Source organism: Amblyomma mixtum, chromosome 2 (assembly GCF_055824585.1).
Source record: "Amblyomma mixtum isolate Tamu chromosome 2, ASM5582458v1, whole genome shotgun sequence".
NCBI lineage: Eukaryota > Metazoa > Arthropoda > Arachnida > Ixodida > Ixodidae > Amblyomma > Amblyomma mixtum.
In genome coordinates, this window is record NC_143013.1 from 256,480,152 (window position 1) to 256,709,279 (window position 229,128).

A 229,128-nucleotide genomic window follows, 5' to 3' on the forward strand; every position below is an offset into this window, starting at 1 on the left:
TTGTCTCATCCGCATCCAATTCGGAAGTTGTACCTCGAGGAGTAGAGCTTTCGCTTTAAAAACGGACTCGCATGCCTGACAGCCGATGTGGAGCACCTAATAGAGAGTTTTGACACTCAAAGCCAAATCTCGTTAAAAAAGGAGTATCTGTTCTTGCTTCGGCGAACGCGGCTTCGGCCGCTTCTTTTTGAGCAGCGTCCGCTCCGGCGGACGCAGTTGTTGCTGCGACGCGCATCTTTTCTTTACTTTTTCTCTTTCCTCTGATCTTTTAACTCTCCTCTATCTGCACGTGGCAGCGGTGGTGGCTTGGCTCGAGCCAGTAGCAGGCCCGTGCAATTTCCTCTTCATCCTTCTCTCAGTCACAACAACAACAACAGAGTGCGTTTGTGCAACCGCTCCGTGCCAGCCGGCCAGCTAAATCGCTACTGCGGATGAGAAACGCTCACCCAGAAACGTGCCGGCAAACTGAAGCCTATGTTCCGCTACCGTATGAGCCATACGGAGAGCGGGGCCAAGCGGATCGGTGTGGCTGAAGCCAGCTAACAGGGCAGCCGCCACTTCGAAATTTCCCCTATAACGCAATCGTATTCGAGAATAACTAACAGTCAAGAAACATTTCGTGTTGTATGTTGTAAATTGTTTACAAACAAGCAATTTTTGAAAATGATAGGTGTAACTTTAAGAGATCGGAAGCGGGCAGAGTAGGTGAGGGAACAAACGCGGGTTAATGACATCCTAGTTGAAATCAGGAGGAAGAAATGGGCTTGGGCAGGGAATGTAATACGAAGGCAAGGTAACCGCTTTTCCTTAAGGGTAACGGAGTGGATTCCAAGAGAAAGCAAACGTAGCAGGGGGCGGCAGAAAGTTAGGTTGGCGGATGAGATTAAGAAGTTTGCGGGGATACAGTGGCGGCAACTGAAAAAGGACAGGGTTAGTTGGAGAGACGTGGGAGAGGCCTATGCCCTGCGGTGGGTGTAGTCAGGCTGATGATGATGATGATGAATTTTTGATTGCACAGAAGGGTGGTCAGTTATTTTCTTGCTGCAGCTCGAGATTTTATAACGAGGACTTGCAACCAGCGGTTTGCCCCTGTCAGCTCAGCTAAAATACGATTTCAGATATGCCGCTCCGGTAGGGCTGAACATTTTGTATGAGAGGAGCGAGTAAAAAAAAAAAAAACAAAAACAGTATACTAACACTATTTCTTATAGAGACAACAGAATGAAGGCTGTTTTACCATGTGCAACATAAACGCAGTTATTAATTACCAGTACGTCGTAACGAGTACCATATTGACATCCACATTGGCGGCCACCTCTGTTTTCTTTATTGGACTAAAAAAAATCCAAATATATTCGCCCACAGGTTGCGACCTGTATATATGTTATTATGTTAATATGTAAATAGATTTATTGCCAGTGTACCTCTCCCCCTGTCCTTTCTACTGCCCCCTCATCTCTTTCATTTCACTTCCACACACTGCCTGCTATCCTTTATTTCCTCTGCCCCAGCTCAGGTGCTTCTAGCAGCGGCAGCAGATGCCGGGGCTAGCAACAGTCTTCTACGCGTAGCATATTGCAATCACTCAGTTCAGCCCTTGGGAGCAGCCGGGCAGCCACCAAACCACGTGACGTCACGTCACGTGGTTTGGTGACGTCACGTCACGTGGTGCCGTGACGTCACAAAACCACGGAAAAAATATAAAAAAATTAAAAAAAAACGAAATAAAAAGAGAAAAAAAAAGGACAGCTGAGCACGGTGGCGGTTGCCACCGCCCCGTTTCAAAGGGGGCGCTTTCCATCCATCCATCCATCCATCCATCCATCCATCCATCCATCCATCCATCCATCCATCCATCCATCCATCCGTCCGTCCGTCCGTCCGTCCGTCCGTCCGTCCGTCCGTCCGTCCGTCCGTCCGTCCGTCCGTCCGTCCGGCCGTCCGTCCGTCCACCGAGGGAAGAGATAGCAGCGACTGACTGGTGCCGCTGACGCCGATAGCGCTGGGGGGATGAAAGGGGGGCGGAGCTGGTTACGAGGCCGACGCCGACGCGAAACCCAGGAACGGACGCCAAAGAGCTGCGCTCTAAAAGCAAGCAAAAAAAATAGAACGAAGGGCGTGGACACACGTGAATCGGGGTGTGGGCTAGTGGCAGGGACAGCCACCGCTAAAGATCGGGACTTCTCGACCTGCGGACGGAGGCTTAGCACCGACACTCGCTCGATTAACACGCATCAAAAGCACGCTCAACTCGATGGCCGAAGGGAGAGACGCGGCTTTACCCTCTGACTACAGCTGGGAATCGAGAAACATTTGACGAACCGCAAAGCAGGGTTACAAGAGACTCACCCAACATTCGTCTGTCTATTGAGTACATAAAATCTGCCTGTCCCGTAACCGAGAGTAGAGTAAGCATGAAATGTTTACGGGCATAACACGAAGCGTAAGCGGACACGACGAGACGCAGGCCTGACAAGAATGTATGTATATGCAGCGCGTTCGAAACTGTCTAAAGTGCGTAGAGGTGAAAGCGTTTTCCGCGCCACATTGCCTATGTAACCCTGGTGACGTCACCACTGGATGACGTCACACAATTGATGACGAATGACAAATTACTAGTTAGTGACTAATTATTGATTAATGACTAAATACTAATTAACTGCTAATTAATGACACGACAGAGTGTTGTAGCGCTGCCAGGCAGTCCACGGAACGCCACCACCCGTTCGGCGCGATGCCTTGCCCTTTGAACGCAAGGCTTTTTGAGGAAAGGAAATGGCGCAGTAATTCTCTGTCATCTCGGCGGGCACCCGAACCGCACCGTAAAGGAAAGGACGAACGCCACCACCCGTTCGGCGCGATGCCTTGCCCTTTGAACGCAACGCTTTTTGGGGAAAGGAAATGGCGCACTAATCCTCTGTCATCTCGGTGGACACCCGAGCCACACCGTACAGGAAGGGAGGAACGCCACCACCCGTTCGGCGCGATGCCTTGCCCTTTGAACGCAAGGCTTTTTGAGGAAAGGAAATGGCGCAGTAATGCTGTCATCTCGCGGGCACCCGAACCGCACCCTAAAGGAAGGGAAGAACGCCACCACCCGTTCGGCGCGATGCCTTGCCCTTTGAACGCAACGCTTTTTGGGGAAAGGAAATGGCGCAGTAATCCTCTGTCATCTCGGTGGACACCCGAGCCACACCGTACAGGAAGCGAGGAACGCCACCACCCGTTCGACGCGAAGCTACCGGCGCTTGTATGCCGGTCCTGTAGGAGAGCTGAGTGTCTAAATCTCGTACGGTGCCCGGATGCTCTCGTTTCAGTGCCCGGATGAGTGGAATTCAGCGCCCGGATGTTGGCTCTTGGTCTCGACGTGACGTCACCACACTGCTGACAGCGGGAGCTAAAAGCATTTCATGCTTAATACATTGTTCCCGTCGGCGCGAGCAAGCGGTTGATGAAAATGCTCGTGCGGATAGCGGGCAAAGCACATTGAGACATAGAAGAGCTGGCGTTTAGTGCCCGGTCGACGTGTGTGTTGCGGCAGCCTTCAACCCACACACCGAGAGCGCAACACGATGCCGAAAAGCGCATACAAACCGAATCTGCCAGTCTTGCCAACGTGCGCCAGTGTTTTCCGCGACGGCAAGGGGGGCCTCAGGGCCTACAAAACGGTTCTTGGAGCAATGATGGAGTAGAGGGCAGGAAGGGGCTGTTTCGGAAATGGTATTGATTGGATCTCTCAAAACAGGAGTCTAAAAACTTAGCCGTTGAAGCGCCATTACGAATCGCATTTGTGAAGTGCCTTCACCTTCGCGAGCTCGGCCATTGCCGCCTTCTGTCGCGCTGAGTACTCTACTTGTAGCCGTACGCGCTGCCTGTCCTCAGGTCGTCACCCTCGCTCCGCCCACAACATTTTATGTCACAACATTTTATGCAGGAATATCTTGTAATTGTTTCATCTTGCTCGTGCGTTAGGAGGGGTACTGCCATGCAGCAGTACACCTGAAGTAATAAATGTGAAAGTGCTAGAGGCGATTTGATATGAGTGTACCCATGAGAATACCAACTGGGTAGTTGAAAGCGTTTTCATCTGCGCGAGCAACGGAACGCATATTCAGTGACGTTGTGTTCATCAAGTTTTTCACGCAATACACTGTCTAAAATTTCAACTGAAAAATGAGTGGTCCTGTTCTTCAGTTAACTTTAATAGCCGGGAAATAAGGATAATTTTTTAGAATGAATTACGTTCTGCTAGAAATGAAGATCGCGGCTAGGTAAAGGTGCTAATTCGCCTCCAAGCGCACGAAATTATATGAGATAGCGCAATAAACGGCAGCGCAGAAGCGTGTTTCCGAACAGTCAACGGTACAGGGCAGGTAACCAGCTGCACCACCTGGCGCATTGTAATGGAAAATGTCAAAAAATGCGGCATAATGGATTAGAGCACTGCTTTAGAATGTGTAAGATTGCAGTTCGAATTTTATTTTTACTTTAACACCTTTAATCATTTTTAATTAGTTTCTTTTAAAACACCATGAGGCTCAATGCTCACGGAAACACTTCATGCAACAGACCCAGACAGCAACGAAGCGCGGCAGTCGAGAACGGAAGTCAGTTTATGTATTCTCTGCGGAGTGTTCAAGCGGCCGCCACACAAGTAGATCTGTCCATGTGTTGGTCCATCGATTCCCGGCTTCAGCAACGATCCTCGCCACGCTTGTGATAGTCCGTGATCCTTCTCACACAGTCCACAGACGGACTAACAAGTCACGCGCAAAGGACACTGGTGGCTCGAAGTGAGTGGAGAAACTTGGAATGTCGGTTGGAGCATCGCACGTAGTAGGAGTGCACGAATCCTCTGGGCGGGTGGGTGCGGCTCCCCTTACGTTACTTGCTCCCACATTTTGCGCATATCAGCACCAAACAACGAAAAATGTTCGCAGCAGATCAATATAATCGGCCGAAAGATGATAAATATGAATAAGTTGTGCGATACCAAGGCTTAAGCTTTGGTGGGCATATAATGCTATTGGAAAGTGAGCAACACTCTGTACGCGCTATAAATCGACAATAACAGGAATATCAGGCTGCCTTATAGGCAGCCCGGACAGGCCGTACGGTGGCGACTGCAAACAGTATACGCAAAAAGCAATACAGGGACACGTTGCACGTATTATAAGGTCCAATATACACACATCAAGACAAACTTAATACATTTTACACTAAATTATCATGCAAAGTCGTCACCTGTATAGGCTGTCCCTGTCGCGGGAGAAAAACGCCTCCCGGGTGAATATCATCAAAGGAACGAGCGCACTTTTGCACGACCATGAAAACCCGCCATAAACGTAGTACCAGAAACACCCTCTTGCGACGCAATCTACTCTCGGCGTGGGTTTCAAACACGCAGCGTTCTTATTACAATAGTGCAGCGGGATGATACGTGGTGTAATTCAGGAGAACACGTGTGCTTCAATACATGATACAGGGTGTACCTTAGTACGCGCATATGCACTTCAACGCAGGTAACGTACGACACCTCGCACACGTGTGATGCGTACACTTAATCGAACTGGTGCATCCTATACCTCACTCGTGTAGACCTAAGATATCCGGGGGCTGAAGCATTTCTACTTACACTCATTACCCAAAATTACGCGAATCCGAGTGAACGGATATATTGCGAACAGATATAACGCGAACAGGTATATTGCGGCACAATGACACGCTGCAAGTACGCCAGCGTGCAAAAACCTTTCGCGCACCATACTAGAAAAACCGAAAAAAGCTCACATGCATCTCAAACGAGCTCCAATCGCAGAATATGAACTCGCAGGAGATAACAGTCATAAAAAATACACGCAAAAAACGAATGCCGCTAAATTATCGTCATACTCGAAGCAAAACGCTTATACTCCTGGAGCACTGCATACGTCAAATACGCGCAGAAAGTTTTCGAATAAACGATTAATATTCGCCCTATCAACAATAAGGCTCGTCCCCAATTGCGTCAATAGGTTGCGCACCGTCACGTATTCACTGGCACGCCATCCATGCGTTCGGTGTGAGTTGTATGCACACCAGCACAAAACGATGCTTCAGGAGGGACGGCGTCACCAGAGGTCTTCGTCACGGACAGAAGGGGTCGTTCTGGAGGACTATATCCGTCAGGCGCTCGCTGTATTCGTAGATACGTCGGATCCTGTTAGTACCGGCGATGACTTGGGAGTCGGTGGTGTTACACGCGTTCCGCCAATCCTCGCACTCGACGTCGAACAGGGCCAAGCTGACATTCGCCCCGTAACGGCGCCTGACTTCGCACAACTGGGAGGAATGGATGTGCAAGAGTGGGTTAGCGGAAGAATTGGTTTGCACCCAACTCCACGTTTATATGGGGCAGGAACATGGAGACTAACGAAAAGGGTTCAGCTTAAGTTAAGGCACACGCCCAATGCGCACTTCACGTCGCCTACATAATAATCTTAGCTTCCAACGTCTATTCGGCCGAACACTCGCGTTTAATTCTTCTGCTTTGCCACGTGCTATCAAGTGTTGGAATGGTCTTCCGGATTGCATTGCTACCATACGTGACCCATTAATGTTCAAACACGAATTGACCACCTTCATGCATCCATGATATTGTACATAAATTGTGTTCGTATGTGTAGTCAAATCCATGCAGTGCCGCTATTTGTTCGCTGTTTTTTGTTCTGTGTCAATATAATATGGGTTTCTTCAAGTACGGTGTATAATTGTTTGCAGTACAATGTATTTAATATTGTTTACTTTTGTTCTTTCCACTTTGTACCATCTCTTGTCTGCTAAATATTGTAACCCCTCCCCTCACACAATGTTCCAAGTGTGGAACCTGTGAGGTGTTTGTATTTGTATAAATAAACACAGCGAGCTATGGAAAGAAAAATGATAACCTGTGTGACATTAAGTGATCGGAAGCGGGCAGAGTGGATGAGGGAACAAACGCGGGTTAATGTCATCCTAGTCGAAATCAAGAGGAAGCAATGGTCTTGGGCAGGGCATGTAACGCGAAGGCAAGATAACCGCTGGTCCTTAAAGGGGCCCAGCAACGCTTTTTTCACATGCTTTAGATGATTTATTCATGACACGCAGATACCGAATCAAAAAGAATTACTGGAATCGGTGCACTAGAACGGGAGTTATTAAGGAATGAATTTTCAAAATACAAGCAAACAAAAAATTGCCCTCGACTCAAATTTTCCCGGTCTTCTCTTTGCCGTTTCACTCACCCAATGACGACACGCGGCGAGGCCAATCGAAACAGCGTGCACGTGCACGTCAGCACAACGTCCCGGAAAATATCTTCTCGTGGTTTCCTGGTCGCTGTAACACGTTTCCGCTGACGGCGTCGTTTCCATGGTTACAAGCACGTGGGCGAAGGAGCCGAAAGCTCCACTCTAGTACAGGCATGCTGTCGTTGCTCGAATCTAGAAAGCACCCTTTCAGGTAGCATGGCTGTTTTTGTATTTTCTTGTGCGAACGTGAAGTAAGCCGAGCCAGCCGGCCGGCCAGCCTGGACGTCGGCAGACGGGATCCCGTCTGCCGGCATCATAAAAACGAGCTAAAGAGTGTTCTTGACGTAAGTAATAAAGCCTGGGATAGGAAAATGAGAAATATACCGTTTTTCTGGGTCACTGGCCAATACCGAGTTGCTGGTAAAAGGGAGAACTGTGGCACGAGCGAATTTATTGCGAGAACCGCCTCGCAGCTGCCTCTGACCCGACCGAGTCCGGCTCGACTGGCGCCCGCTAGCTCCGCTGCTGAGGTCGTAGCGGAAATTGATCACGCTATTATTTTATTGCAAGATAATGCTGTTGACAGAAAAGCGGTGTGAAGAGTAGGCCTTTTATTATAGCGCAGGCGCCTTCCGAAGCGTCGGCCGCAGCGACTTCGACGCGAAACGAGCTATAGGCCTAGCGACGACCACGACAGCCAGGCAGCAGCAGAGCTCGTCGCCCGGAGCGCCCGCGAGCGGTGCCGTTGCCGTAAGTTCGCAACATAAGCAGGCATGCTTTGTCGCTGCTCGAGTATAGCTGGCAGTCTTTCTGATAACAAGGCGATCTTGTCTTTCCTTGCGATATTTGTATACCAAGCCAAGCAGCGCTCAGGCACTGCTGCACGGCGGTAACGGCGGCGAAGTGCGGTTGTGGGCTGAGCTTGGGCAGAGCGGTGCAGCAGGAGGCCACGAAGTTCTTTGATGCAAAGTAATAGCCAGCGCCTCTGGTGGGGCTTTTTTTTCTAACAGGCTTTGAAATGCTTTTGCGTAAGAAAAGATGCTAGTTTTTTCAATTTAATATAAAAGGACACAACAAAACATAACATATTTTTGCTCACGAACACAATTAGCTTGTTATTAGTTGTTCATCCAATCATAATCACACGCCAGCTGAAGTCATATCCGCTGCAAAAATGCAAAAGACCACCGCTGTGTGTCGATGCCGTCAGTGCCATGATTTTGATTCTCGAGCAACTTAAAATATTAAATACAGAAATATGCGTGTTATGACCGGTGGTAATAGCGTCGCCATAACTCAACAATTACAACAAGGAAGCAAAACAATGCACTCAGATTATGGTGCAGGGCCCCTTTAAGGGCAACAGAGTAGATTCCAAGAGAAGGCAAGCGTAGCAGGGGGCGGCAGAAAGTTAGGTGGGCGGATGAGATTAAGAAGTCAGCGGGGATACAGTGGCCGCAACTGGCAAAGGGCAGGGTTAATTGGAGAGACATGGGAGAGGCCCTTGCCCTGCAGTGGGCGTAGTCGGGCTGATGATGAGGACGTATTGATCATCAGCCCCGTTAGGTCCAGTGCACAGCAGTGGCCTTTCGCCCTGACCTCCACTTTGCACTCATTGGTCTGGACTTGCAATCTGTTCCGTTGCCCTAACAGCCCTTTGGATATTGGCTCCCCGCAGTACATACACAGAGCGGTGCGCGCTGTCCCACCGGCAGCATGTGCATCTTTCCGTTACTGGGAGGGGGGAAGTGTGCGCAAGAGAAGAGTTTTACACCCCTCCCCTCCTCCCCTCCCCCCAAGCGACTCAAGCTGTAAGGGACGCCGTAGTGGAGGGCTGCAGATTAGCTTAGATCACCTTGAGTTCTTTAACTTGTGCTGACATCGCGCAACACACGAGTTTTTGCATTTCGCCTCCATTGAATTACGGCCGCCATGGCCGAGTTCAAGACCGCGACCATAGGATGGGCAGCCGAATGCTAAACCCCTGAGGCACCAAGGCTAGTAGCTACACAGAAGAGGTACTGCGCCACATCAGCTTCGCAACATGACTCGGATGAAATACACCGGAGCCAAAATATAGAGAAGCAAGAAAGCGACCAAATAAGGACACCAAGTGAAACTGAAAAGATACGCGGATTAGGAGCTATATGTGGTAGCACTGTACTCATATATTCCTGATCTGAAAGGTTGCGTTTGTACGAAAACGATCCTGCTCGCGCTTGTGATGACATGTCCTGTCCTGCTGTTCGTGTCTTAGTTTTTCGTCTTCTGCTGCGCTACAGTTCAGTTCTGATTTCCTGCACGGCTTCCAATACTGTTGCGAAACTAAACGGCGATCTATTTACTCATTGGCAACTTGGTAGCGATGGAGATAAGAAAGAGCCGGTGCATAATTAAGCTCTTCACCTTAAGCGTAGCAGTGTAGATGACTTCGAAGACTGCCAGGTATTCTGTAAAGTTGGGTGGAACGGCGTATGCGGTCTCGTCTGCCATGATTGAGAAATTGAGGTACAACTTCATGGGGTCGTTGCAGTACTGAAAAAAAAAAATATACAAGAGCCTAATAGAGTGAACCGAATATGCACCGTCACCAGCATGTCGAAGCGCCGGACGCATCTGCTGCTTTATCTGAAGGCAGTGTTTCAGGAGGCGACGGATTTGATGAGCAAAAGCTTATGTTGCTCATACCGGGTGTCCCAGCTAACTTGAACCAAGGGTTTAAAAATGAAATATTGGAGTCAGGAGAGTGAAACTACCTGCATATTGGTGATAGGCATTTGGCGCACCACGGGAAATTTTTTGTATCGCAATTACTTAACTAGTAATTAAGATAATTTTTTTAAATTTTTTAATATTGACTTTAGACACTAAATGTGATTCGCAAAGTTGGAGAGCACTTTCAGAAACCCGCATTCCATTATTCGCCATAAAGAAAACCTTACGTGTACCTCTTTTTCCGAGCTCGAAAGAAAGCCCGCGAAATACAAAAAAAATCACGTGACGAGCACATTTGCGCGTCGCGATCGTGCTGCTCTCAACCGTGCTTTCAGTGAACGAAATCAGCTCCGGCCTTTATTCGACGGCCCCGTTGCAGCGGCAGGCCGATATCTTGGCGGGGGTTTTTCGTCCGCGTCAGCTAGTTGGCACCCGGCGACGACGACTTAGTCCCAATCTGATAAGATACTGAGATGGCGAGTCTGCTTTGTCACTCAGAAGCAAAAGAGAAATACAGGGAATAATGTTTCGCCGCGAGGTGTTGGCGGCTGTGTGTTGCAGTTTCCTAATGAGGATTTTGAAAGCTGGAAGCAGCGGTGAAGCACAGTTTGTCGTGTGCTCTTCTTATGCCACTCTCATGCGAGACTGAATCTTTGGTGTAGTGATTACTAGCACTGCAGACATGCCGTTTACAAATGAAGAGAAAGCAGACATGGTTCTGGCTCTAGGTGCATGTCATGGGAACAGAAGGCGCGCTGCAGACCTTATGCAACAATGGCACCCAGGCAGGCGGCCAAGTTCAGTAACGATCCTGCGTGCCTTCGAGACGCTGCGACGGATGGGCAGTTTTACGTCCACACGACACAGAGCACCTGTTTTTGACGAGGACTTCGAGACGCATATTTTATCGCTGTTCGCTCTGGAACCCCAAGCAAGCGTGCGCAGCGTGAGCGAGGATACCGGAGTCTCCAGGTCATCAGTTTGGCGAATACTGCGCAAACACCGCCTGCATCCGTACCACGTACAGCTTCATCAAAATCTGTTGCCACGGGACTTCCAAAACAGGACCGATTTTGCTAATTGGATTCTGATAAAGATGCAGGACGACCCGGATTTTTTGAACAAAGTGATATGGAGTGACGAAGCTAGTTTTTCGCGCAATTCACAGGTGAACCTGCACAATGCTCATTACTGGAGCGATTCAAATCCCTACTGGGTTTTACAGACGCAGCACCAGTACCAGTGGTCATTTAGTGTTTGGTGTGGACTTTTCGACGGTAGTTTGATCGGGCCTGTGTTTTTCGACCAGACGCTGACAGCAGATCGCTACACCAATGATATCCTCAGAGGACCCGTTGACGACTTCCTTTCGGATCTACCGCTCGCCAGGGCCACAAATGTGTGGTTTCAACACGATGGCGCCCCCGCGCACAGCAGCGCCAAGGCTCGGACCTGGCTCGACGCAGCGTTCCCGCAGAAATGGATAGGACGACTAGGTCCCGTGAACTGGCCAGCCAGGTCTCCTGATATGACACCTCTGGACTACTTTTTGTGGGGTCATATCAAGGACAAGGTGTACAGCACACCAACTTCCACACCGCAAGACCTTAAAGACAAAATAACGGAAGTCTGTTTAAACATGCCTGAGGCTGTCATACGAAATGCAACGGCTGATTTGGTTACAAGATGCCATAGCTGTATCGTCGCACAAGGTGACCTATTCGAGCACTTTTTATAATTGGTAAGAAACCGAAATGAAATGGAGTCAGGACAACCGCATGCCACGGCTGTCATCGCCGCACAGCCAAGCCATAAACCGCCACTTTTATTTTCTTTGCAACTGGCAAATAAAACTCCTCTCATTTGAAAACTTCGAGCTTGGCAGTCTTTATCGCGACTGCAAAGCGCAGCGCACTCGCTGCAATTTACACCGTCACGCGCGAACTGGCTGACACGGCCGAAGAAACCACCACCAAGATATCGGCCTGCCTCTGAAACGGGGCCGCCGAATGAATACCGGAGCTGATTTCGTTCACTGAAAGCACGGTTGAGAGCAGCACGATCGCGGCGCGCGAATGCGCTCGTCACGTGGTTTTTTTTTGTATTTCGCGGGCTTTCTTTCGAGCTCGAAAAAAGAGGTACACGTAAGGTTTTCTTTATGGCGAATAATGGAATGGGGGTTTCTGAAAGTGCTCTCCAACTTTGCGAATCACACTTAGTGTCTAAAGTCAATATTAAAAATTAAAAAAAAAATTATTTTAATTACTAGTTAAGTAATTGCAATACAAAAAATTTCCTGTGGTGCGCCAAATGCCTGTCACCAATATGCAGGTAGTTTCACTCTCCTGACCCCAATATTTCATTTTTAAACCCTTGGTTCAAGTTAGCTGGGACACCCGGTATAAATTCCATTGTTTTCTCTTTCTCTGAGAATAGAGAGATTCCTGTCAAAAATAAAACTATTATAACAGGCACATTACAGCTCTTCTAGATTAGAACACAGATGATTTTAGCAGGGTCACAGATAGGTCTTTGGAAAAATTGTAGTTGTCTTTCCAAGGAGGTTAGTAATTGGAACTGCACGTGAATTGTTCTAGTGTTCTATATGGCGGCTTGGCATTTGTTGCCCAACACGTATACATCTCTGAACTGGCATGATAGGAGCCATGCGTTACACAAACTACAAAAATGGACTTAAAATTACCTGGCCTATCTGGTATATCCTTTAGAAAGCACGGACTACATAGCAACAAGTATCCACATAGGAGAGTCTCCAGCAAAGCCCGCAGTGACAAGTAGCGACATATGTATACACAGGTATACTATGATGACAAAGACATGCCGTTCCCTCACCGTTTCCGAGGTGCCCGGAGGTGTGCCGGCGTCCACGCAGGTATCCCCGAAATGGGCGACCCCTTGCGTGGATGTCATGTAGACACGCGTGCACATAGTCAGCGACATGGCCACCGACGGATAGATGTTCCATGAGGTGCTGTTCTGCACCCAGTCCATTGCCTGGAACTAACGAGCGACTGCTGTCACAGCGACGAAGAGTGCAGCAATGCGCTCTCTTCCTCTAAACCTCTTCCAGTGTTCTGCTAATATGGTACTAATCCACGTCTAGAGTTCTACTAAAACTCTACTAATGTTCTTCCAGAGTTTATGTATTATATGCCCCCGTTGTTCTGAACAAGGCGATACTATCGTCCATGTCTTCAAAACAATGATGTAAGTGCTTAAGACCTTGAAAGACAGTACAAGATTGAAAACATTCACCGGGAAGAAAAAAAAGGTGTACAAAAATAACGTGAGGAGTTTAGTTAATTCGTGTGCCCTCAAGCTTAGAGCATTACAGAGACCTTACCTTAAAGCATTGCCTCCCCTGATATCACCGACGAGGCAGCCGTCGTGCTAGCCATCCTTCAGCCCAGCCCTATAAATCGTTATCAGTGACTCCAAAACCGCAATCAAATTCTCTAAAGACCGGATATCTTCCATCACTTTCCTCCTCCTACAATCTAACCCCCCCCCCCCCCCCACACACACACACTAACACACACCATCCAGCTGACCTGGACACCCGCACCCTCGACCCTCCCAGGGTCCCGGCAGCCTACTCATATACCCGAGGCATTACTATCCGGCCGTCTTCCAGCGAATATCATCATCACGGTGCCGGGCAACCGAGGGACCAGTTGACTATGCCTACCACAAAATCAACCAAAATTACCCACTTGATCGACACCCTTACCATCGGCCGACAGGTCCCTATCCTGCATGCGCGAAATCTCCTGGCGCCAGCCTCTAAGCACGCCTTCTCAAATCCCGCACTTTTATCCCATATCTACATCACCGTCTACTCTCCCAACTGCAGATTCTGCAATGGGCACGCTACCCTATCCCATATCATGTGGACCTGCCCTATCAGCCCCTTCCCCTTAATCACTACCGAGGAGCAGTGGGAGGCAGCGTTGGCAGACCGTAGCGGGACCTTGAGGCTCGGCTCGTCCGACGGGCTGACTGGTTCGCCGCGGTACTTGGCCATCCGGCGGGGTTGACCTGCTTACATTACGTGCTTACACTGCACTACATGTTGGAAATGTGATAGCATCAGAAGCTATTGATGCCTTCACCGGAAGTGACTACTTCCGTTCTGATGACGTCACCACTTCCAACAAGCCAATAGGAATTGTCCGCTCCGGTAATCTCACTTTGCTTCAGCCAATCAGCGAATTTTATGACCGACACATTTTTTGCTCGATGAGACTTCTAACGGTATCGAATTAAAGGAAAAATGAGCCTTTAATACAAGTGGAGTCAACGTCAGCGCTGTAACGACGGCAGCCCACGCCACGGATAGCGCTCCTTACTGTGCTGACGATGTTGTTGTTGTTGGTGCTATTCCGGGGCGACGCCCCAGTGATGACGCACTGCGGGTAGCCGGCGGCGAACTCATCCTCCGTGAAGTGCGTCCAGGGGATGATGCCTTCCACAGGAAACCGTCTGAGCAACAGTGAGCGAAACGGCGACAAAAACGCTAGCTTTGCAATGGAGCATCGGCGAAAGTTATCGGGCAAGCACTTCTACAGACCCAACTTGGCCTTTTCTTTTTTTAGGCCGTCTTACGGAAGTTAAAAGCAAAAAAGATTTAGTGGCGATCAAGTGAATTGATGAGAAGGAAATGCGATAGTTATTACATCCACTCGCCAGTCTGTTCCAATTCTGATTCTCTTTCCAGTTCTTGTGCTAGTGTCTTTCACTTATCCATCTATTCTGATTGTATTTGGACTCTGATTCTATTGTGATCCTTCAGATTCTCGCTAGTAAGAGCACAAAAAAAAGGCAGTGGCTTTTCTGGTACAGCTATACAAACGAAAAAGCTTCAGTTATGCCTGGTTTGACGTCATGGCTGTCGCAGTTCGCGCACAATGCACTGGGAGCACCACGATAACGGTGGAGGCGTTCGGCCGTCCACACACTGCCTGTACGGAGGCGGAGGAGGAGACGGAAATCGGCGCGGTTAAAACTGCCCGCAGGAATGCGGAGAGGAGGGTTGCCGGCTGCGACGCGGGCAACACGCGGCTGCAACGGAAGGTTAAACGGTGGGCGAGAAGGCGAAGCGCGCAGTTGTAGCGACAGCGAGGAGGCGACGCACATGCGCAGTAGCGCGCGGCTGCGCCGAAAGGTCAGGCGACGGCTGCGGCGAGGAGCGACCACCTGCGCGGCGCGTGACGTCACTCGGTTTCGCGCATGCGCATAACTCACCAGTTCGGCTCGCGCAAAGCTCGGCTGTGATCCGCGTAGTGAAGCTTTTTGCTTCAAAAGAATGACCGGCAAAGAGCGGCTGTTAAGAATCGGCTGAGCGTGGTACAAAACGCAGGTCCCGAGGGCATCAAAGGCAGCATCAAGAATGCCAACAATAAACTGGCTGTGGTTTGACCAATAGCCATCCAGAGTAGAATTACGGAAGCAATGGCGCGGCAATCGCAGCGACGGCGGCATCTCACGGGGCACTTTGTCTGCGGTGCATAGAGGCGAAAACATTTTCCGCAGCACTTTTACTGCCTCTGTGGCACTGGTGGCGTCCCAACTTGATGACGTCACACATAATTAAGTACTAGTTACTAAATAATGACAAATTACTAATTAATGCATAATTACTAATTTCTGACTAAATACTCATAAAATGCTAATTAATGACGCTTAAGCTTCACCTTAAGGAGTGGAACGCGACAGCGTGTGGTAGCGCTGCCAGGGAGTCCACGGAACCTCACCACAAGTTCGGCACGATGCCTTGCCCTTTGAACGCAACGCTTTTTGAGGAAAAGGAAAAGGAGCAGTAATTCTGTCATCTCGGTGGACACCTGAGCCACACCGCACAAGAAGGGAGGAAGTCGGAATGAAGGAAGAAAGAGAGAGAGGGGGCCGTAATGAAGACAATGAAAATTGTATTTGAGGAAAGGAAATTTCGGAGTAACTGCCTCACACTCGTTCCTCGCGCATGCGCAGTTGGGGCTCTCCAGGGCTCTGCGACATCGCTGACACCTAGCGTAGTTAATTTAACAAAGCTTCTGTCTGGGCTAGATGGTGCATAGCTTATTTTGAAATGAATTTAAGCGCACAAGAGCATGCACACAAGACGAGGAAACACACAGGACAGGCGCTAGCGACAGCGCTTGTCCTGTGTGTTTCCTCTTCTTGTGTGCGTGTTCTTGTGCGCTTAAATTCATTTAAAAATTAACCTTGCCTAGTGTTGCTTCCGCAACAAAATTGGCTGTGGTTTAGCTGTGGTTAAACCTGGAGTGACGCGATCGCTACAGCTGACCGAATGGAACTCGCTGAGTCAAATTGCAAAGTCAGTCCTTCGCCGCTGCGTTTCGCTGGGCATTATTCCTTCTTCATCTTCGTCCCTGTACGTGGATTCACAGTTACTGCGTAATTTCGTTTCCTCAAATTCGTTTTCTTCATTACGGCCTCTCTTTCTGTTTCTTCTTTAACTCCCACTACCTCCCCTCCTCTACAAACGGATGACGGGGGTCCACCCAGATATGTGCGACAGTTATTGCGTAATTTCCTTTCCTCATATAATTTTCATTTTTTTTCGTTACGGCCCCTCTTTCTCTTCCTTCTTTCACTCCCACTTCCTTCTTTCCCGTACGGTGCGGTTAGGGTGTCCACCGCGGCGGTTACTAGGCAACGGCTCAAGGTCGGTGCGACCACGGCCGAGGTGCAACCATGGCGAAAGTGCTACCCTGTTGACGAAGAGAAGCGGCTGGCGTAGTGTAGCTACCGCTACAAAAAGTTAATGAACCTTTGTGCACTCACTGCAGGTGTTCGCTGATGTTTCCGAGGAATAACGCCTCGTTGGCCGGCCAGATCCGGACGCCCAGGATTATGAAGCCGCCATTGGGTGCGCGAGCGCTGGGATGGGTGCCGTTCAGATCCCGCTGCCTGTCTCTCAGCGCCTGCGTACGGGAATGAAGTACGGTCTTCAACGAGGACAACTCTGCGACTTTTCGCTTGCGGTGCGTCGTAGTGACTCCGACGCCATCAATTGCGCATAAACGACGGGAGTGATGAATTTTATGAGCTACGTCATTTACCCAATGAGGGATTTAATGCTCCCACTTTGATAATGTCCCGGGGATAATGTGACACGCCTGTTATTCACCTTCGGTAACCATACAGCAAATACTCTGCGACCTCTGACACAGCTCAAGCTATCGAAGTAAGAAATTGAGGGGGCATTTTGACTGTAGAGTGCGTAGGGGCGAAAGTGTTTTCTTCATCACTTTGCATCTGTGGCACTGGTGACGTCACCACTGGATGATGATATACGTATTTAAAGACTGATTACTAAGTAATTACAAATTACTGATCAATGCCCAATTACTGATTAATTACTAAATACTAATTAACTCTAATAATTAATGACGCTTAAGCTTCACCTTTAGGAGTGGAACGTGACAGCGTGTTTTAGCGCTGCCAGGGAGTCAACGGAACGCCATCACCCGCTCGGCGCGATGCCTTGCCCTTTGAACACAACGCGTTTTGAGGAAAGGAAATGGCGCAGTAATTCTCTGTCACCTCGGTGGACACCTGAACCGCAACGTACAGGAAGGGAGGAAGTCGGAGTGAAAGAAGAAAAAGAAAGAGAGGCCGCAATGAAGACAATGAAAATTGTATTGGAGGAAAGCAAAATTGCGCAGTAACTGTCTCACATATCTCGGTGGACACCCATCATTAGTTTGTAGAGGAAGAGAGGAAGTGGGAGTAAAAGAAGAAAGAGAAAGAGGGGCTGTAATGAAGAAAATGTAGATTGTATTTGAGGAAAGGAAATTATGCTTGAGGAAAGGAATTTAGCTTTTATATCCTGGCCTCGAACGGGAGGCTTATACTTGACGAAGCCTGTGCCTGAGAATCATCTTGGAGCTTCCTGGAGCTCATGTGCCCCCACCTCTGGGTTCGCAGGCGCCTTAGGTTGGGCGTCGGTCAATTGCCTTAGCCACGAACGCTTTGGCGGATGCAACGGCCCTTACTAAGCTTGCTGATGTTCCCACTTGCGAGCCTTGACGGTTCATTTATACGCCACGTCCTTCGCCCCAATTTCTGCACTGCATTGCTCCTCCTTGCGACTGATTAGAAGCTCATCCATGGCGACCACGTACTGGCTGCAACACATAAGCGCGCTCCCCTTGGTGCCCTCTATATGGCGGCTGACTAACTGCTCCTTGGCGCGCGCGATATGGTCGGCATACGGTGCGGACCCTCCTCTACTGTCCTCCCCACTCTTTCTGCGCTCCATCAGCCATTCGTACGGATGCTTGATGTGGACAGCCAGGACTACTACGCATAAACCAGGAACCTTCGTTTTAAGAGCTAAAGCTGTACAAGTGTCGCTGCCGTACGTACACTGAGCAGGTTGAAAACGGCATTGACTTCGTTTTGGATGGACCGAGCTTGCCACGGCTTTACTTCCAGGTCGAGGACAGCATGGTGGAATATGTTCCTCGACCAGTAATTTTGCAGCTTGTTTCGTCCTGCCGAACTCATCAGGTGCGCCATCACGTCGGCGGTTCTTCTGCAAGAACAGTAAGCCGCATGGGAAGCGCAGTGGTTACTGGGCAGTACGATAGTGACGTAGGAGACTGCACACTTAACGGGCTGACCTTTGACCCTGGGCGGCCCTGCTGATCCTCTCCCAAGGCTACGTCACGCGGCTTGATGTCAATTGGGAAAAAGTGTGGGGACCTGGGAAACTCTGGCTATTTACACACAGCCCCAGAGACATGTATCAACTCTATCTAGATGTAAAGTTTTATTATAAAGCTTTTAGCCGTCCTGCACCTTCGAATCTCAGTTGTCGCTAACTCAGTCTCAACAGAATGGTTATCTGCGGTCCTGTTAGGACGCTTGCACATGAATCATATGAAAAGTATTCTATAGTAGAGAGAAGGCAGAATTCGAGGCGAAGCTACAGTCCGCTAGCGGTTGGCTATCAGATAGATGCTACCCCTCGAACCTTGTTAATTTTATTATGTCACGAAAAGCAGTCTAGAAATAAATTCTAGCTGAAGCTTTTTATGAGCCATCTGACAACGTGCGAAAAGTGCGGGACCGACTATGGTTCTGGACGGATCTCAACTACCAGATCACAGTTAAAGAAAACATGATGGGAATTAGTTGAAGCATATGCCAGATTTATAACTTGACTTTGCCGAGGGTGTTTACGCAGATCTATATTTCGCCGCAAGCTCTCGGAGAAGCGGAAATCTTGCCTATGCGGGAAGTTGATGGCGAAGCTTGTGTTGGGGTAGCGAGCGACCATGGCGAGCATCTTCTGGACGTCTGGGTCGCTGTCATCTAGCAAGGTGTCCCGGCTTGCCCGAGTGTACAGCGGAATGAAGGTGAAGTCGCACGCCCGTGCCAGGTCTATCGCGCCGTAGTCCTGGCGGAAGGTACCGAATACGCACCACACCTGTCTCCTCCCCATGGGTCCTGGCCCCTGTGTTGCTACAAGCGGTAAGGATAAAGCAAGGAGCTGTGGTTAGATGTGCTCCCTTGCTATGCCTGGTGGATTTTAGTCTTAAATGGTGCTCGCACTGCTTGCAATAAAACAAGATAGACTAAAAAATTGCTCACTAGAGCGCTGCGTCGGCCTACACTGCTCCTATGTTTGCGCCTTGTCTCACCATGTTATGTAACATGTCGCATATGGTTCAATGTGGGACACCTTCATATTAATAGTGGCAGTCATTTATGCGCCAAGCCACTTCTTTGCTCTTCCCATGTAATCTGTCTGCTACGTCCTCCTAGAATCGGCAGATAACCTGTCCTGGATGCTTTCTTCCATTTAACTACCCTTAGCTGTATTAAACCCGAATCGTTCAAATTTGCTTTACAAACTGGAAGTTCCCACACTGAACAAGGACATCGTCCATGGTTGCGTTGTTTTGCATGCAGATACAGAAAATACCGTGAACGAGAGTGAACGCATAGTGAAAAGTGTCGCACTTCAACCCAGAAAACAGTTTTACCCTAAGAAAATGAAGTGATTTCACTAAATCTATCAAGGGCCATTAGAGATATTACACAATGTCAGAAAAGCTGATATGAACGTAATGACTGAACATATGCACGTTGACACGAAGTAGAAGGTTAGACATACTTGTAGTGGTGGTGCTCGTCGTAGTAGTTGTGGTTGTAGTTGTGGTTGTGGTGGTCGTGGTCGTAGTTGTAGTGGTTGTGGTAGTTGTGGTGGTAGTTGTGGTGGTGGTAGTTGTGGTGGTTGTAGTTGTGGTAGTTGTGGTCGTAGTTGTAGTGGTTGTGGTAGTTGTGGTGGTGGTAGTTGTGGTCGTAGTTGTAGTGGTAGTCGTAGTGGTGGTGGTAGTTGTGGTGGTAGTAGTTGTGGTGGTGGTAGTTGTGGTGGTAGTTGTGGTCGTAGTTGTAGTGGTTGTGGTAGTCGTAGTGGTGGTGGTAGTTGTGGTGGTGGTAGTTGTGGTGGTGGTAGTTGTGGTCGTAGTTGTAGTAGTAGTGGTAGTTGTGGTGGTGGTAGTTGTGGTCGTGGTTGTAGTGGTTGTGGTAGTCGTTGTGGTGGTGGTAGTTGTGGTGGTAGTCGAAGTGGTGGTGGTAGTTGTGGTCGTAGTTGTAGTGGTAGTCGTAGTAGTGGTTGTAGTTGTGGTGGTGGTAGTTGTCGTGGTGGTAGTTGTGGTCGTAGTTGTAGTGGTTGTGGTAGTCGTAGTGGTGGTGGTGGTAGTTGTGGTCGTAGTTGTAGTGGTAGTTGTAGTGGTTGTGGTAGTTGGCGTCGTTGTAGGTGGGGTAGGCTCCCGAGGAACTGCGAGTGCAAACAGGAAATACTTCAGACGAAATGAAAACTGATGTCAGGCTCACTGTGTGGCAAGAAGCCCAATACCCTTCTATCTCGAAGCCATATGACTCATGCACCTTTTAGACAATAGAGACACACACATAAAATGTTTATAAAAGCGCATATTAAAATGCGCGAAATATATTCGAGTCGGGCAAAGAAGTCGCCAGAATAAAAAGCTCATTACGTATACGATTACGAACCTACACTATAGCACTCATGAGTACATTCTCGCGGTTGACATTTGAAGGTTTCATGGCCTATGGCCTGTGATGAAGCGCTCGGTCGAGTGGATATTTTCGTTTTAAAGCTGTTGTTTGAGGCTATCCTGCGGCATTCCTAAAGTATTGAGTTGTCACGGGGTTATACAGAGAGCCCCAGGTAGCATGAATTGCAGACTTATCTTAAGTAAAATAACGATGTTAAACGCCTACATCAACAAGGCGAAAACCACACAAGGCGCAATTAACTACAACGCATGTCGGACACCACCCCTAATTTCTTATGTTAAGGCGGAAGCTTTTAATGCCTCATCGTTGTAAGCAGGAGTTGTCGACAGAAATGCCACGCTTTTCAATTGGTCTAAATGGTCGTGACGTCACAATGCGCGAATTTCAAACAGAGCCAATTGTACTCTGGCTAGTAATCATGCAACCTTTTAAAGGATAGTGATGCTCCAAGTAAAATAATAAATAAAACTGATTTTGAAATTAGTCGAGTTGGGGAATCGAACCGGGGGGTTTCTGGAGTGAACACGAGCACGCTAACCACTCCACCATGCCAGCGCGATGGTTTCTATGAACAAAGGCGCGTCTAGTGAATACGGTGTCTTCGTTCACTCCCATCTTTGCTTCCCTGACGGAAAAAGAAAAAAGCAACGCAACAAGTAAAACAAAATAAAGAATTAAAAAAAAATTAAAACAAAGAAGAAAGCTAAAAATAAAACATTAAACACCCCCCCCCCCCCACCAAAAAAAAATATCAATGCAAACTAGTGCGAATGGAAAGGCTTTCGCCTTGCAGCACTTTAGAGAGCCAAAGTGCCCCATGAAAGTTTCATTCCGTTTGAAGCCGTCATTTGACGGCGAAACCTTCTACAGCTACGCACTGAGCGGATACGGTTGTCGATACTGATAATGATACTTATACAGATACGAATCTCTATTAATTGCTCTGCGTGAGGCCAAAGCTTTTCTTCTCTCTTTTACATTGCAGTAACCAGGTGAGTTAACGTAACGCATCAGGAAAGCTAAGTGATAAGTTCATTTTTTCGCCTAGGGGCGAAAACCATGCAGTGGTCATGCGACCAATTCGCGAAACATGGATAGAGCGGCTCGGCCGGACCGGAGCGGCATATTATGGTGGTTAGGGGCGGCGGCAAAAACAAACCACCGTTGATATGACAACTAATTGTAATGATAATGAAATGTTACAATATACAATCCGAGGATGCGAACAAGTCGTTAAATGTTTCAGTTGGGCCGCAGGCTACTGCGCAGGCTACAGCCTTCTCCGCACTTGCCTGTCATGAGGATGAGGACCAAGTAGCACAGCACAGCCAGCAGCGCGATGAGGAACGAGAAGAGCAGCAGCACGATGCACCTGTTTTCCCTGGGAGGGCAAAAGGAGGATAGTTTAGTAATAATAATAGTTATGTTAGTCACTGGTATGAACGCTAGAGAGATACTGAGTTTGGTCACTACTGATATGGCGCCGCGTTCTAAACGACGCGAGGCACTTTCAGTGGAAATTAACTTTTGTGATGCTGACCCGAAAGACGCGGGTTCGATCCCGGCCGCGGCGGTGGAATTTCTATGAAGGAGAAATTCTAGAGGCCCGTGTACTGTGCGATGTCAGTGCACGTTAAACCCCAGGTGGTCGAAATTTCCGGAGCCCTTCACTACGGCGTCTCTCATAGCCTCAGCCGCTTTGGGACGTTAAACCCCATAAACCAAACCTAACTTTTGTGAGATAAATAAGATGACAAAAATCCAAATAGAGGCGCCGCTACCACAAATCGCTTTCTCGAACTAAATGCAGGGTGTGAACGCATACTTTTTTCAGATCTAGATGAGAGAGGCTAGGCCATACCACTATCCACGTCGGATCAGTAATCATGGCATCACTTTTATTATGATGTCACGAGCTTGAATTCAGTTGCAAAAAAAAAGCGCTTTCTAAATCATTATTTTCTGCAATAAGTACGTCTTTTTCTGCCGAACAAAGATTAACATAGCTGCGAAGAGCAAGTTTTACTATACGAACAAAATGCCGCGCAAGTGCACTCAGCGTCAACTTAAAGCGACCGATTCTAAAATTAAGGTTATCGCATTTAACGCGTTACAATAGGTCGCAAAAGCAGTAATGAGCCTGTTATTCTCCATCAATCTAAAATCGCCATGGTCAATCTAAAATCGCCATGGTTCAGCCAAGCAAAAGCACTACGTCAGTGTCCTGCTGGGGCCAAGAGGTTCCAAACTTCTTAGTCTCCCAAGCACCGTGAACTAATGTCTTTGTGCGCCTGCATCCATTTAAAGAATCACTGATGACGTACTTAGTGAAACCCCTCCTTTCTATGCAGCAACGCTGCGTACGAGGCTATTTGAAACAGAAATTCGTTAACTGTTGAATATCTCTAAATGCACTAATTTGCGCGTGATGGCTATGTTGGTTATTGAGGAATACCCTGTTAAAAGTACTTGCAGTGTAGGTTTGGTTGGTTTGGTTAGTGGGGTTTAACGTCCCAAAGCGACTAAATCTATGAGAGACGCCGTAGTGGAGGGCTCCGGAAATTTCGACCACCTGGGGTTCTTGCAGTGTAGGGTTAATTGGCTATTAACGCATTATATTTTCAACATAATCAAAATTTCAGCTATCGGCACCAATCTGAAAATTGTATTTCGAATAGCATGAAGACCCAAAGTGGCAATTGATAGGTGTGTACCATGAGCCAGCGACGACTGAAGCTGCTGATGTGGAGGCGTGGGCGGCAACCGGGCTGCAATAGCAATGCCAAACGTTTATCTCTCGAACACGAAGCAAATGAGCTTTTATCTACCTCCCAACCCACCCTCCCCAACTCCGTTCGCTATACTAACGGGTGCACTACGTTCTAACAAGGATTCACTCTAGATTAACGAATACATTGTAGAAAATATTTCTCCAAATGTCTCTTTGGAAGTAGATTAGAAGCTGGCAATTAAAATATAAAAAAAATGCAGCGTCTTAATTTTTCGGCATTTGGTTTGGGAAACAACGTCGAAATCAGTTTTCTGCATCCATAGTTTGCAAACAACGCTAGTTTCGATTGCAACAAATGTCATTTAAGTGGTACAGCAGTCACCTCATTTGAAGGGCACTGCGCTTTTACTCACTTTTTTTCGCGTAGTAAAACCTGATCTTGTTTGGAGCTTGGCATTCATCTCGTAGAGAAAGAACGTGAAGATATTGTACAGTACGGTCCACTGTTAAAGGGAACATGCGATCGCGTGGCCTCCGCGCTTCGCGGAGCGCTGCCGCCGAAAACTTGTGGGAATTGTCGGCACAAGTCGCATGCGCAGTAAGCATAATGGCTGGTCATGCCGCGCATGCACCTGATGCCGCCTATTCTCGCCGCATCTAGGCGGCAGGGCTTCGTGAAGCGCAGAGTACACGCGATCGCATGTTCCCTTTAACAATGGACCGTATTGTACATGTCCACGTATGTTGAACATGTCACGCAATACATCAGTATGCTCGAATTCATGAACACAGCAATGTAATCTTCTGCTTCATTGATTTTGGCATAAGTAACATATCAGAAGATGAGATAACGTTATTCGAGTAGCACTAACATTTCATCAGAAGAAAGGCTCAATTTAGAGACATTACTTACACTTCCGCTGAAAGGGACAAATAATCAGTAAGCGCAGGTAGAGTAAGAAAATTCTAACTTTTCTAGCAAGTAATCATTTTCGGTTATGCATTTGAGGTCAGTTTTCAGATTTAGTTAATGCGGACCAAGAAAATACGACAGCAGATGTCAGGCATAGAGAGTAGTCGACGTTCTTGTCGCCATGGAAATGCTCACAGTCAGAGAACTACATGCGTGAGAACAGTTTCTGACGCGAAGGCTGCTCCGACGGCTACCGCCAACCATTGAGAAAAGCGTGCCGAGTTCGTATACTTTCGTCGTCATCAAAAATATCAATAGCTTCACTGAACAAACATTTTATGTGCCTAGCATTCACTTCGAAAACATTTAGAAGATACCAGACAGAAAATATTTTTCTTCTATTGCGTGACGTGATCGGTATCATAAAAGCAATGACTTATTCCTCCTGGCACCAACATCCAGTGTTAAGAAACATCGAAAGAGTAAGGCGTGTAGCCGTCATAGCTTAAATTATGCAGAGCAGCGTATCTGTCCTCCTGTCGGCTGGAGGACAGTATCGGCTTTGTGCGAACGCTGAACGGCTGGGTCAATTAGTGCTTGAAACCTTGCACACACTGTTCGCACAGTCACAATGCCCTCAAGCCTACCCAATGTCGGTGCACAACTTTCAGAGTAGCAGACGAAAGCCAACAGCGAATGCTTGAGTGGTATAGTGGGGACAAACCTTGTTGCAACGGCTGAATCGACTGCTGAGACACTGGAACTTCTCCTGGAAGAGTATAGCGAATGCAGCACATAAAAATTGGCAGAGACTGAGCTTGGTTAAGCCCGGTAAGTTGCGAAAGCAACTTACCGGGCTTAACAACACGAGAATGTTGAGAACTTGAGAACACAAGAACTTAACAAAACACGAGAATGTGTCCCTAAAGACCAACTTCTTACCCTCAGTTTTACATGAAACGCCTTCTAGAATATAGCAAATGACTGGTCGTGTTTGACAGTCGCATTAATATTCTGTTTATTTGAGACAAGACTCACGAGTGCCAAGAGATACATCGATTTATAGGCATGCTCGTCAGTTCTGTCCAGTTGTCATGCGCCTTATATGCAGGGTGTAAGATTGGTTCTCTCTAAATTTACCCTATTTATTTCCAAGTCATAAATTTCTAAATCCTCTCGAGCTGCATTTTTGAAGGCGTGCAGTTTCCAGAGCACGTGTATTCTTCTGTTGCTATAAGACGCCTTAGTAAAGATCGCAGTGAGTTCAACCTTACTTCTAGAATATAGCTTCGCCAGTTGAAAGTTGTCTGACCTAGAAATTTCTTTTGCGGTTGCGTTGCCAGCAGAAGGCAGTGCAGACACAGTTGAACTGTGATAACAGACTGTCCTGCCACAAGAATACAAGGAACTGTGCAATGTCAGTGCACGTTAAAGAATCCGAGGAGGCCGAAATTTCTGGAGCCCTTCACTACGGCGTCCTTCATAGCTTGAGGCGTTTTGGGACGTTGCGTTTGCAGGTGAATACTACCGCCACGTACCTCAAAGCTTGATTGAGGTGTCCACTGACCGAGAGTTGTTGTTGTTGTTGTGACTGAGAGAAGAATGAAAAGGAAATTGCACGGGCCTGCCTATTGGCTCGAGCCGAGCCACCACCGCTGCCACGTGCAGATAGAGGAGAGTTAAAGGATCAGAGGAAAGAGAAAGAGGAAAGAAAAGACGCGCGTCGCAGCAACAACTGCGTCCGCCGGAGCGGACGCTGCTGAAAAAACAGATAAGCGGCCGAAGCCGCGCTCGCCGAAGCGAGGACAGAGACAGTTACGCGCCTTACACTCAAAATCAGTGGTCCACAACGAAGTAAACGCTGACGCCAATGAACCAAGCAAACGCCGATGGCGTATTGGTTCGCTAGGTTTTTGTGGGAAAGAAATGCGCAGTGATTGGCTCACATCTCGGTGGACACCCGAACAGAGCCGTAAGGGAAGGGAGGACGGTGAGAGTGAAAGAAAACGGTGCAGTAGTGGAGGTCTGCGGAATAATTTAGACCACCTGGGGTTCTTTAACGTGCACTGACATCGCACAGCACCGCACATCTCCCTGTCACTACGGCTACATATCTCGGAACGCGATTGAGGTGTCCACTGAGTAGGGAGCCAGTTAAGCGCGTTACCTTTCGCGACTCACTCAAGCTTCACGTCCACCTTTCGATTTTGCGGGGCAAAAATTAATAGTGTTTTCGCACTAAAAAAGTTGTGCTGTTATCTCATGCTGTTGCGTGCGGTTATCTTTTTCTGTTGTCTGTATGACGCTTTACGTACAGCCCTTGTTCAAAAGCAACACCACTCAGCGCATGTAGTCGCGTTGTCTTTCTACTCGGTGTCCTTTCTTGATGCGTTTTAGCGACTTCAAAATGATTTGGAGACCGACTAGCTGAGTTCTCGTGACGTTGCGTAGTAAACACCGCGCTGCGCTTCCCGCATGTGCGGTTTTAGAGCGCCGCTCTTTGGCGCCTGTTTCTGCGTTTCGTGGCTTCGCCGACGCCGTTGTCAGTTGTAACTGGTAGTAGACACCTTAGTCGCGCTTTAAGCTGGGAAACTAATGGAGCGGGAGCTTGGAAAGCAGAGGGAAGGCGCATAACTGCCCTCTTGGAACAGCGGTCACCTCAATCGTGCTTCAAGCTACGGGGTGGTAGCGACAGATGTGCGCTTCATGCGTTGGCATTGACAACTTTTTGACAGAAACGCGGCTCTGAACCCATAGGCCGTCGGCGTTCATTGTGTTCATTGGCGTTGACAGCATTTTACACTGACGATTTTAAGGAAAGGAAGTGGGCAGAACTGGCTCCCTGGGTCAGTGGACGCCTGAATCGCGCTTATTGATTGGTACGTGGGGTGATGAGAGAGTATGTGGGCTGCAGTAATTGACAACATTTTGCCAGAAACGCGGCACTGAAGCTATAGGCCGTCAGCGTTCATTGTGTTCATTAGCGTTGGCGTTGGTGGTGGTGGTGAAAAACATTTATAATGCAATAAATATTTACAGAGAGGTGATTGGGGTGGGCCCTATTGGCCCTTTCCCCTAACAATACTAGGTGGAGCCCCTATTCCGGGGCCCCATTGGCAAGCAACGCCGCCCGCGTCCGGTGAACCAAGGCCTTTTGGGTCTTTAGGTCCTGACAGCCGAGCAGGGCCGCCTCCCAGTCCTCTCTGGTGGGGTTGGGGTTGGGGGGGATAGATGGGTTTGACTGACACGCCCAAACCATGTGGAAGGTGTCAGCCACCTCCCCACAGAACTGGCACGCGCCATCAAAGGATGGATTGAAATGTTTAAGCACCGCCGGGCACAGTACAGTGTTGGTAAGAATTTTGATGAGGAGGCGCTCGTCAGCGCGATCCAGACCCTTACAAGGGGCCGGGTAGCGCCGGTGCTCCTCCTTGTAGTAATCGGTGATTTGTTTGAATGTAATGGCCAGATTGTCTGATTGGGAGTACCCTTCCAAGGACAGGGAGATAGCCCGGGGAGAGAGTGCGCGGGCGGCCTTATCGGCCTGTTCGTTTCCCTGGAGTCCCTGGTGACCGGGGGCCCAAATCAGGTTGCGTGGAGTTGGATCTTCAGATCGACAGCTATATTCCAGTATGCGCCAGGCAAGCGGGGGAGCCCAGCCCAACTCGTAGTTCCGACAGGCCCCTCGCGAGTCGGTGATGATGTGTTTCGACTTGGGAGTAGTGAGAGCAAGAGCAATGGCAATCTCCTCCGCGTGTGTTGCGCTGTAGGCTTTGAAAGTGAGCCCGTTGACTGTGTTTGTGTTGTGTACGACTGCGGCCGTGTACCACACCCCGTGGTGTGGGCCGGCAACGTCCACGTAATACACATGTTGTTGGTTACCATAGTATCGCGCCAACGCTTCCGCGCGCGCCTGGCGACGACCGCTATGGTCTTCTCTGGACATGTTGCGGGGAAGGGGTCGGACCCGGAGGGCGCGTCTCCAGGGTGCTGGCACTCTCTCCCTTTCCTCAATATGGTAGTCATGTTTGATGTGTAGCCGGTCCAAGAGGCGGCGACCGGACGTGGTCTGTGCAAGACGCGTGTATTGGTTGACTAAGTGGGCCTCTCGAAGCTCCCGAAATGTGTTCACCACGCCTAAGGCCAGAAGTCGCTGGTTGGACGTGGTGACCGGGAGGTCGAGAGCCCGCTTGATGACTTTCCGGTGGATGACCTCCAGTTGGTCATCATCATGTTTGCGCAGGTGCAAGTAGGGGGTTGAGTAGAGGATTCTACTCGTTACGAAAGCATGGGCAAGCCGCAGTGCATCCTTGCTTTGTAATCCGCCCCGCTTGTTGGAGACCCGGCGGACCATGCGGCCCACCTGGTCTCCCACCGTGCGAAGTTTGGCTAGGGTGGTGTCGACTCTGCGTTGGTGGTGTATGAAGAGACCAAGGACGCGGATCTCCTTGGACTCCCGGATCGGTCCCGAGGGGAGACTGATGCAAAGCGGAGTTGTGTCCCGAGGGGAGGGACGTATGTGCACAAATTCTGATTTAGACGGGGCGCACTGGAGTCCGCAGTAGGCCGCGTAGTCGTCGACTAGGGTTGCCGCTGCTTGCAGGCAGGATTCCATGTGGCCCAGGCTACCTTGCGTGGCCCAGATTGTAATGTCATCCGCATAAAGAGCGTGATGTATCCCGGGCAAAGAGGACAATTTGGAGGGAAGATGAAGCATTGCCAAATTGAAGAGGAGGGGAGACAGGACCGCGCCTTGAGGTGTTCCCCTCGAGCCGATGGTGTATGGCCCGTGTTCCGCATCTTGTATGCGTATGTAGGCTTGACGGTCTGTAAGAAATTGTTTTATGTAGTCGAATGTTTTGTGGCCACAGTTGGTGTTACTGAGGTGGTCCAGGATTACTTCGTGTTTGACGTTGTCGAATGCGCCTTTAAGATCCAAGGCCAGGACCACCTTGTCGTGGTGGGGACATTCGACAGGATCTAAGATGTCGTGGTGAAGCTGCAGAAGTATATCCTGTGCAGACTTGTGAGGGCGAAAACCGAACATGGTGTCCGCGAAAGTGTGCTGTGTTTCGAGAAAATCGGAGAGTCTGTCGCGCACCATCGTCGCCATCAGCTTGCCGACACAAGACGTGAGGGAGATGGGGCGAAGGTTCTCCACATCAATAGGTTTGCCGGCTTTCGGAATAAAGGTCACGAGAGCCGATTTCCAATCGAGAGGGAGAGGAGTCTCTCCGTCCCAAATGCTATTGATGTATTTGAGGAGCGCGGCGTAGGCTGCGTCGGGAAGGTTGGCCAAGAGCTTGACCGTAACCTTGTCGCGCCCGGGTGCAGTGCCCCGCTTCATTTTGTTCAAGGCCGCCCGGAGGTCGTGGAGCTGGAACGGCTTGTCCAGCTCCGTGTTCTCTTCGCCTGCATACGAGTACGCCGCCTGCCGGGGGTCCTTAGTGGTGCACAGGTAGCGATCCCTGAGCGTGTGCGCTAGTTGTTTTGTCGTTCCTGTAAAGTTGTGCAAGGCCCTATGTAATTGGCGTTGGGTTTCCGTGCGTGTTTGTATTGGATCGATGAGAGCGCGGAACAGGCGCCACGTGTTGCGGCCAGACATCTGGCGAGCAGCCGCGTTGCACCGGTCCACCCAGTTAGTGTCGGCTAGCTGAGTAGCATATTCCGCTGCCTGTTGGCGTTGACGTTTTAGGCTTCGATCATTTTAAAAACTGGAAGTGCGCATAACTGGCTCCCTGGGTCAATGGTGGCCCGAATCATGCTTAACGTTGCGTGATGAGAGAGATGTGGGCTGCGTGAGTTAGCGCTGACAACGATGAGCGAACTCTCGCGATCAACCATTAACTGCAACCTGCCAAGGTGGCAGGAGGAGGAGGAGGAGAAAAGCATTTATTTAGTAATGTACAGAGAGGTGCTCGGGGAGAGGCCCCTAATGGGTCTCACCCCTTACAATACTAGGCGGAGTCCCTCATTCCGGGATCCCGTTGGTCGAGACTACTACACAAGTCCGCCGAACCAGGGCCTGTTGGGCCGATAGTTCCTGGCAATTGAGCAGGGCCGCCTCCCAGTCCTCTCGGGTAGGGGAAGGTGTGATTGGGGGGAGAGAAGGATTTTTTCTGCATGCCCAAACCATGTGGAAGGTGTCGGCCACCTCCCCACAGAATGAGCAGCGGCCGTCAAAAGAAGGATTAAAGTGCTTGAGAACCGCCGGGCACAGCAGGGTGTTTGTAAAGAGCCTGAGGAGAATTCGTTCGCCAGCTTTACCCAGTCCTTTCATAGGAACTGGGTATCGCCGGTGTTCGGCACGATAGTGCTCAGTAATTTCTTTAAAGGGAGACTGAAGCACTTTTTCTGAAAATCGGGCTGGCAGCGGCATCCTATAGTTTTTCATGCTGTATACTGGAATATCGCATCCAAATTAGGCAAAAACAAGCGCGAATTGCCTTTTTTAGCCGAAATATGCGGCCTGTGCCGCGGAGCACGCCGCGCGGCGCGCCGCCGCCCGTGATTGGTCAAGAGAGGTCGTGACGTCACTTTGAGGACTGGAAAAGCTGCCGATGCGGATCCGGCGCTGCGTTGAGGGCAGTTCGCAGCTTTCCGTGTCGTTGTAAAAGCGAATACGGCGACTAGTTTTTTTTTACTGACCACCGAAGAAAAGGATACTACAGTTTGCTCATTCCACGTATCGCCTGAAACCAAAAAAGACACAAGCAAAAAATTCTATGCCTAGCACAAGCATACGCCAGCGTCAAAGACGCGATGCAGACCATGCGTAAAAGGTGCCAGCACAACCTCAGCTCGGATTCTCGGAAAGGAAGGGGTGCGAACAATACTCAAGTCAATTACCACCACCGGACGCCTCCTGGCTCGCCCGGAAGAGCGTCATCCTAAAGAAAAGGCCCAAAGCACTGTGTACAAAAAATCCTGTTCTCAGTACCCGGCGTTGCAGGTTCGGGCAAGAAAGTATTTCAAGGAAACGATGAAGGAGCACAAAGTTGGTGTCAAAATTAGCGAAGCGCAGTGGCCAAGCACTGCGAGGCATGTGACTACAAGGTAGTGACGCAATCATGGTGCGCTGGAAACCAAGCCAAATACGCGCACAAATACGCTTCACTCCTGGCGCGTTCAGCAGATGCCAGAAAATATTAATCGAAGCCTCGGAAACGTTCGCCCTTCCTAGATTTGCAGTTTAGGTTCAGTGAAGTAGTTGCCAACTATATGTGTGTTTAAAAGCCCAGCTAGCTGCAACTCGCCCACTGCCACTACTTGATGAACAAACCGAGTAAGGTTGCGGTGTTTTTTTGCAAAAACTCGGTTGGCATTCATTTCTCTCATAAATTTGCATCCGAAATCAACGTCGAACGCTTTCATTTTAATTGCTTAGCTAGGATTAAACGAGATGCCGCATATGAAGAGCTTCGATGCTTGCTTGCTTTGCTTTATTGTGCTTTGCTCTGCTTGCTTGCTTGCTTGCTTGCTTGCTTGCTTGCTTGCTTGCTTGCTTGCTTGCTTGCTTGCTTGGATACGTCGAACCGAGTATAAAATCACTAACCGAGCCTTGCTGAGCACGTCTCAGGTGGTCTGGCCGCACCTAAGCTGAGGAGAGCGACACATGCTTAAGCCTCTATAAGGTTTCTTCAGGGGCTAAGTGAGCATGTTTCTACTTTTAAAAGAGGCGCTTCTTCGGAATGGTGACACGCCTCTTATGCGCGAGGAAATCGATGGAACTGTGTCATGGTTCAGCCGCGCCTTTTCGACAGAAATCTCCAGAGATCACACTAGGACAAGCTCTGCCTGTAGCCGCTCTTACGAAAGTGTTTCGAGCAGAGTAAGCTTGCTTTAGTCGGCTTGAACTCTTCGTCACAGCAGCGAGCGGTTGTGCTGCGAGCTTGTGATCTTGCGGAAAACAGTGGAAGACGACACAGTCGCGGCCGTAGTTGTTCGTGGACACGAACGCAGAGTAGTACCTGTTGAATCTGATCCTCAAGGTCGGCTGACACGCTTTGTACGTCACAACGCACGCAGTACGAGGAACAACGCATGCAGCACGAGAAACAACGCGCGCTGAAAGCGCGCTCGGGTGCTCCGAAGCATCCCCGGCTCCTCAACATGACGTCACGCTGGCCGACATGGACGAGGTTTCCCTCTCCGCTGTTCCCCTCTCCTGCGCTCGCGCGGGGCGCGGGAAATTTAAACATCGCGTTTTTAATTGGTGATTGCGCCACTATTTTAGCCAAAATCGAAAAAATAATTTCACAGACGTGATCAGCAATGACACTACTTCAAAACCCTAGAAGGTTAGCTGATTCGAAAACCGCCTCAGTATCCCTTTAAAAGAAAGGAGAGGGCTGTGATCTGGGTTAACCTTCTCCCAAGGGACGCCTGGTGCCCGGTGAGTGAGTGCGCGGGCTGCCTCATGGGTGGCTTCGTTACCTGGCATGCCTTGGTTGCCGGGGACCCATATGATTGAGCGAAGAGCTGGATCGCCGTCGCGAGTACTGCGGTGTAAAATTTGGTGAGCGAGTGGAGTGATCCAACCGAACTCAAAGTTACGACAGGCTCCGCGAGAGTCTGTGAGGATGAATTTAGAGTCGGGATGGGAGGCTGCGAAGGCGATCGCCACCTCCTCCGCATGCGTTGAGTTGGGCGCTCTGAACGAGAGGCCGTCCACCTGTTTTCCCTCGTGTATGACTGCAGCCGTGTACCATTCCCCCCTGGAGCGGTAGGGGCCTGCAATGTCGACGTAGAAGACGTGTTTCTTTGAGCCATAGTGGCGGTGCAGGGCATTCGCCCGCGCCTGGCGCCGGCCATTATGGTCCTCCTTGTTCATTTTAGTCGGAAGGGGTCGAACGTAGAGGGCGCTTCTCCACAGTTCTGGCACTCGAACCCGTTCTATGGTATGGTGATCATGTCTGATATGTAACCGGTCCAAGAGGCGGCGACCGGACACGGTCTGGGCGAGACGCGTGTATTGGTTAACGAGATGCGCCTCACGACTTACAGGCCCAACAAGCCTTAGTCGAGCGCGCCCGGGCGGCGGCAACCGCCACTGGGGTCCCATACTAGGGACCTCCACCTAGTGTTTGTAAGGATCGGTCCCTTACGGGCTGATCTAAACATACCTCCTGCTCATTCGTAATAAATGTTTTCACCACCACCACCACCTCGCGGAGTTCTCGATAGGTGTTCACCACCCCCAACGCGAGGAGTCGCGCGTTGGAAGTGGATATCGGGAGGTCGAGGGCTCTCTTGAAAATTTTGCGGAGTACAATCTCCAAGTGATCTTCGTCATGTTTCCGTAAGCGGAGTAAGGAGTCGAGTACAGTACTCGACTTGTTACGAAGGCATGCGCGAGCCGCATCGCATCCTTACTTCGCAACCCTCCTCGCTTGTTGGAAACGCGGCGAACCATTCGGCCCACCTGATCGCCTACTTTGCGGAGTTTGGCAAGAGTTGTGTCTGCCTTACGATGTTGATTAATGAAGAGACCGAGTATTCGTAGCTCCTTCGCTTCACGGATGGGGCCGCTTGCGAGAGAAAGCTGAACGGAGATTTTGCACTTCGGGGAAGATCGAATATGCACAAATTCAGACTTGGACGGGGAGCACTGGAGGCCGCAGTACGTGGCATAGTGGTCAACTATGCTCGCCGCTGCTTGCAGGCATTCCTCCATCTCTCCTATGTTTCCCGTAGTGGCCCAGATGGTGATGTCATCGGCGTACAGCGCATGCTGAACACCGCCGACAGCCGCCAGCTGTGCCGGGAGATACATCATAGCAATGTTAAAGAGAAGCGGGGACAACACAGCGCCTTGTGGTGTGCCCCGCGTTCCCATCTCAAACGGGCCGTACTCGGTCTCTTGTATACGTATATAGGCTAAGCGGTCTGTTAAGAAATCTTTGATAGGTGGCAGGGTGGGTGGAGTCTTTAATGTAGATATAAAGACAAACAGGAATACCTTACCACTTATGCGGAAGAATATCCAGTTCCTCTCGCCCGTAACTCCTCCCACGGGTGCGACAACCTCGCGAAATACTTGCACAGACCTCGTCTTTGAGAACCATGCACTGGTGCAGCAAGTCGAGCGTATATCCATCTACTTCTCCGACCACAAAGATTCCTTCATGACGATCAAGAACAATTAGCGGGTGTTTCTTGAGGAAGGAATATGAGTGAAAAATAGCAAGTTGCCTGAATTGCACATACCTGTCATGCTCGAATTCTTTGCCTCCATCTCTCGAAAAGCTGAAACACTGATGAGCTCGGCTCAAATTTCGCATTAGGAAGTAACGTACTGGTTGGCAACTTTTTTGTTGTCTCTTTGGCGACTGCGGTCGCTTTTTGATTGTAGGGTTTTTCACGAGGGACAGCAGTCCCTTAGACCACAGTGTCCAATAAATTTCTCTTAATTTCGTCTATTGAACACAGATTTTTTCCTCACCTCCGAGTGACGCCCCGGATTCCGCGGGCGCAATAGACGACCCTGCAAGCGTGGAGAAGCGAATATAAACAAGCAGTTCAAGGTGTTCGTAAGGGACTGCGACGCGGTGGTCTCGTGGATTAGAGAGCACCAACGCGCTTTGGAAGCATTCCCCACTGTAAAGGCATGCACCATCTCGACTCACGCGATTCGACGGCCGTCGAGGTGGTGGCGGTCGTGTAGCCAGTGCTGGTCCGGGTACTGGTCGCTGTGCTTTCCGAAGTGGCGCTCGAAGAGGAGCCCCCAACGGGAGCGGCGACATCGCCTGGTTGGCCTGGCAACCGCGCAGATACGGTAGCGAAGAAATGTGCCTCATCAAACGAACTGGTCGCGCCCAAAAGGAGTGAAAATGTTGAAGGAGCTAATGCTGGGGGTATTAACTCAATTGGCAGAACCGTCAGTCTCTCAAGAAGCAACCGTGCTTAATGACAAAGCGTTTACCGCGAGGACTAAGTTGTGTAGTTAGTCCCATTCTACTCTTCCTGACGAAATCGAACCTGAGGCTCGCTCACCCATCGCCGCGTAGGCTGACCAGCGAGGCGATGTCGGGTGGCCGGTGCAGGAAACAGCGAAGAGGCCCGGAGAAGAAGTGGTCGAGAGGCGAAGCAGAGGAGCGACGAGCAGGATGATGCAGCTCAGTAGGGCTTCCGATCTTCTTCTGAGGCCTCGAGCGCCACGCTGCCGCGCGTGTCATTCTTCGTCTTCAGAGAATTCGCACGTTCGCACGGACGCTTCTAGGTAGGGCCTTTGTATTGCAAAGCAAGGCTTTAATAAATTGATTTAGTAAGTAAAGTTAGGAAGCTCCGAATTAACCGGGCTAATTATGGAAATTAAAAGCACGAAAGAAGCCTAGGAAAAAAGCAGAAACGACGAAACTCGAGGCAATGATCTGATGGGCACATTTCAATAAGAAGACCCGGCGACCATAGGCACAAGATAGTAAAGAGGCTGAAGTGTTTGGAGACTGTAGTCAGCAGTCAGCGAATGCCACCTCACGTTATAAAAGTTTGTTTTCACTGGGTGCCTGGTCATTGTGGCATTGAATCTAAGGCAATCGCTGATTTTTCCGCAAAGTCCGCCTTTTGTGTGCCTGTTCCGTTTATTCCGAACACTGGGCTCTTGACAATAGCCCGCTTTCAACGTTTTAAGCATCTCCAGTACTTGAGCCATGAGCCTATTTTTGCTGCAGCGGATTTTCACAATTTGGAATCTCTTGGAGTCTCCGCCTATGCATCTCACGGCATGCGAGGTGTCCGCGAGCAGTTTGAGCTGCTCGATACCATGACAGAACCTTCATCTATGCCGGTCGGGACTCTCTTGATCGAACCTTTGTGACTCATGTGACGAAAGTGAGTCCATTGATAACGTTCTGCTTTCCTTCCGGCGGGTTGCTTTTCTGAGAACCACTTATTTTTAGATTGAGCTCCCTGTTTTGGAGCTAAATCTTTTTATTCCGCTTCTGCTCTCCTTTGGTGCAAGCGCCAGGGGATATGTCCTCAAGCCAATGTGTGAGTCTCTCCACGATTATATCGTTGTGTGATGAAGATTCCTGTCTTAGTTATAATTTTCTACATTAGAGTACTTTGAACTCAAAAGTTAACCAATGTCTGTCTAACTTAAAGGGACACTGAGGAGAAATTGAAGTTGGCTTGTATCGACAGAATACCAGCTCCTGGTTACAAAAACGCCACTGATATTGACAACAAAGCTATTGTAACGTAGATAAGAGCAAGAACCAAAATACAGGTATCGCCGCCACAGGCCCAACTCGCAAGTACAAGCGTGATGAAGTCATAGGACAAGACAGTGTTGCTCGAACCAATTCTTCTAGTAACACTGCGACACGAGGAGCCGCGAATCACTGAGGCGCAGCCAATGCATGCACAAATCTCCTTGACGTCGCCAGATGGTGCCACAGCTACGCGCGTTCCTGCAGCATTGGTACTAATCAGCGCCTGCTCACCGGCGGTGGGCGGGCTCCCGGTATTCCGCTAACGGTAACAAAGTACACGGTATGTTAAAGGTGTCTATTTGCGAGAACTTCGTTGACGACTTTGAGAACTGGATCCATCGTAACGCTGGAAAAGCGCCAGTGCAAACGTAAACGAAGCGACGGTAGCGACGGCCGCAATAGACGATAGATGCCCTCAACGTGCGGCCGGCGGTAGCTTTCTTTTCGGCTGTTGCTAGGCCGCACTGCTGGCCGCTAGAAATCATGGAGTCTGCGTTACGTCATGTGCACGTCATGTTTCACGTCACTTAGTCCTGTATCGTCATAAGAGAGTGCCAAGGTTGAATCAGCGGCGGGAAAAACTTTTTCAACTTCGAATCCAAATTTCGTACAAATAAATGCATCTTTCACTGCCGGCCAAGTGGTAACAAAGCCATGAAATGCCGAACTATCGGATTTTGCTATAAAAAAATACCAATAGAGCTCTCCTCACTGTCCCTTTAACTAATCAAATGCCTTCTCCTGTTTGCGTTTGCAACGCACCCTGTCCAATCCCGCACCGTGGGTATGTGCCACTCCTGTAGAGGTCTACACGAGCAATGACTACTAAAAAAGTGAGCAGAGACACTTAAGACTGCTTACGTGTGCGAAGGCGTAGGCACGCCCGCTTACTTTTTGAACTCAATCGCTGGGCGCTTGTAATTTCTTGTCATTGTTTTTTTCTGGTTTCTGCATGTCTTCTGCAGGGGTTTCGGAAATGGCTACTCACGCCAGGTGGCCCTGTAAGGATTAGCTCGAAAAACTTTGAATGCTCCTAACATATTAGGACAAGGTCACTACGGTACTCCAGTACGCTGAGCGCCATTTTTTTTTTACATCTTAACATACGTTCATCATGACAGCCACGCATTGATCGCTTTATATGAAATGCTAATATATTCAGGGTCATGCGGGATAAAAGATTCGTTTCTTTAGAGGGCACAAACCGGTTGGTTCATTGGCTCTGACACAGACCGCTCGGAAAATTTGTTGGCCGGTTTCCCTGCAGTCTTTATATTCTAGTATTTGTACCATTATGATCCGACGGTCAGGCCCCGCGACATTTTTTGCTCCTTTGCTCTGTAAGTGCTGACAAAGTCTGGCCTCCTGGACAACTGCTCTCTGGGGTAGAAACTTTGCTCAGCGCAGGAGTATTTTCTGGGGGTACCTATACTCATAGCGGTGGGAGTAACTCTGCCACAATGGACAAATTACGCTATTTAGAGAAACCAACAGAACTTGTAGCAAGTGAGATGGTCGAGCAATATCGGTATAGGAAGGAGATAAGTAGCAAAAGTTAATTTATTGTGTTCGATTGAAAACCAGGCTTTGACGAAGTGTTGGAAGCGTGGCGCCACCGGACCATAGTCTATCCTAAACTAGAGTAGTGCTGGTAGTGGCGGTGTTTGTGGTCAAAATGCGGAAGGGGTCTATCGAGCATTGTAATCAGCGTACTCAGAGGTTCTCTCCAGTATGTTCGAGAATGGCGCACTGAAGATCAAAACCAGGGGTGGAAGACTTTTCTGAAGCTTGAAATACATATGGATCGCTACAAATTTCATGTTGTTATCTTACTCGAACCCTGTCTCTTATGCATATTGTATATTAGAGCGGCTACGAATTTTCGAGACAAATCGCATACCCGGGGGCTAATTCTCGAGATGTAGTTTGCGCTTATGTAATGAACACTTTCGTCACTTAACCTTATAGAACAAAGTTTTTTTTTCTCATAAAGGTGTGACATTTTGATCTCCTTATAGCTGAGGATGAAATAAGATTCCATGTCATAGTAGGCATGAAGACGGGACTCAATCTGGGGTACTTTTTTCTAGACTACATCAGACTTCTCTTTATGCATTTTCTTTGACTATCATTGTCAATTCCTTTGACAGGACTACAAGATAGTCGTGTTTTCGTTAACGTGGATTACCGACGACGTAGAAATAGTTACTGGCCCATCATTACTCGTGTTACTTCTTCACTGCGGTTGAGGCGTGGGTTAGGCAGAAGGACACCTTATATAAAGTCGGATCAAAAGCAGGCGAAAGATCTCAGTATTAGTCGCTTAATGCACTAGAGGAATCTTGCTTCAACAAATTATGCCGCAATAGTTGGGTGTTGCACCTTCGATTTAGAGAGTTAGTCCTGGAAGAGCCGACGTGAGACGCCAGCAGACAAGAAGTAGGGTCCATTTATATCTTGTTTGTTCAGGCCTTTGTGTTTGTGCAAATTACTTTGTCCGGAATTAAATTCTGCTCTCGCAGTTCGTAAGAGCTGACTGTGAAACATCACAAATCGACAAGAGATGAATAAGCTGCGTTGCCAGCCTGCCTGGTCGCTGTCAGTCATGTCCTTGTCTACTAGCGTCATTTTATAATGAAGCGCTGCTTTGCTGACCACAACTGCGAGTATAAACAGCAAGGGTATTGTTACTTGGTGAGGAGGTTACCAGTTTTAAGGCATTTCTACTAAGGTTTTAATGCCTTACTAGCCCCTTTGAGCGAAAACCCTTTTGTATGTGTGTTACCAGTTGATGGTACCCGTAAAAGATGGCGTCCTCATGCAATTTGGCAGGTGGCGGTTAAATTAATGATTGGTCTCTTGAGATTGCTCGGGAAGAGCAACCTGGATCGCACGAATTCCACCGGCGGCAGCACCTGCCATCCGAGGGCAGTGGCGCAGAGCTAAACCACTGCGCCAGAAGGGGTATGAGGACCCCCAGGGGTCTAAGAATGTAGACTAGAGAATGAGCTTCTGCATATATGGGAATTAGCCCACTAAGCTACGCGTCATGCCCTTAAGGCGGAGCGTGGGCCGTTTTACGGCGGCCACTGCGTCCACGAAATTAGCGTGCAGATCAGAAGGGGTACGGCGGCGCCGTGGTGATGGCTAAGTACAGCCATGCAGAGGTAGAATTTCAAGCTGCGTGGCATCGGGTTACATCACACTGCAGCGAGCTGCGACTGCGTTCACGAAGTGAACGGGTGGGCTTACGACTTCTCACACGTAAGCAGTCATAAGTGTCATTGTTGACTGTTTTTAGCGGCTCATGGCTCAAGTAGTGGAGATGTTAAAAACGTTGAAAGCCGGCTATTGTAAATAGCCCAGTGTTTGGAATAAACGAGACAACAGGCCCACAAAAGGCGGACTTTGCTGAAAAATCAGCCATTAATTGCCTTAGATGCAATGTCACAGTGACCAGGTACGCAGTGAAAACACACTTTTATAAACTATGGTGGTATTGGCTGACTGCTCACTATAGTCGACCAACACTTCAGCCTTTTTAGTATCTTGTGCCTATTGTTGGCCGCTCTTCTTATGAAATGTGCCCATCGCATCATTGGCTGAAGTTTAGCTGTTCCTGTTTCCTCCATAGGCTTCGTTGATGCTTTCAATTTGCATAATTAACCCGTTTAATTAGGAGCTTCCTAGCTTTACTTAATAAATTTACTAAAGCCTTGCTTTGCAATACGAAGGCCCCACCTATAAGCGTCCGTGCGAACGTGCGAATTCTCTGAAGACGAAGAATGCCTCGCGCGGCTACGTGGCGCTCGAGGCCTCAGAAGAAGATCGGAAGCCCTACTGAGCTGCAGCACCCTGCTCGTCGCTCATCTGCTTCGCCTCTCGACCACTCTTTCTCCGGGCCTCTTCGCTGTTCCCTGCACCGGCCGTACGGCGTCGCCTCACTGGTCAGACTACGCGCCGATGGGTGAGCGAGCCTCAGGTTCGATTTCGCCACCTTGTGCAACCTCCCCGAACGGGAGGCCGTGCTGAAAAACCTGACTGGCGCCTCACTAGGGGCTCTCGTACCGAGTACTCTTAAGTCTTAAGGGGAGTAGAATGGAACCAACTACACAACTTAGTCATCACGGTGAACGCTTTGTCATTGGGGAGGTTAGCTCTGGCTGGTGTCTGTCTCTCTCCAGAAACTAACGGTTACTTTTTGAAGTTCTGATGGTTCTGTCTATGTCGCTGTACCATGTTCAGCCAGTTCTGGCCTTGCTCAGTTGATTTTATGAAGCATATTTTTTCTCAACCGTACCGGTACGGCTGTCAGCCCAACCAGGCGACGTCCCTGCTCCCGCTGGTGGCTCCTCCTCGAGCAGCACTTCAGAACGCACACCTACCAGTACCCGGACGGGCACAGCTACCATCTCGACGGCCATCGAATCACGTGAGTAGATGTGGCGCATTCTTTTACGGCGTGGAGTGGTTCGACGCGCGTTGGTGCTCTATTCCTCGTGACTATAGTGTGTCGCAGTGACTAACGAAGACCTTGAACCGTAAGCTTATATTTCTTTCTCCACGTCTGCAGGGTCGTCCCTGGCGCCCATAGAATCCGGTGCGTCACTCGGAGGTGAGGAAAAAGCCTCATGGCTCTGTAGAGTAGACTGTAGGGCCTGTTAGTAGGTTATTTTGACTCACTGCGGCGCATCAAGAAAGGACGCAGAGAAAGGAGAGAACACTGTTGCATGCGCTATAACGCTTTTGCTGTTGCACAAGGGCCCTATATAACACGTCACAGAGACAGCAGCAAAGAACCGCACGCAACAGCATGGCAACAGCACAATTTTAGAGCGCAGCTCTTTGGCGTCCGTTCCTGGGTTTCGCGTCGTCGTCGGCGTCGGCCTCGTAACCAGCTCCGCCCCCAATGTCACGCTTTTCAATTGGTCGAAATGCTCGTGACGTCACAGTGCGCGAATTTCAAATGGGGCCAATTGTACTTTGGCTAGTAACCATGCAACCAATCAAAGGGATCGTATAGTGATGCTGCAACTAAGTTGGACTGAGTTTAGTTAATTGCTTAATTAATCAATTAGCCTAATTAATATAGAGGAGAATGAAGAGGTCAGAAGAAAAGAAAAGACGCGCGCCGCAGCGACAACAGCGTCCGCGGAAGGAGACGCTGCTGAAAAAAACAGATAAGTACGAAGCCGCGTTCCCTCCACCACCACGCACTTCCCCGCTCAGTAAGACGTTGCTCGTTTCATATACGTTGTGTCGAACATCCTAGACAGTTCCAACAATTGACAGGTTAATGACAGAACACGATGGATAGAAATACAATAATATAAATATGAAATAGCCTAATTAACCTTTCTAGTTAGACCGCATAAATCAATAAAACCGAGAACGAAATTGGTCGAGTTGGGGAATCGAACCAGGGTCTCCGGAGTGCGATACGAGCACGCTAGCCACTCCGTAATGCCAGCTGAATGGTTTGGAATGAACAAAGGCGCGTGTAGCTAATACGGCGTCTTCGTTCACTCCCATCTTCCCCATTTCCCTTACGGCGAGGTGCAGGTGTCCACCCAGATATGCGAGAGAGATACATTTCCTTTCCTCAAAAAATAAATTTACCGTCCAGCAAGGCGTACAGCCGAATTGGCGATGGCGTTCTGTGGACTCCCTGGCAGCGTTGCAAGAAGCTGTCGCGTTCCACTCTTACAGGCGAAGCTTAACATGTTAACCACACATCAGTAACACACGCAGACAGCCAATGGACGCGTCATTCGCTGGCAGCACTTGATTCATCATTCACAACCACATTCTTAACGTACGCTCCCTTGCCGCACATGCCAAGGACGTACACCACGATCACATTCTGCGCCATTCCTCTGTACTTTGCTTTGCTGAAACCTGGATGGATCCCGAAGAGCCTCTCGAAATCATAGATTTCCTATACTGCTGTGGTGCTCGCAGAGACCACAACAGAGCGGCGGGAGTCGCTATCTACTTGCGCACAGGTCTCTCTGCAATACCAGTCGAAATGTTTGGCACGTCACATGAAGTTGGCGAACTGTGCGCCGCAAAGTTGCCCAACGGCTTGCAGGTAGTAGCTGCCTACTTCGCCCCTACCGCACTCACGAAAGACGTCGTGCACTTCCTGCAACTCGCATTAACCGTCCATCGATCCACACCGATGTTAGTAGTGGGGGACTTTAATGTTGACATAAAGACAAACAGCAATTTCCTAACACTTATGCGGGAGAACATCCCGTTCCTCTCGCTCGTAACGCGTCCCACGGCTGTGACAACCTCGCGAGGCACTTGTATAGATCTCGTCTTTGAGAATCAAGCATTGGTGTACCAAGTCGAACATATATCAGTCTATTTCTCCGACCACAAAGCTTCCTTCATGACTGTCAAGAACTGTTAGTGGAGTCTTTGTTAAAGGAATACGTGTGAAAAATAAAAAAAAAATTCTGTGATAGCGCATACATGTGTTGCTCGATTTCTTTGCCTCAATCTATCGAAAAGGTGAAACAGCTTATTTGCTGCGCTCAAATTTCGCATTAGGAAGTAACGTAATCGTCGGTAATTTTTTTCTTTTTATTTTTTGCGCGAAAGCACTATTAGCCTCCTATCCCGCGGTTGATTGGATAAGAAGCCAACCCGCCGTGGTGGCTCAGTGGCTTCGGCTACTGTTCTGGAGTTACAGATTTGAACACGGCCGTGGTGACCTGATTTCGATGGAGACGAAAGGCAAAGGCGCCGGTATGCTGTGCCATATCAGTGCGCATTTAAGATCCCCAAGTGGTCGAAATTATTCCGGAGCCCTTCAGTACGGTTCTTTCTTCCTTTCTTTCTTTCTTTCTTTCTTTCTTTCTTTCTTTCTTTCTTTCTTTCTTTCTTTCCTTCTTTCTTTCTTTCTTTCTTTCTTTCTTTCTTTCTTTCCTTCTTTCCTTCTTTCTTTCTCTCTTTCTTTCTTTCTTTCTTTCGTTCCTTCTTCCTTTCTTCCTTTCTTTCTTTCCTTCTTTCTTTCTTTGTATCTTTCTTTCTTCCCTTCTTTCCTTCTTTCTTTCTTTCCTTCTTTCTTTTCTTTCTTTCTTTCTTTCTTTCTTTCTTTCTGCCTTTCTTTCTTACTTCCTTTCTTTCTTTCTTCCTTTCTTTCTTACTTCCTTTCTTTCTTTCCTTCTTTCTTTCTTTCTTTCTTTCCTTTCCTTCTTTCCTTCTTTCTTTCTTCCTTTCTTTCTTTCTTTCTTTCTTTCTTCCTTTCTTTCTTTCCTTCTTTCTTTCTTTCTTTCTTTCTTCCTTTCTTTCTTTCCTTCTTTCCTTCTTTCTTTCTTTCTTTCTTTCTTTCTTTCTTTCTTCCTTTCTCCTTTCTTTCTTTCTTTCTTTCTTCCTTTCTTTCTTTCCTTCCTTCTTTCTTCCTTTCTTTCTTTCCTTCTTTCCTTCTTTCTTTCTTCCTTTCTTTCTTTCTTCCTTTTTTCTTTCCTTCTTTCCTTCTTTCTTTCTTCCTTTCTTTCTTTCTTCCTTTATTTCTTTCCTTCTTTCGTTCTTTCTTTCTTTCTTTCTTTCTTTCTTTCTTCCTTTCTTTCCTTCTTTCTTCCTTTCTTTCCTTCTTTCTTTATTTCTTTCTTTCTTTCTTTCTTTCTTTCCTTCTTTCTTTCTTTCTTCCTTCCTTTCTTTCTTTCTCTCTTTCTTACTTCCTTTCTTTCTTACTTCCTTTCTTTCCTTCTTTCTTTCTTTCTTTCTTCCTTTCTTTCTTTCCTTCTTTCTTCCTTTCTTTCTTTCCTTCTTTCCTTCTTTCTTTCTTCCTTTCTTTCTTTCTTTCTTTCTTTCTTTCTCTCTTTCTTCCTTTCTTTCTTTCTTCCTTTCTTTTTTTCCTTCTTTCCTTCTTCCTTTCTTTCTTCCTTTCTTTCTTTCTTTCTTTCTTTCTTCCTTTCTTTCCTTCTTTCTTTCTTCCTTTCTTTCTTTCCTTCTTTCTTTCTTCCTTTCTTTCTTCCTTTCTTTCTTTCCTTCTTTCCTTCTTTCTTTCTTCCTTCCTTTCTTTCTTTCTTTCTTTCTTTCTTCCTTTCTTTCCTTCTTTCTTTCTTTCCTTCTTTCTTTCTTTCCTTCTTTCTTTCGTTCCTTCTTTCTGTCTTTCTTCCTTCCTTTCTTTCTTCCTTTCTTTCTTCCTTTCTTTCTTCCTTTCTTCCTTTCTTTCTTTCTTTCTCTCGTTCTTTCTCTGGTTCTTTCTCTTTCTTTCTTTCTTTCTTTCTTTCTGTCTTCCTTTCTTTCTTCCTTTCTTCCTTCCTTCCTTTCTTTCCTTCTTTCTTTCTTCTTTCTTTCTTCCTTCCTTTCTTCTTCTTTCTTTCTTCCTTTCTTCCTTTCTTCCTTCCTTCCTTTCTTTCCTTCTTTCTTTCTTCTTTCTTTCTTTCTTCCTTCCTTTCTTCTTCTTTCTTTCACTCCAACCTTCCTCCCGCTCCTTCGGGCGGCACAGTTCCGGTGTCCATAAAGATGTGAGACAAATGATGCACAGTTTCCTTCCCTCAAAAAGCAATTTTCATTTTCGGGAATAATCCTGGTGGTCGAAATTATTTCGGAAAAGGTGGAAGAAAGTAGAGAGAAAGAGGTGCCGTAGTAAAAAAGTTCTGAAAATTTGGTTTCGAGGAAAGCAAATGAAGCAGTAACTCTCACACAACTCGGTGGGCACGCGAACTGCGCCTTAAGGGAAGGGAAGGGATAACGGAGGGAGTGAAAGAAAGGAAGAAGGGGGCCATAGTGGACGTCTGCGGGAAAACTGCGGTGAACCGCACTGTTGCAACGTGAAAGAAAAACGTCCACATACTATATCGACGTCCGTGGCTGTTCTGACGCTCATGTGGTATATCGGCGTCCATGGTTATTTTGTCGTCTGTTTATTTTTCGAGTTTTTTCGTGTTCAGTTATGAAATTGTTCCCACGGCAACCATTCATCATCATCATCAGCCTGACTAAGCCCACTACAGGGCAAAGGCCTCTCCCATGTCTCTCCAATTAACCCTTTCCTTCGCCAGTTGCGCCCACCGTATCCCCGCAAACTTCTTAATCTCATCCGCCCACCTAACTTTCTGCCGCCCCCTGCTACGTTTGCCTTCTCTTGGAATCCACTCCGTTACCCTTAAGGACCAGCGGTTATCTTGACGTAACCATTACGTCGGACAAAATTGCGGAGACTATTTGCGGACGCTACAGAGCCATACAATGCTCTCGAATGAAAATTCGACCACTTGGGGATCTTGAACGCGCACTGACATCGCACAAAGGCGCCCGTGAGCTGTGGATCCCTGCGGCTCAGCTGAAATGCCATTCACCTCCCAACGACGATAACGGATAATTGATAATGGGTTTTTGAGGAAAGGAAATGGCGCAGTATCTGTTTCACATCGGAGTCTTCTTCGGTCTGGTCTTGCCGAGATGGAAGTTAGTAATGGAAAAAAAAATATTCCAATTTAAATCCAATTTTCTCGGCTATAGATCAGTGTTTTGCACTCAAGAAACGTCAACGAAGCCAGAAAGAGCCGTGCAGAGCCACACTCCGCAAGCTGGATGGAGTTGTTCTGAGTGTCTTTTTATTGCACATTCAGGGCTTATGCCTACACCGTACCATGTTCTGGAGCAGCATAATAATCGGTGAAGACTTTTACAGCGTTAACTGTTCTTAGTTTTTTTTCATTAGTTTGAGCCTTCACGGTGGTCGCAAGCGCACCGCTGGGCACCGACGGGAAAAGATGCATTTCACATCCAGCACCTCCCGGCACCTCCCACATATGTTCAAATGCTCTAACCTAGGCCACTGCCGTGCACTCACCCATAAAAATGCTCCCCAGGGTACCTGCCAGTAAAAATGCACCTGCCACCTAGGCGAGCCCCGCACCTCCCAACCGGCACGTCCCATATCTCTTCTGTGGCTATTCATAATTAAATTCAAAGGCACCAAACCATACGCACACACACACACAGGAGAAGAAAGAAAGACGAGACAGAGCGCCTAAGTAAGTAGGCGCTCTGTCTCGTCTTTCTTTCTTCTCCTGTGTGTGTGTGTGCGTATGGTTTGGCGCCTTTGAATTTAATTATGAATAACTACCAACTAGCCCAAAAACAAGCTCTTCTGTGGCGTAGTAGATCGAGCATCCACTCTAATACGCACGGCTGTCACCTCTGCCTTACGTCTTCCACAGACGGTTAGCACGAAACGTCTCCTGGCCACTGGTACCCACAATACAGTGATCGAATTAATAGAGGCTCAACGCACTAACCAATTAGTCCGCCTGAGTCGCACGGAAACAGGACAATGCCTACTGCGACAGCTACGTCTAAATCCACCAATTCCCACCCCAACAAGTCCTACACCTTACATGATTTCTCTGCGCACGCAGGATCACATATATCAGAAGCCCCTACCGCGCAATATGAGTGCTAGTCTCCATCACGGTAGGCGGCAGGCACGAGCGAGCTGTTACACGAAAACATACAGCAACCGCTCCGATATCCTTTATGTCGACGCGGCACAAAATTCTAAACCAGGATATTTCACGGCAGTCGCAGCCTATGAAGACGGCACAGTGGGGGCCGCCGCCACTATTCGAACTAATTCGCCTGCAGAGGCGGAAGGAGCCGCCATCGCACTTGCTCTGGCCCACTCCATCATTGACAAAAACATAACCGAAATTTGCACAGATTCACAGGCCGCGTACCGCCACTACCTAAAGGGCGTGGCGACTCCGGCAACACACCGTATTCTTACCACGGCCACCTCTCTCGACCGAACGGTTACTCTGTCGTGGGTCCCTGGGCATGCCTCGATCCCCGGTAATGAGCGCGTTCATGCGCTGGCCCGAGAACTCTCCTCCCGGACCCCGGAGGATCAGGCACCCAACCCTGCGCAAGAAGCCCCTTCGGTCCTCTCTACATATCACCAAATTACCACATTTTACAAATTCAGCCGCATGACACTGCCACCACCCCACAGTACCTTGTCGCCCTTATCCAGCGCCACATGGCGGCAATTACAGACAGGCTGCTTTATTTCACCCCACCGCCTCTCATGCTTTTATCCCACCTTTCCTCCTGATTGTAACACCTGTGGCGTGCCCAAATCCACACTTTTCCATTACCTTTGGGAATGTCCTTCTCCAAAGGCAGTATCCCCCATCCCCAATCCCACTCATTCTTCCTGGGAGGCTGCTTTACGGACCGCTCAGCCCGCCGGCCAGAAATGGCTAGTGGATCGGGCTTTACGTGAAGCACTAGCCCGTGGACTCCTGGACCAGTAGGGGACCACCCTGGATGATTTTTTTTTGTGTGTGTGCGTAATAAAGTTGTTTCCATCCATCCATTCATCCATCCATCCACTCTTATATATAAATTTTAATATGCCTAATTGCCTCGCGATCATAGGAAACCTAATGCTGGGTTATTAGCGTTATTAGCGTAGGTTATTAGCGTAGCAAACATCGCGTTATGCGCTATATTTTCTATTCTCTTCCAGGAGAAGTTCCAGTGCCTCAGCAGTCGCTTCAGCCGTTGCAACCAGGTGTGTGCCCCCTATACCACTCAAGCATTCGTTGTTGGCTTTCGTCTGCTGTCCTGGAAGTTGTAGTCAGGAAGTGGGTAGCAGTGAAGGCAGTGTAACTGTGCAAACTGAGTGTGCACGGCTTCAAGCACTGGTTGACCCAGCCGTTCAGCGTTCGCACAAAGCCAACACTATGTCCTCCAGCCGGCAGGCGAGAAGATAAGCTGCTCTGCATAGTTTCTCGCATAGTTTCGACGTCACTTAACGCTGCATTTTAGTGCCAAGAGGAATAAGTCATTCGCGATGTATACGGCTTTGCCTTGGGATATGACGTCTGTTGTGCGAAACCTTATTGCTTTATGATTGAGATCGTGTCACAACTTGGAAGAATCACAGCATAGAAGAAAAACAAAACGTTTCCTCTCTAGTATTTCGTCAAACTATTTAGCACGTGCAACAGTTCTGGAGGATTACATGTATCGAAAGTGTAGGGTGATCTTTAAGGGAGAGAAGGTAGCTATATCACGCCAGCTCTGCCTACCTGCCGGACGCACAGCCCAAGCGGTGTGCAGATCTAAGCTGTTTAGTGGGGATCCCTTGCATGTCTAGCAGTCTAAAGCTTGGGAGGATTGAGGACGTGATGCCATTCCTCTTTCGAGAGGTTGCCGTCACTGAGGATGAATAAGGAGGCATGTTGCGGGCCTCATAAGCAAACTCCTTGGACCGTATACTTTTGACCGGGGCTGTACGTCCATGGGAGAGCGTGGCTTATAACGAGAAAAAGGCGGCACAGCAGAGCTTCATGATTCACCTCACTGCCCAGGGCTTGCTCACGATAACGATAGCTCTCGCAAAATCCCTTCTCTTCCCTTGCCGGTATGAATTAATCCGGGGCATTTCTCACGGCGTCTCTCATAGCACATGTGCTGTTATGAGACGCTAAACTCCCCTTTGAGGAAGGGTGTCAGGCGGAAAGACTAAGCTTATCAATGCCATTTACCGTGCGTTCTTTGCTTGCTTACAGGAGGTATTGAGAGACCTGGACTAGTAACAGCTGGGGATAAGAGTTAAGGAGATTAACTTAGTAATAGGCTTTTTGCTAATAACATTGCCTTGCTGAGTAACTCGGGGGACGAATGCGAAGCCCGAGCTATGACCTGGACAGCAAAACAGAATGGCAGATTTAAAATTTAATAAGGAACAGCAGTTTACGATAGCCAGCCAGGTGGTAAAAGTGGTAAGGGAATAAATCTGCTAAGGGAAGGTAGTAACTTCGGATTCGGACCATGAGATTGAAGTCTCTAGGAGAAAAAGAACGCACTAGAATGGATTTGGCAGTATTATATCCTGAATGACACTTTAGTAGTATCACTCAAGAGAAAAACATATAACAGATGTGTGTTGCAGGTACTTAAATACGGGGCGGAAACGTGAAGGGTAATCAAAAGGGTTCAACTTAAATTGGCAGTACAGCGAGCGATACAAAAATTGTAGGCCTAATGTAGAAAGAGGAAGAGAGCAGAGCAGAGTGAATCAGGCAACAAATGCGAGTTAATATGAGCCTAGCCGGAATCGGAACGAAATGGGAATGAGCAGGACATGTAATGTGAAGGGAAGATAACGAAGGCAGGATAATCGATGGTCACTGAGGGTAACGAATCAGAGTTCAAGATAAGGCAAGCGCAGCAGAGGCTGGTAGAAAGATAGGTGGATGGATGAGGTTAAGAAGTCCATGAGGATAAACCGCAGCTCGCACATTGGTTCATTGGGCAGATGTGGAAGAGGCCTTTGATCAACAGTGGGTGTAGTCAGGCTGATGCTGACTACGCCCTTCGCATATGCCATACCATACAATACCTCAAGAACTCTTCCCTTTGTATTACCTTTCGTTTCGCGCCTTCCTTTTTTCAACAAGGAATGCTTAGTCTCTATCAATACTTCACCAGGCAAAAGATGCTCGGCAGTGAAGTGTTCACGACTAGCCGAGTAAATGCTAGGCTCCTGAAATGTTTCTTGAGCGGAGCTGTTGTTATTGCTGATTACTTCGGCAGTATGCCAACCCTGCCGGCATTCTCAACGGTTGGCGGCAGCTTTCAGTGCGGTCATCGCGTCATGAACTCTTAACGCGTTATTCGCGCATGTAATCCTCTGATTGGGCCTTTTCATGGCGAGAAGAACGTCGACTACTGTTTAAGCCTGACCTATCATGTCCACTTTTTTGGGCCGCATTGTGTAGAGAGGTTCTGTGAAACGTTTTTACGGACTGAAAGTGATTACTAGCTGCAAAAGCGACAAATTTCTCGCTCTGCTAGTGCTTACTGTTGATTTTGTTTCTTTCAGCGGAAATGTAAGTAATCTAAATTGAACATTTCACCGGATGAAGCGTAATGGCACTTAGGTAACGTTTTGCTCATTTTCTAATGCGTTATTAACGCCGAATGCAATGGAAGCAATAATTAATTTCTGTACTCATGAAATTCGAGCACCGATATATCTGACCTCTGCTGCTTCTAACTGTGTTAATATACACTGTCTCAAAAACCGCTTTCTTAAAATGGGGGGCGCCGCCATCACTCGTCCTGGTGGCTACGTTTAGAAAACAGGCATACCCGTACGCAGAGGCCGCGTTTCGAAAGAGACGAAACGAGAAGGCTTTCGTGCACTGACCCCCTCGCCGTTAGCCCCGAGTTTAGTGCCTATTTCTTCGACTTTGGCACGTGATATCTGACTAGCTTCGCATTCTTTCTATACGAGATTAACGCCAAGTTACGAAAGCAATTAGATTTTACAACCCGAAAAGGTGGTGAAAAAATCTGGGTCTTTCACATGAAGCAACCACCGTATCATTTAAATGATATTTGTGGCCTTCGAAAGTAAAACTTTGTTTGCAAATTATGCATACAGAAAACTAATTCGGATGTTCAGTTTTCAAAATTACATGTAAAAAAAATTCATACGGGGCCAGTTTTAATAATATAATTATCAACTTCTTAACTAAAAAAAACAACACTTGGAGAAAAGTTTTGTGCAAAGTATCCGCCATTGTAGAGCGAATCCCCGTTAGAACGTTGTGCACCAGTTAGTATATCGAATAAAATAGGGGGGAGGTCAAAAGTTTGACGGAAGCCCGTCTGGTCGGGATGGAACATGTCGAAAAAATAAAAGGCATCGACCCAAAGAAAGATGAAATGACGTTTCGGCTCCCCCACGGAAGCCGCGTTAACTATAAAAGCGAAGCGGAAATTGTCGCCTTATATGACGTATGTGCAACGGGGACTCGTTGCACATACGTTACGATTTGTCTGCATGCGGCTACCCAGGGTATTTTATTGACTCCTTGGAGCGCCAGCTCACCCGTTCTGCATTGCGCCCGACCCGAGGCACCCGAAAACGGGCTTCAATTCCGTATGTCCAAGGGGTCAGTGAGACGCTGACGTACAGATTGCCCACGTGCCAGCTCCCAAACCTAGGAATGAATTGGTGCGAGTGAAGGATCCACTGAAGAAAGAAAAGTTTTTTGGAGTGGTATACGCAGTTCCATGTGCCGACTGCGCAGCCGTGTACATGCATCGGTGAGTCCAGCGATTTCGCACGAAGATTTCGAGACTGCCAGAGTGACGGGAAGAATCGACGGGTAGCTTCAAACGCACTTGCCGAGCACTCGGTATCTACCGGCCAGAACACTGACTGGGAACAGGCACGTGTTCTTGCAAATGAAGAGAACCGAACATCGGTGCTGTATCTCAAGTCGGTGATTGTACAAACGACAACAGATACGCTGAACTGTTAATCTAACCCAAGTATACGCTAGGTGTCTGGGATGTGACTTGGGCCGTATTTAAGGCAACAATTTCCGCTTCGCCCGCATTGTGAACAAGGCTCCCGTGCGGGAGCCGAAACGTCATTTCATCTTTCTTATGGTCGATGTCTTTTATTTTTTTCGTCACAGCAGGGTAGCATGGGTTGGAAGGTAGATAAATATCGAAATCTTGATTGATTTCCTTCGTGTTCCAGTGATAAACGTGTGGCATTGCTTTTGCAGCCCGGCTGTCGCCCACGCCTCCATATCAGCAGCTTCAGTCGTAGCTGGCTCATGGTACGTGCCCATAAATGGCCACTTTGGGTAGTAGTAGTGGTTTTTATTTTGCATTGAATATGGAAGGTAAAAGAGTTGTTGCTACCCCGGCATCTGCTATCGCTGCTGGAAGCACCTGAGCTGGGGCAGCGGAAATGAAGAATAGTAGGCAGTGTGCAGAAGTGAAAAGAAAGAGGTGAGGGGATAGTAGAAAGGACAGGGGGACGCCACTGTGGGTCTTCGTGGCATTCGTGACATTCGGAACACAATTTTCACATGGTGCCATAGCTGAAATTTAGATTTTTTTTGAAAATATACGAAAATGATAATGCGTTGTTAACCGAGTAACACTATATTACTTATATTTTTAAGAAAGAATTCATGAGTAATAAACATAGTGATCATGCGCAAACTGGCGCATCCAGAGATGTTCAGCGGTTAATGAATTTCGATTTCCTATAGCTTTGGAGGCACCGGCGCAACACAGGAGGGCGTTGCACTAAACATGTCATTGGTGACTCTCTATAAATGTGCGCAGGCGCACAAGTGCATTAGGTCAGTGTATTCAAAACTACGAAGTTTGGAACATCTTGGTTCCTGCAGGACACTGACGTAATGCTTTTGCTCGGCTAAACCATGGCGATTTTAGGTTGATTGAGAATAACAGGCTAATTACTTCTTTGGCGACCTATTGTAACGCGTTAAACGCGATAACGTTAATTTTAGAATCGGTCGCATTTAATACACTGCGTACACTCCGCGGAATTTTGTTATTAGTAAAACTTGCTCTTAGCAGCTATTCTAATCTTTGATCGGCAGGAAAATACATATTTATTGCAGAAAAATTTAGATTTAGAAAGAGCGCTTTTTTTTTGCCTCTGAATTCAAGCTCGTGACGTCATAATAAAAGTCATGCCATGATCACTTATCCGACGTGAATAGTGCTACGGCCTAGCCTCTCTGATCTAGAGCTAAAAAAAAGTATACGTTCATACCCTGCATTTAGTTCGGGAGAGCGACTTGTGATAGCGGCACCTCGATTTGGATTTTTGTCGTTTTTTTATCTCACAAAAGGTCAATTTCCACTAACAGAGCCTCTCGTCTTTAGAACCCCAGGTGGTTGAAATTTCCGGAGCCCTCCACTACGGCGTCTCTCATAGCCTGAGTCGCTTTGGGACGTTAAACCCCATAAACCTAACCAAACCTTTATAACCCGGTGCCATATCAGTAGTGGCCGTCCTCAGTTTGTCTCTAGCGTTCATACCAGTGACTAACATTACTATTATTATTACTAAACTATCCTCATTTCGCCCTCCCAGGGAGAACAGGTGCGTCGTGCTGCTGCTCTTCTCGTTCCTCATCGCGCTGCTGGCTGTGCTGTGCTACCTGGTCCTCATCCTCATGACAGGCAAGTGCGGAGAAGGCTGTAGCCTGCGCTGTAGCCTGCAGCCCAACTGAAACATTTAACGACTGGTTCGCATCCTCGGATTGTATATTGTAACATTTCATTATCATTGCAATTAGTTGTCGTATTAACCGTAGTTTGTTTGCGCCGCCGCCCCTAACCACCACAATAACGCCGCTATTGTCCGGCCGAAACACTTGAATCATGTTCCGCGAGTTGGTCGCATAATCACCATATGATTTTTCCCCCTGATTAAAGCATTATTCGAAGTAAAGCTTCGGCCTCACGCAGGGGCCTGAATAGAGATCCGTATCTATATCAATATCATTATCAGTATCGCTAACAGCATCCGCGAAGTGTGTGCACGGCCGTGGACGCTTTCGATGTGAAATGACGGCTTCAAACTGAACGAAACATAAGAATGGGGGGTGGAGTTCGACGTACGTCTCTAGTTCGTGTGCCTTGCGTGGCTCGGTCATCAGACGGCGATATCACTCTTCGCACCTCTGCATATTTAAAAAGTTAAAGAAACGAGCAAAAGTTCATTAATGAAGTGAACAAACAAATACATAAAACTCAAACTAATTAAAAATTATTTATTATTCGCCTTGTTGCTCTAGGTGTTTAGCTTTGATATATTCGACTTCAGATCAGTCATCAGCCTGTACAAGTTTTCCAAGCCATTCATTTGCGCTAGCGGGGGCTGTGTGTAGAATCCCATGACAACTTAGTGCTTTAGGAATGCCACAGGAGACCATAAAACAGCAGTTTTTAAACGAAAACAATATCCGGGCCGCGTGCTTCAGTACCGGGCATCTTCCGCGGATCCTGCAAATGAGGTTGACAGTCAGAATGTACTCATGAGTGCGAAAGGGTAGGCGTCGTAGCCATTTACGTAATGAGCTGCTTATTTCTTTTTCGATTTCCTGGCATGACTCGAATACTCTTCGCGCACTTTAACATGCGCTTGTATAAATATTGGTTTAGGTGTGTGTGTCTGTTGTATAAAAGGTGCTTAAGCCAGTACGCCCTATGACACCAACATAGCTGTGCATTCGGCTTCTTGCTACACAGTGAGCCTGGCTTCAGTTATCATTGCGTCTAAGGTATTGTCTGTTTGCACTCGCAGTTCCTCCGGAGCCTACCACGCCTACAACGACCACAACTACCACCACAACCACCACAACTACGACCACAACTACCACCACCACTACGACTACTACAACCACTACAACTACGACCACAACTACCACCACCACTACGACTACCACAACCACCACCACAACTACCACCACCACAACTACCACCACCACAACTACCACCACAACTACCACCACCACAACTACCACCACGACTACCACAACCACTACAACTACGACCACAACTACAACCACCACTACGACTACCACAACCACTACAACTACTACCACAACTACGACCACGACCACGACTACCACAACCACTACAACCACAACTACTACGACGAGCACCACCACTACAAGTATGTATAACTTTGTACTTCGTGTCAATGCGCATATGTTCAGCCCTTATCATTGAGAAGAGCATTGAGATAGTGTAATGTGTCAGCGCTTCATTTTCTGATGGTAAAACTTTTTTCTCTGGGTTGAAGTGCGACAACATTCACGACATGTTTACTCTCTTTCGTAGTAATTTATATTTCTGCATGCAAAACAAGGTAACCATAGATGATATCATTGTTCAGTGCCATACCTTTCAGTTTGTAACAAGCAAATGCAGCGAAAAAATTTGTCACTATACAAATTTAGTGCAGCTACGGGCAGTTAATTGGCATAAGTAAAGCAGAGGACAGATTATTTGCGGATTCTAGGAGGACATAATAGACTACATGGGGAGAGCAATCAATTAGCTTAGCGCGTAAATGATGACTGCCACTATATATATGAGGGTGTCTCACGTTGAACCATAGGCGACGTCCTACACAACGTGGTGAGACAAGATGCAAACACAGGAGCAGTGTAGGCGGACACAGCGCTGTAGTCAGCAATGGTTTAATCTATCTTATTTTCTTGGAAGCCGTTTGAGCAGCATTTAAGACAACTCCTGCAGGCATAGCAAGAGAGTACATCTGAGCACGGCTCCTTGCTTTCCCCTCACCGCTTGTAGCGACACTGGGGCCAGGACCCATGGGGAGGAGACAGGTGTGGTGCGTGTTTGGCACCTTCCAGCAGGACTACGACGCGATAGACCTGGCACGGGCGTGCGACTTCGCCTTCATTCCGCTGTACAGCCGGACAGGACAGGACACCTTGCTGGACGACAGCCATCCAGACGTCCAGAAGATGCTCGCCATGGTCGCACGCTACCCCAGGACAAGTTTCGCCATCAGCTTCCCGCACAGGCAAGACTTCCGCTCCTCCATGCCACTGTGGTGAAAAATAGTTCCCGCGTAAGCATCCTCACCGAAGGCCAAGTTGCAAAACTGGTATTTCTTTGTTCAACTAAGTCTCAACATGTTTCTTTTAACTGCGGCCAGGTAGCTATGACGTTCAACCGGAATCGCAGTTGGTCCCGGACTTTGCAACACTTTGCCAGATGGCACATACAAGGACTTAGTTATAATCTGTCTAGAATAATTTTCATGACATAGCAAAATGAACAAGGATCGGCCGCCGTGGTGGCTCAGTGGTTATGGTGCTCGGTTGCTGATCCGAAAGACGCGGGTTCGATCCAGGCCTTGGCGGTTAAATTTCTATGGACTAGAGGCCCGTGTACTGTGCGATGTCAGTGCACGTTAAAGAATCCCAGGTGGCCGAAATTTCCGGAGCCCCTTCACTACGGCGTCTCTCATAGCCTGAGTTGCTTTGGGACGTTAAACCCCAATAAACCAAACCAAACCAAACCGAACCGAACAAGGATCGAGGGGTAGCTTCAACCACCTGGTCAATCGCTTGCGGACTTAGGCTTCTCCTCGTGTCCTGGCTTCTCTCTTCTATAGAATACTTTTCGTGTGATTCCTGTCCGAGCCTCGTAGCAGCACCCCAGATAACCATGCTCTTGTGACTGGGTTAGTGACACCAGCGCCTCCTGCTCGGTGTCGTTCGTGAGGAAACGGAGATGCGGAGGTGCAGGAAGACTAAACGCTTTATATATAAAACGATTGTTAATAGAAGGGTGCATCTTTCGGTGTTGTGGACAGGAGAGAGCTGATACATGTTGCTGGTGCTGTGTACAAGTAGAACCTAAGTTTCCCAGGTCCCCGCACATTGTCCCAATTGCCATTACTTCATTTTATCCTCGAGAGAGGGCCGTCCAGGGTAAAAGGTCAGCTTGGCGCGGGTTCGTCTGCGAACAGCGCATACGGCGGCTCTTCGGAGGTGGCACCCGAGGTGCTTGGAACAGGCTGCGGCGCCGATCGCGTTTTTACCGTCGTTGGGAAGACGACCCCGGACGCACTGGGGTCGAGGTCTAGGCGTGGCGCAAAAGAAACGGAACAGTCCGAATGTAGGGCGTAAATAAAGCTCTTTTGCGTCCGCCGCTCACTGCTGAGTTTCTTTTTGTGTTCGAGATCGCGTTGACCGTCATAAACCCATGGAATGTGTAGATGGATCCGCCTTGCGAGAGGCTCTTTACTGTAACTCCATGGGGAACACTTTGGGCCAGACGTAACGTTGAAATAGCTGCCGAGGACAAAAATTCTCACATAAGTAAACAGAACGTTCAGATTGGCAAGCGGGAATTAGGATAGAGCGGTCTGTGTTGCAGTGTCTAAAGTAAGGCTGGGGCAAACAAGATGGGTCTCATAAAGAGCTGCTACTAAAAGAACTTGTCGCTACGTTAGACCAATTCAGAAAAAATATAAGAGTAACGCAGTCCCTTTTTTGGAGTTTTTGTATTTCACTCTTTTTTTTGACACCCTGGAGATTTTTTAAAATAAACAATAATCGGTCTCTAATATCGCGGCATAGCTAGGGGCTTCAATTCCCAAGGGTACTCAAGAAATATCGCTCACCGCAGAATTAATTCAAAAAGCCTTGCGTACCTTAAGCGAACACGAGATTCACCTCTTCGCATTTACTCTTCCCAAATTAAGGGTTCGGGCCACCGTCTTGTCGTAGAGCAAAGGCAGTGGCGAGGATGATCACCTCTGCCAAGTCTGTTGAAATATTAGAGCTACTCTGAGTAACAACTTGTTTCTTGCCCCCCCCCGTTGAAACGACCCCCTTGAGTATTCCCAGAATTCTGTATGCTTAATGCGTGGCTTACATGGAATTCGATATAAAATCCCATAAGTTTCACGTTTGTCTATGAGCCATGTGGAATCTACATAGACAATGCCCACATGACATAAGAAAAGGCCGTCCTGCATAGGTACCCACACTACGTCATGTACGTGCATCATGTGAAAATCGTATTGAAACCACACGCAAAGCATATCGATGTCGCAAGAAAAACGTACTGAAAGCATACGGAATTCCCTACAATTTCAAACCCGTACGAATGTATTGCCATTATTGCGAATGCGTACCTCACAAACCTGCGTCTTCCATTCGGGCTTTCCTGTTTCATGACCGCGTTTTCTTCATTGCTAGATGTAGTCTCCTACGTCAATGTCGTCATGCCCAATGACCACTGTGCTTCCCATGTGGCTTACTGTTTGTTGCAGAAGAACCGCCGACGTGATGGCGCACCTGATGGGTTCGTCAGGGCGAAACAAGCTGCAATACTACTGGTCGATGAACATATTCCACCATGCCGTCCTCGACCTGGAAGTCAAGCCATGGCAAAATCAGTCCATCCAAAATGAAGTCAGTGCGGTTTTCAACTTGCTCAGGGTAGGTACGGCCGTGACACTTGTAGAGCACTAGCTTCTCGAACGCAGGTTCCTAAATTATGCGTAGTTGTCGTTGGGTGCTGTCAACATAAAGCGTTTGCACATCTTTCTAGCGTAGCGAAGATAGAGCGCAGAGAAGAGGAGGCACACAACGTGGAATAATGAACATGACCAGAATAATGAAATAAACACCAGCATCACATGAGCGTAGGTGTGCATGGACATCTAGCAGTCTTCCGTTTCTCCCTTTCCGTCCCGCGCAACGTTCACGTCGGTTAATATGAGAACGTGACATATTACTCGCTGAGCTTTCAAAACACAGCACGCCTGATCCCTGGACATTTTGGTTTGCAGTGTCCTTCTTTTGTTAGGAACAGCTAAAAATTGGAGCAATGCTGGTGTAGATACAGTGCCGGCCACTCTTAGGGTGAACGCAAGAGACTGCGGATGCGCTGAAAGAGTACCAGTGCGTCCGATGCTGCCCCGCATCGAAATAAACTGCGAGACGACAGAAGCCATCCCCTCCAGGTCCCTCATCCGCTCGCGTGGTGTTCACGTTAAGAGTGCAGGACACTGTATTTCTAAGCCTTTTCCCTCGTTTAATTGCGACGGCATTACAGGTAGCATAAGCGCGAACGTTAAAGTTGCAATCTCGCCCAGGTTCACAATATCGTAGTCTGTCAGCAGGCTATTGTTCTGTTCGGAGACATTCGCAACGCTAGTGGTATGCTATAGTGCTCTCAGTCGAGTCGTTAGCATTTATTTCTGTGCGTGGCAGTACCTCTCCGAAGGCGACATCTTCGTGATCTGGTAGTTGATCATCCCGGCTGTGTAAGTGTTCATCGAGGCGCACAAGACAGCAGAAGGCATTGTACGTTACTTGCTCCCGGAAACGTGCAACTACGAACTTTGTTCCTGTGTGCTTGTTTTCTAGCTGAGCCGCAGATTGCTTTTAGCTGCAATATCTGCAACTGCGTCAGGGAGGTATCAGTGTTTGCTGCAGGGTTGTTGTGAATGAGTGAATATCAGGAACGTCGCGTTATCCCGTGACATCATTCTAGCATTCAGAAGGAATTTTTCTTCAGGAAATATTCAGCCTCTCCTGTGAAAGAACGGGCTTTTTCTCCGTCAGTAATCCTGAGCTACGCAAATAAGCAGATCACCAGTTGTTTATGCGCAACTGATGGCGTCGGAATCACTACGACGCACTGCAAGCGAAAAGTCGCAGAGTTGTCCTCGTTGAAGACTTGATTCCCCCACGCAGGCGCTCAGAGACAGGCAGCGGGATCTGAACGGCACCCACCCCAGCGCTCGCGCACCCAATGGCGGCTTCATAATCCTGGGCGTCCGGATCTGGCCGGCCAACGAGGCGCTATTCCTCGGAAACGTCAGCGAACACCTGCAGTGAGTGCACAGAGGTTCATTAACTGTATTATTGACATTCTTGATACTGTCATTGATGCCCCTGGCAGCACCCGCATTCCACCGGCGGCCACGCACCACCGACTCGGAGCATAATTCACAAGGGTAGAAACTTGGGCGAGTCGGTAACCAGTGTTGTATTCGTCTTTCTCTGTACCTTGTCCCGTTTTGCGCTACCTCACATACCATGAACGACTCGGAACAGCTGCTCTTTGCCGCAGTTGGCTCCGAGCGCTTGAATTAGCCATGTGGCGGCGTTGTATGCCCAGCTACATACCAAGATCGTTTCTACAAATACAGGGGGCGCTCGCGGTTGCAGGGCTCCCGTGGGGGCGACAATTAAGCTTAGCCCCCGTAGGGATAGATTAATGTTTTCAAAGCAGTTTTTGAATTTCACAATGCACTCATGATGTCGTCTCTTCGTTAAGAACAACCAGCTTCATCCTAGAACAGATTGTGAAAGTATGAAACGTCATTTGAAGGCGATATACGTTTCAAACACCGCGAACGTGAGCATTGGAGTACCCCGCCAGGGGTGGTACGAGTCTATTTCGCGAACCATAAAAACCATGAAAGCAAAATTTACCAAATTGTTTCCCGTTTGACAGAACACCCATGGAGGCGGCCTTTCGTTAACAGTTGGCGAGTGATTTTAAGAAGAGTGTGACAATGCACCCTTCAATTCATCATTTCGAACCTCCTATATGTAAAACGCCACGATAAATGTATGTTGTGGAGCCGGACGTACCACTCAAAAGGAGATCTATCTGCTCGATGTTTCCCCGAATAGCGCAAGTTTGTGTAGTCCGATATGTTGCCGCATGCGCTACACTTGCTCGCTAATACAGTCGTTTTCGTCACAAAGGGATGGCATCGCAGGCGCACTGCGAAATCAGGAGCGATTGGAAAACATTTGCTTCTATGCATTGCTATGGGCGCTAGGCCTACTTTTCAACGCCACTTTTGCTCTCGTCGTCCCAGCCGGCTATACGAGCGCCAGCGCATCTTGCTTACGTCCGCGATGTCCTTTTTTGCGCTAACTTCCGCAGCTTTTTAATCTAATCTAACTTCCTAATGATTTTAATCTGCGCCTACTTCCTAATCTAATCTTCCTAACCTAAACCTTTTTTTCGCTAACTTCCGTAAGACAGCGAGCATTCTTCGTCGCCATTTCGCTCGCGCTTACCCAGGCGATTTCCGGTGGAAGGCCTCGTCCCCTGGACACACTTCACCGAGGACGAGTTCGCTGCCGGCTACCCAGAGTGCGTCATCACTGGAGCGTCGCCTCGGAACAGCACCAACAATAACAACACCGTCAGCATAGTGAGGAACGCTATGCATGACGTGCGCGACCGTCTCAACAGCGCTGACGTCGAATACACTTGTATTAAGGCGAAAGCCTTAATGGCTCATACTGTCGTCCGTTAACAAAGCGTGCCACACGCGTTTAACTCGGGAACTAAAAAAGATAGAAAACCAATGGTTGCTTCATATAGAGGAGGAAAAAATGAGCCTAGACGCTAAGTCTGATGAGTGTAGGTTAATTAGTTCATTAATTATATTCAAAAATGCCGAAATTGCGTCAAAATAGCTCGGACCTTGATATAGCCACGGGAACGGTGTGACGTCGCATCCAGCGGAAGTCGTCACGGTATAGGGACAATCGTCACAGGTCGCAAAAACTTCGGATTTGTGTCAAATTAGATAGAGAAATGTGCAATTAAGCGTAATTACCACCAAAGATCCCCGAAAGATGTACAATTTGGGTATCGATACAGCCACGGGAACGATGTGACGTCATATCCATCGGAAGTCGGTCACGGCGTAGTGTCCTCGGCTTTCGCCTCTCAACACTTTAGTTGCCAAAGTGTCCACGCAATTTTTAATGGCGCGTGTTTTTAATGCGGTACCATTAGAAGCCTAACCGGAAAAAAAAATGTCGTCGGTCATAAAATTCGCTGATTGGCTGGAAGAAAGGGAGGTCACCCGAGAGGATAATTTCCATTGGATGAAGGCAAGTGACGTCACCAAACTTAAGTCACTTGCGGTAAAGGCATCAAGAGCTTATGCTATCGCATTTTTCAACACGTAAAGTAACCAGGTTTCTTTGAGAATTTTTTGAACATATATGCTCAGCTATGAAAACGATAGGTAAAAGTTAGGAGCCTCCATTGGGATTACTGAACCTCACACTGCAGAGATGAAAAAATGGTAAAAAGCGTAAAAGAAGCATTGCTACTAGGTCAGGGCGAATATTGGATGAGTTGGAATATCCGGTCGAATAGTAGTGTGTTTGATTCGAACATGCTCGGTATTCGAAATCTGGAAAATGTTTTTATGAAGGCGTTATTTAATGCACATGCAAATCATTACTTCGAAGCCATGAATGACATTACTGGCCGGTTCAGAATAATGGTGGCATGAAATATTAGGGATTAGCAGAGGATTAGTAGAATACTAGAAGACTACTAATAGCAGATAAGTGGAAAACTGCAAGAGGATTAGAGGATGGGCTCGCATTGCATGTGCACAAATGATACCTTTGTTAACATTCCACTCCGATCTATAACTTCCGCACATGGCACTTCTTGCCGAAGAGAATATTTAAGATGTCAGGTAATTAGTCCTGTCCCTTAGTTAACTAACATTGGTGAAACGAAGAATACGAGAGGCTACGCCACGCTACTCAGAACAGCACTCAGTTATAGGACACTCTGCCTTTATCCGGTACAACTTATCGCCCTCAAACACCCATGGCCTTAGCATCGACAGCAGATTACTTCAATTTAACCCTAGAAGAGCGTTAGTTTTAATTTTGTATTAATCTGGTTTCCTTTACTGGGTTTAGCTTCCCGAAGCAACTCAGGCTATGAACTGACACTGTCACCGATACTGAACTGATACCGACAGCATCCCTCGGCTATGAGGGATGCTGCAGTAAAGGGCACCCGATAATTTCGACCTACTGGGGCTTTTAAATGTGTACTTGCATCGCACAGTACACGGGCCTCTAGCATTTCGCCTCCATTGAAATGCGGCTGCCCCGGCCTGAATCGAGCCCGCGTCTTTCGGGTTAGCAGACAAGCACCATAGGCACTGAGCCACCACGGCGGCTTTTAATATTAATCTGTTCCACAATGCATTAAGGTAAGCTCTCCTCTGATACACTTTAGGCTTTAGGGTCAACAAATTAACTAAATTCCCAACATTACTTTTGCGCAGCCTTTTTTTCCCGGTGAATATGTTTTCAACCTCGTACTTTTTTTCGAGGCCTTCAAGAGCAACTGCATAAGGTTTGGAAATCGAAGAACTTAAAATGGCTGAATGTGTGAAATGTGCAGGTAGAGCGTGCGAAGTCCTTTTGCGCTAGCATTTGAAATGGGACGTGATCGCCGATTAAAGTCAAGACAACCCCTCAAGCTTCCCCGCAGCGCGCAACGCCAAGTGGGGGGGCGGCTGGTGACGTCATCGAAGGTATCGGTACATTTCCAACGCTTAAACGTCTGCTTTGAAGGAAAAAATCCAACGCCACAGTAGGCAAACCTCGCCGAGCGTTGTTTGGCAGCATCCAACGAGGCACGGCAGGGTGTGGTTCACGGCAGCGGTAATTTGAAATAATACCTTCCGTGACGTCACAGTGAACTTCCCCACACTCCTCCTATGCTTTGAGGAGGAGCGCAAAATTCAGTCGTCAATTAGGCCACTATTTTAAATGCCAGTGCAAAAACACTTGGCATGCTTCGCCTACCGCCTATATACATTTGAACCCTTGATTATTGCGAAATTATCAAAAAGTGATTCAGTGGCCCTTTAAGCACTTGCGTCATTGTTTTGAAGCCATGGCGATACTACCGGCTAAGTCAGAATAACAGCGGCATGTAATACATGAAATCTGGAACAGGATTTGTAGAGTATTAGTAGAACTCTAGAAGAGGATTAGTAGCAGATTGGTAGAACCCTAAGAGGATTAGAGGACGGGCGCGCATTGCTGTACTATTACTCGCTGTGACAACAGTCGCTCGTCAGTTCCAGGCGCTGGACTGGGTGCAGAACAGCATCTCATGGAACATCTACCCGTCGGTGGCCATGTCGCTTACTCTGTGCACGCGTGTCTACATGACCTCGACACAAGCGACCGCCCAGTTCGGGGATACCTGCGTGGACGCCGGCACACCTCCGGGCACCTCGGAAACGGTGAGGGAATGGCATGTCAGCCTCGCATACCTGTGTGCAGTCTTTTGTCAAAAATATACAGCCTAAGGGACTTGCTTCCAAGCCATGTAGCGGGGCTCTCAATCACTTTTGACAGTCCTAAGCTTTGGAGGGCTGTGGACTTAAATTCCTCCCGCCTACGTGAGATTAGGGTCCTTGAGCATACAAGAGGAGCCGATCTGCAGCACTGAAAAGCAGACCCCTTGGGCGAGTACTTTTCACAGACTATAATATGTCAAGACCTACTGAATTACAGATCTGCACATTTGGCGGGGTCCTATAGAGCAGCGTGCGCCAACTTTCGTTTGCTTTTTGGCCGTTGAGGGCTCTCAATTTCTCTGTTCGTTTGCTATGATGATCATCATCGTTTGCTATTTCATGCGTGCTTTTTAGCTCGCTCACTTTGTGTTTCTCTGCTCTCTCATTATCGGCAATGAAAACAGCCATAATGCAATTGCTTCCGCTCTTCAACAGCAAAAAAAAAAAGCGTCTCTCTTCTGCACCCTTTCATTTCGTAGGCACTACCACACTTAGCATATATTGATGATGATCACATGGACAAGCGATAAAAATGTCTTTTTTGAAGTAAAATAATGAAGGCCATATTCCCAACATGTATATATTAGCGCCACACCACCGGTAGCGTTTCTATCGTAGCCACAGAAGACATGAACTAGGACGTGCGACGTGCGTGCTGGAGCAGTGCCGTTTGTGCAGGTCTGTACTCCAGTTGGTCCTGCTGTACATATGTCGGTACTTGTCACTGCTGGCTTTGCCGCAGACTCTTCTATGTCGACACTTGCTGCTACATAGTCTGCTAGATAGTTTCTAAAGGATATACCAGATAAGCCGGGTAATTTTAAGAAGTTAATTTTTTGTAGTTTGTGTAACGCATGGGTCCTATCGTGCTGGTAACCACACGTATATCTTTTGGGCAATAAATACAAAACCGCCGTATAGAACCCTAGAGCAGTTCACGTGCGGCTGAAATCATGAAACTTTTGGTACAGACGGATAAAATTTTTCCACAGACCTAACTAAGCCTGCTAAAGTGCCCTTCGTTCTAATCTACAAGAGCTATAATACGGTTATTTGAATAGTATTTTATTTAGAATAGCCTTTCTAGGCTCACATATTGGAATCGATATGCCCGACGTAGGCTTCTACCATATTTACAATTAGGATTTTGTATGTTTTAATTTTTTCCAGTACTGCAACGACCCCATGAAGCTGTACCTCAATTTCTCAATCATGGCTCAGGAGACAGCATACGCCGTTCCGCCCAACTTTACCGAATACCTGGCAGTCTTCGAAGTCATCTACACTGCTACGCTGAAGGTGAGAAGCTTAATTATGCACCGGCTCTTTCTTATCTCTATCGCTACCAAGTTGCCAATGAGGAAATAGATCGCCGTTTAGTTTCGCGACAGTATTGGAAGCCGTGCAGGAAATCAGAACTGAACTGTAGCGCAGCAGAAGACGAAAAACTAAGACACGAACAGCAGAACAGGACAAGTAATCACAAGTGCGAGCAGGATCATTTTCGTACAAACGCAATCTTTCAGATCAGGAATATATGAGTGAAGTGCTAACGCATTTACCTCCTAATCCGCGTATCTTTTCAGTTTCACTTGGTGTCTTAATTTGGTTGCTTTTTTGCTTCTCTATATTTTAGCTCCGGTGTATTTCATCCGAGTCATGTTGCGAAGCTGATGAGGCGCAGTACCTTTTCTGTGTAGCTACTAGCCTTGGTGCCTCAGTGGTTTAGCGTTCTGCTGCCCATCCTGTGGTCGTGGTCTTGAACCCGTCCATAGCGGCTGTAATTCGATGGAGGCCAAATACAAAAACTCTCGTGTGCTGTGCGATGTCAGCCCAAGTAAAAGAACTAAAGGTAGTCTAAAATAATCCGGAGCCCTCCACTACAGCGTCCTTTACAGCTTGAGTTGCGTTGAAACTCTCCACGCGCGCACATACTTTTCCCTTGCCAACAACGGGGAAGTACAGACTTTGCCGCTAGGACAGCGCGCATAGCTCTGTGAGCGGCGAGCAAATATCCAAAAGGCCGTTATGGCAACGGAAGGTATTTCAAGGCAAGACAAACGGAACAGGAGGTGCTGATTTAGGTGAATAATTCAGGGGGCACTTTGGCTCTCTAAAGTGCTGCAAGGCGAAAGCGTTTCCTGGCGCACTGTTTGTTTTTATTTATTTTTTTATTTTTCATAATTTCTTTTTTATTTTTTATTTGTGATCTTTTTTCTTTTTGTTATTTTTTTATTTTTATTTCATATCATTCTTATTTTCTTTTTATTTTCATTTTCTTTTCATTTTTTCTTTCCTTCACTTTATTCCTTTTATTTTATTTATGAAACCCATGCATTCACTAGATGCGCCTTTATTTATGCTCGGACCTTGAGCCTTCGTGGCGGAGTGGTAGCGTCTCCACTTCAAATGCCAAAGGCCCTGGTGCGATCCCCAGCCTCGGCGCAGTTTCTTTTTAAGCAGTGACGCCGAAAGGCGGAGAAATCTGCCGACGCGTCTGACGACACGGCTGCCGACAGCGTCTGCTAACGACAGTATGAGGCATTAAAGGCTTTCGCCTTAATAAGCGTAGGAAGTTTTCAGGGATAAGGTTGCCTGTTTGTCTCACGACAGAATTGGAGGTCAGTGCGAAAGGCCATAGCGGCCATACTGGGCGGATGATCAATACGTAGTTTGGTGCAAACGAATTCTTCCGCTAACTCCCACTGGCACATCCATTCCTCCCAGTTGTGCGAAGTCAGGCGCCGTTACGGGGCGAATGTCAGCTTGGTCTTGTTCGACGTCGAGTGCGAGGACTGGCGGAACATGTGCAGTGGCACCGACTCCCAGGTCATCGCCGGAGCGAACAGGATCCGTCGCATCTACGACTACAGCGAGCATCTGACGCACACTATCCTCCAGAACGATCCGGGCTGTCCGTGACGAAGACTGCTGGCGAGGCCGTCCCTCCAGACGCCTCGCTATACGGTGGAGTGCATGCTGCGCACACTGAACCCAAGGATGTGTCCCAGTTAATACGCGACTGTGCGTTCTTCGTTCAAAGACGCAATCTGTGGATGCAGTTGAGGACGTACAACCATTTTATTGAGAGCGCAAATATTAATGGTTTACTCGAAAACTTTCTGCTGCTTATTTGACGTATGAAGTGCTTCAGAACTATATTTTTTGGCTTCAAGTGTATCGAACATTTCGCGGCATTCGTATTGTGCATAATTTTTATGACTGCTATCTCTGGCATTTTCGTATTTTGTAGTTGGAGCTCGTTTCAGTTGCACGTCGTTGTTTTCGACGCCCCTAGTCTTCGGACGTGAAACTGAAGTATTTGCGGCGTGTCATTTTGTCGCAATATGTCTGTTCGCGTTTGTGGTGGGGCTTCGTGCTGGATTGGGGACGTGTTTGATGTCCACATTACGGCCCTGCTAAAGTCTTTTAGTGTCTTACTGGGCTGCGCGTAATTTCAGGTAATGAGTGCAAGCAGTAATGCTTCAGCCCCCTGATATCTTAGGTCTACACGAGTGAGATAAAAGATGCACCAGTTCGATTAAGTGTACGCATCATACGTGAGAGGTGTTGTACATTACGTGCGCTGAAGTGAATTATGCGCCGCACTGAGGTACACCGTGCATCGTGTATTGAAGCAGACGTGCTCTACTGAAGGACACTACGTATTATCCTGCTTTGCTCTTGTGATAAGAACGCTGCGTGTTTGAAACCCACGCCGAGAGTAGACCGTGTCGCGAGAGGGTGTTTGTAGTACTACGTTGACGGCTGCTTTGTTTGGGCATGAATTGTGCGCGTGTTCTTTTGGTGGGGGGGGGGGGGGGGGGGGGAGGGGGGGGGGGGGCACCCGCTAAATTATTTTCGGGCCAGGAAAGCATGGACTGGTGTCTACTCTTCAGAATTTTACTTGCTGCCTGCTGGGCACAACGGAAACTTTATGCGGGTGATTATTTTGCGTGGAAACAGAGTGTATAATGTACCAAGCGTGTTTTAATGTGTGTATGATGGACCTCACGTGATGTGCAACGGGTCCCTGTATTGTTAACGTATATATCGCTGTCTACGGGCTGTCTGAGCTGCGAATAAGGCCGCCTGATATTCCCATTATCGACGATGTACAGAGCATACAGACTGTCGCTCACTGTCTAACAGCATTATATCGCACTTATTTGTTCGCATTTTTAATCTGATAAGCTGCTTGCTAATGTCAGTTTTCTCGGTCGATTATGTCGCTCTGCTACGAAGACTGTTGTTGCTTGGTGCCGATAGGTGGCAGCAAGCAGGGTTAGAGAACTGCCGCACCCAATTGCCCAGAGGATTCGTGCACACCTACTACGTGCGCTGCTTCAACCGACATTCCAAGTTTCTCCCCTCACTGCAAGCGTGCAGTGTCCTTTATGCGTGGTTTGGGCTCGGCTTGGGGGGCTGTGTGAGGAGGACCACCTACTGTCATCAGCATGGAAAGGATCGTCGCTGAAGCCGGGATTCAAAGGACCAGAAAATGGGCAGATCTACTTTTATGGCGGCCGCTTGAACACTCCGCAGAGAACACTTTCATGGCCCTTCTCGACTGTGACACTTCGTTGCTGTTCGGGAGAAATAAAGCGAAGCATTGCTGTAGCATTTTGCTCCCGTGAGCACTGATTGGTTTGATACTAGCTAAAGGGAAAACTGAAGTTTACCCGTATCGATAGATCACTGCGTTCTAATGACAAATATGGTACTGTACGAAAAATTGCGTTTTGCTGCAAGCTAGAAAAGGCGAAATAAAATGAAAGATCTGAATTCCATTCAGTGCAAGACGCTGATCACTGTTGTAGTCTTTACTCCACGGGTTTGAATACAGTGTCGGAAAGTGGGCGTTTTTAAATCCAATTGAGAATAATTTGGCATTCCGCATTCGGACATATGTCAGCATAGTCACCAATTCGTAGCGAAAGCAAAAGGTTTAAGTCTAATGTAGACGTCCGAGATGGATAGGTTCGCTTGCTTTGCAGTGCGACAGTATTGCGCCTTAATTCAGCAGTAGTAGTTTATGACAAATTATTTTGGGACTGAAGAGAGTCCCAGCCCGTGCCAAAGGGTACAATGGGCTGTCGTATTCACAAATTACTAACCCAGAAAATCGCTATTTTGGGCAGTTTTTCCCGAAAGCTGTTTCAAAAATCATTTTTGGCACTTTACTTTCTAGTATTTTTATTTCCGAGTGTTCGTCGGCTTTAACGGAAAAAAAATTGCAGGAATTAGGTGAGTAATATTTGTTCGTTGTGAGTTTTTTTTTTAGCGCTAGGCTGCATATATGAAAAACAGGGCGATTAGTGAGGACAGCTCGCTGTCGTCCCCACCTAAGGGTACATGTGGAGGGCAAGCACTAATGGCTAGCATAAACTCGTATTTCATGTGTTTATAACTCGGGCAAGGGTCAGGTCAGCATGACTACCATAATAACTGCAAAATTTCTTGATCAGATCTACAGGTCGACACCCTTGAAGCACTGACATGTAACTGAGGTGACTTCCTCAGTCTCACCGTTGCCATCCTTAGGCGCTGTAATTTTTTCATTGAAGTACCGACAGCTTGGATGCACTAAAGGCGAGGCGACGGCAGGTGGGGTTATTGTAAACTCCGTACCAACCTGATCTCGGAATCTCTTCTTGCAGCTCTTTTAAAAAGACTCGGCAGAGAGTGGCATTATTGTGCCTTGGTTACGGTGTAAGAAATATGCACTGGGTGCACTGACACCCTCCCACAGACGCACACACGGTATGACACCACCTGTGAGCGACGAATAGTTGTATCGCTATTTTGACACGGAAATTGTTTCCCGAGGAAAGAAAATTATGCAACTGTCTCACATCCCAATGGACACCTCAACCGCTCCTTAAAGCACACATTTGAAAGTACATATGTAGCCGCTCCGAATCCCTATCACAAATTAGCCTCAGACTTGACTAGCACACGGAAGCTGTAGGCAGCGAACAATCGTATGACACGTACCACCCGGACACTATGTACTACTAACGGTTGAGTCACATTCTTGGTACTACTGTTGCTGGGAAAACTAGAGCCACATTGAGGTCGGCCAGTAGCGAGTATATGGAGACAAACGACGTATATGATTGAAGTGGTGGTGCTCGTCTTTATGTGAGCGTCATACGGCCGCTACTGACTTCACCATATTTCTAATGTTAAATTATTACTACTTCCTTTACGATAAACGCCGGTGGGATATGTGTGTGTGTCGACGTGTACTCGCGGATGGTACAGGAAATCCCAGCGATGGAAAGAATAGGGTGACATCATCAAGAGGCCTATGAGGCTGGGAGAAAGTCGAGCACCGCCAGTACAGACCATGCCAATGATCTTTTTTTTGCTTAACTGTAGCTTTTTAATAAAGTGGCAGGAATGACAAGGAGGCATACATCGCCACATGAGTGCTCTTAATTTGTGCGACTTACATATATGAGCTCGAGTGAGTCTCGCGCAGCGTGAGTGGATGTGAAAAGAGCACTTGGGAGCGGGAGCGCACATGTGTGAGTGTATGCGAGACCTAGTTGACGCAGGCTCTTTTGGGTGAGTGTGGAGGGGCGCAAGGCAGTTTTTTGCCCAAGATTTCACGTTTGCTGTACTGCCACCTGCTTCAGCGTGAAACCTGTACTTCACATGAATTCACTAGGAGAAGCAGTGCCATACAGCACAGATGAAAGGAATAAGACTCAAATTAGAACGACCGTTTCTTTTTATTTAATATACATGTGAGCTTTACAAGTTGGCAAAGTGATAAGGCAGGAAAGGCGAACTCTAAAAATATTTAGAGTGCCGCTTTTCTTGCTGGCACCTACTCCGACAAGGAAATCGCACTTACGCTAGCAAGGTATTTACCATATTTACTAGTCTGGGAGCACATTCCCGATCGATCAGTGTTTCTCTGAAGCACGTAATAAAACAACTGCGCATAACGATTGGTTGGACCACAGCTTCGAGAGCCGCCTGTGCATTGCTGCTGCTTTCCAATCAGAGGTCTCTATGACGAGCACATGGCACACGTAGTCTAAGGGAGAACAGAACTCTGAGCGACAACTCTTTCTTTTCTATGCGATGAAACGGCGAAAAAAGCGATCGAAGGTCATATATATCGCAAAAATACAAAAAAAATAGTAGTCGGACGAACGTGGAGAAGGTGAAATATAAAAAAAAGATAGGAGTCGGACGAGCGTGGAGAAGGTGCGAAGTCAGTGAGCATTAAAAGTTGTAAAAAAATTAAGCAAGAATAACGTTCTGAGCACGTTCGAAGCGGGGAACACTGCCGTGCAGGAGGAGTAGGAGGCTCCGCTAGGCCGTCCCGTTGATGACCAGCCTTTGCAGCCTGCGTAGCACAGGGGCGGGACCACCACCGCACAGCTGCCGGTGGTCGTCCAATTCGGCGTGGTAAACGGCCAGGCACATGCGAGGGCCATCGCGTTGACGGGCGAGAGTGGCCTGCACACCGATCATCGCATGAAACACAGCAGATTTTGAGGAGCAGTGCACGGGGAGACGTTAAGATTGCGTAGACAATACGCTCAAAAGAAGCCAACGGCCTTTGGGGCAGTGGAAGTGCTAAGGGAACTACGCGGTCTAATTTCAGTAGACGGCCGATTTTCTTCCATTTCCTTTTTGATCTCCCTTGGACGAAGCCGCAGGATTGGTCATTCGCTGTGCTTCTACGAAAAACCGAGCTTTGGCGATGGCTGGTCAGATCTTTACTGCTTCGGGTTGGTGTTTATGCATATTTATGCGCACATGCGAAGTAGCCTTGAGAAATTAATCAGCACCATGCCAGCCATTGCGCATATCGCGTTACTATACGTAACGTATTCCTCGTTCTTGTCTCCCCCCCCCCTCTCCCACCCTTTTGTTATGAATGAGCACTTGCGGGGGGAACATGAGCCGAGTACCTTGCGCGCGAGGGACCAGTCGTCATCGAAGGCGACCCACGTGTGCTTGGTGTGCTCCATGGCGTAGAAGGAAAGCGTGCGCAGGTCCTCGAAGCGCCGCACCGTGAAGCGTTGGCATATCTAGAAGAATAAGGGGAGTGAGCCTAGGTTGTGAAAGTCGAGCAGGTTGTAGCGCACTTAGGTCGTAGCTGGCCATACCGAGGGCCTTTATCAGGCAGAAAACATTTCTCAGTGAGGAATCATGTACCTTAAGCGACCATGTAAACATTAAGAAACAAAAGCAAGACAGGCGCAAGCGTGTGCGGGGTCACTCACTCACTCACTCACTCACTCACTCACTCACTCACTCACTCACTCACTCACTCACTCACTCACTCACTCACTCACTCACTCACTCACTCACTCACTCACTCACTCACTCACTCACTCACTCACTCACTCACTCACTCACTCACTCACTCACTCACTCACTCACTCACTCACTCACTCACTCACTCACTCACTCACTCACTCACTCTCACTCACTCACTCACTCACTCACTCACTCACTCACTCACTCACTCACTCACTCACTCACTCACTCACTCACTCACTCACTCACTCACTCACTCTCACTCACTCACTCACTCACTCACTCACTCACTCACTCACTCACTCACTCACTCACTCACTCACTCACTCACTCACTCACGCACGCACGCACGCACTCACACCCCGTCACGGTGGTATACTGGTTTAATTGGCGCTGACTTGCGGAACGCAAGGCCTCGGGATGGAATCCCGGCCTCATTCAATGGAGGAGAGATGTCGCCCGTGTTTGTGCGTCGTCAGAGCAAGTCAAAGAACCGCGGTAACTTCTAAAGTGAACCAGGGCCCTTCACGAAGATGTCTGTCAAGCATGCCGGATAACGTACTGTGTTGAACCCCCACAAAACTCCATTAAACCCTCCTCCCCCTTATCTCAGTACTGAATTCACCCTGGCACCACAGTTGAACTCGCGGCACCAGTCATTCAACAGCTTAAGCTGGTTACGATGGCTAGCACACTGGAGGCGGGTTGGGTTAGTCGTATGCACAGAAAAATGAAGGTCGTTCCTGCGCAGTTTTGTAGTGCAGTCCGTATACTGAGACGGCTCTTTTGCGCATGCTTACTTCGGAGAGGGATATCTCCTGGGGGCCGGTCTGCGCGTCGTCCCCGAAGCTGAGACCCATGTGGTAGCGGAAGAGCAGGCCACCCAGGGCGAAGGTGAAGCACCACTCCTGACCGTCCAGGGGCTTGCGCAGCAGCGAGATCTTCTCAAGCTCCTGCAGCTGTTCGCGCCGAGTTGAACTGTTAGGAAACCCATGCAGCTGACGGGCGCGCTGGGTCGTATTGAGGTGGATGCTATAGTAGCCTCCTAAAAGTACGCGCGCTGTACTGCATATGAACACTATGTTTTTCTGAGGGTATAGCTAAAGAGTGCACGTGTTATGGGGTGAGTTCGTGGTGCAGAAGCCAGCTGAAACAGACAGGTGGGAAAGTGGGTGGTTTTACTGATATGAATAGCGAAGCGACGTGCACTGAAGATCGAACAGGAGTATCATTGGATTGACCTCTCAGCTCTCCATAAGCGCACGTTTAGGCTGGTGCAATGCTGAATACCGGATTTCGCAGCAGTCGCTCCCCTATAAAAGCCCAGGGGGGCTGGCCACTCGTCCAAGCAGTGTGGGTAATTATGCATCATTAGTGTTCAAAATCTTTTGGACCCAAAAGGACCACTGGTTCAAGGATGCTAGTTCACCTGCATTGCATGACTTAGAAGTAAACCTCCCTAGGGTCGAAACTTTTCACAAAAACTTTGCATTGTCCTGGGAGCAGTGAGTAAAATCTGGTCCGGGAAATTTCAGAAGTAAAAGAAAGTGTGACGGAACTTTTGGGACAAAAGCAATGCGTTCTATGAGCTTTCAGATCATTTCTCGACCAAACACGTTCCTTCAGGTTGGTTACATCGACATGGGTGATAATCGCGCCTTAATCATGCAATAAGAACGCCCACAATGATCGCGGGAATTTTCATTAATGACTGTATGCTGCCGAAACGTTTAAAGCTGCATTTTTAGAAGTAGTTTTCTTCCATACCAGAAAGACCTCGGCCAAGTCGGCTCCGATGTAGCGCCGGTACGGATTGGGTGCCCTCAGGACTTTGCTGCTGAGTTCGTGGTGCTCGGTACGGAACACCACCACGTCAGGGCAGCTGCGTAGGCAGATAAGCAGTTAGCGCAAAAAACCGTAACAATGAAGTATCTCGAATTTTAACAGCCGTTGTTAATTTAGCAAATGCTGAAGCGAATAACTTTTGGTGGTTTCTGGTTTATGCGGGTTTAACATCTCTAAGCGACTCAGGTTATGAAAGACGCCGTAGTGAAGGACTCCGGAAATTTAGACCACCTGGGGTTCTTTAACATGCGTTGACATCGCAAAGTAAACGTGCCACTAGCATTTCGCCTCCATCTAAATGCGATCGCCGCGGCCAGTATCAAACCTGTGCCTTTCGGGTAAGCAGACGAGTGCCATAACCCCTGAGTCACCGTGGCGGTTGGAAGGAGATTGGTAGTAAAGAAAGAAAGCGGTGCAATCGTGCAAGGCCCTGGAATAATTTTGACACGTCGGGATATTAACGTGCACTGGCTCGCTCCCGCCTCAGTAGCTCTGGTTAGGCCGCTCGGCTACTGCGCCGGAGTACCTGTGTTGGAACCTGGCCACGGAGGCAGTGTTTTCATGGAGACTAAACGCAAAAGGCGCCACTGTTCGGTGTGATATCAATGCACGTTGAAGATCTCCGGTGGTCGAAACTACTCCGGAGTCCTCCACTACGGGAATATATCTGCATAGGGGCGGATATTTATTCGCCAGTTGCAAGCCGGCCCCAGCTGGGGCGCGACATCGCATCGGCCATGCGCTTACCACTGTTTTTCGCCCAGGTTAGTTACCGGTCTCCCGCTGCGTGCTATTGTAGTTCCAATCGATGTATTATTGCGGTGTCGTGCCCCGACAACTTGCTGTGTGTTATGAAAAAGTGTGTTGTTAAGTTGAAGTATGGTCATGGTCTTTTATGTAAACTTTTACTGCTTCTATGCGGTGATGTCGAGAGCAACCCCGGTCCCGGTTTCGATGCACACGAGATGAATTCGGATAATGAAGCCATTGATGGCATTCACGCTGCCATACAACGCCTGGAACTTCGCCAGTCGCAGTTCCTTCAGGAACTGCATATGTTTAAACAGAAGCAGGACGCTACAAGTACGTCTTTAAAATGTTTACTGGGCAGGATCGCTACACTAGAGAACGACATGCATTCCTCACGGCTGGCCAAAAGGGCTGGTGATTCAAACGCATCATCGTGTGTTGACGCCTTGACCAGAGAGGTTGCCCAACTTAAGGCCTGTTTTGAAGATGTTTCTAGAAAGTCCCGCAGGAATAACTTGCTTATTCTAGGTCTAAATGATTCCGCAACAGAGAGTTGGTCTGAATCTGAAAAAAATGTGCGCGAATTCTTCTCGTCTTATCTTAACCAAAATGTTCCACCTGAAAGCATCGAAAGGGCTCATAGAATAGGTCGCTTTGGTGTAGGAAAGCAGCGACCGATTGTTGTTAAATTTTGTAGTTATAAAGTCAAAGACAATATCTTATCGTGCGGCTTTAAGCTAAAGGACACTAAGTATGCCATACGCGAAGACTTCACGCCCGCAGTCAGAAAGGCACGCTTCATGCTTGCACAATACGCACGTGACCTGGCTTTTCCTTCCAAGTTACGATTTGATAAGCTTCTCGGCAACAAAAAGTGTTTTGTCTATGATTTTGAACATGACCGTGTCGTCAAGCTTCGAGAATGACAGAAAGGGAGGCAACTGCCCGCTCCGCTGCTCGTGCCCACCTTACAATCTGTGCCCTTGGCGTCATCAAATTTTGAATTGATAACTCTCGTCGTGAATTGCAGGAGTATCAAAAACAAAACTGATGAATTTGCTACTCTTGTTTCCTCTGTAAAACCTCATGTTATAATTGGCACTGAATCATGGCTGGGTAATTTCGTTCTCAGCTCTGAAGTATTTCCCACCGGTTATGACGCGTACCGTAGTGATCGACACTTGCATGGTGGGGGGGTGTTCTTACTTATTGACCAATGTTTTAGCTCTTCATTAATAACAGCGCCTCTAGATGGTTGCGAGTCAGTATGGTGTAATCTTCGCCTAAACAATGGAAATAATTTGGCTATTGGCTCTGTCTACCGTCCTCCTTCCGCTACCAACCCTGACGCTTTCAGTTCGTTGTCTGAATTTCTACTCAGCTTAAAAAGTGACTTTCTTTTTGGTGGGGACTTTAACATGCCTGATTTCAAATGGGTAGACTACAAACCTCTTCGCGCGAATCATTCTTCATTATCTTCATCCTTTTATGAATTAATTACTACTAATGACCTATATCAGTACGTCACTGAACCTACACGAGAAACTGAGCACTCATCTTCAGTGTTAGATTTACTGTTCTGCAACCGGCCTTCAGTAGTGCGTGACACTGGTCATACCGGGAATAAGCGACCACAGTTGTGTTGTCGCTAATGTTCGGCATTTTCCTTATTTAATTTCAAAAGGTCGACCACGAAAGTTTTTCTTTTTTAATAAGGGAGACTATACGTCAAGGAGGAAAGAACTTGGTTTGGTTTGGTTTGGTTTATGGGGTTTAACGTCCCAAAGCGACTAAGGCTATGAGAGACGCCGTAGTGGAGGGCTCCGGAAATTTCGACCACCTGGGGTTCTTTAACGTGCACTGACATCGCACAGTACACGGGCCTCTAGAATTTCTCCTCCAAAGAAATTCTAGCCGCCGCGGCCGGGATCGAACCCGCGTCTTTTGGGTCAGCAGCCGAGCACCATAACCGCTGAGCCACCGCGGCGGCGAAAGAACTTGCGTCTTTCCTTCCTGAATTTCTTGATCTTAACCAGAATTTAGATTGTAGTTCCCTTTGGGAAGTATTAAAGAATAAGCTGGAATGCCTAATTGATCAATATATCCCATCTAAAAGCCTTTCCGGAAAGCGCCGCCGCGACAAACCGTGGATCACACGGCAAACCAGACAGCTTATCAAGAAAAAACATCGCCTTCTAGAATCATACAAAAAAAATCGGTGCCCTGCAGTATTGCAGTCGATTCGGGCTCTTGGCAGTACACTAAAAACTGAAATTAAAGCTCTTAAGGATAGCTTTTTAAATGACTTGGGATCAAAACTGCGTAATAATCCTAAGGAATTGTGGACGTTTTTGAAACACAATGGACGTGAACAAGTCGGAATACCGAATTTAGACCATGATGGTGAAGTTATTACTAATGATGGTGATAAGGCATGCTGCTTTAATGCTTTGTTTCAGTCTTCTTTTGCGCCAATGTACTACATCGGAGAACTTCCGTTAACTCGTGAATCTGTCACTGAAACCATGTCTGAATTGGTTTTTACCCACCAAGGTGTGTCAAAATTGCTTAGTGATGTGAATTCATCTTCTGCCGGTGGTCCTGACGGTGTTCCTAACTTTGTTTTAAAGTCTTGCACGAATGAGATATCTTACTACTTAGTCATCTTGTTCCGATCATCACTTAAGTCGGTGTCTCTGCCAAATGACTGGAAAAATGCTAATGTGGTACCAGTGCATAAGAGTGGTTCAAAAAGCTCTGTTGTTAATTACCGACCGATTTCTTTAACGAGTGTGTGCTGTAAAACGTTGGAGCACATAATATATAGCGCAGTCATAAAACACCTTGACCCTCATGGGTATTTTACGAAGTTCAGCATGGCTTTAGGTCAGGTTTTTCCTGTACTACTCAGTTGCTTGAGTTTAGTAATGATAAGGTTTCTTCCTTTGACCGTGGCTCTCAAATAGATTGCGTATTTCTAGATTTTAAGAAAGCCTTCGACTCTGTACCTCATTTACTATTGTTACATAAGTTAAGTTGTCTTGGTCTGCACCCCAGTGTCATCTATTGGCTTCATTCGTATCTTCAGGGCCGCATGCAGCGTGTTTTGATTAATGGTTCGCACTCGGGTTAAGTAAATGTTTCCTCAGGTGTACCGCAGGGGTCTGTTCTTGGACCCCTTCTTTTTCTGATTTATATCAATGATATTATTTTGGATCTTACCTGCAAAGTTCGGCTCTATGCTGACGATTGTGTCGTTTACACTGTTGTGGAAAATTCCTCTGATGCGTTAAAGCTACAGCGAAACTTGGATTCCATCCAGTCCTGGTGCTCAAAATGGCAAATGTCTTTGAATGCCACAAAATGCCAATTTGTCTCTTTCACTCGAAAGCGTTCCCCATTACAAACAAATTACTCACTACATAATGTTCCCTTGCAAAAAGTACTTGAATACAAGTACCTCGGCGTTTATTTTTCATCTAACCTAACATGGACGAGGCAAGTTGAGTACACTACATCCAAAGCCTGCAGAACGCTTAATTTCTTAAAAAGAAATTTCAATAAAGCACCGTCTAATGTCAAACAACTCCTGTATTTCACTTACATCCGACCAATTCTTGAATACGCCTGTCCTGTATGGGACCCCCAGTTTGCTTACTTATGTGATATGCTCGAGCGCGTCCAAAATAATGCTGCGAGATTTGTGTCCAATAATTACAGCTTTTCAACTAGTGTCACGTCTCTTAAAAACCACCTTGGCTGGGGATCTTTAGCTAACTGTAGGAAACATTTGAGATTACAAATCATGCATCGCATCTATTTTGGAAAGCTGAGCATTGACAAAGACCGGTATCTGCTTCAACCTCATTTTTTTTTCTAGACGAGTTGATCATCAGTGGAAGATACGAGAGATTAAGTGTCGCACAGATGTTTATAAAACCTCGTTCTTTCCACGGACGATCAAAGAGTGGAACAGGCTACCAGCCGGCGTCACTGAGTGCTGCACGGAAGGTCAATTCCGCGCATTTTTATCTGATGTGTGACGTGGCGCGCAGTTGTCTTGCGCGTGTCTTTTTCATTTCATTAGTGTTATTTTATTTCGGGAGCGTGGTTGTCTTCCTTCAGGGCATGTTTTTCCTCATCTATTAGTTGTGTGATTATATTTATGTTATTACGTGTATCTTTCGGCCAAATGAGCAGACGTTATTGTGTTTCCCCCCCTGCAATAATGCCCTTGGGCGCTGCAGGTATCTGTAATAAATAAATAAATAAATAAATAAATAAATAAATAAATAAATAAATAAATAAATAAATAAATAAATAAATAAATAAATAAATAAATAAATAAATAAATAAATAAATAAATAAATAAATAAATAAATAAATAAATCACAGTTTCAGCACGTAAAAAACACCAAGCGATATGGAAAATACCAAACTCGACACATGAGCAGTCGAATTAGGTGCTGTCCAGCTCGGACCTCGACGAGTAGAGGAACTTGGTCACCATGGCCCGAGCGGCAGCAGCGGCAGCAATGGAGCCTTGGACACCACTCACGTTACATCCTCAAAAATATTCGTAAAAATAGAATTATGACTACCACCACCCCTCTTGTCTACGGCACCTCTTTCTTCTTTCACTCCCTCTCTCCTCCTTTCGTTCACGGCGTGGTTGAGGTGTCCACCGAAGAGTGAAACAGTTACTGCACTACTTCCACTCCTCAAAAATAATTTGAAATTTTCACAGCCCAGGCCCGCCTTTTCCTCTTCACCTCCATCGAAACGCGGCCGCAATAAGCGATAACATAACCGTTTTCGCGAGCTGGGAGAAGAGAAGCGAGAATCATTTTTTTTTTAGTGGCCTTCAGTATGGAGTACCGCCACACTTTCACTCCACACCCGGACACTAAGATGCGGAGGAGGAAACTTTATCAGTGGATGAATTTTTCTTCAATTTTACGTTGGTCTCTTGGCTTTCGTACTGGACGATGGCACGAAACAAGCGTAACGAAAAGGGTTGGTAAAGATTTGTTTGTAAACTTACAACGCCCAGTATATAAGCATGGTGACAAATCACTGCGCACTATGCTTGCATTCCTGCAGTTTAATCTAGGCGTAGCGCAGACTAGGTCCCAGTTTTTTGGTGCGCTAGTATTAGAGTTCACATAAGGAGAAAAATTCGCTGTGATATGTTGCGAAACTAGCAAATTTCGTGAGAGGTCACGTGACCATGTGGCGCCATCACAGCCTGCGCCGACAGGGCACCCTGACTGGTCGAGAGAAGTCATGTGACCTTGGTCATTCCAACTGGCCTACCAGGTTGTCAGCAACCTCCTCTTATAGTAAAATGCAAATGTCGGCGCCGTCATAGGATAGCGAATACTTGCTACTGCAACTAGCAGTCCGAATATGCGGTTGATGGGTCGGAATTTCAAATGAAACTGACGCAAACACACACAAAGTGTCGGCGGAAGCTCCTACATGTGAAATTTAATGCTAGCGCATTCCGCTCTCAAGAAGTTAAGCGTCTGCATACTTTTTTTTCTAATTTTTTTCATTACGTACTGGCCAGCGCACGAGTGAATAGCGAACACGTACGTACTCGACCAATTTCTCCATGCTGCCGTTGCTGGCTAGAAGTGGGCCGTAACGAAGCCGCAGGAACATGATGGAATCGGGGTCGGTGCTCTTCATTTCCTGAAAAAAAAAAAGAGTAAGACAAATGTACAAACAAAAATTCACCAGCACCAAATATTACCGACAGGTCAGCTGATGATGCGAGTATGACGGGAAAGTCATTAGCGATGCTAGGTTTGAAGTCCGGCATAGGTACACCTCTTCAATTTCAAACAATGCCTCTTTTATCGCCTAATTCCGCACACACTCTTCCACGTTACGGATAAAAATGCCCATTTAGACCAGAGGCCAGAGCTGTGAGCTACTGACCATCTACCAGTCTTTGTCACCATCAAGGCAATCAATGAAGACGAATAAGCGGCTGTGAAGTGGTGGGGGAATTAAGAAACAATAAGAGATGTACCAAAGGTAAAGCATCTTGGGCCAACCGATCACCTCTCAGTTTATTTTGTATGTCCTTGCTTTTTTCGCTTTCTTGTAGAAAATGCTGGACCAACTAAATGCGAATATCAATGCCTTGAAGACTGAAGACGAGACCACCCTGGCGACGATGCTCACCTATAATTAAGATCACCTTTCGAAGCGCTTGGAAGCATTCACATGTATTCAGTCAGTCATTCGTTGATTCTCAGCGCTTTAATCGTCTATAAACCCTTGCCAACCTTAAAATTGCATATCTTACTTTGGTTCACACGAGAACGAAGTTCATTGAGGCTTAACTCAGTTGCATTTACTTTTTACGGTTCTACAAGCGGTGCAATAAATAAACGCAGTACCGGAGCAGTGTCACATTAAAGGGCCCCCGACCAGGTTTTCTCATTTCAAATAAAGAAATACAATGTAGAGATCGGACTATTATGACCGTGCAAAATATTAGAGCAATGCACACTATATAAGGTGAGGTTCGTAGCTCTGGTATATTTTTGTTTCAGCGTGCTATGGTTACTACTCGTACCTTAGTTTGTAGTTCACCTCATTATTTCTTCCTCTTTTACCGTGAATGCGCGCCAATCGACTCTTCAGAAAGCTGTTCGTGTTTCTTTGGCTCCACTCTCATAGAGTTCATCGTGCTTCACGCATACCGTGCCTCCGGTAAGGCAAAAGGCATAAAAACATCCACACGGACACCTAACCCTATTATGCCTTAGCAATGCGATAGCATTATCAGCTGTTGATGCCTTTACCGGAAAGTGACGTAATATACATTCTGGTGACGTCATTCGGCTCCAGCCAATGGGAACGCGACCGCCCTGCGACGTCACTTCCCTCCAGCCAATAGGTGAATTTTATTACCGACGACGCATTTTGGCCCCCATGGGGCTTCTAATTCTATCGCATTAAATTGCGTGGAGGTAGGGCCGTCGCGTATACATCTAATGCACTCCCGCCTCCTCTAATAACGCGGAAGAGAGGGAAATGTCGATAGTGAAGGCTTGTAGACTAGGCGGGTGAGAGAACACTCAAAGGGCAGAAAGAAGGGTGGCGAAAACACTTGATTACGACGGCTGCAACTCCGATGTTAATGAGCCTTTAGAACAAAATTTTGTGACAGAGTGGATCTGCAAATTTTTGCGGCAAGCTGCAGTGTGCATCTGCATAATTTTGTCTACTGCAACTTACTTCTGCCTTTCAAAGTGAGCACGACCAGCAGGGTGGCTGGCAGCATGTAGGCGTACAAATTCGAACGACTAGTATGCTTGTCAGCTAACTCCACAGAATATAAGAACTGGCGGCCTCTTTGGAATGTTCTGAAGGTGCTATCAATGCTTAACTTTTCAAGGCCCTCTGGAAGGTCAATATCTAAGGGAAATTCAGTACGACTGGCCTTACGGTCAAAAAAAAAAAAAGCATTCCGAGCACATCAAATGTCTATAGCGGGGGAGCTCCCGAATCAATCTTTGTATTCTGTCAGGCGCTTATTTTCTTATTTATATACTTCTTGGTCATCATCAACATTTTTCAGGTGCACCTGATAACAGTATATTGTGTCCAGGATATACCGAGCATTACAAAGGCTCCAAGGTTGGCCGTATAAATGATTCGTAATTGAAAGGCGCGGTAGTTTTAAGAAGAGGTTTGTGCGAATAACGGTTTTTAGGTACAAGGCGAATGCGAAGCGATTATAATTTTTGTTAGAACAGCTCAGAAGCGAATATTTCGAACAGTTGTGGCACGCAAAAAAAGTTGAAAGGTACAATACGCAGTTTCAAATTCGAACTTTTGACGCACAAGGCCATTACGTGGAAAACAGAGTGCATTGAAGCTTTGTCGCACTCAGTGAAGCTGTATTGACCTTTTTCAAAACTGCCATCCGAAACTCGGAGAGTCGACCAACACGCTGAGCTCAGCAGTTCGAGCGGTCTCATGTACGTTCACCCATGTAGCGAGTACTACGCATCTCGAAACGGAGCCAATACTTCCTTAATTCATGAAGGTACATGTGTAAGAAAAACTTTGAATTCGAACACAAATCAGTTCGGCAAACGAATATTCGAACTTCTAGCCATATATCCGGCTCACTCGCATTAGCGGTCGCCTTATCGAGCCGAGCGGTATAGAGCAGGAGCAAACTTTCGGTCCTTCCAGTAACCTCTAAGCTAATCATCGCGCCGGAGTCCAACACGACATGGTTGGCGTAGTTCGGTCGGTGTTGGCCGCTGTGACAATAGACCTGGCCGCGCGCGATGCAGGGCGTATATAAGTTACGCAGTTATATAGCCCTTGGTCACCACTTGCCTTTGATGGCCTTAACCGCTCGCACGACGCGATGCCGTCACGCAGGATGTTTGTTAAACCGAAAAAAACACGGAGCTAGCGCTCTTGAGATGAATACTTTGAGATTTCAAATAACAAAAATTCGGATGGAATCGAATATTGAATAATTTATTATTCGACCGAGCATTTGAAATCATGAAATATTCGCAAAAGCCTAGTTAAGAGGCAATAAGCATTCGTGTACGTAAGCCAGAGTGAACACGAACACGCATTCTCATCTGGTTTAATAATTGAGCACCACGAGTTTTCACCCCCCAGTGGCACGTTGTGAAAATATCCATAGTGTTCGCGGTCGCCTAATATCCTTCGGGTATGAAATGATGAAAGGCGACTCATATATTATCAAGCGAAGGCCTCGTGAGCAATAGAGACGCATTTTCCGTCACTGCAGGAATTGTGTCATTCGGCCGACTGTGGGTTCTGTCGGCGGACATGTGGCCAAGAGTACATTCGACCACCGCAGCCTCAATGACTTGAATAGGTATATGCTGGCGCGCCTTGCAAAGGGCCACCGAGGAACCGGAGTAGCGTTCGTCCACTCACCTGGCAGGCCGCCTGCAGCCTCGCGAGGACTTCCTCGTTGAGCGCGATGGCCGGGGACAGGCGCACCTCGACGCCGTGCAGGCTGGCGTTGTTTATCAGGCGCGCCATGGCACGGCCCAGCCGGTGCCAGCCTAACAGGTTCGGGAGCCGCTCCCACAACGGGGCCAGCGGCATCGAGGCCAGCAGCTGCGGGGACAGCGAGCCCGGAGTGCCCAGGGCGCGGAACGCCTCGAAGTTTGCGCTGTCTGCAATGATGGTTGCGAGAGGTTTCGACGCGCTAACTCGGCAACGCTGTTACTAATGAAAAGAGAAGCTCAGGACGATGAATATGCCATACGTATAATCGCTACTTTTGGTATTAGGGAATTATGCCTGGATTGACTATTGTTTAGAGTGCCTCATCTTTCCCCAGCCCTGTGCGTCAAGTGATTGCCTTGCATATAATAAACCCTCCACGTCATGAATGAAGTTCCAGTTGTTCAGACATCGTACACGTTATAGAGTGAGTATGGACCCATCCCTTCGACCATTCTCAGGCCATCACACGTATGTTCATGAAAATTGCATCGGTTAGTACCATTAGCACCGCCCAGGTAGCAAACGCCGGCCGCCACAATGTCGATCACCGGATGTGGAAGAGTGGATGTTGAGAACTCACCACAGGACATAGCTGGACTACTTTCAGGAATCCAGGTATCTTTTGGATACTACTCCATGACCAAAGGCATGCTGTCACACTAAAAAAAAAGAATGACCACTCGAATCTTTGGCGGGCGTCACACGCTAGCAGTGCGTTCTGGGGAGCCAAACTTCACCATTTGCCCCCATGTACGTAAATGCGGTACTCTTGGAGAAAGAGAAGGAGGGAAAATGACAGTCTATTCAGACTCACAAGTCGCTATATCCCACACACAGAAACGCACCCTAACCCCTTCTCTCCAACAGGAGATCGAAGAAGTGGTCTCCGCCCTGCAACCTTCCACCGTTTTCCTCCGTTGGGTCACTGGGCATTCAGGGATTGACGGCAATGAGCTGGCCCATCAGCAAGCCGCGACACACTTTTCCGGGCACCGTTGATACCCTGGCCCAAGCCCTTGGAAGACGGTGAGAGGCTCACCCTTCGCCGCACCATAAAGGAAGTCTACCTCGAGCTCCGCCTCGACAAACACCTTTACCCTCCCCCTCATCCATCATTCACGGTGCCGGAGGCTTGCCTTCTTCGGTACATCCAAATAAATGCTGCTATCACCCCGTCCCGCCTCTTTCTCTATCGTTATCGATCGGACCCTTCCTGTCCCAACTGCCCCTGTATCTATGCGGACCTGGCCCATTGCCTTTTCTATTGCCCGGCTGCTCAGCAGTCTGGTTCCTACCCCCCACCTTCTTTATCCATCACCACCTGGCTCGACTGGATTGGCGCTGAAAAGGAGGAAGAACAGCGACTTCTGGTCGCCCGGGCGGTCGACATGCTCGGCCTGTAAATTATGATCGAACAAAATTCTTTTACTACTACTACTAAATGCGGTAAGGTCCCCAGTTAGGGCTGTCGCGAGAAAGTCTTAGAGCAGCAGCGTTTCAATATGGACATGCTCGTGACGGGACGGTTCTCGTGCACATACGTACCGGCAGGCAAGAGCGTGTACTCGACGCCGTCGCTGAGTATGTCCATGTCCCCGGTGTAGACTATGTGAGAGCAGAGGCTGGACAGCTCGGCCATGCCGGACAGCCGGGAAACGCCGCACACCAGCGTCGGGGGAACGACTGTGACGACCGCCGGTAGAGGGTGAACGTCAGCATCGCTCCCTAGGGGGCGTCTCATGGATTTGCTATTGCGGTGCCTCTCGATACCAGCGCCCGTGTTTAGGCCGGTGTCAACTACCTCGAATCCAGCAGCTTTAATACACGAGCTCCTTTAATATTGGTTCAGTGATGGTCTTCTCTAAACAAACTATTTTGAAACCTAGAAGACTTCACTGGGCTGTTTACTGGGATATCCAAAATAGTCCTGCTGGTGCATTATTAGCCATTCACAGAGAAAGCAATGTCCGGCAGAATCCTCTTCGCGACGAGTGGATCTTGCCTGCAGCGATGCTAATTTTAGATATCGTGGGCAACTAGGATTCTGATCAAATAAAAATACCAGGAGTCTTTCCGAGTTCTTCACTAAGGTACGGCAGACACGACGGAAAGGACACTAAGGGGATGTTGGGGAATGTTAGTTGGTCTCCGCGGCCGAACTTTTGAAGCAGTGAAATCTTTTACTTACAGCTGTCAGCGTTGAGCCTTCCTGCAATTAGGAAGTAAGTGTTGGGTCAGGCAAAAATAATCGATGATTATTAACAAAGAAGTATGGGAAAATTAATACAGCAAAATCACAGCGTTAGACTTGTTTCGCGCATTCTTTTTGCTACTACTCATAGATATGAAGTTTTTCGGTGTTGGGATTGCGCAGATTACCAGGTCATCATGTCGCAAGGCTTGCGCCTTGATTCCCGGGAGAACGCCAAGAGAATAAGGCGTATCGGCTACTCCTGCCTTACCATAATGAGGATTTGCTGCCTAACGAACCGGTCTGCAACGTTCATATAAGCACAATAGTTATTGCAGTCATTGATTAGGAAATACATCTTCTATTGCGGGTTAATTTTGGTCCTTTAGGTTATTAACAGGCTTCAAAATCTCATCAAACGAAAGATATTAATGCAGTAGCATTAAAAGCCGCATCGAAAAAAAAATGTGTCATCGGTCATAACATTCGTCCATGGACTAGACGGAAGTGGTGCCAGCAGAGCGGGTGATTGCAGTCAGCTGGAAGGAACTGACGTCATCAGCACGAAAGTGATGTCATTTCCTTTAAAGACGCCAGCAGCTTATAATGTTATCGCATTGCAAACACATCAGGCAATCAGGTGTGCCTGTGAGGTTTTTCATCTTGATTCTATACAGACGCAGCCGGCGCAGTCTGGTTCAGAATGACCTCGCCATTAAGCAACAGCGGTCGGTGATAAACATACCAGACGGCAGTGACGTTATATTCCTGCTTTTAAATCGAGATTACACTCACCTTGCCGGTTGACTCTGTGGAGACGTACGATTAACAGGCCTGCAAAGAAAATACAGGCGAACCATAAACGTTAAAAAGCAATTATTCGGAGTAAATCAGACATAGAAATGGCAACTGTCATAACGGGTCTGAGAAAAACTGAAGTGGTTTTTTGCTTTTATGGGGTTTAATTAACGTCCCAAAGCAGCTCAAGTCTATGAGGGACGCCGTAGTGAGGGGCTCCGGGTAATTTCTACCGCCTGGGATTCTTTAGCGTGCACCGACATCGCACAGTACACAGGCCTCTAGCATTTCTCTTCCACCGTAATGCGACCTCCGCGGCCGGGATCGAACACACATCATTCGGGTCAGCTGCCGAGCGCAATAACCACTGAAAAACCGCAGCGGTCAATCTATAACTGAAACGTGAATTCAAATGTGTGCAACACGTACCATCAATGAGTTGTAGCGAATGCAACGTACGAATGTTCGTAACGTGAGCGAGCTGTGTTTCACAACACTGCCGGCAAAATGCGCTCGCGTGGCCTGGATCGCATGTTTAGAAAATGTGGCACAGGCAGCTCATCATGCACGGGTATTACTGAAATATATGTATATTAGACTGCCAGCGCCTTACGATAGGGACTAACAGATTGTCAGGTTCTAAAAGCTCGTAGATAAACGATATATAGCAGCTGCTCACAGCTCGACAAGAAAGGATGGAAGGGTAGTTGATACCACATGCCTGTTGAAAGAACTAGGATGCAATTTTATTGCGTCACTGTCAGTGCGCGAAGCAGATTATGAAGGAGTTGTGAGGAATTTCTTACTTGACTACCTCATTGGTGGTGGAGGAGTAGCGCCCGCTGGCGGCAGGCCTTTTTCTTGAATGTACTCTATCTGCCCTAACTATATCAGGAATTTTTCAGGTACGCACTCATATCTAGAGGCCTTGCTGTCATAAGTTGCGTGTCAGATAAGTTAAAAATGTCGTTATCACGCTCTTGTACCTTGCCCCGATGGCGTTTTTTGAAACAAACATTCCCAAAATATTTCTGCTGGGAATACCGGAGTCATGAACGCCTCAGAAAAACAATTCTGTGCCAGCAGGTAGCTATATAAGCTGCATCCACCACAGCGGTAGAAACTGGAGAATGGGGATGCGATCCCGCCGAACTCACTTGAGGTATGGTATGGGTTATGCAAGTGATTAGTAAACGTAGTGCGGTTGCGTTATCTTATCTGGATCGCTTTAATGTTGTCCATAATTCGTGATTTTAGTGCGATGGACCACAGATTTTGCTCTCAAGTGCTGAAGCATAGGGTTAACACGCCTGCGGTAGGCTGTACGAGATTGTCCGCAAGCGACGTTTTGCTTCAGAACCGCGTTGAGGTTGCTTTGAGTACATTCATGCTTCTGCGGGCAATGCGATATGGTTGAGATCGAGCGCAAAAAGGTGGCGCTGTTCTCACTCTTCTGCTTGAACAGGTGGCGCGTGGAGGCGGCCAGTCCCGAGAGCACGGCCAGTGTGATGACGAAGCCGCACAGGATGACCAGCACGTCGGTCACTGTCGGCGCAGGATGGCTGTACGGACGACGGCGCCTCCTGCGTAGGTGTAAAGACACCGTCCACGAAGGCCTTAACGTGGTACACATGAGTCACGATGGGACATCCCACTGTAGTTGAGAGCACGGTTGGTGCCGCGGGCCGTGAACTGAGGCTTCCCGGTGACTACTTGGACATTGCGGTTAGGAAGAAATTTTCGATTTTTTTTAACTTTTTTACTGCCGAAAGCTTGAAAATGCTGCAAGTGCAAAAATGAGCCTCGGAGCGACCTCTAGCGTCAGCTTCGGTTTCAGCGCAGAAGCTGTGTACTTTTTACGAGTGGAGTACTTGTACATCGACTAACGAGGCGTTCTTCATTTGCAGACCAGTGCCGATATGATGTTTTTGAACAGAACACTGAAAGAACCGCGCATAATGGATGAAGAAATATATGCACAATGCAGCAGTCCCTCGCCGCAAGGTAAGAGTACTGAATCGATGGCTTTAGTAGAAAAGAGGGTAGCAATGGTAACTGTAAATGTGGGCGCTACTGTGAATTCAGCTCGCAGCGTTTACTGCAAACGATGACTTAAGCCAAAGAAGAAACGAACCCGTCAATCAATCACATGTTTTCTTTTCATCAGAAAATGGTAAGGATTGGTCCTAGCAGAAAGTGGAATTTATCTCCATTTGGAACAGGTTCAGCCCCTGTACACAGGGCTGACAGTGTGAGGGACTCAAATATGATTTGCATGGGAAAGAAAAGCACAAAACATTTGGCACTTAAGGTGTACGTACTTTTAATTAGCCTACGCACATGAGCCATTAAGAAATATGTCATGCGTGGCATTCACTATTTCACAAATATATAATCACATATATGATTAGTGAGTCTGCCTCACTCCAAGCCTTGAGAGTCTGTAGTGTCCTATGAACTACAGGAATTATTGAAGGAAGATAGTTGCTTTTGAAAAGCATACTAGTGCCGTCTGCATGTAATGTATTCCGGCATGTTGGAATGTTTGCGATGTTCGCGATGTAATTTATATACAAAAGAAACAATAGCGGGCCAGAATGCTGCCCTGTGGAACATCAGTTTTAATGTTCAAAAAAGATGTGGCCTCCTTCTCGTCATTACACAATGAAGATACTGTAAATACGGCCTCAAGAGCGACAGATGAGTGCCACGTATCCCTACAAGTTCTAATTTTCTTAATAAACGATGGTGATTAAGGCAGTCGAATGCCTTTGAGAAATCTATAAGTAGGCTTAGACAGATCTGCTTATTTCGAAAACTACCCAAAACAATTTGTTCTTACATTAGCCTTCACACTAACATCTGACCCCGACGTCGTGTACACTTTTACAGAGACAGAGTTTACAAGGCACCAAATGAACAACGCTTTTCGTACTGCTGGTTAATGGGCACTTTGACTCGTAAGTATCCTATGGTTGGTTGCAAAGGTAATCACGAAATAGTCTTAATAATCTTCATGAGTCCGCGTGTGTGCGTTGACATATTTACTGCACTTTTAGTAGTGGACTTTGAGAGTTCCTCTCCTGCTCGTCATTTTCACAGTTTCACAGCCATTCTCACGTTTTTCTCTCGCTGCTCCTCATTATTCACAGTACGCCATAGTAACTACGTAGAGGGTTAGTCGAAAGTTTTCAGGCTTAAGGGTCTGCCACTGAGCAGTATTGTCGCGCAGTTATGGCTCCTATGAAGCTAACAAGGCCCTCAGAGGTAAGAATGAGACTCATCATTCTCCATAGACGTTGAGCTTCAGGGTATCGTAGACACCCCACTACACGTGTCAAAGGCAACCCCTGTGGCATGGTCACTTTTGACTGACCCTGTGCATCAGTCAAAACATGACTCAACCTTAACCAAAGCGTACTTTAGTGAATTACGTAAGCGCAAGCATTGCACCAAACCTGTGCTTAGCGCCAGTCTTGTGTCCGTTGTGTCCAGGCGCATCTATCATGACGTGTCTGGGGACACCGTCGCCGGCCTCGTTGGCATGCCGCTGTTGCTTGACCACGAGTTTCGTAGGTTCTGAGCTGCCAGACGCCGCCGACGAAGAGGCCCTGGACCCGGGAGACGTGGTCGCACTGCAGACGTCGCGTTCGTCTCCGGCCACAGATCCAGGGGGAGGCGGTGACGGGGACACATCCTGGCACGGGTTGAACGCTGGAGAGTCGTCTCTGGGGGACGCCGGTGACGAAAGCGCCTCTGACGGGGAAGGCTCCGGCGAGGGAGTCTCGGCATTCACCACTGCGTGTTCGTTGATACCAAAGCGCGGACGAATGCAGTTTGTTGGCCCAAGAGCTCAAAACATTTAATATACGTTGTATTTGAACGATTTCTATAATTATGCATGTTTTCCGCTGGTGTATATCGAAACTATATGAAACATACAGTTTATAATGACTGTGCGGACAGCGTATACGGAAAAGCCTAAAATAATCCCTACTCCATGTGACGTCATCGAAATGCGCAAAACACGCGGAAATGACAGAAATAATACGAAAAAGGTCTAGAAAGCATTAGGATTTCCCTGCCTTTCCTCATATTAAGGCGGAAGCCTTTAATGTCTCATCGTTGTAAGCAGCAGTTGTCGACAAAAAAAGTCACGCTTTTCAATTGGTGGAAACGGTCGTGACGTCACAGTGCGCGAATTTCAAAACGGGGCCAATTGCACTTTGGCTAGTAACCATGCAACCAATTGAAGGGATCGTATAGTGATGCTCCAAGTAAGCGGGACTGAGCTTAGTTAATTGCTTAATTACCAAATTAGCCTAATTAGCTTTACTAGTCAGGCCATATAAATAAATAAAACCGCTTAAGAAATTGGCCGAGCTCAGGAATCGAACCCCGGTCTTCGGCGTGAGAGACGAGCATGCTATCCACTCCGCCATGCCAGCTCGATGGTTTGGAATGAACAAAGGAGCGTCTAGTGAATACCGTGTCTCCACTCACTCTCATCCTCCTCCATTCCCTTCGGCGGGGTTTAGGTGTCCACCGACAAATGAGAGACAGATACATTTCCTTTCCTCAAAAACCAATTTACCGACGAGCGAGGCGTAGAACCGAATGGGCGATGGCGTTCTATGGACTCCTTGGCAGCGTTGCAAGACGCTGTCGCGTTCCACTCTTAGGGGCGAAGCTTAACATCTTAACCACACATCAGTGACCACACTTTAGGTCAAAAAAGTGCCCCCCTGAATTTTGACTGGTGTCCACCGATATATGTGAGACAGGTTACTGCGTAATTTCCTTTCCTCAAATACAATTTTCATTTTCTTCATTACGGCTCCTCTTTATCTATATTCTTTCACTCCCACTTCCTCCCTTCCTCTACGGTGCGGTTCAGGTGTCCACCGAGATGACAGAGAATTACTGCGCCATTTCCTTTCCTCAAAAAGCGTTGCGTTCAAAGGGCAAGGCATCGCGCCGAACGGGTGGTGGCGTTCCGTGGACTCTCTGGCAGCGCTACAACACGCTGTCGCGTTCCACTCCTAAAGGCGAAGCTTAAGCGTCATTAATTAGCAGTTAATTAGTATTCAGGCAGTAATCAGTAATTAACCATTAATTAGTGATTTGTCATCACTTAGTAATTATATGTGACACCACCAGTGCCACAGAAACAGCGAAGGTGGTGCGGAAAACGCTTCCGCCTCTTCCCACTTTAGACAGTCAAAGTGCCCCCTGAATTTTTATATATGCACTTCGCATTTCCCCAATTCCATTACGCTGCTGATACATACCGCTGCAGTTCCAGTTGACTGTGTACCATGGGGGCAAAACTGAAAGACACCCACTGACAGACACTTCAAGTTGCGGTCCGTGCCACTCTGCGTGGGGGGGGCCACCTGACAAAACACTTCTTTTGTCGAGACCGGCGCAGTGGGCCTGTTTCGCCACTCTAAGTGCTTTGTGAGGTGGCGCCCCTAAGCAGAGTGGCACGGGCCGGAACTTGAAGGGGGGGAATTGGGTGTCTGTCAGTTTTTCCCCCGATGGTACATTTATTATGGAATCGTATAGAAATCAGCCGAATAGCGCTTGACTACAGTCTGCTCTTCCCACAGCAACGTCTTACGTACACTTAGTATGCCGCAGCAAGAAAGTATTAGCTACGTAAAATCCTTCGAATATATGTAACAGTGTGATCTCTGGGCTATTTTCGCTTTTGTGGCCAATGTGATCGCTTTCCAATGGCGACCACGCCCCGCCCTGCGCTCATCAGGCCTAACGAAAGTAAATGTGAAGGAAAGAGTGTTGGGCGAGTTGGTTCGTACTTGACATAGATACAACAACGCCTATGAATGCTGAAATGAACGGCGGCGCAACAAGGACACTAACAAGAGAGGGTACTCCACATGCGCACCACATGCGAGGGGACACCACATGTGATGTCCCCTCTCTTGTTAGTGTCCTTGTTGCGCCGCCGTTCATTTCATCATGCACCAACTCGCCCCTCAGGCCATTATTCCTATGAATGCAAACGAGGAAAGGGCTAGAGTGCCGAGCGCTGTGTTGACGCCGTGTTGCCTTTGGCTTTTATTCATGCGTCGTCATTTGCGCATTTACAACTACGTCAAAGAAGCAAACCGGGGAGGCATGTCCGCTACTGTACCGACAGTCGGGACAACGAAGACTGCTGTTGTCTGCACAGCTGGATGCACGGTCTGCTTGACGGCCTCGCCCGTGTCCGAGTTAGTCACTACGGCCTCCACCGTGACTGCCTGCCCCTCCTGTCTTGAGAGACGCTGTACCGCCATAGGGTCGGGGTCAGACACCACCGCCACTAAGTCGCCAGCATCTGCAGAATGCGGGAAGGGAGGTTTAATACTATGTTTTGTGAACGGTGCACTGAAGAGGAATCTGAACTGGTCTTTTTACCGCGGGAACCCGATCTACACCTTCCGAGCATTTTTAGAAACTCTGAATTATTGTTCTGTGCGGCCGATTTCCGAAATCTAATTACCAAAATTTGAAACTCAACCGCAGACTGTAGGAGGAGTCATCTAACGCGTGGACAGCCTTTCGCTTTTATTTTTTTTTTGTTTAGGTTTCCGTGAACAAATAGACCCAGTCAGAGGCTACATAGCCGGAAATTAGGCCCACGGAAATAGAAATATGCGTGGACTATTTGCTTTCGCCGATCTCTACGTATTGCTCTGCCGATGGCAAAGCGGCAAACCGCCACGGGATGGTTGAAAGGTTGGCTGACTCCTCCTACCGTCTGCGGTTGGGTTCATAAAAAGGCGGGAGCCGGTACGTTTAATCTGATTTAAATTATGGAAATCGGCCGAACAGGACAATAATTCGAAGTTTCTAAGTATGCTCGGAACATGTAGATCGAGTTCCCGCGGTAAAAACACGAGTTCAGATTCTCTACAGTGCACGTTTAGGAGCTCGGCTAACCTATAGGGGGAAGAAAAATTCTGGCTCGTGCTAGATGGTTTGTGCTTCTATACCGTGAAAGAACTGCACAAAAAGATAGCGCCCGCGTATTTACAGTGCCGTTGTTATCATAAATGCGACTTTACTTCATTCTTTCTTTAAGCACAGCTGATTCTAAATTATGCCACAGCTGCGTCTGTCAAAGGATTTGTTAGTACTGAAGTGGAAATTTGTGCTGGCTTCATTAAATATTTATGCGAAAATGGGCGGCTGTTTACATGCGACAGATATCAGCGCTGGGAGGTCATTTATGCCATCGGCGATATCGAAAATGTTTCTAGAACACAAAATATTCAGAATCATTTTCGCACTTAATATCAAAAAGGGCGCTAAAATACCCGCTTAACATAGCCTAATTAATGCAGAAAGTGGCACAAGCAGGCACTCGGTTATATGAGGCCCCAGAAAAAAAAAAGCAGCAGCATCTCTAAATTTCGTCAGGGCTTTAGCGCTTACACCGTGTGTTTTGAAATTCGCTTCTAAGCCACGGCAGTGGAAAATTGAAAAAACGAAACGAGAAATCAAAGGAAGGTTACCACAGTGTAACGCGAGGTTCAGCCACTGCTGGTAGCGTTGGTGAAAGTAATATTGATTGTTCATTATTATTTGCCTTCTCTGTTAGAGTGTGCGGGACGTCGCTATGCTGCCGCTCATGACGTCAGCGTGTTCCGACCACTCAGCATGAGCGTCTCTGTTACGTCAAGCGTGACGTCACCGCAGAATGAGCAATCAGCGTGGCTAGTCACACCAACAAGAATGCTTGCACCTCATAACTGGGAAAGTGCCCTTAAGAGCTGTCGCTGGAAAACGCAACTTGCGAAATAGTGAATCAAAATTGTCAGTTGGAACTTTTCCGGAGTTTCGGGGCTCGAACCCGGCCGCGGCGGCCGTGTTTGACCGCGTTGGCAGTGAGCTTGACCGAAGGTAGGGAAGGGAAGAGTATAAGTGGGTGAGTGACGCTCAAACCCGCAAGGGGTACTCACCAGCAGCTGCAGAACCTACAGGCCCAGGAATGCCGTGTTGTTCCATGTCGGTTGAGGTCCCGCAGTCGATCGAGCGCCGCTGCCAAGAATAACGCGCCAGGGCGTGGCTGATTTTTCTTCTTCCCCCTCGTGCGCTGGTGCGCGCGCAACTGATGTTGAGGATCGGTTGTTAGGTTGATGCCCATGCCGATCGGTTGCCGTTTTTTAGATGGGCGTTGAAAACTAACTTCCCTTTTCTCTGCTCTTAAAACATTAATTTCCTATGGGACTGGTTTTGGGACACCCGTGAGAGTGGTATGCACACCGCTGAAAATCTGTAGCTATAAATGGGAAAGTGAGAAAGCCGGAGAAGGTACATCGTCTAGAAACTGGAGTTAAACAAGATTATTAAGAAATGCACATATAAAAGGCATTAACATATAGAAGGCATTAGACGGTTCGGGTAGGCATGAGCAGCATTCTAATCCAGCTGTCTTGCGATTAAGCACCGTTTATTTTTCAACATGTCCCATTACATCTTGCCCTTGTGAGAAGAAAAAATCGTGAAGCCTAGTTTTCTAAAAATGTGTTTCCGCAAACAGTCGTGGCATCTAGTAATAGTAGCGTTAACCTGTGGCTTCTCTTAAATTTCCAGAGACTTCTGCCACTGTGGTCCTACCATGAACCACTGGAACTGCGGTATAGCGTGACGAGGCTAGGTAAATTACTAGGAAAAGGTGGGCAGCAATGGTGCCGCAGAACAGAGCATTCTAGAGACCACTGGTAGAAACTTTGACCCTCCGTAGGTCTCAAGAAAATCTATTAAGACGATAATTACAGTGGTGAACAAAAGTAGAGCTCTGTTTATGATTGCAAACATGACGGAGAGAAGTTCCGACGTACAGTCGGGGACAAAAGTCTCCGGACCACGTGTTCCTCTAACGAAGTCGATAGCTCTGCTATTAGTCGGCGCCTGGAGACCACACTTGTGGAGGTAAAAGTTAAATTTTGGTTCTGACATCTCCACAAGTGCGGTCTCCAGCTGCTGTCTGATAGTAGAGCTATAAGCTTCGTTTGAGGAACACGTGGTCCGGAGACTTCTGTCCCCGACTGTACGTCGAATCTCCGGCATACTCCTGAACCTCTCGTACGTCACGTCGGGCTCCGCGCCGTTTAGAGTAAGAAACTCTCTTTACTCGCAACCACACCGAGTCGAGAAACTACCTTTCGTGCCGCACTTACAGGGGGACATGCTTTTACATGGGGACATCGCATTTGCACATTCTCGTACATCAGATTCACGTTTAGGAGTTATAGAATGCGTCGTGTACAAGTCAAGAGAAGGAAGTCGCTTCATCATGACAGAGCATTTCTTCATGCTCAGCCTCGAGAATATGAACGCCTGCTCGCTTCGGGCAAGCCGAAACTTTTCTGTTTCTATTACCTCAAGGCAAAGAAGATGTGTTGGATCAAGCGTAGCACAGGAGGTGTTGTTGTTTCATTCATTAAAGGGAGGCTGAGGAGAACTGTTTTCAATTATTGTTCTGAGTAAAAACTGATTCACTGGCTCTTTCCACTTCGGGAACGTTAGTCAGGCAGCAAAAGACGTGTTTATCTGAAAGGTAATTAGATTTAATAATCTTCTATCCATACGACTCGAACTCATGACGTCCATAGAGGATAGGATGGGTTTCCACCGTTTTCAAGTGAGTATGTGAGTAAACGTTTATTGAAGAGGATGGTGGTTGGAGCGAATATGAGTGGACCCTCAGTCCAGGGCTCCAGAGGCTTTGCTGACCTTCTGACAATGAGAAGGAGGGCTGCCTGGTCTTCGAGGCGAGCGCTGGCCAGCTGCACCTCCCACAGCTACATGGCCACATTACGCGGCTTTAGATGTGGGTTTTGGGGGACATATCCATGTGGTATGTGTTAGGGTTGGGGTGTCGCCGCACCATGCACATCAGTCTTCATAAAGTGTTGGGTGCTGGCGATGTGTAGGTTGGGATAGGTGTTTGTTTGATGACACCGTAGGGAAGCAGGGGTCTTCAGAGGAGAGGGAGGGATGAGGAAGAGGGTAGAGGTGCCCTTTAAGGCATTGAGTAACGAGCCGGGTTGCGACGTGGGAGGAGAGCAGCTATAGGTAGGAGGGGATGGCCGCGCTCGGTGAGGTGAATGGCACTCTAGCGCAGCTTGAGAGGTGTGCGTCTAAAATATAAGAGATATACACAGACAGAGTTCTGGGAGAGGTCTCTTTGTGATTAGAACAGTGTACCTTAACGCCCTGACAAGAAGCGAGCAGCTAACCGTGTAAGCGCAGAGGTTCTTACTTGCGGGCTCGGAACTGTAAGTTGGCAGAAGCCTGAGAACATCACGGTCAAGGACTTGTGAATAGACAGTAGACGAACTGTGACAGGGCCAAAAGGAGTCGCGGGCGAAGTGCCACGGTGCGCAGATCCGTTAGATGCGGGGCCATTACTTTCTTGCAAACAAGTGGTGAGAGATGCGTGGGGATTCCAGATCACTTTCGTTTATTTCCCAGCAGCCTGAGATCGTGTGCAGGCGGAGCGGAACGTCCATGTCCAGTTGGCTATGCCGATTGTTGTTGTTGACCTCTGCTGGAATGGCACGTACCCATGGTGGGAGAGGCCGGCTGTTCGATCGTTCAAATCACGAGTTTTCGTCCTCGCACACACGGCTGAGCTTCTTCGTCGGAGCCGCCGTTTCCGAGAGCTGCGCCGCCGGACCATCCCTTTTTCACAGTGTGAAATGGCGAACGGTGCGGGATGATGATGATGATGATGTCCTCAGGCTTAATAGCACATACCCACGGCGGCGGATTGGCCAGGGTGCATAGCGGATGATGATGATGTCCTATTATGAGCATTCGTCCTCTTCTTCTTTGCCACTCGTAATGTTTACAACAGCCGCGTCGGTGTGCAGAGACACAGTCTGCTCTGCTCGGCTATGTCCCGACCTTACACCTATATAAGCTTCCTTAGTACCCCATGCTATCACCGAGCAAATGGCAGAGTGTGAGCGCACTCATCATCCACTGTGCGGTAGGTGGCCAGTGATGGCTGCCAGTGGATTGCGGGACCCCCTTAGTAGTCACCCTAGTGCTCAGGTAAGGGCACGAAGGTCGGGGTCAGAAGGGCCCTCTGCGAAAGGTGCGATACCTCCGTGGAGGGTCAAATGCCAGTCGGCGTTCCAGCGCAATCCGCACAATTTTTTTTAGGAAATTTCGAGAGCACACCTCGAATGTATGCGACCCAGGTTGGCAGCATATGAAATGGAACACAATGGCTAATTGGCCGAATCCCATATACAGGTAAATTAATGGAGCCCAGGTAAAGCACGGTCATGCAGCCAATGTGTAGTCAAGGGGGCGGCTGTATAAATCAGTAGCTGGCATTTCTTTTGCTCAGAGGTGCATTTTAAAGAAGCGACGGCACATTAGGCACATCAATATGCCCCTATATATTTAAATTCTTGTCCCTGCGAATTTTGTTTATCTAGTCTGGTTCGCAAGAATAGCAGTAGAACGGACGTACCACGACACTGAACGGATGAATGTTAGAAGCGACGCCTTCAAACATGTAAAATTAACGGTTTTCGTTGGCTGGTTAACGCATGACATGTGGCAAGTCCAGGCTATTGTTAGTGCCATCTAGCAGAACTACTCCTGGCAGAAGATCAAATTGCAAGAGAAATGCGTTTTAAAAGCAGAAAGAGATAGCTGCTCACTTCGATTGCCTGGCGGCTCCCTATCAAGTGAATTAGGACGGCGACAGACCGTTCCGATTCTTGCTATTCTGGGCCTCTGTAACTTTAGTTACGTCGGGCAGGAGGGTGCCACTGGTTAGCAAATGGTCAACAATTAGCCACGTTATCACTCAAGCTATGACATTGCAGACCAACTAGTGAATTTTTCTCGCTCTTTTGAGATTTTTTTAATCTATAGCCCGTATGAACTTGCTAGTATGCAAGCGAAATATTCCAAGGGAAGTTATACCGTAACAGTTAATAAAATACTTAGCTGCGGACTTGGTGGCATGGAACAGAATCATACGTATGGAGTAATTCTACCTCATACCACAGGTGGCATTCAAAACTCTCTTTTTAGATGTTAAGGGCTGACCGCACCGTGACATACCCACGCTGTGTTAGCGATTCGGGTGCCTTGGACTTTCTGCTGCCATCAAGACGACAGATTTGACCGCTGCGGAATCGCTTCGGCTTGAACGATGCGTCAAAGAGCACCATCTATATGAATGCACGAGTCAGGTCATTCAACCTCGCTTGATCCAAGTCAGACCCAAGATGTCTTTATTCGTACGTGGTAAAAAACTATTTGCCCCTCTCCGAGCAATCGGGGCCTTGCTTCTGGTGATAATCGTCGTGGATGAAACTTGCACGGGTGTGAGGAAGGCCGGAAGGCACCATAGTAGGAGTCACTGTGGAAGAAGGCATGGGTTGCAGAAAAGGTGGGCAAGAGTTCGAAGCGCCCACGCATAGCTCCTGTCGAACCCTGAGGAGAGGGAGAGTCGGTAATCAGGACAACATAGCAACAGCCTGGAGAGCGGAAGTCCGAGAACACATTCGTATCGCATAGCCGGGCGTTTGCCAGATGAGACAGCATTCTTCAAATAGGCGCAGAGTGTAGGGGCCAGTGAGAAGAAAGAAACCATAGCCAAGAGACTGCATTGAAGTTGGCTGAATACATTATCAACGTTCAAGTGGCAGCCCAGTAGAGTTAGGACTGTGTCCTTGGCGTTAAAGTGCGGCAAATTCAGCCGCTGGGAAAGGGACAGGCGCTGACATGGATAGCGCAGATAACAGAAATGGCGCTATGGCTCTTACTTGCTAGCTCAGAAGTGTAGCTTGGCGGGTATACTGTGGGAACATCGAGGTCAAGGTCTTTTCGGTGCACAGCAGCCAGACGGTGGAAGGGTGAAAAGGAGGCGTGGCCGAAGTGCCAGGTTGCAGAGATCCGGGAGTTGCGAGGCTGCGGGGGCTGGGTTCAGCGGTTGTGGCCATCGGCTCGTTGTAGAGGGAGATGGGTGGTGGTTGCAGATCGCTTCCGTTTACTGGAGCAGGCCCGGCGGCCTGAGATGGTGAGCTGGAGGAGCGGAGCGTCCGAGTCAAGATGGCTATGCCGATCGTTGTTGGACTCTGCTGGAATGGCACATATCCACTCTGGCAGGGGCTGGTTGCTCAACCGTTCGGATCATGAGCGTTAATGTTCGCGCTCATAGCTACGCTCCTTTGTCGGCGGCGTCTTTGCCGAGAGCGGCGCCGCCGGACAATCCCTTTTTTCACAGTGTGAAATGGCGAACGGTTGGTTGGTTGGTTGGCCTCAAGTGGAATGGCACATACCCACTACGGGGGAGTGGCCAAGACACAGGCGGTGAACTGTTGTAATGATGTTGGATGATTATCAGCCTTCGTCCTCTTCTTCTCCGCCGCTCGTAATTTTCACAACAGCCTTGCCGGTGTGCAGAGAAACCGTCTGCTCTGTTCTGCTACGTCCGGACCTTACACTTATATAAGGTCCCTTAGTACCCCATGCTCTTACCGGGCAAATGGCAGAGTGGTAACACACTCATCATCCACTGTGCGGTAGGTGGCCAGTAATGGCTGCCAGCGGATTGCGGGACCCCCTTAGTAGTCACCCTAGTGCTCAGGAAAGGGCACGAAGGTCGGGGTCAGAAGGGCCCTCTGCGAAAGGTGCGATACCTCCGTGGAGGGTCAAATGCCAGTCGGCGTTCCAGCGTGATCCGCACAATTTTTTTTTTTGAAATTTCGAGAGCACATCTCAAATATATGCGACCCAGGTTGGCAGCATATGAAATTGAAAACAATGGCTAATGGCAAAAATCTTATATACGGGCAAATTAACGGAGCCCAGGTGAAGCACGGTCATGCAGCCAATGTCTAGTCAAGGGGCGGCTGTATAAATCAGTAGCTGGCTTTCTTTAAAAAAGCGACGGCACATTAGGCAAGATATTTTCCAAGCTGAATGATGTTCAACAAATAATCCTTTTTTCAAAGAATACCCACCCTCCAGAACCAATAGTTACGAGAGCTGTTCAGAAATCGGTCCCTAATAATTTAATTAATTGCCCCTGCGAATTTCATTTGCCTAGTCAGGTCCGCAAGAATAGGAGTTGAACGGACCTACTATGGCACTGAATGAGAGAATGTTGAAAGCGACGCTTTCAAATATGTAAAATTAAGGAGTTTCGTTGGCTGGTTAGCGCATGACATGTGGCAAGTCCAGGTTATTGCTGTTACCATCTAGCAGAAGTACCCCTGGTAGAGGATTGAATTGCAAGAGAAATGTGTATCTCTTTCTTTCTTTTAGCAGAAAAAGATAGCTGCCGACTTCGATTGCCTGGCGGCTCGAGAACACGTGAATTAGGATGACGACAGACCGTTCAGATTCTTGCTATATTTCTTGTCCTCTATAAATTTAGCTACGTCGGGCAGGAGGGTGCCACTGGTTAGCAAATGGTCAATAATTAGCCACGTTATCATTCAAGGTATTGCACTGCAGGCCAACTGGTGAATTTTTCTCACTTTCGAGATTTTTCGATCTATAGCTCGCAATAACTTGCCATTAGGAAGCGAAATATTCCGTAACAGATAATAAAAGACTTAGCTGCAGACGTAGTGGCATGACACAAAATCATATGTATGGAGTAATTCTACCTTATGGCACCGGTGGAATTGAAAACTCCTTTTCACGGGCTGACCGCACCGTGACATACCCGCTCTGTGTTGGTGATTCAGATGGCTTGAACTTTGTGCTGCCATCACGGCAACAGATTAGACCGCTGTGGAATCGCGTCGGCTGGAACAATACCGTCAAGCAGCACCATCTCGATGAATGAATCAGCCTGCTAAGTCAACCTCGTTTGACCCAAGAAAGACCCAAGATAGCTTTATTCGCATGTGTTTCTCTTATGGTTGCATGTTCTGAGTTTCTACACAGACGAAATCATTGTCGTGTACACGAAAAGATATAAAATCTTGTCAACCATGATTGCTTTCACGCACATTTATTGCGATTTTGTTTAAAAGTCGTTCAGACCGATCATGTGTGAACGGACATCGATATTTGGCATCATAAAGACATGAACATGGACTTCTACCGATGATACTGAATTGTATACATAGAACCATCCGATATTTTCTACTTCAGACTGCTGCCCCTACACAGCGCTTAGGAGGCGCATGTCGCCTGACAAATGCGCTTTTTTGTGTTCACACTAAACCGAATAACAGCGGCTTCTTCTAGTGTCAACAAGTAAAGATGGAGTCCAAAACTGGAATCCGCTGCCCTCTTCACAGGTATTCGGCTTCGACACAGGTGCTACCTGTCTACTGAGTAGAACCGTTTGGCCCGGTCAGGCACTGGTAGCTCAGTAGGTTTGATTTGGTTTTATGGGGTTTAACGTCCAAAACTTACTCAGTATATGAGGGACGCCGTAGTGGAGGGACCCGAGATCCGGTAATTTCGATTACTTAGAGCTCTTTAACATGCACTGATATCGCAAAGTATACAGGCCTCTGGAATTTGGTCTCCATCGCAATGCGACCACCGGGGAAGGGATCGAACCCTTGTATTAAGGGTCAGTAGCTGAGCGTCATAACCACTGAGGAACCACGGCGGTTTTTAAAAGCCGGAGAGGGAGTTCGCGCCTCTTTCTAGAAAGGTACCCGTATTGGAGGGTATACTTGAGCTTCGGATATTTCAGTGGTGGCACGTTTCTAATTGTACAGTTTAGGCCTTCAAAGAAATACGCACTACACCTCAACTCGCCTGGTGTATTCACATTTCCTGCTCACGTTTCACGCTCAGCAGTCTGCTCACGGGCCTGTCTCCTCACTATTGCATGCCATCATGAATGCATGCTGCCTTCTTTGCCTTGTTTGAATCCTGCAGTGATTGAAAGAACTGCACTTTCTTACACAGAGGAAATACGTATGTTATTGTAGCAGGAGGACCTCATCCATCCATTGCCTGCACGGCATTTAAATAAGTTCATGTCGAATTGAACGAACAAGGAATAATTCCCATTACTCTCGTCGGAGCTCACAGGGGGCGGTGTTTTGGTTGCATCAGCGTGCAACAGTGAATTACTTAGTTATGTGCCAGGGTACGGATATCATACATTTTCTATGCATGATAACACTCCGAAAACACTCCGTAGTTATGTATGTTAATTTGATCGGTATGATTGTGTTCTTGTGAGACCTTATGTCTCATGTATTCATGTGTTGGTGTTCCATGCGTGTTGCCGTTTGTGGAAGCGGGAGAGTACATGCTGTATATGTAGGTTTGGTTCTGGTTTCAAATTAGTCGATGGTTTTGTGGCTTGCCTTCCTACGTGTGTAGATTCTAAATGGCTATTAAACATCGTGCGACTAAAGGCTATAGAGGACGGTGTCCTCGACAAGTAAAGTTTGTTCATCGTTACCATTCTATCATAGAGCATTTTCTCCGCTCTTTCAGAGCTTTCATCGCATCTCAGTTGTGAAGTGCCGTCATTGGATGCAAGGTAGAGAAAAGAAGATCGTGCGGCATGCGCGAATAATCAAAATAGTTTGAGACGCGCGTGACTGGAGGATAGAAAAACCATATGCGGTTCTCCGAGCAATCAAAGCCTTGTGTCTGGTGATAATCGTCGTGGATGAAACTTGCACGGGCGGAAGAAGGCCGGAAGGCACCAAAGTAGGAGTCACTGTGGAAGAAGACATGGGTTGCAGAAAAGGCGGGAAAGAGTTCGAAGCGTCCACGCATAGCTCCTGTTTTACCTTGAGGAGAGGGAGAGTCGGTAATCAGGACCCTGTGGTGTTGCATGAATACCCCGGCAAGGCCCGCAACGGGCCGCTGAAGGACACGACTCAGTTCCGAGCGGAACAAAAGCGGGCTTGCGCGCGTTCCCCACGGTTTTATTCACACAGCAAACAAAGTCATTGTTGTTAGACCAGATTTACAAATCAGCTAAGTGAATTGTGTGTCGACCCAAGAGGGCGCCACACAACATCGTCTCCCCCTAGGAAATAATGTTAAGATATTGCGAAAAATACTGCTCTCTTAACATGTGCCGCGAGACAGCAAACATTCTACAATGGTCATCAAACAGAAACTATCCGATTTTATGGCTGTGCTATTTCTGTTATGACGTGTTGAAGGCACAAAAATGTCTTATTTCAGTAGTCATTACACATGGCAAAAGAAAGCACACACATTATACAGTGACTATGGGCACGACTTGTCAGCTGCTTGACATATGAGACAGTGTTTGATGCATTACTCTACCTGTCTATCAAGCTGTGGCCACCAGTAGCGTTCTCTTAGCAGTTCTTTTGTGCGGACTATGCCCGGATGTGATTCATGGGCCAACTGTAGGAAAGTGGGACGAAGTACTTCAGGAATTACCACGCGATCTGCTCGCATTAGTAGACCATCTACAAAGGATAATTCCTCTTGGATGTGAAAGAATGGCACAAGATCAACTGACAGAGCCTTCTTGTGCAACCAGCCCTTGCTGAGCTGACTGATGACCTTTTGCAGGGTAACGTCAGAAGCTGTTGAATTTTGTACAGTTGCCTTGTCGACTACTGGTGTTACCAGAGAAACGATTTCTTCCTCCTGATTGTCAGAATTTTCTGCGACGGGCAGCCTGGACAAGGCGTCTGCCACGTAATTTTGTGTGCCCTTGCAGTACTCTACTTGGAAATTGTAGTTCAGCAACCGAGCTGTCCAGCGAGAGATGCGTAGTGGTCGGCGACCCGAATCGCCGGCGGAAAGCAAAGCAACCAATGCCTGATGATCGGTTCTGAGTGTAAAACGTCTACCCCACAGATATACATGCCACTTTTCGCAAGCAAACAAACAGGCTAGTGCCTCACGTTCACCAACTGAGTATTTTCTCTCAGCCGGCGACAGATCGCGTGACGCAAAAGCAATGGTATGAAGGTGCGACCCTTCTTTCTGCTGTAGTACAGCTCCCAAGCCAACGTCTGAGGCGTCAGTGGTGACTACGACAGGTATTTCCGGGTTGAACATTTGCACAACAGGTTTGCATGCCAAACGCGCCTTAACTTGATCAAAACTATTCTGAGCTTCCACCGTCCATTCAAATGATTGACCTTGTCGGAGCATTTTCCGCAACGGTTCCACTAAATCTGCATAATGATGCAGGAACTTGGCGTAGTAGCCAGCTAGACCTAGGAATGATTGCAGCGACTTGACGTTCGTAGGGGAAGGTGCGTTAACTATAGCTTTGATTTTCGATCCTATGGGAGAAATACCCTGGGCCGACAGGTTGTGCCCCAAGAATGTGAGTTCCCTTACTGCAAAAACACATTTCTGATTCAATTTCATTCTTGTTGTGGAAATGCGAGACAGCACTTCCTTCAAGTTGCGATCGTGCTCCGGCTTGGTCCGTCCCCACACCAAAATGTCATCTAAATAGCACACTACGCCCATACAGCCTTTCAACACGTGTGACATAAGCTTTTGAACTGTAGCCGGAGCAGAAGCTAAACCCAAACAGACTCTTTTAAATCTAAATAGTCCTTCATGGGATATGAACGTTGTCAACCCACGACTTGTTTCCGTGAGTCCCACTTGATGGTATGCTGAAGCCAACTTCAGCTTTGAGAACCACGTAGCTCCTGCGAGCAACTGCAAGAGTTCCTCCGTGTGCGGAAGTGGGTAGCCGTCGACGACAATAGCTTTGTTGGGCTCCCGCAAGTCCACACACAGGCCAAGTGAGCCATCCTTCTTTTTCACGACGACCAGCGGAGACACCCACTCCGATGCGTCGCCGCGTTCGATGATGTCCTCGCGCTCCAGGCGCGCGAGCTCGTCGGAGACTTGTTGTCGCAGTGCTAGCGGAAGGCGTCTCAGCTTCGCACTGACGGGAGGAACATCTGGTCGGCGGTTGATTTGATGGACGTAGTCCTTGACAAAACCGAGCTCACTCGAAAACAAGGCTTCAAATCCTGGCGGTGTGTCCTCCGGAACCTCGAACGGATAACAAGTGGCTTGGAGACAAGTGAGGGGTGACCCCATCACGTTGATGTGCAGTTTCTGAATGGCGTCAAGGCCCAGCAACGAAGATCCTTGTCGAGTGACATGAAAAGTTACCGATGCTTGAGTATCGTTGTACTGTATGTCAGCTTCGAAGGTGCCCAGTGTGGGAATCAACTTGCCGGAGTAGTCTCGGAGAGCCAGGGTTGACGACGAGAAAGTGTAGAAGCGTGCAAAATATTTCCGAAAATCGGCATTGTTGACAAGAGAAACGGCAGCCCCAGTGTCGACAAGTAGAGGAACTGGGTTTCCTTTAAACGTTACGGTAGCTATTATCTCTTTCTTATTTTGTGGCAATTCTATGCCCAGAATATGCGGAGAATTCAGGATGTGTACTTCCTCCACGGTAGAGGCCGGCGCCTGCGACGCGCGAAGTGTCGCGGACTGATGCTGTGAGCGACAGACTAGAGCGAAGTGTCCAATTTTTCTACAATTGTTGCAACGACGATTGCGGGCTGGGCAGTTTCTTGCGTTTGCATTATGTTTCGGAGAGCCACAACGATAGCAAGACGGTTGACGACTCCCTTCCTGGCTTTCTCGCTCGAACTCCGGGCGCCTTCTTCCATCTTGGCTGCTTCTACCTCTTTCCTCGGTTCCGGGGACGCCACGGTGGAAACCCGACGCTGTGTAATTGCGCCATCCGCCTTCTTGCTCACGAGCACGAGCGGGCGCTCGAAATCCTGAAGTTGCTTGACGAATGCATCCCTGTTCGATCGTCGGATTTTCCGTTACAGGTTCGTCGACGCGATAAACCGGCGTTCCCCCATAAGCTGCATTTGCTTGCTGTACGGCTTCTAAAGCTTTGCATTTTTCTTGTCTTGGCCAGCGTAAGCGTTCGGCCAGCGTTCAGAAAACGTTCGCGCAACGCTGGGTTTGGGACGCCTTCGATGATCTGATCTCGGACGCGCTCGTCGAACGCCGAGCCAAATTCGCACGTCAACGCAAGTTGTTTAACTGCCGCTACATACTGGGTAAATGGCTCACCGGGCAATTGAAGTCTCCGGAAAAAACGGTGTCTCTCAACGATGAAATTCGTTGTGTCTGCAAACAGCAGGTCCAAGCTCCCGACTAACTGTGTGTATTCGTCTGTGGTCGTCGCTTCCGTGGCAGGCTCCAGCGGCGTCTGCGGAAGTGCTTCAGCCGTTATGCCGGCGACTGCGGACGCTTGCCTAGTTTCTTTATTGTTGAAATGCTGGCGCTGTCCCTCCGCTCCGAGCAGCGTGAGGAGTGCCGCTTTCCGCTCCGGTGCCCAGTCGCTACCACCGGCCGACAGGAGGTAAGCCTCGAAAAGTTTGAACCAACGCTTTCACGGCACTGCAGGCGAACCGGGCGCAGACAAAAACGGCGCGGGAGCGAGGCCTGACGCCATGCTGACACAAAGTCTCTAAAGTTGCAGGAGAAGGGGGAGCGGGGCAGCAAAACACAGGCCAGTCGAAGCAAATGGTACGATAGTCGGGGCAAGCGTACAAACGTCACTTACTTTGATCCCATCCTCGTCGCCAAAATGTGGTGTTGCATGAACACCCCGGCAAGGCCCGCAACGGGCCGCTGAAGGACACGACTCAGTTCCGAGCGGAACAAAAGCCGGCTTGCGCCCGTTCCCCACGGTTTTATTCACACAGAAAACAAAGTCATTGTTGTTAGACCAGATTTACAAATCAGCTAAGTGAATTATGTGTCGACCCAAGAGGGCGCCACACAACAGACCCCATAGCAACAACCAGGAGAGTGGGAGTCAGAGAATATATTCGTAATGCATAGCCCGGCGGTTGCCAGATGAGATAGCATTCTTCAAATAGGCGCAGAGTGTAGGGGCTTGTAGAAGGAAGAAAACCATTGCCAAGAGTCTGCATTGAGGCTGGCTGAATTCATTATCAACATTGAAGTGGCAGCCCAGTAGCGCTAGGATTGCGTCCTTGGCGTTAAAGTGTGGCAAGTTCAGCAGCTGGGAAAGGGACAGGCGCTGACATGGATAGCGCAGATAACAGTAAAGGCACGATGCTATTACTTGCTAGCTCAGAAGTGTAGCTTGGCGAGTACTGTGGGAACATCCAGGTCAAGGTCTTTTCGGTGCACAACAGCCAGACGGTGGCAGGGTGAAAACAAGGAGTGGCGGAAGTGCCATGGTGCGCAGATCCGGGAGTTGCGAGGCTGCGGGGGCTGGGTTCAGCGGTTGTGGTCATCACCTTGTTGCAGTCTTGTGGTGGGAGATGGGCGGTGGCTGCAGATCATTTCCGTTTGCTGGAGAAGGCCCGGCGGCCTCAGACGATGAGCCGGCGGAGAGAAACATCTGCGTCAAGAAGGCTATGCCGATCGTTGTTGCTGTTGACTTCCGCTGGAATGCCACATACCCACTCTAGGGGACGCCGGTTGTTCTACCGTTCGGATCATGAGCCCTAGTACTCGCCCTCATAGCTATGCTCCTTTCTCGGCGGAGCCGATGCCGATAGCCGCACCGCCAGGCTATCACTTTTCACATTGTGAAAAGGCGAACGGTTGGGATGATCTTTTCTTCTTCTACTTCATCCTCTTTACAATGGTTGGTTGGTTGGTTGGCCTCGAGTAGAATGGCACATACCCACTACGGGGGAGTGGCCAAGACACAGGCGGTGAACTGTTGGAATGATTAGGAGCTTTAGAGGAAAAGGAGAATTAATAGGGTATAGGCTGACAGATTGGACGACGCAACGAAAGGGGTCCTGTTAGCTGGGAGATCGAAGATGGGAGGACGGCATAATGTGCAGATTTGACAATGGAATGATTATCAACCTTCATCCTCTTCTTCTCCGTCACTCGTAATGTTTAAAACAGCCACGCCGGTGTGCAGAGACATGGTCTGCTCTGTTGTGCTACGTACAGACCTTACACCTATATAAGGTCCCTTAGTACCCCATGCTCTCACCGGGCAAATGGCAGAGTGTGAACACACTCATCATCCACTGTGCGGTAGGTGGCCAGTGATGGCTGCCAGTGGATTGCGGGACCCCTTTAGTAGTCCCCCTAGTGCTCAGGAAAGGGCACGAAGGTCGGGGTCAGAAGGGCCCTCTGCGAAAGGTGCGATACCTCCGTGGAGGGTCAAATGCCAGTCGGCGTTCCAGCGCAATCCGCACAATTTTTTTAAGGAAATTTCGAGAGCACATTTCAAACGTATGCGACCCAGGTTGGCAGCATATGAAATTGAACACAATAGCTAATGGCAAAAATCCATATAGAGGTAAATTAATGGAGCCCAGGTAAAGCACGGCCATGCAGCCAATGTGTAGTCATGGAGGCGGCTGTATAAATAAGCAGCTGGCATTTATTTTGCTCAGAGGTGCATTTCAAAGAAGCGACGGCACATTAGGCCAGATATTTCACAAGCTGATTGATGTTCAACAAATACATTTTTCAAACAATACCCACCCTCCCGAACCAATAAATGCGAGAGCTGTTCATAAATATGCCCCTAATAATTTGACTTATTGTCCCTGCGAATTTTGTTCGCCTAGTCCAATTCGCAAGAATAGGAGAAGAACGGACGTACTACGACACTGAACGGAGGAATGTTAGAAGCGACGCCTTCAAACATGTAAAATTAACGGTTTTCGTTGGCTGGTTAACGCACACATGTGGCAAGTCCTGTCTATTGTTAGTACTTTGTTGCAAAACTACCCCTGGCAGACGATCGAATTGCAAGAGAAATGTGTTTTAAATGCAGAAAGAGATATCTGCCTACTTCGACTGCCCGGCGGCTCCAGATCAAGTGAATCATGACGGCGACAGACCGTTCCGATTCTTGCTATTCTGAGCCTCTATAACTTTATTTACGTCAGGCGGGAGGGTGCCACTGGTTAGCAAATGGTCAACAATTCGCCACGTTATCACTCAAGCAACGACACTGCAGACCAACTGGTGAATTTTTCGCACTCTTTTGAGATTTTAAAAAATATATAGCCCGTATTAACTTGCCATTATGGAAGCGAAATATTCGAAGGGAAGTTATTCCGTAGCAGATAATAAAAGACTTGGCTGTGGACTTGGTGGCATGGAACAGAATCATATGTATGGAGTGATTCCACCTCATGCCACCGGTGGCATTGAAAACTCTCTCCTTAGATGTTAGGGGCTGATCACACCGTGACATACCCACGCTCTGTTGGGGATTCAGGTGGCTTGGACTTTCTGCTGCCATCAAGACGACAGATTTGACCGCTGCGGAATCGTTTCGGCTTGAACGATAGCGTCAAAGAGCACCGTCTATATGAATGCATCAGTCAGGTCATTCAACCTCGCTTGATCCAAGTCAGATCCAAGATGTCTTTATTCGTACGTGGTCTTCATTCGTACGTGGTAAAAAACCATTTGCCCCTCTCCGAGCAATCGGGGCCTTGTGTCTGGTGATAATCGTCGTGGATGAAACTTGCACGGGTGTGAGGGAGGTCGGAAGGCACCAAAGTAGGAGTCACTGTGGAAGAAGACGTGGGTTGCAGAAAAGGTTGGCAAGAGTTCGAAGCGCCTACCTGCTGTACCTTGAGGAGAGGGAGAGTCAGGGATCAGGACCACATCGCAACAGCCTGGAGAGCAGGAGTCAGATAATATATTGGTATCACGTAGCCCAGCGGTTTCCGAATGCGAGGTGTAGAGGAAACACGAATGCTATTACTTGCGGGTTCGGACGTGTAGGTGGGCACCCACGATGTGAACGTTGCCATTAAGGCCTTGTGGATGCGGAGTAGTGAGTCTGTGCCAGGGCCACAAGGAGGCGTGGACGAAGTCCGCCTGTCGGTGAGCCGGCGCAGCGGAGCGTCCACGTCTAGCTGGCTACGCCAGATGTTGTTCTCTTGCCCTCTGTTGGAATGGCACATACCCAGCGTCCATGTACAGCTGGCTATGCCGATCGTCGTTGTTGTTGACTTCTGTTGGCATGGCATATTGTACCGACAGTGGGAGAGGCCGGATGTTCGATCGGTGAAATCACGAGTTTTCATTCTCGCACTCATGGCTATGCTTCTTCGTAGGCGCCGCCGTTGCCGAGACCTGCGCTGCCAGACCATCACTTCTCCACAGTGCGAAATGGCGAACGGTTGTTGTTGTTGTTGTTGTTCACCTGATGGGATGGCGCATACCCACAGAGGGGGATCGGCCAAGAAGAGGGGAGCATAGAGAGTTTTTGAGATTTTTTGCTTGTTTGTTTAGTTTTGTTTTCTGGGGAAAAATAAATAGATAAATGAAGTAATAAATAGAAATAGCAGAATGCTGGGGAAAAGAATCTTTATGAGAAAGCAGAAAGACTAAAAAGAAACAGGGCAAGCATAACGCACGCAGGAGCTGGACTCAGCAAGATCTCTAGCAGAGGGAGTTGATTAAGAAATAAATGAATGAAAAAAAAAATAATAATAATAATAGTAACGGTGGATAGAAAAAAAAAAGTAATGATGAGTAAAAAATTAAATAAATAAATGAAGAATAAAATATTAGCAAGGTAACCGTTTAGATTCCAGTAAAAAATTTTGAATGGCGGTAAAAACAGACCTGTGGCTGTAACCGAGAATGGTGGCCCCAAATGACAATATGATCGGGCTGCTCAAACTAAGGCCAAGCTGTTGCAGTGGTTGCTCTAAATATCGACGTCTCATCATGGTGAAGCGTCGACAAAACAACAAAAAATGGTCTATTGATTCTTGTTCACCACAGAATGCGCAGACGGGAGAAAGCGCCAAACCAGACCTGTGCAAATAAAAATTTAAGGGGGGGATCCGGCAGCGCAGCCTAGTTAGAGAGACTTCAAGCTGTCGCGAATGGCATGATTTCCTGCTCCACGGATACTGAAGATGCAGGAAATCATCAGATCTTAAAATTGATCCTGATGTCATGCCTAACAAAATGCTTCTCCGAAACCTCGCTGCTGTGATGTACGCTGTAGCCGGGAGAATAGGTAGCACGGGGCCATTGAGGGACGCTTTTGCCAGGCTATCAGCCACTTCATTGACTGTCACACCGCTATGACCCGGTACCCATATCATATGTAAAAGGCTCAAATGGGGAGGAAGTAATGATAAGAAGGTGTTGAGGATTGGAGAATCCGTAGCTGAGGCAAGGGACAAGCACAAAGAAAAGGAGTCAGTAATGACAGCCACTGCGGAGAAAGAAGGGTCTAGTTTCCGAAGAGCAAGCACCACCGCCAGAAACTCCGCTTGGAAAATTGGGGTGAAATCCGGAAGACGCACAGAAAAAGACCAATCCAGAAGCGGGCAATATATTCCCACTCCTGCCTTTTCATCACATTGGGAGGCGTCAGTAGCAATCATTATGGAAACAGGTAGGCTTTTTAAATGGTCTTCTAATAATCCATTTAAAATGCTTGATGGTAAATGCTTTGCATTCTTCGGGAAAATGTCATCATAGACAATTTTCACGGCAGGCCCACTCTTCTGTGTCGGAAGTATGTCAGACAGGAGTACATTTAACGGGTGAAGTAAAGATTGTACCAGTACTACCTGCGGTGTATGAAATCGAGGCCAGTGGATTCCAAAAAAGAAGGTCGGCTGGCAACAAAACACAGACGAGGAACGGTGGAAACTTGAGTCATATATCGTGAGGTACGTCTGAACAGTGAGAAATTTAAATCTAGATACTAAAGGTGGAATTCGAGCTTCAAGGTAAAGCACGTCGTTGGCTACAAATTTAGGGAGGCCAAGGCACAATCGTAGAGCTTCCCGCTCTAAAAGAACAAGCGGGCGAATTTTGTAAGCAGCTGAACCAGAAAACAGCACTGATCCAAATTCTAACATTGGTCGGACGTACATAACATAAATCATTAAAAGTGCATCTCTCCGCATTCCAGACCGGGGATTGCTTAATCTACGCAACATGCCCACAGCACGAGTGCCTTTCGCTGCAACATGGTCAATGTGAGAGCGCCATGTGAGCTTGTCGTCATAAATGACACCAAGATATTTTAAAGACTGAACTTGGGGAATAATTTGTTGCTTGTAAGTTAGAGAAAGAGCAACAGGATCTTGGAGTCGGAAAACAAGGGTAGCGCATTTGCTAACATTTAAAGTGAGTCGTAGGCCACCCAACCAACTCTCAAGCAAGTTCAGGTAAGATTGCAGACGCACGTAAAGAGATTGAATGTCAGGAGCAGCCGAGAAAAAAGCAATGTCGTCCGCATAGACGTACGTGCGAATTTCGTGATGACTGGGAATTGAGCTCAGTAGAATGTTGAAGAGTATGGGTGAAAGGATTGCCCCCTGAGGAACACCTCTAGTTTGTTTATACCATCCAGAGTTGACACCATGGAGTGTACAATAAAACTGCCTCTTATCTAGGAACGCCGAGAGCCAAGCAATTATGTAGTGTGGAAACTGCAGAGTCTGCAGTCTTTGCAATAATATGGTGTGTTCCACACTGTCGTAAGCTTTGGCTACATCTAATGTAACCAAAGCAGCATGCATTTTTTGACGCCGCGCAAGGAGGATTCGACTTTCGAGGTCAACATGGGCATTCCATATTGAACATTTACGACGGAAACCGATTTGACAGTGACTGAGGATATTTTCACTATCCACAAACTCCGAAATACGTAGGAGCAAGACCCTTTCAATTAATTTAACCACATTGGATGTCAATGAAATAGGTCTAATATTTTCCAGAGAATAGCCGCCGCCATTATTTTTAGGTAAAGGAATCACTTTGGCGAGTTTCCATTCAGGAGGAATCCAAGCATGATTGATGGAATCATTTACTAGCTGTAATAAAGAGTTAGGATACTCCTCAAAGAGGATCTTTATCATTTTTGAAGTTACCCTATCAGGTCCAGGAGCAGCTGATGGTAACCTCAGCACTATAGGCGAAAGTTCTGAGAGGGTAACCTGAGGGACAAGCTTAATCTGATCCACTGACGCTAAACACACGGAGTGCAAAGGTAGAGCAGACGAGAAACGCTTCTCTAATCCTTTGGCAATGGTTTCAATGGTGTCTGTTGCTTCTTGCGGAGTCAAGACACATGAGGGAAAATTACCTGGGGCCGGTACCTTTTTCCGCGAGTGTAAAAATCTGAAAAGTGCACGTCGGTTTCCTGATTTCGTCAGGAAATCGAAACGCTCAGATTCATAATCGTCTTTAGCGCGCGAAACCGTGCGTTTAAAGGTGGCTGCAATAAACTTATAATCATGCCAATTTTTCGGGCACTGATTGTGGAGGAGCTTCTTCCATGCAGCCTTTCTGCGTCTGTAGTCCCGCGTACAGTCTGCATTCCACCACCTTGTTGAATTGGTCCCTTTTGATGTACGCACCAGGAATTCGGACTTTTTGCGGCATTCCTCAATAGCCAAGCAAATGTCTTTTGAATTATGATCGTCTTCAGAACTTAACGCTGACGCAAGAGAAGAGCGCAAAGTAACCTGGAACTGGTTATAATTAATATATGATCTCAACTGTGAAGACGCTGGAGTTAAGCGGCAGTTAACCTCAAAAATAATAGGTATGTGATCACTAGATGTACCACAACCAACTGTCGACCAATTCAGAACAGGAACACAAGGGCTGGAGAAAGTTAAATCTAATACAGATACGGTTTGAGCCCGAAGAAAGGTCGCCAAACCTGAATTCATGCACATAAGGTTGTTATCTGTAACCCAATCCCAAAGGCGTTTGCCACAGGGATCTGTCTTATATCCCCACGATACATGGTGCGAATTGAAGTCGCCTGCCAACAGAACTGACTTCTGGCAATTGACTAGTAGAAGATCTAGAGGCCTTGAATCCTGCACACCATTAGGAAAATAAGCATTAACTAATGAGAAGGGATAGCACCCAGGAATTACAAAGTCTAAAGCCATCATCTCACAGTCTAGAGAAGAGAACTGGAAAACAATTTTGGCCCTGTGACAAAATTTTGAAGAAACCAGAATGAGCAACCCCCCTCCTCTTGACTGGCGATCTTGGCGAAATGAGGAATAATTTTGTAAATGGAAATGTTTTTCAGGTGAAAGCCAGGTTTCTTGCAAAATGATTATGTCTGGATTAAGTTGTGATGAAAGGTAAAGTAAATCTGTTGAAGCTGAAATGAGTGATCGACAGTTCCACTGGAGTATTCGTAACACCCCTATGGTGGCGCAATCTGAGCAGCAGCAACTGCCTGCTGCAAAATATTTTCCTTTGGCTTAGAGCCCAGCTGTTGTTTCTTCGATTTCGGATTTTGAGGAGAAGACGGGTTAGACATATGGGAGCCACTGCGTTTGAGGACTCGCGTATCTGTATCCATCATCTCTGCAACATGAGTGACTGGGACATCATTCGAAACGCCGGAGCTAATAATAGGAGCATCAGGACTAACTGGTTCCTGGGGTAGCGATATGACCGGTAATGAAGGTTGAGAAAGCAACGATGGCAAACGTGTCATCTGTGAAGATATTGCAGATTGCATGGCCTGAGTAATCTGCGTAGCGAGAGCGTTTGAGATGCTCTCTGTGACAGTTGATACAATCTTTTCAATCATTTTCGTCATTGAGGCTTCTACAGCAGTCACTATGGCCTGCGAGACAGATGCATCGAGGGCGACACCTGAGCGGGCTGCCACACCCGCATAGCCGTGCGCTCTTTCTTTAATTTCAATTATGGCTTCACGCCGCGAACAGCGTTTGCGGTCAATTAACTCAACAATTTGAGATTCCTGAGCCCGAGAAGGGCAATCCAGGGAATTTGCAGCGTGATCACCCCCGCAAAGGCAACACTTAACCTCCTGTTCGGTGCATGCAGTCGATGCATGGTCATTGCCGCAATTGCAACATCGCAAGGTGGACTTGCAACCACCAGCACTATGTCCATATCGCCAGCAGTTGTTACATTGCAGTGGCTTTGATGGAAGGGGATCGACCCGGAAGATCAGTGGCCATGCTTTAATTTCTGACGGGCAGGAAGTACCAGCAAAAGTGGCAATGACTGATTCGGTTGGTATGCGCACGTTATTCACTTCCCGGCTACATCTGTACACAGCAACAACGCCTGCCGCTGAGAGAAGGTCAAGGGTCTCCACCGGAGACATACAGGAGTCGACGCCACGGACTAGACCTTTTGTGCAGGCGAGATGGGAAGCAATAAAGCTGTTAACCGGAATAGATCCAAAGGATGCGCAGTTTAGAAGATCCTTTACGCAGGATAGGTCTTGGGAACGGCACAGTATCCCGCCGCGTCCAAACTGCCTCACCTCAGAAATTTCCTCATATAGGGACGTGGCTGCCTGGAGAGCAGCTCGAACAGACCCTGGGTTGGACATTTTGATGGCACCACCATCCTTCGGCACCAGCGCCACAGGAATGCTGCGGACGCCTGTGCGTTGAAAAGCCTCCAGAGGCATCTCATTAGGCGATAGGGAAGCCGACCAGGGGGAGCTCCCCCGGCCGGCAGACTGCGTAGACATCAACTCAGTTAAGCGAACTGCGTGCGTTATCTACACAAGACAAAATGCGCAAAGGCGCAGGGGGAAAAACAAAAACAGGACAAGCCACCCAATACTTAGCCGATCCGCCTTGCGCTCCCAACGGTGTGGGATGATTATCAGCCTTCGTCCTCTTCTTCTCCGCCACTCGTAATATTTACAACAGCCGCGCCGGTGTGCAGAGAAACGGTCTGCTCTGTTCTGCTACGTGCGGACCTTACACCTACATAAGGTCCCTTAGTACCCCATGCTCTCACCGGGCAAATGGCAGAGTGGTAGCACACTCATCATCCACTGTGCGGTAGGTGGCCAGTGATGGCTGCCAGTGGATTGCGGGACCCCCTTAGTAGTCACCCTAGTGCTCAGGAAAGGGCACGAAGGTCGGGGTCAGAAGGGCCCTCTGCGAAAGGTGCGATACCTCCGTGGAGGGTCAAATGCCAGTCGGCGTTCCAGCGCAATCCGCACAATTTTTTTTTAGGAAATTCTGAGAACACATATCGGATGTATGCGACCCAGGTTGGCAGCATGTGGAATTCAACGCAATGGCTAAAGGCAAAACCAACACAAAGCGGACGTCCGTCACATGAATCGCCAACGCAGCGCCGTGGCCGAACACTGTGAAGGGTGTGACCACCCAATTGACTTCGACAGCACCATTGTATTGGAAACGGAAGCTAACCCACGCAGGAGGCTTCTACTCGAGTCGTGGCACATACAGCAAACACGAGAGAATGTTAATCGTTCCCTGGGGACTCTCCCCTCATCCTACGTCCATGGGCTGCGGCCATTGACCCGCAGGTCCTCCACACAGGGGCTTAAAAAGCCAAGCTGCGCTCGCCCGTAGTCACACCGTGAAGAAGGGGCCGAGCCGGTCCCGAAACGTCGTGTTTTTCCTGTATTTTACTTGGTTGGCGTCACTTACCTTCTCCTAACAAAAAATTTCAGGGTCGTGATTTTTGCTCTAACTTCGGTTCCATCACTTTTTAAGACGTTGGTCTCGTTGATAGAGCGTGTAGTAAGCACACGACAATATTAATTAAATAATAAATAATCTTTACCATATACCGCCACATTCCTGGAAACTCTCGTGGCGCCGTCTCCCGGCCGAACTGCCTTAACTGGTATTCTGGCTAGCCTTAGCCATGGTGGCGGGCAGTGCTTCTTCTTCGTCGTCTCTTCTGTGTGGTGCCCTCGGGAGTCCGCTGCTGCCTGGCGCTTCACAGTATAACGTGTCCTGGCCGGTCCCGCGTGTTCGCCAAATGCAGCCGGTACAGCCAGCGATGACAGCGCCGCCCACCGGCAGGTAGCAGCCACATTAAGGCTGGTTATAAATATTCATTCAGAACGGCGGCTTGACATCGCCGCTATGGCGCAGTGGATTAGAGGCACGTGTTGCGTATGGAGGGTCGGCCGTTCGACTCCGCTCTCTGTACTGTAATTTTATTGTTTTTTTAATTTCATTTTTTTCCATTTTTTCCCTTTTAGGTCGCAAATCGTGATGCTTAGTGGCATATAACGCCATTTAAGAGGATTTATTATCCCTTTTAGGTAAGCCGTTGTGACAATCTTCAGTCACCGTGATCAATTCACCGTGGTTTCAAGCCTTGGCTGTACAGGCTGCATTTGGCGAATACGCGGCCGTCCCGACTGTCTAGCCGTGACAATATTGTATTAAGTGAAGGTTAACCAACGATTAAGTAATTTAATCAGAATAAATTACCGACGAAGAAGTGAAGTAATTCACTCATTGAACTAATTAATTTATTCAATCAATAAATGAATCACAAAAATTATTAAATGCTGATTTAATGGAATTTATTTTACTTGTTCTTTATTTAAATTATAACTAACTAAATCATAGTTTCGATAAAATAATTATATATGAAAGAAATTTCTAATTTACGCAATTAATTACTTTGATCAGTTAGTTTTAAACGTATCCATTTAATCATTTAACAAGTTATTTTTCATTCATGTTAACTACATAATTTAATCAACTCGGGTTCTGCAGAATTAAGAGATTTTGATAGTTGCCTTGTATGCTGCGCTAATTGCCAAGGCTTAAAGAAACGGTAAGGAGAAACATACCCAAGAATTCTGAACGAAATCATTTTTGAACGCAAAAGAGTTCATGAGCACCAGTTTTTCATATGCTGTAAAATACCACTACAACGATCAATACATCAGCAGATCTGCCATCGGCAGTATTAAATTTTTTCGCTATTAATGTTTCTGCTGCCGTCAAAAGCATTCCCCATTGGTTTTCGATGGCAATCTTAACTTCTCCATGCGAGCGATGGAAACACTAGAAAAGAAAAACTTTGCTACATGTCGGAACTATGAACAGTTACCTTCAGTATTTCTATACCAGTACCTGATAGTTTCCTAATATTCAAAACTTTTGTACAAGGGCACGTCGAAGTGGCCTCAACAGATAGGCTACCGTGTTATAATCACACAAATGTACCTTTCGCAGCAAACGGACCTTTCTGAAGCGAGAAAAGAGAAACAATGTAATACAGGTGTGGACATCAGTCAACTTCGATAGTAGCTGCGATGTGTCGACACCGATATCGGGAACAAATTCCAGAGGCTAGGATTTACGGCCATTCTCTTCGAAACGGTGGCAACCAATCTGCCTAGGTGTAGACGTCCCAATTAGGATTCGAGGGGGAGAAAATTTTTAAATTTAATTTTATCACTCATAAATTCGTAATTTCTTATCGTGCAAACCTCAAGAAACCCAGAACGAGCCGGATAATCTATTTTACTTCAAAACAACCATTTCATGCAGTTGTCTTCGGTGTCCCTTTAAAAGTTAGCCTTATTACATTTATACGTGCCATGAAAAACATACATTTTATCTCAAGTGTACAGCCCAAGAGGTTTTTTTCTCTGTCACGCAGTGCGGCTCCTTATGTGTCGCCAATGTTCCAGATATCACGAAAGATACAGAGAATCTCGTCCTTTCCCTGCTGAGCTTAGGACTTCAAGGCTTTTAAAACGTCATCATTGCGTGGCTTAGAACGAAACCCCTTTATATTTCTTGCAAAAGCTGTAGCATGTATGGTAGTCTGTATAGCTGTATAGCATAAATGTATAGTTGACTAAATTGTCATATCTCAAAAAGTGTAAAACTCTCGGATACCTACGTCTTCAAAGTTCTGTTGTAATATCACGCTTGTTTAAAGTTCAATAAGCCTCATTTAAAATCGGGCATAGTTGACTCGCGCAGCGTAGGGTAGGAAATAATTGCGCAGCGATTATTTCGAAGAGTTCAGAGATGTTGCGGATAGCTTCAAAACATATTTTGAATTCTTCCTCGAGGTTAGGGAGGAAACATGCGAAAACATCCCAAGATTCCTGGGCAACGTGTCACACTAAGTAAAATTCACCCCACACTTTACGCACACAATTGTCCGTGGTGCCATGAAAAACCTACACTGTATCACATCACATGGGCACGTCAAAAAGTCGACATCGTCCCAGTTATACAAAACCCAAGTGTGGAGCAATGGGAGGGTCTGCTCTCCAGCGACTGCCGCGATGACCAGATCGGTTTGATACGGCGAGCTCAGCTGACGGCAGCATCCAGCGGAGCCCTGGAATAGGGGCAACCGACCGTTGCGGATGGACTCATCTGACCACATAAAAAAAAAGCACTGGTGCTAGAGCCAAATAAAGTTATCCTATCCTATCCTATCCTATCCTATCAGAGTTGGAAAGCAGTCCAGCTTATACGCTTTTATGTTGAGTTGCCAGAGCTGAAGCATGACCTTAAATGCAGGAACGTCCTCGTTCATTTTCTTTTCTTGTCCCTGAAATTTTACGTTCGCGGTGTTCAGGAGATCGCATATGTCCGTGAGAAGTGGCAAGATAACAAAGCCGCTTCTTGTACGGCAGCTCAACAATTGGACTATTTTTCTCCCTCTTAAAGCTGTTGATTTCCTCTTCGAGGTCAAAAAATCTCTGAGCACTCTTCGGCGGCTCACTCAGCCCACGTCCGTGTGGTATAGGACCTCCTTATGATTGCACGGTTCCTCTTGTAACAGAGAGGGTAGAACTGACGTCGGTTAGGCGCTCTTGAACGAATGAAGTTCACTGTGTCGAACGCAATGTCCATGACAGATTTCATGTTCAGTCCATAGTGCTTCTTGGTGTAAGATGCAATGCACTGCCTCAAACTGTTCAGCGATCCCGACGCCTTGAAGCTTAGTTCGCAAGTCTCTGACAAAGCCGCTCCTGCTTCCGACCATTATTGGAGCAGTGTCGGTTTCCACGCATCCACCATCCGCTAAAACTACAAGCCGGTGCCTTCAACCACTCCTTCAAGCATCCAAAAGATGTCCTCTCCTTAGTGGTGCCTTTGAGACAGTGCCCAGTAGCTCTTCTGTCACGCTGAGATTTTTGTTTATGCCCCTAATAAAATAGCATACTGGGTGCTATCTCTAATGTCATTGCTGTCGTGTGTCCCGACAACGGTTGTTTAATTTGTTTTGATTGTGGTGGCCTAACTAAGTAATTCTCTCCGTAACCATATTGGATGATAAGCTTATATATTCTAATTCGTTTTTCATGATGGGGAACATGACGCCTGCGGCTTAGAGCAAGCAGTTTTTCACAAATAACCCATCAGTGCATTGTTTTGCACATCCTGCAATTAGACGGAAAATAATTAGGCTTGATCTCATCGCTTCTTCAGCTACTCTCACAAGGTTTACAAAAAATTTTTGCTCTTCTCCCAGTGACACCTTCAGTTGATCCACTAAGTCGCCACGCATCTTTCCAGTTAACGCAGCGTACTTGTCATAATGACAGGATGTGAAGTGGCGTCGCATGTCGTACTCCTTCGGCGCAGACACACTCGTACGGCAGATTAAGCCCATCACCTTGTCAAGCTACGCAGTAAAGAAATACGACTGTTTTCATCGAGGTTGAAAACGCCGCCTTTAATCTTCAACTGTTCGTTCAGTTGCAACTTTCTACACCGACATTCCAACCCTGCACTTGCAAAATGCGGCTACGATAGACAGCATTTCGGACGTCACATCATTCCAAATCGCGTCTTGTGAAAGGATATGGGCCCCCGTATCAGGATAGGCCTCCACGCTCATTTAGCACACGCGAGCGCAGATTGGGCGAGTGCATCAACCCTTTAAGGGGTGCCGAGACACGCAGGGCGGACCGGTGAAAGAGTTGGAGAGCCGTTGAGAGGTGTAGAGGAAGCACTAAGGCTAGTACCTGCGGGTTCGGACGTGTAGGTTGGTACCCACGATGGGAGCGTTGCCATTGAGACTTTGTGGATGCGGAGTAGCGAGTCTGTGACAGGGCCACAAGGAGGCGTGGACGAAGTCCGCCAGTCGGTGAGCCGGCGCAGCCGAGCGTCCATGTCCAGCCGGCTATGTGGATCGTCGTTGTTGTTGTTGACTTCTGTTGGCATGGCATATTATACCGACAGTGGCGGAGGCCGGATGTTCGATCGGTGAAATCACGAGTTTTCATTCTCGCACTCATGGCTATGCTTCTTCGTCGGAGCCGCCGTTGCCGTGAACTGCGCCGCCGGACCATCACTTCTTCGCTGTGCGAAATGGCGAACGGTTGGTTGGTGGGTTGGTTGGCCTAAAGTGGAATGGCACATACCCACTACAGGGGAGTGGCCAAGACACAGGCGGTGAACTGTTGGAATGATTGGGAGTTTTAGAGGAAAAGGAGTATTAATAGGGTATAGGCTGACAGATTGGAGGACGCAACGAAAGGGGTCCGGTGGTATGATGATCAGCCTTCGTCCTCTTCTTCTCCGCCATTCGTAATGTTTACAACAGCCGCGCCCGTGTTCAGAGACACGGTCTGCTCTGTTCTGCTACGTACGGACCTTACACCTATATAAGGTCCCTTAGCACCCCGTCACATCACCGGGCAAATGGCAGAGTGTGAGCACACTCATCATCCACTGTGCGGTAGGTGGCCAGTGATGGCTGCCAGTGGATTGCGGGACCCCCATAGTAGTCACCCTAGCGTTCAGGCAAGGGCACGAAGGTCGGGGTTAGAAGGGCCCTCTGCGAAAGGTGCGATACCTCCGTGGAGGGTCAAATGCCAGTCGGCGTTCCAGCGCAATCCGCACAATTTTTTTTAGGAAATTTCGAGAGCACATCTCGAATGTATGCGACCCAGGTTGGCAGCATATGAAATGGAACACAATGGCTAATGGCCGAATCTTATATACAGGTAAATTAATGGAGCCCAGGTAAAGCATGGCCATGCAGCCAATGTGTAGTCAAGGGGGCGGCTGTATAAATAAGTAGCTGGCATTTCTTTTGCTCAGAGGTGCATTTCAAAGAAGCGACGGCACATTACGCCAGATATTTTCCAAGCTGATTGATGTTCAACAAATCCATTTTAAAAACAATACCCACCCTCCCGAAGCAGTAGTTGCGAGAGCTGTTCATAAATATGCCCCTATATATTTAAATTATTGTCCCTGCGAATTTTGTTTCCCTAGTCCGGTTCGCAAGAATAGGAGTAGAACGGACGTACCACGGCACTGAACGGAGGAATGTTAGAAGCGACGCCTTCAAACATGTAAAATTAATGGTTTTCGTTGGCTGGTTAACGCATGACATGTGGCTATGGTTAGTGCCATCGAGCAGAACCACTCCTGGCAGAGGATCGAATTGCAAGAGAAATGTGTTTTAAAATCAGAAAGTGATAGCTGCTCACTTCGATTGCCTGGCGGCTCCCTATCAAGTGAATTAGGACGGCGACTATTCTTGCTATTCTGGGCCTCTGTAACTTTAGTTACGTCGGGCAGGAGGGTGCCACTGGTTAGCAAATGGTCAACAATTAGCCACGTTATCACTCCAGCTAAGAGATTGCAGACCAACTGGCGAATTTTTCGCGCTCTTTTGAGATTTTTTTAATCTATAGGCCGTATTAACTTGCCATTATGGAAGCGAAATATTTCAAGGGAAGTTATACCGTAGCAGATAATAAAAGACTTAGCTGCGGACTTGGTGGCATGGAACAGAATTATACATATGGAGTAATTCTACCTCATACCACAGGTGGCATTCAAAACTCTCTTTTTAGATGTTAAGGGCTGACCGCACCGTGACATACCCACGCTGTGTTAGCGATTCGGATGTCTTGGACTTTCTGCTGCCAGCAAGACGATAGATTTGACCGCTGCGGAATCGCTTCGGCTTGAACGATAGCGTCAAAGAGCACCATCTATATGAATGCACCAGTCAGGTCATTCAACCTCGCTTGATCCAAGTCAGACCCAAGATGTCTTTATTCGTACGTGGTCTTTATTCGTACGTTTTAAAAAAACCATTTGCCCCTCTCCGAGCAATCGGGGCCTTGTGTCTGGCGATAATCGTCGTGGATGAAACTTGCACGGGTGTGAGGGAGGCCGGAAGGAACCAAAGTAGGAGTCACTGTGGAAGAAGACATGGGTTGCAAAAAAGGTGGGCAAGAGTTCGAAGCGCCCACGCATAGCTCCTGTCGTACCTTGAGGAGAGGGAGAGTCGGTAATCAAGACAACATAGCAACAGCCTGGAGAGCGGAAGTCCGAGAATACATTCGTATCGCATAGCCGGGCGGTTGCCAGATGAGACAGCATTCTTCAAATAGGCGCAGAGTGTAGGGGCCAGTGAGAAGAAAGAAACCATAGCCTAGAGACTGCTTTGAAGCTGGCTGAATACATTATCAACTTTGAAGTGGCAGCCAAGTAGCGTTAGGACTGTGTCCTTGGCGTTAAAGTGCGGAAAATTCAGCAGCTGGGAAAGGGGCAGGCACTGACATGGATAGCGCAGATAACTGTAAAGGCGCGATGGCTCTTACTTGCTACCTCGGAAGTGTAGCTTGGTGGGTACTGTGGGAACATCCAGGTCAAGTCCTTTTCGGTGCACAACAGCGAGACGGTGGAAGGGTGAAAAGGAGGCGTGGCCGAAGTGCCAGGCTGTACAGATCCGGGAGTTGTGAGAATGCGGACGCTGGGTTGAGCGGTTGTGGTCATCGCCTTGTTGCAGACTTGTGGTGGGAGATGGGTGGTGGTTGCAGATCGCTTCCGTTTACTGGAGGACGCCCGGCGGCCTCAGATGGTGAGCTGGCGGAGCGGAGCGTCCGTCTAAAAATGGCTATACCGATCGTTGTGGCACATATGCACTGTGGCAGGGGCTGGTAGTTCAACCATTCGGATCATGAACGTTAATGCTCGCCCTCATACCTATGCTCCTTTGTCGGAGCCGCCGTTGCTGAGAGCTGCGCCGCCGGACCATCACTTCTTCACAGTGCGAAATGGCGAACGGTTGGTTGGTTGGCCTCAAGTAGAATGGCACATACCCACTACGGGGGAGTGGCCAAGACACAGGCGGTGAACGGTGTGGGATGATTATCGGCCTTCGTCCTCTTCTTCTCCGTCACTCGTAATGTTTACAACAGCCGCGCCGATGTCCAGAGACACGGTCTGCCCTGTTCTGCTTCGTGCGGACCTTACACCTATATAAGGTCCCTTAGCACGCCATGACACCACCGGGCAAATGGCAGAGTGTAAGCACACTCATCATCCACTGTGCGGTAGGTGGCCAGTGATGGCTGCCAGCGGATTGCGGGACCCCCATAGTAGTCACCCTAGTGCTCAGGTAGGGGCACGAAGGCCGGGGTCAGAAGGGCCCTCTGCGAAAGGTGCGATACCTCCGTGGAGGGTAAAATACCAGTCGGCGTTCCAGCGCAATCCGCACAATTTTTTTTTTCGTGGAAAAAATCTGTCCGGGAACGCATCTCGCATCGATGCGACCCAGGGTGGCAGCTTATGAAATCCAAAACAAAGATCAATAAAAATGTCCCATATGCTACAATGGAGCTCAAGTCGGGGATGGCCACACACCCAACAATTCTGGAGAAAAGTATTTTTGAGAAAAGTATGTGCTCACGTTTCACGCTCAGCAGTGTGCTCGCGGCCCTCTCTCCTGACCATTGCATGTCATCGTGAATGCATGCAGCCTTCTTTGCCTTGTTCGAGTTCTGCAGTGATTGAAAGAACTGCACTGAGTTCATACAAAGAGGTAATACGTATGTTATTGTTGCAGGAGGACCTCAGCCATTCATTGTCTGCGCCGGATTTAAATACGCTCATGTCTAATTGAAATAATAAGGTGCAATTCCCAATACTCTTGCGGGGAGCCGAGGTGGCGGTGTTGTGATTGCATCAGCGTGCAACAGAGAATTACTTGGCTCTGTGCCAGGGCACGGATATCATGCACTTTCTATGCATGATAACAGTTCGAATGTGCTCTTGTGAGACCTTTTGCAATTCGTGTGGTCGTTTGTTGGTGTTTCATGTGTACTGCCGTTTGTGGAAGCGGGAGAGTACATGCTGTATATGTGGGTTTGGTTCTGGTTTCAGATTAGTCGATTGTCTTGTGGCTTGCCTTCTTATGTGTGTACAGTCTAAATGTCTATTAAATATCGTGCGACTAAAGGCTATAGATGTCCCCATCAAGTTAAAGTTTGTTCATCGCTACCATTCTATGAGAGAGCATTATCTCTGCTCCTTCAGAGCTTTCATTCCCATCAGATTTGTGAGGTGCCGTCATTGGATACAAGGTCGAGAGAAGAAGATCGTGCGGCATGCGCGATTAATCAAACTAGGTTGAGACATGCGTGACTGGAGCATAAAAACCATTTGCACCTCTCCGAGCAATCAGGGCCTTGTGTCTGGTGATAATCGTCGTGGATGAAACTTGCACGGGTGTGAGGGAGGTCGGAAGGCACCAAAGTAGGAGTCACTGTGAAAGAAGACATAGGCTGCAGAAAAGGTTTGCAAGATTTATCACCTACCTGCCGTAACTCGAGGAGAGTCGGTGATCAGGACCACATCGCAACAGCCTGGAGAGCGGGAGTCAGATAATATATTGGTATCACCTAGCCCAGCGGTTACCGGATGCGAGGTGTAGTGGAAGCACTAATGCTATTACTTGCGGGTTCGGACGTGTAGGTTAGCACCCACGATGGGAACGTTGCCATTAAGGCCTTGTGGATGCGGAGTAGCGAGTCTGTGACAGGACCACAAGGAGGCGTGGACGAAGTCCGCCAGTCGGTGAGCCGGCGCAGCGGAGCGTCCACGTCTAGCTGGCTACGCCAGATGTTGTTCTCTTTCCCTCTGTTGGAATGGCACATACCCAGCGTCCATGTACAGCTGGCTATGCCGATCTTCGTTGTTGTTGACTTCTGTTGGCATGGCATATTGTACCGACATTGGGAGAGGCCGGATGTTCGATCGGTGAAATCACGAGTTTTCATTCTCGTACTCATGGCTGTGTTTCTTCGTAGGCGCCGCCGTTGCTGAGACCTGTGCTGCCGGACCATCACTTCTCCACAGTGCGAAATGGCGAACGGTGTGGGATGATTATCAGCCTTCGTCCTCTTCTTCTCCGCCACTCGTAATATTTACAACAGCCGCGCCGGTGTGCAGAGACACGGTCTGCTCTGTTCTGCTACGTGCGGACCTTACACCTACATAAGGTCCCTTAGTACCCCATCCTCTCACCGGGCAAATGGCAGAGTGGTAGCACACTCATCATCCACGGTGCGGTAGGTGGCCAGTGATGGCTGCCAGCGGATTGCGGGACCCCCTTAGTAGTCACCCTAGTGCTCAGGAAAGGGCACGAAGGTCGGGGTCAGAAGGGCCCTCTGCGAAAGGTGCGATACCTCCGTGGAGGGTCAAATGCCAGTCGGCGTTCCAGCGTGATCCGCACAATTTTTTTTAGGAAATTCTGAGAACACATATCGGATGTATGCGACCCAGGTTGGCAGCATGTGGAATTCAACGCAATGGCTAAAGGCAAAAAATTTCAGGGTCGTGATTTTTGCTCTAACTTCGGTTCCATCACTTCCTAAGACGTGGGTCTCGTTGATAGAGCGTGTAGTAAGCACACGAGAATGTTAATTAAATAATAAATAATCTTTACCAACATATTGTATTAATTAAGTGAAGGTTAACGAACGATTAAGTAAATTAATTAAAATAAATTACCGACGAAGAAGTGAAGTAATTCACTCATTGAACTAATTAATTTATCCAATCAATAAATAAATCACAAAAATTATTAAATGCTCATTTAAATGAATTTATTTTACTTGTTCTTTATTTAAATTATATCTAACTAAATCATAGTTTCGATAAAATAATTATATATGAAAGAAATTTCTAATTAACGCAATTAATAACTTTGGTCAGTTAGTTTTAAACGCATCTATTTAATCATTTAACAAGTTATTTTTTCATTCATGTTAATTACATAATTTAATCAACTCGGGTTCTGCGGAATTTAGAGATTTTGATAGTTGCCTTGCATGCTGCGCTAATTGCCAAAGCTCAAAGAAACGGTCAGGAGAAACATACCCAAGAATTCTGAACGAAATCATTTTTGAGGGGAAAAGAGGTTATAAACTTCAGTCTTTCATATGCTGTAAAATACCACTACAGCGATCAATATATCCGCAGGTCTGCCGTCGGCAGTATTGAATTTCTTTGCTATTAATATTTCTGCTGCCGTCAAAAGCATTCCCAATTGGTTTTCTATGGCAATCAACTTCTCCATGCGGGCGATGGAAACACTATGAAAGAAAAATTTTGCTACATGTCGGAACAATAAAAAGTTACCTTCATTATTTCTATACCAGTACCTGATAGCTTCCTAATATTGAAAACTTTTGCACAAGGACACGTTGAAGTGGCCTGAACCGATAGAGTACCGTGTTATAATCACAAAAATGTACCTTTCGCAGCAAATGAACCTTTCACAAGCGAGAAATAAGCAAACAATGCAATACGGGTGTGGACATCAGTCAATTTCTATAGTAGGTGCGATGCGTCGACACAGATATAGGGAACAAATTCCAGAGGCTAGGCTTTACGGCCATTTTCTTCCAAAAGGTGGCAACCGATCTGCCTAGGTGTAGACCTCCCAATTTGTATTCGAGTGGGAGAAAATTTTTAAATTTTATTTTCTCACTCATAAATTCGTAATTTCCTATCGTGCAAACCTCAACAAAGCGAGAACGAGCCGGATAATCTATTTTTACTTCAAACAATAATTTCACGCAGTTGTCTCCGGTGTCTATTTAAAAGTTAGCCTTATTACATTTACACATGCCATGAAAAACGTACATTTTGTCTCAAGTGTACAGCCCAAGAGGTTTTTTTTTGTGTCACGCAGTGCGGCTCCTTATGTGTCGCCAATGTTCCAGATATCACGACGGATAGAGATAATCTCGTCCTTTCCCTGCTGAGCTGAGGACTTCAAGGCGTTTAAAACGTCATCTTTGCGTGGCTTAGAACGAAACCCCTTGGCCTTTATATTTCTTGCAAAAGCTGTAGCATGTATGACAGACTGTGTAGCTGTGTAGTAGAGATGTATAGTTGACTAAATTGTCATATCGCAAAAAGTGTAAAACTCCTGGATACCTAGGTCTTCAAACTTCTGTTGTAATATCGTGCTTGTTTGAAGTTCAATAAGTTTCATTTCACATCGGGCATAGTTCACTCGCGCAGCGTAGGGTAGGAAATAATTGCGCAGCGTTTATTTCGAACAGTTCAGAGATGTTGCGGATAGCTTCAAAATATATTTTGAATTCTTCCTTGAGGTTGCGGAGCAAACCTGGGAAAACTTCGCAAGGTTCCTGGGAAACGTGTCGAAGCCACTTCAGAGTTGGAAAGCAGTCCAGCTTATACGCTTTTATCTTGATTTGCCAGAACTGAAGATTGACCTTAAATGCAGGAACGTCGTCGCTCATTTTCGTTTCTTGTCCCTGAAATTTTACGTTCACGGTGTTCAGGAGATCGGATATGTCCGTGAGAAGTGGCAAGAGAACAAAGCCGCTTGTATGACAGCTCAACAATTGTACTATTTTTCTCTCTCATGAAGCGGTTGATTTCCTCTTTGAGGTCAAAAAATCTCTGAGCACTTTTCGGCGGCTCACCCAGCGCACGTCCGTGTGGCATAGGACCTCCTTATAATTCTACTGTTCCTCTTGTAACAGAGAGAGCCGAACTGACGTCAGTTAGGCGCTCTTGAACGAATGAAGCTCACTGTGTCGAACACAATGTCCATGACAGATTTCATATTCAGTCCATAGTGCTTCATGGTGTAAGATGCAATGCACTGCCTCAAACTGTTCAGCGATCCCGATGCCTTGAAGCTTTGTACGCAAACCTCTGAGCAGGCCGCTCCTGTTTCCGACCATTAATGGAGCACTGTCGGTTTCCACGCATCCACTATCCGTTAAAACTTCAAGCCGGTGCCTTCAACCACTCCGTCAAGCATCCAAAAGATGTCCTCTCCTTAGTTGTGCCATTGAGACAATACTCAGTAGCTCTTCTGTCACGTTGAAATTTTTGTCTATGCCCCTAATAAAATGGCATACTGGGTGTTATCTCTAATGTCATTGCTTTCGTCTGTGGCGAGCAAAAAGGCTTTGAAGTCCCGACGGCGGTTGTTTAATTTTTATTTCATTGTCGTGGCCTAACTGAGTAATTGTCTCCATAACCATATTGGATGATAAGCTTACATATTCGAATTCATTTTTCATTATGGGAAACATGACGCCTGTGGCTTCGAGCCAGCAGTTTTTCACAAATAACCCATCAGTGCATTGTTTTGCACATCCTGCAATTAGACGAAAAATAATTAGGCTTGATCTCATTGTTTCTTCAGCAACTCTCACAAGGTTTACCAAATTTTTTGGTCTTCTCCCAGTGACACCTTCAATTGGTCCACTAAGTCGTCACTCATCTTTTCAGTTAACGCAGAGTACTTGTCATAATGACAGGATGTGAAGTGGCGTCGGATCTCGTACTCCTTTGGCGTAGACACACTCGTGCGGCAGATTAAGCCCATCACCTTGTCAAGCTACGCAGTAAAGAAATACGACTGTTTTCATCGAGGTTGAGAACGCCGCCTTTAATCTTCAATAGTTCGTTCAGTTGCAACTTTTTACATCGACATTCCAACCCAGAACTTGAAAAATGCGGCTACGATAGACAGCATTTCGGACGTTCCAAATCGCGTCTTGTGAAAGGATATGGGCCCCCGTATCAAGATAGGCCTCCACGCTCATTTAGCACACGCGAGCGCAGATTGGGCGAGTGCATCAACCCTTTAAGGGGTGCCGAGACACGCAGGGCGGACCGGTGAAAGAGTTGGACAGCCGTTGCGAGGTGTAGAGGAAGCACTAATGCTAGTACTTGCTACTTCGGACGTGTAGGTTGGCACCCACGATGGGAACGTTGCCATTAAGGCCTTGTGGATGCGCAGTAGCGAGTGTGTGACAGGGCCATAAGGAGGCGTGGACGAAGTCCGCCAGTCGGTGAGCGGGCGCAGCCGAGCGTCCATGTCCAGCTGGCTACGCCGATCGCCGTTGTTGTTGACTTCTGTTGGCATGGCATATTATACCGACAGTGGCCGAGGCCGGATGTTCGATCGGTGAAATCACGAGTTTTCATTCGCGCACTCATGGCTAGCTTCTTCGTCGGAGCCGCCGTTGCCGAGAGCTGCGCCGCCGGACCATCACTTCTTCACAGTGTGAAATGGCGAACGGCGTGGGATGATTATCAGCCTTCGTCCTCTTCTTCTCCGCCACTCGTAATGTTTACAACAGCCGCGCCGGTGTGCAGAGACAAGGCGTGCTCTGTTCTGCTACGTCCGGACCTTACACCTATATAAGGTCCCTTAGTACCCCATGACATCACCGGGCAAATGGCAGAGTGTGAGAGCACTCATCATCCACTGTGCGGTAGGTGGCCAGTGATGGCTGCCAGCGGATTGCGGGACCCCCTCAGTAGTCACCCTAGTGCTCAGGTAAGGGCACGAAGGTCGGGGTCAGAAGGGCCCTCTGCGAAAGGTGCGATACCTCCGTGGAGGGTCAAATGCCAGTCGGCGTTCCAGCGCAATCCGCACAAATTTTTTTTCTTGGAAAAGATATGCCCAGGAAGACATCTCGCATGGATGCGACCCAGGTTGGCAGGATATGAAATCTAAAACAAAGAGAGAGATACAGAGAGGGGAGAAAGGCCGGGAAGAATAAAAATGTCGCATATGCTGCTATGGAGCCCAAGTCGGGCATGTCCACATACCCAACAATTCTGGAAAAAAGTGTTTATGAACAGGAATGAGATTATGAGCACAATTTTTTATATTGTAAGTTTCCACTTAAACAATCAATATATCTGCAGATGTCCAGTCGGCAGGCTTCAATTTTTTTGCTATTCATTTCTTTCCTATCGTCAAAAGCGTTTCCCACTGGTTTTCAATGGCAGTCTTAACTGCTCGATGCGAGTGATGGAAAGACCAAAAAAGAAAGACTTAGCCACATATCGGAATAATGGACAATAAATTAAATATTTCTACACCAGTACAATACAGTTTGTAAGTTTTCTATACCAGTACTTTGCATGTTTGCAGGAATATAAGTTCAATGCAGATACGTTGAGATTCTGTGGAAGCGCACCCGGAGCGCACATCTTAATACACTTATCCTTTTCGGGGTTTTGGTTGACTGTGTTAAGCCTAAGATGCGGCAATTCTTGGCAATTTCTTGAACTAAGCCTTGGAACGCTAGGCATGTTGCCTTGAGAAGAGGCGGAAACGGAGGAGGAAAAGCATTAATTAGTTAAAAGGATCTGGTAGACGCTAAGTGAACAAAGGTTGATGGAGACACACAAGCTCCGCCTTATGGGTGTGACGCGATAGCGTAATGGATTAATTCAATTATAGGCGGAAGGTCATTTTCTTCTTTACATTCACAGGTCCCTGGCAGTCCTCATACCATTCCTGGCGCAGGGGTGCAGCCTTTAAGCGATGCCCTAGTGCTCTGCGATGGCAGGTGATCCCAGTAGTGGACCTTGTGCGGCCTAGGTTGATCTTCACGAGCGGTCAATCTTTAATTTAGCTTCCACCTGCCACATTGGGCAGTTTTCTCACTATCCGGCGGACAGGTTGTGTCGACATGACAAGGTCACGTTACGTAGATCACCCACCTGCGTCCAAGGTCCCAGGTTGCTCTTTGGGCACCAAAAGCCAGTCATGCTCGTGATTTTTCGCTTACAATGCTGACAATAACGACGCCCGATTTTCTAGATAATGGGGCTTAGGTGAACAACAACAACAACAACTACGGAAAAGAGAGGAGGAGGAGAAATAATTAGTTAAAAAATGGAACTTGAGGTCGATGCGAGGTGATGAAAAGACTCCGATTCGTGATGTCTTCGGTGGCTCGCTACAAGGCTCGGCGTCAATTGGACAGCCAGGTTTGAGCTTAGCAGCGCTGCATCGTGCTGTTCAAAAGTACTCAGAAAGGGAGAAAACTTGTTAGGGGAACGATTATGGTTCCGGTCGGTAGCGCCATAATGAGCATGACCGTTGCATGCGAGAGCCGGAATTCAGAAGAAATTCTTCAGGGTTGTGACCTGATGGCCAGAAGACGCCTTGCTGTTAATGCGTTAGCACTCATGCTCGCGCTCAGTGATTTCTCCGGTCTGTCAGAAACCTGCTTTACACCGAAGCCACCTAGGTGGCCTCCTGTATGGGAGTTTGGTCACACAGGTCACATGATATTGTGTCGTGGTCCATCCTGCCCACCAGATTTCGAGCAAACTGGCCACTGCGGCCCGTTGCAGTTCAATTAAGTATTGGTCGGGAGCGGTGGCCTAGTGGCTTGAGCATCTGCCTCTCAGGCGGGAGGTGCAGGGGTTCGATCCCCAGTGCCGCCGGGTACCCACCGGTGATACAATGGCTACGTAGAAGCGTTCCCCTGCCTGGTGCTCGGCTTCCTTAGGGTGATATGCTTGGGAAATGGGTCTCTGACCCCACCTTGAGTAGAAGGAAAAACCTTGCGCCATGGCGCTCTTTGGCCGCAGATGCCCTTGCGCCATAAAAATTCATGCTCATCATGCTCTCCAGGAAGAGCAACCCAGGTCTCTCAAGCCCCACCACTGGCAGCACCTACCATCGCAGGGGATTGGCGCATTGCTTAACCGCTGCACTATTGCTCCAGGAGTAGTATGAAGACTCCGAGCGATCTATGAATGCAAAGAATGATAAATTTCGCATATATGAGCATTAATCACAGCCTCATACCCTTAAGGCGGAACTTAAGTGTCCCCTCAGGTTTTTGTCCGCTGGCACTAAAGCCCCCACTCATCGATTTCTCGATGCTTGTCTAAAGTTTACTAACCTTGAAAACCAGCCTCGAAGCGACACCGAAACTGAAGTGAAAACTGAGGCTCTAGCGCACTTAGTTCGCATCTGGCCTCATACACCTCCTGGTGTAGTGGTGCAGCGGTTAAGCGATGCGCCACTGCCCTGCGATGGCACGTGCTTGCAGGGGTGGGCCTTGTACGGCTCGGGTCACTCTTCCTGAACGACCAGTCATTAACTGCGACCTGCCACGGGGGGCAGTTTGCTCACTATCCGGTGGGCACATTGTCATGACGCCGCAAGGTCAACTGACCAAGGTGGCCCACCTGTCTCCTAGGTTGCTCTCTGAGGACCACCATCCAAAGCCATGCCCGTCGTTGTTCTTCACAACGCCGACGCGGCCAACGCCGGCACCAGATTTTCAGTAGAACGGGGTCTTAAAAGCTATCACGTTAATGCTTACATGTACAACACAACCACGCCTGACGACAGCCTCGAGTCAAGATACGCGCTGATTTCGTGTTTCAAAGTTGGGCAGTGCTACGTAACAAAATGTTCAGGTTTGCGCTACCATCCTCTACTTGACGTTTAATGTCCCAAAGCTACACAGTGGTTATGAGGGACGCCATTAGGGTACGAATTAGTTTCGACCACGTGCACTGACACTGTACAGCGTTTTGCACTTCGCCTCGATCCAAATGCAGTGGCCGCGACCGGGATTCAAGCGCACGTCCAAGGGCCCTGCAGTCGAGCGTCACAGCTATAGTAAGCCACCGTGGTCGGTAGAGCAGAGATTAGTTAAGTCATTATATAGTATATAATTAAATACTATATAATCATATAGTGCACAGATGTACAGCATACATAGAGCGCACTTTATTGCCCTAATGGTGTTTCTCTGCATGTGGCCAGATGGTGCCATGTTATTCAAAGAGCTGGCAGTCTGGCTAAACTTCTTGATTGGTTTATGGTTTGTGGAGTTTAACGCCCCAAAGCGACTCAGGCTACGAGGGGTGCCGTAGTGAAGGGCTCCGGAAACCTTGACCGCCTGGGGTTCTTTACCGTGCACTGACATCGCACAGTACGCAGGCCTTTAGACTGAATTTTGGATAAGCCCGTGGGCTGTTTGCAAGTAGCGCTCTCCTTCCCGATCACGGATTTCTCTACTTGTGCAATCCGCATGACAAATGTTTTGTGAAGCGCTCTTGAATTGCTGGGGTTCACGATATTGTGGTGATCCAGCGCACTGTGCGCTACTGGCACTGTCACTGGCACTGGATTTTATTCAATACTATTTATTACTTTATGAATGGCTAGGCGTTTGAAATGTGGTGGTAAGACACTTCGCTTCTATTCAGCTGCAGCGTTTTCGCTTCTATGGGGCATACCTGGCCACATTAAGGTTGGTTTAGGATTTTTTGAAAACCCTTGACTTGCATAGATAATCTTTGTACTTTTGCTAATCCAGTCAACCAACACGCATTGCACTATTCTTAATACAATTATTGCTTTTTTCCTTGTATGCAGGCTGCGGTACAGTTGCTTTGCTGTGGAACACTGGCGAGAATCTTGATTGAGTTACAGAATCACATCTCAGAATTTATTTATTCTTACGCTTCGAAAATTGAGCTCATTTCGAGATACTTCTGTCCTGTTCAGATTCCTGCCCTGCGTAGAAGCATACGATAGCATTCGAAAGCAGGTTTAGTCGGTTGTCACATTTATTTGCCGGCCATCCATGAAGACCGAACGTCGTCTATTTTCTGCATGTCGTTCTTGTGAACTTGGGGCATGCCTGTTCTTCAATTTTCACGCACTTGCCATCGTAGCAGAAGCCGGCCTCGCACATCATGCGTCCATAGCTCCAGAATACCCTGAACTGCAAAGGAAACGGAAGCAATTAGAAGCTCCTTAGTCCGGCCGTCATGGCACACCACGTGACGTGAGGGGCCGTATAGAGCAAAGCAAGCCACGCACTATATAGCTAATTGCAACAAAGAATGCTAAAACGCGTCGGTGTCTACGTCAAAAACTACAGCCGTTCAAGAGCTTTGCATCATTATTATCATCCTGACTACGCCCACTACAGGGTGTAGCCAAAGCGGTGCAAAATGTCAAAACACTAAATTGAATGATGCCCTCAAGAAGCTAAAAGAACTGCGAATGAAGATAAGCTTTGGAGGTCGGTTTAAGAGCTCTCTAGACACCCCACTCTTTCTATGGCAGAGCTGTCCGTACAAGCTGTGTATTGAACTCGCGGCTGTTAGTCCTTTGACTAGGACGGATGATGCGCGTCTTCACTCTGTTCCAGCAATTGGAGTCAAGGCTCAGGGCTGCAGCGGGGCTGGGACTGATCATTTTCTGTGCACCTTAAAGGTGCACTAAAGAGGATTGTAAGCTCGTCTTTTTACCACTGGAACTATGTCCACTCCCTCCGATCATTCTTGGAAACTTCGAATTATTAGAAACTTCGAACTAGTCACACAAAGCCGTATGCGTGTGTGGTAGGGGTTGTGGCAGTGTGGAAATTCGAGTCACCCTCACCGCACCCTATCGCTCATCTCCCCCAAAAAAGAGAAACAAGGCTCGCTCACCTCACACCTTGCTCCGTTCGGCAGCCGCGTGCCCATTGCGTCTTGGCAGAAGGGTACGTCATAGTTCTGTAGAATGGGCAAAGGAAAAAAAAATTACCATCCCGGAAGGCGCTTGAAGGCCTTCACTTTTTATACTGCTTAAGCTACAGACTCTTCCTGCCTGTAGGAATCGCAATACCTTACTGCGTCAGCAAACGTTCGTCTTGTGCTTGCTTTGGTTAAAGGGAAACTGCACAGGTTTTAGAAATCAACGAGCTTAAGTGGGTCGAACGTGTGAAACTTGCAGGTAAAACATGCAAAGTCTTTTTGGGCTAGCACTTAAAATAGTGAGGTAATCGCTGATTAAAATCCAGATGCCCTTCAAGCTCCTCCGCAGCGCACAACGCCAAGTGGGGGGCGCATGATGACGTCATCGAAGGTATTGGTACATTTCCAACGCACATACGCCTGCTCTTAAGGAAAAAAAACCAACGCCACCGAAGGCGAACCCTGTCGAGAGTTGTTTGGCAGCGCCTAAGGCGTCAGGGCAGGGTGTGGCTGACGACAGCGGTAATTTGAAATCATACTTTCAATGACGTCACGCTGAGTTTTCCTGCACTCTTCCGGTGCACTGAGGAGAAGCGCAAAATTCAATCGTCGATTACGTCACTATTTTAAATGCTAGTGCAAAAACACTTGGCATGCTTTATACCTACAGCCTACATAGACTTGAATCCATGAATATCGCGAAATTCTCAAAAACGTGCTGCAGTTGCCCTTTAAGGAGTGCTTGAAGGTGAGTTTTCCGCACTGCTTTTTCACCATACTTGTGGATATACAGAGTGTTTATCTTAAGAATTTGCAAAATTTGTAAAAATAGGTTTTTTTAGTTAGAAGAGCGCCTTTTTTTCGCATATTGTCATCTATATAGTACATCACAGTATACCTTAGACGTGCTAAATAGCGGGCTTGTTAACTAGCACTTAATAGTTAACTTTTTAACTATTACTGTTACGCTCCTTAATTACTGACTGACGTGTAGCCCACAGCAAGTAATATCCATATCAGTTTTTAGAATTTAGAAAACGCGGTTACCCTCGCTGCTGTGGCCCAACAAATTTCCGCTGCATCGCGCCAAAATACATCTGCTTTTGAGAAGCATGCAGGCAAAGAAACTCCTCCAGTGCACGTAACTCGTCGAAATAGCCAAAATTTTTTCGGCCATAGCACCAAGACTAACCGCGTTTTGGGAATTATAAAAACTGATATGGATATTACTTACGGCGGGCTACACGTATTTCAATAATTAAGGGGCCTAACAGGAATAGCAAAAAGTTATCTATTCAGTATTAGTTAACCAGCCGGCTGGTTAGCACGTCCTATTTTGTTTATGGTGTTCTACTGCACTTACAGTGCTATGCCGAAAAAAGTGCTGTTGTAACTCAGAAAGCCGAAGTTAAAAAATTGTGTAAAGTCTTAGGTGACATCCTGTGTACTTTGACGATGAGTACAGCGAAACGAAAGCTTCGTTTTCATGCAGACTGAAGAAATCAGAAGACGTTGGTACCGGGACTTTTTGGCAGAGGCCTTCGTCTGGTTTAGATCTAAGTGCTTTCCAGCTCACATGTAATGAGAAAGCATCGAAAGAGCCATGAAATAGAAAACTGTCCGGCATCGGGGCCGGTGGCTTTACGTGAAGACTCCACCTTCCAAGCGTGGCAGGTTGTGTTTAGGAAGATTTTCCTTTCTTAATCTGCCACCTGCCAACCGACCCTCTCCCCCATGTTCTTGTTCACTGATAAAGTAGAGGATGGAGACGCGGGATTAAGAATGAGTGAGAAAAAGTTATAATGGCTACGAATTACTCAGCAAAAATGAATGAAAGAAGTGATTACGAATATAAAAATATTAATAATGGGGTCAGAAACACAATAGAATCCGAATTGGAAGATAATCAAAATTGAAACAAGAAAACTGGAATAGACTGGCGAGTAACAGAATCTGCATCAATCTGCATCAATCTGCATCAATCAGATTGATCGTAACTCAACTTTTTTTTTTGGCTACTGAATGTGATATATCTTTTCAGCCTCCGCTCACCGCTTCTTAGATAAGCAATAACATCGCTCTTAAAATGTCGATGCAGGCCTCAGGAAAGCCAATTAGTGTAGAGTGTAACGCAAAATAAGCGAATTTTTTTTTCTAATTAATTTTTATAGAGGTGTACAAAATTTCATACAAAGCCTCACAACGGTTGAAGATTGTAACATCAAAGCACCAGAACTTGACTGATGAATATTTGAAGAGCCAGGAAATAGCGCACAATTTTCCAGGAGGGGCATATCACACTGAAAAAGCTAAGAACATGTTATTAATACGTGGTGACAAAATCTATGTCCTCCGGTATGTCCCCATGTCCAGTATGTATGTTCAGTATGTCCTCCAGTATGTATGTATGCTGCTGAGCTTACTGTTTTGAGATATATGATTTACTGTTTTCGCCAGCAAGTGTGCAAAAGCACACTAGTTGGAATATCTGAAACAAAAAAAAATGGCTGTGGCTTAGCTTGGTTAAGCCCGGTAATTGCGAAAGCAATATCCGTAGCTACGCGATGGTTCAGCTGGTAGTGTAGCTGGTGGTGGTGCTTGTGGTTAGACTTGTGGTGATGCATCGGTTATACAATCCAATCCAATCCAATCCAATCCAATCCAATTTGTGGTGATGCATCGGTTATACAATCCAATCCAAGCCAATCCAATCCAAACCAATCCAATATGCTAATATGGTAGCTACCCGCCTCGCTACGCGACGGGATGAAAGTGCAACTAGTATTGTTTTCGCAATAACAAATCCCTGCTGACGCTGGCACGCTCGAAATAGTTTTGAACAGTGCACCCCGCTAGGTACCCTATTTGCCAAAAGTAACCGAGCAATAGGCTTTCTGCTTCACAACCGTATAACGGAGACTTTATGGCACCCTTCAGGACCGGAAGGTGTCAAAACGTGAGAACAAGGGCTCACCTTACCTTACACAGATTCATAGCCTAAGGGCTGCCATAAGTGCTTCGCTACGTGGCTAAGAAACAAAGCACCTGTGCTCGGTTACTTTTGGCAAACGCTGCACGTCGCGCCTGAAAGGCTCCTCGTTCAGTACCTTAGGAGAAAGCGGTGGTAGAGAAACTGGAGCACTCACCCTTGGAGGTCTGAAAGGAGTCTTCAGCACGTCTAAGCAAGGACGTTTTTGTGCTTCCGCTAGGAGATAAAAAAGCAGAAAACAGATTCTTCGACAGTTTTCAACAAATATCCCACAACACAAAAATGTTATTCTATATTATTCAGAAATCACGCAAATTAAAAATTGTGGGGATTAACGTCCAGAAGCAACACATATTGGCTACGAGGGAATCAGCAGTTCCTAAGTCGTGGATTATTTTTGACCACCTGGGTTTTTAACGTGTGCTGATATAGGGGATCTTGGAGCATTGCTATGCCTCTCAGTTTGTACAGCTGTCCGCAACTTGTACAGAGTGCTACCTTCTGTGCATTCATGACAATGGCCGCTACCTGGCCCCCTTGATAAAGCTTTCAAAGGGATCAGGAGTTAAACACGACCAATGGGAATGTGCACGCACGTTCAGGCCTGTTTTCTAACCCTAGGCCATTCGTAAATCGTATAAGTCACCGCATAAGTTTCTACAGTTTGTACAAGCTCAGGGTTAAAGGCAATGCTTCAATATACTTCCTACCATCTTACGTGCCATCTATCCTGTATATGTCCGCGTAAGGGAATAAAAAAGGGAAGATCTGCTGCTCACATTACAAAGGCTTAGCGATTCAGCTGCTCCCTGAACTCTTGCGCCTGGAGGACCAGCTAATAGCACTTCAAGATGAGGCCGTATCGACACAAACTCTCAGCGGCATCTTTTTTTCTATAGAGCACCAACAACTGTAGCGCGTTCGTTTAATGTTCATCATTGCGGGCTCGAAGCATAGCGACGATCGCGAGCTCAATAGAGCGAAGAATTTCAATGCTTGGAGGCGGAATTCAGTCGTTCGACACCCACAGGAATTGCCATTCCGTCGACGCAACAATTTTGGTCAGAAAGCGGTTGGCACCTTTCCCAAGCGCTTTACCACTGATGAGGCCGGTCACTTGGGCGAGACTGCCGGTACCCAGTGGAAAACAGGGAGGGGATTTGAATCCAGCGCCTCCCCAAAACAAGGTCGGCCCTCCACCCTTATAGGCCAAGCAGTGACGAGTCCTGGCAATAAACTTATTACTTAATCTGTTTTACCTTTTCTGTTTCGGTTTTCACCCCTTGATTATTCTCCTCGATCCTCCTCGACACAACAGTTAGCTCAATGTAAGATGGGAAGCTGTTATCCGTAATCTTCCGAAGTGCGTATAAGGTGGAAAAAAAAAAGCTTTGTTCAAACGCAAACGAAAAAATTGCGAGGACACTTTGGCACTTAAAGTGCTGAGAGGCGAAAGCCGAGGACACTATGCCATGACGACTTCCGGTGGATGTGACGTCACACCGTTCCCGTGGCTATATCGATACCCAAATTATACATCTTTTGGGGATTTTAAGGGTTAATTACGCTTAATTACACATTTTTCCATCTAACTTGACACAAATCCGACGTTGTTCCTACCATCCTGATAATTTTCACTATGCCGTGACGACTTTTGGTGGAGGCGACGTCACACCGTTCCCGAAGCTATATCGACGTCCGCGCTATTTCGACACAATTTCGATAATTTTGCCTATAATTAATTAACTAATTAATCTACAGTCATAAAACTTGGTTTGTAGGTTGATTTTCTCCCCGTCTATCTGAAGCAACCATTCCTTTTGCCTTATTTTTTTTAGTTCTCGAGTTAACGCGAGTTAAACGCTGCCAAAGGCGTGACACCCTTTGCTAACGGATGACAGTATGAGCCATTAAATGCTTTCGCCTTAATAGGCAATGCCGTCGCTAGGAATTGCATGGAAAAGTTGAGTGTCGTTCTGGCATAAGTGAACAGAAACGGCGACAAAACAGGGGACCGCGATTTGTCGCTTAGAAACAAGTGCAGCCGGAGGATATGGGAGGTGGCCTTAGCTGAGAAGATTGCACTAGACCGTGTACTCTAAGTGATTTCACGAAATAGAAAAAGGCGCCTTATTTTGTTATCACATCATGTTTTATGCCATGATGACAGAAACGCCCTATTGCAACTCTGATAATAATGTTCATGGCACTAGGAACAATAAATGCGTGATAAAATTTGTGCGTCTATACACTTATTTCATTACAAGGCCTTAACTGTAAAAAACGGTCGATTAAGGAACAAGATAGGTTTGGAAAGACTATAATAATACAAGGAAAACGCTTATGTCCTTATGGAGGAGGTGCTGATTGAATCACTTTATGGAAATGGTATTTGCCTGACTTGACTGTTCCAGAAAACATGGTTTTGGCGCTGTGACCTGTTAGAGAGGATCTTAAATCAATTTATGGGGATGTTCAGTGACATTTGATAGAGGATAGAGGAAGCCAAGGCCGAATACTCTAGCGAAAAGGCTAGATGCAGAAATAGCAGTAGTCGCCTTACTGAATAAAATAGCAAAATTATTTTTTCACAAATGTTTGTTTTGGCAACCATATATTCTGTGCCTGCCAATCATTTTGTGGATATGAGAGCATTTCCTACACTATTGCTGCAGTAGTGACATGGGTAGTTGATTGATCCCAGCGAGAGAATATAACCTCACTAATCTAGATGTCCACGTCCCGTAAGTACACTTAAAGTTCTAAGTCAAGGTGCCTTTAATGAAGCAGTCATTTTCTGCGTGAAGAACAGCGGAACCAACGCGTACGTCAGGTAGCGATTGTGCGCGAAAAGACCGCACTCACTTGGGTACAGAGCTACGAAGAGAACAATGATTGCCAAGGATTTCATGGTATGCCGGCTTCCGGTCTACGTTTGTCACCTGTCATGCATAAAAAATAGAAAAATAAACACCTGCAGTATTCGGCACTGAAATGAGGATTCACTGTCCCAACCCACTCAGACAAAAAATAATTGTATCAAGAAGATCACATCAATAGCTTATAAAAGATTATCTAATACTGCATAAATGCGCAGAAATTCTCACTTGGCTTTTATCTTGATAGCAACACTAACATTGCGTTTGCAGTATCCCAATATGCGGAGATCAAAACTTCGATAAGTATTTAGCAGATTGGTAATTAGCCTTTTCTAATGCAGGCTGTAAAAAAACTATGCTTCACGCACAAAAGAAGTACCCTTTGAAGCACAAACAATAACTTTTGTCTCCATTCTCAGGAAGGTTGTAATGAGGAGAAAACGGTTATGCACCGAACCGCAATGCTTACGATATGATTTAAACAGTATGAATTTGAAGTATACAGACAGTATCATAAATTTGTTGTTATCTGTGTTGAAAATAGCTTCTGCACAATAGACGCGTTTATCACTAAGCTCATTTGTCTGACATACGCAATAGGGAGAGGAGGTGGGCTGCACCGTCTTGACTACTAAGGCTTGGTAAACGCCAGTGACAAAATGGAGGTACTGTCACTAATCTTCACAAAGTGCTAATCTATTGTTGAAGAGAAAGCAATTTCGAAACGCTTATCTGCAGCTCCTAAATCTAGGTAACGGTGCCGGGTCGGCAATTGCGAGTTGGGTAGCAGTAAGGTATGAGGACGAGTAACGAACAGGTCCAACTGCATTTGACAGGAACATGTATAAGTCGAGCTTCCTCCTTTTAAACGGATAAACCGTGACAATTTTGGCTTCAATGTTGCACAGTTCGAATTGAACCGAGTTCAAGCAGGGAGGGCGATGGAAGGCAGTGGTCCAAGACATTGCTCTCTGCTGCCAAAGTGACGCTCTGGACGAATCAGTGCGTTGGCCGAGACGAGACCTTGCTTTGCCCCAAGGTTCAGTGTAAGTACTGCTAAAAAATTTAATGCTGACGTCTACTCTCGACCACTAGACAGAGTGATTTTTTTTTTCTGTGGCATCTTGCAAGTCCATCCTTCATTTCATAGTGAATCAATTGCCTTTCCACTGCCACTGCGGTCGAATTCTTGCTGCCTCCGGCCAAATCCCCGGTATGAAGTCTCGCCATAATGACACGCTGTAGAAATACGCCTAGGATTCGGTGCACGTTGTCTAGCTATTGCGCGCGGATGAAGGCGAGCCACGATTAGATGCGACGTCACAGATGGGACGTTACAGGGACGTCACAAGAAGCACACTTCAAACTGTGCTTGCAGACTCAACTGAATGGAGGCATTGCCATTTCGAGAATGATCAAGAAGTCCCGGTGCTAAAATAGAGAACGAGGTAGCAGCTCACGATTTCAAAACCAATAATTTTTTTTTGGTCGATGTAAGATGTTTTTTTTTCTTTTCAGAAAGGCTATCGGGGCTGTGCTGCAAGTAAAAAGGCAGCTATCAGAAAATGGCCTTCTGCGCGTTGGAGATAATGCCAGGTTTTACGTGGGAGATAATCGGTTGTGTGCTAATTTCTGAACCTTTAGCTACTTTGTTAGGGCATATACATGTTATATTGTATTTTGAAGCAAGCACGTGCAGAGGCAATATGCGACCAACGCCATAGTAGTAGTTATAAAAGGCACTAATTATCGTAGATGTTCCCTAGCCAAAAGGCACGTTTCCTTATCTGGCGCGGAGTGCAACGTTGGCGTCATGATTACGGAAATCCGATGCATTTCTTAAAGCAGTGTGGAAAGGAAGATTACTATTCCTTCAAACTCGAATGAGGAAATTAGTGTATAGGTTCGCCACCATTAGTGTGCACTCCTCCTTTAGCAGCGAAACCAGTGAAGGGCGAAAGACAGCAGAATAGGAAAGTTTTAAGAAATACCTGTTTGCGAGCTGTAGGCACCAAATATTCGCCACGAGAAAAAAAATCCATATTCCTTCTAGTGGTGTGCGGAAACTACCAACAGAAAGACGTCTCAAAGAAGAGGCGTGGACAACCACAGTCTCCTTTACCAATGTTCTAATTTCCAAGTTGTCAGACGGTAAATTAGGAGTGAAGAAAAATATGTATTTCCTCTGTTTGTAACCGGTTATTGATTTCCATTAGAGTGTACTGAACGCGTATTCGACAGTTGAGGGCATTGTGGCGTGTAGGACGAGAAGCTGCCAACCGAGCACCACCCAGAACAAAAAACACGCTCTACCTGCTTGTATGCTGATGCCCGAATGTGGGCTGCTTCTGGCTAGCTTTAGAAGGACAATGTCCTCATTTTGTACGGGATTGCCGTCAATGTCAAAAAAATTCTGTGAGCACTTACCAAATGAATGCTTGCCACAATACCCAGCGTCAGCTTAAAAATAAGGTGTTGCGTTGTAAAGGTATCCCGCTCAAAATGACATAGCGAGTTAGACTGATGAAGCGGCTGCAAATGATTGAGGGGGGTGCCGTCGTGCGCGTAATTGTACCTGTACACCTGTCTCTTATGCCGCAGCTTGATATTGGCATACAGGTTAGAGAGGGAGTGGTGAAGGGGGGCCTATCTCTCAAATCTCAAGGGAAAGGTACGGATCACTCAGAATTCCCGCTGCCTGTTTGACTACATCCGCATTACTACTACATAATAGCTGCAGCGTCAAACGATGCAAATTAGGACGCTAAAGCAAAATTTCCTTCAAAGGAAAAACGCAAATAGCTCACCATAAACGCAACAGCATTTTCAAAGTACGCAGACAAACGGCGCCCTACCTCGTCTTTGTCTTCCTTCCAAGCTTTCATGTGTCTTCTCATTCGTTTGCACGTGGAAAGCTAAAAAATTACGATGCATTTGTGGACGAAGATCACCAAACAAGATTTTTGTGCGATGAGCTTGGGTTATTGGCACTTCTGTGTTCTACGTTACGAGAGTTCATCAGAGCTAGCGTCCATAGTAAATACATGGGAATTTTCGGAAGCTATAGCGCGTCTAAATGTGCTTAATTTTCATGAGGTTTGTGGCAGCGTTTTCTTCTTTAGTGAATAGAGGAAATGTTGCGGAGAGATTTGATTTTTAAGTTCATATTTTTTTACAAATCAGAAGCAAATATCCAGAAAAATAGTGTTTTTAGAGATGTTGATCTTTAATAATGCAATCCCGTGAAAAATCTAAGCTAAATTTCAAACTTTCATTTCCTCCCATTTTCTTTCCTGATTGCTATAAGCCGCAATTGACTTGAGTTCTGGTTTGACTTCTGGCAACTCCACTACATAGCGGCAGTGTGTCTGCCTCCAATTTAAAAACAGGCTTTTTCTCTCCCATCTTCTGCTTACATTCTAAAAGCAGAACTGAACACTCTTTTGCATTCGTGTCTACCCGTTATGATTCTATTCTTCGGTGCAGTTTGGGAGAAATCGCCGTTTGCACATCGCGATAAAGCTAATGGCAAAGATGACATTAAAAAAATGAAGAAGAGTATGCCTTTTCGTGAACGCGATTTCTTCGCGTAACTAGGAACACAGGACACGCCTTCTATTATCAGCGTTTTGTATGCAAGAGATGCTTTGTGTATATGTGCGCTGTATGACCTGAAAACAAGGAGTGACATACGGGCATTTGCACATGATTATAGTGCTCTACCTTTCTTTCAAAGGAATCCGAGAGCTTAAAAAAAGATTAAAAACAAAGCCGGCATACGTTCGCTAGGTCTAAAGACATCACCATTCCGCGTGCCTCCAACCATTGTAGGGCCTAATGCTGCATCTACTGTTATGGTTGTATTCCCTTTAAAACTTCTACCATAAACTTGATTCGTGAACGCTCAGGGCACCCTGGTAAGATTTCTGAAAGGGAAGAATGCTTATTTCAGATAATTCGGGGACCACTTTCAAAATTCCTGAAATTAGGATGGTCGAAATAGAAACAAAGAAGCAAGCAATTGTTAGGAACAAACTGCCCACCGCGGCGTACGCAAGCAATTTTGAAAACCATGTCAATTGTACTTTCTAATTGACTTGTTATCAGTAAAGTCTTGTGGTTAGGGCGAATGCCGAGCTCTCTTCCACATATTTCCCACGCATTAGAAGATGTGATATCATTTCGTGAAATAAAGAAGACGTCCTCTCAACCTCTGCTCGCCCTGGTACCACGCAGAACCGCACCCCTGGCCAATCTCCTGCCGTGGGTATGTGCCATTAAGCCGGAAAAAGATCATCATCATCATCAACCGAACGGGCGCATGAAGTTCTCAGGAAATTCAGTACAAATTCAACGTCCGCTAGTGACGCGCTCAAATCCACACAGCGCTTAATTGGAATTGCCAGCAGTATTTTACAAACACATGCATTTTTTTTTCCTCCGCCTCTCGAAAAAGCGAAGGCCGCATAGTTGGTGATGACTATCTCTTTCGTTCCATCAAGTCTCGAAGCAAGAGAAAGTTCATTACACGATAAAATTGTACAGACAGTTCGAAATGGTCGCTGGAGGCATTGCAGCACGTGATCAGTGGATGTTGCCCTTGCATTGACCTTTTTTGGGCGTATCCTGCGCACCTTTCGGTTTTCCGCGGAGAAAAGCATCACATTTATTCTCAATGACAGGATTTAAGAAACTACTTTTCGGTTTTACGATACATATATGGCATTGTCCTCACTTCCACTGCGACTTGGCCATTGGCCGTAATCACCAGACTGTGCTAATCAGTGTTAACCACTCAGGTTTAGTTATTATTAGTAAAACAATTAGCATAATTTTTTTAATCACTCGCGTCTGCCGCGGCTGACGGTTTATTCCGGAAAAGTTTCTCTTTCTTTTTCGACCACTCAGTTTTCAGGAGTTTTCGAAAACGTTCGCCGAAGCCCCCGATTTTGCAGCGGGCTAATTCACGATGATGATTGCATTTTATCGGCACTAGCTCTGTTCACACCGAGTCTGGTGGACGGCATGGCATCCTATTGCCGGAGTTGCTGGATATAACCTGTAGCATGTGAAGTAATGTCCACTCTGACACGCCAGCCGGAAACTACTCCAGTGAGGCCAAACCCGCACCCATTTCTTTAAGCAACAATGCGGAACATTGGGCAGTTGTTGCAGGGCTTTTAAGTAGAGAAAAATTTTCGGGAGCTTTGATTATTTGAAAAATAAACAGAAAAAGTTTCTCCCGAAACACTGCAAACAATGGGAAGGTATTTAAAACAAGATTATTCATATAATTTATAGCTACGTGTGACAATTTTTATCCGAAACGTTTTTCCTTACATTTTGTTCACATATATGTCCTATTGTGCGGTACTTGGGCTTCCTAAAGAGTACCATTTGCTAACTTGTGGTATCCAAGGTCTACTTTCGTGCGCCCTCACAGCCAAAGTAAGGTAAAGAAGACGCTTGCGGAGCAGTACTGAAAGCTGCGAGAATTGGCCACCGAAGGGTCATCTGTACAGTCTCAACATGTTGTGTTTCGATAATATCGTCTGTTTACAGGCACTCCGAAAGAAAATTCGGTGAAGTTGTGGGGTCAGAGAGTATGCTGTCGAAAGCTGACTGCACAAAGGAAAAGAAGGAAGCTGGCACAGAATCTGGTCAGTGTAGTATTAGAAACAGGAGTAAGGCGCTGAATGTGTACCATTCTCATATTTGTGAGGCATTTTTCACGGCGTGGCCAAGCTTTTAAGAAACTTTACGGGTGCAAATTACACCAGACTGCCGGAAGATATTCGATAAGGCGACACAGACGTGTGGGACAGCTTTGTTGCTAAGAAACGATAATGAGTTGAAGCCTTCCAGCTTCGTAGACTCTCGGTCATTGAATGGAGACGGTGACGAGGAAAGCAGCAGAAAAAATTGTAAAAATATGATAGATTCTCACGTGGCGTCTATGCATTAGCAAAGCGAAAGATTATTCTTCTGTTATCCAAATTTGTTCCTGTGCCATCACCACGCCTTGCACTTAGCAGTTATGAATTTTGTTTTTCACAACTGAGAAATAAGTGTTTTATTGTAGTGAAGACCAGAAAGGGCACAATTTCTTAATTTCTTGAGGAAGAATTTTTTAGGCAAAGATAAGTGGTAGCGAAGAAACAACAACGGACGAAATAGCCAGTTTTGAAATTTTAACCGCACATAGCCGAATTCTCATGTAGGACAGAGCGCAGCAACATTTCTCGTTTAGGTCTTCTTTACCAACTGACAAGTAAGCATTATGTAATGGTTAAGTCACAAATTATTTCAGAACTGAAACATACTACACAATGAAAAGCTTTTTTTCGCCTTTATATATGTTTTTATTGTAGCCGTCCATCACATTTTCAATTATCACAAAAAAAAAATTTGCGAAACAACTCATTTACGTATCCTCTAGACCATATCTAATGTTTCTTCCTTTTTTTCGGTCTAGCTGGAAAAAAGCGAAATTTTTCCAAAATTCTCAATTTGTTTCCCCAGGCCTTTCAATACTACTATGAAGGCAAAGTTGATAGAGATTTTAGATTTAAACTGTGGCCTCGGTATGCAGCGTAGGCGTGATTCTGGTGGGTAAAGTGCAAATCTCACGTTCTTAATGTCTCGTGCGCAGATCTGTTGCACTGAAGATCATCTATCGATGATTGCAAATTGTACGGTATACAATACACGTGAGCACCTCGGGCGTATCAGTTGAGCCCACGATACAGTTGTTTAACGACCATACTTAGGCTGCTGAAGGCTACGCTTGGACTTCATAGTAAATAATTATGCTTAAATCTGAGAAACATTCTTGAGCAGTGCAAAGGAGATCGTAGTTCTATGGGCTGAAAGCTCAGGAATGCTTCTCAGCATAAAGGAGCGCTTTCATCAAACAGACGCCGACATGGCGTCCAGAAGGCGCTGTAAACGTCTGACAGTCTCGTAAAACCAAGGGTTCCACCCGATCACGCATATTACGCGAGGCACGGGCTGCATTCACTGGTGGTTACATGTCCACGGGGAACAACGACACATGGTCGACAGCAGCTACATGTGATCAGCGCTGGAAGGTGTCTAATGTACGCCTGGTGCCGGAAAAGCACAGTGTCTGTAGGATTCTAGGATTCCAAACGTATTGTGCGAAGCTTGAGCCGTGAGCAGTAACCCCTTCATTGTGATTTGGAGGAGGCATAGGAAGACGGACGTTGCACCTTCGTTGGGGTGCAGTGGGCCCCTAAGCTTTTGTAGAGCGACGCTTGCTCCTTCAGGACCGGTCAGTCACTTAGAAACCGACAAGTCACATTGGAAGAATGTGCTCGCCGAAGCTTCCACGGTATGTCCAGGTGCGCGAGTAGGGAAAAGGCATACTCCATGCACTCCAGTCTACGCTGAGTCTACGTCCAGTCCGGACTTGTGGTACCTGCGGTGTCTCACGTGTCGGACAGCGGATGACCTTGTTGTAAATTCGTGTAAATATTGTACATGTGTCACTTGATTTCAAATTTACACAAGTGAAGTTTTGTTTCGTTTCAGCTCAATGTCACTCAACACAAGCAAAAGAAAAAGCACTGGTAGTTTACTGACACCAAGAGCGCGAAATGAGGACAGTGGACTTCCAACTACTGAATTGCTTTGAACGCAGTTTACTGCATAGCCAAATGCTGCCTAAACTTTCTCAAGTAAAATCCTTATCTTGGTGCATTAGTAGTTAGCGCACAATTGAATGCTCCTGCTTAGGCATTTGCCATTACTGCAGATGCCGACTACGCACATAGATTCACCTTTGTTATTTTTCTTGTCGGATTCACTGGCCTGTAAAGAGAGGAACACATTTGTGATCGCCACATGCGAAACCAGGCCGTTAAACAAGCAAGGCTGTCTTGAAAACGGAAATGGCATCAGAATCTGAATTATGTAAATGGGGATCGGTCATCGAATTCGATTTTACGATGCCGTTTGCAGAGAAAATTTGGTCGGGAATAAGTTGAAGCTGGCATGGACACATCTACTCACGCGCGTCGTGGAAGAAAGATAAAAAACCAAATTTAGTGCGACAACAGTTGCCTCAAATGATGACCTAAAAAGTATGAGGAGAGGATTTTTCATAAAGGTGAAATAAGTAGCCCTCCGAAGCTTCAGCTTTGCTTAAAGAAGCCTACCACTGTGAAAACGCAGCACAAGACACAAGACACAGTGACGCAAAGGTTTTCGTTATGCAGTACCAGCTTGCCCGTAAGTTAAGCCTATCATTCTCGTGTGATGTACTGAGATGCAGAGAAATTAGCAATAACCAGTTGCAATATATCACATTGGGTTCAGAACACTTTCAGAATGATCGATGTATAGGGCTTGTGAAGCTGTTGTCTAGTAGCAACTCGAAGCTAGGTTCCAGGCTGTTATAGAGCAGCTTTACTCACTTTGGGTGCTGCGTCATGTGGAAACTATTGTGGCTATACAACCGCCGACTTCAACGTAGGTATGGCTGAGTTATAGTGGGAGTAAGAAGAACAACCGAGAAAAATCACCAGGAGACCACGAAAACAGCACGGGATTCCGGCACCAGCTGGTTTCCAAACCCCGCCTGCTGATGATGTTACTGATGAACCAGCCGCAACTACCACTAAGATACGAAAGTTTCAGTGGGTGCGCCTTAATGATTTCTTACAGTGAGGAGCTCGCATGCGGAAATCAGTCGGCTCCACTCCCCTATACAGAAGGCTGTACTGAAGGGAATACGCACCACCGGATGAATAACTAGACGGGAATGACAGAATGACAGAAGGGCATGACAGAATGTGTGCACCAGTGTTTTCCTGCCATTTTCAACAACTTCCTCGTGTTTTTTTTTGTTTGCGTGGTATGCTTACTTTTATTCTTTGCTCATAATTTCGTGTTAAATGACTGTTAATTTGTTTGATTGTATTTGCTGTAACCTACTGATTTGCGCGAGCCATATTTTTATTCACATTTTGTGTTACTTGTGACTGCTGTTCTTTTGTCATTTTGTCTGTTGTACCCCACTTCCCTCTGTAATGCCCTCGGGCCCTGAGGGTACTGAAATAAATAAATAAATAAATAAATAAATAAGTAAGTAAATAAATAAATAAGTAAATAAATAACATTCAGAAGAGTGAAAAAAAAAAATCTCTGCCTCTCCCGTAAACGAGAGTAGAGTAAGCATGAAATGTTTACGGGCCTAATGTCATCTCGGTGGACACCCGAACCGCACCGTACAGGAAGGGACGAACGCCACCACCCGGTCAGTGCGATGCCTTGCCATTTGAACGCAAGGTTTTTTGAGGAAAGGAAATGGTGGAGTCATTCTCTGCCATCTCGGTGGACACCCGAACCGCACCGTAAAGGAAGGGAGGAACGCCACCACCCGTTCGGCGCGATGCCTTGCCCTTTCAACGCAGCGCTTCTCCCCCGGGCCCCTGTCCGCCTGCGCGGCTTTGCTTCGATGCGCGAAGCCCCTAAGAGATCACGTACGACAACCAAGTGTAACGTGGCATTTATGTGCTTTTTGCACGCGTTATTAGAATTCGGAAATTATAATTCCGTGCATTATCAAACGCACAGCGACTGATATCTTGATAAACATTGAGAAGGCACTGGCAGTAGTTATTTTTTGTGACTTCTTTGGAGACCAACCGGCGCTTGCATGCCGGTCGCGTAGGAGGGCTTACAGAGTCTCGTTAATTCTCGTTAAGTCTCGTACGGTGCCCGGATGTTCTCGTTTCAGAGCCCGGATGACTGGAATTCAGTGCCCGGATGAGTGGATTTCAATGCCCGGATGAGTGGATTTCAATGCCCGGATGGGTGGATTTCAATGCCCGGATGAGTGGATTTCAATGCCCGGATGAGTGGATTTCAATGCCCGGATGAGTGGATCTCGGTCTCGGCGTGACGTCACCACACTGCCGACAACGGGGGCTAAAAGCATTTCATGCTTAAAAACGTGTACTGAAGGTGAAAAAGACATCCCACATTCTATTCAGAAGTCCTTGACACTGCTGCTACGTGCTGCTATGTGCTGACACTGCTATTTGCTGACACTGGCATAGCAGTAGATTTATACTATACTGTATGTACTTATCTTTGATGACAACCCGAAAATAGAAACGATAAGGGAACCGACGATTGAGCAGTGGCCGGAAACGCTGCCCAACTGAGATCCGAAAGTTCAGCAGAAGCAGACCGAAAGGGTTTGAGCGGGCTGCAAGATCAATAGACTTCCGGAATAGGAGAACAAAATATCAATTTTAGGCCCAATTACAACGTTTTCATCATCATCACCATCCCAACTTTCGCTTCCACTTTCCAGTTCTGCTTCTTTACGGGCGCCAGCCGCGGTTCAAGATATCGGCTTGTCCGCAACAGTAAGCTACATAACTGAACTGCTCCTGTGAAGCCTCCATCTCTCTAACCATACCTGACCTTCCTTTGTTAGTGTCGCACCTTCTTTTGGAGCCCCCACATAGCCCTCCATCTCACAGCTCTTTTCGGTATGGTCGGTGCGTTGCAGCAGATTACACTGTGCTGCATCAACATAGAACTGTGACAGAACATAGTTTGAACGCCGAGCTCTTGATTGAGCTGATGAAGCTACATTTTTCGTCAGTTATATTAAGAAACCAAGCTTTAAAGAAGTGAAGATGAAAGCAAACTCTGCCATGCCAAAATACCTTGGAGGTGTTCTCATTTTCAAGTTACTTTGCTTTCGTTTTTAGTAAACTATAGCGTGGAACATGCCCATGAAAGCTACTCGGAGGCTCCTTTTCAGTTTTGAACGATTGATTCTAATCTTAGATCGCATTATCTACTACCATAAACAACCAAACGAGCGCGAACAATAGAAGCAGACGACAAGCAGATGACTCCTGCCGCCTCCGCCTACGCCGCCGCGATGCTTGCTGATAGCGAAATGAACGGATGACGCGGGGTGACATTAGGGCAGCGCAGTTTCCCAAGCTTGGTTGCCGGCGGCCCCCGCAGCTACCTGCTCGTTTCTATCTCTTGCACTGCTGTCAGAATGAGCCTGAATGAGGATAAATAAACATGGCGGCATTTTTGGACTTCATTTCTGTGGACAGTGAACATTTTACTGCCTTGTATAGGAGACTAAATAAAATACTACATTTATATAGAGTAACTAAAACCTCCTCCTGGGCGTGCGCTAGAGGACAAGCCATTTTCTCCGATTTGGGCGCTTTCTCTTTATGTTAACAGTGTAGCTTCCGCCGACGCTTTGGCGATGGCGACTAGCGGCTTCTGGTCTTGGTGCCACTGGCCAGCGTGACCTCCCACTGCTCTAGCGCAGCGTTGGGCGGCTTTAAGTGGTTGGGAAGGTGGTGTAAGCCGGGGAAAGCGGCACGAGTTAACAGCCGCTGAAATACTCCTTACAGAGTCTATAACTGTTCTACTATTTCCACTGGCCCTGAGGTCGCTCTCTCATTTCGATGCGCGGCATTCTCGACAGGTGGCGCGTCGGCTTGCTCTTGCCTACGAAAAGGGCATGTGAGACGGGAATGACACATGGCGCTATCGAAAACCCACGTGATAAGACGCATGTCCATTTGTGGAAACGTGTCATTTCTGCCCAGCTGGCCGGACCTGCTGGCCCCCCATACGCAACTTAAAAGCACTCCCCGACTGCCAGGAAGATGATGGTAATGACGAGGAGGCTTTAGCTCGAGTTGCCGCCAGCCCTTAAACCATGCTCGGTTATAAAGCATCCCTAGAGCAAATTGTTCCCAGCAGGGGTCTCAAAGAGGCGCAGAGCAGCGCACTGGGCCTTTTTTAGCGAAGCAGTTGGGTGTTACGCAATATTTTAGAAACAAACGGCACTCTCCTTTGACTTCATGTTTTTGACTGCAATATGGGACGCCCATTTTCTATGGTAGCGTGCTGCGCATGCGCGTTCATACCTGCACAGTTGCTGCGCACGCAATCGCACTGAATACACCCAACCAAATCTGCCTGTTGTCGCGCCCATCGGCGCTCATGTCTAGCTTAATGCGTGGTCGTAACCGTACTGCCAGCTGTCATCACGCGCTATTCTGCTCTTGTTATTGCCATTTTTTTTCAGTGCGAAAGTGTAGCTTTCGTGGGTAATGTTCAAGACGGGAATGCGTTATTCTGAACAGTACCTACACGTTGCCTTCTTGGTTTCATGTGCTTAAAGGTCCCAAAGCCTGCACTGATATTGCGCAGTACAAGAGCCCCTAGCATTTAACCTCCATCGAAATATTAGAGACCCATGTACTGTGCGATGTCAGTGCACGGCTGAGGATGTGGCGGCCCGTCGCCCTGCGAGAAAGGCGCTCATAATGACCCTGTAAGTGGGCTTCCATGAGTTCCGCCGCTGTGGTGTAGAGCCCTAGCTCCTGAAGCCAGGCAGTGGAGGTGCCGGGAGGCAGGCATAAGGTGGCTTTTTAAGTTTTTCGGATGACGGCGTCTGTCTTGTCTACTTCTCCTGTCGAGAGGGTGAGGTATCGGAGGGAGTAAACCAGGCGACTCAGGATGAAGGCTTGTACGAGGAACACCGTTTTGTGCTCTCGAATCCCTCGATTACGCTACCCGGCTACCCCCTCCAAGCGGACGTCACCCTCTATGTTAAAGACAAAATAATCCGCTACAAAATCCCCACGCTAAGTGTGATTGACTTACACACACAACAGAAACGCCAAAAGGACCGCCTTCATCCAGCAAATATCCCAGCAGCTAGACCAAACAATCCGTCTCATCTACTGTATCACCCGTTACGCCAACTATCGGTTTCGTTTTCCGTTTCATGGTAAAACACGTGCGGCAAATGAGCCAGCGCAAGAAAAATTTACCCAGCAACCTTTTCCATTTGCTGCTACTTTTCCATTTGCTTCGTTGCAGTCAGCATCAGCTAGCGTGGCTGAAAAAAAAATAAGACGGCAAGTTTACAGATTCGAAGCTGCTCTGTGAGGTGAATATATTTGTGTGTTTCGTCTCTGGAGCATGCGTAACAAAGGCTGAGGTGCTGCACCGGAGTGTTAAGAGAAGAATTATATAAAATTGTTTCTTGTGCTCTCTCCCGGCAGTGAGTGGTACTAAGACGGCTGAGAAAAAAGGTATCTTTTTTTCTTGGGCACTGCAATGGTAGCGAAATATCATTCTACAAATCTTTTGTCGATAACATAATACGTTCGTAAAGGTATAAAGCACTAGGCTCAAGCGCGTCCTAAATGTACGCGCGGTGTGCACCCTAAGTCAGCAATGCTTCGCACCCTAAGTCAGCAATGCTTCATATTCTCGTATCCCTGCACAACTCGCCGTGCTAATTACTCCTTATTTCTCCTTCATAGCCTGAGTCGCTTTGGGACGTTAAACCTTTATAAATTTCTTATTTTGCCGGCACTTACTCGTCGAAATAGTGCGGGACGTTACAGGCGTGAAACAATAGTGGCCGGCGAAATTTTCCTTTCATTAGACGTAGTTAACAAAATTCTCAAGAGGCGTCACAACATCTATTTCTCATTTAAGTAATTTTCATCCCTGTACAAACTATCTTCTCAGTGGTCCTCCGCGGTGGCTGAGTGGTTATCGTGTTCGGCTGCTGACCCGAAAGACGCGGGTTATATCCCGGGCGCGGTGGTCGAATTTCAATGGAGGCGAAATTCTCGAGGCCCGTTTACCGTGCGATGTCAGTGCACGCTAAAGAACCCCAGGTGGTCCAAATTTCCGGAGCCCTTCACTACGGCGTCCCTCATAGCCTGAGTCGCTTTGGGACGTTCAACCACCATAAACATAGACATACCTTCTCAGTGAAAATTGCATACTTGCTGTCTTGTTATGCAAATCTATCGAGTTGTCTGGACTCTTTGGTTTCTTTAGTGTCCTGTAATCAATAGTCTCAATTCTACTTGATTTTTTTTTTCTGGAGGCATATGAACAGTGGACGACAAGTGCTGGCCGCACGACACCGGGTTATGTTCCTCGGTAAATGCATCACGCAGCCTAAGTTAATTACTCTGTGGTGATTTTCGTCGCCTCCTGAGGCTATGCTATGCTCATCTGGTATTGTGAACTAGTGCAGAAGGGTTTACTGGGTGGGTAAAAGAAGCGGTTTATTTGTGCCGCGTCCATTCATCGTGTATGTAGGGCGTTCGTCCTTTTCTAGTAATAAACTAATAAGCTAACAAATGCCATTTTGAGTGCATTTCTTCGGCAGCCTATTATGCTTGCAAGACCGCCGCTTAAACTGCCCAATGTGTTGACATTCACAGTCTCGGAGCAGAACTGCATCCTCCGTCATGGCGCATTATATCACGCATACTTGAACCTTGGTTCACCAAGCACCGTTCTAATATCCTTGGGTGTCGTACAAACGCCAGACATGACGGTTCCAAGAAGTGTTGGGAGGTGGTGAAGTGGTAATGTTATTTTTTTCTTGGTGACGTCATTGCTCTCATGCCAGATCTAAGCAGCCTTGAATGTATTGTGCTGATTCATGACACCACAGCGAAAAATAAAATTAAAGCAATCTTTTTGTTGAGTTGAGTTGAGTTTAGACTAGTGTTCATGAAAATCAGCAGGAAAAACATGTGATGCAAATTTAATACGTTCAGATAATTATGTTTTAGGTTCGATTATGCTTGATTTTTAAGCATACTGACTAAGCTTTCTTTCGCAGAAATTTCCGCTGTAGTCAAAGACTCCACAGGAATCATTCAGGGGCTCTTTACATAAAGGAGACAAGAAATGCAACTCTTACGCTCCCCTGAAGACGGCGGAGAAGAAGTCGATAAGTCGAAGCTTAAAACAACCAAGAACAGCAGAGATCCTCGCAGTTTCCATCCAAAAGTTGAAGCCTCCATAACCTTCCAAATCCTTTTGTTCTGGGAAGTAGCGAAAACAAAAGTTAATGCTCAGCAGAAACTAGTAAAGAGCAGCCAGAGAATTTGTGGAGTAAAGGTAGGTGAAAATGCAGAGATGGGCACGCCAAAATTTGCACTTTCTACTCAAGCATACCTGGTGGCGCAAGATGGCGTCTTAGTAAGAAACGGCATAGTTATTACTGCGCTGAAGATTAATAGATTCTGGCTAAGAAAATAAAAATCAGTTATCGCTAAACGGGAAGAAATACAGACCACTGAGATACTCTAAAGATACCAAGTCGAGGTGGAGGTTTCTTTTAGATGCACGTGAAACTACTCTTACGTTATTCTGCTCCACCCTAGCAATGATTAGATTATTATCAGGTGAGCCCACCCTGGTGCAGTTTTCTGAAATAATACAGTTCCTTACGTGAGTAACCATGTGCTATGTCCGTTGTTAAAACACGATAGCGTTAAAGGCCACGTTCTCCGCAAAATCAGGTCTCGGCGTTGTGGGACAAAAACCACGGGCTCGGCTCTAGCAGGTGGTCCCCAGGGAGCAACCTATGAGGCAGGTGGACCACCCAGGTCACGTGACCTTGCGGTGTCATCACGACCTGCCCACCACATAGTGAGCAAACTGTCCACCATGGCTGGTGGAAATTAATGATTGGTCGCTCAGGAAGAGCAACCTGGCCCGTGCAAGGCCCACCACTGGCAGCACCTACCATCGCAGGGCAGTGGCGCATCGCTTAACCGCTGCACCACTGCGCCAGGAGGGGAATGCGGAATCCCAGAGATCACGAATGTAAAGTAGAGAATCACCTTCTGCATCTATGGGAAATAACCCATTACGATACCGCGTCAAAACCCAAAGGCGAAGATGCTTCGGTGTCTCCTCCAATTTTTATGCGTAGCATATTGCAATCACTCAGTTCAGCCCTTGGGCGCGGCCGGGCAGCTACCAAACCACGTGACGTGACGTCACGTGGTGGCGTAACGTCACCAAACCACGTAAAAAAAGAAAAAAAGGAAAGAAAGAAAAAGATAAAAAATCAAGAAAAAAACAAACAAAAATATATAAAAAAGGGAAAAAAAATAAAAAATAAAAAAGGACGGCTGAGCATGGTGGCGGTTGCAACCGCCCCGTTTCAAAGGGGGCGCTCCTATCCATCCATACATCCATCCATACGTCACGGAGGAAAAGCTGCTGAGAAAATCGAGTGCCGCCAAGCAATACCTCGCGCATAAAGACCGCGCAATATGCAACGCATTCTTGGCTTAACCAAGCTAAGCCTGGGCAATTTTTTTTATATTAACCGGACCCAGCGACGGAAGTTGGTTTGTTGGGATTAGTGCTTTTTTTTATGTGTCAGCTACGAAGACCCGTTAAAACAATTGCAGTCAACCGCAGCACACAAGTAAAACGCAGCGCCAAGAATTCGCACGGACGCAGTCGCACAAATTGAGACTCGACCACTTACGATGGTAAGCCAAGCCTGAAGTGTTGCCCTTAAAGAATCTACACAGAAATGGAAGAGAACAAGACGGACTGAAAGTGCAAGGAAAGACGGGCAGGTCAGCAAAATGAGAATTTGGTTTGCTACCTTCCTTTGTGGGCAGGAGAGCAGGGAAAGATTTTATCGATGGGTATACGTACAACTATACTTACGCAGTCAAGAGAAGTCTTCGCAGACTGGAGTAATTTGCAGCCGTGAGTAACTTTCTTCGGTCGCAACAATGAAAACGCCGTGCCGACGGACTTTAGTGGCTTAAATTCTGTATTGCAATTAGAATTCACTAGTGCGTCGGTCAGAAGGCGTGCACTTTGGAATATTTATCATGCGTGAGCGCTTACGGCGCATTGGTGAAACATGACAGCTCGCGAGGCTGCTCGCTCCGTTTCCGCTTATAGAAATTTAAATGCGCCATCTGCCTCATTACTGGTTGCCTTTCGGATAATTAAGAGATTTAGAAACATCTCATCGACAGGAGCCCGCTGGAAAAAAGTTGTACGATGCAATGAACTCCTACAGTTGGTGATACAAATATCATACAATTATCATACAAATAATTAAAAATTCGCATACAAATGTCATACATTTCGGCAAAATAATACAGTCATCATAGAGATGTCATAGAATATAATACAAGTTGTTTGATATTTCTATGATGGAGCCTCTATGAGGTTATTGCATCATGCAACATTTTAGCAGGGGAAGAGCGGTAGGAGGCTGCTGTGCTGGCGCCCACGTTTCGCTGGCTGGCCTGTCTGGAAGCCAGCTCTGCGCGCCCGCCGTCGCTCAAAGCAGGCCCAGACTCTCTTGGACATGTCGCGGCTTACAGCGTGAATCATCCGCCTCGCCGGCGCCTGGCACGGACCCTTCCTCCTTCCCCTCCTCTTCGTCGGCTCGAACACCTGCGGTGCTTCGCCGGCCGTCGCCTCTCGCCCATTGGCCTAATTTGAACGGTGGCCAGTGCCGTGACCTGATTTGAGGATTTGAACTGCTGGCTGCCGCAACCGACACCGGCGGCTTTAAAAACGGAGCCGCGCTGAGCCCGAGCAGCAGACGGGCAGCAGAAGAGCAATCACGCCGGAGCTCCGCTCGCCGCCGGGGCCGCCTTCTTCTTTGTGCTAGCCCGTGGTCCTCTTGGCCCTTGTATCATGTAAAAGCCCTTGTACATACTCTACATAAAAGTCATTTGACTCACCGTCGCCTCGACCGTTTCCTGGCTCGGACTCCCAGTCCCAACAGTGGTGGCAGCGCTGGGATGCCAAATCCCAACAAGGCACAGCTGAGTCCTATACTCTGCATTGACAGCGTTAAGCAGAAAATCCGCTTTGCAGAAAATGCGTCGTCGGCTTCGTCGGCGTTGTGAGCAAAAAATCCCCGCAGAAGCAACCTAGGGGATGTGCCTTTGTGGCGTCATGACAACGTGCCCACCGAATCGTGAGCAAATTGATCACCCTGGCAGATGGCAGTTTATGATTGTTCGCGAGAAGTTGCCCAGGAGGAGCAATGTTGGTCGCACAAGCAGCACCGATAGGAGCACCTGCCATCGCAGGAGCATCGATTAATCGCTCGACCACTGCTAAAGGAGTTATGATTTCCTCTAGGGGTCCGTGAATGTAAAGTCGACAATGACGAATTCCGCATATATGGGCCGTTAACCCATCAAAGCTATCGTGTTTAAGGCGGGGCCTAAGTGTACTCTCCATTTTTTTCAAGACCATATATAGCAACAGAATTACACTTGTGCAAAGCCATTTATTAATTAACACTAATGGCATGTCACTGAGCTGAATGATAATTATTATTGAGTAAAACAAGCTAAAATTTAGATTTTTGTGATCTTTTTGTGCCTCGCCATTGGGCGGCACACAATTCGCCGTGCAGTAAAAGAGGAGCTTGCGTAAATATGATTATATGAAGAGAAAAAAAAAATAGGCCTTGGCCGGCTGGACATGTTTTTTTGCGTAATTTTTTGAGAATATACCGAAGTTTACAGGCTTTTCTAAGTTGGTCTTGTTGAGTATTTAGGCCCGGGGTTAACTGCACTCTCAAAATACTGCTTCATGCTAAATCGCATCTAACGTCCCGGGCTCTTAAGAACTCTTCGATCATGCTAAGGGTTCGCAAATTCTAAATACAAAAGTATTTGGCAAGTAAAATGCAATACAAAGATATTTGTAGGAATTATTTATCACGTTAACAAGGTAATTCACATCGAATGTCTTTAAGAAGTCAACAAACCCCTCAAAGTTCGCTTTTTACCTTTGTCTCATGTAATATTTCTACTTGATTTAACAGAGCTCTCTCTGGATAATTCCAGTTTAGAACCGTACTGGCCAGAAGTAATGTAGGAATATGTATATAGATGCTCACAAGTCATGCACAAGATTCTGAAACAGCTTCAGAATTGATATGGACATAGAATTTCTCGGAAAACTGGGACTGTTTAACATGAATGGCATTGTTACTTCAGTGTTCTTCATATTTTCCGCAAATTTTCCGACAAGTAAAGTGCGTAGCCTATATGCATTAGACAGGGGCACAAGCAACAAACCCTAATTGGTGCGATTTTTCTCCACAAAAATTTTCAAATTTGGAGCCTTTGAATGCATAAAACTCTTCGCTTTCTCTTTTAGATTTAGCGCTGCTTGACACCTACTATAATTAGCTCTCATTCATATCTATAATGCGGCTACAAGTACTCTGGGCAAGTGGTCAGAATTTTTATTGAATTAATTTGCTAAAGATTCACGTTTTAAAGTTTAGTATTTTTAAATAACAGAACTAAGGCCGGATTTAACATCTAGCATACACCAAGCTCGCACAAGATGGATTAAATACTCCCGTATTTAAAATCCGCTCCAGACTAGGGGATTCCCCTGAACGCATTTGACAAAAAACCGTCCCTAATTCGAGTTACTGATCAATTCAGTGTCTACCTGCAAGAGCAAGGGGTTTTGGTTAGTTTATTTCATAGAGTGGCTGCCACCGACAAGCAGTGGTCCTGGATTCGAGGCCTGGACCAAGAAAAGTATTTTCTTAAACACCGAGGTTTCCTAGAAAGCCCGTTTTAAATTTATTTGTAGCCTCAAGGCTGCGCTTACGGGAATGCTAATGACTCTAAGTTTTCCGTTTTTGGAAATCCGTGCCAATATGGGGGATCCGCCCAAAACACTGTGGAATAGTTGCTTCATTTATAAATGTATTGTTCAAATAGGAAATATGTTTCAGAGATGAAAGAGGGATTGCAGTCCATAAATATTTGGTATCATGGATAGCATATAATAGTTAGAAAAGCATTCACATCCAGCGACTTCGAGCAAATTGTTCAGGCTATTTTAGTACTTTTTTGATTCTTGTAACTCTTCCAGTTTTTTTTCGTATTTCAATAACATATCATAAAACACATTTGTAATTTATTATTGTTCAGGTGAGGTCCTGGCAACTTTTATTTTCTCCTTCAAAGAAAATTTATACCACATATTTGGACGGAGAGTCTACGTGGATTTTATCCGGTCGAATACAAAACAAGGCATTTGGGCAACTGCGTAAGCATTGTGCAAACTAACACTTCAAGAAAATGCGAACAGGAAAATCAAAAATGTGAACAATGGATTATAACAGTGTAATTATTCGATACAAGACTTCGCCTTATCTTCCCGGGCGTCGTGCAGAAAAATTACTTTTTTTCATGACAAAGACACTGACGGTGTGCTTACACACCACTCTCTTGTTTGATAAAGAACCATTCCTCGAGAAACTCTCAAGTTATCAAGATCCTATTTCAAGACTTGAACTTCATGCAGTTTGAAGGGACACGGTTGATGGTTCTTTGTGCTTTATTTCTTCATTTTTCATTCTTTACAATGCAAGGCTAGGTTGCTGCTAGAAGTACCTGGTGAAGATTATGCTTGCTTTCTCCTTCGATCGTGCAGGCCTCTTCCTGTTAGGGCTCGAATTTAAAGTAAAAAATAAATTTCTTTCGTTTACGTCAAGCCATTACTGGACCGTAAAAAGGTCAACATCCAGTGCAGCGTTTTTTTCAGCACTGAAGAAAATGTGCCAGCACCACACGAAGCAAAGTTATGAGCGGCACATAAGTAGGCTGAAAAATGCGGGGTGAGATTTGTCGATGTTTTTCAGTACAGCCGAATGCGTATACTACTGATGTTATTCAGATGCAGTTATGTTACCCGGAGAGGAAAAAGTGCCATAATGCAAAAAACAAAAAGCTGCACTGTGGTGGAAGCTCGGCGAAATGCATGCCTGTGTGTAATGTGAAGTCCCCCCCCCCCCCCCCCCAGCCTCTCATGTCCGTAACTTTTTGCATGTACGTAAATATTGTGAACAAACAGTATAAATGAAACATAAAATTTTATGTCAAACGAAATAATTTGAAAATTATAACCAACAAACCAATCTCCCTGACGCAATGATGTAATTCCGAAGAAAATCGCACACTGGTTTTAGGACATGTTCCCTGGCACTCTCTCCAAAGGAGAGAAGAACAGGAATAGAAAGAATAGCGCCGAGCTCCGCAGGCGCTAGAATGGGCGCATAAAATGAAAACGAAGTCTCCTTTGTCGTCGCGTGGCGAACGACAGGGGAAGTAGAAGAAGAGCTGCTCTGATGAGCCACGGCCGCTGGATTGGGTTTAGTCGCGATAGGACGCTCAACTGTGGCCTCAACTCTGCGAGACTGTGCTCACGCATTCGGTAACTATCATTTCAGTTGCACTCGTGATCGCATTTTTTCGCGGCATTTATTTCCCGATATCACGCTTTAAGTTTTTTCTGTCCGACTAAACAGCTGTGCACCGCCCACTGTAACTTAGCCAGTCGCAGTCATATCCTCATGCGCAGCGTTGAACTGAATGGCTGTTTTGAATTAAGTAGCAGGCTTTTACCTGTGAACCTGCTTATATCCCACCCGTTAAAGAGAGAATCTCGAAACCAAGTGCTGCTGCAGTGTAAGGCGCTCGTTTCCGCTTGTTCATTTCTAATTTTGATAATCGTGCACGTGGTGTACTAGAAGCGTTAAAGTGGCATTTAAAACCCCAATCAATGACTAAATTTTCGGTTCCTATGCACTAACTGGACATTTAGGAACGTTAACCTTCCCTCCCTTGCTTTTCTCCTGTCTGCCTATGTGCCAAAAATCCCTTACAGGTTTCGAAACGTCTTTTCTTTTCTCGACTACAGTCAATGGCTGCTTCTTGATTTCATTGAGCTTCAGAGAAGGTACTGCTAAGTTTAAAAACTGTGCTCATCATTATGTACACCTTTGATCAGTTCTGCGAGACACGTGTACTCAATTAATAAAGTCACGAAATGCATTGAGGTACCTGGCGATTCGCTAAAATATTGTCCTAAACTACGATGCCGCTGCTTTTCGTCACTACCTATTGAAGTGGGGAGATCTCAAGGCCTTCGTTGATCACAAAGCCTCACTTGTGCGATGGTTCGTAAAGAAGAAAAGAAAGGGGCTTTATTGCGCGTAAAACACATTAACCTTAATTTGTCTGAAGGGTCTCCATGAAACCGTCAAGCAGCAGTGATGCCGTTTTGTCAATTTCTTCCGTGGCCTTGCAGCCCAGAGAAGCTGCAGTATGCCTCGCTTCGCGAGGCTTCGTCAGGTCAAGAATTTCTGGCCCTTGGTCTACATATTCGCCGTGCCCTTACTGCTGCTACCACTGCCGATCTACATGGGGAACAAGGTAAGGAATCTAATTTGATTTTTTTAAAGCCACGGTGGAATTTTGCCCACCTAACCGAGCACGGCGACGTCTGCCACCAGAGTTTCGAAGGGAATGCTTCGAACATCTATCCATTCATTACTGCAGCCACCGTTCTTGTGCTGTATATAACCGATGCTAACTCGGACCTTTGTTTTAGCCAAGCTTGATTTCCAGATTCCAAGCACTTCACCATCAGGCATAAAATGACAACCCCATTCGGGAGAGCCAAATTCGGCGTCTTCCGATGTGCTTTTATACAGCGCATAAAAACAGGCTGGCCACATGTAACACCCGGTTCTGAATTCTAGCGGCATGAAATTTATATGTTGCAAGCGTTGGATGTCTGCCTCAGTAAGCAAATAAAATATAGTGTTGTAACGCTCTATACAGCCAGCTGATCGGTAATGGCTCGCACACATTCTCGTAAAGCAACAGGTCAGATTATAGGTTACAGAATATATTACGTGAAGCTGGGGTTATCTTACCTGGCGCCGTTTAGCGAGCTTTCAAGGAGAGAAGCAGTTGGAATGCGATGGATAGCGAGCACAACCAGATGATGTGGTGTGAAGACAGTAAAAACAATAAGCGCTAACCCAGAAGAAGAAATAGACGTGGCTTTAGTCCCGTAAGCAAATTTCGCTCTTTCAGTTTTCGCGAAGAGGAAAATTGGCTGTGAGTTGGAATGCTGTGCTTTAAACGAAGAATTCTGCGCTCAACTGCTGATTGTTCAATATGCTGACCAGCTGAGCCTAGCGATAGGCGATCTCTGAAATGTGCATCACATGGCCGTTTTGAATCCAGGCGGATCCCGGCGGAACGTCCACAGCGACCTTTACATTGGGCATTCACATTTAACGAGGGGACAGAGATTTAGCAATCGTTTTAACTTTCTTGCCCCAGTGAAAGGGAGGGGGTCTTGGAGTTTTCTGCAGAGGCAGCTCGAAAACCTCCACACCACCTCTATCATAGTCAACCTGGAGCTAGAAATCTACTCTGGGAATTTCACCAGTCAGGGATTCCCGTCTGGTACCCACACGTTGATGGCCTTGCCGATGAACCTTCGTTGATCCTGCTCCAAGGCTAATTTGTATTGTTCGTTCTTGTGCCCATGCATTGTCGTCTACCAAGTTAAGCGAATCTTCCCCAAGCGAATTCCTCAAAGGAAAACACCTAAGCGAAACTCTGGTGTCAAGAAAGAGAATCATCCTACTGTCATCCATTTCTATGATGAAGTAATCAATGCTAGCAATTTCAGATTAAGTGTAAGTTGGGAAAATCAATCCTAAAATTTATTCCTTCCTTTGCCTCGTTTATCGCTTTCCTATGTTTTTTGCTTTTGGACAGATAAATGCAAATTTCAACCGAGATTTTGCCCCCCCCCCTTTATGCTGATGCAAAGGTAATAGTTCTGCGTCGTCAGAATCTTGCGAAATCCGCGATGCTTCGGGACCATCAGAAGCTCGATTCCGCGACAATTTTCGAAGTCCACCCATAAAAAGAGTCATTTTCTCAATTTTTACTGCATATTTTTGTATTTTTTTATGAGACAGATGAAAGCTCGAGAATTACGCTGAAAAGAATAGAGAAGTCTCATATTTGGTCTAAGTTGCCCATCTTATTTACAGCGTTCCCCCTTAAGGGAATCCCATTTTTTCAAAGGAGGTTGAAACCCACAAAAAATCATGACTTAGCACCATTTTCATTAGGCGTGAAACTAAGAGCGAGCCATTTGCAGCACCGCAGCTAGTGATGTCATAAATAAGTCACGGATATTTCATTTTTGAACTTATATCATTTCTCTGCTGCATAAAAACCTGCCAGCGGGTTCCTAACGTTTTAGTGAGTCAACAGAATACATCTTGCAGCAGCAGAAAGCACAAAAAAAGAAACAAAAGGGACATAAATAAGCCCGGAAGGGTCATAAAGAACGTTCACTGCCAAAATGAGTCCAACTTGTGGTGAACGAAAGCAATGACCACCGGTTCATTTTGTTGCAATACCTGCGTTGGTGTTAGCGCGGCAAGCACAAGATGATCTTTTGCGGCCTCTTGGACTTCATGAATGCATTGCCCCCTTGCGCTTGGTTTGCAGGCCGGACTCAGCGCTTACACCATGATGTGGATGGCGGCTTACTGGACTGCGGAGCCGATTCCACTCGCGGTCACGGCTCTCATGCCGCTCGTTCTGTTCCCGCTGTTCGGCGTCCTGACCACCACCAAGACGACAAGCCTGTACTTCAACGTGAGCGCTTTGTCCGTGCTATTTCTTTAACTGCGCTAGACATCATTCTGGGAAGAGCATCGAATAAGCATGCTTATAGTTGCCCTAGTTCTCGCCTGGAATACACCAGTGGTGACAGTAATTAGAGGGTCGCACTTTGCAGCATTCTGTACATCACGTCACGATCAGCGAACATATAGGTACACTTCGAGGAATGATACATTTATTTTTTGATTGGCAGGTGCACGCATGAGTGTTTGCGTGGCCAGAGCTGAACTGCTTCATGAAATAAGCTTCTTCATCATGTTTGGTGTACTGAATTGTTTTGCATTGGGTATAAACTCGTGTAAGGACGGAAATTTTCTTTTTAAGTTCGGATTTGAACTTTGAAGGTGCGGGCCATACACGGATTAAAAAAATATTGCAACGGATAATCTCCGTGAAGACGACGCAGAAGAAGTGCCCGGTGTGTGCGCGCTTGCCGCTCGGTGCTAGCTGTGATCTGTACCCTGTGCTCCGGTCGTCCTTGTGCCGACATAGACTTCGGGCCACGTAACATCTTTGGTGGACATGCCGGGTAAACGATCTCCACGCCACGCAGCTCCGAAGCGGTCGTCAGGCCGGGGCTACTACCATCATGGCTCCACCCGGCGAGTCACGAACCACTCCCTCTGCTCCCTCTGCTCCCTTCGTGGTCATGGCTCCTCCCCGTGACCCTGGTACCTTTTCTGGGAACGACGGCACCGATGTCGACGACTGGCTCAGCCTATATGAGCGAGTGAGCACCTATAACCGGTGGGATCCCACCGTGATGCTAGCGAATGCGATCTTCTATCTTAGTGGCACGGCCCGGGTCTGGTACGAAACCCACGAAGAAGAACTGACGAGCTAGGACACTTTTAAAGAAAAGCTCCGTACTTTGTTTGACAGACCCGATGACCGGAAGCTCTCCGCGAAGAAGCAGCTCGCGTCGCGCGCCCAGTCGTCAACCGAAAGCTATGTGGCATATATCCAAGATGTCTTGGCGCTTTGCTACAAGGTCGACGCCGCCATGACCGAGTCCGACAAAGTGAGCCATATTCTGAAAGGGATTGCGGATGATGCTTTTAACTTACTGGTTTGCAAAGACTGCACCACCGTGGACGCAATCATAAAAGAATGCCGTCATTTCGAACAGGTTAAAAGCCGCCGAATTCCACAGCAGTTCTCTCGGCTCCCTAATACTGCCGCTACTTCTTCCTGTGAGGAACACCGATTACCGTCCCGCGCCTCTTCCGATGATGACCCCGTTACCGGCACTGTGACCCGCATCGTTTGCCGCGAACTGGAAGCCCTTGCGCCTGTTCTGCCCCGTCCGACTGCACCTGATAACTCTCTACCCACCGTGTCGCTGATTCAGGCCGTCGTGCGTCAGGAACTCGCTAACCTGAACCTTCCTCCGGCTGTGTGCACCATCAGAAGCCCGGACACCCCCCAGCCACCTCTCTCTGTTTATCGTCGCACCTATTATTCTCCGCAGCGTTATCGCAATCCGAATGAGTGGCGTACGGCAGACGACCGCCCCATCTGCTTCCGGTGTTCTCGCATTGGCCACATCGCCCGACATTGCCGCAGTCCATGGTCTTCACCAGCCCGCAACGTCTGCCCCTCCTTCTACAGTTCTACCTCGACCCGCACCTTCTCGCCCCGAGCCCCGTCCGAACCATCTGAAGCAGCCGTTCCCCCTCCACGCCGATTCTCCCGCTCTCCGTCGCCGCAGGGCCGCCGCTCTCGCTCCCCACAGTCGCCTTCAACCAGCCGCTCCCATTTGGAAAACTAAATGATGCAGCTCCCGGAGGTGACGCTGCATCAACGACCCGGACCACAAATCCTCTCTCGACCTCTCGACCAAATCTCCTGGACGTCTTTATCGACCGTGTTCCTGTGCGCGCCCTGATTGACACCGGTGCTCAAATATCAGTGATGAGTGCTGCCCTCCGCTGTCGCCTACGCAAAGTCCTCACGCCTGCAATGTCCCGTGTGCGTGTCGCGGATGGTGGCACGCCTGCTGTCGACGGTACGTGTACCGCGCGCGTTACCATTGGCGGCCACAGTATACCGGTTCAATTCATCGTGCTGACCACCTGTGCCCATGACCTCATTCTTGGCTTGGATTTTCTGACTGACCATTCCGCCCTCATTGACTGCTCAGATGGCGTCCTACACCTCGAACTTCCACTGCTGGATTCAGAACCCGTCGATATATCCCTGCGACTGTACAGTACCGATTATGCTCGCCTGTCATCCCGAACCGCCTCTTTCGTTCCACTGACCCCATCTCGCCCAGTTCCTGATGGCGACTATCTCGTTACGCCCAACCTTGACCTCCTGCTGACCCGTAACGTTGCCCTACCTCATACCATCGCCACCATCCAAGCTAACGCCCTTTCTCTGCCTTTCCTCAACTTCGGCGTCTCTTCTCAAGTGCTCCCGTCCGGCATCTGCGTGGCTACCCTATCTCCTCTCGCTCCTTGCCACGTCGCTCAGTTGGCGAACACCCCTGTTCACGACACTGCCACCCCGCGCCGGCAGTCTCCTCAGTCGCCCGACGCCTTCACGACCATGATGGCCACCGACCTCAGTCCCGAACAAACTGCCCAGCTTCGTGCCCTTCTCGAATCTTTTTCGGATATTTTTGATGTCAACAACACGACGCTGGGCCAAACTCTCGCCGTCAGGCACCGCATTGAAACCGGCGATGCCCCTGCCATCCGCCGCCGCCCCTATCGAGTCTCTCACGCCGAGCGTCAAGTTATCAATGCGGAAGTTACTAAAATGCTCGCGAAAAACATTATCGAACCCTCGCACAGTCCCTGGGCCTCACCCGTCGTACTTGTGAAGAAAAAGGATGGCTCCTGGCGTTTTTGCATTGATTATCGGCACTTGAATAAGATCACCAAAAAGGACGTGTACCCCTTGCTGCGTATCGATGACGCCCTTGACTGCCTTCATGGTGCCAAATTTTTCTCATCCATAGATCTTCGCTCCGGCTACTGGCAAATTGCTGTAGACGACCAGGACCGTGAAAAGACCGCCTTTGTGACCCCTGATGGGCTTTACCAATTCAAAGTTATGCCTTTCGGATTATGCAACGCGCCAGCCACATTCGAGCGCATGATGGATGCCCTTTTGCACGGCTTTAAGTGGTCCACCTGCCTGTGCTACCTCGATGACGTCATTGTCTTTTCGCCCACGTTTTCCACTCATATCACTGACCTTTCCCAGATCCTTTCCCTCTTTCGTCATGCCGGCCTGCAGCTCAACTCGTCTAAGTGCCGTTTCGCGCGCCGCCAGCTCACCATCTTGGGTCATGTCGTCGACAATACGGGGGTCCACCCTGACCCTGAGAAGATCCGAGCCGTCAAAGACTTTCCCCAGCCACGTTCTTCTAACGACGTCCGAAGCTTCTTGGGGCTCTGCTCCTACTTTCGTCGATTCGTTCAAGGCTTCGCCGACATCGCCCGCCCCCTAACCAACCTTCTGAAGAAAGGCACCACCTTCATCTGGGGACCCGACCAGGCACAAGCGTTTTCCAACCTGATATCGAAGCTTACTACCGCGCCAGTTCTCGCCCACTTCGATGTGACCGCTCCCACTGAAGTTCGCACCGACGCCAGTGGCTACGGCATCGGCGCTATCCTCTCACAGAGACAATCCGGAGAGCACCGTGTGATCGCGTACGCCAGCCGTCTCCTCTCTGCCCCGGAGCGGAATTACTCAATTACCGAACGCGAGTGCTTAGCTCTTGTCTGGGCTGTTGGGAAATTTCGCCCATATTTATACGGCCGCCCCTTTACAGTTGTCACTGACCACCATGCGTTGTGCTGGCTCTCTTCCTTGAAAGACCCTACAGGACGGCTTGGTCGTTGGGCACTGAGCCTGCAGCAGTACCATTACTCTGTACTCTACAAGTCTGGCCGCTTGCACGCCGATGCCGACTGCCTTTCCCGTTACCCCGTTGGCCCGTGTGACAATCTTGGCAGTGACAGCGTGGATGCTCTGTGCTCCCTCTCTGTCCTCGCTAACATGGCCGAAGAACAGCGCCGCGATGCCGAGCTGCGCTCCATTATCGACCGCCTCAACACCGCCCCATTCGACCCTCCGATGCGCCGCTTTGTTGTTGTTGTGTTGTTGTGACTGAGAGAAGGATGAAGAGGAAATTGCACTGGCCTGCTACTGGCTCTAGCCAAGCCACCACCGCTGCCACGTGCAGATAGAGGAGAGTTAAAAGATCAGAGGAAAGAGAAAAAGGAAAGAAAAGACGCGCGTCGCAGCAACAACTGCGTCCGCCGGAGCGGACGCTGCTCAAAAAGAAGCGGCCGAAGCCGCGCTCGCCGAAGCGAGAACAGATACTGCTCCGTGATGGAGTTTTATACCGCAGGAGCCTTAGCCAGGATGGCCCAAACCTCCTTCTCGTTGTCCCCGAGCACCTTCGCACTGCTGTCCTCCAAGAGCTGCATGATCTTCCCACTGCTGGTCACTTGGGTGTCTCCCGTACTTACGACCGCGTGCGTCGTCGATTCTTTTGGCCGCGCCTCTACCGCTGTGTACGCCGCTATGTTGCTGCCTGCGATGAGTGCCAGCGCCGGAAACGCCCCACCACTCTGTCAGCCGGTCTGCTTCAGCCCATTGACGTCCCACCCGAACCTTTCCATCGCGTCGGCTTAGACCTTTTGGGACCATTTCCGGAATCCGCCTCGGGCAACAAATGGATAGCTGTTGCCACAGACTACGCTACCCGTTACGCGATCACACGCGCACTGCCCACCAGTACGGCTACTGATGTTGCCGACTTTCTTTTGACCGACCTTATCCTACATCATGGAGCTCCCCGTCAACTTCTGACCGACCGAGGCCGATGCTTTCTGTCCAGAGTTGTCGCTGACATTCTTCGATCGTGCTCTACGAAGCATAAGCTCACCACCGCCTACCACCCGCAGACGAACGGCCTCACAGAACGCTTCAATCGCACTCACCGATATGCTGGCTATGTACGTTTCTCCGGACCATCGCGACTGGGATACCACTCTCCCCTATGTGACCTTCGCCTACAACTCCTCCCGCCATGACACTGCCGGTTACTCCCCTTTTTATCTTTTGTATGGCCGCGAGCCCCTGCCGCCTCTGGACACGCTGCTTCCCACTTCTACTGCTCCGCCGTCTGCATACGCCCACGACGCCATTACCCGCGCTGACCACGCTCGCCAACTCGCACGCTCCCGGCTCCTCGCTTCCCAGACCTCTCAGCAGGAATTCTACAACCGCCGTCACCGTGTGGTCTCCTTCACCCCTGGCTCCCTCGTCTTGCTTTGGTCGCCATCTCGCCGCGTGGGGCTCTCTGAAAAACTTCTGTCCCGCTACATCGGCCCGTACCGTGTCCTGCGCCAAGTCACCGCAGTCACCTACGAGATCGCTCCGGCCTTCCCCGGTGCCACGTCCTCTCAGCATCAGACCGATGTTGTGCACGTCTCTCGCCTCAAGCCCTACGTCTTGCAGTCCCCCTCACTGCCCTGATGAGCACCGAGACGGTGCCTTTCCGACCGGGGGGCCATGCAACGGATAATCTCCGTGAAGACGACGCAGAGGAAGTGCCCGGTGTGTGCGCGCTTGCCGCTCGGTGCTAGCTGTGATCTGTACCCTGTGCTCCGGTCGTCCTTGTGCCGACATAGACTTCGGGCCACGTAACAATATCTATCATCGCATTTTTTCTCTAAATTATTTAGTCCAAAACAGGGGGTGCAACCCATACAGGGTTGCGGCCGTACAGGGGTGCGGTCCATACGTGGGTGCGGCCCACACATGGGTCTGGTTCATCCAGGGGTGCGGCCAGACAGGGGTGCGGTCCATACAAGGGTGCGGCCCATTGAGGGGTCTGGCTCGTACAGAGGTGCGGTATTAACTCTTAAGCAAGAAGGAAGAGAGAGATTGGAGAAAAAAAGTTTCTGGAAGATTAACAGGATCAACCTGGTATGCATACTCTTGATGGAACATGAGGGGTGCAGACAAATTCACCGGCATGAAACGTGCGAAAACGGGCGTGATCTGAAGGTATTTAATTTACGAACTTTAAGTGGCCCTGCTAACGTTTATATGTGATCTGAGGACAGGATGCTTTCTGTAGGCTTGCTTCCTCTCACTGTGCGAGTTTTTAGTGAACGGAAAGACATTATATACACCCTAAGTATGAGGAACGACGAGTGAAGGCAATACACTGAGGTCAAACTGTAATCTCTCGTTAAGTAATTATTATTGTGGGTAAAAGCATGAACAATATTCAGATATGCCATAGGTTGTCGTGAGCATACACATGCTCACCCATATCGGCCTATCGGGGTTGAAGGCAGGAGGGCGGTTAGTAATATTTAAACAGAAACCGGTCTTTCGTGCCTCGAAACCGTTGATTGTCAATTTTCATTCCAGAACATTGGCTTTGTCTTGTTTGGATCACTGGCGATGGCCGCTGCTGTGGAGACAAGTTGCCTGCACCAGCGCTTGGCTCTCAAGTCACTTCTGGGCATCGGAACCAGCACACGAAGGTCAGTTGCGATTGGTCACTGCAACCTATAGTTCTCCTTCAACGCAGTGTGGCAACCTTCGGGGAACCATTTCACCGGACGAAAGATTATGTTGGCAAGAATTCTATGGGCGAGAAATTTATCGTCAAATTCACCAATGTTTCGGAGTTTTTCGAAAGGTGCACGAGATGTATATACTGAGGCGCCTCCATATGAGCCAAGAGGAAATATGGTATATAGATAATGTGCTGCTTCTATAAATGCTTGAAAGTTACTCTTTACTCAAGGAAATCGCTGATTCCTGCTCATTTTGCGTTGCAGACTCCTGCTGGGCTTCATGCTGGTGACCATGTTCATGTCTATGTGGATTCCCAACACCGCCTCCGCATCCATCATGGCGCCCATAGCGGTGGCTGTTCTCAACCAGGTGCACGGCAGCGGCAGAAGTCCCTCCGAAGGTTCGCTTCCATACGTTTTTGTCGTAAGCAGTTTACATTAGAAATCGGTTATGTTATGTGAAGAAGACAACTACAGCCAACCGGTCACGGTTAGTAGAAAGTGTATCTGCTCCGAAGACATTGTTCTTTACACACAGTTGGAAACTTGTTTCCGTTAGTCTGGTGCATACTTGAAGCTACTTGCACGGAAGTTCGTAAAGCCAACCGTGCCACGTCATGAATGAATGAATAAAACTTTATTGCGGAGCAAGAAGTTGTGAATGAAGTTTTTAGTCCAGGACCCCATTGGAGATGCCTGCCTGTCTCACCCGTTGGACGAGTGCTTTTTGATCCTCCAGGGATGAGCTGGTTAGCATCCCGTTCCATTGCACGGTTGTGAGGTTTTTATATATTTGTCCTGGCTCTTTTGTCTTGCTCCCATCGTTTGATATGGATACAGATATTTATTTATTTATTCAATAAACCTCTAAAGGCCCTCAGTCGAAGGTATTATATAGGGGGAGCATTGACAAACAAGAGTGCAAAACAAAAATGAGCAAGCACCAAGGTGCAATAGATAAATACAGAAGAAAGCACAAGCAGAAAACAAAAAAAATAACCTGTACTGCATTATAATTTACGAATTATAATTCCTCACAAAATGGAAATTTATCTAGGTATAACATGGCATCTACCCTGATGCAGAGGCATTCCGGCAAATCACAGTAGCATATGACATTGCAGGTAGTGGAGTGGCTTGTTATACAATGTTCGCATGCAGTATGTTTGAATAGCTATGTAATTTGACGTCTTAATAAGTTCTACAGCCACCGACACTTGTTCCGCCCCCCTAGCCATCCCAAAATTAAGGAGGCGGGGAGGCTTAAGTGTACTGCTGAAACCACCATCTGTATACTCCCCTTTCCATACACTATTTCACTCTGCTTTGATAGACATTGTTTTCGACGCTTACTTGTATTCATGAAGTTTCATTTGGAAATAAGTCCTACAGACGTGCTAGGTTTAAACGCGGTGCCAAAGAATTATTTGTGTGTGCTGGCGCACTTCAACTTGCTTCGTCTTGCATTACAGAGACCGTCTACCTCCGCTCATCTTCGGAAGAGAGCGGGGAATGTGTGGAGGCTCCCGCCGAAGAGGTGGCCGCTTTTGAGTGAGTGATTTACTTCCGTCTGACACATATCTTACGCGCACTAAGGGACTAAGCAGAATAGTGATACGTAGCTTTCACCTTGACGATTACTTCTGCTTCAGCACAATTTAGTCAAAAATTCACAGGTGCTCCTAATTACATTATGCAGCGGCATTTCAAGCTGTTAAAGCCTTTACCGGATGTGACGTGATTTACGGTCCGATGGCGTCTCTTCTTTCCAGCCAATGAGCGAATTTCATGGCCGACGACACATTTTTATCCTGATGAGGCTTCTAAGGCTTCAGCAATAAAATGCTAATTTTATTGCTATATTTTACTGCTCTTACCCCGATTTTGAGAAGAGGGAATCCAATTCATAAAACATTGGACACTTTTTTTTATCTACAGCAATCGCCTGACATATTATGGTACTGAACAGGTCAAAAATACTTTAGTTTCCCCAAGGATTTGTATATTCTTATGGCTGTGAAAAACAGGTGCAGCTGGATATTTTATTTTTAAAGTCGCATCTGGATGCCTTCTGTTACTTCCGTGAAACTTTTCGAGTTTTCAGACCGATATTCCTGTGCCAGCAGGACCGAATTTCTTTGTATATCATTGCCATTCGGCCTCAGTGACTGCCAGATCAATAGAAGGGAACGGAGCTCTAGAGTTCAGCTTTTCGTTTTTTTCAATACATTAAGTTAGAAAGGCAAGCGTGCACTACTATGTCACTGACATTGCCGCGCTTCGCACTGCACACCGGAAACAACGCAGTAGTTAGATCTACTGAAGCTGCACTGTGCGGCGAGTGCGCTGAATCGCTGTGGCTGAGTCACGTTTGCGTGTGCCTTCGCAGGGCCCAAAATGAAAGCCGCCTAAGCGAAATGCGCCGAGCTATGCTCCTGGCTGTGGCATATGCCGCTAACATTGGAGGCACGGGTTCCCTCATCGGAACGCCACCAAACCTGATTCTACAAGCGGAGTACGCCAAGTAAGTGACAACGTCTGGGTCATCCACTCGCACCTTTCATCCGTTTTCTTGATATACATGTATATCGCCTCGATATTCAACTTCATCGGTGTAGGTGCAGGGATATGAATGATTTACGGGCGGTCAACTCAACTGGTGCGGAGGAAGTGCGAAAGTATTTTTCTTTCTCTCTCCAATATATTCCAGTCGTGAATTCATTGGTTTTCAACCACTAATCTGTTCCAACTCCGATTCTATTCCAATTCTGATTCTGTTTCAGTTCTCAGTGCACGTTAAAGAACCCCAGGTGGTCGAAATTTCCGGAGCCCTCCACTACGGCGTCTCTCATAGCCTCAGTCGCTTTGGGACGTTAAACCCCATAAACCAAACCAATCTGTTTCAGTTCTAATTCTTTCTAAGGCAGAAGCCTTTAATGCCTCATCGTTGTAAGCAGGAGTTTTCGATATAAATATCACACTTTTCAATTGGTCGAAATGGTCGTGACGTCACAGTGCGCGAATTTCAAACACAGCTAATTGTACTTTGGCTAGTAACCATGCAACCAATTAATGGGATGGTATAGTGATGCTCCAAGTAAGTGGGACTGAGTTTAGCTAATTAACCAGTTAGCCTAATTAACCTTTCTAGTGGGACCAGAAAGATAAAATAAAGCCGAGTAGGAAATTGGTCGAGTTGGGGAACCGAACCAGGGTCTCCGGAGCGCGAGACGAGCACGCTACCACTCCGCCATGCCAGCTCGTTGGTCTGGAATGAACAAAGGCGCGTGTAGTGAATACGGTGTCTTCGTTCACTCCCATCTTCCTCCCTTCCCCTACGGCGAGGTTCAGGTGTCCACCGAGATATGCGAGACAGATACATTTTCTTTTCCTCAAAAACCATTTTACCGACGAGCAAGGCATAGAGCCGAACGGGCGATGGCGTTCTGTGGACTCCCTGACGGCGTTGCAAAACGCTGTCGCGTTCCACTCTTAGAGGCCAAGCTTAACATCTTGACCACACATCAGTGACATAAGCAGCAACGTCGCGCTGCTGGCTGCGCGCAGCATGGCCCAAAGTACAGATCGCGACTTCTGCTATCATAGTTTTGTCCTTGCCCGGATCGTCTGTCTTTCCGTGTGTAAAGTGTACTATCTGTGATTGCGCACAATGCTTATTAAGGCGGAAGCATTTAATGTCTCATCGTTGTAAGCAGCTGTTGTCGACAGAAATGTCACGCTTTTGAATTGGTCGAAACGGTCGTGACGTCACAGTGCGCGAATTTCAAACGGGGCCAATTGTACTTTGGCTAGTAACCATGCAACCAATTGAAGGGATCGTATAGTGATGCTCCAAGTAAGTAGGACTGAGCTTAGTTAATTGCTTAATTACCTAATTAGCCTAATTCACTTTTATAATCAGGCCATATAAATAAATAAAACTGAGTAGGAAATTGGTCGAGCTCGGGAATCGAACCCGGGTCTTCGGCGTGCGAGACGAGCATGCTATCCACTCCGCCATGCCAGCTCGATGGTTTGGAATGAACAAAGGCGCGTCTAGTGAATACGGTGTCTTCGCTCACTCCCAGCCTCCTCCCTTCCCTTCCGGCGAGGTTTAGGTGTCCACCGAGTTATGAAAGACAGATATATTTCATTTCCTCAAAAACTAATTTACCGACGAGCGAGGCGTAGAACCGAATGGGCGATGGCGTTCTATGGAGGTCCATAACACTTACAGCACGGCCGGTGGCGATGGTCTGCCAGTGTTATGGACCTCAGGAACATAAACACTTGAGTGCAGTGGCGTCGTGCGGGGACCCTGGGGCGTGCCCCGAATTCCTTTGTAAATAAAGTTTTCTCTCTCTCTCTTCTATGGACTCCCTGACAGCGTTGCAAGACGCTGTCGCGTTAGGCGAAGCTTAACGTCTTAACCACACATGAGTGACCACACTCCAGTGTTTCCAGTGACACTTTTTTGTGCTTTATCAAGTTGTATCTTCTTATTTCTAATACTCCATTTTATCTTCGCACCTCTAATGTATATTTTGCAGAACTCCTCGTTTATACATGTGCTCGCTGTTGCGACTAAAGTTTCAATGCAATTACTCGCAATACATGACCGGTGACAGCTGCTGCTGTACAGTACACTCGAACGAAGGACAGCGTCATTGAGATTTTTCCCTTGCTTTTGCATATGTACAAAAATGTAAAGGCTCTTAAACGACAAAGATTCCTTAAAATATTTGTCCTCTACTTGCTCATTTCATGGCTTTTACGTTTTTCATATCAGCGCCATGCACTGCTTTGCTGGTTTCGGATTGATACAAGCATAGTTCCCGACTTCGTGTGATATTTATTAAATACGTAAAAACATGGAAGCATTGGTAGCAGTTATGTCTGCCACGATTTTTTAGACATACGAATACATTTTTTTATTTAAACAATGCACATTTCACTTGGTTAGACAGTGCGTAGCGTTATCTAATATACAATAGCATTGTCATTGGTAACGCAGTTATTATTCTTGCGTTTGATCTCTCCACAAATTCTGTGAGGAGGCCACGCTGCGATATGAGCCCCCCCCCCCCCCCCCCCCGAACAAAATTTCTGGCTATGCCACTGGAGTGCATGTTTTTTGGGGGAGGTAGGATGTAGGTACCACTAGGTACCACGCGTCGTGTCCTTGAGGAGATTATAATCTTCGGTCAGGTGTGTCTTCTGCAGGTATTGCGAAGGAGATGCCGAGCGTTCTAAGTAGTGAGCCACCATAATGGGACATAACCATCATCAGGCCAACCATCACCACTGCAAAGCAAAGGCCTATCCAATTAACTCTGTTATTTGCCAGCTGCGGTCGCCGTATTTTCGCAATCTTCTTAATCTCATCCGCCCGCCTAACTTTCTGCCGCTCACGGTTCGCTTGCCCTCCCTTGGAAACCACTCCATTACCCTTAAGGACCAGCAATTATTTTGCCTATACGCACTACATGCCCTGCCCAAGCCCATTGTTTCCTCTTGATTTCGATTAGGTTGTCATTAGCACGCGCTTGTTCTCTCGCCCACTCTACCCGCTTCCGGTCTCGTAACGTTAACGTCCCCGCCGTGGTGGCTCAGTGGTTATGGCGGTCGACAGCTGACCCAAAAGACGCGCGTTCGATACCAGCTACGGCGCTCCAGTTTCGATGGAGCCGAGATTCTAGAAGCCCGTGTACTGTGCGATGCCAGTGCGCGTTATAGAACCCTAGATGGTCAAAATTTCCGGATCCTTCACTACGGCGTCCCTCATATCTGAGTCGCTTTGAGACGTTACACCTTCATAAACCATAGAGAACGCCGAATATACCCTCCCCCCACCCTATCCTCAACAGGGCACAAGCCACCCTAATCCATCGATTACAAACTCAGTCCCTTATCAGCCACTCCCGTTTGGCGCATATCACCAATAGTGAATTCGACTCCACTTGCACAAACGGTAGCAATGGTACCAACAGAAGAAAAGCTCACATCTTATGGGGATGGGCAAACTAACCCCCCCACACGCCCTTCAGCCGGCACGCACTGAAGAGGGATAGAATGGACTGCTGACAACCACAGGCAAATCGATCGCAATGAATGGCTCTGACGAACATTGATGGTGGTGGTGAAAACTTTTATTTAGTGAAATAGAGTTTGGGAGTCACAGAGTGGCCCCGCTACGGGTCGGCGTCCCTTGTCCGGGACACCGCATGACGAGGCCCCGTCTCTCGCCCGTTTCACCAGAGCCCTTTGGGACTCAAGCGAGGAGCAGTTGAAGAGGGCAGTCTCCCATGCCTCTCTGGAAGGGGAAGGGGGGAGGTAGGGACTTTGAGTACAGTGGTGAGCAGCCTTGTCTAGAGCGCTTGAGCAGTGCGCACTTGGTAACAAAAACCGAAATTAGAGAGTAGCCCCTCATTACAGGGCAAAGTTTTCGTGCCTGCTTTGTTTACGAGGCTATCTGGCGCTACTTCCGTGCAAGCGTTGCAGCTGGACCCTAGAGGCTGCCACAAAATCTGGATTTGTTTGCAAGGAAGTGCACCGCCCGAGCGCTCTAGACAAGGCTGCTCACCACTGTACATGCCCACACCATGTGGAAGATATCACAGTTCTCCCCACAGTGCGAGCATCGCCCATCCGTGTTAGGATCGTAATGTTTTATGATTGCAGGACAGAGTAGAGTAGCTGTCTGCAGGCGCCTTCAAGTTCTCTCCTCCGTCTTACTGAGCCCCTTTGCAGGGGCCGAGAAAAGGCGGTGGTTGTCGCTATAATGCGTTATTATTTCCCTGAACCGCGGCAGCGGCTGGTTAGTCTCCGAGCCAGAAGAACTGGGATGAGCAGCCCGGTGCTCTCGCGTCGTGGGCACAAGCAGACGCACTCACGTGAGGGCCACGCCGACCCACTATGCTTCATTAATTCCAATTATGGCAATAAAGTGTATTCGCTCTCTGAAGCCGAACTCGTTATAAGCTGAGCCACCGTGGAGTGGGGGAGGGTGGAGAGGGGGCGGATTCAGTAGCTGAAAATATTTTGGTTTTTGAGAAAGAGAAATGGCGCTGTACCTGTCTCACATCAAGCTGGACACCTCAACCGCGCCTTAAGGAAAGGGAAGAAGGCGGGAGCGAAGGAAGAAAGAGAAAACGAGGTGCCGTAGTGGAGGGCTCCGGATCAGTTTCGACCACATGGGTATGGTGTCTAGGATATAAGTCTAGGCACAGTAACGTGGGGATGTTTAACATGCACTGACAACGCAGAGCACACGGGTGCCTTCCGCGTTTCGCCTCCATGAAAACCCGGGAACTCCGGCTAAGTAGCCAAGCGCACTAACCACTGAGCCACCCAGATGGGTGGAGCACCAAGCTACATCGCGGCGGTAGGCGATGGGGTGAGAGTGAAATCGCTAGCGTAGAATGATCGCGGTGGGGAGCCCAAGAGCGGAGCATCAGGGAAACAAAAAGAGTTAAGGAATTTAATTATTGACTTTATTAAGAGTTTGGTGCAGTTACCCCAGGGAACGTTAATTTCGACTTCAAAACAGCCTTCATTTTGAATATTTTGAATGTGCTACCTAATTACACTAGCGGAGCCATCACACCATTCTTCGTCGAATACGAAATAAAGCACCAGACAAGTGGAATCGCGCATCTCTTCAACTTTATTTCAACCATCGGTGTATGGCTATGTTCCGTTTCGCACACTGCGTGCCACGCTACCAAAGGTGATTGTGCTGGCTACGTTCACGCCGAAATCACCTCGCCAAATGAAACGAAGACGAACCTCGGAATGCTGATTCCAAAACGAGGCTTGAACCTAGTTATACTACCACGCAGTTTAAGTTCGGTTTGACCTTCTGAGGCATTGATGGTCATTACCGATGTATTATTGCCGACTGTTCCAACGCGCCAAAGTTAAGGTTCAAGGTCAAAGGTCAACATCAGGTACCCAGTGGTCATAGTAATATGACAACATGATCGTACTACCATAGCTGGCATAACCACCTACCCTTAATTGGGGTGGTGGCATAAAAAGATAATATCATGGTGATTTGTGGTTCTAGTAATCTATGATTGCTGGGTGTGTAATAGGCGATGACGAGTTAATGAAATAATTGTGATTTATTAATTGATTATATAAAGAAATGAAAAATGAAAAAAATTGCAAGGAGGGGGTTAAAAGGTGTTAAAATCCTGAGAATATACTCGGGTTCCAACCCAACCGCGGCACCCGCGTTTCGATGGAGGTGGAGCATATAGATGGATGGAAAAACTTCATTTTTGTCAGAACGCATGTGCGGACGATTCCGTACTAGATGGCCATCGACCCACGGCTCACGGCGACCTGGGTGGCCCACTCCACGTCCCTCGTCTCGACCATCGGGTCTGAGCTTGAGCTAGCGAACACGGCCTCCCACTGCTCGAGAGATGAATCATGCATAATATCCGCCGGTGGCGGCGCTGTGCTACAGCTCCATAATATGTGGTCACAGTTTGCCAGTTCCTGACTCCATATCTGCAATCCGGCTGAATGTCCGGGTAGATGAGGTTTAACATGTAAGGGCTCAATAACAATCTCGTCTGCAATCTTTACCAGACGCATTCCTGCGCCTTTACCAATTGCTTGTCCGGGGGCGGATAAATTCTCCGCTAAAGTTTGTAATGGCCAGTAGTGTCGTGAAAAGACAGCAGCCCATCTCTCGTGGATCTCCCCGGAACGCCCGGATCACCTGCTTGGCTGACGAAACCTCGAACATTCATGTGAGCCATTTCGTTACCAGGGTTCCCAGAGTGTGCCGGTGCCCAGACAATTTCCACCTCCGTAGTCCCTCGCCCCGTGGCCCGATTTAGTAATTGTGCCGCTGCGACAGATACTCTGCACGTCGCCAAATTTCGGATGGCTGGTTTTTAGTAGCTGAAGGTCAGGTCAGCTTTAGTACTAGCTATAGCTATCGCTATTGCTGCCTGCTCTGCAGTTTCTGAGGAGCGGTTTTGACTGATCCAGAGGTGACCAAGCGTCCCCGCCCGTCTACCACCGCAACTGCAAATGCGTCCTTGTCCTTATACTCGGTGACATCTACCCCCTGCCCCACAACGGGAAGCCGATTTAACTTCTCCGACTACAGTCTACGCAGTCCTACCCTCCAGGAATGATCCGATGTACCGGAAGGTTCTACCCCCCGGTCCTATGTTCCATAGGTTCCTTAATATTGCCTCATGGGTAACATTGTCAAGGCCTTAGTGAGGTCGGCCCCCAGATAGCCTTGGTGCCCGTGCCGTACCCGGGATCAACCACGTCCTTTTTGATTGATAAATTAGCCTTGAAGCCAGTCATCGTTTCAGGTACGAACTGTTCCTTCTCCACATAACCCTGAAGCCTGTCGAGGACCGCATGCTCCGTCAATTTGGCCAAGCAGGACGTCAGCGAGATGAGACACAGATTCTCATTACAGAGCTTCTTCCCTGGTTTAAGAAAAAATGTAATACTAGCATGCTTCCACTCGGCCGGGATCTCCCCGGCCGCCTAATACTTGTTCATCATATCCGTGAGCGCCCCCCGTGAATTAAAATCCAGTTTCCTCAGCATTTTATTAGTAACTCCGTTCGGACCCACTGCCGACGTAGTACGAAGCTGCCCCATTGCAACATCAACCTCCGCCACCGTAAAGTCCACATCTAATTCTATGTTTTCCTCTCCCGAGTAATCCGGCAGGCAACAGTCCGCCTCGCCGTTTATCTAACGACTTGGGAATTCGTTTATAAACTCTCCAGTAGTGCCTTGAGACCGATGGACTAACCTAGCCATTGCCCTATCTGCGCTGATTTGGTTGCCGCAGAATCTTTAAGGCGCATCAACAACTACCATGTTTTTTGCATCCGAATTGCCCATTAATCCGGTCACAAATATGCCCCCATTGTTTGCACTGCAAGTCCAACATGTAGGTTTCGATTTCTCGTTCTAGCTTGGCCACCTTCCTATGGAGCATCCCATTATGCCTTTGTTTCCTCCACCTCCGAGGGAGATTCACGGGTGCTTCCCACATGTGTAATAGTCTAGAGTCCCCCTTAAAGCCCTCCACCTCAGTCGAAACCTCTTCTGCGGTACCCTTCACGTCCTGCTTGAGCACCTCAACCCATGCTCCCAAGTCCTCGATTTCCCCATTCAATGTGTCTTTCCTGACTTTCCGAAATCTATCCCACCCCGTCACTCTAGTTCCTTTCACCTTGTCTTTGTGCTTAGCAGCGCTAAATACCGTGGAAAGGTTATAGTGATCACTTCCCAGTGGCAGTCCCGTGTTTACCCAATTTGCACCCCTAATACCCTTCACAAATGTGAGGTCCGGGGGCAGGGGGGGGGGGGGGGGTGTCTATGCTCACGCTGTTGCCTATCCTCGTATGATCTAGCGGGTTGTTTAAGATCGTCAATCGCAGGTCATGAGCTACCTGCCAAAGCCTATTTCCTTTGGGCTGGCTCGGATGTAGCCCCACTCTGGATGAGGCGCTTTGAAATCCCCAACCACGAAGAGTTGAGCCCTAGCCGCTAGCCGTTGCGTCTATATCAAAAGGTCTGGCAAACCCACCCCATTATCTTTTGGAGAACAATATACTTTAAGAACAGAGTGACTCTTCTCATTCTTTCTTTTCGCAGAAACTTTAGCAGGTCCTAGTCCACTCGGCTGCTATCTATGGTGTGCTGAATCGCTGTGGTGCTGCAATGGACTACCACGGCCGTGAAGACGCTCGATACGCCTCCCGTCCAATCTCTGGCGGAGTAAATATCTTAAATCTCTGTAATTTCACCGAGCCACTAGCCTCTTGCAAAGCTGTAAAGCCCGCCTTACTATCCAGATTTTGTACGTGCAACTGCAGGTTCCCCTGTTTGCGACGGAAGCTCCTGCAGCCCCGCCGCGCTGGCTCAGCGGTTACGGCACTCGGCTGCTGACCCGAAAGACGCGGGTTCGATCCCGGCCCCGGCGGCTGAATTTCGATGAAGGCGAAATTCTAGAGGCCCGTGTACTGTGCGATGTCAGTGCACGTTAAAGAACCCCAGGTGGTCGAAATTTCCGGAGCCTTTAACTACGGCGTTCCTCATAGCCTGAGTTGCTTCGGGACGTTTACCCCAATAAACCAATAAACCAAACCGGAAGCTCCTGCAGTTCCATAGCCAAACCTCTATTATCTGGCGAGGGGCCTTGATTAGGCACTAGGTCTACTAACGTCGGCGCTTGGCCGACTACGGGTGGCAATTTAGCCTCTAGCATGGCATTTAGCTGTTGAAACATGCCCATTGAAAAGCCCGCAAGTCATTGGTGAAGGCGTCAAGACGCTCCATAATAATGTCTTGTCTGGCTTCAATCCTGTTGGCTCGAGCTTCCAACCTATCCTGTATTTCTTCCAGTTTTCCCACTCTGTCCGCAAGGGTAGACATGTCCCCCCAAGCAGTTTGATCAACTTTGTGACAACATGTGTGGCCAACTCGGGCTAACGTTGGGCTAACCCGCACCTGGCACCTTCTCGGATACCTTTTAAGGCGGAAGCCTTTAATGTCTCATCGTTGTCGACAGAAGGCTGTCAGTAGAGGTAGGTGTCATGCTTTTGACGGGTGTCCACCAAGATATGTGAGGCAGTTACTGCGTAATTTCTTTTCCTCAAATACAATTTTAATTTTCTTCATTACGGCTCCTCTTTCTTTTTCTTCTTTCACTCCCACTTCCACCCTTCCTGTACGGTACTGTTCAGGTGTCCATCGAGATTACAGAGAATTACTGCGCCATTTTCTTTCCTCAGAAAGCGTTGCGTTCGAAGAGCAAGGCATCGCGTGGAACGGGCGGTGGTGTTCCGTGGACTCCCTGGCAGGGCACTCCTAAAGGCGAAGCTTAAGCGTGAGTAATTAGCAGTTAATCAGGATTTAATCATTAATAAGTAATCAACAATTAATTAGTAATTTGACATTACTTAGTAATTAGTCATTAATTATGTGTGATGTCAGCCAGTGGTGATGTCACCAGTGCCACAGAGGCAGTGAAAGTGGTGCGAAATACGCTTTCGCCTCTACGCACTTTTACAGTCAAAGTGCCCCCTGAATTTTTTTAGACCCGGTCGATTGCAAAACATTCCAGCGACACAGCATTTCCTGCATAGTCCACCAACACCCCGGCTCAGACCAGGATGTTCTCGATGAACTTCGCGTCCGCTATCTTAATACTACTTCCCCGGACCCTCTCTCCGCCTACATGGGTGGTGTCAACTTTACCCTCGATGCGGTGGGTGGTGGTGGTGAAAACATTTATTTACAAGGGACAGGAGGTATGTTTGGATTAGCCCGTAAGAGACCGACTCTTACAAACACTAGGTGGAGGTCCCTAGTTTGGGACCCCAGTGGCGGTGGCCGCCGCCCGGGCGCCAGGAAACGATGCAGCAGACGCAGCCGCCCGCGCATTTTCTCACCGGGCTGTTCTCTCCTCCCCACCCGATCAGGAACCCTATTTTAATCCGGTCTATACATTCAAATATATTACAACGTACTATCAAAATAGTCATCGCCTTTACTCTAGCCCCTTTAAAGGCCTGAAGAAGGCGGATGAGCGGCTCCTCCTCGGCCTTCTCACCAATAAATTTCGGTGCCCGGCAGCACTAAAACATTCTGACCCCTCCTTTAACGGCAGCAGCCCGCACTGTAGTGCGGTGTCTTCTGACACCTATCACAGGGTGTGGGCCTGCCCCTCCAACTCGTCTATTCCCCCATCCCCAACCTAACCCGGGAGGACTGGGAGGCGACCTGCTCGGCTGCCACGACTTACAGGCCCAACAAACCTCAGTCGGGAGCGCCCGGACGGCGGCCACCGCCACTGGCGTCCCATACTAGGGACCTCCACCTAGTGCTTGTAAGGATCGGTCCCTTAAGGGCTGATCCAAACATACCTCCTGTCCCTTAATAAATGTTTTCTCCACCACCACCATCCGGGCGCGCCCGACTAAGGCTTGTTGAGCCTGTAAGTCGTGGCATCCGAGCAGGGTCGCCTCCTAGGCCTCCTCGATGCGACCGTCTGCGTTTATTGTGTTGGCGTTGGCGTTAAGGTTAGGTTTGACACTCCTATCATTTTAAGGAAAAGAAATGCGCATAACTGGGTCCCTGGATCAGCGGGCGCCTCAATCGCGCTTATAGGGGGGTGCTCAGAGAGGGATGCAGGCTGCATGCGTTAGCGCTGACAACGGTGAGCGAACTCTCGCGATCAGCCATTAATTGCCACCTGCCAGGGTGGCAAGATTGATGGGGTCTTTAGTGTAGATATAAAAAACAGGAATTTCTTACCGATTATGCGGGAGAACACCACGTTTCTCTCGCTCGTAAAGCCTACCATGGTGGTGGTGGTGGTGAAAAATTTTAATACTCAAAGACAGTTTGGGGGTCACAAGACCCCGCTACATGGTCTGTATGCTTAGTCCGGGACACCGCACGACGAGGCCCCGTCTCGCGCCCGCTTTACTAGAGCCCTTTGGGACTCCACTGTGGAGCAGCTCATGAGGGCAGCCTCCCATGCCTCTTGGGTGGGGGAAGGGGGAAGTTGAGGATTCTGAGTACACGCCCACACCATGTGAAAGATATCGCAGATCTCTCCACAGTGCGGGCAGCGCCCATCTGTGTTCGGATCAAAGTGTTTTGCTATGGCAGGACAGAGAAGAGTTCCTGTCTGCAGGCGCCGCAGAGTTCGCTCCTCCGCCTTACTCAGCCCTTTGGTAGGTGCAGGGTAGAGGCGCTGGCTGTCACAGTAACGAATTAAGATTTCGCGGAACCGCAGAAGCGGTTTATGAGCTTCCGAGCCAAGAGAGCTAGGATGAGGAGCCCGGTGTGTGAGCGCTCGGGCGGCCGCATCAGCGGCCTCATTGCTTCGTAGACCCTGGTGGCCAGGAGCCCAGATCACATTTGTGCGAGCTGGATCGGCGGGAGCGCGTCTTAGAATTTGGGAGGCAAGAGGTGATATTTCACCTGCAAGATAATGTTCACAGGCCCGGCGGAGTCTCTGATAGCCGTTCTCGATTTTGGATCCGCGGCTGCCTCGCGAAATACTTGCATAGACCTCGCCTTTGGGAACGAGGCTTTGACATTGGTGCAGCAAGTCGAGCATATATCGATCTCTTTCTCCGACCACAAAGCTTCCTTCATGGTAATTAAGAGCTGTTAGTGGAGTGTTTCTTGAAGAAGGAATATATGTGAAAAATAAGTTGTCTGTAATGCACATACACGTCTTGCTCGAATTCTTTTTTTTCAATACATCGAAAAGTTCAAACAGCTGATGAGCTGCGCTCAAATTTCGCATTAGGAAGTGACGTAATGGTCGGCAATTTTTTTTACCGCCACCACCGGCGGGTGGAGCACCAAGCTGTACCGCGCACTCGGCGATGTGGTGAGAATGAAAGCGCTGGCCTAGTACGAGGGTGGTGTGGAGACGAAGGGTGCAGCACCAGGGAAAGAAAACGAAGAGTTAAGAATGGGAATTATTATTCACTTTATTAACACTTTGGTGCAGTGCCTTGAGGGAACGCTCATTTTGACTTCACAACAGCCTTCATCTAGCACATTTGCAATGCATTAGTTAAATATGCTAGCGGAGCCATCGCACCATTCTCTGTTGAATGCGAGATAATAAATCAGACAGGTGACCGCTACCGATATCTCAAACCTTCCGACTATGGTGGCCGCCTTGTTTGCGTTTGCGAGCTCCTTGCCATCCACGAGGTTACACCTGAACAGCTAGAGCGGAGCAGGCGGGTACGGTGGCGAGACTTGACGTTGCACTGGATACCACCAGACGTCCGCGACTTCGGCTGGCTGAGAGGCTGGAGAGTCCTCCCAACGGGGGTCCGCATCGCCGCGTGGGGCATCGCTCCTTCTCGGTGTCCCCAGTGCGGTGCGACCGAGACCCTCGAACACGCGCTTTTTGAGTGCGTCGTAGCGCGCACTTTTTGGCGGCTGATGTCGCGCATGTTTTTATGCGAAGCATATTACAATAGGTAACCCAAGCCCTTCGTGACGGTTACACGCCGTGCACACCACGTGACACAATGACGTCACGACAGATGAGAGACGGGGCTCCAACTCGTGCCGTCGCTGCGGTTGCACGCCGTGCAGACCACGTGGTATGGTGACGTCACACCACGTGACACAATGACGTCACGACAGATGAGAGACGGGGCTCCAACTTGTGCCGTCGCTGTGGTTGCACGCCGTGCAGACCACGTGGTATGGTGACGTCACACCATGTGACACAATGACGTCACGACAGATGACAGACGGGGCTCCAACTTGTGCCGTCGCTGCGGTTGCACGCCGTGTGAATCACGTGGTATGGTGACGTCACACTCCCGCGCATTTCGAACGCGCGTTCACACTCCGTATAGGTGAAACGCTCGCTCCACCGGGCAGGCGGACGCGGCTTCCGTGGCAATCCAGGCGCTCACCCAACGCGCGTCTCGGGGTTAGTCGGCGTTCCGCTGTAGCCATGCCGTTGTCTTCCCCCACGACGAAGGCTTCTAGCGGTTGTATTAAAATGACCAAGTATTCAACCAAGGAAAGCCATGTATTACGAAGCCTAGCCGTCAATATGCTTCGCATCTGACTAGGCTTAACCTTAGCTAAGCCTCAGCCATTTTTTGTTAGCCTCGACTCGCACACCAAGCCGCGCGACGCATTTGTGCGGCTCTTGCTGTGCGTCGGGGCCTTTGTTTTGTGGCGCCAGAGAGGCGTCGCTTCCTTGCAGGGCCGGCCTCAACGCGCCATGTTCCCCATGCTGCAGAGGGTTCGGGCGCGCCTGTTTTCACAGGCGTGTTTAGATCATGTGACCCTCCCAGAAGACGAGTTCCTGCGGCGGTGGAGCACCCGCTTCATCGCCGCCAGCGGGGGCCGCGTGACGGTGGTGGTGGTGGTGAAAACATTTATTACGAATGAGAGGTATGTTTGGATCAGCCCGTAAGGGACCGATCCTTACAAACACTAGGTGGAGGTCCCTAGTATGGGACCCCAGTGGCGGTTGCCGCCGCCCGGGCGCGCCCGACTAAGGCTTGTTGGGCCTGTAAGTCCTGGCAGCCGAGCAGGGTCGCCTCCCAGTCCTCCCGGGTTGGGATGGGGATGGGGGGAATAGCGGGGTTGGAGGGGCAGGCCGACACCATGTGATAAGTGTCAGAAGACACTGCACTACAGTGGGGGCAGCTGCCGCTAAAGGAGGGGTCAAAATGTTTTAGCGCTGCCGGGCACAGCAATGTATTGGGGAGAAGGCGGAGAAGGAGCCGCTCATCCGCCTTCTTCAGGCCTTTACATGGGCTAGGGTAAAGGCGATGACAATTTTGATAATATGTTGTAATATCTTTGAATGTATAGACCGGATTAAAATCGGGCTCCTGATCGGACGGGGAGGAGAAAACAGCCCGGTGAGAGACCGCGCGGGCGGCTGCGTCTGCTGCCTCGTTTCCTGCCAACCCCTGATGAGCAGGGGCCCATATGAGGTAACGGTGTGCGGGGTCCGTATCCCGTATGCAATTTTGGTATATTCGATAGGCTAGGAAGGGAGTGCAGCCTTGTTCGACGTTCCGACAGGCCCCTTGCGAGTCGGTGATTATGTATTTTGAATTGGAATGTGAGGCCGCGAGAGCAATCGCGACCTCTTCTGCTTGTGTTGCACTGCGGGCTCTGAAAGTTAGGCTGTTAACTGTGTTGCTGTTGTGAACTACCGCGGCCGTGTACCATCCCCCGTGGTGAGGGCCGGAGGCGTCCACGTAGTATACACCTGTTTTGTTGCCATAATATCGGGCTAGCGCTTCCGCTCGTGCCAGGCGCCGACCATTATGGTCTTCATGTGACATGTTTGCTGGAAGAGGCCGCACGTGGAGGGCACGTCTCCACAGTTCCGGGATGCGAAACCTGTCTTCCATTGGAGGGGTGTGTTGGATATGGAGTCGAGCAAGAAGGCGGCGACCCGACTCCGTTAGCGACAAGCGCGTGTACTGGTTTGTAAGGTGCGCCTCCCGGAGTTCCCGGAAAGTATTCACCACCCCAAGAGCCATAAGCCGGCTGTTTGAAGTAGTGATGGGGAGGTCAAGGGCACGTTTAACGACGGTGCGGCTCCTGCCGTATTGAGTGTGTGGTGCTCGGTGTCGGTGCGCGTTCATCGTATTTAGTGAGCGTGCTTGCCCCCGCGATGCCTGGACATTATGGACCGTTTGAACATTCTGTGCTGTGAATGATTTTGTGTGAAGGGCGACAACATTCGCCGTCGTGTACTTGTTTCATATCTTGTTTGTACCGAGCGCCACTAGTCGCTGCCTTGTTGTTTTTGTCTTTGTGAGGGACTATGGTCCCTTTGTATGAATAATGAGTCCAATAAACTTCTCTTCAAAGCTATTTCACGCAGAGTGCAATGCTGCCAAAGCTTGTTGAGCTGGCTGTGCCCGCAGTGAAACCATTAGTTTTTAATCGTGAGCGTTCCACTTCGCTGCACGTTGCGCACTGAGTAATGAAACTAAGACGCGCCTCCGAACGCTGATTCCAAGACGTGGCTTGAACATGTATAGGAGCGATAGCTGTGTTACATCCCTGTCAAGCTCACAAGTACGTGGCGTGCGCTTCGGTATCCCGAGTGACACTTCAGGCTTCGCGGTGCTAAATGGGAAGGCAAAGTGCCCTTTTAGTAAAAAAAAAGTGGCGACACGAAATAAGCGCAATTTTTGAAGAGGTCGATGAAAAAAAAAAAAAACTGACTGTTTCACGTGATAGCGCAAACAAAACGAGGTTAAGCAGTTTCTAACAAAGAAAAACAAATAGAAATTGATGAGAAGTCAAGACCAGCCAAGAACATCCGGATTTTTGTCAACAAACAAGATGGCGGCGTACTGCGGTGTTGCATCTATACGCGTCCCTTTGTTGTGTTGCTTTGCTTGTAGCTATAACGAAGAAATAATTTTAAAAACAGTATTATAGCAAGTGAAATAAACGTGTGAGTACTTTTTATGCACCATACTTACTGTGCTTCCAAAGACGCTGCTGTCGAGGTTACGCACTCCTCCCTCAAAGGGCGTTTCTTGAACGCACTCCAACCGGAGTGCACTCTTTTGCGAGTAGCACTCCACTTTCGACGTTTAGATTTGACAAAGTGCACTTACAGCGAGTGACACTCACCGTAAGTGCACTTAACTTACCCGCTTGACAGGGGTATTAAGTATTGTCTGCACTGTCTCAAATCAAATGTCAAGGTTAAGTTCAACTTTAAAGCTGACTTACCCAGCCGCCAATACCAGCTTGGGCCATAGCACCACGCAGCTAAGTTCGGTGTGACCTTGCGAGGCATTGAAGGTCATTGTCGATGTATTGCCCACTGTCTCAAAGCGCCAAGGTCAAGGCCACGTACTCAATTGCCATAGTCATATGAGGACACGTTCATACTGCCATAGCTACCATAACCAGTGACCATACTACCATACTACTACTAGAACCGGCGATCTATAAACCACCGCGCTGCCTCAGTGGTTATGGCGCTCGGCTGGTCACCCGAAAGACGGGGGCTCGATCCCAACTGCGGCGGTCGAATTTCGATGGAGGCGGAATTCTAGAGGCCTGTGTACTGTGCGATGTCAGTGCACCTTAAAGAACCACAGGTGGTCGAAATTTCCGGAGCTCTTCACTACGGCGTCCCTCATAGCCTTAGTCGCTTTGGGGCGTTAAACCCCATAAGCCATAAGCCACAAAACAAACACCGCATTGCTCTCTTTGAATTCAAAATTCCGCGTTTTGTTTGGTGCTTAACTGTCATCAACAACAACGCATAAAACCTACATAATGTTGACGTATGGCATAATGTCAACGGCTCTAAAGCCAATAAAGTTCGATTATGACTTTTCGCTACGGCAATCGTACAATCGCTAAGGCAATCGTACAATCATGCGCCAGTGTTGTTCTTTGAAATATTTCAAGCCTTGCTTATTGCCAACTTTCAAAAGAAAGGCCCAAGAAATCGCTGCATGTGTTCCTGCAGGCTCTTCCTACAGGACGACGTCAGCTTTCTGTCGTGGATGGCGTACAACATTCCACCTATGCTGATGTGCACCATGCTGGCTTGGCTTTACATACAGCGGAGAGTAGCCAGACTAATGTGAGTATGCGGGAGCATGTACTCTCCTTGATGTTTGCCATCTGATGTTAGCCATCGAATACCTCGCCTCTAGAAGCAGGACCCAAATTCGAAGTACTGTAAACCACTGACAGGAAATTTCCTCCGCGGCATTCGTTAACATGAACTGGAATCTAACGCATGACGCAGAGAGCGATATTCCACGAACGAACTACAAACAAATTGCATTCGATTCACAGATCTCACGCCGTTCTAGTTAAAGCACATCCCACGCAAGATGCCGCTGCATAACTTGGTGGTGGGGGCGGTGATGGTGAAAGCTTGCATTTAAAAGCACAAGTTCGCCATTCGCGCTGTTGAAATGGAGTTCTACGTCTATTTTTTTTTTGTAGTAGGTGGCGGCTGACTGTTGTCAATGGAAACGCGCAAAAACACGCTACTTCACCCTGTTCGTTGTAAGCGTCCCGTGTTTCAGGGTTGCTACTACTCGGTCTTGTGAATTAATCATCTAACAGCCTTATCCGGCTAAACTAAAGCAATGAAACATTGCTGATGTAGCAACAACCGTTCACCGCAGTATTAATAAGGCAGCGTTTAATTAAGGGCACGGTTACCAGTTGGTTTTTGAGGGAAACAAAATTTGGAGGGCGCTTAAGCTTTGTCTTTGAGTGTGGGACGCGACAGCGTGTTGCAGCGTTGCCAATGGATGGATGGAAAACTTGATTACGCAAGCGAGTTTGGACCGTGCAAAGTCTCAGGGCCACCGCACAGCCCTCACATTACGCGCATGTGTCCAGGCCACGTAGGGCCATGGCACTGGCCCCCCGGTTCACACAGCGAAGTTGCGCGTCCGGGTCCTGCGACACAAGGAGGGCCTCCCATTCCTCCCATGTACCGATGGCGGGCTGTCCCTGCGGGGGAGGATCGGCAGGGCAGCCGAAGAGGATGTGGTCCAGGTTGGCGTGCGATTCTAAGCAGAGAGTGCAATCTGGGGAAACATGGCGGAAGTAGGATAGAAGCTGAGGGGCAGGAAGAGTTCGGGTCTTGAGTCGCCTTCGGAGGATTTGTTGGGAGTGGGATAGGCGGGGGTGGGGAGGGGGATAGAGTCGACGGGCAAGGCGTGCTTGTTGAGTCAGTTCTGAGAACGTGTGTGCCCGCTCCCTCGAGAAATCCCGGCTGGGGTCACCATTTACCCGGCAAATAAGTCCTCGGGCTATGTTATCGGCGGCCCCATTTTCAGGATTGCCAGAGTGAGCCGGCACCCTCACGAGCTCAATACGCCTATCGGAATTTAGGGTGCACGTTCTCAATACCTGCCACGCGGGGGAATGGACGCGTCCGCGGGCGAAGTTAAGAATGGCTGTTTTTGAGTCGCTAACTATATAAGCCGCATTGGTTTCGGCAATGGCTATTGCTATAGCTGCTTCCTCTGCTTCTTCCGGGGTACAAGGGGGGTCTATGAAATGGGTAAGTGGGGAGGCTGCTGGATGGTAAGCCACAGCCACTGAACGGTCTGGACCACACGCGGCGTCCACCCAGCGCACGTCCTCTGAAGTGCCATATTCTTTATGGAGAGCTTGGCTCGTGCGACTCGGCGGGATTGATGGTATTCAGGGTGGACATTCTTAGGAAGGGGTTTGAGGATAAGCGCGGTGTGTATGGCGCGAGGGAGAGAGATGAAGTCCGTAGTGTGTGCGGGTATGCGAATTCCCAGAGAATCCAGTATATAACGTCCGGTTTCCGTGCCAGCCAGACGAAGCTACTGTGTGTAGCGATGTGCGTCTATAAGTTCTTGTATAGTGTTGTGCATTCCTAATTTTAATAGCCTGTCCGTGCTAGTGCTCTTTGGTAGGTTTGGCGCTGCTTTGGTAGCTATGCGGATTAGAGCATTGATCTTATTTTATCCGCCCAGGAGAGGTTCAAGTAAGGAGTGGCGTAAAGAATGCGACTAAGCACAAAGGCATGCAGCACCTTGAGATTGTCTGCTTAGTCTAGACCGGCTCGTGAATGTGAAACCCTTCTAAATGGATGACGGAGTAAGTGGACTGTTTTAGTGCTTTCAGGGTAAGGTTGTTTTTCCCCGTGTCCTGTAAATATAGGCCAAGAATGCGGAGGGTAGGTGTTTGCGATATGGGAGTGTCATGCAGGTAAATCGTGATGGGGGAGTTAGGGACGCGCCGCGGGTGGATTATGAGGAGTGCTGACTTTGTCGGGGAGCATTCAAGCCCAATATTTGCCGCGTGAGTAGCTATAGTTGTGGCGGCTTCCTGAAGGGTCGATTCTATGTCGCCATCCGAGCCGTATGTGGTCCAAACCGTTATATCATCCGCGTAAAGTGTGTGTCCTAAGTGCGGGATGCGGCGGAGAGCCTTGGCCAGGGGGATGGGGGTGAGGTTGAAGAGGAAGGGAGATAACACCGCCCCTTGCAGGGTACCAATGTTGCCAAGCGTGAAGGAGGGGGTCTGTATATCATCTATATGCAGGGAGGCGGTGCGGCCGTTTAAAAAGGCCCGGATGTAGTTGTAGGTCTTCGGGCCCAATTGCAGATCTTGGATGCCCTGCAGGATGGCGGCGTGCGTAACTTTGTCGAATGCTTTGGTGAGGTCGACTGCCAGGATTGCTCTGGTGTGATGTAACATGTCATTGAGGATAGCGTGTGAAATCTGCAGCAGGGAGCCCTGTGTCGAGAGATGGGCTCGGAATCCTACCATAGTATGGGAATAGAGTCCATGGGATTCCATGTGTTGCGTGAGACGGGTGCGGATGACATGCTCAAACAGTTTGCCCAGGCACGAAGTCAGCGAAATGGGACGGAGATTTTGGGCATTAATTGGCTTATTTGGTTTAGGAATGAAAATTATTTTCCTGTGCTTCCATTCAGCAGGTAGCGCACCCGTTTCCCAGCACTCATTGAAGTAGTCGGTAAGAAGGGAAATTGAACGGTCATCTAGATTCCTGAGGATGACATTTGTGATATGGTCCTCCCCAAGGGTTTAGTTTCTGAGCTTAATAAGGGCTGCTTTGACTTCAACCTCCATAATGGGGGCGTCGAGGGAATGTTGATCGGAGCCTACATAGTCGGGATATGATACAGCGTGGCCCACAGTGGTATAAGTTGATTGAAGTTGGCGTAACAGTGCTTGATGATTTTGTCGATTTTGATGGGTAAGTCTTTTGAGTGTAAGCCGTGTTTGCGTTTTAGATTGAGTGGGGTCTATCATAAGCCGTAGAAGATTGCAGGCCCTGGTGGAGGAGAGATTACCTCGTAATCTGTCACATAATTGGTGCCAGTTAGATTTACTGAGTGCGGCACGGTGCTCTTCTATTTGTTTTTGTAGTTGCGCTTATTTTAGCTTAAGTTTCCGATTCTGTTTCTGGGTTTTCCAGCGTGTGAGGTATTACTTTGAGCTTGGATTAGGTGCGCTAAGCGACTATCTACAACGGGAGTCTCGGGGGTGGCGTCTAACGTTTGCGTGAATGCCTGGGCATCCTGTTTCAGCTCTGTCATCCGTGTGTGGAGGTTAAAGGGGGATTCTAATGTTTTGGCCTCTCTGCGCTTTCGAAGATTATCCCAGCTGGTAATCCGGACGCCTTACCCGAAGGAAAGGAAACGACGCCTGTCTCTCATATCTCGGTGGATCCCCTGACCGCGCCGTAAGGGAAGAAAAAATAAAATGAAAATTGGTTGTAAGGAAAGGAAATACGCCTGTTTCTCATATCTCCGTGCGCACCCGAAAGGCATGAACACCACAGTACATGTCTCTAAAGCACCCTTCTAAGACAACACCCGTATCCACTAGACGCGCCTTTGTTTATTCGAAACCATTCAGCTGGCGTGGTGCAGTGGTTAGCGTGCTCGCCTTGCACTCCGGAGGCCCTGGTTCGATTCCCCAACTCGGCCAATTTCCTCCTCGGTTTTATTTATTAATTAATGCATCTGGGATTTTTCTCTCACGGCCAACGCCGCCGACGACGACACCGGTTTTTCTGCGACACGGGGCCCTTATCGCTGTCGCGTTAAGAGGCGCAGTAACTGTATAACTCCTCGGTGGGCACCTAAATCGCTCCTTGAGGGAAGATGGAAAGGTGGGAAGAGGTATTGTTATGAAGGGCTACCGGTTATGCAGTTGTGTTGGCATAGGCACATGTAGTGAGAGGGCAGTCGAGGAGGAGAGCTTGGCGGCGCTTCGCCTGCGAGCAGAGGTGACTAGAGCACGGTGCTCTGGAGCAGACACACAAGTCTGGATTTGTGGCGCCCTCTCTGCACAGCACCGCAAAGTAGCGCCAGCATAGACCGCCGCTCCTCGGTTTTGGCCGGCTATCTCGGGGCGCAACAGCCACGGCTAACTTCGGTAGCGTGCCGCGCTATGTGGGTCTTGCAAACGGCTGTTGCAGAATGTCGCATATTGCAAGCGTGGTAACCGCTAGACATTTTTTTAACTTCTGAGGTCTGCAAACTTCATTGTTGGTAGCGTTTGTGCCATTTGATTCCAATCATTTGCGAACATCCTGCTCAATTCACTCTCAGTTCACACTGGCTGAAAAACTGTCTCGCCCTTTTCACACTAAGTAGTTGGCACCAAGGAACAGCGAGTAGTAAAATAAAACTCAGTTTTCATTGTATCAGAGAAATGGTACTGCTATGAATTTTCCGGAGTACATCGCGTGGCCGGCTGTGACCTAGTTAAGCACTGAGATCAAAAAGTGTATCAGAAAAATAATTATTCGCAAGTAGCTACGAATGCTTTCCAGTGCTCTGGCCGATGTCTTCTCTGAACATACAGCCGGGTACGTTAGTAACCAGTGGGGATTCACAAGAAATTCTTCCAGGCAAGCGCGACTGTAAGGTAGCCGGCGTACATCGTGAGTAGCTGGCTGCACCACTGTTAGTGACAATCGCAGACCCTTTTACGTAAGAGAAGTGGGAGCGCGCTGCCATACCTTCCAAATGAATTAGTGTTTACTGTTGCAGAGAAGACCGACATAGTCCACCGCATCGTTTATATTCTTCACTCTGGTTGCAGACCGAGGGGCAGTGAAGCGGAAATTCGCGAACGAGTCAAGCTGGCGCTCTTGAGTCGCTATCATCAGCTGGGGCCTATGACGTGAGTCTGTTTTCTGCGCACCACTCGTGTATTACACTTTAAACATGATTTATTTATAAAAGAGTATAAAGTGAGCAAACACTGCTCCAGCGTGCTCCTTTTTACGGGCAGCCTATGCTGCCCAAGTTTCCGGGTAGGTTTCTACCACTAAGTGTAAGGAATGTTTACAGTTCGCACCGGGGGCATATTACAAACTGAAAGCATAGTTCTCCGATGCATTTCGCAATCTAAAGCGAGTTTTAAAAGAAGCAGTTCGCACCAAGGGCATATTCTAAACTGAAAGCACAGTAATTCGATGTAGTTCGCAATCTAAGGAGAGTTTTAAAAGAAGCACCGGAGGTCTTGAGGTTATCTGTTACAGGAGATTGACACCTAGGTTAAAATCGTAGTAACTGCAAGATATTCGCATGTTTTCATGAAGGAATGTTCTTCCGTTGCTAACCGTTGTTTTCGTATTTTTGTTATGAAAATCTACCCCAAGGCTTCGGAGTCATGCCATATATGCCCCTGTTAGGAGTATGTGAGAGGGCAGTTCATTTTTTGTAACTCCCTTGTAGGCTAATTCTTATTTGTAGTGTAGTTCAGCCTTAGCTGCTACGGCTTCTTGCGAAGAAACTGCCGTAGCTAGCAATGACCTGTCCGTAGGTTCCACCAGTCTGCCGTCCTGGCCCTGATGAGTTTCATGATACTCCTGTGGCTTACGCAAAACCCTCGCATCGTACCCGGCTGGTCCAACTTGTTTCCGCACGGCAAGTGAGTACAGCACATATGCCGTTTTCACACATTCGCACCCGCGCAACACTGCGTGACGTGTCATCGAGGGCATCTGAAAGGCCAGTCGAACGTTCTATACAGCACATTGGTCGATCCCTCTTCTGGTGGCATAAATATATTCCGCTACAGAGACTACAATTTCATGTCAGCCCGCAAGTTAACATCCAATATGGATTCTGTACTTGAAGCATTTGCTATTTTCATGCCGGCCAAATTCAGTTAAGTGATGCAATTCCTCCTTAACACACTTAATTCAAATGAATGGTGGTGTGGGAATGCTGGCTGTAAAAGAAATGTTTTTATGAGAAATTTTCTCAGTCGTATGGAGGAGGACAGTTTTTTCACTTAACTATTGTTTGTATATATGCTTATACATCCTCACTGTGTCTCCTGATAAACAGAAAATTTCGCTTCCCTACTTCATTATCTCACAGTGAACATCTTATTTTGTACTCATGTCTGTTGCTTAGAACTATTTCGTAGCGTTGTGTTCTGCATGTCTGATTATGATTTCAATTATTCTTCTCCTTGCCTGTCATATTGTGTCGTGTTCAGTTTGATTTAATTGATAAAAAAACCTTACATGTTTCGTCTGTTTTGCGTTCGAAATTTATGCGCTTATCCAATGTGACCCTGTACTTTATTATGTATGAATTTCTGTATGCTCCCTGCTGCCTTGTAATGGGCCGTGGGCCTAGTCAAGCTACTCCGAAGTAGCTTTTTGCCCAGGGGCCTTTTTCTCTTTTAGAGAAATAAAGAATATGTGTATGTGTATGTGTATGTGTATGTGTATGTGTATGTGGATGTGTAAGTTCGCGTGCAATACAAATAAACCGAACTTTCACGATGTCCAACATAGCCTGCCTTTGTTCATAACGCCTGAGCAGTCACTCGACAGATTTTCTTTTTCTAAGCTGCGATTTATGTACAAATATTTTTCCTTACTTTTTGCTGCCGCAATATTTTGTTTTTGTGTTCCTCCGATAAAATATAAAACTAAATTTGTTACCAACAAACGGCTTTCAGTTCTTGACACCTATTATTTCCTTCGAAAATTTCACAAACAGGCCGGATGCTCATAACTGGTTAAGCGCTTTCGTTGGCATTACACAAAAAACCTTGCCTTTTAAATTCTGAACCGGACAACGGACCTTCATATAACTTATTCATAATAAAACCGCGCAAAAGACAACGGACCAGAGAAAGGGGCACACAGGAAGAACGCTCGTCCTGTGTTCTCCTTCCTCTGCTGGTCCGTCGTTTTAAGCATGAAATGCTTTTAGCCCCCGTTGTCGGCAGTGTGGTGACGTCACGCCGAGACCGAGAGCCATCATCCGGGCACTGAAATCCAGTCATCCGGGCACTGAAATCCAGATATCCGGGCACTGAAATCCAGTCATCCGGGCACTGAAATCCAGTCATCCGGGCACTGAATTCCAGTCATCCGGGCACTGAAATCCAGTCATCCGGGCACTGAATTCCAGTCATCCGGGCTCTGAAACGAGAACATCCGGGCACCGTACGAGACTTAGCGAGATTTAACGAGACTCCGTAAGCCCTCCTACGCGACCGGCATGCAAGCGCTGGTTGGTCTCCAAACGAGACAAAAAATAACTGCTGCCAGTGCCTTCTCAATGTTTATCAAGATATCAGTGGAGCTGTGGGTTTGATAACGCGCGGAATTATAATTTCCGATTTCTAATAACGCGTGCAAAAACCACATAAATTGCATGTTGCACTTCGTTGTCGTACGTGATCCGGGGGAGAAGCGCTGCGTTCAAAGGGCAAGGCATCGTGCCGAACGGGTGGTGGCGTTCCTCCCTTCCTTTACGGTGCGGTTCGGGTGTCCACCGAGATGGCAGAGAATTACTGCGCCATTTCCTTTCCTCAAAAAACCTTGCGTTCAAATGACAAGGCATCGCGCTGAACGGGTGGTGGCGTTCCTCCCTTCCTGTACGGTGCGGTTCGGGTGTCCACCGAGATGACATTAGGCCCGTAAACATTTCATGCTTACTCTACTCTCGGTTACGGGAGAGGCAGAGATTTTTTTGCGCTGTTTTATTATGAATCCATACCAACTACCCTAACTCAACGTATTGCTGAATCATATAAGTTTGCTTGACATTTACAATATGATAACCCACTGTGCTTCACCAGATGCAGGTTATTAATTTTGAAATTGTCGTCTAAAAAGGACTAGGGGCTAAAAAGAACGGTGGTGCTAGTTCGTAATTGGTAGCGATGCTACGTAATTGGTAGCGAGGTGCTGGAAGTAGTAAGACAATATGTCTACTTAGTGAAAGTAGTGACGGCTGATCCCGATGATGAGAGGGAAATAACTAGAAGAACAAGAATGGGGTGGAGCGCATATGGCAGGTTCTCTCAGATCATGAATGGCAATTTACCAATATCCCCCAAGAGAAAAATATACAACGGCTGTATCTTAGCAATACTCACCGATGGGGCAGAAATATAGAAGTTAACAAAAAGGGTTCAGCTGAGGCTGAGGAGAACGCAACGCGCTATGGAATGAAAAATTACAGGTGGAACGTTAAAGGGACACTGAGGAGAAGTTGAAGTTGGCTTGTATCGACAGAATACCAGCTCCTGATTACAAAAACGCCACTCATACTGACAACAAAGCTCTTGTAACGTAGAAAAAAGCAAGAACCGAAATACAGCTAGGTATCGCCGCCACAGGCCAAACTCGCAAGTACAAGCGTGATGACGTCATAGGACAAAACAGTGTTGCTAGAACCAATGGTTCTAGCTACACTGCGACACGATAAGCCACAAGTTACTGAGGCGCAGCCAATGCATGCGCAAATCTCCTTGACGTCGCCAGATGGCGCCACGTACCCGGCAGCTACACGCACGTGCAGCAACGGGACCAATCAGCGCCTACTCACCGGCGGTAGACGGGCTCCCGGTATTCCGCTAACAGTAACAAGGTACACGGTATGCTAAAGGTGTCTATTTGCGAGAACTTCGTTGACGACTTCGAGAGCGGGATCCATCGTAACACTGGCAAAACGCCGGTGCAAACGTAAACGAAACGACGGTAGCGACGGCCGCATGAGCCGATAGATGCCTTCAACGTGCGGCCGGCGGTAGCTTTCTTTTCGGCTGCTGCTAGGCCGCAATGCTGGCCGCCAGAAATCACGGAGTCTGCGTTACGTCATGTGCACGTCATGTTTGACGTCACTTAGTCCTGTGTCGTCATAAGAGAATCTCAGGCTTGAATCAGAGCGGCGGGAAAAACTTTTTCAGCTTCGAATCCAAATTTCTTAGAAATAAATGCATCTTTCGCTGCCGGCCAAGTGGCAACAAAGCCATGAAATGCCGAACTATCGGGTTTTGCTATAAAAAGTATTAATAGACCTCTCCTCACTGTCTCTTTAAGAGACCGGAAGCAGGAGGAGTGAGCGAGGGAACAAACGCGGGCAAATGACATCCTAGTCGAAATCAAGAGGAAGAAGTGGACTTGGGGAGGGCATGTAATGCGAAGGCAAGGTAACCGATGGTCCTTAAGGGTAACGGAGTGGATTCCGAGAGAAGGCAAGCGTAGCAGGGGGCGGCAGAGAGCGAGGTGGGCGGATGTGATTAAGAAGTTTGCGCGGATACGGTGGCCGCATATGGCACAGGACAGGGTTAATTGGAGAGACATAGGGGAGGCCTTTGCCCAGCAGCGGGCGTAGTCAAGCTGATGATGATGATGACCGCAGCCTCTTTGTATTTCCTTTGTCAAGCCACATGTTTTGCAAAAATCAGCCCCTATAACGTGCTCTATGGTACAACTTACATGAGCTGCTCAGTTAAGCCTCAAAAACAAGGCTCGCTGATGCTCGTGGCATTAATACATGTTCCAGGCACATCCTGTCCTCGGTTCCCGCGGTGCTGGTGAGCATCCTTTTGTTCGTGGTGCCCAAGGATCCCGCGCAAGGCCGGAAGAGCAAAGGACTGCTCACCTGGGAAGAGGCTAGCGTCAAGATCCACTGGGGCACCATATTCATCATCTGTGGGGGAATGACGCTGGCCGAGGCATCCAAGGCTAGTAGTGTTCATCAAAGAATCATCCACTCGAAACAGTAGCCATCAGCTGCATTTGCACTGCGTCCGTGACAGCAGTTTCCGTCAAAAGCAGAAGATCGTGAGAATTTGAAATTTTGAGGTGCATTATATGAAAACTCCTCCAGAAAAGAACAAAACTTGCATACCAGACAATTTATCAGCGTCACTCAGAATACTGCGCTGAAACTTTTTTCTCGGTAATAGAAACAAAACGCCGCCGTGGTGGCTCAGTGGTTATGGTGCTCAGCTGCTGACCCGAAAGACGCGGGTTCGATCCCGGCCGCGGTGGTTGAATTTCTTTGAAGGAGAAATTCCAGAGGCCCGTGTACTGTGCGATGTCAGTGCACGTTAAAGAAGCCCAGGTGGTCGAAATTTCCGGAGCCCTCCACTGCGGCGTCTCTCATAGCCTTAGTCACTTTGGGACCTTAAACACCATAAACCAAATCAATAGAAACAAAACCATCTGGGGACTATGATGTGAGACTGGATGTAAAAGTGCAGAATGGTTATTACTGAGAAGAGCGCTGTAAATTTATTGCGATAATTAGTCGTATGTAGTGCTAATACTCACCAATGTGATGAAAGTGCTGAGCGCGCATAGTAATGAGTCCCCAGCCTGATGGAGAAGCTCGTATCTCTGTGGCTTGGCGCAGGAATCAGGCTTGTCCGCCGTATTGGTTGGGAAGATGCGCGGCCTGAACGTGTTTCCCAGCTTCCTGGTAGTGAGTGCCCTGTGCTTTTTCGCCTCCATGGCGACCGAGGTGACCAGCAATACGGCCATCACCGCCATCATGCTGCCCATCATCTTCGAGATGGTCAGTGCTTCGTCCGCCAGGATGGCCGCGTAAACGCTGTGAGAATGTACAGAACAGCGTTATTCCGTGGAGGACTCAGTACCCAAACTTCCGCTTTCACCTTCAGGACCATACCAAAGCTCTTTAAACAGAATTTTCTTCTGAAAAGCCTCTCAGAATCTGCCATAAAAAGTAACACTCGCAGGGGAAATGGTAAAGCATTTGCTGGATTTGAACTACCGCTTTGAGCGTCTATGCAAAAAGCGCTAATGAAATGCACCACAGAACCGATGGGAACGCGAAATATTTGTTTGCGCTCCAACCCATTTTCATAATATTTCTATTCACTTGTAGGCGGCACCACTTAGCCGGAAACTGTGGTGATTCATTCATTCATTCATTCATTCATTCATTCATTCATTCATTCATTCATTCATTCATTCATTCATTCATTCATTCATTCATTCATTCATTCATTCATTCATTTCCTTTTTATTCAATCACAACCAAAATCAACACAAACAAGATTGCTACAAGCATCTGGATCTTAAGTTCGCAGGCTAGTTGGGATCCATGCACATAATGTTCAGAAAATAAATCAGCAGACAGCGCAGATAAGGTACACACTTTCAAAGGAGTAAAAATGTCGCAGCCTGTTGCAATAGTACGACTTCAGCCATGCAGAGAAGTTAGTATTTAGCTTTATTTCTATTGGGATTTCATTCCACATTCTAGTCCCTACAGACAGAAGAGTTTTTTGCAATACACATTTTTGCTCACTTGGAGTGAGAAGGTATCGTAGCGCTTCGTGATCTATATTGTGAAGAGACAGTGTGCTGAGGATAAAGGATAGTTGCTGGTGATCGAAGGGTGCACCATTATCGCAGTTTTATGTTCAATTATTAGATGACGGGGAAGTATCTCTAAGAAATTGAACAGAGGCAACGTATGAGCGTGGTACTTAGCAGGTGATACGAACCTAATTGCTATTTTTTGAATTTCAAAGAGTGGTTCTAATTATGTCGGATAGGTAGAGCCCCAAGATTCAACACAATATGACAGGTGGCTATGAAATAAAGTGAAGTGAATTGTTCTTAAAGCGGCTGTATCAAAATACTGTTCACATTTTAACAGCGTGAAGCATGCACGGGATAACTTCGTCATCCCTTGGGATAACGAAGTTATGCCGTGTATGGTTCACGCTTTTTAAATGTCAACAATATTTTGACACAGCCGCTTTAAGAAAAATTTACTTCACTTTATTTCACAGGATAACATCGTTATCCCGCGGTAAGCGCTTCGTTAGCAAAAAGCAAATATCAGCAGTTAGCAGAAGCAGTTAACAGATTGATGGCTCGAAAGCACAGCGGTGACTAAGGAAACGAGTTCAGAATTGAAATGTGAATTAATCGAAAGAAAAATGTCCACTTTATAGATAATGCTATGAAGTTTGACGGATTAAAAAAAAAAGCCGAGTATGGTGGAAACTGCCACCACCCATTTTCAAATGGGACGCTCCTAACTAGCATCCATCCTCCTGTGGATACCAGTGCCAGAACGGAATCACTCTGCAGAAGGATACAGCTTCTGTTTGTTACGCAAAACCCAGGAAATCTGTACAAACGCCTCTAGTTTGCCCGGCTGCTGCCCTATGCGATATGGTGCTGAACACTCAAAAACATCGCGGGCATTCGGAATATATACCTTTTAAGCTGAAGAACTCAGAGGAGGTGATCCAGATTCTTAAAGCAGTTCTTTGTGGCGTATCCCTGTTGTATCTGTTCGTCGTCGTGCTGTGTGAATGTAAGCATAAAATACCAACCAGCCAAACAATTTGTTTTAACCAGTTATCGCACCGAAGGGACGAACCTATCAAAACTTAACAAGAGCGATTTCTCAGTACTATCTGTTTACACTGTGCTCCGACGGTAATAATCGCTAAAAACGTAGGACAGATGGCAAACTGCTCCTCTGCGTATACCGTCGATGATTTTGCTGCTCCTTAATGCGTCGCTCATAGTATGCTGACCGCAAACTTTACAGCAAACATTGAAAAATAAAGCTTCTTGAATTTTTTCGGCAGGTATCCCATGTGTCAATGCTAGGATCATTACTTTGTGAAAAAAAAGCAAAAAAACAACAAAAGTATGCGATGTGGGGAATGAACTTTCTCATTGACAGCTTCGCGGATTTCATGCTTTGGTGGCGTCGTGCAGTGACCGACAGAAAAGTCTTGGCATGCGAAGTACTGACGACATATAGGTTGTTGTGGAAAGGCTTTATTGGACTTTTCTCTTTAATTTCGAATAAAAACACAAATTATAGCCGATGCTTCCACACAGCTCAGAAAGCAGTTCTTGAATAAATTTCCCGTGGGAAAATATTGGGGCTTAATAGCATGATAAACATTGGTTAGTGTTGTTTAAATCGTCTAGCATTGTCTTCCTACAAACATCGTGCACAAGGTTTAGTGCAGTGAAAAAGTTAAATTCGAAACGTTTAAATATCATATCTTTTGTTGATTACTTACTGTACGTCGGTTGCACAATGCGTTTCCATATACGTCAGAATACTACAACATATCTAAGTAACTCGGAAAAAATTACAATATTGTAAGAAACTATTATGGAATTATTGAAGGTAATAAACCATTCTTCTCATATGTAGCAAAATCTTTATTTTAAAGTGTTCCCATCGATCGGATCGCAAAGTTAAGACTGCCATAGAAAACCAACGGGGAACGCTTTTGACGATAGCAGAAACATCATAGAAAAAAAGTACAACTGCCGCCGGGTGATCTGCTGATATATTGATTGTTATATCGAAATCTTTCATTATACGAAAAAAACTGCGGTCATAAACGGTTTCCTGCTGAAAAATGCTTTTGCCCAGAATTTCTGTTTGCGACTAATCCACATTCTGCGTGCTGACTGATTATGCCTCTATTCGTAACTACTACTTCCGGTGTATATCATTGTCTCCTGAACAAAGAAAAGTCTGAGTGAAGCTCACGGAGTATAAATATTGCTGCAGGCCGTGGCACTGGAAGTGCACCCGCTGTACTTCGCTATACCCGTGGTGGTGGCCTGCTCGTTCTCATTCATGCTGCCCGCGGCCACGCCACCCAACGCCATAGTCTACGAGATGGGCAACTTCCGGATCTGGGACATGGTGCGTGGATCCATCAAGTTGGTCACTTGTTCTGCATCTTAACCTCGAGCCTCGCTACACGAGGCGCTTTGCCATTCATGAGCCCTCAAGGATATACAAAACTCTAAGACGCTAAACAATTTTTGTGTTTTATAACGCAAAAGGAAACACTATGTACAGCCTTTGCCAAAAGTAACCAGGCTGCATGGTTTGCTTCTCAATTGTATAGTAGAACTCTTACGGCTTCCCTCAAGATCAAAAAGTTTTTTGAAGGTGAGGACAGGGGTTCTCCTTACTGTACAGAGATTTTGAGCTTGAGGGCTGGTATAATAGCTCTAATATGCGACTGATGAGGCAAACCATGCAGCCTGGTTACTTTTGGCAAAGGCTGTACCTCGCCAAAAAGTTCACAAGAATGTTACAGGCTTGTCTACTTCTTGCGGAATCATAATAGAACGGGACGAAGTGTTCTTCCCACTTCTTACGCTCCTAGACCATAAAGCCGCACCCATGGACTTAGCCCAATATTTCAATGACTATCGGCAGTGGGCCGCCCTCACTATCAGTGATTTTGGTTCCTTTCTACCTTTCGTTCTACTGAAAGAGAAAACGCTGAACTCCTCTTGGCCCCCACAGCGCTGCGAAATGGCGTCGTCTGAGACATAGACACGTGACAAGGAAGACTTTTTCAGTATTTGGAATGGTGGTCTCATGTGCGTGGCAGCAGCCTTGGGCTCAGTGAATCGGAATCAATGCAGTAAATCTAAAATTTCGGCCAGGAACAATGATCGACCTAAGGCACTGGATCCGTGCATGAGCGCACTTAATTTGTAATGCCGTGTTTCCAGGCGGCGCCGGGGTTCGCGATGAACATGGTGTGCGTCGCCGTGGAGCTGATGACCATCCACACCCTGGGCCCCCTGGTGTTCGACGTGCACAACTTCCCCGCCTGGGCGGCGCTGGAGATAAATGGCACCGGCTCCCGCGCTGGCTTAGGTCGCATGGAACAAGAGCCCGGGTGCGGGGTCACTGGTGCCATGTAGTCGTGTTGCCAAGAAACGCCCTGGACGTTTCGTGTGCATAGGAGCTGCGTGACACTGCATTTGAGGACGGTCAAAGTGACATGCGTTTGATGACTGTGACACGCACTTTTTATACTTTCTTTTCACGTGTGCTTGTTTGAGCGCTTTTGTGTGGGCGAGACTATTATGCTATTCACCGCACACCCCGCATCGCTGATCTTCGCACCTAGTCATCTATCTGCTTCTGCGAACAAAACTGTTTCTGATAATTTATTTATTTATTTGGGAATACTGCAGAGTCGGCTGACTCCAAGCAGGAGTGGACACACAAAAAAACAAATACAAGAATCAAGAATACAAGAATACACGAATACAAGAATACAAGAATACAAGAATACAAGAAACAATACAAGTACAACTTCACCCCCGCATTTTCAGGTTTTTAACAAACTCTTGCGCACTGGGACTGTCGACAATATTCCTTGGTAATTTATTCCAAGCGTCTATGGTTCTCGGAAAAAATGAATACTTAAAGGTATCGTTTAGGGGGCTATATTCATGAATCATTTTTCCGTTATCAAAACGCGAGCTTGTGCGTAGTGTGTGAGGGGTAATGAAATTATGACTGTTGATGTCTATTATATTGGTATATATTAAATACAAGTATTTTAATCTGCATTCGGAACGCCTCGCTCGTAGTGTCTCGAGACCAAGATAATCAATCATTTCTGTCACGCTGTCAGTGCGCTTATATTTATTGCAGATGAATCTGGCCGCGGTTCTTTGAACCATTTCTAATTTGGAAATATTTTTCTTTGTATAAGGGTCCCACAGACACCAGGCATACTCCAGACATGGCCGGACCAACGCTTTATAGGCTGCTAGTTTCATGTGCATGGGGGCTTTTGAAAGCTTGCGTCTAATAAACCAGAGAGATTTAAAGGCTTTGGTGCAGACTGTATAAATATGAAAATCCCAACTCAGATTGTGTGTAATAGTAACTCCGAGGTATTTAACAGACGGCGATTCCTTAAGTCCAGTGCCATTTACAGAATAAGAATGTTGTAAAACGGTTTTGTTCCTGGATATGCGGAGGACTAAGCACTTATCAGCATTTAAAAACATGTTCCAATTTGCGCACCAACCTGAAACGTCAGCAAGGGCTTTGTTAAGTTTAACTTGGTCAGTTGCACATTTAAAAGAGGTGTAAAGAACGCAGTCATCTGCGAAAAGCTTTATCTTAACATCACTGTGTATGACTTTTACGATATCATTAACATAAATGAGGAATAAAATCGGTCCCAGAACCGAGCCTTGTGGTACCCCTGATGTCACCTGCAGTGCCTCCGAGCAGTACTTGTCAACTTGGACGTACTGATGCCTGTTTTCTAGGTAAGCCCTAATGAACTTGATAAGTCTGCTATTTATTCCCATGTCGTAAAGTTTCTGTAATAATTTATTATGTGGCACTTTATCAAATGCTTTCGCATAGTCTAAAAATATACCATCAATCTGTTCTTTGTTATTAATCGCGAGTGAAAAATCATGGCATGCACTAAGGAGCTGCGTTACAGTCGACAAACCACGCCGAAACCCGTGCTGTGCGTCTGATAAGTTTGTTTTCTTCGAGAAATACGGTCAAGTGTCGGCAGATTATATGTTCCAATATTTTGCAACTAGTTGAGGTCAAGGAAATAGGACGGTAATTGGATACACTCAGGCGATCAGTTGACTTGAATATGGGAATGATACGAGCACCCCCCCAGTCTGCCGAAGAGAACACTGTGCTAGTGCCGCGTTAAAAATGAGAAACAAGTAATGTGAAATCCATTCCGCGTAACGGTGCAGGAAAACTGTAGGAATGTTATCGGGGCCGCCCAATTTTTTAGCGTCAAGGTTAAGGAGCAAGTTTAAAATATCTTCCCGACTCACAAGGACATCAGGCATAGAAGAAAAATACCCAGCAGGCTCGGTAACAAGATGACTATCCTTCTGGGCGTATACGGATTGAAAGTACCTGTTAAATTCATCGGCAACTGGTTTTGCCTCGGAGACTGGGCAGCCGTCAACCATCAACGAAATACTATTGGATTTGGTGCCACCTATATACCTCCAAAATTTCCCTGGTGCTTCTTTCATGAAATTGCCTAAAGTTGTAGTGAAGAAAGTGTCCTTAGCCTTTTTGACCTCAGTTTTCAGCGCTGCGCTTAGAGTGTTAATAGCAGGGTCTCGAGACCGACCTGATCGTCTCATTCTCTTAAGCTTTCTTTTCATGTGTATGATCTGTCTCGTAACCCAGGAGTTTTGTTTTTTTTCTTAATCGTGTCAGGAACAAACATGGCTATACAATGAACACAAATTTGCTTGAATTTAACCCACAAAACATTCACATCTACGTCAACATTAAAACCGTCCAAATTCATTTCTAAACAGTCCAGGATGCTCTCATCGTCTGCCCTGTTGAAATCTTTCACAACAATCACAGGCTTGCTTTTGCCACAAAACTTTTCAAAGGAAAAGGTGCCATATACTAAATTGTGATCAGAGAGCCCGTTCATGACATCAACAGTGTCACATTTGACAGCGGAACTTATAAACAATAAATCAAGAATATGCCTAGTGGTTGCAGTTATTCTGGTAGGGTCAGTAACAATTTGAGCTAGACCACATGAAAATGCAGTGTTCAAAAGAATCTCTGAGTGCCTAACATTTATGCCCATCGTATTCATGGTTGACCAATCGATGTTCGGCAAATTGAAATCCCCAGCTAAGAAAAACTTTACGTGCTCACCCCGGAAACGCTGTACATAATCGTAGAGTTGCTCGAGAAATGCAAGATCTGCCGTAGGAGGGCGGTATACAACACCGAGAGCTATAGAGTTACCGTAAAAATCAATTTTACAAAAGATGCTTTCGTGTTTAGGAATAGCTGGTAAAATTGTCACATTAATGTTTTCCTTAACTACAATAGCAACTCCACCCCCTCGGGATTGCCTGTCACATCTAAATATCTTATACGATGGGGGGATGATTTCATTATCGAGCACACCGGCGTGCAACCAGGTCTCCGTCAGCAGCGTGACATGCAGGTCAAGGTCATAGAGCAGCGCTTCAAATCCGACACTTTTATTCACGATACTCTGCACATTTAAAGAAAGTAACCTTAGTTGACAAGTGTTATTTCCTGGTCATTTGGGTGCACCGTTTGCGGCCATTCGCCGGGTTCTCACTCGATTATTTTGAGGCAAAGCCTGGTTTTCGCTATCTTGTGCAATGCGGTCGTCTGAATCTGCACCGGGCCCCACAAGCTCCCGTCTTTCGTTTTTTTCCTCATCCCACACGTACGTCACCTTGTTGAGAACTAGCTTATCGTACTTCAGATACGCTTTATCTTCAGGCGTGAGAGTGTCTTTAACGGACGACCATAGCTGCTTTCTTATTTTTTGGATTCTGAATGAATAATCCTCCGACAACGAATAATCAGTGCCCTTTAGTTTCTTTGCATTTCTCAGGAGCTCCATTTTTTCATTGAAATCAAAAAACCGCATTATCACTGGGCGCCTTTTGTCTGGCCCCCTTCTTCCCAATCTGTGTATGCGCTCAAGACTGTTTACTTTTATTCCCAGTTTCGTTTCAAATATTTCTGTCAAAACAACATCCCTGAGCGATACCACAGTTTCGGATGCAGATTCAGCGATTCCGTAAACGATTAAGTTATTGCGCCGATTTCTGTTCTCAAGATCATCGATTCTTCTTGAAGACTGATAAGGTGTTTTGATATTATAAAGCTCGTTTTATATGTATATAGAGCATTTTATACCATTATAAAGCTGTCAGCTTCTTTTAGGAAGTGTATTGCTACCGCCTCCTCTGCACTTCTTACTTTAGAATCACTCCTGTCCCGTAAGGTGATATAAAACTAACTTTTTTTAGCTCTTAGTAGAGCAAAAATTTGCGCTATCGGGGCTGAACGAAAATCAATTCATGCTGTTCAGTCTTGAAGAGCGCGGGCCTTTTCTGTTAGTTGCACCAAGAGTTAATTAACGCGAACTGAACATGACCTCAACAAAGAATGGCACACCAACAATATAAAAAGTGAGCCTGTGTCGGTTGGTTTGGGCATGGTGGAGGAAAGTGCGTTACATTTTGTCTTCGTTTCTATGTTCTCTTCAGAAGCCGAAACGTACGCTGTCTTCGTCTTCATCATCAGACCACTTTTAGGTCAAGTTCAGTGGATGGCAAAGACTGCTTTTAGTGATCTTGCCTAATCTGAGGCCACCTAGCCCAAACGTGCTATCTGAACCGCTTTAGTTTCGCGTCTTTCATGATCCGCATCCATCCAGCAAAGGCCATGCTTCATAACTGCGCCCATATCTATCTGTGGTGCGGCGGCGCTTTAGCGGCACATGTGGGGGACAATTGGGATAACATAAAGAGGAGCACAGCTCCAGCACTGGAGTTGGAAATCGTTCGATTCAGATGGAGTTTTAGAACAGGGCGATATAAGAGACACGCTTTGCATGTTTTGTGGTGTTGTCAAATCATCGTAGTGCCTATTGTCCTGCATCACTACAATGACACCCTGTCCAATGAGAATGATATGAGTAGCTCTCCCACCTTTGATAATGAAGCCATCTGGGTGTTAACCAGATAAGCGTGTTTTTAGGCGCTCACAAGACATATATGTGTAGATAAGATTCTATGCGTGGACTCCGAGACAGTCTCACACTTGCTGCCGCACATGAAAAAGCAAAGCCACGCTGTAAGAACACGAAAAGAGGGGGGGGGGGGGGGGTGAATGTGAAGCTTTATTCATTTGCGATGATAAGCGAGGTATTTTTGTCCTCTCCAGAGAACAGTTATTCCACAGTATAGAAAAATGGGCCGGCATGATATTTTATGCCACATTACCACCAGCAAAAGAAAGGGCTTGGTGATATGCAATGTCTTGTTTCATTTGATTTTATTTATATTCATGCATCACCCATACATGATGAGATGAGAAAAAAAGCTGCTATTACGCAGCCTGACTCTGCTCCCATTCCCTATACAAGAGCAGAGCAGCAACTACAGATGCATATGATGTCAACTAAAAACAAACAATAAATACATAATTCAACTGCAATCAGAAAGTTACAATGAATCAGAAACACAGATAACAGGAAATGTACACAATGAATTGCAGGGAAAAAACAGAGGAATGATGTAACAGCACAGTAGTCACGTTAGAGCATGTCCGTAATTTTTGCAGATGTGGAGAAAAACATGGCAGAAACAACCGGTTCAGCGTACTCAATGACAAGTCCTCTTTGTTAATTTCCTCATTCCTCAAAGAACTCAGCCTATTCGGAATGGCTATCAACAACATTTGAACAGCGTAATTGGTTCCTGAATGAGACACAGACCAGAATTCGGGATGCAGCGTTGAATAATAATTACTCTTAGGTCTTAAACATGCTATGTGTGTTACCAATATTTTCTGTTTTTCTTGTCTTTGTTGGTGTCTGAATGTTTTGCACAGGCTCAGGCGATATTTGTGCGGGTCTGATAACGGTATTAAATCAAACTTTTTCAACAAAAAGCCTGTGTTATGAGTCGAAGAATTGTTAGAGGTAGTTTTAATTAGATTTTTGGAGTTTTGTTAGTTTTGACATAATTGTTACCATCGTCATACCACACACCAAGAGACATAGATGGCTGAGTAAGAATTCGCAGCTGTATTGAGGTTCTTGCAATTCTATGCATGTAAACATTTCCCACATGTAAACAACATACAGTCTTCGTCACTCATACCACTTTATATTTTCCTCGTTCATCTCAACAAACACTTCGACGTTCTAAAGTCGGCCACGTGAACGGCCCCCGAAATTCTTGCTGCAAGTGGTTGTCGCAATTTTCTTTGCATCCTCACATAACATTGATGCATACGTTTTTAAAGAAAGGTGATGAACGAAAGGTGATGAAGAGACCTACGCTTCATAAGGTGCAAGGTTTTACTTTTCAGAGTGCAATTTGAGAAACTATCAGCCTTTTTGGATACTGCGGCTTATTGAAAACTGCTTCAACTCGTTTAACCTCAAAGGAAACAAAGCTGGGATCAAGGGTAGCATCTACGATGGCGACAAATAACTTCAGCCGCTTTAAGGACTGACTTCTGGCACATAGAGACACCGCTTGCGTTTTGAACCACAGATTCACCAAGTTGCGAACGAATACATTTTTATAAAAGCAAAAATGGCTCAAGGATTCCTAGAAACCTTAGAGACAAAGAGGGCAATATCGTTAGCAATATGGATAAGACAGTTGAAATAGCCGAAGAATTCAACACAAATCTATACAGTAGCCAATTCAATCGAATGTTATAGAGAGGGACAGTAGCGCACAGCAATGGGACATCCGGCCAGTAACGAAAGAGGAAGTAAAGAGTCTTAGGAGCAATTGAAAGGGGGAAAGCAGCTGGTGAGGATCAGATGACAGCAGATTTGTTGAAGGACGGAGGGGAGATTGTGCTAGAAAAACTAGCCACTCTGTATACGCAATGCCTTGAGACGCCGAGCGTACCAGAGGCTCGGAAGAACGCTAGCATTGTCTTAATTCATAAGAAAGGAGACGTCAAATAACTTACAGACTGATCAGCTTACTGTCCGTTGCCTACAAGGTATTTACTAAGGTAATCGCTAATAGAGTAAGGACTACTTTAGTCTTCAATCAACCAAATGATCAGGCAGGCTTTCGTAAAGGGTACTCGACAATAAACCATATTCACACTATCAATCAGGTGACAGAGAAATGCGCAGAGTATAACCGACCCCTGTATATAGCCTTCAATTCATCATAGAAAGCATTTGACTCAGTGCAAACCTCAGCTGTCATGCAGGCATTGTGGAATCAGGGTGTAGAAGAGTGTTATGTGAAAATATTGGAATATATCTATAGCGAGTCCGCAGCTACCCTAGTCCTACATAAAGTCAACAATAAAATCCTAACAAGGAAGGGTGTTAGGCAGGGAGACACGATCTCGCCAATGCTGTTCACCGCCTGTTTACAGGAGGTTTTCCGAGGCCTGAATTGAGAACAGTTTGGTATGGAATTAATAGAGAATACCTAAGTAATCTGCGATTCGCTGATGACATTGCCTCGCTAAGTCACTCAGGACATGAACTGCAAAGCATGACCAATGAGTTAGACAAGCAGAGCAGAACGGTAGGTCTGAAAATTAACAAGCAGAAAACTAATGTTCAACAGTCTAGGAAGAGAACAGCAGTTCACAATTGGTAGCGAGTGGCTGGAAGTAGTAAGCAAATATGTCTAATAGGGTAGGTAGTGACCGCTGATCCGGATCATGAGAGGGAAATGACTAGAAGGATAAGAATGGGGTGGAGCGCATATGACAGCTTCTCTCAGATCACGAATGGCAGTTTACCAATATCCCTCAAGAGAAAAGCACTGACCTATGGGGCAGAAACAGGTAGGCTTACGAAATGGGTTCAATTTAAGTTAGGGACAACGCAGCGAGCTATGGAAAGAAAAACGATAGGTGTATAATTAAGAGATCGGAAGCGGGCGGAGTGGGTTAGGAAACAAACACGGCTTAATGACATCCTAGTAGAAATCAAGAGGAAGAAGTGGGCTTGGGCAGGGAATGTAATGCGAAGGCAAGATAACCGCTGGTACTTAAAGGTAACGCAGTGGATTCCAAGAGAAGCAAGCGTGGCAGGGGGCGGCGGGAAGTTAAGTTGGCAGTGATATAAAGAAGTTTGCGAGGATAGGATGCCACAACTGACAGGACGGGGTTAATCGGAGAGACATGGGTGAGGCCTTTGCCCTGCAGTGAACGTAGTCAGGCTGATGATGATGATGAGGAACCTTCTGCACTGAAGGATCGGATGTCTTGGAATGTGACGTAATGCCGCAGTGGTCCTACGGTTGCGGCGTTAGGCTGCTGAGCTCTTCACGGCTTGTTATATATATATATGGTAGCGTTTGGAGCGGCCAGCGTCACACCTTTTTTTTTTCACTATCGAACTGGGCGCGTCAACAGCTAATTGCCTACGTCACCTAGCAGAAACGCGCCTGATGTTGTTTCTTACCCGGTGCAAATCACTTCGTAGTAAGGGCTGCAAATGTTTAGGCTTTGCATGCGCTTCCATGAAAAAAAGCAACCCTTAATATCAGAAATCTGCTCGTTTTTAATGTCAGGATATATTATAAAACTTCAGACACGGAACGTATCCGCTGACATTTACAATGCTTGACAACTCTTGACATTCACAAATGTCACGGCGTAAACAAGAAGACGGATCCCGAATGGTGACATTAAGGCAGAATATTGAAATAAACTCCGCTTCAGTTTAACAAAAGATAGCTGTGCGTAGCTTGTTGAAGTCGAAAATAAAAGGAAGAAAAAAATTTATACAAACCACCTAAACCGCAACTCATGGCCCCCCATAAACGCATCTACATTCTTACAAAGGAAAAAGAAACATTCTGATTCATCATTATTTTTCCTTTTTTTTTTTGGCCGCAGCTTCACCGGCAAGGCACGTTTCGACAGCGAAAGAATACTATGACGTCAAATGTAAACTTTGAAAAATGTTTTCACTTTCGATGTGTCTTCAAAGAGATCTGCTGTTTACTACAGCTAAGGCAAGCAGCGGTTTGGGCATCTCCGCGCAAACACGAAGCGATTTACCGTTGAAACATGCTCGTTGTTTTTTAAGACTACATTGAGGCCTGTATTTGAAAATGCATGCAGACTGGGGAACTCATGCGCAGTAACTGACATTTATAAACGCGAAAGAGTGCAGAACACATAAATCGATTTCGCTTTTAAAAACCACGCTAGAAATTTCATACTAACGGCTGCAAAAGCGGGTGGTGGTGGTTACAACTTTATTGCCACTAAAGTGAAGGGATTACTTTGGGATGAGGACTGCAAAAGAGAGTTTGGGCTTGTGCGTACGTGAAAATGCAGAACATTATATGGTCTTTTATATTTCCACAGCATAATTAATTAAAAAAGACAGGTACAGAAACATGACATTTCAGGTTGAGTCATGATTACGCGTCATCGCACATGGATCACTTGGATACAGTAAAGGAATCCATTGCAGAACAAGTATGGTTACAAGACGGCCGCGTAGCTGCAGTTGATGCGCCGGGAGCACCAAAATGTTCTCTGCAGGATGGAAAAGCTGAAGCCTGCTACTGAAGCTATTAGAAATAATTTTAAAAACCTATTTGACTTGGCCTAACGGCCAGCTACATATACAATTACAACCTGCCAGGTACGTGCGATAGCAAGAAAGATCACTGTTAAAATTTAACTCTGTACCATAATGACGGCATTATTCTCTTTCGTGCGAACGATTACTAGTGACAATAAAATGCATATTTACCTGGTAAAAATGTTTTTTAAACATTACTGATGGCCTTGGTTTAAACCCCTGTATATCACAAGTTTTTTACAACCATGGAATGCATTACACTATAGTCGATTTATAGCGCTCTTTGGTCCGGCAGTGCATATTTGTGCATCGGAAGATGTGGTTGCCGAGAGCTTACGTTATGTCACTTGCCTGAAGATTTACGCAGGCAACCACGTCATCCGAACAATATGGGTGGTCAACTAGCAAGTGATCACCTCTCAACTCCTCGCTTCACGGCCATGCCCCAACAGCACAGCCCAATGGTGGCGAATGGTCTTGAAGCAAATCAATTGCCCCTTTACCATTAATTTATTGACTGTAGAGCGGTACGGCAATGCGAATTATCCGAGCCAATAAATCTGGACCCGTCAGTTTTCTCAAGGCAACTTGAAAGCGGACATATGATCGAAAGGCAGTGGAAGTTCGGGTCAAGAGCGATGAATAGCCCACTTGAATATCGGAAAGCAATGGTACTGCAATGATTTTAGGTTTATTTATCTCCCCAGCTGCACTGCATAGATTCAGCAGCTACACCACCAGCAAGACCACTACCCCTAGACCTTTTGTTGTCAGTGGGCATTAGCCGTATGTTTTGCTATCAGGTTGTCAGAGGCTTCGTGTTCCTCTTCGTCTTTTTTTGTCTTGGCCCATTACCTCTTTTGTGTTCCTACATGTCACTGTTTGCTGCACCCTGCAAAATAACATATTAAACGTCTTTCTTTCCCAGATGTTTCCCCTCCATCCTTTTGTTACCTCTGCGGGCTACTGTGCTGTATGAATGAGTGAATAAATTTATTTTATTGATTAAAAAAAAAAACCGCAGCCGTGGCCTCGTGGCAGAGCGCCCGCTTCGGCTTCGGGAGGTGGTGGGTTCGACTCCCGCCACCGGCCGGGTACCCACCGGTTTTCTCAAAATGGGTGCAAGCTCTGGCCCGGCCTGGTGCTCGGCTTCCTAGGGCTGCATTGCTTGGGAAAGGAGCCTGCGCCTTCAAATCCCGTCACTGTGGGCAAAGAGTCGTGTGGACAAAGGAAACACTACTGTTTCAGTCAAGCCAGCACTGGGATTACGCATGCGTGGCCAGCACCCATCAAGAAGGCTCCATTCTTGCGGTGTATAAGCATCAGCCAAAGAGGTGTCATGTCTTGTAAGCCTTTTATTTCACCCTCCTACTAGGGCCACTGTCCTCAGTGTATTGTGCAATGAATGCGCATGGCTTCTTGAAAATAGCTTCTAAAGGTCGCTATTTTCATAGTATACTGTATTTTTGAGGGGCTACAAATCTTTTTTTGCTGAGGTTGTAGCGGAGGAGCTAAGCTGAAGGCACCACACCGACATCCAACTATAGATGGAAGCCAGGTTGAATCAAGTGACGGCATCATCCGTTGGAGTTGTCACCAAACGCCCTGCTTGGACCGAGATGGGTTTGCGTAACTTCACAGCTCAGAAAGACCTGTTTCGTGTGTTTGCAATGCGTTTTGTTCCCTGGATGGAACTATGTTGCGCGTTTTTCAAAATTTTGCAGGCCAGCGGAACTATTCTTCCCTTTATATAATTTCGACAGGTGTGTCTGCAATCAGAAATTATGTGTGTCGCATCGATGTGGGTGGTTGCCAGCGCTATCGCCACTTCATCGGCTAACGCAGCTTTACTAGTTTGCACCGAGAATCCATCCAACTGCTTTCCCTCGTGTATGACCGCGACGGTGCAGATGCCCTCTTGCGTACGTCCCACCACGCCTCCACAATACGTACCATTTCTGCTCCTGTAGTACTTCTATATAGCTCTGGCTTCCCTGGCACCTTTATTGTGTTCCGGACGCTTGTTGAAAAGCATTTACTCTGAAGTCCATCCAAACTGACCTCAGAACTAATGCTCTGAGACATTCGACATGTCCGGCCCTTTTGTTAATGCGCAAGCATTACTTGTCTTATGCGTGGCGTCCACGCAAAATGTGTACACTTACCCGAGCTTACCTGAGTTACTCGGTAGTAACTCGTGTAAACTCGGGTAAGTTCGGAGAAGCGCCGCGCAAGCTGCAGACAAAGGGAAGAAGCTCGGGTATTAGCTCGAGTAAGTTTGGAGGAGTCCCGCCATCTGCGCGAGAAGTTTCTCGGGGAGAGCAACATTGGTCGCACAATCCTACGGGTGACTGTAAAAGGGAAAGCCACCTGCCAGTGCAGTGGTGGATCACTTAACCGCTGCGCCACTGCGCTGGTAATGGTATGATGAGTGGCTGCCATCTTTTAATGCTGAATAGGGAATGATAAATTCCGCATGTATGACCATTAATCTATGGAGCTATGAATGGTGTGTGGCTTGATGACCAACGCTAACTTACACAAACCACAAACCCACCATCGGAAACAGCGGTAGTGCACAATGCTTTCACATTCATAGGACGAAAGAACTTGAGTGCCCCTGGTAGCTTTTTTTTTGCTTTTCCATAGATGGAATCTGGAGAAAATAACGCGAACCATGTGAACTACCAACAGTAAGTTTATTTTCCAACCAGCTGCCTGGTTTGAAATGGCTCCTTGGCATAGCATCTCACCCGTCGTATCATCTTCGGGAGGCCACGGCAGAGGATATTAAAATATACTCAGGATTACTGTCACCACACAAATCTCATTTAATATAGTTCGCAGAGAAAGGGGAAATTGTCAGAAATGCGGAAGTTTTTGATGAGCTGTAAGCCTCGTTAAGCATGTTTTCTGAGAAACGCAATCTCTTTTACATCCATGTCTTTTGTGACTGGGAACTGGTCTCTTGTTATAAAAGGTCTGTATTTAGCTTAACTTTTATGTCATCGCGACGGTAATACAGGACGCACTACGTCTGCCGCTATAGTCGAAGATGGCGCTGGTGAACACTCTCAACGTTTGATTGCACTACACATAAATACCACCCAAAGCAGAAGATTGGGCAGCCATCGCCGTACCTCAGCTGTTAGAGCACCGGACGTTAAATTCGAAGGTCATGGGTTCGGATCCCACCGCTGGCATGTGGCTGTTTTTTCTTCTGCTTTTATTATTCACCCATTGATGAAAACAACAAATGAAAAAAAAAACATCCGTAATGCTCCTTGGTCTCGCTGAATGTTGGCTTTCATCATTTATGTCATAATGAGCACCTCTTCTGAATCCCTTGTTCGCTGAGGTGCTGGATAATGCAGACATGTACTCTAGAAGCCCTAAGAAGAGTGACTGGTACGAGTGGAGTATCAAAAGGGCACCCACGATTTCTGGCAAGCAATTCGAACATCAGGCTGACGATGACGGTGATGTCGACCACAGTTACAAGCCAAGTGAGAACAATGAAGGCTTCGCAGAATCTCTCATTGAGATATACACTAAAAGGCGGCGGGTCATGATGTGACGCACAGCACGGCTGTTGACAGCAACTCGGGATGACGTCATTGGCTTTCGGCGGAAATGTGTAACACGCATTTTTCTGCCAAGTTACTGCGGTCATATGTAGAAAGGTCTGGACGTGCGTCACAGCAGGCGCTTAAGTTCATATGGCGTCTGCAACACTGAAACCGAGCTGTATATCGTATAGACTGGACAAGCCAAAGAGAAAGGGGCTGAATAAAGGCCAAATCAACAGTAGGCATGATCTCCAGCCGGCGTACAGGGGTTATGGAAAGAAATGCAAGGGGGTGACGCCTATGCGCTCCACTTCTCGCATTTGTTTTCATCGCGTTTGTGTCTGGTTTGAAGCAAAAATGACTTTAGAGTCGTTCATGATACAATCATAAACGGCTGTACGTCTTTTTCTCATGAGAAAAGTAGAAGCTCGATGAAAATAAATGCTAACAGTGGAGCGCATAGGCGCCGCATTGTTCGCATTTCTTTGTATCGCGACAGCACCATCCTTGGTAGACGCAATGCAAGACTGATTTAATTCAGCGAATAATCAAAGAAATCTGAGATTAAAGTTTTTAAATAACATTTTCTATTTCAAGAACGGTATAGACGGAACAAAATATTTGAAGCCGCCTTTCTATGTCTCGAAGTGAAGGGGCCACAATTTAAAGCGTTATGAATTTCCTTTTAAAGGTGCACTGAAGAGGATTCTGAACTTGTCTTTTTGCCGCGGGAACTCGATCTACACGTTCCTAACATTCTTAGAAACTGCAACTTATTGCCCTGTATGGCCGATTTCCCTAATTAAATCGAATTAACGTCCGGCTCCCGCCCTTTTTTTTGAATTCTGCCTCGTACGATGGGCGGAGTCGACCAACGCCTGAAGTTTCTGTCAGCCAGCTCCGTGGAGGCTTTGCTTTCGCTTTCGCTTTATTTTGTTTTTTAGGTTTCCATGAATAAATAGTTTCATTCGCAGATAATATAGCCGCAAAATAAGCCCGCAGAAATAAAAATACGCGCGGGCTATTTGCTACTACGGACTGCTACGTATTACTCCGCCGATGGCAGAGCGGCAAGCCGCCACGGGACTGGGTGAAAGGCACTCCACGCGTTGGTCGACTCCGCCCACCGTACGAGGCAGAATTAAAAAAAGAAAGGGCGGGAGCCGGACGTTAATTCGATTTAATTAGGGAAATCGGCCATACAGGGCAATAAGTTGCAGTTTCTAAGAATGCTAGGAACGTGTAGATCGAGTTCCCACGGCAAAAAGACAAGTTCAGAATCCTCTTCAGTGCACCTTTAAAGGTGACGTACTCTGTTATTCGTTTTTTCTGCGAACAGTTCGCGAATGGAATAGTTTGCCGCCACATATTGTTAATGTTCTACCTAATAAAGCCTTTCTTCATGTGTTAAGTGCATGATTTCTTGTCTGTGAATGTGAAAGTGCCCCCCTGATGTAATGCCGAAAGGCGATGCAGGTACCAAATAAACAACTCCAACGTCCTTCAGTGCACTCACTAAAGAATCGTGCGTAAAAATAGCGTACGAATACGTTTGATCAGGGAAAGTGGAACTGAGATTCTATTTTGTACATTTCATGAGTCAGCAGATGTGATACGCTAATTGAGGTCGCTGGATGAGCACCCAAGTTGAAACCTGGCTGTGGTGCTCAGGTTGAGTCCTGAAAACAAAAAAATATAATCTATACGTAACCTTTTCTGTGCAGTTGGTCAGTCCTATCAGTCGATTTTTTGAAGCAAGTCGCACCAGCCAAGCGCAGGAGTATTTCTAAATTTCAAAACCGGCACTGTCCACTGTTCTGGCAAAGCTGCGGGACAATGTCATTTTTCGGTGGTTGATGCCAATTCTTAAGCAGATTAAATCAGGAATGGTGTTCAAGGGCGCATGGGACAGTGTATGTGACGCCGTCGGTAACGCGAAAAAATGAGCGTCATCGTATGGCATTGGAGCAGCTTGGAGTTTTGCCATGAAGAAGCACAGGCCCTCTTAAAGGGAGGGTGAAATGTTTTTTTGACAATCCGAGGTTATTCGAGAATTCGAATTTATGAAGCTTCTTGGTAATGGGTGCAAAGTAGTTTTGCGCTGGCATTTAAAATGGCGACGCAATCGCCGATTATAGCCACGACAATTTTCAGGCTTCTCCTCACTGCGTTGAAGAAGTGCGGGGAAACTCCTGGTGACGTCATAACTGACTGCATTTCAGATGTCCACTGCCTTCGTCTACATGCTGCCATGCGTCTTCCGATGCCGCCAAACAATGCTTCATGAGCTTCACCTTCGACGGCATTCTTAATCATCCTTGAAACAACCGCTTCTTCACTGGAAACTTAGCGCCGCAGTACGTGACGTCATCACTGGGGCCTCTGCCTATCGCTGTGCACGGCAGGGAAGCCTGAACGCCGATGCCCCTTTAGTCGTCGATTACATCACCATTTCAAATCCTAGCGCAAAAATATTTTGCATGCTTTACCTGCAAGTGTCAAGCATTCGGCTCGGCTAAATTCATCGAATTCTAAAAACTCTTCAGTTGCCCTTTAAGACACTAGACAGGGGAAATAAGGAATGCATTATTCCAGAACTTGCAAAAGTGGACATTGAACTCGAATAACCATTTATTTCGGCTAGTATTTAAAATGTCTAAAAGGACTGAACTAATTCAGCCGAAATCATTTGACAAGTCAGATCAATATCAATTTAGTTTTGACGCAGCAATTAATTCGTTTACAGCTCGATTTATTCTCACGGAATGCTCAAGAAAAAGCTGGCCATTAATGAACAGTCTGCAAAGTTTAAAAAATCATTTAGAAATATTGACATATAACCTTTCAACAATACTGACACGAAAAAGAAAGTAAGCACAAGCCTAATTAGGCATCTATTTCCAGTGTTGCCCTACACATTTTTCTCCTCCACTGCTCAGGCAAGAATGATTCATTCAGTGTATGAAACTTTGTAAGAAATATTGACCTATAACCTTTAAACATTACTGACACGAAAAAAAGAATGCTGTGCAAAAGCAGAAGCTCACATAAGCATCTATTTCCACTGGTGCGCCATACATTGTTCTCTCCCATGGCTCAAGCACGACTTATTCATTGAATGAGTGTATAGAACTGAAGTTAAAATCTTCATTTACGAGTGCCATATGCTACGTATATGACGTTGCATTTGTTTAGAAACTGTTTTTAGCGAGAAGCCGCCATTGGAGGAGGGTTCACACTGGCGAATTGCGGAAGTCGCGTGACACGTTTAAGTCAATTCGTTACGTTGGGGGAGCCCCTGAAAAATCGCCAGAGACCCGTTTTGGGTCACTCGCTCAATCAAAGATTTCTTATGGTTCGACAACGCGTAGCAGGACTCCTCAAACAATCTACGGTGCGGCGGGGCATGACACCACTAGACGTGACGTTCTTGTATCGCCTGGAAGTTGAAGCTTCAAGTACACACGCTTCCGTGGCTGCACATGCGCTTGTATGGCATTCGCAGTTTTTTATTTTTGTTTGACCAGAAATGACGTGTCTCCGTTGCGGCTGAACGCGCCGTAAAATATTTTGCATTGTTTAAGCGGTACCATATTTTATGCACCGTTAGAAAAAAAAATCTCATGAAGCGAGGAAAGAGAAGTCTTGTAACTCATTATGCAAGCAACATGCAATGTGTGCATGCACATGCTGCCATTTGTGATAAAGGGTAATTTTGCGAGCAATCTTCCCTGATTAAGGATTGGTGATTTGTTTTTCTCGCGATTAGGCCACTCGGAATAGGCGCCGTGTGGTCACGCGTCTGTATCCTTGGACCCTTCTCTGCACGCTGCAGTAGAGGTGCAGCATGTTAAGAAGTGGCTTTCGGTAGCAACATTCGTCGTGCGCTGGCAGCTGGGGCTGGACATGTCTTGCGGCTACTTCGCAAGACGGGAAGCGCATGCGCACATGCAGCCGCCGGATCCATTTTTGCTGCACTGAAGCTTTCTGGTCTGCCAAAGCCAAAATACGCTTGTAAATGGTCACTACCCTTTTTTTGACCACGCCTTCAGTGCGTCCGTTTCGGAAGAGAGCAGGATGTGACCGCTCTGACCGCGCGAGAGAGCAGATGCTAAGAGGGCACGAGAGCGGTGCCTCAGTCGTCAAATCTCGTTCGGAGGGCGAGGTTTCGAAAGTAGAGCCGTACATTCGACTCGCCTGCGTGGATATATGTTGTGGCACCTGTCATGGGTCGACGAAAAAGGTCGCACAGCCTTGGTGATACGCCGCTGTGTGCGAGCCTTGGCTTTTGATGGGAGGCCTTACATCGCCGCTGTATAAACATGAGCACGGGTATAAGCTCCACTTAGGTGAGTGCATAGATGTAGCAAGATTTAATGCGTCCTCAACACGTTCGTCTTCACAAATTCTCTCCGTTAGGTGTTGTGTGATGCTGCCTCCTCTGTAAAAAAGGCTTTCGCCCGCAACTCTCTACCTAAATCATCCACCTACCTTCACGGTCCAGAACCCTGCACCCACCACCAAACAAACCCCCAACACCATTCAGAAGCTTTGCCCCCTGCCAAGCACAAATCTCCACCTTACAGGTCTCCATCGATTACGTGGTCGCTTTTGCCCTTCACCCACTTTCGTCATCCGGAAGCCACCTCTGACATTTAACCAACCCACCTCCACCCTACAGAACTGCACCCACCAACAACCACCTACACAGCCCTCCACAAGGCACCCATCCACTCAGTGTAATCCACCAGACACCTCCGGCAAAGAGAATCCCACAGGGCACTGGAACGAAAAAGCGATGTCGAAATAAAATCCAAAGGCGGAACCGGAAGGTAATCACTGCAGAAGTAAACTGAACAAGCAGTAGTGTTAACAAAGATTTGTCGAATCAGATGGTATGATAGCACGTGAATTTTTTGTGCGGATTTTGTGTTGTATTTTAGCGTTCTACTCTCAGCCTTGTTTCTTGCCGCTTTCAGAGTGCAGTTAGAAGCTTGTTACTCGCCGTCTCCTCTTGGTATGCTCCTTCGCCTCACCACAAGGTGAATGGTGGCGGTGGTGCAAATGTACAGGCGGGATTAGCCTCACAGTGGCCTGTCGACAATTGCATCGCCTGAGTCACTGATTTAAGATTCACGCATATTGCCTGTTTCGATAATTTATTTGTAAGCACTTCATTAGCGCTCTTGGTTGATATTTCAAAAATGCTTTAGAAATAAGCCAATAGTCTTTACATGAGAAAGACATAGAGGACTGTTATTTCTATACCATTTTGTTACTCATTTTGTTAAAAAATGAAAATGACTTATAAGCGTCATACTACTACCGATAGATGTACTTACATCACTGCTACCATCTGTCACAAGTTCACTTCCGCCTCCACTTTGGTGCAGAAGACGGCCACGACCACTTATCCTCGATGATCCTGAGAGGTCGCCGTTCAAGCAGAGTCCAGTCTGTTCTAGGCATGAATTACTCATCTCAAATGAGCATATCAGTCACGTGACCATAGTTTAGTTGCTGCACTGGATTGACCCTGCCACATTTGCGACTTCGCTCCCACCCTTTATACACCTAAAAACTCGCCACCCGCCTAACCAAAGACAAAGTGGGATCTTTTCGGCCCCACGTGGGTGTAGCACAAGGGGCAGTGCTACCCCACCTCCCTTCCAACATTAGCGTCCTACCGCTGGCATGGCGCTCGAGCGAAATTTCTGATCTTCACGCATTCATATATGCGGATGACATTAGAGACTGGTCTATTCACTCCTCTCCCGAAATACAAGGCACCAATCTAGAGCTTGCTTTGGCGATTACACTTCAATGGTGTTCTTTTGTCGAACCCGCGCTGACGCTTCAATAGAGGGCGCTACTTACCGTCGCTAATGCAGGTACCTAACGCGCATTTAACATGAGCTCATACAGGATGCCAGAAGGCGCCCCAAATGCTTCACCTCATGCGCCGGGTTTCTCAAATGTCAGGCGGTGCCCCATCCACCGTCGCCCGTCTCCTCATTCATTCTGTGCTACAACCAAAATTGTAATGCTTAGCACAATTTCATCACATGAACGAACTGAGTGGAACCGCTCGGAATCTATCAGCAGAGCAGCGACACATATTACAGGCCTCCAACTAATTACCCCCATTCACGCACTTAAGGCCGAGACGCAATTAAATATGCTTGAAGAACTTATTGACCGGCATCTCTCGATTAATGGCTGCTTCAGCCACCGTGACGTCACACAAAGTGACATGCCACCTATGTCACCACGCTTCGGCGTAGTCGGCATAACAGGCCATCTGACAGGTCACAGGTTTCCCTGTCGCCTGCTGCCAAGGAAATTTCTCGAAGGGTGGCAAAGCTAAAATACGCCAAGAACTGTGCTCAAACTTTCAATTGCCGACTGTCGGAATTGTCTGTCAATTTTCTGAAGCTTATTTTTTCTCGTTCTTCAGCAGACATGAAATTATTGTTTACGACACGTGGCAATGACGGCCGGCCTCTCTCCAATGTTCGCCGCTTCGCAACCACCCGCGATGATTTATTTCTGAGTCACTCAAACAAGCGCGTTGCAGACCGCTTCAGAAATTATTGCTCCAAGCATGAGCATCGCTGCCGCCGCCGTCGAGGTTTTCTATTTCTTTTGTGGGTGAAAGAGCATAGTGAGCGGCAATAATTTCGAAAGAAAAATTTCGAAAGAATTTCGAAGTTGTCTTCCTTTTCTCTATCTGGTGGTCGTCACAGGCGCCTAACAATGCTTTTCGAAACACAATCACCCCTTCTGTCGTGGTTCGGGCCGTGCCAGCGACGTCAGGTGTTGTAAAATGATAGGTTCATTGTTTCTTACCGAAACATCTAAAAATGTTAACTTGAAATCGAAGTTAACATTAGCGTCTAGTGTGAAAATGCTAGAAGAAAACCTTGCCTTCTAACAATCTCCTGCTGCAAATGACCAGCCATATAGAGAGACATGAATGTGAAGCACATGAAAAGCATAAGTGGAGCACAATAGCAAAAACACTGGCAAACTGGAAATGTGCAATAATGCTGCAGACTGCGTGGTATACAGCAGTAATTCAGGACTGCATGACATGTATGTCTGCTTTGGACATATAGCTGCTTGTGGACGCAAAAATATATACTCATGAGCATCGTTTCCTTCACCCAAAGTTTGGTGAAGGCATACAGAGCAGTTAAATTCTGGTGTAAAACGAGCTGCTTTACGGAACGGCATGGTTGCGTTCGTTTTCGATTTCGTAAATCATCATTCATATCACATAACTCGAGTGCAAGTGGCTCCTGGCGTACCTTTCATTAAGTGGGAATCGGAAAACTCCGCACATCAATTAGTATCCGTTCTTCGGCGCTATATTGCAGCTCAAATCACATGACAGCGTTTCCGTGCTTTGGTAGAGGTTCAGACAAGCTCGAAGCGAGATGGTAGTTTAATATGCGGCGCAAGCAGTACGCCTTGCACGTCGTAACACGAATGCGCTCAAAAAACCACGCCGCTTGCGTGCTCTCATCTATCGCCGCTCGCCGCATCCGAGAATGCACTCGCAAGTGGAGCTGCTTTCACTGTCATAAATACAAAAAAATTGTGTTGGTTCAGGAGAACAACCAAGGGAAACAGTGAAAACGTAATAACTGTAAAATCTTAAGTTCATGGGCGCTATGCCGGAAGGCCCGAGTTTGGCGCTCGCCCGAGTTTCATCCGAGTTTGCGATGATGGCAGTCAGTGAACGAAGATAGCGCGGAACGTGCTCAGGGAGCGGACAATAAAATGTAGAGATAAAGCCACGTAAAGGCGATACAAGCGCACCCTGCGCGCCCGTTTCACACTTCAAACACAACACACTGCGCAATACCAGGCCGCAGCGCTACCTGAAGTTATCAGCGCCATGTCAGCAATCGCGAAATCGTGACTTCTCTCCTATCTATCTGCACACTCACCGCTAGCTGTTTGACACGCCTTTTCGGGGGCGTCAAAGGCGTGTCTTCTCTTTCAGGCTTTATCTGTCTCTCCATTTCCGAAGACGAACAGTGCGCACTAGGTGCACTCTTGTATCAACCCTTTCTCTTCTCTCGAATACGTTAAAAAGCAACAGATAATATTACGAACATTTTGTTCATTCCCAAATTTATTTTAAAATCTGAATCCAATGAAGTGCTCTTGAAAAGTATAGCTTTAGGAAAATTAACAAAGATTTGACACTTTCTGCCGCTAGTGGCGATACTGAGACCATTGCTTGCAGCGTGGCTTGCATACGAACTAGAGCGGCAGCCGGCCCTGCCGAAAACGAGAGCTCCTGCGCTGACACGCCGCCGGTAGCGCTGCCTTCGACTGGAAAGACTGGGCAACTACTAGACGCTGAATCTGACTTATTTTTCGGCCATTGCGATAATATATTTTATTGTGTTGTATATCAAAATATAACAGTCATGCATCTTCTGGCTGGCATAATACACAACAACAAAAACTGAACTGCGTTGCACCCCCCCGCGTCACTGCTGCTCTCTGCAGTGAACTCAGGTGGAGTTCTCCGCTGCTACGGCCGCTGCCGCACCCCCCTATGGCTAACCATCGCTTTTAGTACGCTCTTGGCGAATCTCAGCGGTAGAAATTGGCCGTGCGAGCGGCTGTGATGCGGTGTGAGAAAAAAAATTGCTGTTTGGCTGTATTCAATGATTCATTACGTATGCCTGTTGTGTGTGACGCCTCTTTAGTGCGCTGCGGATGCGAAGAGAGTGCTACCCAGCGACACAACTCATCCTATGTCATCAGACGCTGACTAAAAACTCTGAAGGTGGTGGCGCGCGTATCTGCGTAGTATTTGCTTACAT

General features: G+C 47.4%; 6 protein-coding genes and 3 long non-coding RNA genes across 9 annotated transcripts; 3 read left to right on the top strand and 6 right to left on the bottom strand.

Moving 5' to 3' along the window:
• Positions 1-6,126: 6,126 nt before the first annotated feature.
• On the bottom strand, positions 6,127-21,107 carry LOC149363634 (uncharacterized). The gene is made up of 8 exons (XM_089568579.1): positions 21,058-21,107; positions 20,152-20,817; positions 18,396-18,564; positions 16,809-16,948; positions 14,354-14,486; positions 12,837-13,004; positions 9,675-9,803; positions 6,127-6,321 (listed from the first exon to the last, which is right to left on the bottom strand). Exons 1-8 carry the CDS (start codon positions 21,105-21,107, stop codon positions 6,127-6,129), a joined length of 1,650 nt encoding a protein of 549 aa, XP_089424705.1.
• A 1,280-nt stretch (positions 21,108-22,387) lies between these two features.
• LOC149363635 (uncharacterized) lies at positions 22,388-25,488 on the bottom strand. Its single transcript, XR_016288577.1, has 3 exons — positions 25,449-25,488; positions 23,795-23,848; positions 22,388-22,461 (listed from the first exon to the last, which is right to left on the bottom strand). It is a non-coding gene; the product is annotated as an uncharacterized LOC149363635 (long non-coding RNA).
• A 15,795-nt stretch (positions 25,489-41,283) lies between these two features.
• Positions 41,284-48,478, top strand: LOC149363636 (uncharacterized). The gene is made up of 3 exons (XR_016288578.1): positions 41,284-41,371; positions 41,513-41,554; positions 48,434-48,478. It is a non-coding gene; the product is annotated as an uncharacterized LOC149363636 (long non-coding RNA).
• A 6,615-nt stretch (positions 48,479-55,093) lies between these two features.
• Positions 55,094-67,797, top strand: LOC149363637 (uncharacterized). Its single transcript, XM_089569956.1, has 8 exons — positions 55,094-55,438; positions 56,083-56,317; positions 58,586-58,751; positions 60,015-60,154; positions 61,363-61,495; positions 64,199-64,366; positions 65,594-65,722; positions 67,151-67,797. The coding sequence occupies exons 2-8, from the start codon at positions 56,103-56,105 to the stop codon at positions 67,343-67,345; spliced, it is 1,146 nt and encodes a 381-aa protein (XP_089426082.1). The 5' UTR covers positions 55,094-55,438; positions 56,083-56,102; the 3' UTR covers positions 67,346-67,797.
• A 3,958-nt stretch (positions 67,798-71,755) lies between these two features.
• Positions 71,756-80,974, bottom strand: LOC149363638 (uncharacterized). The gene is made up of 5 exons (XM_089569957.1): positions 80,910-80,974; positions 74,480-74,594; positions 73,513-73,671; positions 72,361-72,480; positions 71,756-71,902 (listed from the first exon to the last, which is right to left on the bottom strand). The coding sequence occupies exons 1-5, from the start codon at positions 80,972-80,974 to the stop codon at positions 71,756-71,758; spliced, it is 606 nt and encodes a 201-aa protein (XP_089426083.1).
• Positions 80,975-84,118: 3,144 nt separating this feature from the next.
• Positions 84,119-86,081, bottom strand: LOC149363639 (uncharacterized). The gene is made up of 3 exons (XM_089568580.1): positions 85,886-86,081; positions 84,263-84,507; positions 84,119-84,139 (listed from the first exon to the last, which is right to left on the bottom strand). Exons 1-3 carry the CDS (start codon positions 86,079-86,081, stop codon positions 84,119-84,121), a joined length of 462 nt encoding a protein of 153 aa, XP_089424706.1.
• Positions 86,082-86,520: 439 nt separating this feature from the next.
• LOC149363640 (uncharacterized) lies at positions 86,521-116,874 on the bottom strand. Its single transcript, XM_089568581.1, has 8 exons — positions 116,578-116,874; positions 115,953-116,043; positions 114,391-115,512; positions 93,490-93,675; positions 90,788-91,127; positions 88,779-88,912; positions 87,327-87,365; positions 86,521-86,549 (listed from the first exon to the last, which is right to left on the bottom strand). Exons 1-8 carry the CDS (start codon positions 116,788-116,790, stop codon positions 86,521-86,523), a joined length of 2,154 nt encoding a protein of 717 aa, XP_089424707.1. The 5' UTR covers positions 116,791-116,874.
• Positions 116,875-135,762: 18,888 nt separating this feature from the next.
• On the bottom strand, positions 135,763-142,561 carry LOC149363641 (uncharacterized). Its single transcript, XR_016288220.1, has 4 exons — positions 142,482-142,561; positions 139,774-139,832; positions 136,601-136,666; positions 135,763-135,885 (listed from the first exon to the last, which is right to left on the bottom strand). It is a non-coding gene; the product is annotated as an uncharacterized LOC149363641 (long non-coding RNA).
• Positions 142,562-164,487: 21,926 nt separating this feature from the next.
• On the top strand, positions 164,488-207,750 carry LOC149363642 (solute carrier family 13 member 2-like). The gene is made up of 13 exons (XM_089568582.1): positions 164,488-164,595; positions 166,708-166,857; positions 173,296-173,411; positions 173,712-173,848; positions 174,920-174,998; positions 175,837-175,971; positions 192,475-192,591; positions 197,595-197,675; positions 198,321-198,428; positions 202,319-202,499; positions 203,174-203,335; positions 206,348-206,485; positions 207,313-207,750. The coding sequence occupies exons 1-13, from the start codon at positions 164,488-164,490 to the stop codon at positions 207,505-207,507; spliced, it is 1,707 nt and encodes a 568-aa protein (XP_089424708.1). The 3' UTR covers positions 207,508-207,750.
• The last annotated feature ends 21,378 nt before the right edge of the window (positions 207,751-229,128 follow it).

Excerpts from the sequence above, each read along its gene's own strand:
- LOC149363634 (XM_089568579.1), bottom strand. The coding sequence starts at position 21,107 with ATGAAACCTTCAAATGTCAACCGCGAGAATGTACTCATGAGTGCTATA. Across the intron at positions 20,818-21,057 it reads GTACTCATGAGTGCTATAGT|TTCCTCGGGAGCCTACCCCA; the intron begins GTAGGTTCGTAA and ends TTGCACTCGCAG. Across the intron at positions 14,487-16,808 it reads AACATCAGCGAACACCTGCA|ACGGTTTCCTGTGGAAGGCA; the intron begins GTGAGTGCACAA and ends ACTGTTGCTCAG.
- LOC149363637 (XM_089569956.1), top strand. The coding sequence starts at position 56,103 with ATGGGGAGGAGACAGGTGTGGTGCGTGTTTGGCACCTTCCAGCAGGAC. Across the intron at positions 61,496-64,198 it reads ATAACAACACCGTCAGCATA|TTCCAGGCGCTGGACTGGGT; the intron begins GTGAGGAACGCT and ends GTCGCTCGTCAG. Across the intron at positions 65,723-67,150 it reads TCTACACTGCTACGCTGAAG|TTGTGCGAAGTCAGGCGCCG; the intron begins GTGAGAAGCTTA and ends CATTCCTCCCAG.
- LOC149363638 (XM_089569957.1), bottom strand. The coding sequence starts at position 80,974 with ATGTTCCTGCGGCTTCGTTACGGCCCACTTCTAGCCAGCAACGGCAGC. Across the intron at positions 73,672-74,479 it reads ACTTGGCCGAGGTCTTTCTG|CTGCAGGAGCTTGAGAAGAT; the intron begins GTATGGAAGAAA and ends CGGCGCGAACAG. Across the intron at positions 71,903-72,360 it reads ACTGGTCCCTCGCGCGCAAG|GCCACTCTCGCCCGTCAACG; the intron begins GTACTCGGCTCA and ends ATCGGTGTGCAG.
- LOC149363639 (XM_089568580.1), bottom strand. The coding sequence starts at position 86,081 with ATGAGACGCCCCCTAGGGAGCGATGCTGACGTTCACCCTCTACCGGCG. Across the intron at positions 84,508-85,885 it reads GTACACGCTCTTGCCTGCCG|ACAGCGCAAACTTCGAGGCG; the intron begins GTACGTATGTGC and ends CCATCATTGCAG. Across the intron at positions 84,140-84,262 it reads GGCTGCAGGCGGCCTGCCAG|AACCCACAGTCGGCCGAATG; the intron begins GTGAGTGGACGA and ends GTCCGCCGACAG.
- LOC149363640 (XM_089568581.1), bottom strand. The coding sequence starts at position 116,790 with ATGTCTACGCAGTCTGCCGGCCGGGGGAGCTCCCCCTGGTCGGCTTCC. Across the intron at positions 88,913-90,787 it reads AAGACTGGCGCTAAGCACAG|GAGGCGCCGTCGTCCGTACA; the intron begins GTTTGGTGCAAT and ends ACACCTACGCAG. Across the intron at positions 87,366-88,778 it reads CCACCTGTTCAAGCAGAAGA|GCCTGTTAATCGTACGTCTC; the intron begins GTGAGAACAGCG and ends TTTTCTTTGCAG.
- LOC149363642 (XM_089568582.1), top strand. The coding sequence starts at position 164,488 with ATGCCTCGCTTCGCGAGGCTTCGTCAGGTCAAGAATTTCTGGCCCTTG. Across the intron at positions 164,596-166,707 it reads CGATCTACATGGGGAACAAG|GCCGGACTCAGCGCTTACAC; the intron begins GTAAGGAATCTA and ends CTTGGTTTGCAG. Across the intron at positions 197,676-198,320 it reads CATCAGCTGGGGCCTATGAC|GTTCCACCAGTCTGCCGTCC; the intron begins GTGAGTCTGTTT and ends ACCTGTCCGTAG.